Source organism: Microcaecilia unicolor, chromosome 6 (assembly GCF_901765095.1).
Source record: "Microcaecilia unicolor chromosome 6, aMicUni1.1, whole genome shotgun sequence".
In the NCBI taxonomy this organism is placed as follows: domain Eukaryota; kingdom Metazoa; phylum Chordata; class Amphibia; order Gymnophiona; family Siphonopidae; genus Microcaecilia; species Microcaecilia unicolor.
Window position 1 is genome coordinate 86,022,697 of NC_044036.1, and position 288,358 is coordinate 86,311,054.

At 42.8% G+C, this 288,358-nt stretch overlaps 1 protein-coding gene and 1 long non-coding RNA gene across 2 annotated transcripts; one reads left to right on the plus strand and one right to left on the minus strand.

Annotated features, from left to right (window-relative positions):
- Positions 1-11,438: 11,438 nt before the first annotated feature.
- TNR (tenascin R) lies at positions 11,439-209,656 on the minus strand. Its single transcript, XM_030206742.1, has 21 exons — positions 209,158-209,656; positions 205,685-206,161; positions 193,620-193,883; positions 188,613-188,728; positions 170,411-170,561; positions 155,250-155,510; positions 132,497-132,691; positions 114,025-114,114; positions 108,682-108,945; positions 105,881-106,147; positions 92,104-92,223; positions 86,348-86,491; positions 71,890-72,009; positions 64,808-64,951; positions 58,710-58,840; positions 54,902-55,034; positions 32,700-32,851; positions 23,423-23,519; positions 21,610-21,771; positions 17,605-17,768; positions 11,439-11,558 (listed from the first exon to the last, which is right to left on the minus strand). Exons 1-21 carry the CDS (start codon positions 209,654-209,656, stop codon positions 11,439-11,441), a joined length of 4,071 nt encoding a protein of 1,356 aa, XP_030062602.1.
- Positions 209,657-246,867: 37,211 nt separating this feature from the next.
- Positions 246,868-265,609, plus strand: LOC115471679. Its single transcript, XR_003942394.1, has 3 exons — positions 246,868-246,957; positions 252,885-252,886; positions 265,599-265,609. It is a non-coding gene; the product is annotated as an uncharacterized LOC115471679 (long non-coding RNA).
- The last annotated feature ends 22,749 nt before the right edge of the window (positions 265,610-288,358 follow it).

Consider the following 288,358-nt stretch of genomic DNA (forward strand, 5'->3'; position numbering starts at 1 on the left):
GCTGCCTGAGGCAAGGGATGAATAGCGCCCCCAGACCCCCCCCCCCCAACTCCCTCCTTAGAGCTACAAACAGGGAGTAAGAAGGAAAACTACAAACTGACAGGAGCCAAACAAGTAAGTTTTTTACAAAATCATGAAAATATATGTAATCCCCTGGTAAACTGAGTTTGGAAATTTCCTCAGGGGATTACTAGGCTGGTGTAGAGCTCTACAGATTTACTGGGAGGTGGGAGAGCAGTATGGATGGGAGGGGAAAAGCCCAGCCCAAAGGGAGGATTAGCAGAGAGTAACTGAAAATGGGTGTCACTATTGGGGTGGAGTTGGAAGATGATAAATGGGACTAGTGAGCACATGGTCTTTGGTTGCCTTCACCCCTACCAGGACCTGTTAAAAAATGGGGAGGGGGGTGTCCTAGATAGGCCCAATAACCTAAGGCTGAATATAGAGGAGGGTTTTGCCAACAAAAGCATAAACTGAAGTGTGAGTATTTTGGGTGGGTAGAAAGGGTTAATCCAGCCCAGGAGCAGAACGGGAAGGAGCCTGTTTGGTGCCAGAGACATCAGCTTGTAGAAGTCCCCCTCTGGAGGAAGAACTGACAGTTTGGGTATCTGCCTGTTGCAGTGTTCCAGTAAAGTTCTGTTTTGCATAAAATACAAATCCTGGAGTGGAGAGGGTTTTTTTTGGAGTGAAGTGAAGTTATTTTGCTTCCAGACTGAGAAAGAAATAAAGTAAAAGTGAGGCTTATAACCCTACGGCTTACTGGGATCAAGCCCAGTCCCGGCCTGTGCCCAGCTCAGTAAGATAAAAATTTTGTTGTGACCTTGGTTTGGGTGCTGACCCAAAGAGCTAGCTGGTGAAGTCCACTGCAGTGCCACCTAGGGTGTCCCACTGCTCTTCTGGGATGTCTATGTGACCAGTCTACTAACAATGCTGGCTCTTCCTACATCCCAATGGCTTGAATTTGCGCAAAAATGGACCAAAAAGATAAATGCAGAGAGCACAAAAACATCTAGCATGTAGCTATATATATATATATATATATATATATATATATATATATATATATATATATATAAAAGATAGATGCTTTGCTGTTTTGAAAATGGCTATTTGGATTCTGGACATTTTGAGCAAAACATCCAAAGTTGGACTTAGACATATCGAAAATGTCCCTCTCTATATACTATGTTTACATGCAGTTGACTTCTCTGTGAGTACTTGTGCTCCTCATCCCAGGCCTTAGAGGTATACAGCTATGTTCTTGTGGCCGCCAGCACCAGAGGGCTCAACCCTAGTGGAATGAATGAGACATTTTTCTTTTGTGTGTGGTTTGACTCTATTAGTCTGCTCCACGTTGGTTTTATGTGCATATAATATATAAATATGTATGGCTTATATTTTTTCATGATTTTATAATAAACTTAATTGCTTGGCTCCTGTCAGTTTGTTGTTTTCTATTACTCCCAACCACCTTACTTCCTGATTGTAGCTCTGAGGAGGGAGTACAGGGGTGGGATGCTGGGGGGAGGCAGAGCACCATTTTATCCCTTGCCTCAGGCAGCAGATTGCCTTGGGCCACCCCTGTACGGAGCCATCTAAGAGGTACATTACACAATAAGTTTTCACAGACTGTGTTGCAGTGATGGTTTTTTCAGGACAGGGTTTGGACTGTGATTTAACAAAAGTCTGGTATGTGATGAAAGATACTAGAGGCTGGTAATGTGTTTTTCATATTTGTGTTGGTCACATATAAGTTTCTGAGGACATCACATTCACAACTTTTTTTTTTAAAGTATTAGAAGTTCTTGTTTGAACTGAAATTATCATGTTTAAGATACTCCCAGGATTCATTTTCTATCAAATTTTAACAGTCAGACCCTTGACCATTCTTCCAACATTTGGAGATCCCTTCTTATGGTTTCTACTCCCTCCAGGGTATCCACTCTATTGGCTATCTTCGTGTCATCCACAAAAATGCAAACATTTCCTTCTAACCCTTCAGCAATGTCTCTCACAAACATATTAAACAGAATCGGCCCCAGCACCGACCCCTGCCCTGAGGCACTCCATTACTCACCTTTCCTTTCTCTGAGCTGATTCTATTTACCACCATCCTCTCCAAATAGGCTCGTGTTTGGCATTTAAGAACCTAAGCATTGCCATACTGGGACAGACCGATGGTCCATCAAGCCTAGTATCCTGTTTCCAAGAGTAGCTAATCCAGGTCATAAGTAACTGGCAATGGCAAGATCCCAGACAGTAAAACAGATTTTATGCTGCTTACCCTAGAAATAAATAGTGGATTTTCCCAAGTGCATCTTAATGATGATTTATGGACTTTGCTTAAAGGAAATTATCCAAACCTTTTAAAACCCTGCTAGGCTAATAATAGGCAGACTGTTTTAGCATTATCTTCCACAAGTGGTTGTGTCTGCTCCATTGTCCCAGAAGGTGAGCATACCTTGCTTGGTATATCTTGTATCATTCTTAGCCATCCCCTCACCTTAAAAAACACAGAGCTTTCTGCTTTAAAGAGCAAGATACTTTAAATATAACAAAAATAATGTGAGAAGTCATAGCAAAGCAGGTGACATGTTATATTACATCACAGGGGACTCCATATATATAGGTTCCTAAATGTCTCCTAGATTCAGTCAATCCTAGGATCCTAAGTTTTCAGCTGAAAATTTACCTAAATTTAGAACCTCAAAGGTTCTGCTCCTAAATTTAAACCTGCCATTCATATATTTTTTTTGTTACTTTTGTACCCCACATTTTTCCACCTTTTTGCAGGCTCAATGTGCCTTACATACTACTGTTAACGGCATTAACCGAATCCGGTCTGAAACAAATAACAAGGTGTGAACAATACAAGGTGATATTGTAATAGAGTGAGGTACATGTAAGGTAGGTACAGTTGGGGGGGGGGGGGGAATTAGAGAGGGGGAGGAAGAGTCCGCTAGTGTCCATTACAGTCTTTGGTTACAATTGTGTCGCAGGTATCCAGGTATTTTTATGTTGGGTCGGAGGGGTATGCTAATTCCTGAATTAGGTGCCTAATTTAAGTACATAAAGCTGAAAATGGTTGCTAAACTCAATATTTTTACCCTATCTTAAATCCACCACTGTTGTGAACCACTTTATAGAATCCTTCATTTCGGAGATTAGTGAATCTTAGGAGGGGGGGGGGGGGAAGCTATGAATGTGGGCTACTGTTAAGCTGTGCTATTTTACTGTTAATCCCAGTTATTAGTAACTAGGTCTCAAAGCATAAAATGGAACCTGTGGTAAAATACAGTACAGTCTCGACCATCTGGCATATCTGACATACTCCCCTGGTGATGTCACACAGCTTCTCTTTCTGTTTTCCTAACCCGGGACCCTTCTTCTACCGCAAAACAACACCATTGTAAACCGGGACTCTGCTTTTGTTTCTGCACTGTTTGAGGGGTTACTATTGTTTTCTGTATTATCTGACTTTTCATTTATCCGACAACAGGTCGGTCCCATTTAGGTCAGATAATCGAGACTTAACAGTAGCTCATGTTGCTAACTACACTTCTTAGAGTAAAATTTTAGGACCTCAGCCCTTGTAACTTTTCAAAGGACAATTTAGGAGCTGAACGCTCACAGGTAGGATTCTAAATCCTTTGAATATGAACCCTATAATGATTAATATGCTCAGTTCACGGATTGTCCAGTTACTCTAGTCTGTGTTAATTAAAAAAAAAATAAATCACATAATCAAAAAGGTTAAATTATTCCATTTCTAAGGAATTAGGGGCCCTTTTAATAAGCTGCTTAGGCATCTATGCGTGCCCAACGTGCGTCATTTCAGAGTTACCACCTGGCTACCGCGTGGCCGCTTGGCCCATGCGGTAATTTCATTTTTGATGCGTGTACGCTATGCACGCCAGAAAATAAATTTTATTTTCTGGCGCATGACAGAAACTGGGCAGTAATCATCATTCTATGTGCGTAGATGATTACCGCGCGGTTAACGCTTGAGACCTTACCGCTAAGTCAATGGATAGTGGTAAGATCTCAGACCCAAAATGGACACGCACCAGGTTTTATTTTGCCGCACATCCATTTTGGGCAAAAATGTAAAAACAGGCCTTTTTCTTTGGCCATGACACATACTGGTTTCTATTTGTCGTCATTTACTATATTACTATGGAGTCCTTTTATTAAGCTGCAGTACAAGTTGGCCTTAGCGCTCCCCTATGTGGGTTTTCTCACAAGCTAAGGCAATTTTTTCCGCAGCTGGAAAATGGTCGATTTTCTATTTTTTTTTCAATTAATGGCCCTGTACTAATGTTGGAAATAAAATAGAGCAGATCAGTGGTAGATACACACAAACTTTATTAGTCAAGTTGCAAACTAATATGTTGCCCTACACAAGCCGTGTTTTGCCCAAGAATGCTGCTTCAGGGGCTATGTTGTAATGTCCACTATATTCCCACATAAGGTATTAAAAATCAACTGTGAACTGCACCGTAGTAAAAAAACAAAACAAAACCCAGTACAGGCTCAATCATATAATTGAGGCAAAATTTCAGTAAATTGGCAGCATGCACACTGGTTGGTTTTTAATACCTTATCTGGGGAAATAGTATACACACCCTGTAACCAGCGTTTGATAGTGGAGACTACAACATAGCCCCTGATGCAGCCCTTTTGGATGAAACACGGCCTTTGTTGGGCAACATATTAGTTTGTAACTCGACTAAAAGTTTTTGTGTATCTACCACTGATCTGCTCTATTTTATTTCCACTTTGGAGTCTGCGGATCGTTTGCCTTGTTGATTTTTGGGACCCTCTTTGTTGTTCATGCACTAATGTTGCCATTGGCACTTGGCCATAAAAAAAACATCACAGGAGAACTTACCAACAGCTATTTTGTAAGCGGTAAGGGCTCCCATGCTAATCAGTTAGCATGTGGTAATATGGATGCGCTGATTAGCGCTGGAATGCCTACTCTCCTCCCCTGACACGCGTCCCATGGTAAGCCCTTTTAAGCTATGGTAAGCACACCCTAGTGCTTACTGCAGCTTGGTAAAAGGACATGGGCATGGGTGGCTGGAACATTTCTGCACAACTTTCAGAGTCAGCCCAGTTCTTAAGTTCACTTCAGCTGTTCTAAGGTTTTGCTGCTATTGCAACCCGAGCGGAGCAGTCTTCCCAGCTCAAGGATAGCTGGCATTCAAGTCAGTTTATGCTTGGTGTTCAGCGAATGCACAGACTTCTATTAGTGTTCAGAAATTAAAAAAAAAAAGACTTAAAACTAAAACTGAAACCAGGAATAAAATAACCCAAGATGCAAAGTGGTCACATAGCAATCTTGCTCAGACTCATTAGAATGGCAGTAGATCTAATCTTAGAGGGATTCTTCTCACTCCTATTTGAAAGTGACTGCAAGAACGCACCGATCTCCCCAAAATTAACATTGGAAGTATGATCACTTGGTGCGCTTTCCTATCAGCTGTAAAAATGTGGCCTTCTACCATGGCACTGTCTGATGAAATAGAAATGCTGAAAACCTGAAAAGGAGAGGAGGTTGACATTGAAAAAAGGCGCACGTATTATTTTCCCGTGACACAGAGATATATCATGTATTATTTTTGAAAAAAACATCCTTTAGTGGCACTGCTGTTTAAGCACTGAAAACAGAACAAAAAAAAGTACTGTAGATAAAATCGTATAACTGATTAACGTGTTTCCATTTGCATTTCTGTCTTTGACACCACGTTGGTTTCTCTGTAGACACAACATTACATAAAAACAAACAAAAGTAACTATGGGTACATTCAATTTTGTTTTCGAATTTGGTGTAGTCATTTAAGGACATGATTTCTACAGATATCACAGTGGTCCTGCTGCTTGTGTCCTTTAAAAACACTTGTGATCTTGTGAAAATGCACACATGTGAAACAAATGTCCAATAGTCATAACATGAATCTCAGGGGGCTGTTGAAAATGACATGACAGGACAGAGAAATAAGTTGCCAAGGGCTTTGTTTGTAGAAACAGCATCACTTGCTTATGAAAAAGAATTTCTGTCATAACTTAGCCATTGGAGACTGTGCCCACATAAAAAGTGAGCAATATTACACCCAGATTTTATATATTGCGCCTAGTGCTCCGCGCCAAAATCCATGCGTGTTCTATAACAATGGGCATAACTTAATTGGCTTAACAAGCTAATCAGCATTGATAACAGCACTTAATGAGCAATAATGAGCACTAATTGGCAATAATTAGAATTTATACACAAACCTTGCTAAGTGTATTCTGTAATGCAGAGCGCCTAAATTCTAATGTGCACAGCCAAAAAAGGGCATGGTTAAGTGTGGGTAAATGACCATTCCAAAATTTACGTGCACTGTTATAGAATATGCCTCTCTGTTCCTACATCTATGCACCAGTATTTACACCACATTTTCCTTGGTGTAAATGGTGCGTGTAATTCCAGGTGCTGGGATATCAACTAAGCATATTCTATTTACTGTGCCTAAATCTAGGTGTCACTTTTAGAATATGCTTAGGTGGAAACTTGTTTTGCAAGGAATTTTAAGGTGCCATATATAGAATCTGGCCCTTAATGTTTTTGTTTTGTTTTTGTTTTTTTTACAAGCGAGTTAACAAATTCTCAGTGATGGTGTCCTTGTAAATGTTTGCTCACATATGACATAAACTAAGATACAATAATTTTCTTTTTAAACTTCCTTTTTAGTCTGACAGCTTCCCCCTAATCCTGTGGGCTTTCAGTTCAGTTGAAACCTCTGTTGTGCTACAGCAGTCATATGGGAATGGAGTAGTAGATTGTAAACTCCATTGGGCAGGGAAATATCTATAGTCATTAAATTGTAACTTGCCTTGAGCTCAGACTAATTAAGGTGAATAATCAAATCCAAATGAGCCTTTATTCACAGCTTTTATTCACAGTAAAGAGAGGTGACAAGACTTTTTTCAGATATATTGGAGAAAGGAGAAGAGATAGGAATGGAATTGCGAGACTGAAAGATAATGAGAATGGCTATGTGGAGAGTGATGAAGATAAAGCGAATATGCTAAACAATTATTTTTCTTTGGTGTTCATGGAGGAAAATCCTGGAGAAGGACCGCGGTTGGCTGCCAAGGGAACGTAATGATAAGGGATTCCCAGATTATTCTGATTACTTACACAGCAGAGGGGATAGTATGGTGACCGGGTGGGACAGTAAATCGGGCCTTCCGGTGGAACGCATACAAGAGTTGATGATGGGCGAGCGCCTGTTCTTGAATGGCGTGGAACCAGGAACGGACTGAAATGATATTTTGAGGGTGAATAAATTAGTTATCTGGACTGAATTTCACATCAAAACACTCATTGAATATTGCCATAGACAAAGAATTCCTCGGGGGCTCAGATGGAAGAAGGAACCGAGATTCCTTGATGATAAAGATTTTGTATCACAGTGGAATGTGATTATATCAAGGTGTTCACTTGACCTCATGCTTTTAACTATTGATAAATTGGAGAAGCTACTGACATCACAAAAGAAAGAGCTCGAGGTAGCTATAGAGGGCATGTGGTCTTTGACAGAACGCTCTACGTTTGATCCACAGTTATCCCGATAGAAAAATACCGACAAGAGATTAGAGCCCAGAAGATTGGCAAATTCAAGAGGGATGAAATAGATTATACGAGAGGATACGTGTATCCTTGGATGGACACAAATAGACCCTCGCGTAGATAGAAATGGATGAAACGTGTTGGATTTACCAACACATCCAGTGACTCATCAGATCAAGGCAACATGAGAAGGATGTACCTACCACATTGACTTTTTTTTAGAAAATATGAATCCAACGGAAGATCCGACACAGCCCCTGACCAGGTCGGGGAAAATCCGCCGATTACTCCGTTCGCAGAAAGAATAGTCTACAATTTATCGTTGAAGACCCTCACTACTCGCCAAGTAGAAGTCCTATAGTTGGGTTTGTCATTTGTTCCATACACTAGTTATGATGAGTTTACCACCCGTCAATTTCTATACCGCTTCTTTAGGAAATTAAAATTAAAAGCATACTTTGGGGAAGCATCGCAGGATCCGACACCAGCTGAATTACATACCCCCACATTTTTATCAACATATCGTATTCCATCTACTTGGATGCCACCAGGCCCCCCTGACCCAATAATAGAGACCTTTCAGAGATTAGTTTTGAATGATTTAGATAGTGTGGAGAAGTCCTCCCAATATTTTCATCATAATCTGACAAAAAAACAATCTAAGGCCATACAGGAATTACAAGGGGATAGTTCTATTATCATTCATAAAGTGGATAAGGGTGGTGCAGTGGTGGTCCAGGATATGACATCCTATAAACAAGAAGCTAATAGACAGTTGGGTGACCCGGAATTTTACAGCAAATTGAGTGAAGACCCTACACGAAATTATCAAGTGGAAATAAAAACACTAATAGAGCAAGCGACCGCTGATGGAACAGTTTCAATTAGAGAGGCTAGATATTTGATGATCCAATATCCGACCATACCCGCTATCATATTTGTACTGAAGATTCATAAATGCCTACATAATCCGCCGGGGAGGCCGATAGTAGGGAGTAAGGGCTCACTACATGAACCCTTATCACAATTCATGGACTTTCACCTACAACCTATATTGAAGAATATCCCATCCTATGTAAGAGATACAGCTCATTTGCTGTCTATGTTGAATGATTTTGACATAGGCGATACACAGATTATATTGGTTACCCTGGATGTTAGGTCACTATACACTATGATCCCACAAAGTACAGCTCTAGAACTCATAGACCATTATTTGCAGGAACTAGATATATCCCATCAGAAGCTCACGTTTCTTAATGCGATGGCTCAGCGAGTTGTCCTGCATAACTACTTTCAATTCGAAGAAACATTTTATCTCCAGACACATGGGGTAGCGATGGGGGCTACGGTAGCCCCGACTGTAGCATGTCTGTAGATGGCACAATATGAAGAACAGCACGTATACAGTTCTGCATTCACACCCCACATAATTGAATGGAAAAGGTACATTGCCGATCTCCTCCTTATATGGAAGGGAGACATGGAGCAGTTGGTTTTTCTGTGACCACCTTAACAGTTGTAACATTAATATCAAATTTGACATAAATGTGGGTATCCATCGGATAGGAAGATCAAACAACAGATAGGTGAACACCTCAGCAACCTTCATATCCACAATCTCCCGATTTGTGTCGGAAGATGGGCGCCCTTCTCCAAAAATAAGCAGGTTAGACGTAATTCAAATAGGTCTAGCCAAGCATATCTTAATTTTGGCTCTAGACATTTTCATTTTGTTCCATTGCAGAAAAACATCTATCTTTTTGTGCCATGCCTGTCTCACTCAGGTCCCACCCAAAACATGCCCTCTGCATGCCCCTTTGAAATTTGAACGAACTGTGGAGCAAAATGTCTAAAATCGGGGTGTCAAAAATTGCAACTTGAACATTTTTGAGAGAAAACTGTCCTTCTGCCACCTTATGATATTTTTTTGTTTTGAAAATGAGCTCCGAAGTCTCTTTATTTCTGGGCTTCCCAAAAACTCACAATCAGTTGGGTTTACAGGCTCTACAAAGATGGAATATGCATAGCATAAATTTACGGACATTAGAGACCCAACATATGAAAATTTATCAAAGGCATATTCAGTGTGGGTATCCTGAAAACCCAACTTAATATAGATCACTAGATTGGGAAGCCTTGCTTTCCTAAATGTTAATGAAGGAGACAAGAAGCTTTGGTCTGGAACTCACTACCATTTCAGATTCGATTACTTCCTGATTATTTAGGGGTGAATTCTATATATGGCGTCCAGAAAATTGGTGAGGCAAGGTTTACAGAATAGCGCTTATGCCCAGGAATCACACCTAACTTTAGGCGCAGCCATTTGCACCAATTGAAACGAGGTGCATATCTTTGCGCCTGAATTAGGCGTGTTTCCTCCTTATTCTATAACTATGGGCTCCTTTTACCCGCTGCGGCAAAAGGAGGCCTCGGCGCACGTCAAAAACACATGCTGAGGCCCCCTTTTACTGCAGTGGGTAGAAGGCAGGTCTTTGTTTTTTTTTTTTCAAGAAATGGCTGTGCGGCAAGTGAGGCACTTGCCACATAGCTGTTTCTGGGGGGAGCACTTACTACCACACATTGAGGTGGCAGTAAGGGCTCCCGCGCTAACCCGGAAGTAACCAGGCAGCGTGTGGCACTGACTGATTATCACTGGGTACATACCAGATTTTTGTAGTGCCGGAAATGGTGCATGCTGGGGGTAGGGAACTACTGCTGGGCTGCTGCGGTAGCTTGGCGGTACTTCCCGTTTAGTGAGCGGTACGCCCGCGTTGGGCTTACTGCTGCTTCGTAAAAGGGCCCCTATATGCATTAGTTTTAGGAATGTCCTTGTTCTGCCCATGACCCTCCCAGTTCTGTGCCCCCCTTCTGAACTCATGCGTAACATTTAGGCGTAGATACCACACCCAAATTTACATGCATGTATTCTAATTAAATCTAATTAGTGCCAATAACTGCTTGTTCACAGCCCAATTAGCCATGCTAATTAATGTTATTCAATTAAATTGTGTATATAAGTTGGGTTTGCGCTCAAATTTGCGCACACAATTTTTAGCAACTTTTATAGAATTCAGAGGTTAATGTTTAGAAAAACCTTGAAAACATTTTTCTTTCAGAAATTAGATTGTGTTTGGCAGATGTATTGTAGTTCCTGGAATGTTTGTTTTATCCAGACTTCTTGAATTTTTGTAATCCACATAGAATTGCTAAGGTATTTGTGGAATACAAGTCTGGTGTAACATAACATAATATAACATAACATAACACAACAAATGGTATCAGGAATGTATTTTATGTGACATAATCAATATAAAGAGACTTTTAAGATCTGTGGCAGATGAAGGGAAAAAAGGTTTTCCCAATGTATTACTGCAATTAAATTAAATGGATACTACTTCTGTTAAAGGAAGCTGACTCAGCAATTGACACAACTGGCATGTGACTGCAGGGTTAATTACTCTTATTAGTGCCTGCTTCTCTCAGCAAGTGAAACTGGAGGTTGATTACATGAGAAGATGTTAATATGGTGATTGGATAGGAAAGGAAATTCAATTTCTTTTTACAAGGTACACTCTGGGACTGTTTGTCATAGAAACCAACATAAAAAAAATGCTTTTTGTTACTTGCTTTAGGGAGTTAAAAACTGGTATTGGAACAGTTAATTACAGAAGATTGAAGAATTCCCCTCTTTAAAAGGAAATCAGTCCTGTAGTTAAAACAACCTTCTTCAGTTTGCTGGTAGCACATTGCTCGAGCATATTCTTACAAAATACAAAGAAATCATGGAAAAAGTTGGCTGTTCAGGTTGCTTTCTGGCTCAGCGGTATAGGGATCTTCGTTTCTTTCCAGCAAGGTTATGGTGGCTGTAAGGCCTCATCTTCATTTCTACAAAGGGAATGGAGAATTCATGGCCCTTCCAGTGATACCAATTAACACCCTAAGTGAAAGAAACAGCAAGAGAGAAGGAAGGGAAGAAAGTGAGATAAAAAAGCAGCAGGCATGCAGATCCAAGGATAGATACTTATTTGGTATAAAGTTTATTAGGATTTATGTCTACATCTTAGTCAAAGCATGGAGAAAATAGAGGAACCCTTTTACTAAAGCGTGTAGGCGCCTATGAACGTCCAACGCACGTCAAATTGGAACTACCGCCCGGCTACCGTGTGCCCAGGGCAGTTATTCAATTTTTTGACGTGCATCCGAAACACAGTGATAATCAGCAGTGTATGCGCGCTGATGATTACCGCCCGGTTAATGTGTGAGACCTTACCGCTAAGTCAATGGGTGGCGGTAAGGTTTCAGGCTGAAAATGGATGCATGCTGGTTTTAATTTTGCTGCACGTCCATTTTCAGCCACAAAGAAAGGCCTTTTTTGCAGGCTCGCTAAAAAATGGACCTGCGCGAGTCCAAATGCCTACACCAGCGCAGGCCATTTTTCGACACGCCTTAGTAAAAGGGGCCCAGAGTCTTTTCAGTAGAGATTGACTTAATACTTGATGCAGCTCATTTATGTGACAGTTCACACCAGAGTTTTGCATATAATACAATCCCGTGCAAATCAAGACTATAAGGGCCTCATATTCAAAAGAAAATATCCGGATAATTCCTGCAGCAGTTATTTGGCTGCTTCTCTTAGCTGCTGCAATTTGTTGATATTCAGTAGCTCTATTCAGCCTGCCATTGCGCTATCCCCCAAATTCTATAAAAGTCACTAACAATTGCACACTCAAATTCGGGCATGCACCCAATTTGCATGCACAATTTAATTGAATGAGTTAATTAGCGCTGATTAATTGGCTTAACATGCAATTATTGGCACTAAATAGATTAATTTCAAAGATATGCATCTAAATTTAGGCACGGGATCTGTGACTAAATTTTATGCGCAAGTTCAAAAAAGGGATGCAGAAATGGTAGGGTCATGGGCAGAACGGGGGTGTTCCTAAAATTTACTCAGGTAGTTATAGAATAACAGGGATATGTGTCTAATTTAGGCACGAATACTTGCACCCTCTTTCAGTTGGTGCAAATGGCCGCATCTAAAGTTATGTGTGATTCTCGGACAGAAGCACTATTCTATAAACCACGCCGAACTTTAAGCTCGGCTTATAGAATAGTGCTGTATTTGGTGTCATATATAGATCTCACCCCCATATGGATAGTGCCTGGTCAGTATGGGGTGGAGCTGGAAGCTATCTGGATAGAAGTGATAGTCAGTCCACTAACTGGATAATTAACCAAGGCTGTCAGTGAGGCCAACTTAATTGCCACTATTATCCAACATGCATCCAAAAAGATATCATGTTGCAAATGAAAATTCTGCATGGGAGAGCTCAAGACTGTGAAGTATGTGCATAAGAATGCATTTTATAAACTATGCATTTAGGGCCCGATTCGGTAAATGGTGCCAAAAAATAGGTACCTTGAAAAGCCTGCACTTGGAGCCATTCTATGAGGAGCACTCTAGGCTGAGTGCTCTTCAAAGAATAGAGCTTAGAGTGGATTGCCATGCTGAACTTTAGGTGTGAGGACGTACATCAAGTGAAACCTGATGGAAATCTTGGTGTGCAAGTTGGATGCACATCCCTACAATAACTACACATAACTTTCTGGAATGCCCCTGACCCACCCATGCCCCCTTTTGGGTTGCATAGGCAGTTGCAAGCACAACTCCAAATTAGTACCAGCTAATGCCAATAACTGATTGTTAGCAGCCAATTATTGAGGGGCCCTTTTATACAGCGACAGTAAGCCCAACGCGGGCTTACCGCTCGCTTTTTTGGGACTACCACCGGCCCAACGTGCCTGCCAGTGGTAGTCCCACCCCGAGCGCAAGCCATTTCTGCATGGCTTATGGACTAGTAATTTAGGGGGTCCTTTTACCAGCGTGTCAGGGATCTTTTTATCACAACAGGAAAAAAGCCCCCCCCCAACCTCCCAAAAATGTCCATGCGGTAAGATAACCCTTACCACGTGGCCATGCGATGGGGAGCCTTTACCGCCACCCACTGAGGTGGCGGTATGGCGGCATTAACCGGGCAGCATGCGGTCTTGCCCAATTACCGCCGGGTTAGCACTATGCTACAAAAAATATATATTTCCAATGTGCCAGAAAAGGCACATTGGGGTTACCACCGCTTTGTAAAAGACGTCCTTAGTTACTCGTGCAACTCAGAATCACACCCAAATTTGGGCAAACTTTATAGAATCCAGGGATTAATTCACAGTTCCACCTACACTCTGCCCAAATTGCACTCCCGAACATAGTTACATGCAGGTCACATGAAAGTACACCCCTTATCGTCAATGCAGGCACTTCCCACAAATGCTATATATCATGCCTTAATGTTCACGTAGAAATCCAAGCACATTCTACAACAATATGCATAACTTAATTGGCTAACTAGCTAATCAGCACTGTAAATTGGATGGTAACAAGCAATTATCAGCACTAATTGGCATTAAGCTTTACGTGCACAACTCAAGTGTATTCCAAGTTGAATAGTTGAAAAGGGGGTGTGGTTATGAGCAGGTCATGGGCATTTCTACAATCTACGCACTTTGTTTTGGAATACACCCGCTCTGCGATACAACCAAATTTGGTTGCGTGGAGAGGCGCTTGGCATATTCTATATATCATGTGGAAATTTAAGCCTATTCTATATAATTTAGGTGTACTTTAGAGAATATGCCTAGACATATTTTTTTACTGCGTGGATTTTTCAGGCACCATATATAGAAACTAGCCCTTTACGTGTGTGTGTTTGTGCAATTTTGTAAAAGTCCTTCTCTGCATGTAAAAGAGGGTTTTCCTGTGGAAAAAAAAACAAAATTAGCCCCATAAAGACAAAACATAAAGAGAAACTGGATTTTGCCAACACTTTGTATTTATAACACGTTCCCTGGGGCTATTTGCTGCACAGGGATGCACACTACAGAGGGAATTCAATCTCTCTTATGATTTCAGTAAATTTGCATTTACACCAGCCTTCTCGGTCTTTGAGGTGAGCATCTTCTAATATGCTCGGTGTTCCTTCTTTTAAGACTGTCTTTTTGGATAAATATAGGAACTTGATTTTCAATATTGCAGGACCTACATTGTGGAATTCTTCACCTGCTCTGCTCTGAGCTTTACAAAATATGGACAACTGCAAAAAGGTTTTAAAAACTGTTTTGTTCCAGCAAGCGTTTGACATCCCTTCTTAGGGGCAAGTTTTGGATCGCCTGAACAATGTTGGATTTTGAGTTTTACATTATGATTATGTTTTATGTTTTGTGAAATGTCTATTATTATTATGAATGTGTATTGCTCCCCACTCAGGGGTTTGAGATAAAAAAAAGTTATCAATAGAAATCAAACAAAATAAAACATGGAAAAGAAAATAAGATGATACCTTTTTTATTGGTCAGGAAGGAAGCCCATATTTGGACGTAGGCACCTCTGTTGATGGGGGTGCACATGCTTGAGCCTAATTCCTCCACTACTTAAGGCCCTGCCTTCAGTCCTTTGTTGCTTCGGCCTCAATTGTCTCAGAGGTCCACGCTGGAGTTCTGTTCACCGGCTTTCCTCAGTTCCTGTTTTCCTGTGTACCAGACCTCGGCTTGTTTCCTGACCACGATTGTTTGCTGCCTGCCTAGACCTTGGCCTGGTTTGACTATTCTTTGCCCTACGGATTACTTGGCTATTGGACTGTGTCTGCTTGCCTCTCAGCCTGGTCAGCGGCTGTGCAACCCCGCTGGTTCCAGAAGTCCTGGTGGCCACCTGCAGCTGGGAGCTCAACTCTTGGTGAACAGTGGTCGCTTCCCAGGTGAAGCTAGGGGTTGTCTGGCTGCCTGACTGAGTGCAGCGTCACTCCATCTCTGTCGGGGCACAGGGGCTCACTACTACCGGGTCATAACAATTAGCTTGTGTTTTAAGTTGGGTGGCTATCAGAAGGCCAGCACTGGTGGGGATGGGAATATCTCTTTCAGTAATTCATCCTCCTGGAGTAGAGGCTGTAGGTCTCTTATGATTTTCCTCAATTTCTCCAGCTCTGGGTTGTATGTCACTACAAGGGGGATTCTGTCTGTGGCTTTTTTTTCTTTGTACTGTAGCAGATTTTCCCTGGGTGTTTTGAGGGAGGAGGCAATATTCTTGGAGATTATTTTGGGGTTGTAGCCTTTCTATTTGAAGGATGCAATCAGGATTTCAAGGTGTCTGTCTCTATCCCCTGGGTCAGAGCAGATACGGTGGTATCTTGTGGCTTGGCTGTAAATAATGGATCTTTTTGTATGTGAAGGATGGAAGCTGAAGTTGTGGAGGTAGCTGCATCTGTCAATGGGTTTCTTGTATATAGATGTTTGTGCCAGTCAGGTTCCCACCCCTGTGGGCCAGCACTTTACAAGACCAGGACACTACACCAGTGATTTCACAGTAAGAATCCTGAAAGGTAACTTTAAAACAATACAGGAATGTAAGACCTTTGAAGTCAGAATGATTGAGTATTTTGACACCCAACAGACAGGACTTAACAAGGATCTGGGTTTTCTAGCCCATTATAAACCATAAAGTTGTATTTCTCTGTTTATCACCCTCCTCCTACACCTACCCACACCCATCCTGTTACACTATCAATGAAATTCTTTGATGTCCCCATGCATACCTCCTACCCACCCCCACCCTGCTAGACTGTCATTGTAATGCTTGGATGTTTCACTTATATATACTATCAGCTACCACATTTGCTTATTTCCGATCTGACGAAGAAGGGCAACCTTCGAAAGCTAATCAAGAAATGTATTAAGTTATGTCCAATAAAAAAGGTATCATCTTATTTTCTTTTCCATGTTTTATTTTGTTTTATTTCTATTGATAACCTTTAAGAGTGGACTAACACGGCTACCACACCTCTCTACTTGAGATAAAAAAATAAATTAAAATTTGGCGCCAAAAAAATTGAGCGCTAAGCACTATTCTATAAAGGGAGTGCATTAGCATTTGGTGTGGATCCAGTGCCTAGTTTTTGGATGCCTGCTAAAAGCAAGTGTAAATGCCAGTGTCCAACTTAGACGTGCAACTTTTGGTGCCATATAAAGAATCCAGGGGTCTGTATCTAGAAGGACATTTCTGAAAAGGAGGAAATTATTGGTATTTGACACTGTTTCGCAAGTCTGGTCCTGGAGTATCCTTTCCCAGTCAGGTTTTCAAGATATTCACAATGAATATGTATGAAAGAGATTTCCATATAATGGAGGCAATGCATGCAAATCAGGTTCATGTGGATATCCTGAAAACTTTGACTGGCAAGAGGTACCCCAGGACTGGACTTGGGAAACATGGTTTAAAGGGTTTATGTATTTGTACATGCTAAATGGGAGATGAAATAAGGAAAGAACAGTACATAGGAGCCAGCCTCTGTGGGTGCTAAGCATCACCAATATTGAGCAAGCTCCTTCACTGAGTTGGCACCCCCAAACCCAGCAACATACTGAGGGCGGGGCAGTGGGAGCGGTCCACCCTATGTGCATGCTGCAGGGGGGTGCAGGGAGCAGCCACGCGGCTGTCAGCTCCGTTGGTTCCTTGCTCCCTCTGATGTTACTTCCTGTTCCGGGGCAGAGGGAGCAGGGAACTGGCAGAGCAGACAGCCACGTGGCTGCTCCCAGCACCCCAGGAGGTAAGAGGCAATGCACCTGGGGTGTGTGTGTGTCTTGAGGTGATGAGCCGGGGGAGGGATAGGACGATGATGCTGCACCTGGGGGAAGGGGGTGCACAGCAGCAATCCGCCCCGGGTGCCAGCCGACCAACCACTGCTCCAACCATTTTGAAACGTTGGCACTGATGGAACCATGTATTCAAAAAAGAGATCTGAAAGCAATATTAGAGAAAATAGAAAACGTTTCTGCAGGAGCGCACAGAATGAAATTTAAGAAAATTGCTTAATAATGAGATACAAGATGGTGAACAGGAGGGGTCACTTCTTATTTGCATTTTCTTTGGCTGTTACCTGGCTATGCCTGGATTCACCGTATTTCCCATTAAGGTTGGTCCGATGGCAGTTCTTGAACCACCAGGCACCATGGTAGGATAAGGCGCAGCTGGTAACAGCAGCATCATTATCTCTATCCTTAGTGGAGAAGGGACGTCCCTGGTGGTAGGAAAGGGAATCTCCTGCAGAAAAAGAAAATTCATTACACAAATTCAGCTGGCTAGCACTGGTATAAAGAACTATTTACTCCTAACCCATGTGCTCAAAGATATTCTAAGTAAAAAAAAAAATCTAAGCTGCTATCAGTTGGTGGTTATTCAGTGGTCTATTATATGTGACATAAGTTAATGGTCCCAGTTCAGTTCCCAGAGGGTGAATAATCCCAGCAGCACTGTGATTTACAACGTCTTAACACAGCAGGCAAAGCATGTTATTTTACCCCCACATTTGTGTCTGCATATTTACATTATATTTTTTATTGTACCTGTAAGTCTGAGGTTCTCAACCCAGTCTTTGGGACACACCCAGCCAGTCAGATTTTCAGGATAGTCACAATGAATATGTATGAGATAGATATGCATATAATGGAGGCCGTATATGCAATTTTATCTCATGCATATTCATTGCGGATATCCTAAAAACCAGACTGACCTGGTGTGTCTGAGGATTGGATTGAGAACCCCCACTATAAGCTAAAGTAAGCAGTTTTCTGTAAGGATCATGCAATCTTTGACCTTATAGGTATAATGTTGCATGTTACCCTTTCCCGCCAGTTTCCTTGAAATTTATGACTTAGACCAAGATATAAACCTTTATCCTATTGAGCATCTCCAGAGACCCTAGCTGTTCTAGGTAATCTGTTGTGCTCTTCCCTGTAAGGAAAAAAAATCTGCATCTGGGTTCTTCCTCTCCTCCTATGGAATTTGAATCATCTTTTTACCTTTTAATTTTATATCAACTTCAGATAACTCAGCAACCAGCCATAGCCAATCAGTCAGTTCCACAATCAACCCACTTAGCAATTGTTTAACTGAAGTAACTACTGAAAGACTGGTCATGCTGGTATTGAACCAGAATCAGTACAGCACTCTTGGTTTCAGCTAGCTATCTGAAATTAGCTTGTTTGCTTATCTGAAATTAACAATTGGAAATTAAGAAAGTGAGTCTTCTATTGTGGATGTTAGGCTGGTTTAGCTGATATGAATCAGGAGGAAACAGTGCAAACTAAGCATGCTGATTGAAATTCCCCTTGACTTTAGGATTAGTCCCTTTAGAACTGTTTCTCTTCATGCTACATGTTCTGTGAATACACGGAGGACTCCATAAAAGTTTTAAAATCACAACTACTTGAAGAAATAGAATTCATACAGCATGTTCAGATTTTCTATTACTCAAACATGCCATTTTCAGTAGACATATATGCTTTGATCTGGAGATAAGGACTGGGGTTGCATCTTCTCCAGCCTCTTTTAATCTGATTAATTGTTAATCAGCACCATTGTAAGGGCACTATCCTAGGAACACATTAAGAAATATCTCTAAGTCAAGACTAGAAAAGGAAACTGCTTGGCTCTAAAAGTATGCAGTTCTATTACTTGAATCAAGGAGAATCCCTGTTGCTCAGAATAATGGTACTAATAATCTCTTTTCAGATTCAAATCACCAGGAGGTCTCATTACAACTCTTCAATTACCAATTACAAATGCTGCTATATTATCAGACATGATAATTTAGATTACTGATATTCACTTTCAGTCCCCAGTGCTGCAAAACAGTCAAATTTTGAGTATTCCCCTAATGAATATTCATGAGATGTATTTGCCTAAGGGACTGTGGTAAAAGGGGCCCTGTGCTGCAGCTGTTTTTGCTGCATGCCAGGGTCCTTTTTACTGCAGCAGGTGAACGTAACCAAAAATGAAATGGCCATGTGGTATGTTTGCACTTGCTCTGCGGCCATTTGGGGGGGCACTTAGCGCCCACTGAGGTGGTAAGGGGTCCCACATTAACCTGGCAGTAACTGGGCAGCACTCAACACTGCCCGATTACTACCAGGTAACCCCTTGTGTAAATTGTTTTTCAATATTTGCGCTAGTGCCAGAAATGGCACGCACTGGGGGTGGAACTATTGCTGGGACCCGCGTTGGGCTGGCAGTGGTTCCAGGTTGCCACGTGGCAACCCTTTAGTAAAAGGGCCCCTAGACTTGGTCTGAGAATCTGGTTCTTTTGGGGGTAATTCTATTACAGTGCCCATAAATATATATATGTACTTCGGTGTGAGCACTGACACCAGCCATAGAGCTGGAATAAATTTATTTGTATAAGTGCCTCTGATACTTGTGTAACTTATAGTAGTTTATTAGTTTCATGTGTAAATTTACACTTCATCCATGCTCCACCCAGACTCTGCTCATGTGAATACTCACCTGTGAAATATGTGCTTTGTAAGATATGTGCAAATAGCACTTAGGTGCAAACATGTGGGTATAAACTAGTATTCTTAACATTTATGTACATAATTGGAGCATAAATCTTAGCGCTTTATTATACTACTACTACTTATCATTTCTATAGCGCTACAAGGCATACACACAAACAAGACATACTTCCTTTGGATTTTGGTCATCCTGCAAATCAGACCTGGGTGCAACCCTCAAAGGATCATAGTGAATACTTACATGGCTGCAATTAGTCCAGAATACTGTGATAAAGTTGTTGTTAAATTTGACTGGTTTCAAGCAGTCAAGCCGATATTCTGTGCTGGCCGGTTACGTTGGAACCGGCCAGGTTATTCCACCTATTGACGTGACCAAAGATGGTCGCCAAACTTAGCCGGCTTTGCATTGAAAATCTGTGGATAGCCGGTTATATCATCCGATATAATCAGCTATCTGCCAGGCACTAACCAGCGATATTCTGCTGGAGATAGCTGGCTATCCCCGGCTGAAAATCATCGGATAGCTGGCTAAGTACCATTTAGATGGATAAATTGTTCTGAATATCAGGGGGGGGGGGGGGGTCTATGTTTAGTGTGGTAGGTCCTATCCTTTGGAACCTGTTGACAGTCTTTTTACACTTGGAATCTTCTTTGATATCTTTCAAAAAACCTCACTGAAACCACACCTTTCTTGAGAAGCCTTCCATATGGAAGGTGTTTTGGGTATATTATGGCCCCGGCAGTTTGAATGGAACTAGGTACTGGGACCTGGAGAAACAGTAACCCAGAAATGTTTTTATTTCTTTTTCTTTTCTTTCCTTTTGATGGTTGGAGTTCCTTTTTGATTTTATATATTGATTGTACTCTGCTTTGATGGTTTTCCCTAGGCAGTTTATCAAATAAATATAACCTGAACCTCTATGGTTTCGATGATGTTTTCCAGCTCTTTTCTGGAACCTCATCCTGCCAGTTGGATTTTCAGGAGTGGAGGAGTAATAGTTACAAAAGCAAGCTGAGAACCAAGAAAGCCAAGATTCAAATACCACTACTGCTCCTTGTGATTTTGGGCAAGTCATTTAAACCGAGTAGCCTAGTGGTTAGTGCAGTGGACTCTGAGCCTGGGAAACTGGGTTCGATTACCACTGTAGCTCCTTGTGACTCTGGGCAAGTCACTTAACCCTCCATTGTCCCACGTACAAATAAATACCTGCATATATTATGTAAACCGCTTTGAATGTAGTTGGAAAAACCACAGAAAGGTGGTATTTAAGCCCCATTCCTTTTCCCCCATTACCTTAGCTATGAACTTGGATTGTAAACCCTCTGGTGACCGGAAAATACTGCACTTGATTGTAACTCACCTTGAGCTACTACTGAAAAAGGCATGAGCTAAATCTAAATCCCAGTGGATATGTATAAGATTCAGCTGCATACATTGGAGACCCTAGAGAAGGTTGGGAAAACACTGGTTGAGACTGTATAGGAGAAAGGGGCTCACAGTAGTAACTACTTTTATTTTAAAAAGAATACTCAGCAAAGAAGGAGTGAATAGCGCTGCTGTTGGGTTTTGGTTAGTGCCATATTTATACCAGAGGTGCCATTGAAGTTTCCGATCCTCAGTCTGAACGAGCTTCTGGCGTCTCCGAGAGAGAATTTGTCATAGTAGGCATAGACAGCTTCTGATCCATCTCTCATGTCTATGCGCAGTTCATAGTGACCTTGTGATGTGATCTTGTGTATATTTTCCAAACCTGGGGTGGAGAACAACCAAAAACTAGAATGAATTAAGAACCCAATTTAAGAGCAATAGCCAAGGAGGAGACACAGAGTATCTGAATGCTATTATGAGAGGTGAGAAGCTCAGAAAAGATCATTTTTATCTTTCTTTGCTCATAAACATTCATGACAGCCATTTTAGCAAAATGAACATCCATATTTCCCAAAGCTATCAAAGAGCCTGGTGTCCCCTGCTAGTTTTGCTATCGGGGGGGGGGGGGGGGGGGGGGAAGGGGACAGAAATCACTGGGGGATTAATGAGATGACTTCCATTAATCCCTCCAGTGGAGCACTGCTCAATCAGAGCAATTTCCTGACACCTAGATGTCCAGGGAAGCAGTTGTCAATATCAATATCCATCTTTTTAGATATAGTCATCTGTTCCCCTTTTGAAATGGGGACTGGACATCCATATTTTAGCTCCTTCCAAGTTGTACTCAAAACATGCCCAGCCCATGTCCCTTTGCCCTATGGATGTACTGTGGATTTAGACATTTGTATCCTGGCTTCATAAAATCGGGATTTAGACATTCATCAAATGGACATCTAAATGCTAGTTTACAGACATCTAAAACACAAAAAGAGGTTCAGAAATAAAGGCTATGAAGTCACCATCACTTAAGATCATAGTGCTGACATTTCAGGTTTATTACACTGGCTTTGTTGATCCCTTATAACACCCAAGAGGGTTTTGAGATTGTTTCAGTATAAAGTTACTTCCTCAGCTAAGGCCAGATGTGATGTTACAAAGAGATTCACTTTTTTGTGTAGACCCTGCGTTGTGGAGTGATGGGGCCCTTTCACTAAAGAGTGTCACATGGCAACCCGGAACTACCACAAGCCCAATGCGGGTGCTGATGGTAGTTCCACCCCCAGTGTGCATCATTTCCAGCACTAGAGGAAATATTTAAAAACTTTTCCCACAGGGTGTTACCCAGCGGTAATCGGGTTGCGTGGTGCACTATCCGTTACTGCTGGGTTAGCATGGGAGCCCTTACCGCCACCTTAATGGGTGGCAGTAAGAGCCTCTCCCAAAATGTCAGTGTGACAAGTGCGAACTTACTGCATGGCCATTTCTTTTTTTGGCCTTTTTACCCACTCTGGTAAAAGGGGACCTAGAACAGGGTCTCTTTTACCGCTGCTTAGTAAAAGGGCCTCTAAGTAATAAAAAAAATATTAAACATCTGGGGCCCTGTTTACTATAGTGCGCTAGCATTTTTAGCATGCGCTAAATGCTAGAGTCACCTATATGATCCTATAGGGGACATTTAATGCACACTAAAAACGCTAGTGTGCCCTTAGTTGGCTTAGTAAACAGGGCCCCTGGTTATTCACAGGACAAGAGGTGTACGTAGTAATGGTGCTGTTGGGACTCAAAATACCTTTCTTTTAAAGCAATATTTCTTTTGAAGAATTGTAACTTTTGTCTATTGAGTTTTATACATCTTTTCAGTTTGTATATATAATAATACTATGGCATTCTAGAAGAACTGTATACCAATTTGTTGCTTTTATGATGAGCGATATAACACATTTTATAATTAAATAAACAACCTATAAATGATTACATTGATCCATTTATCTTTGAAGTCCAACAGTCATTTAATAAATATAGGAGGCCCTTACCAAGCCAGAATTCATCTTCAAGGTTTCCAAAGCCAATGCTATAAACCTCCCATATCTGAAAGAAATCAGTCAGGCCATTCTGCCGTCTCTGGAAAACCTGCAAGAGGAGGAAGTGAAGAGGATTTCAATGGAAATGAAGAAAACCCCCTTATATCTAGTTCTGTTGCTTTTTTTTCAATATTTTTACATAGACACACAAGTTCATAAGCTATTATTAAGATGGATTTGGGAAAATCCACTACTTATTTCAAGGATAAGGAGCATACAATCTGTTTTACTTCTCTGGGATCTTGCCAGGTACTTGTGATCTGGATTGGCTACTGTTGGAAACAGGATACTGGGTTTCATGGACCTTCAGTCTGCCCCAGAATAGCAGCGCTTATGTTCTTACGTACTAGCTTAAAATAGGAGCCATAACCAGCACATATAATGGCTGCCCATATTATAGAATTACCCTCCACAGGGGTAATTTTATAGAATCATTTTTGTACACATATAGCCACATATAAATGGCCTATTTAACATTCCAACCAGCATAAAAGTACATGCCTTGAAATTTGGATGAACTGTGGAGAGAAACATCTAAAATTGGAGAGTTGAAAATTGCAACTTGGACGTTTTTGAGAGAAAAACATCCTGCCATCGTATGATGTTATTTTGGATTTTTTATTGTTTTCAAAATGAGCCCCTAATTATTTTTGTAAAATAGCACCTAAACAGACACCCACTTGCCCTTTCTGGAGGGACATGAATAAATGGCATCGAAAATTCATTGCTGAAAAAATTGAGAGCTGACCCCTGGATTCTATATAGCGCGCCTAGAGTTACACGCAGTTCTGCTTGTAAATCTAGGCATATTCTATAACTATGTGCATAGATAACTTGTTTTAACAAGCTCTTAAGCATGTTAACAGCTCTTAACAAGCAATAATGAGCACTAATTGGCAAAAATTAGAATTTATGCACGTATATTGCTAAGCATATTCTATAATGTACTGTGCCTAAATGCTAACATGCACAGGCAAAAAGGGGTGTTCTAAAATCTATGCACATTGTTCTTAAATATGGGCCAGTGCTTGTAGATCTACATGCAGGGATTTACACCAGCTTTTCACTGGTGTAAACGGATGCACGCAGATTTAGTCGCATAAACTATGCCTAAGCATATTCTGAATACTGTGCTTGGATTTATGCATGGTATTTAGAATACGCTTAGGCGTGATTGTCTAACATGCGTTAATTTTAGGTGTCATATATAGAATCGGGCCTTAAGCACGATTCTATAAGGGGAGTGTATCCTTTATAAAATAATGTTCTGGGCACCTTACTTATGCCTGCTAAAAAGCAACTGTAAAACTGGTGCCCAACTTAGGTGCTCTTAGAGCGAATTCTGCAAATATGTGTGCAACTTTTTGGAAAGCCCTGGCCACACCCCTTTTCAGATACACACAATTGACCAGATATTAATTTTATGCTACTTAGATTATTGCAACATTCTTTTTTTTGGGCATTAGTTCTATATACTCTAAAATGTTATAACTTGTTCAAAACACCTCAACAAGACTGATTTTTAAACTTACCCGGTATGATATTTCATCATATATTGCCAAATTACACTGTTTCCTATTAGTGAGTTATTTTCAAAGCTGTTTGTCTGTTTTTCCTATTTCTGAACTATTGATTAAGCTGGTTTCATCGTCTCTATTTGAGTTTCTCAATTGCAGGAGCAATTGATTTTGTGTCCATCTGTTTTTAAGAATGTGTGTTTTTCCAGAATTGCTAACTCTGTCTATTCATCTACGGTAGAAAAGAAAGAAATTATTCACTATTTAGGAAAAAGATTAAGATGTTTCTGTTTCCTAAGTAATGTTGCTATTGATGTAGTTACATATCTTTTTATTGTTTTGATTTAATTGGATTGTAGCTGTATTGATTTAATATATTTTTTTACTTTTTATTGTACAATGTACACTGCATTGAACTCTGAAAAGAGGATATAGCGGTAACAAAAATTGTTTTGATTTAATTGGGTTGTAGCCATATTGATTAAATATTTTTGTTAAAGTTTACTTTACATTGTACACTGCAAGGAACCCTTTTACTGAGGTGCGCCAAAAAATGGGCTGCGCTAGTGTAGGTGCGTTTTGGGTGAATGCAGATCCATTTTTCAGCACGCTTGTAAAAAAGGCCTTTTTAAAATTTATGCATTTTGGATTTGAAACCTTACTGCCAGCCATTGACTTAGTGGTAAGATCTCGTGCATTAACCTTGTGGTAATCATCTGTGCGCGTAGAATGATGATTACTGCTTGGTTTCTGCTGCGCACCAGAAAATTAAACATTTTTTCTCCGGCACCCGTAGCAGACGCATGTCACAAATGAAATTACCACAAGGGCCATGCGGTAGCTGGGCAATAACTCCAAACTGACACACATTGGGCACACGTAGGCACCTACACGGCTTAGTAAAAGGGCCCCTGAACTCTGAAAAGAGAATATAGAGGTTAAGAATTGTTTTGATTTGATTTAATTGAAGTTAGGCACTGTGCTTTATAGAATAACGCATGAGATGCATGCACAAAGTTTTATGACTGCCAATTAACATCAATAATTGGTTGTTAGCACCCATTTATTGATGTTATATATTATTTATTATGTATTATGTGTTATGTATTATTTATTTATTTACCCTAATTTTACCTGATATTCTTCGCACCTTAATTGTAACAATATGCTGAACTACCTATTCTGTTAATGGTGATCGCTATTGCGACATAATGTAAGCCACATAGAGCCTGCAAATAGGTGGGATAATGTGGGATACAAATGCAGCAAATAAATAAATAAATGTTTCCAAGCTCATTGGTCATTTGCATACGCATCTCAGATGCGCACACAAAGTTGGGTGCGATATATAGAATCTGGGGTCTATATTTGCAATCTATGTTTTATATGTAGAAAGAGACATTTATAAAGTTCAGCACCAGATATATGTATAACAGCATGTGTAGGCAGCTGAGCATAATTTTATGTATATTCAAAGTAAGCATACTGGAGGCAGAGTTGGGCGGAGCTGGTTTTACATCTTTAGTTTACAAAATACAAAGAATATGGGGCCCTTTTACTAAGCCGCGTAAACATCTACGTGCTCCCAATGTGCACCAAAATGGAGTTACTGCCCGTCTACTGCATGGCTATTGTGGTAATTTCATTTTTGGCACGCGTTCGATACGCACGTTCGAAAAATTATTTTTATTTTCAGATTGCATATCGGACGCATGCCAAGTGGCATTTAACGCGCGTTGGTCGTTACTGCCCGGTTACCGCGTGAGACTTTACCGCTAGGTCAATGGCTAGCGGTAAGGTCTCAGACCCAAAATGGACACACGGCAATTTTCATTTTGTTGCACGTCCATTTTCGGCAAAATTTTTTTAAAAAAAGGCATTTTTTACAGGTGTGCTGAAAAATTGATCTGCACGCGCCCAAAACCCGTGCCTACAAGCAGGACCTAGTTTAATATTAAGGGAGGAATAAAAAGAGAGAGAGAGAGAGAAAAGCAAGCATCATTAACTAGTTGCCATAGAGGGGCATTTTTGAACGGGGACGCCCATCTCTAAGGGCGCCCATCTCTGAGGACGTCCCTGCAAAGGAGTGGGGCATCCCGTATTATCGAAACAAGATGGGCGTCCATCTTTCGTTTCGATAATACGGTCTGGGACGCCCAAATCTCAACATTTAGGTAGACCTAAGAGATGGTCGACCTAAATGTTGATATAGTCGACCTTAGAGATGGACGACCTCGTTTTTTGCCAATAACAGAAACCAATGACGCCCATCTCAAAAACGACCAAATGCAAGCCCTTTGGTTGTGGGAGGAGCCAGCATTTGTAGTGCACTGGTCCCCCTCACATACCAGGACACCAACTGGGCACCCTAGGGGGCACTGCAGTGGACTTCACAAATTGATCCCAGGTACATAGTTCCTTTACCTTGTGTGCTGAGCCCCCCAAATCCCCCCCCAAAACCAACTACCCACAACTGTACACCACTAACATAGCCCTTAGGGATGAAGGGGGGCACCTACATGTGGGTACAGTGGGTTTTGGGGTGGTTTTGGAGGGCTCCCATTTACCATCACAAGTGTAACAGGTAGGGGGGGATGGGCCTGGGTCCGCCTGCCTGAAGTGCACTGTACCTACTAAAACTGCTCCAGGGACCTGCATACTGCTGTCATGGAGCTGGGTATGACATTTGAGGCTGGCAAAAAAATGTTTTTTTTATATTTTTTTTTGGGTGGGAGGGGGTTGGTGACCACTGGGGGAGTAAGGGGAGGTCATCCCCCATTCCCTCTGGTGGTCATCTGGTCAGTTGGGGCACCTTTTTGAGGCTTGGTCATGAACAAAAAGGGACAAAGTAAAGCCGGCCAAATGCTCGTCAGGGCTTGCTTTCTTTTTTCCATTATCGGCCAAAGCCGGCCATCTCTTAACCACGCCCCCGTTCCACCTTCTGTACACTGGCGACACGTCCCCTTGAACTTTCACCGGCTCTGCGACAGAAAGCAGTTGAAGCCGGCCAAAATCGGCTTTCGATTATACCAATTTGGCCGGCTTTAGGAGAAGGCCGGCCATCTCCCGATTTGTGTTGGAAGATGGCCGGCCTTCTCGTTTGAAAATAAGCAGGATAGTGTACAAACCCTTTCCCCATAGTTTTAAACTGAAACCTTTTCTAGAGGTAGAAACTAAACAGCCCAAAACTCTTGTTCTAAAAGGCAGTTATTTTCTGTTCCTTGGCTGCTGGAGAGGTAGCTCATCCAGCGACTTCAATTAAGTGTGAATTAAGGTGTGGGGAAGTAGAATACTTGCATAGATTGCTGAGTCAGCTTCAGAGAGCCTGTTTAAAAAAGGCCCCTTAGATTCAAAACTATATAAAGAGGAAAGGTCCCACTGAACTTTCTTTCTGAGAAGTTCCGACAGAACAGGACATTTCTCTGGTAAGTGATCACTATTTTCCTTTGTGCTTTGGGAACTTAAAGATTGGGGTTTAAGGGAGGAATTGTAGGTTAATGTTAGGCAAAATAAAAATATAAAAAGCAATTTAATCAACTAATCTCCATAGTCTTTTCCACTTAGTTTTAAAAACTAAGTACCACAGCATTAACAGAATCCAGCAGGCACAGCAGGATCTAATTTAGTTGATAAACATAGTTTGAAATGTCTATATGCGAATGCCAGGAGCCTAAGAAATAAGATGGGAGAGTTAGAATATATTGCACTAAATGAAATGTTAGATATAATAGGCATCTCTGAGACCTGGTGGAAGGAGGCTAACCAGCGGGACACTGTCATACCGGGGTACAAATTATATCGTAGTCATAGGGTGGATTGAATTGGTGGAGGGGTAGTATTGTATATTAAGGAGAGCCTTGAATCAAATAGGTTGAAAATTCTGCAGGAAACAAAACACGTCTTGGAATCACTGTGGATTGAAATTTCATGTGTAAAGTGGAAAAGGATAGTGATAGGAGAGTACTACCATCCGCCTGGCCAGGATGAACAGATAGATGCAGAAATGTTAAAGGAAATTAGGGATGCAAACAAACTGGGCAACACAATAATAATGGGTGATTTCAATTACCCTGATATTGACTGGGTAAATGTAACATCGGGGCATGCTAGGGAGGTAAAATTCCTTGATAAAATCAAGGACAGCTTTACGGAGCAGCTGGTACAGGAGCCAACGAGAGAAGGAAAAATTCTAGACCTAGTCCCTAGTGGAGCACATGATCTGGTGCAGGAGGTAATGGTGCTGTGGCCGCTTGATAACAGTGATCATAATATGATCGGATTTGATATTAGCTTTGAAGTAAGTATACATAGGAAATCAAATACATTAGCGTTTAACTTTAAAAAAGGAGACTATGATAAAATGAGAAGAAGGGTGAAAAAAAAACTTAGAGGAGCGACTGCGAGGGTCAAAAATTTACATCAGGCGTGGATGCTGTTCAAAAACACCATCCTGGAAGCCCAGGCCAAATATATTCTGCGTATTAAAAAAGGAGGACGGAAGACCAAATGAGAGCCAGCATGGTTAAAAAGTGAGGTGAAGGAAGCTATTAGAGCTAAAAGAAAATCCTTCAGAAAATGGAGGAAGGAACTGACTGAAAATAATAAGAAACAGCATAAGGAATGTCAAGACAAATGCAAAGCGCTGATAAGGAAGGCAAAAACACATAGTACAAATTTTTTTAGGTATATTAAAAGCAGGAAGCCGGCAAAAGAATCGGTTGCACCGCTAGATGACTGAGGAGTAAAAGGGGCGATCAGGGAAGACAAAGCTGTAGCGGAGAGATTAAATGAATTCTTTGCTTCAGTCTTCACTGAGGAAGATTTGGGTGAGATACCGGTCCCGGAAATGGTATTCGAAGCTGATGAGTCGGAGAAACTTAATGAATTCTCTGTAAACCTGGAGGATGTAATGGGGCAGTTCTACAAACTGAAGAGTAGCAAATATCCTGGACTGGATGGTATTCATCCCAGAGTACTGATAGAACTGAAAAATGAGCTTGCAGAGATATTGTTAGAAATATGTAATTTATCCTTAAAATTGAGCGTGGTACCGGAAGATTGGAGGGTGGCCAATGTAACGCCAATTTTTAAAAAAGGTTCTAGAGGAGATCTGGGAAATTATAGACCGGTGAGTCTGATGTTGGAGCCGGGCAAAATGGTAGAGACTATTATTAAGAAGAAAATTACAGAGCATATTCAAAAGCATGGATTAATGAGACAAAGTCAACATGGATTCAGTGAAGGGAAATCTTGCCTCACCAATCTAATACATTTCTTTGAAGAGGTGAACAAACATACTACTACTTAAAATTTCTAGAGCACTACTGGGGTTATGCAGCGCTGTACAATTTAACAAAGAAGGACAGTCCCTGCTCAAAGGAGCTTACAATCTAAAGGACGAAATGTCAAGTTGGAGCAGTCTAGATTTCCTGAATAGAGATATAGTGGTTAGGTGCCGAAGGCGACATTGAAGAGGTGGGCTTTGAGCAAGGATTTGAAGATGGGCAGGGAGGGGGCCTGGCGTATGGGCTCAGGGAGTTTATTCCAAGCATGGGGTGAGGTGAGGCAGAAATGGCGGAGCCTGGAGTTGGCGGTGGTGGAGAAGGATACTGAAAGGAGTGATTTGTCTTGAGAGTGGAGGTTACGGGTAGGAAAATAAGGGGAGATGAGGGTAGAGAGGTAAGGAGTGGCTGCAGATTGAGTACATTTGTAGGTTAGTAGGAGAAGCTTGAACTGTATGCGGTACCTGATCGGAAGCCAGTGAAGTGACTCGAGGAGAGGGCAAAATGGTAGAGACTATTATTAAGAAGAAAATTACAGAGCATATTCAAAAGCATGGATTAATGAGACAAAGTCAACATGGATTCAGTGAAGGGAAATCTTGCCTCACCAATCTACTACATTTCTTTGAAGAGGTGAACAAACATGTGGATAAAGGTGAGCCGGTTGATATTGTGTATCTGGATTTTCAGAAAGCGTTTGACAAAGTACCTCATGAAAGACTCCAGAGGAAATTGGAGAGTCATGGAATAGGAGGTAGTGTTCTATTGTGGATTAAAAACTGGTTAAAAGATAGAAAACAGAGAGTAGGGTTAAATGGTCAGTATTCTCAATGGAGAAGGGAAGTTAGTGGGGTTCCCCAGGGCTCTGTGCTGGGACTGCTTCTTTTTAACATATTTATAAATGACCTAGAGATGGGAGGAACAAGTGAGGTAGTAAAATTTGCTGATGACACAAAGTTATTCAAAGTCGTTAAATCGCGGGAGGATTGTGAAGAATTACAAGAGGACCTTACGAGACTGGGAGACTGGGTATCTAAATGGCAGATGACGTTTAATGTGAGCAAGTGCAAAGTGATGCATGTGGGAAAGAGGAACCCGAATTATAGCTACGTCATGCAAGGTTCCATGTTAGGAGTCACGGACCAAGAAAGGGATCTAGGTGTTGTCGTTGATGATACGTTGAAACATTCTTCTCAGTGTGCTGCTGCGGCTAAGAAAGCAAATAGAATGTTAGGTATTATTAGGAAAGGAATGGAAAACAAAAATGAGGATGTTATAATGCCTTTGTATCGCTCCATGGTGCGATCGCACCTCAAATATTGTGTTTAATTCTGATCGCCGCATCTCAAAAAAGATATAGTGGAATTAGAAAGGTGCAGAGAAGGGCGACGAAAATGATAAAGGGGATGGGACGACTTCCCTATGAGGAAAGGCTAAATCAGCTAGGGCTCTTCAGCTTGGAGAAAAGTCGGCTGAGGGGAGATGTGATAGAGGTCTATAAAATAATGAGTGGAGTTGAACGGGTAGATGTGAAGCTTCTGTTTACGCTTTCCAAAAATACTAGGACTAGGGGGCATGCGATGAAGTTACAATGTAGTAAATTTAAAACAAATCGGAGAAAATTTTTCTTCACTCAATGTGTAATTAAACTCTGGAGTTCATTGCCAGAGCTTAGCGGAGTTTAAAAAAGGTTTGGATGGCTTCCTAAAGGAAAAGTCCATAGACCGTTATTGAATAGACTTGGGGAGAATCCACTATTTCTGGGATAAGCAGTATAAAATGTTTTGTACTTTTTTGGGGAAGGGCCGCTAGACCACCATGTGTGTGTGTGTGTGTGTGTGTGTGGGGGGGGGGACGGACGGGGATTGACCCACAGCCCACTAGGCCACCAGGAACATCTGAGGGGAAGCTGGTGGGGGGGGGGGTTAGGGGGGTTGGAGACCCACCTTTGTTGGGCTGCTGCATTGGGGGGAATGGGGGCCTGCTAGCATGCAAATGCATGCTGGACAGGGCTCACCATTCCTCCCCAATGGTCTGCAAACCCTAACACCAGATCCGAGCTGGTATAGGGTTTGCCACGGTCAGTGCGCCATTGGGGTCGCTGATCATTGGGGATGAATAGGTTTAGAATGTATTTGCATGCTAGTTGCATGCAATGTATGAGCCCTGTTTTGCATGCATTTGCATACTAGTTGCATTCAGAGCCCGTGAGCGCATTGTTTCACATGCTCGGAGGCTCTGATCATTGGGCGGTAGCAAACGCAGGCGCTAGTATGGTGCTAACAGCCTCTAGCGCCTGTGTTTGTTTCTGGTCATCGGCCCATCTGTGTTCCCCCATTGCTTATACCATGTAAACCGCTTTTATGCTTTGTGATGTATCAACTAAATTAATTTTCTATGTTTCACTAATTATTCTATTCCATCACTTACAATCCATCCACCCCCATCCGTTGTCATGTCACAGTAAACGTGCACCTTCTGGTTGATGTCTCCATTAACATAGATGGCATATATTCCACTGAGGGTATCTCCATTCAGCAGATGCTGGGCACAGTCTTGTGGGTATGCGAACAGTCTTTCTCCTGTAGGACAAGAGAAATAAACATTCAAAATTTAATCCTCTTTTCTCTGCTCCCAGGTGGTGCTATGTGCTGAAAAGATTTGAAGCTGAGACCTAAAAGGTTCAGACCCAGGGGCTCAAGTTCATGGCCAATCTGTACAAGTTTCCTAATGCAACAATGAAAATCACCCCTTGATGTCTCTCCAGGACAATGATCCTATAGAAACACGCAAATGTAACTGAAATAGAGGTTAATGTTAAAGCAATTTCTTCATGTGAAACAGTCCCTCACCCCTTGAAAAGGGATTTTATTTATTTATTTGTTACATTTGTATCCCACATTTTCCCACCTATTTGCAGGCTCAATGTGGCTTACATAGAGGGGCATAATTGAACGAAAACGTCTATCTCCATGGGCGTTTATCTCCGAGAACGGGTCCGTGAAGGGGCGGACCGAACCGTATTTTCAAAAAAAATAGACGTCCATGTTTTATTCGACAATTTGTGAGCTGGGCATTTTTGTTTTTCAGTGATAATGGAAAATGAAAGCGCCCAGCTCAAAAATGAATAAATGCAAGGCATTTGTTCGTGGGAGGGGCCAGGAGTCGTAGTGCACTGGTCCCCCTCACATGCCAGGACACCAACCGGGCACCCTAGGGGGCACTTTTACAAAAACAAAAAAAAAGGTAAAAGAGCTCCCAGGTGCATAGCACCCTTCCCTTGTCTGTTGAGCCCCCCAAATCCCCCTCAAAACCCACTGCCCACAAGTCTAAACCATTACTATAGCCCTAAAGGGTGAAGGGGGGCACCTACATATGGGTACAGTGGGTTTGGGGAGGTTGGACGACTAAGCATTAAGCAGCACAATTGTAACAGGTAGGGGGGGGATGGGCCTGGGTCCACCTGCCTGAAGTCCACTGCACCCCCTAACAACTGCTCCAGGGACCTGCATACTGCTGTCAGAGAGGTGGGTATGACATTTGAGGGTGAAAATAAAAAGTTGTGAAACATCATTTTTTTGTGGTGGGAGGGGGTTAGTGACCACTGGGGGAGTCAGGGGAGGTCATCCCCGATTCCATCTGGTGGTAATCTGGTCATTTAGGGCACTTTTTGGGGCCTTATTCGTGAAAAAACAGGGTCCAGGAAAAGTGCCCTAAATTCTAGCTACAAACGCATACTTTTTTTTCCATTATCGGCGAAAGGCGCCCATCTCTGTTCGGGTGATAAACACGCCCCAGTCCCGCCTTCACCACGCCTCCGACATGCCCCCGTCAACTTTGTACGCTTCCGCGATGGAGTGCAGTTGAAAACGTCCAAGTTCGGCTTTCGATTATACCGCGTTATTCGTTTTTGGGAGATAAACGCCTATCTCCCGATTTAGGTCACAATATAGGCGTTTTTGTCTTTCGATTATAAGCTGGATAGTACCGTAAAGGCGTTCGCCAATTCCGGTATAAACAGTTAGAAAACCCTATCTGTGGATAAATGTATATGCATAGGGGGTAACTTTATATCACCTGATATTTAGTGACATTTACATGGGCAGAAGTTGATGCTACCCAAATAAGGGTCACTGATCAGGGCTATACCCTGATTTTCAGCAGCACTGCACAGATAGTGCCAGGGTGGTCCTGAATCAGAGCTTGTGTGGTGCCAGGAGTTACCCGGAGACTAATGATATTCATTGCTGGTAACTGGGTACCTATCCGGGTAACTGAGGACCACAAGTGTAAATGTACACATGTACAATATACACTATCATTTATATTTTTTTACAGTGTGAGTATAAATTATGCTTCTGCCCATGCTCTGCTCAAATTCTGCCTGGGGACATGCCTACATCAAACACACTTGTTTTTATGCATAGGGTAGTTTATAAGAGGTCTATTTGTGTGAAAATGACCTTATAAAATTTACCCCATTCCGATTACCTGTATTTTGAGGAGTTGCTCCCAGAAGTACAGTGTGGAATGGATTTGCAATTATGCACAGATCTTTGAAATTTCAAAAGCATGTGGGTATTTTTGCTAAGAAAAAATAATACCTGCACAAGTTAGTAGATGTAAGTACAGGTTAGTATTTTTCCTGGAATAATTTTCAAAGAGAAGGTACTTCTTCCTCCTGACTGTCCTATATGTCAAGACAAGCCTCCTTCTTCCCATCAGCACTCAGAGGTTTCTGCAGCTCCAGAACCTATGTGTTCTCAAAATCTCATATACAGTGTTTTTGGATAATTCTTAAAGGATCCAATAAATGCCATCACATCCTGCAGGAAATTCTTTTATTCTGGTATTTTCCCCCTTTTCGCATTTGTCCTTTTCTCTTATCTACCATTTTTGTTTTCTCCAAACTCCTTTTCAAGTTCTCCTATTCATTTTAGTTTTCGTCTTTATCATTTCCTCCCTTACATCAATCTTGGTCAATTTTTCCCTTTCATCTAATTTTGCTCATTTCTCTCTTCTCTGTCCCTAAATATCTCAGTTAAATCACCATCTCTTTACTCTCTTTATCCATTCATGCCTGCCTTACCCCTCCTTTCTGCTTTTCCTTCACCATTTCTCACCCTACAGTTCTTTCTTTTCCAATACTTTGCCATTCCAACTCTCCCTTTCATCACCCTCTCTGATCTTCATTCTCCTTTGCTCTCTCCATCAGTCTCCTGCAACAGCAACCCCATTCAGGCTTTCTCACCTCTTCTTATAACACCAAATTTTTCACTCTTAAGTATTTTTCTTGTTTCACAATCTCCATAGGCATAGTTTGGGGTGGGTATGGTGGGGGAGGAGGCAGTGCCCACCAAAATGATGCAGGTGCTAATTTAATTTAGAAGGACAAGTTTGCCCTTTTTTAAATAACACAAAGATCACCAACAGAGTGGACACCCCAGAGGGAAAAGAAACCATGAGAGGAGATCTCTAAAAATTTGAAGAATGGTCTAAGGTATGGCCGTTAAAATTTAATGCGAAGAAGTGCAGAGTGATACATTTGGGATGCAGACAGAAAAGGAGGGATGTGGTGATATGATACAAACATTTAAATATTTGAAAAGTATTAATATACTTGCAGTCTGTTCTCTAGGACTTTCATTGCTGCTGATATTGCAACCTCCTTCTCCTCCCCTGAACTCCCACTGCTGCATGCACAAGGTGACATTATTTCTCACTCAATACTTAAATAGCTCTGCCCCAAGGCCCTTGTATTGATTTTGTAACCCCCCCCCCCCCCCCCCCCCCCCCGGTGTTGCTGTCTGCTTACTTGCTCTCTCTCTCTCTCTGTTCTCCAGGACTTTCATTGCTGCTGATACTGCAACCTTCCTTTCCTCCCCTAAATTCCCACTGCTGCATGCACAAGGCAAAGTAATCTCTTACTCAAGATTTAAACAGCTCTGCCCCCAAGATGCTTGCACTGGGTGTGAGCAATGAAGAGCACAACCAAGGAGCAGGTGCACTCCTTGAGGTGCCTCCTTGGATATCCCTTGCCCTTAAATCTTGGTTTCCCTTTTTTCAACCTCAACTGTCTTTTCCCCTTTGGTGACCCCAGTGCCGGATAGTATGACTCCTGTGCTCTCCCTCACACCACCTGTTGCCCCCATCTGTAGTATTCCCATCCTTTTTTGACCATGCCTCCCTCCTTGCATCCACCCTCGCCCATCTTCCAGAGTTCTAACCCATGTCACTCCCACTACACCCTCTCATCCTTCCCCTTCCTTCTCTTCTGTTTCAGCCGGTGCCTTCAAAGTAGGACTAATCAATGCCCGGTCTCTTCAGTAAAAGGGTGCTTTATTTGCCAACCTCTTTTCTTCCCGTACCTTGGTCATTCTGTGTATAAAGGAGACCTGGCTTCATCCAGGTGACTCCGCTGCTGTCCTTGACTTATGCCCCTCAGGGGTCCTCACTCTTCGTGTACCCTGTGCTGGCTGTCATGGGGGTGGTGTTGCCTGTCTGTACTCCTCTTCCCTAAGGGTCACAAAATGCTCTTTTAAGCCTCTCGCTACCCCCAATGCTATTCTTCTTTGGCTGTTCTCCTCCATCACTTATTTTTATCTTGCCCTTCTGTACTGCCTGCCCTCCTCCTTGGCTTCTGCAGTCAATGAACTTGTGGCTTATCTCAGAATGTAGCACCCTTTTCTCTCTCTTCCTACTTTTGGGCAAATTTAAACTGACCCCTTCAGACTTTACTTCTTTTTTTTCCCTTGCCACCGCCACTGGCCTCATGCAGGATGTCAACTTCCCCACACATTCAGCAGGTAACACCTTGGACCTGGTGTTCACTTTACCTGCTCTATCTCTCCTCCCCCCATCTCTCACCTTCCATTCCCTTTCCCTGGTTTGATCACCTCTTCTTCTTTCTTCTGTTGTGGTCCCCTGCCCTGGCTGCCCCTCGGCAGCTATCATGTGCCCTCACTGATTTCACCATAGACCTTATCAATGAGGTCCTAATCTCATTATCACCCACCTCCCCTTCTTTGTCCCTTTCTGCCCAAGTCTCATCTATCCAAGCTTCCCTTCAGTGTCTGATCAATACCCATGCCCCCCTCTCTACCACCTCCCACATTTATTGCCCTTGCTTCCCTCGGTTCAACCCGAAGCTCCATCTCCTCCGATTGTATCTCCATCATCCTGAGAGGCTCCGGTGTAAGTTATGCTCCTCAACGTTTCTCGAGAATTTCCGCACATAGCTTCATTTTTCTCGCATTGAGGTCCGCCCAGTCAAACATGATTACCTCGGAAAGCGTGTCTCGGCCTCTGCTAACTGCCCCCAGACTCCTTACTGTATTCTTGAGCAACTGTCTCCTTATTACACAGTTACTCCTTCTTATGATCCCTTCATTCTTTCACTTACAATGCTTGCTGATGCCTGGATTTCCAAGATTTCACTCCTGCACCAAACCCTGTCCCTGAACCCCCTCCTTCCCTGGATCTTTCCACCCTATTCCCTAACTCTACTTTGGATCTCCTTTCTGTATCTTCCCCTGTCTGCTACCTGACACTCTTTCAATCTCTCTTCTGATGTTTCTTTACTTCATGTTGTCCACTTGCTCAACCTCTCCTCCTCCCCCTTGGACCCCTGACCTGCATGCATTGTCAGTCATCTTCCCCGTCTCTCTTTCTTCACCTTCTCTCTCTCTCTCTCTCTCTCTCCTCTGCTGCAGTCTTACTCTCAGCCTTGTGCCCCCTCTCTGGAAACACCCCTTGGCTTGACCTCTCCTCAAGAAGCCCAATCTTGATCTTGCTCTCACCTCCAACTTTCACCCTATTTCAAATCTTCCCTTCTTGTCCAAAATTCTTGAAAAGCTGGTCCTCCTTCAGTTGGAATAATTTCTTTAAAACATTAACACCCTCTATCCCTATCAATCTGGATTTCGTTATAACCACAGTACCGAAACTCTCTTGCTTGCTCATTTAACAATACTACCTGCTTTTCCCTTCATCATCACTGTTCTGTCATTGTTGTCTCCATTAGCTTTGAGCACTGAAGGGTTATTTTTCTGCACTGTTCCTATGTGTAAGGCAGCTGCTGTTTGTTTTACTGCCAGAGCTTTGAGCATCAAGGCCTGGGCAAGTGAGGGATACCGAGATGACATTTGAATCAGAACAAATGTACCTGAATGTAACACACCTTGAGTTACTACTGAAAAGGTGTGAACTATAATCATTTTTTGTGAGTTGCAAGGGGAGATGCCCTAGTTCTGCTGGCCTCACATTGTTGGGGAAGAGCTTCTGAGGATGCAAATTATATGATTACATGTGACTCCATGACAGTCATGCGTATAGAGGGTCACATTTGTGAGCACTGTCCATCAGATCTGTCCCGATGGAAAAAAAAGGTTTGAGATCCATTGATCTAGAGGTCTTTTCATTTGGTTGCCTTTATTTAGAACTGAAATTCTTTGAAGCTTTTGCTTGGAGAATTAATGTATCCTATTCTATTCAGTTTGCTATTATGAAAAATATTGAAATTCCCCACTCATACTAAAATTTGTAATTCTGCCAATGTGAATAGCTCCATCAGGAAATAGACTGAGGCAAATGTAATCAGTGAGCAAGCAATAAACCCTTTTAAAAGAATAAATCTACCTTCATTGTCCTTTTTGATTCTTTTTTTTTAGGTTTAGGGAGAAAGCTTTTAGAGAGCAGAATGCCCACTTCTACTTTTTTTTCACATTAGCTGATGATAGATAGGAATTCCCAGTGAGTCAGCTGGTTAATTGAAATTCTTTACTCTTCAGAAAATGAGTTTCTTGAATTAGGAAAATGTCAGACTTGAGAGCAGAAATCCTTGTGATATAGTCTAATTCTCAGAAGGTGAATTCAGTAAGGCACAAGTAAAGGTTTTGGATATACTCATTTTATAAAACTAGACAGTTCTTGATGAATGCCAGATAAAGCCAGTGACCTTATCTACTTTGTCCCTGGGTCTAGACATTAAATATTTGTGTGGCTCTGATTCTAGCAAGACCTGCATATGTAGAGAATAGTAAACATGATAAATATGAGCAAATGTATAGTTCCTCTTTCCCAATGGACTTTAGCTAGGATTTTATACAACTCCCCCAACTGAATCTAAGGACAGCTACAAGGAAGATTCCCCTAACTAGGCCTGGATTTCTGCACAAACCCAAGGTGGCAAAAATTTGAGGGGTGACATGCAGGGGTAAAAGTATAGCTGCCTCCAGTTTTGGCTGACCCCTTGCTCTCTGCAGCTTCAAGGCAAAAGAGAAAAGAACATCTACCACACACTTCATTTAGAATAGTGTGGCTAAATGAATCCCCCACTACTCTCAAATGCAGCCCAAGGTCAGGGGCTGAAGAAGGAAGTATTGTCCATCTTTCTCTCCGTACAGCCTGGATTCCTTCCCCTGCTTGAACAAAGGTATGTCAAGAATGGGGTCGGGGGAGAAAAAATTACATCAGAGGTTCTGTGGAAGAGAATGGAAATGGAGGTGAGAAGAGAAAAACATTGAAATTAGGAGGAAAAGGGACAGTGGAATTGGAGATCAACTGAGTGTTAAGATCTTGTATTTGAGACTAAGGAAAGAACTGGAGGTGGGAAGATCGAAAATGGAAATGAGGTCTATGGGTGGGAGGGGGAAGGAGGAGAATGGAACTGGAGATAAGTGAGGGGAAAGAAAAATGGAATATGTCATGGATTCAAGGTAGGTGACCCCTTGGACTGGCTGCAGCAGACAGGTCTATTGAGCTGGCACAGGGCAGGAGTCAAAACAAGAACCAAGATAGGACTAGACAAGACAAGACTAGATAAGACAGGGCTAGAATAAACAAGGCAAGACTAGACAAGGCTGGGCTAGGCAAAGCTAAACTAGGCAGTGCAGAAGTAACAAGGTACAACAATCAAGATAAGGGCCAGATCTAGATAAGGCAAGGAAAGCAAGGCAAAGGGCTAGAACTGGAACCCAGGCAGAACAAGACAAGACACAGAACTAGGTTCAAACTGGGTCCAGAAAAGGCAAGACGAGGGCAAGGCAAGGACTGGATCTGGATAGGATAACACAAGGCTAGGCTAGGCACAACAGGACAAGTCAAACAGACAAAACAAGGACTGGATCCAGATGAGGCAAGGAGTGTAAGGCAACAAGGCTAGAACTGAACCTAGACAGGAATAAGGCAAGACAAGGAAACTAGGCTAGAACTGGGTTCAGAAAAGGTAGGGCAAGGCAAGAACTGGATCCAGACACAACAAAGAGCAAACATGACAAGGCAAGGCAGACATGTCAGGGCTGCAGCTAGGCAGAAACAAGGCAGAGCAACAGGAATAAACAGAGGCAAGGCTAGAGGCAACAGGAACAGAGGCAAAGCTAGAGACAAAGCAGGAACAGGGCTTGGTTGGAGCAGAAACCAGGAACAGAGAGAACCAGGAATAGGTCTTGGCTGGAGCAGAAACCAGGAACAGAGAGAACCAGGAACAGGTCTTGGCTGGAACAGGAGCCATGAACAGGACTTGGCTGGAGCAGGAACCAGTAACAGGGCTTGACTGGAGCAGGAACCAGGCAAAAGGCTTTCAGGAGCAAGGCTTTCATGAACAAGGTTTGCAGGAGCAAGGCTATCAGGAACAAAGTTTGCAGGAGCCGGGCTTTCAGGAACAAACTCATAGGAACAATAGGTAGGAACAAGAATAGGTAGAAACAAGGCTTCCGGACAGGGCCACCGAGAGAAAAAAGCCGGGCTTGGGGCAAACACCCCCCATGCGCACCACCCCAGGCCTGCTCATGCCCTCTTCTGGGCCTCTGCTTACTTGCTTATCTCCTGCCCCCCACGGGACTGCTTACTTGTTTGTCTCCTGCTCTGCTCTTGTGCACAGGTCTTTCTTTCTACCACATGACACGTCTAAACAGGAAGTACTTCACACAGGAGGCAGGAAGAATGACTTGTGGCCGGCAGAGCAGAGGTAATGTGATAACTCAATAATTCTGCTCTATGGCACAAGGAACAGAAGAGACCAATCAGCCATCTAAGCCATGTCAGCGCTGGGTGGGCCCCCCTTTGAGGATGGGCCCTGGAGAAGTTTGCCCCCTCTGACCCCAAATTGTTGGCCCTGCTTCCAGAACAGGACTTACAGAACAAGGCTAGGCAGGAACAAGGCTTCAGGAACAATGGCTTTGCAGGAACAAGTCAGGAACTTAGCAAGGCAAGGCTGGAGCAGGAATAAGGCAGGAACTGGAACCAAGCAGGGAATGCGAAGACAAGGCTAAAAGACTTCTTGCGAAGGCAAAGAATGAAAGTCCCAAGGTTCATTATAAAGAACCTCACTGATGATGTCACATCTTAGATTGAGGCTTGGAACACACAGAGGAACACAGCAGGGCACCAGAGTGAGGCTAAGACAGGCTTGGATAGACTCTGGAGTGACGCTTGGATGTGGGAACATCAGACTGAGGCTTGGATAATCTCTGGAATGAGGCTTGGATAACAGGAAAATAGGAAGCAGAGGCATCAATGTAGGGAGAAGGCAGCTCAGAGAAGCCACAGAGCCCGACCGCCGGAAGGAAAAGTGAGTCTGGACGTCACGTGGGGCACGGCCTTGGCCATGAAAGGCCAGAAAGTGGGGGATAGGGATGAGAGATGGAATCTGAGGTCCAGGGGGATAGAAAAATAATGAAACCTGTATACTGGAGGAGAGAATCAGATCTGTCAGGATGGCATGAGGGAAAGAACAAGGAATCATATTTGAGGGTGAAGAGGAGAAAGATTGGAATTAGAGAGGCAAGGGGGAGAATGGAATCAGTCATCTGTGGGAGTTGGGGCTGAAGGGATTGAATCTAATGTCAGTGGAGTTGAGGTTAAGGGATTGAATGAGAGGTCTGGAGAGAGAAAAATGGAGAATGGAATTGGAACTAGATGGTGGATAGGTGAGGGAGGAGGAGGATGAAAGAGTTAGGAATGGGATCTGAGGTCAGCAGGAAAAAAAACTGTTAAGGGATCCTATTTTAGAAGGGGAGGGCAGTACAACAGCAAAAGGGATGCCAGAATCCAATATCTCTCTTCAGTGGCATAGGCATTTTTTGGGTGGGCCAACAGGTTGGATGGGTGGCCACTAGAGTTGCCAACGTTTTGAAAAAGAAAAAAAACCCATTCACCTGATGCACCCATGCTCTGTCCCTACCCCACCCCATGCTCCACCTCTACCTCACTCCCAATTACTTCAATGAGGGTAGCAGTGCAGGCTTCAGTGGTCAATTGAGAGCTAAGGGAAGTACAAGAGACTGCACTCTTCTTCAGTCCCCATTGAGCCACTGGCCTCCAACTCACATATGGTATTGAAATCAAATACATTCCGCATCCAGAGAACCTCCTGGCCTTCCACCAACAAGGAATGCAGAGCAGAGCATGGACATTTTCCAATAAAACTCACCATACAAAGAAATTTTGGTAATCTCAATAATTAAAAAAATCTAGAGCAAATCTACCATGCCAGCACTAACTTCCAAATCAAGGATCCTACCTATGAAAAGGTAGTGCCCTAAATATTACAGTGGGGCCCTAAAGTATCGATACATCTATAAAGAAACTGAACAAGTCAAATTACTACAGAACGCTATGTAGAAACTTCATGTTGACAGAATACTTCGGGAGCACACACACAGAACACAAATGCCAAATGTAGAGTAAGTGACCACAAACTCTATAAATATAAATTAAACTGAAACCCCAAGAAGCCAGACCTTGCATGTAGTATAACACTAGAGAAACAAGAAAGAAAGGCATTTCCTCTTGTGCAAAATATAAAGATAGTACATGCCAGGGATGGTGTGTTTTTTTTGGGGGGGGGGCATAGGCGCCCGGTATAAGAGGCTTGGGGAGGCTAAGCCTCCCCAGCCAGAAGTGCAGCAAGGGCGGGGCGGGTGCAGCTCGTGAACATCTCCCTCCCAGCTCCCTTCCCCCCCCGACTGGTGCGCGATGGTCCCGATCTTTACCACCCGTCCTCCCGACTAGTGCGGTGCCGCTCTCCCCCTCCGCTCCTGTCACGTCGTCTTTCAACGAGGCTTCCTTCCTGTAGCATCAGCAATGATGTAAGCACCGCTGCTTTCAGCCTGCCCCGGAAGCCTTCTCTGGACACCGTCCCTCCTATGCGGGAAGCTGTTCAGAGAGTGCTTCCGGGGCAGGCTGAAAGCAACGGCGCTTACATCATTGCTGATGCTACAGGAAGGAAGCCTCGTTGAAAGACGACGTGACAGGAGCGGAGGGGGAGAGCGATACGGTACCGCACTAGTCTGGGGGGAGGAGGGGAAGCGATGCCAGACAGACAGACCGACCAAAGGGAAAGGGGGTGGAGAGAGGAGGATGTGAGATGCCACATCTAAGGGGAAGAGGGAGGAAGGAAAGCAATGGCAGGGCATGGGAATGGGAAAAGGGGGGGGGGTGGAGAAAGGAGTAAGAGTGATGGAAGCAAGAAGGGGAGGGAAGAGAAAGGTGGGATGCATGAGGGAGAGGAGAGATGCAGGAGGACGCTGGAGGAGAGAGAGAGAGAAAGTGGAAAAGTGCAGGGGAGAGCCAGAGAGAGATGGGGAGAGAAAGAGGGGACATGGAAGAGAGCAGGGGAGAGCCAGAGAGAGATGGGGAGAGAAAAAGGGGACATGGAAGAGAGCAGGGGAAAGCCAGAGACATGGAAAAGAGCAAGGAAGAGCCAGAGAGAGATGGGGAGAGAAAGAGGGGCCATGGAAAAGAGCAGGGGAGAGCCAGAGAGAAGATGCTGGATGGAAGAGGGGTAGAGAGAGAGAGAGATTAGTGGAAAGATGGCGGGAGAAAGAGGGGACATGGGCAGGAGAGAGAAGCTGCTGGGGAGAAACTGGGGGAGACCCTAGCTGTCAGATGGAGAAATGCTGAATGAAAGGAGGGAGAAAGAGGGAAAAGCTGGAAGGAGGGGGCAGAAAGAGGGAAGACACTGGACGCAAGGGTAGGGAGGGAAAGAAAGAAAGAAAGAGGAAAGACACTGGAAGGATGGGGATAGAGAGGACATGCTGAATGGAAAAGGGTCAAGAGAGAGAACTGTTTAGAAGGAAGGAGATATAGAGGGAGACAATGGATGGAAGGAGAGGGAGACAATAGACGGAAGGATTGGGAGAGGGTAATGGGTAGAAGGATGGAGAGAGAAAGAGGGATGACACTGGATGGAAGGCTAGGAGAGAAAGAGGGAAGGTGCTGGACATGGATGGATGGATGGAGGGGAGGGAAGAGAGGAAAAATCTGGACATGGATGGAGCGGAGGGCAGGGAACAGAGGAGAAATGTTGGACAAGGATGGAGGGAAGTAAAGACAAAGGAAATACATGCACATGGATGGAGGGGAGGGGAGAAATGCTGGATATGGATGGAGGGGAAATTGCTGAATTTAAGGGCTGGATCGGAACACTTTGAGGGCAGATGCTGAAACTGGAGAAAGGATAGGGACAGGGCTACAGATGGTAGACAGGACGCATAAGGACACCGGAGCATGGTGCACATGGTGAGAGAAAAAATATCAAATGGAAAGAAGACACTGGGACCAAAGCGAATAGAAAAACTAAGTGATCAGACAACAAAGGTAAAAAAAAGTATTTTATTCAGAATTTATTAACTGGAATATGTCAGCTTTTGGAAATGTGCATCTGTGATATTTTGCATGTAAGTTTCAATTTTTCTAGTATTGCTGCATGCTGCGTCTGACTTCTTGAGGTAACTTTCCAGTTTTGCCTTCATATCTGTTGTGTCATGTGTTTTTCATGTGTAATCAAGGTGCAGTATTCTACTAGTGTGTAGTATTTACAGCCCTTTTTGGTTTTTTTTTGTTTCACTAGGTTTTAGAGCCCGGTGCAATTACAGTGCTGCCTTTCATAAGTACATAAGTAATGCCATACTGGGAAAAGACCAAGGGTCCATCGAGCCCAGCATCCTGTCCACGACAGTGGCCAATCCAGGCCAAGGTTGTAGCTAGTTGGAATTAGTGCTGTTATGGTTTGCTAAGGTTATGAGTTTTTTTTTGCACAAGTTTGTGTATATTTTTATTTATTTTTTGTTACATTTGTACCCCGCGCTTTCCCACTCATGGCAGGCTCAATGCAGCAGGCAATGGAGGGTTAAGTGACTTGCCCAGAGTCACAAGGAGCTGTCTGTGGCGGGAATTGAACTCAGTTCCTCAGTTCCCCAGGACCAAAGTCCACCACCCTAACCACTAGGCCACTCCTCCACTATAGTGTTTTGCAGTGGAGAGATTGTGTATTGGCCTTACTGAGGTGGTACCAAAACATCAGAAAGGGTTTTAGAGCCTAAATCATGACACACTACCTCTTGAAGGATCTACATATAGTCGTTAATAAAAGGAGCTCATTGTGAACACTATTCACCCTAAAAGGGTGTTTTGTGGCTCTACATGAGAATTGTGATATTATGATCCCTTGTTTCATATTGTTGACAGTCTGCATTTTCCATATGGGTGGTATATTGGTGTATTAGGGTCTGCCTAGTGTTATGGTACAGTAAGGTTCTGAGTGTGTTTTTGCACAAATTTGTGCATAGTGTTTTACAGTTGAGTGATTGTGGTTAGTATATGCTTTGAGCAACCACTTTATTCTTTGACATATGATACATATCTAATATCTAAATTTAATAAAAGGTATTAATTGTGACTTTTATTTTTATTTATTTTTTCTGCGTGTTATCAGACAATTATGGATTTAAGCTCCACCCCTGGCTCCACCCCTAACCCCACCCCCTTTAGCCTCCCCAAACAGTTGGGCCACCGACCGCCTATGGGGGGGGGGGGGGGGTGCAACTAGGGCACTTGTGCTTGGCTCTTTGGCCAGAGAGACCCTCAAACCTGCCAGAAGCTGAAGATGAAGCAGCCTGGTAATGGGCTTTGGGGTCCTCTTCCAGATTTCTGCTCTGGGCACCAGCCATATCTAAAACTAGCTCTGGCAAGATGTACATGCCAAATCTGACATATTCTAATCACAAAATAGAAATAATTTTTTGTACCTTTTTGTTGTCTGGTCATTTTATTTTTTCAAATCATATTGGTCCCAGTCTCTGGTTTCTGCTTCCCTCTGTATTTCCTGTCCATTTGACATTTCTTCTCTCTCCATGTCCACCATCCATTTCCCATCTCTATGTCCCTATATTTCCTTGTCCAGCATCTCCCTTGTGTTCATATCCCTGCATCCATCATCATTCCTTTATGCACCCATGTACCCCATGCCCAGCATATCCCTTCTGTGTTCCTATTCTCACCCTTGTCTGGTATCTCCCCTTTGTGTCCATTGTATCTCTATTCCTATATCTCACGCTCCCCCTGTATCCATTGTATTTCTATTCCCATATCTCCCTCCCCCACTGTGTCCTTTGTATCTCTATTCCCATATCTCCCTCCCCATCCCGGTGTCAGGCATTGCCCCTCTGTGCTCATATGCCATCCCAATATAGCATTTCACCTGTGTCCCTGTCCCCATGCTCCCACCCAATGCCCATCATCTCCCTTCTGTTTCTCTATACCTTTCTATGTTCTCTTTCTCCTTCCCCCCCACACCAATGTGTCCCTCTCCTCTCTGACCCCACCCCAACCAGCTCCTCGACTTCTCTCTTCCCTCCCCCTTATGCATCTGGTTCATTCTCCCACTGTGGGTTCAGCTTTTGACCCCCCTCTTCTTTTATCTCCTTGGTCCAACATCCCTCTCCCTTCCCTCTAACCCCTCCCCCTCCCATAGGTCCAGCACCTCTCTCCCTTTCCTCCAGCCCTCTTACATGACCAGCACCTCTCCCTTGCTGCCTACCCCCTCCCACATATCCAGCACCTCTATCCCTTCCCTTCCCCCACCCACCTATCCAGCACCTCTCTCCCTTCCCTCTCCCTACATATCCAGCACGTCTCTCCCTTCGCTCCAGCCCCCTTGCATGCCCAGCACCTCTCCCCTTCCCTCTCACCCACAAATCCAGCACATCTTTTCCTTCCCTCCCCTCCCTACATATCCGGCTTGGGATTCCATGAGGGCTTCTAGGTTAGACTCCCACACTTGATTTGAGATTCTGCTGTGACAGAATCAAGGGTAAGGAAGTCAAGTGGTGGATTCTTGTTTTGCTCTTCTAGGGTGGAAAAGCAAAAGAAGACAGAATCCAACAGGAGTGAGTTTCCGGGACTTGCACTGAGTTGATTCCATAGGTTGTGGAATCAGGATTAGCCTTCTGGGGTGGAAGACTTCGTAAAGTGTCCTTGAGATAAGGGCACAGTGGCACAAGGTATCCGAGATCTCATCCCATTAATAATTTGCCATGGGTAGTATTAATTTGAAAAAACAAATGTGCAGAAAAGTTATAAAGGAAAATTTTTATAAATGAATTTGAGTAAACAAATAAGGGATTTAGAATAATTGCAAATATTTGACAAATGTATTAAAGAATGAATTAGGATAGAATTGATAAGACATTCACCCCCCCCCCATTTACTAAGCCGCGCTAGTGGCTGCTATGCGTTAATGCCAATACAACCCATTCACTTTTGCTGGGGGGGGGGGGGGGGGGGGGTCAGATTTTAGCTACATGTGGGAAGCTTTCCGATGTTTGTGTAATTGTTTTTGTTTTGGAATAGTAAGGCAAGTGAAACTAATGTAAAAAAAAAAAAAATGAATGAGCAAACTGGAAAGAAAACCCCCCCAAAGAGAACAGTACTAAATATTTTACTACTTGCAAAAAGGGGAAGTTCTGAGATAAAAAAAATCAATTAAATAATGAGCAAGAAAAGTATGAAAAATGTTTTGATTTAGTTTTCATATTTTTACTTTATGTTTGCAGTGTAAAAAGGTTTGTTAGATAAGCTGGAAAGATACAAGCCATCCTTAACAAAAGTTCTTGGGTGAATAAGAGACTTTATTAGGAAAGGTAAATTGACTGCTAAATTCCATAAACAGGAACAGAGTCATGGAAAAAGATATGACATCATGCTAGATCCCACTAGAGAAGAACACCACCCTGACCTTAAGCGAATTCGAGTGGAAACCGTTACAGAAACATTTCCCACTTTTGCAGGGGAGAGTTCTTCAGAACTGAATGAGACTATCCAGACACAGCTTGTGACAGTTTTTCTAAACAGACTGAAACCTGAGTTGCAGGACTTGGTAGAAGGAAGGTATAGTTCATTCTCTTGCAGCAAAAGCCAAAGTATGCTTGAAAGGGCCGCCAAGAGCCGGAGCCGGGCCCGGGACAAGGCTGCCCCCGGGCCCTCCCCCCACCCGAGATCGCCGCCTACCCGAGATCGCTGGGCCCCGCCCACCCGAGGTTGCCGCCCACCCGAGATCGCCGGGCCCCCCCCGCCGCCCACCCACCTGAGGTTGCCGGGCCCCCCTTCACCCGCTATCGGGCCGGGCTCTCGGAACTAACCTTAAGCCTCCTTTCACTTCGCAGCAAGCAGCGGCAGGGCAGACCTCTCCTCCTTCCTTCCGTGCCCCGCCTCGCGGACGTTACGTAAGGCGAGGGCGGGACATGGAAGGAAGGAGTGGCCTGACCTGCTGCTGCTTGCTGCGAAGTGAAAGGAGGCTTAAGGTTAGTTCTGGGAGTGACGGAGGGCGGGCCAGGCGGCGCCGGGCCCCGGGACTTTTGTCCCCCCTGTCCCCCCCTCTCGGTGGCCCTGATTGCTTGAGATCTTTTCTAGGGGCAACCAGAAACAGAATCAGAAGAGGGCAAGCCTATATCCTCAGCGGTGGCTGTGGATGGAAATTTGGGAAACCACGCCCAGTTCAGAGTCTGTTGCAGGCTTCAACAGCCCGGCCACTGGAAGTTATAATGTTCTTGCCATGTCCTTCCCTGAAGACCAATAAAAATTGTCTCCTGGTAAAGTCATTGCTCACATTCAGCAATTTGAGCAGGGAGGATTCAGCTCAGCTAATGATAGCATCATCTGAGAGGCAGAAGACTGAATAACCCAGGGATGAATTTGATGAATGAGTATGTTATGTTTCCACTGGACCCAAATTATGAAATGGCAATAACAGTTACTGGGAAAACCCCTGACCTTTATAGTAGATACCGGTTCTGAAATGTCTATTGAGATGCCACATACTGATGACTCAAGCAGCCTGGTATGCTTGTGATGAAATATATTGAGGGAAAATCATTTTTCATGAATTGACTGAATTTTCCTCTGTACAGATTGGTGACAGACTACTAGCTGCTGTCTTTTTGGTAAGCTACATTGATGTTGAGAACTTAATAGGAAGAAATATCTTGCCCCAGTTGGACTGTCAGATCCACTGTCATCAGCCAGGATTTTATTTCATGAGCCCAGGAAGGCGGGCCAAACCTGACTTCTGTTCCTATTGAATATGTGTGCATATTGGTATGCATGTATATATATATTTTAATAATACTATAACAATTTTAATTTGATAGATGGCTTTTGACTTTGCCAGAGAAGGGGAATATTTGTTTGAAAAGCATTTTTATAATCCGTAGATGAAGTTGTATCTACATAATGATTGTTCTTAATGGTTGTGTTTTGCATTTTATGAAGTGCAGCTATGAAGGGGCTAAAGGAATTGGGAAGTTGAATTTTATTAAGGTTAAGGGTTAACATTGCATTTTAGCTGTTGTGGAGGGGCATAATCGAACGTTGCTGGCGATCTATTTTGGCGGCAGCGCAACAGCTGGCCGGAATCGTATTATCGAAAAAGATGGTCGGCCATCTTTTTTTTGATAATACGGTTTAGCCCAGCCAAATGCCAGAGTTTGCCGGGTTTGAGATGGCCGTTTTTGTTTTTCAGTGATAATGGAAAAAAAATGCCCGCGATCTCAAACCCGGCAAAATCCAAGGCATTTGGTCGTGGGAGGAGCCAGCATTTGTAGTGCACTGGTCCCCCTGACATGCCAGGACAACAACCGGGCACCCTAGGGGGCACTTCTAAAATTTTTAAAAATATATACAAATACCTCCCAGGTGCATGGCTCCCTTACCTTGGGTGCTGAGCCCCCCAAATCCCTCCCAAAACCCACTCCCCACAACTGTACACCACTACCATAGCCCTTATGGGTGAAGGGGGGCACCTACATGTGGGTACAGTGGGTTTTGGGGGGGGGTTTGGAGGGCTTCCATTTACCACCACAAGTGTAACAGTTAGGGGGGATGGGCCTTGGTCCGCCTGCCTGCAGTCCACTGCACCCATTAAAAATTGCTCCAGGGACTTGCATACTGCTGTCAGGGAGCTGGGTATGACATTTGAGGCTGGCATACAGGCTGGCAAAAAAAGGTTTGTATTTTTGTTTTTTTAGTGTGGGAGGGGGTTGGTGACCACTGGGGGAGTATGGGAAGGTCATTCCCCATTCCCTCCAGTGGTCATCTGGTGAGTTGGGGCACCTTTTTGAGGCTTGGTCGTGAAAATAAAAGGACCAAGTAAACCCGGCGAAATACTGCTTAATGCCGCTTTTTTCTCCATTATCCGCGAAAGCTGGCCATCTGGTAGCCACGCCCATGCCCGCCCATGTCCCACCTTCGCTACGCCACCAACACGCCCCCTTGAACTTTCGCCGGCTCGGTGACGGGAAAGCGGCGATGCTGTCAAAAAAGCAGCTTTCGATTATACGGATTTCGCCGCTTTTGAGAGATCGCCGGCCATCTCCCGATTTATGTCGGAAGATGCCCGGCGATCACTTTCTAAAATAAGCCTGATAGTGAATTATGTTACCAACCATGTAACAGGGATAGGATGGATGTTAGCAGAAGATGAATGATGCTACAATAGGTAGCATGTAGACAGAGAAAAGAAAAGAGAATTGTAATCTGATGAAGGGCTGTGTAAATGAATATATGAAGGTAAATGAGGAGAAAATGAAGGTTTTGCCTGACTTGTTCAATATCAGTTATTAATTAATGGTTAACTGTGAAACACATTCAGATGACTAACTGAAGATCATTTGTGAATCAAACTGCAAAGACTGCTGTTTTTGTACACGATTAGGCATTTACTGTTCCCTTTTATTAATTATGCCATCTCCACTACCTTTCCTCCAGTAAGTTATGTAAGCCCAAGAGGAAGTACTGCAATTGGATATTTAATTTTGGGAGACAGGTTGGGTGTGCCTTGCAACTATTAAACTACTGGAAAATCCATACTGGCCATATGGTGCTTTCAGATATCTCATTCTCTCCAAGATAACCCTGAGGTACAAGGGGGGATGTGCTAAATTCCCCAGAGATTGGTAATATTTTACATTTTGGAAGTTACAGAATTCTACGTAACTTGCCTTTGTCTGGTCTGTAAGCAAACAAATGTTGCTAGATATGTGAAGGTCAGCCAAGGACATAAATGCACAACATTATAAGCTTTCTTGAATTGCAGATGAATTGAGTTATTGCTGGAGAAAAACAAACTATTGAGGTTTAGAATAATATCTAGTGATTGTGTATGTATATTCCAGGATGGAATAAAGTTTATTTTGCTATTTCTGGGGAGTTTCTATATGCTTTGGTGATAAAAGTAATCCTTTTACCAGCAAAGGCTGTATAGCAAGGAATGCAAATCGCAACTATAAGGCATTCACCTTCCAAGCACAGAACAGATGTAATTATGGAAGACAACGACAGATAAAGTGCACCAGGAAACCAGACCAAAATTGAATTCAGAGCCTGCCCTTATCTTTATAAATGGGAGAAACAAGCTAAATGGAGAAGCAGGGTTAATATTAAGTGAAATAGTTATTGGGAAGTCTAGGGGAAAAAGTATTTTTTTGTATATGTGCTACCAGATTTAAATTTAATGAAAAATAAATTTGTGTTTTTCTGCAAAAACCTAATCCACACAATACAGTCTTATCATTCACAGGCGATTGCTGTCTTTCTCGACTAAGGCCAAGAAACCGTGTCATCAGATGCAGCCTGGGGCCTGGGTCTATGTGAAAGTCTTCCAGGGAAAGAACTGCCTTGCTCCAAAGTCGAGAGAACCCTATCAAGTGCGTCCAACCACCTATACAGCGATCGGATGCACAGGGGTACCTTCCTGATCACACATCTTTTCCTGCCAGAGAGAAGAAAACAGCACCATTACCATCACTGTGAACAATACCTGTGGAGCATGTAGGAAGTAGCATTTTTCTAGAGAATTTAAGACATGGGTGAAAAAGTCAACAGAGGCCTGAAAACCTGCAGTCAAGCAAAGGACAAAATCCTGATGGAGTCTTGTCACCAAGGACAGGAAGGAACTGATTTCTTTCTGAAACTTATATTAACTGTAGGAGGCATTGCCTTATTTGTTTTTGTGCATTGGGTGGTGGAATATGTGGAAGGGTGGTGGATATGTGGAAAGCCCTCCCATGGGAGATGGTGGAGATGAAAACGGTAATGGAATTCAAACGTGCATGGGTAAACACAAAGGAATCCTGTTTAGAAGGAATGGATCCACGGAGTCTTAGAGGAGATTGGGTGGTGACATTGGTAATTGGGAAGCAAAACCAGTGCTGGGCAGAATTCTACGGTCTACGCCCTGATCATGACTGAATAGATAAGGATGGGCTTGAGTGTAAATTTTAAGGGACTTCGACTTTAGCTTCAGAACTTTTAGTACAAGAAGAGTGCTGGGCAGACTTATACGGTTTGTGCCCTGAGAATGGCAAGGACAAATCAAACTCGGGTATACATATAAAGTATTGCATATCAATTAAAATGAGTTTATCTTGTTGGGCAGACTGGATGGTCCGTACAGGTCTTTACCTGCCGTCACTTACTATGTTACCTAATCATTTACTGGTTGATTGACAACCAGACTCCTCATTGTTTAAACATAATTTGATGCTTTACCACTTTTCTTGGTTTTTTTTCTGTCTGTATTAAATGCTATAGATAGAGGAATTTCTACTATGAATATTATTTATTTATTTGGATTTTGCTCACACCTTTTTCAGTAGTAGCTCAAGGTGAGTTACATTCAGGTACACTGGATATTTCTCTGTCCCAGGAGGGCTCACAATCTAAGTTTGTAACTGAGGCAATGGAGGGTTAAGTGACTTGCCCAAGATCATAGACTGAACTTTTTTCATTACTAGCAATAGTAGAAACATTTTGCACTTTGCTCTGCTGCTATTACTAAATGAAAGGAAGATGTTTGTCCAGTAGTTTTGCTATGAGATTTAAAGGAAATCAGCTAATGTTTTAATGTGTCGACATTGTTGGGTTTATGGTTAAAATTCTATTTGACAAGAGTTAGTGTGTCATTTACCCATGTATACGAGGTATCTGAGAAAACTGTCCACTAGTAATCTATTGCATTGCTTTGACTGCAACTGCTCTATGCTGCTCCAGAAAGGTGCCACTCTAGCCATCTGCCTAGTCTAGCCTAATTTTGTATGCTTTGCTTTTACCATATGAGAAATAAGAATGTTCATGCTAAGAGCATTGCCTGATTAATAATTTTCCTTAAAAGAAGAGATACCGCTAATCCTGTTTAGAAAGTTCAGCATCTTATAGGAACAAAAGAATGACATGCCTGGATTACAGGAAGAATGCTGTAAATGGGTGATGAGATCCAAGCTCTACTGAACATTGAAATCATATGACTAAAAGAAGGATTTGTGGAATTGAAAGAAGGTTTGAGAAGTAAAGAGGAATCTGTAGAGAGGACAGAGTTAACAATCATATGCTTTAAATTAGAAAAATAATATTCTTTGAACAGAAGCTCATCATCATCACTATAGTACCAGTAATTTCAGATAAGCAATGCTTGTTTCAACGACACAGGTCTTCCTCCCGAGAAACAACCAGAGAATCCGCACCTGTTGTAATATCTCATTATAGGGACATCTATATCTTGCCCCTTTTTGAGAAGTTACTATTTCTAAAGGTTATTCATCATTGTAACTTGACAATATTTCAAAGGTCCTATAGTTCTACATATAATTAGCAATAATCAGATGTTATTTTGTTTAGATTAGATTTTTGAGCATACTGTATATGAAGAATTTGCTGACTGTGTATGTTCTTTGTGCCTTGTGATGCCAATTATATATCTTTAAGGTTATAATGATCATGTATCCTTTAAGTTCTGGATATCTTGATATGTGCAGAACATCTACATCCTGTTTTCTAGTCTTTGTCTTTTTCTTAAAGCCATTTATCATCTTAATTAGCCAGTTATCCAGCCAATATTTTGTGTATAATAAGAGGAGCTTTGCTTATTGTATTTGAAATGAAATCAAACTTAGAGAGATTCTCTGTGTCTGAGATCTGTTCCTTGTTAAGCAATTATCATTGAACTAAAGAGTGAATAAATAAATTGCTTGTCTAACTTGCTAGACTTCATCTTTGTTTCACAGCATTATCACGGAGGATTTTTCCTCCAGGATCCACAAAACCATACTGCTAATGCTTAGCAAGAGCCATCAGGTGCTATAAGAAACCATTGGGGACACCAGCAATCTTTGTTCTTGAAGCTGCTAAAGCAGAATCTTGATTATCTAGTTATTACATGGTCACCAGACTGCAATGATGTCATCTGTAAAGGACCAGGAACTCCAGAGGGCCTCCCCTGCACTTGCAGTAACTTTGGAGGAGCTATTTTATCCCAGGCCTTCCTGAAATGTCTGTTAGTGTGGCAATGGGCCTATGCTCACCTGTAGTGAAAACAGTAGAGATAATCCCACTTTTGGTTGTTGCTTGGGCTGACAACAATTGCACTGTGTATTCCATTTTTTCTGAAAGGCCTTCTAAACGTATCCAGGTATCCTCTGCATCAACTATTAACTCCTGGTTAGGTTTCAGAAAAACAAAGTGCAAGGGAAAGATTAGATGACTAAAGAAATACGAGATTCCAGGCAACACAAATACCAGAGAGGCAGAAAGTTGCAAATCCTTTTAAATGTGATCTGAAGTGTGCCGGGGTACGTTAAAAAACATTTTTTTAAAAATGTAAATCACCAGTATAGCTTTTTGTTATACTGTACCTTGTAAAATTGAAAGCTACATAAATACACATAAAACCAGCTATACATAAACTCTCCACTTTCCAAAATATCTATGGGAGAAAAAGACCTCAGACACCCCATTCTACAATGCCTTGAGCTCGGAACATGGGTTGTAAAGCATATTATTGGTCAGAACAACCTCCAAGAATAAGTAAAATCCCAATACTTGTGCAAAACACTTTGGGTCTATTTACTAAGCCGCGTTATAGGCGTGTTAGCATCTTTATCGCACATTAATCATGTACGTGCGTTAACCGTGTAGGTACCTACAATACCCCTATAGGCGCCTATATGGTTGACGCACGCGCTAATTGTAGGTGCATTAAAAACGCTAAAGTGCCTTAGTAAACAGGGTCCTTTAAATGTATGTGCCAATAATATATGTGCCTGATAGTTCATACAATTCAATGAAAATAAAAATAAAAATATGAAGCACATATCTTCAAAAGGTAACCCTCACTCTCATCTCATTTATCTGTGGCTTGTGGCAAAAAATATGCAGCAAAAAAAATGCAACAATCAGGGCACAAATCTACATTTAACATAGAAAGCACAGCAAACAAATGTAAACTTACATATATTAATGGCCGCCTCTTCCTTTACTCGGCACACAGCAGATCCAATATGGCATTAACTTAGAATGCCATCTTCGCTAGCTAACCTATCAGCTAACAATGTTGATATGCCATCATCTTTGAAAGCGGAAAAGGAAGCAAAACAGATCTTTTAAAATTAGGTATCTTCCATATAAAAACAAACATTGTTTACAGGAAAGCATTCCACTCAATCTGGTTATTTAAATCTGTTGACACTAATGCATTCAGGCGGTATATCCATCTTTGTTCCCTTCATCTATGTTTTAATATACGATTACCACCTCTTCTATTAGGAGGTTCATGGTCAATGGCAAAACATTTAAGCTCCACAAAATGGTGAAATTTCTCCACACAGTGTGCCACAATAGATTCCTCAATTCTATTTCCCTTCACTTGCTCACACATACATGTACACAAGGCTCTACTCATTTGCCTATGTAGAATTTGTTACAAGGGCAAGAAATTATATACACTAGAAATTGATCTACAATTTGTAAAAAAATTCTGGGGCCCTTTTACAAAGGCACGCTGAAAAATGGCCACTCAATATGGAAACGCAAACGCGTGAAACCATTCTTCCTGAGGGAAACATTTCGAAACCTGATACAATCAATGGTACTAAGGCATGCTGACTACTGCAATGGAATTTATGCAGGATGCAAAGAGCAACTCATAAAGAAACTTCAGACCGCCCAAAACACAGCAGCAAGGCTTATATTTGGAAAAACACGATTCGAAAGCACCAAACCCCTCGAGAAAAACTGCACTGGCTCCCAATCAGAACACATTGCTTTCAAAATCTGCACCCTGATCCATAAAATTATCTATGGCAAAGCCCTGGGATACATGACTGACCTCATAGACCTACCAACCAGAAACACAATCAGATCAACATGGACATACTTAAATCTCTACTACCCAAGCTGTAAAGGACTCAAAACAAATCAACTTATGCATCCAGCTTCTCCTACATAAGCACATAACTGTGGAATACACTACCAAAAGCTGTGAAAATAACGTACGACCACCTTAACTTCCGGAAATCACTAAAGACCAACCTGTTCGAAAAGGCATACCCTACTGACCGAACTTATGTGCTTGAACCCTGCAATATAATGAAACCAAAGCTCGTAATAAACACTACAGAACTCTTCTTCTCCCCAACTCCCCAATGTGCCTGTAACATATGACCCCTATTCGACTATAACATCACTTTGTATTTGTTTCTCTACCGGAGTCGGCGAACGCCTTCACGGTACTATGTAAGCCACATTGAGCCTGCAAATAGGTGGGAAAATGTGGGATACAAATGTAACAAATAAATAAATAAATGCATGTTTGGGGCATGTGCAGAATAATTTTTCAGCACACCTGTAAAAAATGCCATTTTAAAATTTTTGCCGAAAATGGATGTGTGGCAAAATGAAAATTGCTGTGCGTCCATTTTGGATCTGAGACCTTACCGTCAGCCATTGACCTAGCAGTAAAGTCTCATGAGGTAACTGGGCGGTAATGACCTACGCGCATCAAATGTGCGCGTCCAAAAATAAAAATTATTTTTCGGATGTGTGTATCGGACGTGGTAACTGGGCAGTAACTCCATTTTGGCATATGGTGGGCACGTGTAGACACTTACATGGCTTAGTAAAAGGGCCCTCAATTTCTACCCATTAGAATCAATAGGACTCACAAATTCCTTTAGCTGAATAGTGATGTACAAATGCTGCACATTCCACATTTGAAATGGTCGGCCATCTGCTAGCAAAATTTAAATGATCTAGGTATTGGTGTTGTGGGGTCAAAAATTTCTGCCTCCTGAGTAGGCAATCCTAAGCTCAGTGCCTCTAAAAGTATGATAAATTTTTTTTACAAATTGTAAATCAATGTTTGTAATGCATGTAATTATTTGCCTTTGTATCAAATTACAAGAGCTTAACCCCCCCTGTTTAGAAAGCCACACAGCAATGACGACACAGCTCATTCCAGATTGAGTGGAATGCTTTCCTGTAAACAATGTTTGTTTATATATGGATGATATCTAATTTTAAAAGATCTGTTTTGCTTCCTTTTCTGCGTTCAAAGATTGTCATATCAACATTGTTAGCTGATAGCTTAGCTAGCAAAGATGGCATTCTAATTAAAAGTTAACACCATATTGGATCTGCTGTGCTGAGTAAAGATTGAGGCAGCCATTAATTTGCGTTTGTTTGCTCTACTTTCTATGTTAAATGTGGATTTGCACCCAGATTGTTGCATTTTTTTGCAGCATATATTTTGCCATAAGTCAAGAAGACAAGCGTTTCATATTTTTATATTTATTTTCAATAAATTGTATTGTATGAAGTATCAGGCATGAATATTATTGGCACATATATTTAAAGTGTTTGCACAACTATTAGGATTTAACTTATTCTTGGAGGATTTTCTGACAAATGATATGCTTTACAACCCATGTTTCGAGCTCAAGGCATTGCAGAATGGGGTTTCTGAGGTCTTTCCTCCAATTGATATTTTGTAAAGTGGAGGGTTTGTGTACACCTGGCTTTATGTGTATATATACAGATCACAGTTATTTAGATAGGCAATTTCATCTCTGTTGGTTAAAATGGAAAGTTTACCCAGGTATTCAGTGCCAAGATACAGGTGAAGAACATTTAGGCATAGATTTAAATGTTGTGGCTGGTGTTCAAATTCAACACTGACTGCAGTGCTTAAATATCGGGGAGAAAGGGTTTAGGTTCAGAAGAGACACTGGGGCAAATTTCAATCAATACATCTTTGCTCTGGAATATAGTGTTACTTGTCATTCATTTCTAGAAGAAACTTTTAATTGTCCCACTATCCTTTCTGTGGAGTCTCACCTTCCGGCTTCCATTGGTAGATTTGTATGTCAAGACATAGTTCTCGATATCTGCTATGGGTGGTTGCCAGGATATCAGAGCACTCCTCCAGGTCACTTCAGTTGCTGTCAGGTTCATAGGTGCATCCAAAGCTACAGAAGTCAAGGAAAATCATGGAAAGGGCAGTTCAGTGGACCTTCTCTGTGAATCTCTCTTGCTGGAAAGATTCTGGTTGTATTTATTTTGAAGTTATTCTAATTTCCCCTTTCACAACACCTTCTTAACATTCCTACTGCTTAGCTCCCAAGGATAACATATCTATTATGTAGACGGGCATTTTTGATATGACGTCCAAATCTGATTTACGACATCTTGCATAAAACATCCAAAGATCCAACGCCAAACATGGTAATTTTTGAACCAGAAAATGTCTATCTTTTTGGTGCAAAAATCGCCTTATTTTAGATGTTTTTGTGCTCAGTACATCTTTCTTTTAGGGCAATTTTCAAACGAAAAAACATCCAAGGGAAAAATACACAAAACAAAGCATTGGGATGTCTGGGGACCAGCAGTCTTACTAAACTGGTTACACAGACATCCCAGCAGAGCAGTAGGGCAGCCTAGGGGCATTGCAGTGAATTTTACATAAAAGGTCCTAGGTACACATTGCAACCCCCTTATAGTGTATGGTGAGCAATCCACGAATAGCAAAAAAATGTACTGTACCCAACAGTTCACCACTACAATAGCTCTTCTGCTTGCAGGTGTTACCTATAGAAACATAGAAACATAACGGCAGATAAAGGCCATATGACCCATCCAGTCTGCCCATCCTCTGTAACCCCTAATTCTTCCTGTTCCTAAGCGATCCCACATGCTTATCCCATGCCTTTTTAAATTCTGGAACAGTCCTCGACTCCACCACCTCCACCGGGAGGCTATTCCACGCCTCCACCACCCTTTCTGTGGAATAATACTTCCTTAGGTTACTCCTAAGCCTATTCCCTCTGAACTTTGTCGTATGCCCCCTCATTCCAGAGCTCTCCTTCATTTGAAAAAGGCTCTCTTCCTGTACATAAATGCACTTGAGATATTTAAACGTTTCTATGTCTCCTCTCTCCCTCCTCTCTCCCAGTGCATATACGTTGAGATTCATAAGCCTGTACATTAGGTATTTCCCTGTCCCTGGAAGGCTTATAGTCTAAGGCAGCCATTCCCAACCCAGTCCTCGGGGCACACCTAATCCCATCGGGTTTTCAAGATATCCACAACAAATATGCATGAGGCACTGCATGCAAATCTATCTCATGCATATTCATTGCTCATCACTTGAATAATTGAAATATAATTATATAACATATCAAAAGATTCTTTATTCACATCATATAAATCATTAAAAATACAATATAGCAGAACCCAAGACACTGATGGAGTTAGCCATGCTTACTGCAGATATTATGATTCAAAAATCTCAGTGTCCCGTTATCATGCAGTAGATGAAACTATTTACTTCCCCTTCACAAATGAAAACAACCCTTTGCTTATTTGCATTTGTACTTGACTCAACCAATGGAATCTTCGTCAAGACATGCTGCTTGTGGGCATTGTGTCTATTGCCCTTTTGCTTTGACAACTGATTCAGTACAAATTCCCAACAGCAACAGACAGTACAAATTAAAATGTAAAACTGATTGTTCAACTAAACAGGTTATTTATAGTATAAAACGCCAGTGTGGTAAATGGTACCTGGGACAAACAGAAAAGACTGACAAACAAAGAATTGCACAACATCTTAGCAACCTTATGCTTAATCAAGATGATGTTCCTTTGATTGATTTATATGATGTGAATAAAGAATCTTTTGATGTTATATAACTATTTTTCAATGATTCAAAGTGAAATTACAGCAAGAACCACATGGTAGCTGTACAGTAACTCCATTTTGGCGCATGTTGGGCGCTCATAGATGATTACGCAGCTTAGTAATAAGGCCCCTAAGTGTATTCTATAATCAGCGCCCAGATTTAGGCACCAATTATAGAATATTTTTATTTGATATTTCAGCACCTAAATCTACGCTTATTTATCTACACCAGTGAAAACAGGGGGTAAATCATGGCGCATAGAATTAGGCACACTGGGTCATATTCTATGATCAGGCATGTAAATTTCAGAATGCCCACAAAATGCCCATTTCCCCGCCCATAGCCATGCCCCTTTTTGCCTGCGTGCTTTTAGAAGTTCAACACACATTGTTACAGAATATGCTTAGCGAGTTGTGCACGCAAATTCTAATCAGTGCCATTTAGTACTCATTATTGCTTGTTAAGTGCTGTTATCAGTGCTCATTACCTTGTTAAGTTTGCTAAATTACACGCATTGTTATAGAATCTGCGCCAATTTTGGCACCAAGCTCTAGGCGTGCTATATAGAATCCGTGGGTTAGTGGCTAGCCACTAACAGCTATGTCACCAACTTAGCCAGCTAAGAGTCAATATTTAGCACTAATCCAGGTATGTTGAGCGGTTAAGATAGACCGCTTAAATAGCATGCCTATTTAATTACTAGTAACTTAACCAGCTAGCAAGGAATATGCACTTAGCTAGTCAAGTTGCTGCAGCCAAACCCGACACCAGATATTAAATGTACTATACTAGGTTTAGTATATCTGTTTACAGGCCCATTATTGTAAGCATGGTGCCGGAAGATTGGAGGGTGGCTAACGTAACACCAATTATAGACCGGTGAGCCTGATGTCGGTGCCGTGCAAAATGATAGAGACTATTATAAAGGACAAGAGCATATTCAAAAGCATGGATTAATGAGACAAAGCCAACATGGATTTAGTAAAGAGAAATCTTGCCTCACCAATCTACTACATTTCTTTGAAGGGGTGAACAAATATGTGGATAAAGGTGAGCCGGTTGATATTGTGTATCTGGATTTTCAAAAGGCATTTGACAAAGTACCTCATGAAAGACTCCAGAGGAAATTGGAGAGTCATGGGATAGGAGGTAGTGTTCTATTGTGGATTAGAAACTGGGTAAAAGATAGAAAACAGAGAGTAGGGTTAAATGGTCAGTATTCTCAATGGAGAGGAGTAGATAGTGGGGTTCCCCAGGGGTCTGCACTGGGACCTCTGCTTTTTAATATATTTATAAATGATCTAGAGATGGGAGTAACTAGTGAGGTAATTAAATTTGCTGATGACACAAAGTTATTCAAAGTTTTTAAATCATAACTGGATTGTGAAAAATTACAAGAGGATCTTACGAGACTCAGAGAAAGGTCATCCAAATGCCAGATGACATTTAAAGTGCGCTAGTGCAAAGTGATGCATGTGGGAAAGAGGAACCCGAACTATAGCTACATAATGCAAGGTTCCACATTAGGAGTCACAAACCAGAAATGGGATCTAGGAGCTTAGTTGATGGTACGTTGAAACCCGCTACTTAATGTGCGGCAGTGGCTAAGAGAGCAAATAGAATGTTAGGTATTATGAGGTCATTATAATGCCTTTGTATTGCTTCATGGTGCAACCGCACTGCGAATACTGTGTGCAATTCTGGTCACAGTATCTCAAAACAGATATAGTGGAATTAGAAAAAGTACAGAGAAGGGCGATGGGACGACTTCCCTATGAGGAATGGCTAAAGTGGCTAGGGCCCTTCAGTTTGGAGAAGAGACGGCTGAGAGGAGATATGATAGAGGTCTATAATGAGTGGAATTGAATAAGTAGACGTGAATCACTTGTTTACTCTTTCTAAAAAGACTAGAACTAGGGGGCAATCAATGAAGCTACAAAGAAGTAAATTTAAAACGAATCGGAAAAAATATTTCTTCTCTCAACGTGTAATCAAACTCTGGAATTCATTGCCAGAGAATGTAGTAAAAGCAGTTAGCTTAGCAGGGTTTATAAAAGGTTTGGGTAGCTTCCTAAAAGAAAAGTCCATAACCCATTATTAAAATAGGTTTGGGAAAATCCACTTCTTATTTCTAGAATAAGCAGCATAAAATGTGTTATACTGTTTTGGGACCAGGTACTTGTGACCTGGATTGGCCACTGTTGGAAACAGGATGCTGGGCTTGATGGACCTTCGTTCTGTTCCAGTATGGTAATACTTATGTACTTATGTAATCATATACATGTATAACTGGCATGTAACTGCTAGAGAATTTCCTGCAACATGGTTAATGAAATTCAAAAAAGCCCAGGATAAGCACAGAGGATTCTCAGATGTAGGAAAGAGAGGGTAAAGTCAGGAAATGGGACAGTGCCAATGTAGCAGGGAGCTTGTGACTGTTGTCACTATTTTTATCTGATGAAAACCAGTCAGATAATCTTTACCAATGTGCACAATAATTTATAAAGTGTTAACTAAGAGGCTATAACCATTATAAAAAGGACTATAGAATATGTAAGCTGTGAAATAAAACAAAATTAAACCATAACTAGAAAGTTTGGAAATAGAGGTGTCTTTTTGGAACCTAATAGATTTATAGCTGATCGACTGGATTATGGTTTTGTCTCATCAGGATTATTTTAATATTGTTTTTTTTTTTTTTGGGGGGGGAGGGCATAACAGAAAGATACATAGACTACAGGCTTTGCAATGTAGCAGACAAATTGGTGTTGGGGGAAGGCTGGGTTGATCGGGCAACACCATGTTTGATAAAATTACACTGGATCCCCATTAAAGCATGAGTTAATTTTAAATTGATGCTTTTTGTTTTGATGATTCTGACTCCAACCTATCTAAAGCATTTTGTAACATGCTAAATTCCTGCCTGTGAAATAAGATAAATTTGTATGATGTTTTTTAGTTTATGTATTTGACAACTTTGGTTATTTTATTAATCTTATGGTTAATCTTGGATGTAACCTGCTTTGAACTCTAGGGTTTAGCAGGATATAAATGCTGATATTAAATCAAATTAGGATCAAAAACTGAAAATTTATTAACACTGCCTGCTGGACCCTTATTGTGTAGGAATTTAGGATTTTTTTAAAAGACTTGGGGGCCCTTTTATTAGGCTGTGCTACAAAGTGGCCTGCGGTAACCCCAGCGTGAGGTGTTTCCCATGTGCTGAGACCACTTTCAGTGCAGCCGTAAAATGGCCTCGTTTTCCATTTGGTCTATTAACGGCCGTGCATTGATTTCCACAATAGCATGTGACCATTAGCATGTGAGCCCTTACCAGCACCTATTTTCTAGGTGGTAAGGGCTCCCGTGCTAATCGGTTAGCGTGCGGTGATGTAGCTGTGCTAACCGATTAGCACCAGGCACACCTACTCTCTGCCCCCCAGTGATAAAAAAACATTTTCTATTTTTTAGTACATCGGTTGCACACGCTGAACACAAAACTACCACAGGATGTCTAAGCATTTACTGGAATGATTTTACTGTTCTAATTACAATTTAGATTTGTAATTGGTATACTACTGGACTATGATGTATGATTAATGTGGATATTATTATGTATTCCGCTTTGAACCAAGTTGGTAAAGCTGAATATAAATGTCTATATTAAATTAAATTAAAATAAAATATTTAAACAATATAGAAAACTGAGAAGCAGGCCCAATGGATCATTACAGTAAAAAGACCAACACCGGCTGCCCATGGTGGTCAACATTTTTTTAACCATTGATCACTGCAGGCAGATTTAACCCTTGATATTCAATGCTGGGCCATGTTCGAGCACCAGCACTGAATATCCAGGGCTAATTATACGTGTGCTGACTGCTGGAGCTTAGGCCAAGTACTTGCCATTTAGACTGTTCACTTTCAGAGACAGGATGCTGGGTCTTGGTCTAACTCCGCATAGCTTTTCATATGCCCTCATATTCTTCACCAATTAAGACATGAAATGCCATTTTTCTCCTTTTGCATATTTCCATTGGATTTCATATAGTACAACAGGCCCCTCTTCAAAGGAGAAATATATCAAGAACTGGATTTCTGGACTCTCCTGAAATAAATTGTAGGTATTTGTGGCTAAAGAAGCATATTAGCTGGAATTTTGTGACTTCCTGGAACAACTTTTGAGCATCATGACAGTATCATGATCAGTTAAAATAAATAAGACACTAGTTGGTGTTGATATAAGATACATACACGTGGAAAAGTTGGTACTGATGGTCTTGCTTGTGAGAGGCCCATTAATGGCATACATGGTGGCAGAATAGCTGGTGCTTGGAAGGAGATTAATGAGTTGCCATTCCTGGTTGATTCCATCCACGACGATAGTCTCTCCTGCAGCTGAAAGTATATACAAACTTGTTTGTTTATTTAATAAAATAAATATTACTTAGATTACTCTGAGACATATCTCTTCAGTTTGAAAATTTCAACCACAGTAATAAATATTATTTAGGTTACTTAGGGCCCTCTTACTAAAGGGTTGCTGTGAGGCAAACGGTTTGCTGCATGGCAACCCGGAACTACCGTCGTCCCATTGTGGCCGCCAGTGGTAGTTCTCCCTTGAGCATATCATTTACAATGATATGGAAATTTTTTCTATAATTATTAGTGCAGCGCTAACCTGGCGGTAATTCAGTTACCGCCAGGTTACCGCAGGAGCTCATATTGCTACCTCAATGGGTGACAGTAAGTGCTCCCTGCCTCCCCCCCCATGGCCATGAGGTAAGTGCAATTTTACCGCATGGCCATGTCGAGTTTTGCACGGTAGGACCACTGCAGTAAAAAGGCACCCTGGGGCACAGCAAAAACGGGCCACTGCTGCTACTGCAGAGCCCTTTTAACCATAGCTTGGTAAAAGGGTCCCTTAGAGAGATATCTCTTTAGTTTGAAAATTTTCAACCATAGTAGATGATTCTTCATTTTCTGAGTGGTGTCTCTAAATTTCAGCATTCATATAAAGGGGAAATGGTTGGTGCTAGCCTAAAGAGGCATGGATAGTTAAGGGAGGAAGCTTATTGCATATTTTATTGTCCATGCATCTTAATTCTGACCTCTCTTACTGGTATTATAGTAGTTAATTGGGTCTCCACAAAGCCCTGCTGAATACACTTCAGCCGTCTCGGCTCCATCTTGTAGAAAAATTCTGTAATTCCATCCATGGCCTGAGATTACATTCACAAAATATTTCCCATGAATTTTGCGAGATTGACAAGTATGATGATAAGTTGGGGTCACTAGATGCATTCAATTTGTATCCTATGTACTTAGCATTTTTCCCATAGACACAAACCTTTGGATTTTATATAAAGAGCAGAGAGCAGTATGCGTTAAATTGTGTGTGAAGCCAATTTAAGTACGCTACTCAATTGAGTAATGAACCAAATTAGTGATAATTGGCCAATAACAACCAATTATCATCACTAATCGGTAATAATTGGAATTTACGTGTGCTTCTTTTTAGGTGTATTCTAACAAGAGGCGTGTATAAATTCCAATGCGCTTAGCTGGAGGGGGTGTGGCCATGGGAGTATGGGTGTGTCAGGGGGTGTCAATCACATTTATGTGTGTTGTTATAGAATTTGGGGCAACACATATACATTTAGGCGCGGGCATTTACACCAGTGTTTCAGTGGCATAAACGACTATGCTTAAATGTACATGCAATCCCCTAGCCTAAGCACTATTTTATAAACCACATCTTATTATAGACACGGTTTATAGAATAGCGCTAGGTGCGTTATTCCAATGCGCCTACAGTTTGGATGCCATATACAGAATCTGGCCCAAAATGGGAGAAAGACTTTTATATATCTGGCCCTATATTTAATTCCTACTCAAGGCTAAAGAAATGGAAGACTAGACAATTAACTCTATCTACCAGTTTTAGGCCACATTCTCTATTTAAATGTACATGTCTTGCTCCACCTGGCCGATATGAACTGGTTCCAGATATTTTATATGATTATCTTCATGAGCTTGTAATGAAATCGACTCATATTCACACTACGAACAGACCAACTTATAGTGATGGTGACAACTATTACTTTTATAATGGGAATGGAAGGGATTTTGGGATTTACTCATGTCTTTTCAGTAGTAGCTCAAGGCAAGTTACAACAAAGTCTAAAGTTTGTACCTGAGCCAATGTAGGATTAAATGAATTGCCCAGGATCACAATGAGCTACAGTGGGATTTGAACCTGGTTTCCCTCGTTCTCAGCCCACTACTCTAAATAGACTACCCTTCTACTCCTCCACTCCATTTGGAAGTCATAAGGTAGCATCTGATTTCAGATCATTTGTATATTCAAGGGGGCAGATGGCAGCTCCCAATGATCCAGCTATGGAAAGAACTTGAACACTGCTGCTTTCAGTGTCACTGGAGGACCTATTATTCAAGGGTTAATATACAAGGGGCTCATTTTCCAAAAGAGAAAAACATCTCAACAACAGCATAAAGTGGCATTTGGACATTTTTTGGAGAAAGACATCCAAATTGCAATTTTCAAAACTCAGATTTGAGACATTTTTTTCTGCAGTGCGTGCAAATACAAGGAGGCATGTTATGGGCAGGAATTGGGCATTCCCAAAACTTGGATGTTTTTCTGTTATAATGAAACAAAGCAAAAATGTCCATGTCTAAAAGTTAGACGGTTTGGTCTAGACCTGTTTCAATCATGCCTAAGTCACAAAAAGGTGCCCTAAATGACCAGATGACCAATGGAGGGGCGGACTGACTATTTGGGCAACCGGGCAGTGCCAGAGGGCCCAGAGGCTCTCCTCCCGCCGTCACACACTACAGCCCTCCGAGCCTCAGTGGACCCTCCCCTGTCTCACTTTGAAGAGCCTGGTGGTATTAGCGGTCTCTGCAGGGGCAGGAAACAGCAACACTCTTGCCTGCCCGCTGCCGCTATTCTGCCTTGCCTTGGCACCTCCACGTTTTAAAAATGGCTTCTGAGACTATCTACGGCAGTCTACCAAGACTGTTGAGACCTGCAAGATTACCGCAGGAAGTCTCAGCACCCATTTTGAAAACATGGCGGCACTGGCCAGAATAGTGGTAGTGGGCAGGAAAGACTGGGGTGCTTTCCTGCCTCCAAAGAAGCCACATTACCACCAGGGCCTTTCAAGGTAGGACCAGGAAGAGCCCACTGAGGCTTGGGAGATTGTAGTGTGTGGGGGGTGGCAGCTGCTGTGGTGTGGGGGGCTATAGTTTGTGGGAGGGGGCAGCAGTGTGGCAGTGGGGGTAGAGAGCAGTGGCCGGGAGGGGACACAATGACCTTTACTGCCCGGGGCCCAGGTCATTGTCAGTCTGCCCCTGGCATGACCTCCCCCCTGCTTACTCCCTTAGTAACTGACCCCCCTCTCACCCCAAAAGATGTGAAAGGAACAGAACGTACTAGCCTCTATGACTGCTTCAGATGTTATGGCCAGTCCTTTTAGAGCAGCAAGCAGGTCCCTGGAGTAGCCTAGTGGTTGATGCAGTGGACTGTAGAGAAGGGGACCCAGGCCCATATCCCAATCTAACTGGTACACTTGTGGTGGAGTGTGAGCCCTCCAAAAACCTATTGTACCTACACACAGACACCTGCAGGCATAAGGGCTATTGTAGTGGTGTACAGTTGGGTACAGTAGGTTTTTGGTGGGTTTTGAAGAGTTCCCCATGCAATGTAAGGGGGTAATGGTGAGATGTGTACCTGGGATCTTATATGTGAAGTCCATGGCAGTGCTTCCTAGGGTATTCCACTGCTCTGCTGGGATGTTTGTGTAGCCAGTCTACTAAGAATGCTGGCTCCCCATACATCCCAGTGGTTTGTTTTTGTGCTTTTTCCCCTTGGATTATTATTTTTTTTAAATGGTCTTAAAAGATAGATGCACTGAGTTCAAAAACATCTAGCAAATGGCCATTTTCAAACAAAAGGTTGGATGTTTTAGTGGTTTGAAAATAGCCATGTTCTTTACTGAATTTTTGGACGCTTTTCCCAAAACATTAAAAAATTGGATTAAGATGTCATATCCAAAATGCCCCTCCGCTTCTGTAGAAAATGCTGTAATGCATTATGTTAACAGGGCCTTGGAACTTGGTGCCTGCTAGCCCCAGGCCAAAAAGAAGCTGAACTATTGTTGATTAATACCCAATTCAAAGTGCCGCTCTGGTCCAATAGAGAGAGCACATCAAAGTAGAATAGTAAGTACATATTGAAAGCACTTAGATAAGTCCTGGGTTTTTTTTCACATATTCTAAGCAATTAGTGACTGTACTCCTGTGGAGGAGTAGCCTAGTGGTGCAATGGCCTGAGAGCCTGAGGAACTGGGTCAATTTTCATTGCAGCTTACTTTTTTAATTTAGTTTGGATTTTGCTCACACCTTTTTCAGTAGTAGCTCAAGGTGAGTTACATTCTAGTACACTGGGTATTTCTCTGTCCCTGGAGGACTCACAATTTAATTTTGTACCTGAGGGGATGGAGGGTTAGACTTGCCCATGATCACAAGGAGGAGCAGTGGAATTTGAACCAGCCACCTCTGGATTCCAAGACTTGTGCTCTAACCACTAGGCCACTCCTCCACTTAACCTTCTATTGCCCCAGGTACAAAATAAGTATCTGTATATAATGTAAACTGCTTTGATTATAACTAGAGAAAGGTAGTATATCAAGTACTACTACTACTACTATTTAGCATTTCTATAGCGCTACAAGGCATACGCAGCGCTGCACAAACATAGAAGAAAGACAGTCCCTGCTCAAAGAGCTTACAATCTAATAGACAAAAAATAAATAAAGTAAGCAAATCAAATCAATTAATGTGAATGGGAAGGAAGAGAGGAGGGTAGGTGGAGACGAGTGGTTACAAGTGGTTACGAGTCAAAAGCAATGTTAAAGAGGTGGGCTTTCAGTCTAGATTTAAAGGTGGCCAAGGATGGGGCAAGACGTAGGGGCTCAGGAAGTTTATTCCAGGCGTAGGGTGCAGCGAGACAGAAGGCGCGAAGTCTGGAGTTGGCAGTAGTGGAGAAGGGAACAGATAAGAAGGATTTATCCATGGAGCAGAGTGCACGGGAAGGGGTGTAGGGAAGGACGAGTGTGGAGAGATACTGGGGAGCAGCAGAGTGAGTACATTTATAGGTTAGTAGAAGAAGTTTGAACAGGATGCGAAAATGGATAGGGAGCCAGTGAAGGGTCTTGAGGAGAGGGGTAGCATGAGTAAAGTGACCCTGGCGGAAGACGAGACGGGCAGCAGAGTTTTGAACCGACTGGAGAGGGGAGAGGTGACTAAGTGGGAGGCCAGCAAGAAGCAAATTGCAGTAGTCTAAACGAGAGGTGACAAGGGTGTGGATGAGGGTTTTGGTAGAGTGCTCGGAAAGAAAGGGGCGGATTTTATGGATGTTGTAAAGAAAGAAACGACAGGTCTTGGCAATCTGCTGGATATGAGCAGAGAAGGAGAGAGAAGAGTCAAAGATGACCCCAAGGTTTCGAGCTGAGGAGACAGGGAGAATGAGAGAGCCATCAATAGAAATAGAAAACGGGGGGAGCGGGGAGGTGGGTTTGGGGGGGGAAATGAGAAGCTCGGTTTTGGTCATATTTAATTTCAGGTGGTGTTGAGACATCCAGACAGCAATGTCAGACAAGCACGCTGAAACATTGGTTTGGATGCAAGGTGAGATATCAGGGTAGAAAGGTAGATTTGGGAGTCATCAGCATAGAGATGGTAGGAAAAGCCATGGGATGAGATTAATGAACCAAGGGAAGAAGTGTAGATAGAAAAGAGGAGGGGACCAAGAACAGAACCCTGAGGTACGCCGACAGGCAGAGGGATAGAAGTAGAAGAGGATCCACCAGAGTGAACACTAAAGGTGCAGAGGGAGAGGTAGGAAGAAAACCAGGAAAGGACAGAGCCCTGGAATCCAAGTGAGGACAGGGTATCGAGAAGTATGCTGTGATCGACAGTGTCAAAAGCAGCGGAAAGATCAAGAAGAATGAGGATGGAATATTGACCTCTGGATTTAGCCAGTAATAGGTCATTGGAGACGTTAGTTAGTGCAGTTTCGGTTGAGTGGAGAGGGCGAAAACCAGATTGTAGTGGGTCAAGAATAGCATGTGAGGAGAGAAAATCAAGGCAGCGGCGGTGAACAGCACGCTCAAGTAATTTGGAGAGAAAAGGAAGGAGGGGGATGGGTCGGTAATTAATGGGACAAGTAGGGTCGAGTGAAGGCTTCTTAAGGAGAGGTGTGACCACAGCATGTTTAAAGGCAGCAGGGACAAATCTGTATAAATCTGTCTCATTTCACCTCTCCTCTCCTTTCCCAGGGTGAAAATACCAGAAGCAAAGTCTCAGAGGATAAACTAACTTGCTTATCCTAGTGCCATGGATCTACAGGCCTACTATAAAGGGTACAGGGATGCACAACCTCTGGTATCTGTTTTAGTTTTCAAGATATATCTAATAAATATGCGTGAGGTAGTTATGCAGGTATTCTGGTTCAACTGTATGTGAATCTATGCATATGCATTTATTTATTTACTAATTTATTTGTTACTTTTGCATCCCACATTTTCCCACCTACTTGCAGGCTCAATGTGGCTTACATGGTACCGTAAAGGCGATTGCCAATTCCGGTATGAACAAATACAAAGTAATATAGTGGTAGGATAAAGTTCATGTGTAACAGATACATTAGGGAATCGTAGAGGGGGAGAGTTAGTTTGTGTCTGGTACTAGCTTTGGTTTTGTTGTGTTGCAGTTGTTCAAGCATTTAAGTTGGGTTGGTGGGGTATGCCTTTTTGAACAGGCTGGTTTTTAGAAATCTCTGGAAGTTTAGGTGGTCATACGTTGTTTTCACGGCCTTAGGTAATATGTTCCATAGTTGTGTGCTTATGTAAGAGAAGCTGGATGCATAAGTTGATTTAGAAATATCCTGAAAACTTGGGCTCCCTGATACCCATAGGGACTGGAGTTTGTCTACTCCATGTTTATTATACTTCCAAATCGCTGGCTGTGGACTTGACTGTGCAGTGTGCACAAGAAGTAAGCACAAGAATCAAAAATAGTACTACAAAATACCCGGCTACATGAAAGGTGAAATTCCCTGCCCTAACTCTAGCATTTTTTTTAATCTTTTGCTTTTTATCCCCTCGTGTCATTTGTTAAAGAAGATTGCAAGGAATTCCATGTTTATATAAGACATTTTTCTTTAACAAATATGATAGCTCCAGATCTATATTAATTCATATACTCACAAATTGCAGAGAATCTAAAGAATTTGCCTTTCATTAACTTACTTGGATAGTGAGTCAATACAATTATGTAGTTCTCCACCTCAGCAACTGGAGGATTCCATCTCAGCACAGCTTCTGTTGGAGTGATATTGAAGGCAATCAGACCTGTTGGGTTATCCATAGCTGTAAAGGAAGGAGAGCACCATCATTATCCTTCTGACTTTTCTATTTATCTATAAGGGAGTTCACCCTAAGGAAAAGGACATTACCAGTGGTGCCATAGGGATCAGTTCTTAGTCCAGTTCTTTTTAACATTTTTGAAAGCAATCTTGCAGAAGGGCCATTTTGATAAGGTTTGCCACTTTGCAGAGGATACCAAAATCTGCAATAGGGTAGAAATCCTGGATGGTGTGGATAACATGATGAGCGATCAAGTGAAGCTTGTAGAATGTTCTACAAATTGGCAGCTAAGATTTAATGCTAAAAAATGCGGGGCCATGTATTTGGGCTACAAAAATCCAAGACAGAGATTATATCTGATGATCTTTAAGGTCGGGAAACAGGTAGAAAAGTCAATGACAAAAAGCCAGAAGAATGCTTGGATGCACAGGAAGAGGAATGGCCTGCAGGAAAAAGGAGGCAATAGTGCTGCTGTATAAATCTCTTGTGAGACCTCATTTAGAGTATTGCACACAAATCTCTCTTGTCTGTCCCCTTCTCCTCTACTGCTAATTCCAGACTCCGTTCCTTTTATCTCGCTGCACCTCACGCCTGGAATAGACTTCCCGAGCCTGTACGTCTAGCCCCGTCTTTGGCCGTTTTCAAATCCAGGCTAAAAGCCCACCTCTTTAACGCTCCTTTTGACTTCTAACCACTATTCACTTCCTTGTACCCTTTTATCCCCACCTCCTTAATTCCCTTACCTCTTAGTTGTGCTGTCTGTTTGCCTGTCCTATTTAGATTGTGAGCTCAAAATAGCACTGAGCATTGTTCTATAAATGGCACTCTTGAGTTGGGTGATGTTTATAGGATAGCGCATAGCTCCAGGATCTGCGCCCAACTTTTAGATTGATGATTTATACCAACCTTGTGTAAAGCGAATGCTACATACCTGTAGAAGGTATTCTCCGAGGACAGCAGGCTGATTGTTCTCACTGATGGGTTGACGTCCTCGGCAGCCCCCTCCATCGGAAAGTTTACTAGCAAAGGCCTTTGCTAGTCCTCGCGCGCCCATGCGCACCGCGCATGCGCGGCCGTCTTCCCGCCCGAAACCGGCTCGAGCCGGCCAGTCCAGTATGTAGCAAGACAATACACTTGCAGGGAAGACTCAACTCCAAAGGGGAGGCGGGCGGGTTTGTGAGAACAATCAGCCTGCTGTCCTCGGAGAATACCTTCTACAGGTATGTAGCATTCGCTTTCTCCGAGGACAAGCAGGCTGCTTGTTCTCACTGATGGGGTATCCCTAGCCCCCAGGCTCACTCAAAACAACAACCATGGTCAATTGGGCCTCGCAACGGCGAGGACATTAATGAGATTGACCTAAAAAATTTACCAACTAACTGAGAGTGCAGCCTGGAACAGAACAAACAGGGCCCTCGGGGGGTGGAGTTGGATCCTAAAGCCCAAACAGGTTCTGAAGAACTGACTGCCCGAACCGACTATCGCGTCGGGTGTCCTGCTGCAGGCAGTAATGAGATGTGAATGTGTGGACAGATGACCACGTTGCAGCTTTGCAAATTTCTTCAATGGAGGCTGACTTCAAGTGGGCTACCGACGCAGCCATGGCTCTAACATTATGAGCCGTGACATGACCCTCAAGAGCCAGCCCCGCCTGGGCGTAAGTGAAGGAAATGCAATCTGCTAGCCAATTGGATATGGTGCGTTTCCCTACAGCCACTCCCCTCCTATTGGGATCAAAAGAAACAAACAATTGGGCGGACTGTCTGTGGGGCTGTGTCCGCTCCAGGTAGAAGGCCAATGCTCTCTTGCAGTCCAATGTGTGCAGCTGACGTTCAGCAGGGCAGGAATGAGGACGGGGAAAGAATGTTGGCAAGACAATTGACTGGTTCAGATGGAACTCCGACACAACCTTTGGCAAGAACTTAGGGTGAGTGCGGAGGACTACTCTGTTATGATGAAATTTGGTGTAAGGGGCCTGGGCTACCAGGGCCTGAAGCTCACTGACTCTACGAGCTGAAGTAACTGCCACCAAGAAAATGACCTTCCAGGTCAAGTACTTCAGATGGCAGGAATTCAGTGGCTCAAAAGGAGGTTTCATCAGCTGGGTGAGAACGACATTGAGATCCCATGACACTGTAGGAGGCTTGACAGGGGGCTTTGACAAAAGCAAACCTCTCATGAAGCGAACAACTAAAGGCTGTCCTGAGATCGGCTTACCTTCCACACGGTAATGGTATGCACTGATTGCACTAAGGTGAACCCTTACAGAGTTGGTCTTGAGACCAGACTCAGACAAGTGCAGAAGGTATTCAAGCAGGGTCTGTGTAGGACAAGAGCGAGGATCTAGGGCCTTGCTGTCACACCAGACGGCAAACCTCCTCCAATGGAAGAAGTAACTTCTCTTAGTGGAGTCTTTCCTGGAAGCAAGCAAGATGCGGGAGACACCCTCTGACAGACCCAAAGAGGCAAAGTCTACGCCCTCAACATCCAGGCCGTGAGAGCCAGAGACTGGAGGTTGGGATGCAGAAGCGCCCCCTCGTCCTGTGTGATGAGGGTCGGAAAACACTCCAATCTCCACGGTTCTTCGGAGGATAACTCCAGAAGAAGGGGGAACCAGATCTGACGCGGCCAAAAAGGAGCAATCAGAATCATGGTGCCTCGGTCTTGCTTGAGTTTCAACAAAGTCTTCCCCACCAGAGGGATGGGAGGATAAGCATACAGCAGGCCCTCCCCCCAATCCAGGAGGAAGGCATCCGATGCTAGTCTGCCGGAGGCCTGAAGCCTGGAACAGAACTGAGGGACTTTGTGGTTCGCTCGAGATGCGAAGAGATCCACCAAGGGGGTGCCCCACGCTTGGAAGATCTGTCGCACTACCCTGGAACTGAGCGACCACTCGTGAGGTTGCATAATCCTGCTCAACCTGTCGGCCAGACTGTTGTTTACGCCTGCCAGATATGTGGCTTGGAGCACCATGCCGAGACGGCGAGCCCAGAGTCACATGCTGACGGCTTCCTGACACAGGGGGCGAGATCCGGTGCCCCCCTGCTTGTTGACATAGTACATGGCAACCTGGTTGTCTGTCTGAATTTGGACAATTTGGTGGGACAGCCGATCTCTGAAAGCCTTCAGAGCGTTCCAGATCGCTCGCAACTCCAGAAGATTGATCTGTAGATCGCGTTCTTGGAGGGACCAACTTCCTTGGGTGTGAAGCCCATCGACATGAGCTCCCCATCCCAGGAGAGACGCATCCGTGGTCAGCACTTTTTGTGGCTGAGGAATTTGGAAGGGACGTCCCAGAGTCAAATTGGAGCAAATCGTCCACCAATACAGGGATTCGAGAAAACTCGTGGACAGGTGGATCACGTCCTCTAGTCCCCCAGCGGCCTGATACCACTGGGAGGCTAGGGTCCATTGAGCAGATCGCATGTGAAGGCGGGCCATGGGAGTCACATGAACTGTGGAGGCCATGTGGCCCAGCAATCTCAACATCTGCCGAGCTGTGATCTGCTGGGACGCTCGCACCCGCGAGACGAGGGACAACAAGTTGTTGGCTCTCGCCTCTGGGAGATAGGCGCGAGCCGTCCGAGAATCCAGCAGGGCTCCTATGAATTCGAGTTTCTGCACTGGGGAAAGATGGGACTTTGGGTAATTTATCACAAACCCCAGTAGCTCCAGGAGGCGAATAGTCATCTGCATAGACTGCAGGGCTCCTGCCTCGGATGTGTTCTTCACCAGCCAATCGTCGAGATATGGGAACACGTGCACCCCCAGCCTGCGAAGTGCCGCTGCTACCACAGCTAGGCACTTTGTGAACACCCTGGGCGCAGAGGCGAGCCCAAAGGGTAGCACACAGTACTGGAAGTGGCGTGTGCCCAACTGAAATCGCAGATACTGTCTGTGAGCTGGCAGTATCGGGATGTGTGTGTAGGCATCCTTCAAGTCCAGAGAGCATAGCCAATCGTTTGCTGAATCATGGGGAGAAGGGTGCCCAGGGAAAGCATCCTGAACTTTTCTTTTACGAGATATTTGTTCAGGGCCCTTAGGTCTAGGATGGGACGCATCCCCCCTGTTTTCTTTTCCACAAGGAAGTACCTGGAATAGAATCCCAGCCCTTCTTGCCCGGATGGCACGGGCTCGACCGCATTGGCGCTGAGAAGGGCGGAGAGTTCCTCTACAAGTACCTGCTTGTGCTGGAAGCTGTAAGACTGAGCTCCCGGTGGACAATTTGGAGGTTTTGAGGCCAAATTGAGGGTGTATCCCTGCCGGACTATTTGGAGAACCCACTGATCGGAGGTTATGAGAGGCCACCTTTGGTGAAAAGCTTTCAACCTCCCCCCGACCGGCAGGTCGCCCGGCACTGACACTTGGATGTCGGCTATGCTCTGCTGGAGCCAGTCAAAAGCTCGCCCCTTGCTTTTGCTGGGGAGCCGCGGGGCCTTGCTGAGGCGCACGCTGCTGACGAGAGCGAGCGCGCTGGGGCTTAGCCTGGGCCGCAGGCTGTCGGGAAGGAGGATTGTACCTACGCTTACCAGAAGCATAGGGACCAGTCTTCCTTCCCCCGAAAAAATCGTCTACCTGTAGAGGTAGAGGCTGAAGGCTGCCGGCGGGAGAACTTGTCGAATGCGGTGTCCCGCTGGTGGAGAGACTCTACCACCTGCTCGACTTTTTCTCCAAAAATGTTGTCCGCACGGCAAGGCGAGTCCGCAATCCGCTGCTGGAGTCTATTCTCCAGTTCGGCGGCACGCAGCCATGAGAGCCTGCGCATCACCACACCTTGAGCAGCGGCCCTGGACGCAACATCAAAAGTGTCATAAACTCCTCTGGCCAGGAATTTTCTGCACGCCTTCAGTTGCCTGACCACCTCCTGAAAAGGCTTGGCTTGCTCAGGGGGAAGAGCATCAACCAAGCCCGCCAACTGCCGCACATTGTTCCGCATGTGTATGCTCGTGTAGAGCTGGTAAGACTGGATCTTGGCCACGAGCATAGAAGAATGGTAGGCCTTCCTCCCAAAGGAGTCTAAGGTTCTAGGGTCTTTGCCCGGGGGCGCCGAAGCATGCTCCCTAGAACTCTTAGCCTTCTTTAGGGCCAGATCCACAACTCCAGAGTCATGAGGCAACTGAGTGCGCATCAGCTCTGGGTCCCCATGGATCCGGTACTGGGACTCAATCTTCTTGGGAATGTGGGGATTACTTAGTGGCTTGGTCCAGTTCGCAAGCAATGTCTTTTTTAGGACATGGTGCAAGGGAACAGTGGACGCTTCCTTAGGTGGAGAAGGATAGTCCAGGAGCTCAAACATTTCAGCCCTGGGCTCGTCCTCCACAACCACTGGGAAGGGGATGGCCGTAGACATCTCCCGGACAAAGGAAGCAAAAGACAGACTCTCGGGAGGAGAAAGCTGTCTCTCAGGAGAGGGAGTGGGATCAGAAGGAAGACCCTCAGACTCCTCATCAGAGAAATATCTGGGGTCCTCCTCTTCCTCCCACGAGGCCTCACCCTCGGTGTCAGACACAAGTTCACGAACCTGCGTCTGCAACCTCGCCCTACTCGACTCGGTGGAACCCCGTCCACGGTGGGGGCGTCGAGAGGTAGACTCCCTCGCCCGCATCGGCGAAGCTGCCTCCGCCGACGTAGTCGGGGAGCCTTCCTGGGAGGTGGCCGCTGTCGGCACCGCACGCGGTACCGACGTCGGGGACCTCAACCCGGGCGATGGGCCAGCCGGCGCCACGCTCGATGGTACCGGAGGCGCAAGCACCGCCGGTACCGGAGGGGTAGGGCGCAACAGCTCTCCCAGAATCTCTGGGAGAACGGCCCGAAGGCTCTCGTTTAGAGCGGCTGCAGAGAAAGGCTGAGAGGTCGATGCAAGCGTCGACGTCAGAACCTGTTCCGGGCGACGAGGCTGTTCCAGGCTGTCCAGAGTGGAGCGCATCGACACCTCCTGAACAGAGGGTGAGCGGTCCTCTCGGTGCCGATGCCTGCTGGGTGCCGAATCTCTCGGCGACCCAGAGCTCTCGGTACCGACATGGGGAGGAGACCGGTGTCGATGCTTCTTCGACTTCTTCCGAAGCATGTCACCGGAGCTCCCCGGCATCGACGAGGAGGACGTAGAATCCATCCGTCGCTTCCTCGGGGCCGAGACCGAAGAAGGTCGATCCCGGGGGGGCTGTACCGCAGGAGCCCTCATGGTAGGAGGAGACCCACCCGAAGGCTCACCGCCACCAGCAGGGGAATGGACAGCCCTCACCTGCACTCCTGACGATGCACCTCCGTCCGACGACATCAGCAGACGAAGTCTCGGTACCACCGACGTCGATGCAGTCGCCCGATGCCTCGGCGCCGATGCAGAGGTTCGATGCTTCGATGCAGTCGATGAAGCGGCAGCCAAGGAAGATGGTCCAGACGCTGACGACGTCGATGCACTCGATGCCTCCGGTGCCGATGCCGACGAAGAGCCCGAGAACAAAACGTTCCACTGGGCTAATCTCGCTACCTGAGTCTGCCTTTGTAACAGGGAACACAGACTGCAGTTCTGAGGGTGGTGCTGGGCCCCTAGACACTGAAGACACGCAGAGTGCCTATCAGTGAGCGAGATTACCCGGGCGCACTGGGTGCACTTCTTGAAGCCGCTGGAAGGCTTCGATGTCATGGGCGGAAAAATCACGCCGGCGAAATCAAAAGCCGAAATGGCGAAAATTGAAGCACCAAAATTTAGAGGGAGAAAAGTCTCGACCGAGGCCAAAAGAGGCCTACCCCGACAACGAAAGAAAACTTACGGGGCAAAAACTGAGAAATACGGGAAGGGCAGAACACACGAAAGGGTCTTCTGGAACACTACCGGAGCGCTTCCCGAACTTTTTCAAGGAAAAACAGCAAAAAAAACACGTCGAAAAGGACGCGCGAGGTCGACTCTCTGGGGCACGAACGGCGTAACACGACCGTACCGAGCACGGACGAAAGAAGACTGGCCGGCTCGAGCCGGTTTCGGGCGGGAAGACGGCCGCGCATGCGCGGTGCGCATGGGCGCGCGAGGACTAGCAAAGGCCTTTGCTAGTAAACTTTCCGATGGAGGGGGCTGCCGAGGACGTCAACCCATCAGTGAGAACAAGCAGCCTGCTTGTCCTCGGAGAAATCCTTCTGCCTAAATTAGGCGTGGATCCCCCAAATTCTATAATACTTTGAACATCTTGTATAAGTGCTTCTGACCCACTCATGTTCCTCCTATTGCCATGCCTTTTCATTTGCATGCTGAGATTTACACACACATCTTTATAGAATAGCACCCAGCAAGATGCATGCGTAGATCCAAATTGTTAACAATTATCACCAATAATTGATTGTTAGCACCAAATTATTGGTGCTAATTGGCTTGTTGTGCACCCATATTTGTGCATGCAATTTTGACCGCTATATATAGAATCATAGGGAAAGTGTATGGGGACAAACTTAAAGATCTCAATATATAATTTAGAAGAAAGGTGGGAGTTCATAGAAACATTTAAACTCTGTAGCTTAAATTGAAAGGAAGCTCTGGAATCAGGGGGCACAGTATGACAGTGAAAGGGGATAGACTCAAGAGTAATCTAAAGGAAATACTTCATTTCAGAAAGGGTGGTGGATACGTGGAACGGCCTCCGAGAGGAGGTGGCGGAGGTGAGGACTGTGAATTCAAGAAATACAGAGGATCTCTATGGGAAAGGAAAGGATAGTAGAAATTAGTAGTTGGTATGGACAGTCAAGCTGGATAGGCCATATGGTCTTTATCTGCTCTTATTTTCTAAGTTTCTACAGTTCTATACTAGAAATAGAAATAGAAAAAATATTTTATTGGAAGGATACAAGTGCTTTTTCAACATGCTATGCAGAAAACACTACACATATATAGTACATGGTGTGTTGAATAGATAAAGAAGAAGCATTAAGGGGAGCCAAGGTAAGAAAAAAGAAGAAAGACTTTAAAAATAATTAGAAGACTGGAATCAATGGATAAAGTCAACTCCTTTATGCATACAAACTCCTCTTTTGTTCAGTGCATGCTATCAAATTCAGGGCAGATTTAACTTTTTAATGGCACATTCCATCACAGGCCACATAGAATGGCAAAGGAAGATCTTAATATAAAGGAGCAACAGTGGAAGTGAAGCACAGATGAAATTAAAGGAAGTGGCATAATTTATTTATTTAATGGGATTTATTAACTGTCTTTATGAACAGATTCACCCAAGGCGGTGTACAGCAGGTCCAATTTAATATACAACTTACAATTTTGTTAACAACATAACAATAGTAAAATGACCAAATATAAACATAAATCAAATAAATGAGGTAAACTTGGAAATATGATGTAAGTACTTTACAAACAATACCATAATACATAGCATGGAACAATATTCAAATGTAATACGATGTCAGCATAATACCAATGAAACACCAAATAAGCAGCAATAGAACATTCAAATAACAGCTATGATGTTAATGCTTTTCTATCTAGCTGAGGGGTCAAGTACAGATATATAGATGGAGACACATAATGAAAAATGCTAAATAGAGAATAGAGAAGGAGTACAAGAATGAGATAGAGAATAAAGATACAGAAAGGAATTAACATGAAGAACAGGAAAGAGAAGATTGAGATCATTAATGCACATTTAAAGGGGAGGTCAGTCAGTGATTTTAGAAGAGGCATGCAATGTTTGAGGCATCATGACTGGCAATATGCATGGTAAGCAGAATTTCAAGATGGCTGCAGGGGAGGAGGCTTCTAAAGTACCAGTACTAAATCACTACGAAGTATCTAAAAATCAGATATCATATAGCTGAAATGTTAAAGAGGTGGTAGCGATATAAGGAAGGCATTGAAAGGTAAAATAGGAGGAAATCAAACAGGATGTTAAGAATGGTAGCAGACTTAGGAAGATCAGTGTGGTTTAACTGAAAGGAGAGAAATAAGAAACAAATAAGAGAGATAGTTGAAGAACCAAATGGTTAGAAAAATATCTTGAGAACCAGGGAGGCCAGGGATCAAATCCCACTACTGCTCCTTGTGATTTTGAGCAAGCAATATACTCCTCTATTGTTTCAGGTACAAACCTAGAGTGTAAGTCCTCCAGGGACAAGAAACACATACAGGCTCATTTTTGAAAGAGAAGGGTGTCCAAAAAGCGACAGAAAAGGCACATGAGCGTCCCTGTGAAAGAAGGTCGCCCAAATTCAATAATCAAAACAGGACCATCTATGGTCATCCCCACAGGGGGCGTGTTACTGGCGGCGTTACGAGATGGGTGCCCCCAGCGTATAACGGCTAGCGAAATGGTTTCGCATGGGTGTGAACATGGGCGTCCTTAGTTAGACCTGAAATAAAAGTGACCAGGATAAGGGGGAAGTCTTCTTTAGACCCATTAGCGATTTTGTGCAGTTGGAGAGTGGCGAGAGCATTGTTGGGAGAGAAAGCTGAGAGTTTGTCGAGTACCTGTTACCTTTGTCTGTGTGCCATAGTCGGAACGTTTTCACCCTCACCTGCCTCATTTGTGTTTTACCTTTTCAGCTTTCCCTACCCATTCTAGCCCCCAAATCCAGACACCACTACTCCTTCCTCTATCTCCCCCACCCCCTTTCCCGATCCCTCTCCATTCACTGTCTCCAAGTTCATAATTCATTCCCTTACCTGTTTGAAGTCTCTGTTTGTCTCTTTGTCCTGTGTACTGCTGTAGCGTGTTTGTGAAGACTGTCGTTTGCTGCTTGGAGAGTGAGTGGCTAGAGGGAGTGGCAGGAGAGTTTGCAGTGGGTCAGAGAGTGCTTGCAGTGTGGCTCTGCTGTGTGTGACCACATTGTTTGTCTGTGGTGGGAGAGTGAGTGTCAGCTTCTGTTTGTTGCTGCTGTGTTTCACCAAGTTGGTAGGGAGAGGTGAGCACTGGTGGCACTGCATTGCACCTGTAGTGTGGGGAAATGGAGGCACTAAATGCACAGGTGGCTTACATGTTGGAGGAAGAGGAGAGGCAGCGCAGGAGGTACTCACGCCCCAGATTTTTCAGGCCCCATAGGAGTTACCTAGACCTCACTGACCTGCAGTGTCTCACTAGGTACCGCTTTGATAGGGCTGCCATTCAGCACCCTTGTGACTAGCTCAAACTCCTCCTATAGCCCAGGACCCTTAGGAACAACCCCATCCCTGTGCACCTAAAGATCACTGTTTCTCTATCTTTTTTGGCCACTGGGAGTTTCCAGTCTGTCCTATTTGTGAACACGCGTCTCACCCAGGCTTCCATTTCTGCCTCATCCAGTTCCTTGATGCCTTCCTTACCCACATCTCTGAGTACATCACCTTCCCCACCACCCCCCAGGCCCTGCAGAACAACATGGCTGACATCTACGCCGTAGCTCGCTTCCTCTCGGTCATAGGTGCCATTGACTGCACACATGTTGCACTCAGACCCCCTTGGGCACGAGAGGCCACTTATAGGAACAGGAAAGCATTCCACTCACTCAATATGCAAGTTGTTTGTGACGCCCAGGGGGAGATTCTAGACGTGTGTGCCCGATACCCAGGTTTCACTCATGATGCCTATATATTGCAGCACTCAGGAATCTTCCGCAGGTTTGAGCGAGGGGAGATCACTGGCGGATGGCTCCTAGGTAAGTACAGCATGGATCTGCCCAAACTATACCTCCTCCACCACACAACCCTCAGCACTGTCTCCCTCCAGCTCACTCCACAACCTACTATTCCCTCCCCCCAACTCCACAAGGTACCCGCTCCAAACAAGACACACTCATCTTCTCATCCTGCTTCTCCCCAAAGGTGACAGACAGTGGTGTTCCTAGCCTGGATGACACCCGGGGCGGATCGCCGATGCGCCCCCCCCCCCAGGTGCAGCGCGCCCCCCCTGCGAAATGACACCTCCCCCCCCGGCGAAATGACACCCCCGGGTGCACGCCGCTGGGGGGGTGCCACAGTGTGTGCCTGTCGGCTCCGAGTTCGCTAACTTCGCTCGTTCGCTGCAGCTCCCTCTGCCCCGGAACAGGAAGTAATCTGTTCCGGGGCAGAGGGAGCTGCAGCGAACGAGCGAAGTTAGCGAACTCGGAGTCGACAGGCACGCACTGCGGCACCCCCCAGCGGCGTGCACCCAGAGCGGACCGCCCCCACCGCCCCCTTGGTACGCCACTGGTGACAGAGGCTACCCACAGCGGAGTTGGCTCATGACCCCATAGTGCACCCACAAACAGGATCAGAGGAGAACTACAACAGTAGACATTGGACCACCCATGGCATCATTGAGCGCACTTTCGGACAACTTAAGAACAGGTTCCGATGTCTGGACTGTTCTAGAGGGGAGCTCCTGTACAGCCCCCAAAAGATGGCAAAGATATTCCGTTCCTGCTGCATGCTATATAATTTGGCAATGTGCAGAGGACAGGCCCTCCCAGAAGAGCAAATTCTAAATACAAAAACTTCCACTCAGTACAAAACTACAATAGTAATGGGGAAAAGCCTCAAAGAGCTCCCAGATCAAATATCCATCTGTCGGAGCTAAAGCAGACCAACTAGTCTTCTCTTCATCATAGGCAAAAACCCCATATATGCAGTATATGCATATTTAGAATTTGTTCCTATCTCCACACCTCCCAGAAGAGCCACAGCCACCACAGCAGCAGGCCCCAGATGAGCAGGATGAGGAGCCCCCTCCACCTCCTGCCTACAGAGCAGAGCACACACCAGCTGGGGGACAGAGCCAGGCAAAGACTGATCGAGACAAGTTTTGTGTGAGAGTAAGTTGACATTTATTTCTATGACATAGTATTTACACCCCCCCCTTCCCACCACCATCACCCGCTCTGTGCATATTCCTCTCCCTCCAACCCTCACCCCCCACCTGTCCAGCATGTCCCATCACTTTCCTACCGTGTTCCTTTGCAGTTGGTGCTGCAGGGGAACTCTGTTGAGAGTCTTCTGATGAGCTTCCACTCTCCTCCTCTGTGTCTACGAGGCAGCCTGCTGCCTCGGCTGCCCTGTGGAAGTCCGGCCATCTTGCACTCTGTGGCTTGCCCTGCAACCTGGGGACAGGACCCAGAAGGGGAGCTGGTGTCGTGGCTGCTGGACCAGTGGCTGGGGAGGCTGAGGATCTCAAGCTCCTCTTCTTAGCGGGTGGTTGCTGTGCAGAGGTGGAAGTAGACACCAATTGTTGCTGCTTCAGGGCTGTACTAGGTGCTTTCAGGTCACGGCGTAGGCCCTCGATGCTGTGCTCCAGCCGTTGGAGCTGCTGTACCACTTCATGTTGGGTCTGTACTGCTTCCCGTTGCACCTGGAGTGCTTCCTGTTGCAGCTCCAATTTCTGGCGCCAGTAGTCTTCCACATTCTGGCCCAGCAATTGTGTGGTGAGGCACAGTAGCTGCCTCCTCTGGCTGGATGGCCTCTGCTGAGGAGATGCCCCCCCCCCTGCATATTCTTCTTCTTCTTCAGTGCCACCATCGGCAAAAGCTGCGGGTGGTAGAGGGAGAGCCTTTGCTGTGGGTGGTGGAGGGAGAGCTGGTGGTGCTGCTGCTGGGTCCTGTGGTTCCACCCCATGGTCCTGTGTGGTGTCTTGTGCAGGCCCACTGGTTTGCTGCTCTGTGTGCTGGGGCTGGTGGCCACTAGAGCCAGCATCTTCATCTGACTAGCTAAGGATACTTGCCAGCTGTAAGAACTATAAACCTGACTGCATGCAACAAGTCATTTCTAATTCCATTTTGTTTTGCCATCTCCCATTTTTCTCCTTCTAATGTTCCAGATAGACAAGCATGCAAGTTTACATACTTAAATCCAGGCCCTCCACTTTTACCTAACCTCTCTTACCTCTGTTCTTAGTATTGGCCTCTGTGTCTGTCCCAAGCACCTTAAAGACTCTCACAGTTTGGATTTTTTTGTATCTCCATTGGTGGACTATTTCAGGTATCTACCAGCTTCTCCATAAAAAATATTTCTACAAAATTTCTCTGAGCCTCTCCTTCTGCCCCTTTTATTCCCGTAATCTCTTGTCCCTGAATTTCTTTTTCTATAGAAAAGTGAAGCTTCTTTTACATCCCTGCTAGTTCAATTTATTATAATAAAGTTGGCTTTTGTGAGGTACATTGCTTTTTCCTCAGTGCATGAGATGCAATTGCCAACTATAGCTATTTAACAATCACTACTTCTACTATTACCATTAAACATTCTCATCATGTTACCACTATAGCTATTCAATAATTATTACTACTAGCATTACTATTAAATGTTCTTATGCTTCAACTAGAGCCATTCAACAATCACTACTGCTACTATTACCATTAAACACTGTTATCATGCTACATCTATAGCCATTCAATAATTATTACTACTAGTATTACCATTAAATATTATCATGCTAAAACTAGAGCCATTCAACAATCACTGCTGCCGCAATTATAGCCATTCAATACTCACTACTACTATTACCATTAAACATTCTTATCAGGCTACAATAGAGCCATTCAATAATCATTACTGCTACTATTACCATAAAACATTCTTATGATGCTACAACTATAGCCATTCAATAATTATTACTATTAGTATTACCATTAAATGTTCTTATCATGCTACAACTATAGCTATTCAATAATTATTTCTACTAGTATTACCATTAAATGTTCTTATTATGCTACACCTATAGCTATTGAATAATTATTACTACTAGTAATACCATTAAATGATATCATGGTAAAGTGTATCTTGTTAGGGTGACAGGGGCTGTATGAGGCATGTGTGTGTGTACAGGTTTTACACATTGTGGAGCCCAGGGCAGAAATTAAGGAGGGAGCCCCTGATCCCCTATCCCTCCTATCTCCCCACTTGCATTGCTACTACACGGTCTAGGTATCTCTTCCCCTTTTCCTCACCACAGTCTGTCTCCCTCCCTTCCCCAGTCTGCTTTAAAATTTTTATTTCCCTTCTCGGAGGGGCCCTGGAGTGGCAGCCATTCTCACAAGCTGCCTCTGCCTGTTCCGAAGCTTTCTCTCGCTGCCATGATCTGTCCAGGTGGAAACCGGAAATTGTGTCAGAGGGGGCGGATCGTGGGAGAGAGGGAAAGCACAAAATTTAGCAAGCTAGCATACAGAACGTTTAATTCACGAAGTGTTGTTTGGCTAGCTCCCCAAAATTAGATGACTAGGCAACTTTTCGAATGTGGATCCATTAGACTGTACAACGGCTCAATGATTACTGAGTCATGCTTTAAAGCATTCAGGCACTTTCTTGTTAAAGTTAATTGGGAAAATATCTTTTATCTCAAAGTCACTTTTAGCAGCCTTGTTCACTAGTACTGTGAATGCCTCTCCCCAGAAGAAACATTCCTACCTGTCTGCACAATGCTAGAGATGTGTTGACTCTCCTCTTGTCCACGCATAGTGTTCAGGTTAATGTCATACTCCGTAGCTGGCTGTAGGTGGCTTAGCGTATATTCAGTCAAGTTACTGCTGATCACAATGCTGTCCACTCTCCCTGCAGGCACACAACAAAGTCCAATTGTCACAACAAAATCCTCTGATCATTTTAGGAACATCATGGCACCCAGAGAACTGTGGGACAGAGACACTGAGTTAATGATGACAACCATTGACAAGCTGGTAACCATTCTTCTGAAGATACTCAAGATTTTATTTGTGAAAGAAAAAAAAAGCTAGCACACCATCATCAGATTTTACAGACATAGTTATGAAGTAATTCTTTGTCCTAATAGTCTTTGCATACGCTGCACTGCCAAATGGTCAAACTGAGTTTCACTTTTGATGTACTTGATAAACTGTTAATAATTCACTCTAATCACGATACACTACTTAATCCTGTCCGTATCTGGGCAGTTCTGGGTGGGGGCTGCAGGGCTAGTGTTTATAGTTTTGACAGGCAGGGTAGAAGCAATGTATACTTACTTGCCAAGTCTCCCACATTCCCACTGGTCTAGTGGGGTGCTTCAGCCTCCCCCTCCATTGGCAGCAGAAGCATTATTAAGACATCATCTCTTGTTACTACAGAACCAGTCTTGCAATAAGAGCTGTAAAAGCTCATGGCTCAAATCGCAAGACTGGTAGCAAAGAATAACATCTTATTAATGCTTCTACTGCTGACTGGGGATGAGTGCCACAAAGAGTCAGTATGTCTGAAGGGAGAGGGTAGAATCCCTCAGGAGCGAGGGGGCTGTAGTGCTTCTAGTGGGTTGGTGACTGAGTGGGTGAGTGAATGGAAGGGTAAGTGAATGGAAGGGTGAGTGGGTGAGTGAATGGAAGGGTAAGTGAATGGAAGGGTGAGTGGGTGAGTGAATGGAAGGGTGAGTGAGTGGGTGGGTGGAAGGGGGTGAGTGGGTGGGTGGAAGGGGGTGAATGGAAGGGGGGTGAGAGGGTGAATGGAAGGGGGTGAATGGAAGGGGTGGGGGATGGGGGTGAGTGAATGGAAGGAGGGTGGGTGGGGGTATGAATGGGAGAAAAAGAATTGGGTGGATGAGTGAGTGGGTTAGGTGGGAATGGGGGGGGAGCATTGAGTGGAAGAGTGGGTGGGAGAGGTGAGAATGGAAGAAAGAACATCAAATGAGAGGGTAGATGAGTAGGTGGAATGGGGGAAAGATCATCAAATGAGTAAGTGGGTTGTCTCTAGTGGGGGGAAGGAAATGTCTAGTGAGGGGAGGGTGCAAGAAAGAGAAGAAACAAAAAAGGGGAAGTAAAAGCCTCTAGATTAGTGGTTCTCCACTTTTTTTCAGCTGTAACACACCTGACGGATGATATTCACATCCGCAACACACTGCATAATGACCCTCATGGTCTTTTGGTATGATATAGTATGAATTAAATGTAAACATGCTCTGCATCCACAAAAAACCTATCTCCCCCCAACAACAGGTGCAGATCATAACTAGCAAATTTTCTCCACGGAAGTTACCATATAAAAAAGATATATATACATATTCTGATAAATATCATCTGGAGTGGATGAGTGGCCTAATGGTTAGTGTAGTGGGTTGAGGACCTGGAGAACTGGGTTCAATTCCCGCTGCTGCCTGATGGTCAGTAGTTGAGATCCTGGGGAACCAGGTTCAATTCCCTCTTCAGCTCTGTGTGACCCTGGGGAAGTCACTTAACCCTCCATTGCCCCAGGTACAACAGTAGTACAATGCACTACTTAGATTGGGAGCTGACTAGGGACAGACCCCAGTACCTGTAAAATGAAACTGTAAACTGCTAAGAGAAAGAAGAAATGACCTAGATGTTAGGAAAGGTTGAGTTACAGGGAAGGAGCTGGGGTTGCTGAGGGAATGAGAATCAGAGAAAGTTAGATGAGGGCTTGGGAGAAGGTGAGTACAGAGGATGGAAATAGGGGACTAGAGAGGGAGGGAGTGAATGTGAAAGGGAGAATAAGCTTGGAAAGGAAAGAAAGAGATGGGACAATCAGAAAACAGGGGAAAGAAGAATGGAAAAGAGACACTGAAAAAATAATTTAAGAGAAGGAATCATACAAGAAAAGTGTAAAAGAGAGACTGGAACTAATCTAGTTTGAAAAATAAAATGCCAAGACAATAAATGTAAAAAAGAAAAAAAAACATTTCTAGGAATTGGAATGTATCCGTTTTATGAAATGTGCTTCTTCTTATTTTTGCATTTTCTTGTGTATAGAATGAAATACATTTCTGTTTTTTTTTGACAAATACAGTACTGCTTATTGAGTCTATCTTTCTTAGAGATTTTCATTTCATTTTTTGTCTTTCTAATTTATGATCTTTCATTTTGTGTTGGCTGAGGGTCAATCCATGCTCTGCATGTGTGATGGAGGTGAAAAATTCTGCTAGCATGATCTGTAGCAGTCTAGCTTATTCAAGTTTCCCAATAGTAGCAGTATTGGTGCTATTTACAATGTCATCCTACATCCAGTGGCGTACCTAGGGTAGTTGACACCCGGGGCCGGTAATTTTTTAACACCCCCCCCCCCCCCCCCCCAAATCCAGTACTAGGCATACCGAGAATACAAAACACTCAGGACCTATAGAGCAATTCTAGCATATCATAAGCAGTCATTTCTACCAGTCACACAAGGAAAAGGAAAGCATCTTAAACACTACAGTGAGCACTAGAACATCAATTCACCTATTGTAAAACAAAAACAGACAGATTAGTACAGATCGTCGATCCTGCAGTCAATGCCAACCGAAAGCCATGTCTTTTTCACAAACACAGATACACCCTAATCCACTATAGAATAAGTAATCATAAACTTTCTATTTAGACAAAAATTAAACTGAACCCCCAATGCCAGACTCTGCAAACAATGCAACACCACAGACACTGTGTACTGTGTACCCTAGTACTGTGCAAAATATAAAGACAGCAGATGTAAATTTGAAAAAACTAACAAATAACAATCACCACTTTACAAATTAACAAATAGAAATAAAACAAATACAGAAAATAAAATAATACCATTTTATTGGACTAATACATTTAGCTTCCAGAGGCCAAAATCTCCTTCCTCAGGTCAGTACAGTATAGTGCTGTTACAGTATCCTATCCTGACCTGAGGAAGGGGGTTTTGTTAGCTGAAAGTTAAGTCAAAATGTATTAAAATTAGTCCAATAAAAGATTACCTTATTTACATGTTCTATTTATAAACAACACAGCTACAATACTATATCCTAAAGCAAAATAATAAAAATATATATTTACAGTTTGTTTTCTCTGGTTTCTGCTTTCCTCATCTTCTTTTCACTGTCTTCCTTCCATCCAGGATCTGTCTTTGCTCTCTCTCTGCCATCCAGTGTCTGCCCTCTCTAATGTCCCTTCCATCCACTGTCTGCCCTCTCTCTCCCTTCCATCCACCATTTGCCCCAGTCTGCCCTCTTTCTCTCTCCCCCTTCCACCCTCCATCTGCCCTTTCTCTCTGCCCCTTCAATCTGTCTGCCCTCCCTCTCCCATCCATCCAGGGTCTGCCCTCCCTCACGCTCCCCACTTCCATCCAGGGTCTGTCCCTTCTCTCTCTGCCCCCTCTTTTCAGCCCCCAGTTCCACCTGCCCCTAGTTCCAGCACCAGCCCACATCTCCCACCTGCCCCCCTTTTCAGCCCCACTATCCCACCAGTCCCCAGCCCTTTTCTCCCATCAGTCCTGAGCTTCAGCCCCCAGCCACTTCTCCCTGTCCCCTTTTCAGCCCCTAGTTTTAACCCCAGCCCTTTTCTCTCACCAGTCCTGAGCTCAGCCCCAGCCAGTTCTCCCTGTCCCCTTTAAAGCCCCCAGTTTCAGCCCCTGCCCCGTTTCAGCCCACAGTTCCAGCACTAGCCCCCTTATCCCAAATACCCTCCTTTTCAGCCCCCAGTTCCAGCCCCCTTCATCCACCACATGCTTTGCATCCCCCTTTTCAGCCCCAGACCCATTCTCCCACCTGCCCCAGGCATGGACCCATTCTCCCTCCTGCCCCCTTGTCAGACCCCAGTTCCAGCTTCAGACCCCTTCTCCCCTCTGAGCACCTCCACCCCTCCCCAATCCCCTTCTCCCCTGTGAACACCCCTCTCAGCTCCCCCACCCCAATTCCCTTCTCCCCTCTGAGAACCCCTCTCCAGTTCCCTTCTCCGCTCTTAGAACCCCTCTGAGCTCCCCCCACCCCTCCCCAATTCCCTTATCCCCTCTTAGAACCCCTCTGAGCTCCCCCCACCCCTCCCCAATTCCCTTCTCCCCTCTGAGAACCCCTCTCAGCTCCCCCACCCCTCAACAATTCCCTTCTTCCCTCTGAGAACCCCTCTCCAGTTCCCTTCTCCCCTCTGAGAACCCCTCTGATCTCCCCCCACCCCTCCCCAATTCCCTTCTCCCCTCTGAGAACCCCTCTCAGCTCTCTCACCCCTCACCAATTCCCTTCTCCCCTCTGGGAACCCCTCTCAGCTCCCTCACCCCTCACCAATTCCCTTCTCCCCTCTGAGCTCCCCCACCTCCTTCTCCCATCTGAGTCCCCCCCCCCCTCCGTGGAGAGCGACAGAGCCCTCTTCTCCTGCCACCACCCTGCGTTTTTTTTTTAATCCATGCAGCAACGCAGGTATCTGCCCTGCTGTGTGCTGTGAAAAAAGAAAATCGCTTCGTTCGCTGGCGTCCTTCGCTATGTCCCGCCCTCGAGGAAATAGGAAGTTACCTGAAAAGAGGGCGGGACATAGCGAAGGACGCCAGTGAACGAAGCGATTTTCTTTTTTCACAGCAGGGCAGATACCTGCATCGCTGCATGGATTAAAAAAAAAAAACGCAGGGTGGTGGCAGGGGACGACGGAGCACCCCCCCATCTGCCGACACCCGGGGCAGACCGCCCCCACCGCCTCCCCCCTTGGTACGCCACTGCCTACATCCCTTGGCTTTTCTGTCAATGATGCTTTTAATGGTTGATAACCATTAACAGGTGAGAGAGCAGTCATTTTGGAGAAGACTTTGGAAAAAATTACAGATGATATCTACAGGTATTGGCTTATATAAACCTCAAGGGAAAATCTTGAAAAGTTCTCTGTAAATTTCATGGGCAGTATCCTGTGTGTGTGTGTGTGTGTGGTAGGGGTGGGGAGGGACAGGGTCACAATCAAGCTTATAAAGTATGCCAACCTGTAGATCCCTTGCTGACATTGTTCTTATGCTGTTGCAGTTGTAGTGGGCACTTTCTGAGGTGAAGAAGTTTGGAACACCATTATCTCTTTGAAGTCTTTGTGACTGTATTTTATATCTCACACTTTGGTCCCTAAAGGTAAATCCCTCATCCCTTTGTATAATCTATGCTAGTGATACAGGAAGTAACCAGGACTATTATTAGCAGTGCTCCCTCCTATCTAAAGGTCTAGGCAGAAAGAGGGGGTGTAACATTGAAGCTCTACTCCGCTTCATCCCTCTTACATGAAGACAAAACTTAATTCAGTACCTCAAACCACCAGGGTGCTTCTAGTTGCATCAAAACACATATTCTTAACAGACTACATACAATTATAAAATATATAGATATTTAAAAATAAGGTTTCAATTACATACATCCATGTGATCTGATCCCAGTCATTAGAGTGATTCTGTGATTCAGAGTCACTGTAACTTTCAGTATGCCATAGACAACAAGTGATTACCTTCAGCAGACTGGTAGGACAAGCGGTAGTGGTCAAATGATGATGTTGGTGGACTCCAAAACACTGTCACTGAGTCTTCGGTCACACTACTGATAGATACATCTCTTGGTGGGTCAATTCCTATAGGAATCCATATGGTACAATATATCAAATCATAAATTGACATGCACATCAAACACTAAAATAATTTTACTTTATTTTATCTCAGTCAATCCTGTTCAATATCTATGGTAGCAATTATTCAAGAAATGGATATATTTACAGCTGAATGATCTTGCAAATTAAAAGCTGATTTCTGTCGATTAGAACATCACTGGCGCCGGTCTGATGATGAGATGCCTAGGTTGGAGTGGAAAAGAGCCTTGAAAATTTATAAAACAGCAATTTATAATGCTAAAAAAAATCTTATTTTGCCTCAGCGAAAGATAATCCTTCTTTTTCATCTAAACAGTTGTTTACTATCTTTAAAGGTCTTGTACCTAATTCCTGCACAAATATTGATGTTGAAAGACATTCATCAGCTTCATATTTGGCTTCCTATTTTTCAGATAAGATTTTGAATATAAGAAAATCTGTTCCTCCACTGTTAAATGCAGTTTTTAATCTATCGACCTCAGCTGTGTTGAACTTACAAGCAGTATCAGCAGACAGATTGTGGGAGTCTTTTCAATCTGTCAATGAAGAGGAAGTGGTTACTCTTCTTTCTAAGTTAACGTCTTCTTCTTGTATTTTGGATAATTGTCCATCTTATATTATGAAATCACTGCCATCCTTAGTAAGTAAATGGATTACTTTGTTTCTGAATTCACTCCTTGATTTGGGACATTATCCCTTGAGTTTAGGTTGTATCGTCCTTACTCCTATTATAAAGAAAATGAATGCTGATCCTAGTTTACCTGCTAGCTTCCGCCCAGTGGCTACTATTCCACTTCTTTCCAAACTATCTGAGGCTTTTGTTGCCACTTATATGTTGTCTTACTTGGATAGGTGTAATTGTTTAAGTCCTCTTCAATTTGGATTTAGAGCATTTCATAGTCCTGAGTCAGCTTTATTAGCCCTTGTTTTAGATGCTAAACACATTTTATGGTAAAAGGTAAATCATTGGTTTTGTTGCAGTTCAATTTAACTGCAGCATTTGACACAGTGGACCATGAAATACTTTTGTTCAAATTAAACTCAATAGGTATCTCTGGCAGAGTCCTTTCACGGTTCAAAGAATTTTTGAAGTTATTCTGTTGAATTTTCTTTTTCCTGGGTACCACACTGTGGAGTTCCTCAGGGTTCTCCATTGTCGCAAATATTGTTTAATGTTTATATTATTAATATGGATCATGGTTTTTCATCATTAGTGGTACACTTTTACTCATATGCAGACAATATTTTGCTTTTGGTTCCTGTTAGTGAGAACTGGTCTGACACTACATCGAAAGTTGCCAAATGTATTGATTTGATTAAACATTATAGTTCGATTCATGGTTTTAAGCTAAATGCTGATAAAGTCAAGTTACATAGTCATGATCAGGGCATAGACTGTAGAAGTCTGCCCAGCACCGGTTTTGCTTCCCAATTACCGTCGTCACCACCAAATCTCCACTAAGATTCTGTGGATCCATTCCTTCTAAACAGGATGTCTTTGTGTTTATCCCACGCATGTTTGAATTCCCAATACTGTTTTCATCTCCACCACCTCCCGCGGGAGGGCATTCCATGTATCTACCACCCTCTCCGTGAAAAAATACTTCCTAACATTATTCCTGAGTCTGCCCCCCTTCAACCTCAATTCATGACCTCTAGTTCTACCGCCTTCCCATCTCCGGAAAAGGTTCATTTGCGGATTAATACCTTTCAAATATTTGAACCTCTGTATCATGTCACCCCTGTTTCTCCTTCCTCCAAGGTATACATGTTCAGTTCGGCAGGTCTCACCTTATATGGTTTGCAACACAAATCTCATACCATTTTTGTAGCTTTTCTTTGCACCGTTTCCAGTCTTTTTACATCTTTAGGAAGATACGGCCTCCAAAACTGAACACAATACTCCAAGTGGGGCCTCACCAATGACTTGTAGAGGGGCATCAACACCTCCTTTCTTCTGCTGGTCATACCCCTCTCTATGCAGCCTAGCATCCTTCTGGCCATGGCCGTCGCCGTGTCACATTGTTTCTTCACTTTCAGATCCTCGGACACCAACACCCCAAGGTCTCTCTCCTGAGTCAAGCTTACTAATCTCTCCCCTCCTATCCGGTATCTCTCTTTTGGGTTTCTGCACCCCAAGTGCATCACTCTACACTTCTTGGCATTTCCCTTTTTCCTTTCTCCTCTTTTGCTTTCCTTTCCCTGCCTACTTTTGTTTTGTTTTCAGATTGTATTTATATTCCCTTCCTCTCTTCCTCTCTCCATTCTAACTCTCCTTATAATCAATTTATTTTATGAGTTCATTGTAAGCCGCTTTGGGGCTGCAAAACTGTGGCAAAAGGCGGGGTATAAATGACCTAAAAATAAATGAATTTTAACTGCCAGACCCTCAACCATTCTTCTAATGTTTGGAGATCCCTTCTCATTGTTTCTACTCCCTCCAGGGTATCCACTCTATTGGCTATTTTTGTGTTATCTGCAAAAAGGCAATATCTCCCACAAATATATTAAACAGAATAGGCCCCAGCACCGACTCCTGAGGAAGTCCACTGCTCACCTTCTTTTCCTTTGAGCGGATTCCATTTACCACCACCCTCTGCCACCTGTCGGTCAACCAGTTTCCTATCCAGTTCACCACTTTTGGTCCTAAGTTCAACCCTTTCAGCTTATTCACGAGTCTCCTGTGGGGGGCCGTATCAAAGGCTTTGCTGAAAATTCCACAATTTTGGGAATAACATGTATAGAATGTTTGTACGTTTGGGAAGCTGCCAGGTGCCCTTGACCTGGATTGGCCACTGTCGGGGACAGGATGCTGGGCTTGATGGGCCTTTCGTCTTTTCCTAGTATGGCATTACTTATGTTCTTATGTTCTAAGGTACTTTTATCCTAAACTCCTTCTCATTATTACATAAGTCATAATCCAGTTTCAGTCTCTGTTACAGCACTGAGACAGTCTTAACTTTAATATCTAATTTTAGGAGAGAAATTAGTAGAGGCAAAATATTATTATCCTACAATTTGTAATGTCCAGTGCCTTTGACATGGTAGACCATGACATATTAGTGAGAATACTTGACAACACAGGAATATGCAGCAGAGTCCTTCAATGGTTCAAAGGGTTTCGCAAGTTGAGAGCACATCAAATGAAATTCACAGGTCTCATCTCGCCATCATGGACTTCTGTATGTGGTGTGCCACAAGGTTCTCCATTATCTCCTATCCTCTTTGACATCATCATTGCTCCACTTGGGAGGAAACTAGAAGAAGATGGCTTCAACACCTTTATTTATGCAGATGACGTGACCATTTACATACCTTTCAAAAATGATTTAAGCAAAAATTTGAATATTGTTAAAGTAGGACTAGACCTGATGGAATCATGGGCATCCACCTTCAAACAAACTAAATAGGGGAAAAAAACAAATTCCTAGTCCTTACTGATCCATTCCATTCATATCTTGCCAAAATATTTGTTAATGATCAATGTGAGTTCCCACTAGAACAGTAAATGAAAATTCTAGGTGTTACAATCGATCAACACCTTTCTTTTGATCTGCATATATCTCTAGTGATAAAGTTTTTAAAACTTTATGAAGGTTGAAAAGAATTAGACCCCTTTTATCAAAAAAAATTTCAGAAACTCAGCCCAAACCATAGTACTATCCCAATTTGATTATTGTAATGCAGTGTATGCTGGATGCAAGGACAGGGTCATAAAGAAACCACAAACTGCCCAAAACTCCCGCAAGCCTTATATGTAATGTCTCATGGTTTAACACAGCATTACCACTCCTTTACACATTACATTAGCTTCTGATCAAAGTCAGGGATGCCTTCAAATTATGTGTCTTTGCATTCCAAATTATCTATGATATGGCTCTGACTATATGCTCCCTTTGATTGACCTCCCTATGTGTAATTATATTCCTGGGTCCAGAGAATTCCTGATTCTCCATCATTCTAATTGTAAACAAATTGTTTACAAAACAGTCCTCTCTGCTGACTTCTCCTATCTATGTACTAAATGGTGGAATCTTCTGCCAAAGGCTGTTAGATCTGCATATGATTACAGTTGCTTTTGGAAACTATTACAAATTCTTCTTTTCAAAATGTTCCTGCAACAGGATAATGGAAGGCAGGTATAACCATTTTTATAAACTCCCTGAGCCCATACGCCAAGCCCCCTCCCTACCCATCTTCAAATCCTTGCTCAAAGCCCACCTCTTCAATGTCGCTTTCGGCACCTAACCATTGTACCTCTATCCAGGAAATCTAGACTGTCTCAATCTTGATTGACTGCATTTTTTGTCCTTTAGATTGTAAGCTCCTTTGAGCAGGGACTGTCCTTCTTTGTTAATTGTACAGCGCTGTTAAATGTTAAATAGTAGTAGTAGTAGTTCAAACTTTATCCTGAATAACTGCTTATAATTTGATGTTTGTTACTCAATACAACTTTGTAAAATTAATCATAAACTAATTTTTATAAAGTTTTATATGGCCATATATAGTAGATACATTCAACATTTTTCCTTTATCAGAAGATTTATAACTGTAATATATATGTACTAAATTGTCTGGATTGTAAGCCACATTGAACCTGAACTCTGTTTGAGATAATGCAGGATACAAATGTCATTATAAATAAATAAAAAAATAAAATTATCCCCTATATAGTCAATTGTGCTAGCCTTCATGGAGGGTCAAATAATAGTTTTTACCCTTCTTTTGCTATACTTTTCCTTTTCCTATATTCAGTTTATTTTGCCATTATGTTGTTTGTTTTCTTTTTATTCTGCTAGTTTTTTGTATGAGAAATTCAATAAAATGTTTAACTGGTAATTTCTGCGCTAACTGATCTTCCCGTCGGTGGTAGGTTTTGAGAATCGGCCTGAAGGACAGCACCTCTTTGGCTGATGCTGCCTCCAGTATGGGGAATTGTTGCCCAGACAGTAGAGTGAACCTGGGAACTGATGCCAGGGTGCCCTCTAGCTGTGCATAGTACATAAGTATTGCCATACTGGACAGACCAAAGGTCCATCAAGCCCAGCATCCTGTTTCCAACAGTGGCCAATCCAGGTCACAAATACCTGGCAAGATCCCAAAAAAGTACAAAACATTTTATACTGCTTATCCCAGAAATAGTGGATTTTCACCAAGTCCAATTTAATAATGGTCTACGGACTTTTTCTTTAGGAAGCCGTTCAAACCTTTTTAAAACTCTGCTAAGCTAACCGCCTTTACCACATTCTCTGGCAACGAATTCCAGAGTTTAATTACACGTTGAGTGAATATAAAGTTTTTCCGATTCGTTTTAAATGTACTACTTTGTAGCTTTATCGCATGCCCCCTAGTCCTAGTACTTTTGGAAAGCATAAACAGGCGCTTCACGTCTACCTGTTCAACTCCACTTATTATTTTATAGATCTCTATTATATCTCCTCTCAGTCGCCTTTTCTCTAAGCTGAAAAGCCCTAGCCGCTTTAGCCTTTCCTCATAGGGAAATCGTCCCATCCCCTTTATCATTTTTGTTGCCATTCTCTGCACCTTTTCTAATTCCACTATATCTTTTTTGAGATGCGGCGACCAGAATTGAACACAATATGTGAGGTGCGGTCACACCATGGAGCGATACAAAGGCATTATAATGTCCTCATTTTTGTTTTCCATTCCTAATAATACCTAACATTCTATTTACGTTCTTAGCTGCAGCAGCACACTGAGCAGAAGGTTTCAACGTATTATCAATGACGACACCTAGATCCCTTTCTTGGTCCATGACTCCTAACATAGAACCTTGCATGCATCACTTTGCACTTGCTCACATTAAACGTCAACTGCCATTTAGTCGCCCAGTCTCCCAGTCTCGTAAGATCCTCTTGTAATTTTTCACAATCCTCCCGCGATTTAATGGCTTTGAATAACTTTGTGTCAACAGCAAATTTAATTACCTCACTAGTTACTCCCATCTCTAGGTCATTTATAAATATGTTAAAAAGCAGCAATCCCAGTTCAGACCCCTGGGGAACCCCACCATCTACTCTTCTCCATTGAGAATATTGGCCATTTAACACTACTCTCTGTTTTCTATCTTTTAATCAGTTTTTAATCCACAATAGGACACTACCTCCTATCCCATGACTTTCCATTTTCTTCTGGAGTCTTTCATGAGGTACTTTGTCAAACACCTTCTAAAAATCCAGATACACCATATCAACCGGCTCACCTTTATCCACATGCTTGTTCACCCCTTCAAAGAAATGTAATAGATTGGTGAGACAAGATTTCCCTTCACTAAATCCATGTTGGCTTTGTCTCATTAATCCATGCTTTCGAATATGCTGTGTAATGCTTGTCTACCATTTTGCCTGGCACTGACGTCAGAATCACTGGTCTATAATTTCCCGGATCTCCTTTGGAACCTTTTTAAAAAATCAGCGTTACATTGGCCACCGTTCAATCTTCTGGTACCATACTTAATTTTAAGGATAAATTACATATTACTAACAATAGTTCCGCTAGTTCATTTTTCATTTCTATCAGTACTCTGGGATGAATCTGGTCCAGGAGATTTGCTACTCTTCAATTTGTAGAACTGCCCCATTACATCCTCCAGGTTTATAGAGAATTCATTCAGTTTCTCCGACTCGTCAGCTTTGAATACCATTTCTGGCACCGGTATCTCTCCCAAATCTTCCTCAGTGAAGACTGAAGCAAAGAATTCATTTAATCTCTCCACTATGGCTTTGTCTTCCCTGATCACCCCTTTTACTCCTCGATCATCTAGCAGTCCAACTGATTCTTTTGCTGGCTTCCTGCTTTTAATATACCTAAATAATTTTTTACTATGTGTTTTTGCCTCTAACACAATCTTTTTTTTAAGTCCCTCTTAGCTTTCCGTTATCAGCGCTTTGCATTTGACTTGACATTCCTTATGCTGTTTCTTATTATTTTCAGTCAGTTCCTTCCTCCATTTTCTGAAGGATTTTCTTTTAACTCTAATAGCTTCCTTCACCTCACTTTTTAACCATGCTGGCTGTGGTTTGGTCTTCCATCCTCCTTTTTTAATACACAAAATATATTTGGCCTGGGTTTCCAGGATGGTGTTTTTGAACAGCCTCTACGCCTGATGTAAAAATTTTGACCCTTGCAGCCACTCCTCTGAGTTTTTTTCACTGTTCTTCTCATTTTGTCATAGTCTCCTTTTTAAAAGTTAAATGCTAATATATTTGATTTCCTATGTATATTTACTTCAAAGCTAATATCAAATCCGATCATATTATGATCACAGTTATCAAGCGGACCCAGCACCATTACTTGCCGCACAAGTTCATGTGCTCCACTAAGGACTAGGTCTAGAATTTTTCCTTCTCTCATTGGCTCCTGTACCAGCTGCTCCATAAAGCAGACCTTGATTTCGTCAAGGAATTTTACCTCCCTAGCATGCCCTGATGTTACATTTACCCAGTCAATATCGGGGTAATTGAAATCACCCATTATTATTGTGTTGCCCAGTTTGCTTGCGTCCCTAATTTCCGTTAACATTTCTGCATTCATCTGTTCATCCTGGTCAGGCGGACGGTAGTACTCTCCTATCACTATCCTTTTCCCCTTTACACATGGAATTTCAATCCATAATGATTCCAAGATGGGTTTTGTTTCCTGCAGAATTTTCAATCTATTTGATTCAAGGCTCTCCTTAATATACAATACTACCCCTCCACCAAGTCAATCCACCCTATCACTACGATATAATCTGTACCTCGGTATGACAGTGTCCCACTGGTTATCCTCCTTCCACCAGGTCTCAGAGATGCCTATTATATCTAATTTTTCATTTAGTGCAATATATTCTAACTCTCCCATCTTATTTCTTAGGCTCCTGGCATTCGCATATAGACATTTTGGCACGATATATGCACAGTACTAGCTACCCTCCTCACTGAACCATGTCTATATGTCCAGCAGGCTTTCCTTGATTAGCACCTTCGTTCTGTATGCTTTGAATTTGCATATAAATAGCTTACTGCATCTTTGCAGTCTATTTTTTCAATAATTTCATAATAGAAGCTGCATGCTCAGCTATTGCTATGCCGATCTTCCATGTAACTTTCTGTATGGACCCTTCTGTTTATCTTCTTTCTGCTTCATTAGCTCTATTTATCTCTCACATGAGCCGCCATTATCATCTCTGCCCTCTCCTTGCCCCATTTCTGGCTCTCTTTCATTCTCCCATAACCACCTCTGGAGTTCTATCACACATACCCTCCACCTCTAGCTTACTTGTAATCTGCTATTGAGTACAAATAAAATTAGAAACTCTACTTCCTGCTTCAGTCCTTCCTCCTGATAACCATCAGCTTTGGAGGGGGGGGGGGGGGGGGGGGAGATCAGGGGCCGGACAGAAGCATTAATTAAACTCTTATTTCTGCTCTTCTGTACTTTGCTGTAGTAGCTTCCTGCTTCATCCCCTCCCCTCTCGTATTGCTCTCTGCTGCAGAGATTTGGGGCAGTGCCAACAGAGTCAGGAAATGAGACCCTTGGGCCTGAGCCATACAATGCACCTGGAGTGGGGGCAGAAAATTTATGTTTGGTGTCTTTAAGAATAACTGAGTCAGAAATGTTGGTATAAAATAGGATCATTAATTTATAGATCAATATCCCCTTCTCTGTAACTGAGAAAGACTTTAAATACATTCATCTTCCTGTGGTTTGGGGAAGAGAGATAAATTCTTTCTTTCAACAGTGACCCTTTTTCAGTACTTATTATATTGTACCTTGCAGGTGGCATCTCTTCTTAGATTCAGGGCTGTTATGCATCTTAGTAATGTGTCTTTATACCCTCAATGTGCTGGAAATGGAAGCAGGTGGATTTACTCATTTGAAAACTCTGAGTGACAACTTCCACTAGGAAGTCTCAGTAATGGTTGGAGAGAAGTGAATCTAATAACCAGCAAACACATAGCATTTTCGTAGCTGACAGACAATTTTTCATCTATGAACCACTGAGCAAATCACTATCGTGTTATAACTCCTGGGGAACAGGAACAGCATTAAATCCCTGGGAGAGGAGAGGCAGCCTTGGGCAGTTTCTATACCACTGGGGATGTCAATATGAGTTGGAAAAAAAGTGATGTTTCTCTTCCTACCTTTAAAGGCATCTCATCCATTCCAATTTTTTGAAAGATCTTTTAGAAATAGCATTAAGTGGAGAAGAAAGAGAGAAGGAGTGGGAGTGGGGGCTCCAATACTACCTTTCTTTTTAAAACAAGTTTGCAGCATCATTTTAATTGCAGTAGCACTTTTGAAATTTCTATTTTCTTTTTAATGAGTTTTGTGTGGATGCATGTGTACGTATTCTGGGAAAGGTGTAGTTTTAAAGCCATTAACAGCAAAACCAGGAGATCCCTTTCCCCCTGTAATTTAAAATTGGTAGTTATATAAAATGACTTCCTTGGGAATTAGTAACACAGATTATGGTAATAGATGCAATGTAGCTGCAGCAGAACTGGGGTGGGTTCCAAGAGGTCTCCTGGGAGCCCTTTGGTCAATACATTTATACAAAGAGTATCTCATGGAGTGGATCAAGAAGCCCCTTGATAAGAAATGTTAGTATATCACTGGATCAAACATGGACTACTGAGATCCTCACCTGGAACTGCTCTGTGCAATTGCACTTCTACAAGATCCATACATCTGCTGTAAATAGAAAACCTATGTGTGGATCTGAAAGGATGCATTCAAGATGCACTGAATTAGGTACTAAATCACTGCCTAGACCGTCTAAAATTAAACTTAAGAAGGAAGCTGTAATTGCCTAATAATGGTACAAGATGTGAATAACCTGATTTCCAAAAGTTTTTTTTTTTTGCAGCAGTCACGGGATGCTCCACTGCAATCATTGCAGACATCATAGCAGTATCATAAGGGAAGGGGGTGGAAATGGGGGCAGGCAGGTGATGTTTTTGGAAAGTACAGGAAAAACAGAAGTAGCAAGGTGAACAAATAACTATGCATATTGAACATAGCCATTCTGTGTAGTCTGTGAAACTGGATATCTGAAAACCTGCCATTTTATAGTTCTATGGTCTTACTAATTTGGATTTACACCTTTTTTAACTGTAGCTCAAAGCAGTTACATTTAGGTATACTAGATATTTCCCTGTCCGCAGAGGGCTTATAATCGTGAAAGGCAATTCTGTAAAGGACTTCTAAATATAGGCATCAATAAACACACACAAAATATATAGAATACTAGCAAAAGTGCATGATTGATGCCAATAACTGACAGGTACTTCTATAAGTGTTGGGTGCTAGTGTATGAAGAGTGCATCTAAATCACATGGGGTGAATTCTATAAATTGCGCCTAAAAAACACTGGCGCTGAAAAAAATGCTTATGCACTATTTTATAAGTTGCACTTAAAGGGATCCTTTTACTGAGCCATGGTAGGCTCTACACACATGTAGAGCGTGTCCAAATGAGATTACCGCTAGGCCAGTGCACCCTCCTGATGGTAATTTCAGATCTGGCGTACGCCCATAACGCATGAATTAATTATTTCCTCCTGCACGTGTCGACCGGTCACCGCAAGTGTAGCATGTGAGCCTTTATCGCTAGATCAATGGGTAGCATTAAGGGCTCTGGCTGGTTTTGGGCACATGCTGGTTTAATTTTTACCACAGGCCCTTTGCCCATCCCATTAAAAAAAACCCCATTTTTTGTAGATGCAGTAAAAACTGGCCCAGCGCATGCCCAATAAGTGCGCCTACACTACCGCAAACCACTTTTTACCACGGCTTAGTAAAAGGGCCCCAAAATTAGATGAAATTTATAGAAAAGCACTTAAGTCCTGGGGGTTGTGCGTAAATTTAGGTGCGCCCATGTGCACCAATGAAAATATGGTGCAAATGACCCTGCCTAATTTTATGCACCGAAAATCTTTATTCTACAAATGAGTGTGTAACCCAAAACCATGTCTACAATCCACTGTGAACTGGCCATTACCCTCTTACTTCTGGGCCCCCTTTTTTGGGGCAGGCGTAAAATTTAGGCATGGATCACATGCCTAAATTTACACGCGTACATCTTGATTCCAATTAGTGCCGATAACTGCTTGCTAAGAAGCTAATTATTGACACTAATTATCTTATTATTCAATCAAATTGCATGCGCAAATTGGATTCACATTCAAATTTGCATGCATAATTTTTGGCAACTTTTATAGAACTAGGGGGATAGCGCACAACTGCAAAGGGGCACTAATATGGCAGAGCATGACATGGGTGTTTGCCTAGTGATGCATGCAACTTATAGAATACTATCAGTTGTGCGTGTTCCATGGCACTTACACCTGCTATTGAGATGACATAAGCAGCTGTGCCTAATTTTTGGTGCACCAAAGTGGCTTTGCATTAATATTCTCTAATGGCTTAGGTGCACCTTTAAGCTGTTATAGAATTTCTGCTAAGCGCAACCCTTTGTGTCACCTATAATTTAGCACTAATGTATAGAGTTGCTCCCTAAGCTTGTACCTGAGGCAGTGGAGGGTTAAGTGACTTGCCCAGGATCACAAGAAGCTACAGCGGAATTAGAAGTGGGTTTTCTTGGTTGACAGGAAATTTCCAACGAAATCAACCAAAGTCTCCATATCATGCATTCCTGGGCGGATGCATTTCGGCTGAAACTCAATGCAGAAAAAACCCAATGCCTAATACTCACCTCTCAACATAACAAGAAAACATTTACAGCCATTAACACACCAAATCTGAACCTTCCAATTTCATACACCCTAATAATTCTTGGAGTTACCATCGATCGACACATAACACTCGAGAACCACGTGAAAAACACAACCAAGAAGATGTTCCACTCAATGTGGAAACTAAAAAGAGTTAGACCTTTCTTCCCAAGGACTGTTTTCTGCAATTTGGTACAATCAATGGTGCTCAGTCATCTAGATTACTGTAACGCACTCTACGTTGGCTGCAAAGAGCAGATAATCAAGAAACTTCAGACAGCCGAGAACACCGCAGCAAGACTCATATTCGGCAAAACAAAATATGAAAGTGCTAAGCCCCTACGAGAAAAATTACACTGGCTCCCACTTAAAGAACACATCATGTTCAAAATCTGCTCCCTAGTTCACAAAATCATTCATGGAGAAGCACCAGCCTACATGTCAGACCTGATAGACTTACCACCCAGGAATGCCAAAAGATCATCCCACAAATTCCTTGATCTGCACTTCCCTAACTGCAAAGGTCTAAAATTACTACTACTACTACTACTATTTAGCATTTCTATAGCGCTACAAGGCATACGCAGCGCTGCACAAACATAGAAGAAAGACAGTCCCTGCTCAAAGAGCTTGCAATCTAATAGACAAAAAATAAATAAAGTAAGCAAATCAAATCAATTAATGTGAACGGGAAGGAAGAGAGGAGGGTAGGTAGAGGCGAGTGGTTACAAGTGGTAACGAGTCAAAAGCAATGTTAAAGAGGTGGGCTTTCAGTCTAGATTTAAAGGTGGCCAAGGATGGGGCAAGACGTAGGGGCACAGGAAGTTTATTCCAGGCGTAGGGTGCAGCGAGACAGAAGGCGCGAAGTCTGGAGTTGGCAGTAGTGGAGAAGGGAACAGATAAGAAGGATTTATCCATGGAGCAGAGTGCACGGGAAGGGGTGTAGGGAAGGACGAGTGTGGAGAGATACTGGGGAGCAGCAGAGTGAGTACATTTATAGGTTAGTAGAAGAAGTTTGAACAGGATGCGAAAACGGATAGGGAGCCAGTGAAGGGTCTTGAGGAGAGGGGTAGTATGAGTAAAGCGACCCTGGCGAAAAATACAAATTAATGTATGCGTCAAACTTTACCTACTTGAGCACACAGTTATAGAACACACTGCTGCGCAATTTAAAAATGATCTACGAACTAACGAACTTTCGCAAACTACTGAAGACCCATCTCTTTAACAAGGCATACTACAAAGACCAACCAATGTGAATATACACAACCCCCACATATATTCAGAACTATCTAACAATATCTGCTTGCTTGTTTATTCATATATTATGTTTTATCATTATCTTTTTGCCCAAGATCTTTCTGTAACACTAAATGTCTATTTTATAATATATTTCCATCACTCATGATGTATTGTAAGCCACATTGAGCCTGCAAAGAGGTGGGAAAATGTGGGATACAAATGCAATAAATAAATAAATAAATAAATAAATAAATAAATAAATAAATAAATAGACATACCTGTGTTCCAATGATTAAACTACTCCTCCAGTATTCACTTCCAGTCCTTGAGGGCCACCAAGGGATCAGGCTTTAGAAATATTCCTAATAGATATGCATGAGATAGATTTGAATGCAGTAGAGGTAGTAGGCCTGCAAATGTCCTTCATGCATATTTCATATTCTTGAAAACTTTACCCCTTTGCCCTGCAAGGACTGGAAGTAAAGACCAAGGTTATCTCATGAAACCGAGACAAGCGGGTTTCACAGTATTTCCTTTACCCAACTCCCAAAGCCCTATGTTTTGATGTTTTTTTTAGGTATAATAATGAATAAAATATAGCACAGTAGTACTGCCTCCTGTGACACTGTCATATAATGTTTACATTATAGCTGTAGACTCTACCTGTTGTGATAGATCCCACAACGGGTTCAGAGGTGACCATTCCATGCATAGCCACCAGGGTCATGATGTACTCTGTAGATGACTCTAAGCCAGATAAAGTGGTATGTCTTGTCAAAGCATTTAATGTCACTTGCAAGGTCTCTCCATGGTCCCTAGGGTTGTAGTTTAATATAAACAGGTCCACAGGTGGAGAAGGATCGCTCCAGGATACGTTAACACTAGAAGAAGTGATTTGAGAGAAGTGCAGCTGTGTGATTGGCCGGAAACCTGAAAATCAAAAGGAGTTATTGGCCACAGCCAAGTGAATTGACATATGTGGGAAGTTTACAAATAAACAGTGCTATGACATGGAGAACATTTGTGTTTTATGATGCTGTAATGGTCAAATATCCAGTAAGAACCATCCAGAGATCACTAAAATTAACTTAGCTGACGAATAAATGAATTTAAAGGGAGATAAAAACTTAGAACAGGGGTCCTCTAACATTTCAAGAGAAGGACCACATATGACATTTCAGATCACTGTGAGGACCAGTAGGAGGTGAGTATTTGAGTGTGCTGAGTTTGTGAACATGCTGGAGGAGCCTGGGATCCCCACCAGTCTTACTGTTTTTAACAATGTTACACATGGGGAAAAAAAAAAGATTTCCCTACAGGCCAGATTTAGTGAAAAGCAGGAAAAGTAGGATGAACTGGACAAACAAGCTTCATGGGCCACATCCAGCCCATGGGCTACAGTTTGGAGACCCCTGTGTTGTATAACACTTGTTCTCCTCAACTTCATAGTACTGTTTACTTGCAACAGTCTGCTCTGGAGTAACTCGGGGAAATAGTAGAAAATAATGCAAGTATTGACTGAGGTTCCCCAGTTGAATTATCACTAATCCCAGGCCGCAATTCAAGACAGAAGCACAATAATGAATATTGTGAAAGTCTGGTACAGGTTTTTCCAACTCTCATCCTCAGGGTCTACAACCCAAAATGTGTAAATTAATGCTGTTTTTAAAGCAGGTGTATGCATTAATTTCATTTTTCATTTATTACCTTTTATAGACTGCTCTTATCCAGAGCAGGGTACAAAATAATAATAAATAATAAATAAAACAAACAAACAAACAAACAAAAACAGTACAAAATGCTATTAATTCATGATAGTATCTATAAAACTGGATTTGGCTATAGCCCGGCAAACACAGAAGAAAGCGGACCTCCGCAATGAAAAAACCAATAAAAGAACACAGCGAAGGTGACAAGATGGATGACGCCAAACAAACTTCTACTGGACTCAGAAAAAAGTTCACAGCAAGAGTTTATTCTTAAAAAACTGGACGCGACACGAGTCGTGTTTCGGCCATTCAGGCCTGCCTCAGGAGTCCCTGTATGGCAAAGTGCTATTGGTTCTCATAAGGACAGTCTTGTGCAAACACTGGATTTCTCTAACAACACCTTAGGAGAATGGAGAAAGAAAACTTATGAGCTTCTTGATGAGAGTGTGAGCGTCACTGTTCTTGAAGCATGAAAAGCTTCGAGAACAGTGATGCTCACACTCTCATCAAGAAGCTCAGAAGTTTTCTTTCTCCATTCTCCTAAGGTGTTGTTAGAGAAATCCAGTGTTTGCACAAGACTCTTCTTATGAGAACCAATAGCACTTGCCATACAGGGACTCCTGAGGCAGGCCTGAACGGCCGAAACACGACTCGTGTCGAGTCCAGTTTTTTAAGAATAAACTCTTGCTGTGAACTTTTTTCTGAGTCCAGTAGAAGTTTGTTTGGCATCATCCATCTTGTCACTTTGGCTATAGCCCTCCAGAACTAGCACTCTGAACAGCAGATTCATTCAAAGTAGTGTTAGGGCACACAGACATGCTATAGGGCAGTCAGCTTCACTACTTTTGAAGCAGGGGCCACACTGGCAAAAAGACTAGATAAAGTGGACGGTACCCAGATTCGAGATGATAAATGGGGGGAGGGGGGAATTAAATAAAGTTTCATTCTCCAGAATCTCTCTCTCTTAGTCTCTAGTCTCCCCATTTTACCTTTCTCATAAAACTCGCTTCCCCAATACATACTCTTTCTCAAATCCATTGCAATCAGTCTCAGTTTCCACTAGCCTCCCCTCCCTATCACCTTCTAGTATCCTCTTTGTAATTCCTCCAAGCTGGGTCTTCCCAGGTTTGATAATGCCCTCGATCTTTCACAGAGTCTTGCCACGGGCACAGCCTGAGGCTCTGAGACAGAGAGTTTGGACACTGTTTAACTCAAATTCGCTGAGCCACTGGCACTGCCTCCAAAACAACTGCTCTGTTTTCTTTCAGGGCTGTGTGGCTCTCAGTGAATTTGAGTTAGAGTCTCTGGATAAAGTAGGGGTAAATATGTATTGAGGGAAGAGAGTTAGGGAGCCATACTTGGGGTCAAGCGGGGCAGCCAATGACCCGTAGTCCTTGCAATAAAGAACCCTGCTAAAGGGCTTAAGAGCTGAGGTGCATTGGTAGAACACTGTATATAGCATATCACTAAATCAAGGGTTCTCAACCCAGTCCTTGAGAAACATCCAGCCAGTCAGGCTTTCTGGATATCTGCAATGAATATGCATGAAATAGATTTTCATACACTGCCTCCACTGTACACACATGTGTGCCATTATTTGAACTAATTACGTGTGTAATTGTTGCATACCTGTTCATCCATGCTTTATAAAATTGCCCTGACTGTATGTAAAGTCCACTTGACTCCAGGACTGGAAATGTAGGTGAGCCTACAGAATCTTATTCTACTGGTTAGACTAAAATACACCCTTTTTACCTGTGAATGCATCCACTGTTGTTTCTGAACTCTGCTGTCGCCCCCTCTCTGCAACAACAGAAATAGTATATTCTGTGCCAGGTTCCAGATTGGACAGGTTAAATGTTGACATCTCCTTGGGAACTGTGACTTCAGAGGCCATGCCAGATGCTGGGGTAAAGGAGATCCGGTAGTGGTCTATTGGACCCTTGGCCTTTGTCCAAAGAAGGGAGATAGATGTATCTGTGGAAGCTGTAACCATGAGATCACGAGGACTGTCCAACTCTAAAGTCAGAAAAGGTTAAATCTTTTCAACCCCTGGTGATCAGTATTATATATAAAACAATTGGAAAGTATTAGTGGACATGTAGCTTGACTTTGAATAGGTGGTCTAAGTGGAAAAGGGACATCCAAGTTTGGATATTCACAATTTGCAGAATATTCTACAAAAGGTTCATTGAAATATCTATAAAGTTAATGGAAATACATGTGTACTTTCTGTATATTCTGTGGGAACAGTCATTTTACAAAAGAACATGTTCAAGACAAGTGGGAAAACATGTGAAGCATGGTTCTGTGGGTGATCCCATAGGGATGGACCCATTCATAGCCCAGCATAGCTGGGATATCTGTGGTTGTAGCACTTTCATTCATCTGTGAGAATCCAACTTGGAAATACCCCAGCTATGCCGGGCTATGAATGATATGTTCTGTTTTAAATGGCCAACAGCTCCTGAGGACGCCTTTGTGGCGAAACACAAAATTTGTGTCGAGCTAAAAAAACACCTTGACTGTTTGAAGAAATAAGAAGTAGAATTCGCATTCTTACCATTTTATCGTCTTAAGAAGTCAAAAGTGAGAAGATCAAGTTGGAATGAAAAATCTAAAATCGTGGTAGGGAATTGAGATTATCACCTATTGAGTAACAGAAGATCCCTCATTGGGTGATATACATATCTGGTGATTGATATGAAAGTTTATCCATTTCAGCATGGACTTTTTTTTTGAATTATAAGAACATAATTGAACCAGACTGGACAATAGAAGTGGACTATATGTGTGACTTTATAATGGGATGTGGATGATTGAGTGGTGTTAGGAGGTTTAAACACATGCTTTATAAGTCTATTCATAGGTTTTTGATATATAATAAAGATTGATACACATGGAATGTTAAATATTTATTATACATACTCAGTATATTAATAATCTAGAGAAGAGAACTTTTTATTGTTTATAATAGATCTTATAAAGGAAACTTGTGTTTCTTTTGCAAAATAGGAAATGGATGCATAATTTACAAACCCACCCAAATGATGCCCAGAACACACTCCCTGGAAATCTGTGCATGCCGTGAACACACACAAGTAAGTAGCAGCTTTTTAAAAATCTGTACTTAGATGTGTTGCACTATTTATATGTGCATGTCCATTATTTAAACATGTAAGTGCTGCACACACCTTCTATAATGATTTCTTTATTGGTTCTAGAGGCAACTGGAAGTTTTTGTAGTGTGATAGTTTTTAAAAACCAGGGAGAAAGCATACTTCATAAACTTTTGGGAAATTAGCTGAAGAACAGGCCTGTGGGTTTCAACAACACATTTGCAACATTTCATTTAGGGGCATGATTACATAAGTGTGATAGTGATTTGCACTTGCACACCTGATGTGCACAATTAAGATGCAGTAGGTGCAAAGCCTGTGCAGTAAATGCAGGGGGGTATGCTCAGAATTTGCCTTGCATTTACCACAAAGGGCAGACACTAATTGCAGACCTGTCAAGTCTCCCACTTTCTCGGGTCATTTCCTGCCGAGAAATTGGGATCTCCCGCTGAGTGGCCTCCCGTCCAGTGACAGCAGAAGTGCCTTCATAAAGCATCATCTCCTGCTACTGCTGATCCCATTGCTCCGCAGCAGCAGGAGATGACATTTTATGAAGGTGTTTCCTGCTGCCGCTGGACGGGGAGACCACTGCTGTAGCTGCTGGTCGTGAATCAGCTGTGCTGGGGGTGGAGAAATGGGCAGTTATGGGTGGAGGTGAGTGGAGCAATGGGCAGGGTGGGGTGGAGCTGGGAGCAGAGCTGGAGTGGGCTGGGGCAGACCCTAAATCTACCATTGAATGGATTGGCCCCCTTGGCAGCTCTGTAATTGCACAGGGTCATATGACATACCCCTACAGATATTGCTGCCCCAAATGTAAAGAAATAGAGAGAGCTGTGGCTGGTCAACCCTTTCCCAATCCCTTCATCTGATCCTCCCCCAACCACGCCCCCCCCCCATAACAGAATCCCCCCCCCAAAGCAAAACCCACCTCTGATCCCTTCTCTAACAGCATTGTTAGTGCAGTGGGCTAAAAATCTGGGAAATCGGGTTTGATTCTCACTGCAGCTCCCTTTGACCATGGGTAAGTCACTTAACCCTTCACTACCCCAGGTACAAAAAACTTAGATTGTGAGTCCACTAAAGCTGGAGAATGTAGCTGTGTATAATATATATATATATATATATAAACTGTTTTTATTGCACCACAGAAGGGTGGTATATCATATACATTACCTTTAACTCCCTCCCTCAAGGAGGCCTATACTCTTGAGTAGATCCCACCTCGTTCCCAGTGCAGACCCCACCCCTATCCTTCCATATAAGGGCAAGCACTCCTAATATGGAAGGATGACCCCTAGTGTTAATACTACAAGATTATCGCTAGCAAGCACTCCTAATTTGGAAGGATGACCCCTAGTGTTAATACTACAAGATTATCGCTAGGGGTCATACATGCTGTTTTGAAACCTGAAGCCAGATGGGATGGGAATAGTAATGGACTGCTCCTGACCCATGCTACCAGACTACCAGGAAACGTCCAGAAAAATCCTGGGGAACTCAGTACAGATGGTCGGGATCTGCTGTTGAGGGTGGGGTCTGCTCAGGGTGGGGGGCTGAGATCTGCTGTTGAGGGGTTCTGCTTTTGGAAGATTCTGCTGTTAAGGGTTCTGATGCTTGGGCACTTGATGTTGGGGTGATTAGGAAGAGGTTGGGCCATTGTTCTGCAAAGTAAGTTTTCCCTATTTTTGCACAGTTGGGGCAGCAGCTATGCTATCAGGCTGCTGGTAGCACAGCTGCATTTAATGTCAGCTCTTGAGGTGTAATTAAGTGCAGCTGCACTATTGGCTGTCACAGAAGCTGGTGTGTAGCACCAACTCATGCGCTGGCTGTCACAGCTGGCCAATCCTCCACTCCGCCCCATCACACATGCTCATTTCTGGGCAGTGCAATTTTTCTAGCAAAAAAGGTGCCGGTACTCAAATGCCAGGCCACCCTTCAGGGGTGGGGTGATCACTGAGGGACTCACCCCACAATAGCCAAGCCCCCTGCAACCAGTCACAGAATCTATGACAAGGCAGCATTGGTGTGTTGAGTCTGAGCTCTTTCATTAAAACTTGTGGTCCATGGGTCAATTTTAGCAGACACTGGAAAAGGTGCCGGTACTCAGTACCCACGAGTACCCCCTCAAAAAAAGCCCTATTTCTGGAAGAAGCAGATTAAAATGTATTCTATCGTTTTGGGATCTTGAAAGATACTTGTGACCTGGATTGCCCACTGTTGGAAATAGGATACTGGGCTTGATAGAGCTTTGGTCTGTCTCAATATGGCAACACTTATGTACACCCATGACCCGCCTCTACCCAGGATTAGCGACTAGCATGTTTTTTTTTTTTACTACACTACTGATTTTACTGCATGGTGGCTGTTAGCGCAAGTCCGCATTGTCTGCCACACAGAAACATTAGCTTAGTAAAAGAGCATCCCTTAGTTCTGTAGTTTGTAGGTTAGTTATTTCTAGCATTTATAGATCACCTATTCAATTACTGCTCTAGGCTCTTGTTGCCAATGAGCCGGTGCCTGGAGAAGTAAATATTCAGCTGGCTGCAGTCAGTATTTTTTGTCCATGCCAGGCCATGTCCAGGCACCAACACAGAATACCTGGGTTTATGCGGCTGGCTCTTTCGTGGTGAACTGTGATATTCAGCACTTAACCACGTATGTGAATCTGGACAAAAATATGACTGTTTTATGCGGTTTGATTTGTACAGTTAACTTAGGTGGTTAAGCGCTGAATATCGTCACTGAACCATATAAGTGCCGACTCCGCCCCTGAACCATCCACAAAATCACTAGTTTTCATTTTAGTGGTTAGTGTTGATATTCAGTGGCACTAACCAGTTATGTACCATTGAATATCAGCTCATAGTTCCACACAAGCAATTTAACCGGTCAGGAGCCTCCCCTGGCCAGGGCCACCGAGAGACACAGCTGGGCCTGAGGCAATACCGCCCCCTCCACCTGGGCCACCACTGTACTGCCCTCCCCAGTTGAATCACCTCCCACCACACAGTGCCGCCCCCCCCCCCCTTACCTTCATTGGTCTGTCATCTCCTGCTCCTGTGTGCTGGGACCCGGATGATTGTATTATTGCATGCAATCATCCTAGTCCCAGCACACAGGAGTAGGGTTACCATATGTCCGGATTTACCCGGACATGCCCTCTTTTTGAGGACATGTCCGGGCGTCCGGACGGGTTTTGCCAGTCCACCCGTTTGTACGGATTTCTGGACAAACGGGCGGGCAGGCGGGCGGTGGGCCTATCCTAGCCTCCCCTTCTCTTACTTACTATCTACTACCCTGGTGGTCTAGTGACCTCTTCGGGGTAGGAAAGAGCCCCCTCTTTCCTGCCCGGATCGCTGCCCTTGCCCTGCATCCTGTTGCTGTGACGGTCTCGGGATTCAAAATGGCCACCAAGAGTTGAAGCGGCCTCGCAAGACCATCACAGCAACAGGATGCAGGGCAAGGACAGAGCTCCGGGCAGGAAAGAGGAGGCTCTTTCCTGCCCCGAAGAGGTTACTATACCACCAAGGCAGTAGATAGTAAGTAAGGGGAGGGGAGGTGACGGGGGGCAGGGGAGGGGAATATGTGACCCAGGGGGGAGGGGAATATGTGACAGGGGGCGGGGCAAGGATGTGAAAGGGGCAGGACATGGGTGAGGCAGGGGGTGGGACATGTGTCCTCTTTTTGAGAGGCCAAAATATGGTAACCCTACACAGGAGCAGCAGGAAAGAGATAGATCCAGAAACAGGAAGAAGCTTGCCGGTGCTAGGCCCTCCCGCTTGGAGGCCGGGCCCAGGGAATTTGGCCCCCCCGCCCCCCTCTCGGCTCCCTGCTCCTGGTTGGTTAAATCGCTGTAAGGTTTTAAGCTATATGTGTATCCCTGTACCACTGGCATGGTGTATGTTTCTGCTATTTTACAGTGTACTATTTCTCTATATATCCATCACTGATCAAAGGGTCAATGCAACTTTGAACTCACCTGTCCTGGCATTCATGGTGGCTGGGACACTCTGCTGCTTCTCCATTAGTGCTGCAATACCGATCCCGTACTCTGTTCCTGGCACCAAATCTACCACCAAACACAAGACAAAAGCATTTTCATAACCACTGAGTGCTAGTTTTACAAATATTTTGTTCATCTTGTTTGTTTTAAATATATCGTAAGCAATGTTGAGTAGGGACTGTCACTTATGGGTTTGTGCACAGCAGTGTATGCGTCTAGTGCAGTCTCCCGACCACATGTCAACAGAGGGTGTCACTGACATTTCCAGTGTTATTCCGTGTTGGTTTGAAATGGCAGGACAGAAAAAAGGAACACAATGGATTAACTTTTCCATTTCTGTCGTTAAGGAGTAACTCTATAACAGTGTGTCTATATATAGGCGGGAAGAGGGTACCTATGCGGTGCCTATTCCAGGGGCAGACTGACCATATGCTCAACTGGGTAGTGCCCGAGGGCCTAGGGCTGTGGGAGGGCTCAGCGCTTCCCTTCTACATGCCTAATGTGTGACATCCTTCTCTCTCCTCTGGGATCGGGGTGCCCCTCTTCTTCTCCCCCTCCTGCGTTCCTGTCCCCAAACCCCACCTTTGCAGCTATATCGGCCATCTGCTGCTGACGCCAGAACTTCCTTCTACCGCAACCATCTCCTTCTGACATCACTTCCTTCTTCTACTAGAGCGGGCTGCGGCAGACGGAAGTTCCACAGTCAGTGGCCTTTATGGAACAGGCTCCTACCAGGCATCCCAATTATAGACTTGCCCCCATACCCCTGATTCTATACTACGTAAACTACAGTATTTCCAATGCATAACTTTACTCACACCCATAAATAGGTGCCCACATTGACTCCCCACTGAGGTGTGTATGTGTACAGAATAGTATCACTTTCATGGATAACTGCTCACTTACAGATGTTAACTGGCAGCAAAACACCTAAGTGCTATTCTATAGAGATGCGTTTAAGGGGCATATCCCCTAATTCTATAAAAGTCACTAAAAATTGCACATGCAAATTTGGGCACGTGCCCAATTTTCTGTGCGCAATTTGACTGAATGAGGCAATTCGTACTAATAATTGGCTTTTTAGCAAGCAATTATTTGCACTACTTAGATTTAATTGGGATATACATGGGAGGGTGATGGGCAGAATGGGGGCATTCCTAAAATTGACACACATTGTTATAGAATGAGGGGGGATATGTGCCTAATGTAGGTATGTAGATTTGCACCATGTTTCTGTTGTGCAAATGGCCACATCAAAATTTGACACAATTCCCAGGTTTAAGTGTTATTCTATAAATTACACCTAACTTTGAATGTGGCTTATAGAATAGCTCTTTTTTGGCGCAATATATAGAATTCACCCCATAGTGTGTAAATGCAAGGGGGGCATTCACATGGGTGGACCATTGCAGGGACATGAGCAGGGCTTATGTGTAACTTACAGAATACAGTAACTCACACGCACCCTTGCTTAATTTTGCTTCTTGTAGCTAATTTTCAAAAAATATGGGGGCTAATCCACAATTTTGTTTGCATGTTAGAACATCAGCGTTATAGGTTGAAAAATGAACAGTGGAGAACTTTAAAGAATTACCCACAGATTCTGTATAGGTTGCCCAAAGTTGGGCACACAATTGTGGGCACAGATCATAGATCCATATGCAAACTAATTCCCCAGTTAGGTGCTAACAATTATTAGTACTAACAAGCATTTAATTGGCAGTAATTAGAAGTTACACATGAATCTATCCTATGCCATATATATTTTTTTTAATTTTTGGAAGACTTTATTGAGCATTGACAAATGTACAAACATCATTAAAGGCCACGAGACAAAATCAGTACAAAAAGAACAAGCATATTTTATAACATGTGTGTTTACATTTCAATAGTGTTCAACTTCAAGGAGGCGTGGCCATGGGTGGTTCAGGACATTCCCAGAATTTAGGTGAGATGTTACAGAATATCTGTATTTGCACGCCTAACTGCCATCAGTCGGGCACAAGCATCTACACCAGCCTTTGGCAGGCATAAATGCTCACGTCCAAAGTTAGGAATGAAATGTGTGCTACGCTAGTATTCTGTAAAGGTCATTCCATGCAGAGCACCCTGTACAGAAAATTAGTTTAGCACACATCATTTCAGCACCTATCTTCGGGTGCCATTTACAGAATTTAGTCCTTAATGTACAGAAACTAAACAAGAGGTTCTATCTGGAACTAAGGAAGCCTACTTTGTGGGGAGCACATGTGTGCATGGGCATAGTCCATAATGCATGGATTTAAAACCACACACAGTGACAGTGGTCTAATAACCTGATAAGCTTTGGGTTAGGGATCTTCAGCTTGGAAAAAGCACAACAAGAGAGGATGTGATAGAGGTTTATACAGGGGTGGACTGACCATTTGGGCAACTGGGTACTGCCCGAGTGCCCAGAAGCTCTAGGGGGCCCAGAGGTTCTGCCCGGTTGCCCTCTGCCACTGGTGGTCCTACCTTGAAGGACCCTGGAGCAGGAAAGAATCTCACTCTTTCATGCCTGCTGCCACTAGTGTGCCCTGGGCCAGCATCAACGTCACCATGACTGCCGATACCCGCGAGACTGCTGCGGGACATTTTGGAAGCCATTTTGAAAACACACCGACGCTGGCCCCAGGCACACTAGCGGCAGCGGGTAGGAAAGAGTGGGATCCTTTCATGCCTCCGAAGAAGCCACTAGACCACCAGGGCCCTTCAAGGTAGAACCCACTTGCAGAGGTCTGTAGTGTGTGGGAGGGGGGTAACAACTGAGGCAGTGGGGGAAGGGCTATGATATGCGTGAAGGGGGCCCTGATCACTGTCAGTCAACCCTAGGGTTACCATATTGTGTCCTCTGAAAAAGAGAACATGTCACGCCCCTGCCCCTCCCCCACCACGTCCCTTTCGGATCCTCATCCCGCCCCCTATTCACCTCCCCTCCCCGTCACATATTCCCCTCCCCTGCTCCGTCACATCCCCTCCCCCTTGTCACAAATTCCCCTCCCCTCCCCTTACTTACTATCTAGTCCTGGTGGTCTAGTGACCTCTTCGGGGCAGGAAAGAGCCCCCTCTTTCCTGCCCGGAGCGCTGCCTGCCCTTGCCTGCATCCTTCTCAGTCTCGGCTGGGGATTCAAAATGGCCGCCAAGAGTTGAAGCAACCTCGCAAGACTTCAACTCTCAGTGGCCATTTTGAATCCCCAGCCGAGACCGAGAAGGATGAAGGGCAAGGCAGCGCTCTGGGCAGGAAAGAGGGGGCTCTTTCCTGTCCTGAAGGGGTGACTAGACCACCAGGGAAGATAGTAGGGGAGGGGAGACCCACGGCACCGATCGCTCGCCCACCCGCACATACGTTTGTCCAGAAATCCGGACAAAGTGTGTGCGGGCAAAACCCGCCGAACGCCCAGGACATGCCCTCAAAAAGAGGACATGTCCGGGGAAATCCGGACGAATGGTAACCCTAGTCAACCCCTGAGCTTATACAACCGTAAATGGAGACCAGATGAACAGGGAACAGTTCCAGGACTAGGGAACATTCCATGAAACTAACATGTAGCTGGTTTAAAGCAAACTGAAGAAAATATTTTTTGACTCAACAAACAGTCAAGCTGGAAAATTTGTTGCTAGAGGGTGTGGTCAAGACAATTGTCATAGCTGGGCTTAAAACACGCTTTCACATACAGTGGTGGAAATAAGTATTTGATCCCTTGCTGATTTTGTAAGTTTGCCCACTGACAAAGACATGAGCAGCCCATAATTGAAGGGTAGGTTATTGGTAACAGTGAGAGATAGCACATCACAAATTAAATCCGGAAAATCACATTGTGGAAAGTATATGAATTTATTTGCATTCTGCAGAGGGAAATAAGTATTTAATCCCTCTGGCAAACAAGACCTAATACTTGGTGGCAAAACCCTTGTTGGCAAGCACAGCGGTCAGACGTCTTCTGTAGTTGATGATGAGGTTTGCACACATGTCAGGAGGAATTTTGGTCCACTCCTCTTTGCAGATCATCTCTAAATCATTAAGAGTTCTGGGCTGTCGCTTGGCAACTCGCAGCTTCAGCTCCCTCCATAAGTTTTCAATGGGATTAAGGTCTGGTGACTGGCTAGGCCACTCCATGACCCTAATGTGCTTCTTCCTGAGCCACTCCTTTGTTGCCTTGGCTGTATGTTTTGGGTCATTGTCGTGCTGGAAGACCCAGCCACGACCCATTTTTAAGGCCCTGGCGGAGGGAAGGAGGTTGTCACTCAGAATTGTACGGTACATGGCCCCATCCATTCTCCCATTGATGCGGTGAAGTAGTCCTGTGCCCTTAGCAGAGAAACACCCCCAAAACATAACATTTCCACCTCCATGCTTGACAGTGGGGACGGTGTTCTTTGGGTCATAGGCAGCATTTCTCTTCCTCCAAACACGGCGAGTTGAGTTCATGCCAAAGAGCTCAATTTTTGTCTCATCTGACCACAGCACCTTCTCCCAATCACTCTCGGCATCATCCAGGTGTTCACTGGCAAACTTCAGACGGGCCGTCACATGTGCCTTCCGGAGCAGGGGGACCTTGCGGGCACTGCAGGATTGCAATCCGTTATGTCGTAATGTGTTACCAATGGTTTTCGTGGTGACAGTGGTCCCAGCTGCCTTGAGATCATTGACAAGTTCCCCCCTTGTAGTTGTAGGCTGATTTCTAACCTTCCTCATGATCAAGGATACCCCACGAGGTGAGATTTTGCGTGGAGCCCCAGATCTTTGTCGATTGACAGTCATTTTGTACTTCTTCCATTTTCTTACTATGGCACCAACAGTTGTCTCCTTCTCGCCCAGCGTCTTACTGATGGTTTTGTAGCCCATTCCAGCCTTGTGCAGGTGTATGATCTTGTCCCTGACATCCTTAGACAGCTCCTTGCTCTTGGCCATTTTGTAGAGGTTAGAGTCTGACTGATTCACTGAGTCTGTGGACAGGTGTCTTTCATACAGGTGACCATTGCCGACAGCTGTCTGTCATGCAGGTAACGAGTTGATTTGGAGCATCTACCTGGTCTGTAGGGGCCAGATCTCTTACTGGTTGGTGGGGGATCAAATACTTATTTCCCTCTGCAGAATGCAAATAAATTCATATACTTTCCACAATGTGATTTTCCGGATTTAATTTGTGATGTGCTATCTCTCACTGTTACCAATAACCTACCCTTCAATTATGGGCTGCTCATGTCTTTGTCAGTGGGCAAACTTACAAAATCAGCAAGAGATCAAATACTTATTTCCACCACTGTATTCCCGAGGGAACAGTTCATAAACAATTATTAGCCATATAGATTTGGGAGAAGCCACCACTTATTCCTAGAAATCAGTAACAAAAAGTAACCCCCTAGAGATTTCTGCTGTTTCCTCAGCAACTACTTGGAATTTCAATTTGAAATTTTACAACTTTATTTGTTATTACTATCTACATTTATGTACTCATTGGAATGAGATTATCTTTAAACACGGCGAAGTTACAGGTTTCTTAGCCTGAGTACACAGTGATTTTCGTGTGTTCAAAAATGTTTGCACTGTAAAACTAACATTATTTGAAAAAAAAAAAAAAAACCCACACACAAAATGAGGTACCAGTGTAATGATCTCACAGTGAGGTAGACTTTTGTCTGGGGAGCAATTTTGGAGGCCTATTGCAAGCTCCACCCAAAGTCACACACAAGGAAGAGCTGCAGATGATCTGTGACAGCCTGCCACAGGGACTGGGCTGTTAAGAACATCCCAAAGCAACTGAAGACCTATGTTAAAGCTGGGGGTGGACACTTTGAGCATTCACACATATATAAAACCTGATTTTAGAAAGCCAGTATTTAATACATTTCAAATGACTTCAAAATTCAACACATTGTTAAATGCATGATGTTAATTTACTGTGCTTTAGCTCGAACATATTTGAAGTCCTTTTACAAAGTCGGGAAATGGGCCTGTGCTAATATTAAAACTAGTGCGTGCCTATTTATGGCCTAAGCCCTTACCATCACCCACTGACATAGCGGTAAGGGTTCACACACTATCCACATGGTAACCATGTGGCACACGCCAATACGGGCGCTGCTGGTTACCATGAGGAACGCCCCCACAGTAGAAAATAGAAAACGTCAGACTCCGAACTGGATTCAACAGCTCCTATCAACAACAGCATGGCCACGGAGGCCGAAGATGAACTTTAAACACCTCGGGGCGGCTGGCAGGGTTTGGGGTCCCCCGCCAGCTGAAGAAATAGTTTTTAAGGCAGCGGCAGGTGGAAGCGGACCTCGGCTGGCGGGGGTTGGGGCCTCCCCACCAGCAAAGGTAAGCAACGGCAGCGGGGGAGGGTTAGCAGTGGGAGGGGGGTGGAGAGAGTCGTTGGTGGCGGGGGGGGGGGGGGGTCTGACAATGGTGGGGGGGTCAGTAGCGACGGGGGGGGGGGGGGGGGCTAAAATGTGCCCCCTCCCTCTGGCTCTGGCCCCCCTACCGCCGGAGTCCAGATACGCCCCTGCGCCCAACACTGCAGTATATCCAAATAGCAAGAGGGTATGTTCTGGGTATGTTTGGGGGCGGGACTAGGGAAGGCCTGAAATTTAGATGTCCAACAGTGATAACTGAAGGGGAAGCAATGTCCATGTCTAAAAAGAAAGACATCTTTATTTTGAGCAGCTGTCTACTGGAGGGATTAAGGCATGACACATCCTTAATCCCCCAGTGATTGCTGTCCTCCTCGCTGAAAGTGAAACCGGAAGGGGATACCAAGCTCTGTGATAGCTTCAGGTATTATTAGGGTTACCATATTTACCTTAAGAAAAAAAGAGGACATATGCCCTGCCCTGTCACACCCCGCCCCTGTTAACCCCATGCCCTGCCCCCTATCACATGCTCTACCCTCTGTCACTTTGACCCCCCCCCCCAAAGAAAGCCAAATTCCCTCTCTCTCCCCCCATGTAAATGCCTTCCCCCTATTTTCCAGCCTCCCTCCACCCACATGACTCCACTCACTACCCCTCCCCTCCTTTACCTTAGTGTGGTGCCATGGTGGTCTAGTGACCTCTTCAGGTGCAGGAAAGAGCCCCCTCTTTTCTGCCTGGCACGTCTGCAGACTGTCTTTCTCCCAGCACTGATTCAAAATGGCTGCCGAGAGTTCAAGCAATGATCTTGCAAGACTTCTGCAGAAGCCTCATGAGGCCACCGCTTGAACTCTCGGCAGCCATTTTGAATTGGCGCAGGAAGAAAGACAGTATGCAGACGAGCTGGGCAGGAAAAAGGGGGTTCTTTCCTGCCCTGAAGAGGTCACATTACCACCAGGGCACCACACTAAGGTAAAGGAGGGGAGGACGCTCACTTGCCCGTCTGCCCGCCAGCCTGCCTGTTTATCAGCAAATCTGGACAAATGGGCAGGCTGGCAAAACCCACCCAGTTGCCCGGCTGTGTCCTCAAAAAAAGAGGTAACACTGGATGTATGGTAACCCTAGGTATTATGGGCATTCTTAACAGAGCAGGAATCAGGTATGAGGATTAGCCTAGTGGGTAGCATGGTGGACTGTAAATCAGGGGACCCAGATTCAAGCTTGAAGGCAATTTAAGTGGTTTACATTCAGGTATAGAAAGTGTTTTTCTGTTCCTGAAGGGCTCACAATTACAAAAACAAAGAGTTAAAGTGGGATTTGAACCTGGGTCTCTAGGTTTACAGTCCACTGCACTATCCACTAGGCTGACCCTCTGCTCTGCATGGCCACTTTCTGAGAATGCTGCTATTCAGACGTCCATGTCCCTTGTTTTCCTCCATTCAAAATTTGGACATTTCAGTTTGTAAAATGGATGCTCATACTGGATATTTCTAGCGCACGGACTGTATCCTGTTCGAAATACATGTGAGATTGATGTCCGTTTGGGATGTTATGACTTGGACGTCCTTTTGAAAATGCCCCTCCATACTGTATCTTGTTTGGATAAATTTACACAACATTCTGCACACATTTAAGTCAATGTGCTTACTGTGCATTTGGTTTAGTTATAATTCAATATCTTTTGGCTGCACAAATGCACATGAGTATATATTGCAAATTTAATTTAATTTATATATTTATATTCAGAATTTTACTAGCACAACTAGAACAGGGTAGATCACAAACTACAAAAAGAACAATGTGATCATGTATTACAAATTAGATAAAAACAAAAATAAAAAACAAAAAAAACTATAAGAATTATAAAAATCTTATAAAATGCATTAACATACGTGGAGGTGTATTTTCAAAGCACAGACTTACAAAGTTACATAGAAACCAATGGAACGTTGAAAGTCTAGTGCTTTGAAAATGAGCCCCCATAGTAATATAACAGTAGATGGCAGCTGATAAAGACCTGTATGATCTATCCAGTGTGTCCAACAAGATAACACATAGCATAAGGTTGATGTGATACTATATATGCATACTTGATCTTGATTTGTCCTTGCCTTTATCAGGGCACAGACTGTAGAAGCCTGCCTGGCACTGACTTTGTTCCCCAAGTACTTATGCTGTCATGGAAGCCCTACTCCAGCCCATCCAAATCTGTCCAGCAATGATCAGGGCACAGTCACAAAATATCATTAAATGCCTTTTTATGCTCAATATTTTACTATCATTATTTATATACATCTTATCCCAGATGGCATGCCTGGACAAATTTCAGGTTCTCTCACTATCCTATGATGTCTTTCTATGTGATGTGCTATGGCTGGGAGAAAGGATTGCCAGGGTAGAGAAGAAAACTATCTTCCTTCTCTTTAAATGGCTATGAAAATCTCCTCTGGCGTCCCTAGGTACTGTTTGACAGCAGATACATTACTTATTTTTTTATAACAAAAAGGCAGGTATACAAATTTTTGTTAAACAATATATTATAGCATTACGTCTTACAGTAGTGCCTGTCATAATCATCACTAATTTCAACATTATATGTGTATACCAACCCCCCTGACAATATATTTTCTTTGGTTCAAATTGCTTTGATTTTACTTGTAAATACATAAGGTAGCTCTTTATTATTGTTGATGATTTTACTGTAAACACGCCTACACACAGCGAAGGTGGTTTATGGCAAGAAAACATATTTCAATAAGATCCAATTGATAGTAACTTATGCTGGGAGTATTGAAATCATGTAACAAGCCCAACAAATCATCAGTGAGAAAATAACACGTGAAAATAATAGACCTTTGTAAAAAAAAAAATATATATATATATATATTTCAAATGTGCCTTTTCAAAAACCAAGTAGTATAGAAGTGATTTTAAGAACTTCGTGCTTAGCATCAGTTTTAGTAGATAGTAGATTATTCTGTTCAACCAAGAATTTATACATTTCAGTGATACTGTTTCTGAGCCCCCCAACCCCCCTCAGGTCCGCCTGCCTGAAGTACGTTGCACCCACTACAACTGCTTCAGGGACCTGTATACTGGTGCAATGGACCTGAGTATGGCATTTGAGGCTGGCATAGAGTCTGCATTTTATGGTGGGAGGGGATTAGTGACCACTGGGGGAGTAAGGGGAGGTCATCCCCGATTCCCTCCGGTGGTCATCTACTCAGTTCGGGCATCTTTTCACGGCTTGGTCATGAAACAAAATGGAACAAGTAAAGTCGGCCAAGTGCTTGTCAGGGCCGCCCTTCTTTTTTCCATTATCGGCCAAGGATGCCCATCTCCTAATCACGCCCCAGTCCCGCCTTCACTACCCTGCCGATACGCCACCGTGAACTTTGGTCGTCCCCGCGATGGAAAGCAGTCGAGGGTGTCAAAAAATCGGCTGTCAGTTATGCCGATTTGGGCGGCCTTGCGAGAAGGGCACTCATCTCCCGATTTGTGTCGAAAGATAGGTGCCCTTCTCTTTCGAAAATGAGCTGGATAGGCACCTGTCAATTAATGGAGTCTTTGACGTGCATAAGTGATGTGTACATCTAAGTGGAGATGAAAACGGTAATGGAATTAAAACATGTGTGGGCTAAACACAAAGGAATCCTGTTTAGAAAGAGTGGTTCTGTGGAATCTTAGCGGAGATTGGGTGGCAAGGCCAGTAATTGGAAACAAAACGGGAGCTGGGCAGACTTCTATGGTCTACGCCCTGATCGTGACTGAATAGATAGGGATGGGCTGGAGTGTAACTTTTAAGGGGCTTCGATGTTAGCTTCAGAACTTAGTACAAGAACAGTACTGGGCAGACTTCTACGGTCTGTGCCCTGAGAAAGGCAAGGACAAATCAAACTCGGGTATACATATAAAGTATCACATACCATGTAAAATGAGTTTATCTTGTTGGGCAGACTGGATGGACCATACAGGTCTTTATCTGCCGTCATTTACTATGTTACTATTTTGAATATTCATTTCATCATTATAGGATGTTAATTTTTGGGGTTGCAAGCTTGCATGTGTGTTTGACTGACCATAGCACCATGGTTTATCTTCATAGCAAAGCCAATAAACTGCTTTCACTCATCACCAAATACTAATGATAACAAGGGGTCCTTTAACATAGCTCTGGTGTGTTCCAGGATTTTTTTCAGCAGCTCTGAATTGTCAAACACTGACTGGATTTAAACAGTTGCAGTAAACAATAAAATGAGAACCTTGTCTCATCAAATTACAGACTTTTAATCCCCTAATTGAAATTTTGCTTTAACTGAAATGGTAGATGTCTAGATTTTGAAAGTAGAGAGACTGAGGGTCAATAAAATGATTTAACCAGCCAGCACTGTTCCCTCTAAGCTGAGCAGGAGTCCTCCACCTACAGTCCTGCCAGTGGGGGGCGCTGTTTCACTATCACATTTTCAATAGTGAGGAACATGCAAACTCTGCAGGACTCCAGGGAACCTGCCTGTCTCTAGTGATGGAAAACGCAATATTGAAGCACCTCCCTCCACCACTGGCAGCAATGCAACTGGAGACTCCTGCCCAATTAAGTCATGGGTTTACTTTTCTTCTCCTCAGTGAGGAGGTGATGCTGGACTCTAAAGGCACTTTGCAGCCACAGGTTAATAAGATGGTACAAAAACATTCTTTCTTATGTGAAAATTATGTTTCATTCACAAATTTTTTAATATCTATCAGTTTCGGCTACTGGTTCAAGCTTTGTTATTGAGTTCTTTGGATTATTGTAATGCTATTTATTTAGGCTGTTCTCAAGTCTTAATGTGTAAATTACAGACAATCCAGAATACTACACTAAGGTTGATATTTTCTTTAAAACATTCTGATCATTTGACAGAATATTATTCTAAAATGTATTGGTTGCCAGTAGCTGCAAGGGTCATGTTCAAATTAACTTGTTTGATGTATAAGGTTTCTTATGGTCTAGCTCCTGTTTATTTGATTCAATGTTTTGTTTTATCAAATACTATTCGTGCTTCCAGCTTTATAAATGTATTCTCCTTTCCGTCAATGAAGGGTAAAGCAATGTACAGATTCTCTACTTTCTTATCAGGCAGCTAAATTAGGCAAAGAAATTACCCCTTTCATAATTCAGAAGTCGAACTATGTACATTTTAGATGATCGCTTAAGACATATTTATTTAGGATCTATGGAAGGAGGTGAATGTATTAGGCTTTTTGATGAATCCTTTTGCTATTGTATTTCCTGGGATGCCCGCATTGAACTGTGAATTGTGAGCTATAAGAATAAAGTGTTACTTTATGTTATGTTATGTTATGTTGTTATGTTATGTTATGTTGTTATGCTGGCCAGCCCTAGAGCAGATATTTAGTGGTATTTAAGTACACTGTGCCACCAAGTATCTGTCAATGTAGCACTATCTGGTTAATGAAAATCAAACTACTTAATGTTTTCTATTGTGAGTCAGAGCAGCTTTTCTATGATCCAGTAAAGGGGACACACATATAAAGTGGAGAAAAAAAGACCTCAGTAAGGGTTTCTTTTTCTAAAGCTTAGCTTGAGTTATCTGGAGCAGGGCCCATAGGAATAAAATGGGCCTTGCTGCAGATAACTCAAGATAAGCTTTAGTAAAAGACCCCCCCTAAATGGCTATCAACAGCCATCATTGGTCATATAAAAAAACTCCACTTGCAATAGTGTCCAACTGAAAAGTAGAAAAGACTGCAGAGACTTCAAAGTGTGAGCTTGGCCTGAGATGATCAGATGACTTTGAGATATGTGCTTCTTGTTTTATTGTATGGCAGGCATTTTTTTTGTTTGTTTCCTTGAAGAGAGTCTCTGTAGTCTTTTCTAATTTTCAGTTGGACACTGTTGTAAGTGGAATTGTTTTTATGACTGATGATGATTGGTTGTTGGTAGGCTCTAGCCTGTATGCCAGTGGTTCCCAAACCTGGTCCTGGAGGCACCCCAGCCAGTCAGGTTTTCAGGATATCCACAATGAATATTCATGAGAGAGATTTGCATACCAAAGAGACAGTGCATGCAAATCTCTCCAATGAATATTCATTGTGGATATCCCGAAGGCTGGGGTGCCTTCAGGACCAGGTTTGGGAACCACTGCTGTATGCTACTGAGCATTTACTGAGGTCTACTTTCTCCACTTTATCCCCAGGATTCTATATATCGTGTTGAGATTTCTGTGCAGAAATTGAAGCATATTCAATAACAATGCACATAAGGTAATTGGTAACAAGCTAATCAGTGTTGATAATTGGATGTTAACAACCAATTATCAGAACTAATTGGTATTAATTAGAATTTACACGCAGAACTGTCTTAAGTGCATTCTGTAAAGTGGTGCACGTAAATTCTAAGTCGCATAGATGAAAAGTGGGCATGGCCATGGGTATGAAATGGGCAGGTAACGGGCATTTCAAAAATCTATACGTGTTATAGAATACACCCGGTCTGTGTATAATTTAGGCATCGAGATTTACACCATTTTACTTGGCGTAACTGCCCGTGACTAAATTTAGTCAAGTGGATCAGTGCTCGGTATATTCTAAATACCTAGTGGAAATGTAGGCTTATTCTATAAAGTATGCCTAAATTAAAAGTGTACTTTGTAGAATACACTTAGATGAATTTCATTTTAGCGTCGATTTTTTAGGCGTGATATATATAATCTAGTACTATATGTTGTTCTGACTCACAATAGAAATATTAACTGGTTTGATTTTCAGTATTGAAGCTTCTAGCTTGTGTACAGTTTGACTATCCAGTTAATGACACAGTGGTGCGGAGGCAGAGCCAAGAGTTACGTGGGCATTGAAAATAAGTTTTTCTTTGTTAACTGGCTATCAGGGTACTGCAGTTGAATATTGCTGATGCCCAGGTAAATCCCGGCAGTCACCTTGTCCCTGGATATTATGTCTATTATAAAAATTTTAGATACCACCTAGCCAACACATATTGCAGTGGTTTATAATACAAATTCCACCTGTGCTTTAAGATTAAACACCTGTCTAAAATAAAACCTTTTAAGCATAATCTTCAACTTTTTGTGAAAAGTATTTCCTCAGATTACTCCTTTTAACTTCATCCTATGCCATCTCATTCCAAAGTTTTCCTTCATTTGAAAGAGGCTCACCTTCTGTACATTATTGCCACAGAGGTATTTAAACGTCTCTGTCATATCCTCTCTCTCTCCCGCCTTTCTTCCAAAGTATTCATATTGAGAGCCTTATGTCTATCCCCGTACGCTTTATGAAAGAGACTACTGACCAATTTTGTAGCTGCTCTCTGGATCGACTCCATCCTGTTTATATCTTTTCGTAGGCGCGGTCTCCACAATTGCACACAGTATTCTAAATAGGGCCCCACCTCCCTTGTGCCCTGTGTGGCCACACATACCTTGCTACAGCTCCAACACTAGTATTATAAAATGGAACCTGGGTGCCAAGGAGTCTTTACAGAATAGACCCCTACCACCTGATATTCAATGCTAACTGGTCAGGAATGGCTCATGGCTGGTGTGTGACCATTTATACCTTGCTATAGCTCTGATAATAGTATTATAAAATGAAACCTGGGTGCCAAGATGTCTTTATAGAAGACTCTTGCTGCCCGATATTCAGCGCCAACTGGTCAGGAACGGCTCATGGCTAGTTAAACACTACTACTACTACTACTACTTGACGTTTCTAAAGCGCTACTAGGGTTACGCAGCCTTAAGTTGGTTAAGCACTAATATTCAGTGCAAGATAGCTAACTATCTTGGCTGAATATTAGTGCTTAGCAGCTAGCCGGGTGATCACTGGCTAAGTCATGCGACATAACTGGTTAGTGCCAATATTCATCGGCTGACTGGTTAAGTCTAGTGGCCAGATAGACCCACATAAATAGCAGGTCTGTCTTTGGCCTCTATAACTTAACTATGTTGATACTGGCCCAAAAAAACCCCTCAGAAATTCAATACCTGTCACCAGATATGGTGCGGCATTGAATTTCTAAGTTTGCTGCTGACTGTGGGAGTTAGCTGGGTTGCCTCCTGTGGTCTGAATATTGGTCCCCTACTGTGTATCCTCAGGTGCCCAGTTGTAGAATTGCCCCTATATTCCTAAATAGCCCCTACATTGACACCTGCTACCAAATGTGTGAAAGCATGTGGCAGCATTTTAGCCATGATTTAAGGGCTTTGTGGGGCAATTGTATAAAGACACGTGGAGGGGCATAATCGAACGAAAACGTCTATCTCCATGGGCATTTATCTCTGAGAACGGGTCCGTGAAGGGGCGGACCGAACCGTATTTTTGAAAAAAATAGACATCCATGTTTTATTCGACAATTTGTGAGCTGGGCGTTTTTGTTTTTCAGCGATAATGGAAAATGAAAGCGCCCAGCTCAAAAACAAATAAATCCAAGGCATTTGTTCGTGGGAGGGGCCAGGATTCATAGTGCACTGGCCCCCCTCACATGCCAGGACACCAACCGGGCACCCTAGGGGGCACTTTTACAAAAACAAAAAAAAAGGTAAAAGAGCTCCCAGGTGCACAGCACCCTTCCCTTGTGTGTTGAGCCCCCCAAATCCCCCTCAAAACCCACTGCCCACAAGTCTACACCATTACTATAGCCCTAAGGGGTGAAGGGGGCACCTACATGTGGGTACAGTGGGTTTGGGGGGGTTGGATGACTACGCATTAAGCAGCACAATTGTAACAGGTGGGGGGGATGGGCCTGGGTCCACCTGCCTGAAGTCCACTGCACCCCCTAACAACTGCTCCAGGGACCTGCATACTGCTGCCAGGGAGGTGGGTATGACATTTGAGGGTGAAAATAAAAAGTTGTGAAACATCATTTTTTGTGGTGGGAGGGGGTTAGTGACCACTGGGGGAGTCAGGGGAGGTCATCCCCGACTCCCTCTGGGGGTAATCTGGTCATTTAGGGCACTTTTTGGGGCCTTATTCGTGAAAAAACAGGGTCCAGGAAAAGTGCCCTAAATTCTAGCTACAAACGCATACTTTTTTTCCATTATTGGCAAAAGGCGCCCATCTCTGTTCGGGTGATAACCATGCCCCAGTCCCGCCTTCACCACGCCTCCGACATGCCCCCGTCAACTTTGTATGCTTCCGCGATGGAGTGCAGTTGAAAACGTCCAAGGTCGGCTGTCGATTATACCCCGTTATTCGTTTTTGTGAGATAAACGTCCATCTCCCGATTTAGGTCGGAACTTGGGCGTTTTTCTTGTTCGATTATAAGCAGGATAGGCTTCTACGGGCTTTGAACCTAGATGACCTCTTATAAAATGACCCTGTAAAGATCTGGATTCTGGTAAATTCTCTTTTGTGGAAATGAGACCTTTTACTTCCATATATGTCAGTATATAAAGTCGGAGGAGTGGCCTAGTGGTTAGAGCACTGGTCTTGCAATGCAGAGGTGGCCAGTTCAAATCCCACTGCTGCTCCTTGTGATCTTGGGCAAGTCACTTAATCCTCCATTGCCTCAGGTACAAACTTAGAATATGAGACCTCCAGGGACAGAGAAATACTCAGTGTACCTGAATGTAACTCCAGATCACTTACATCATTTTGTGCCTTGGGCTTATGATAGCAAACTACACATTGTTATGGGGAGGGGCGGGGGAGAAATAGTTTTGTAAAAGGGTGCTTATGTGGGACGGGTTTTTAGTGTTTCTACTGTATCATTTATTGCCTGCTGCAATCATGAATGCACGGAACTCAGATTCAGCTTCACAATCTATTGCCATCCAACTGTACATTGATGGGGTAAAATTGAGTGCTTCTTATTAGAATGTGGCGAAGAAATGTGGTACCACAGTATCTCATTTATCAAAGTCAAGGCAAGCAACATTCACATGCTTTAAACTAAATGGAGAAGTCATGTTTTTGAACACAGAGCAAGAAGGAAAGTATTTTATAAATAATATTCATATCAGAATTTCTAATTCATGAAGCCAAAATGAAAATGTTAAATAATTAAAGATGAAACTGCAATTTATTTAGGCTGTAGGGTACTGTGCTATGAAACCATTGTTTCTACTCACTCGGGAAAGCTCTCTGTCTCATTAGTGTAGACACATTTGTCCTTTTTAAATTGCTAAGTTTTACAGTTTTCCCTTATCTCTTGTTTTTCCGGTTTGTCTGTCCTAATTAGATTGTAAGCTCTGTCGAGCAGGGACTGTCGCTTCATGTTCAAGTGTACAGCGCTGCGTACGTCTAGTAGCGCTTTAGAAATGATAAGTAGTAGTAGCAGTAGTACAGGTACATGCTTTATATTTTTTATGCAAATCACAGCACTTTTATAATAGTGGACAAAAATAAGTCCCACCATGCAGTTTAACACAGCACGGTCACAGCTATTTATATATAGAGTCCTATGCACTAAAATTCGCACTAAAAACAGTACAATAGAATATACACTATTTATTTATTTATGGGTCCTTTTACTAAGGTGCGCTAAAATGGGCTGTGCTAGTGTAGGCTCGTGTTTTGGGCACGCGCAGATCCATTTTTCAGTGCGCCTGTAAAAAAGACCTTTTTTAAAATTTTTGCCGAAAATGGACATGCAGCAAAATAAAACTAGGCGTGCATCCATTTTGGGTCTGAGATCTTACCACCACCCATTGACTTAGCGGTAAGATCTCATGTGGTAACCGTGCAGTAATCATTTATTTACACAGAATGACAATTACCGCCCGGTTTCCGCAGCGTGCCAGAAAATAAAAATTATTCTCCGGCGTGCGTAGCAGACACACATAAAAAATGAAATTACTGCTCAGGCCACGCAGTAGCTGGGAGGTAACTCCAAATTGACGCATGTTGGGCACGTGTAGGTACCTAAGTGGCTTAGTAAAAGGGCCCCTTAAAAAGTATTTATATTCCACATGATCTCAGCAATTTTCAGTGGATCACAACTAAAACATACACAATAAAATAGAGATAATACAAAGCACCATCAACATACATAGAGTACTTCAAATGCTCATAAAATCCATACATAAATTCGCCAACTACAAGTACTCATCTTCTCCTAACTCTAATAATACAAAACTCTATTCTCAGTAGATCACAATTAAAGTACGCCATATGTTTTATTTGGGGGGGGGGGGGGTTGATGGGCTCAGCACCCAAGGTAAGGGAGCTATTTACCTGGGAGCAATTTATGAAGTCCACTGCAATGCCCCCGAGGGTGCCCGGTTGGTGTCTTGGCATGTCAGGGGGACCAGTGCGCTACGAATGCTGGCTCCTCCCATGACCAAATGGCTTGCATTTGGTCGTTTCTGAAATGGGCATCCTCGGTTTCCATTATCGCCGAAAATCGGGGACGACCATCTCTAAGGATGACCATCTCTAAGGTCGACCTAAATTTCATGATTTGGGCATCCCCGACCATATTATCGAAACAAAAGATGGACACCCATCTTGTTTTGATAATACGGGTTTCCCCGCCCCTTCGCCGGGACGTCCTGCGAGGACGTCCTCAGGAAACCTTGGGCACCCCTTTCGATTATGCCCCTCCACATGACCTTGGGTAAGCCAGTTTAAGCACTGTTTATTGAATAGCTATTTTTTTTGCTGCTGGTTTTTTAGAATTTATAGAATTTAGTCCCAAATGTGCAGTAAAGGATTTTTCTCGTTAGTAACTGTAAGGGAACAAGTAAGCAGTGCCCCCAATAGATAGTGCAGAGGAACTTCAATTATTTTATGTATTTATTTATTTCATTGCACGTGATATACCACAAGTGATCCATGAGGTGACTATGCAGTATGCAATTTCTATTACAGGTACTTTGCACTGTTCCTAGTGGGCTTACAATCTAAGTTATATATTGTACCTGGGGCAATGGAGAAATTACCATACAATAACTGCAAAACTATCGCACTTTAGTAAAATGGTCTCTTTAACAACTATTCTAAAAACAGAACTATAGATCTTAGAAGGATTGTTCACAATTGTTACGTAGCCAAACAGTACAAAGTCTGAATATGGATGCCACACCAGGCTAAGTCTCTCTGGTCCCTTTGGGTCACTCACCTGTCAGGGTGGCTCGCGTGGTGAGGCCAGCATTCTTGAGTATGTGAAGTGTATCATACTGATCCCCTGCTAAGGTGCTGTATACCACTTGATAGGCCTCCACATCTGCCTCGCTGTTGTCCCATTCCAATTCCAGGCTGGAAGACCCTCGTGAGATCACATGCAGGTTCTTTGGTGCATCAATTTCTTGGAAAATATACATAGAAATAAGTTGTAGGCGATTCTTATTGGGATAAAAATATGCATTTGCAACTAGCTTTACAGAACTGTTTTCCCTTCATCAAGTTAATGAAAATTAAAATAAAGAGCAGATTGCAGTAATCAGACTGTAATGTCTCATTCTGATACATTTAATACTTTATAGGTGTGAGAATGAAGGTGCTATTCTCCCTTCTGACAGAATTCTGTACATGTGCAGCACAATAGTGTAATAGGTCGCTTACGTGTGAAAAACAATTTTATGTGTGTCTTTGTAAATTAAAAAGGGAAAAAAGCAGCAGAAAGCACAACTAGATTGAAGCAGGCAAAAGTGTTTGCACATATTTTAATAATAAAGCAGGTAAATCTGGACTCCACCCACCCTCAGTCCATACTCTATCCTGAACACACCTGCATGCAGGTCACAAAAGTACAAGTCTTCTTGTTATCATGAGGCGTATTTTCAAAGCACTTAGATTTAAAAAGTTCCATAGTAACCTATGGAAATTTGTTAGACTAAGTGCTTTGAAAAAGAGCCCCTAAGTGCTTTGAAAATATGCGTCTATGTATACTTTTACACACCTAACCCATGACATAATTTGATAAGAGACCCTTTACATGTGTAACAAGACCTTTATGAGCCGGTGGCAGTAAGAATTTTGCTACCCACCACCAGTGTTATTCCCAGATATTCAATGTCTGGATGTTGCCATTGAATATCCATTAAAAAAAAACCTGGCCAACACATAGCCATTTAAGGGGCCCTTTTACAGAGCGGCAGTAAGCCCAATGCGAGTTTACCGCTCGCTCTTCCGGGACTCCTGCTGGTCCAAAGCGGCCACCGGCGGTAGTCCCGCCCCGAGCGCACCATTTCTGGGGGAAAAAGAAAACCTACAGAAATGGCTTGCATGGTGATATCCCGGTGGTAATCGGGCATCGCCACGCACTGCGCGGTTACTCTCAATGGGTGGCGGTAAGGGCTCCCTGTCGCATGGCCATGTGGTAAGAATTCTCTCACCATATAGCCATGCGTGCTGGGGGCTTTTTTGCCCACTGTGGTTAAAAAGGGCCCTGGCACACAGAAAAAATGGCCCCTGATGCTAGCGCAGGGCCCTTTTTTCTGCAGCTTGGTAAAAGAACCCCTCAGACAGTATTCAGCCCTTGATTATACTTATGTTGAAAATTATTTTGTATTTTTCCCGTCTATTCTTTTTGTTTGTGTGAATATATTCTTTCCTATAAATAATTGCAGTTCCTTTCCATTTTCATGTATTAGCCTGTATTAGGCGGTATGATAAATTCTCAAAAAATTAAAATAATAAAATAAACCAAACTGCTTAAAGATAGGATTGCTATTTATGCAGCCCAATTTAAGTGGTTTACTTATACGGTGAGCGGCTAAATATTGGTACTTAACCGAACTCCATCCCACAAGTTACCTGGTTTTGAGTTCAGCATTATCCGGTCATTTTCAGAGGAGATAAGTGCTGCTGAAAAAGACTGGATAGCTGCGAACAAACAATTTAACTGGTCGGCGGATGTTTCCACTGGTTAAATCACTTTGAATGTCGGCTGCACAAAATAAGCAATTACAACACAGTAAGGATAGTTCTAAAACAGAATGCATAGGAGAAGAAGGTGAGCAGGCACCTACAATGTCACATATGGTAGGGATAATTCTATAAAGAGTCACCGATTTTAGGGCAGCCTAAATGCACATAAAAGGCGGTATTCTGGCCATTTACACATGTAAGTTGCCACGTATGGGTATAAATGACCTCTTACAGAATACCAACTGGCAGAAAAAGACACACCATGGAGCTAATTTTCAAAAGAGAAAAACATCTAAAAAGTGGCATAAAGCAGCATTTGGATGTTTTTCTCACAAAAACGTCCAAATCAATATTTTCAAAACCAATTTTTAGACATTTTTCTATTAGGTCCTTCAGAAGTGTTGGGGGCGTGTTGGGGGTGTGTGTTAAAGATGGGATTTGGGCATTCCTAAGACTTGGATGTTTTACAGCCATAATGGAACAAAACAAAACTGTCCAGGACTAAAACTAAGATGTTTTGAACTAGACCTATTTTTTTTATAATGAAGAAGGCACAAAAGGGTACCATAAATGACCAGATGACCACAGGAGAGAATCAGGGGTGACCCCCCCAGTGGTCAATGACCCCCTCCGACCCCCCCAAAAATGTAAATAAAAATATGACTTCCCAGTCTCTATGACAGCCTCAGATGCTAGAGCCAGGTTTATTAGAGAAGCATGCAGGTCCCTGGAGTAGTGTAGTGGTCAGTGCAGTGTACCATGGCTTGGTGACATTGTGCACTGCACTCAGATCCCTATCTCCCTCTACCTGTCACATTTGTGATGGAAACTGTGAGCCCTACAAAACTCACCAGAAACCACTGTACCCACATATAGGTGTCCCTTCACCCATAAGGGCTAGTGGTGTACAGTTGTGGGCAGTGGGTTTTGGGGGCTCAGCAGACAGAATTAGGGAGCAACAGTGAGATGTGTACCTGGGAGCATGTTTTTGAAGTCCACTGCAGTGCCCCCTAAGGTGTCCCTTTTATCTCCTGGGATGTCTGGGGGACCAATCTAATAAAAATGCTGGCTCCTCTTTCATCCCAATGGCTTGATTTTGTGCATTTTGCATTTTTTTTTTTTATGAATCAAAGAACAAAACATCCATATCACAAAACCTTGTTCAAAACAGTATTTAAAAAAAAAAAAAAGATAGATGTTTTCTTTTTTGAAAATTACCTTTTCAATTCATATTTTGGACGTTTTTTTTTTTCAAAACATCCAAAGTCGGACTTGGACGTCATATCAAAAATGCCCCTCCATGTTTTGATTGCATTAATTTTGCTGATGAACAAGTGCATGGGTGGAGATTGGGTAGAGTATGAGCAGAGTGCACTAATGTGCGTGTAAGTTATACAATACTATACTTTACATATGTTCTGGCTAACATATAGGTACAAGCATTTACACCAGCTGGTGTAAGAGGCCATGCCTAAATGCATGTGTGCTTCTGGCCAGTTATGGTACTATTGTATAAAGAAAAGTATGTACCTACTTTTCTTTATAGAATAGGGTTCAATGGGGGCAAGTCTATCGCCTAGGCACTAACATTTATGCAGGCAATGTAGCCAAAACACGGCCCATGTCGACTCCACCGAGTAGGTTTGAATTTGTGTATGATACTGACGTAAGCAGATGCCAATAAAAGATCAATTTCTTTGAAGACATCCATGGCTGCATTCTGGCCTTTTTTAGTCATCTCCACTGTTTTCTTGCTGTGCGTCGAGGTTTGTCCCTCTTCGTTGCTTTCTTTGACATAAGTGTGAGCATCTAAATGTTAGGGTCTTTGGTACCTGGTTACGCTAGGTTTCTATAATGGAACCTAGGTGCTTAGATTCTTTTACTGAATGGGCTCCTACCACATTTCCACACCTTAATAGAGAGGCTCAGGTATAAAATTGTGCCCACATTTGTAACAGAAACAGATAAACAAAACGTGGGAGAATCACAGACAAAACAGAGCTTGTGTTATACAGACCCTGTGCACCAGGGATGGGTTTTTTGAATAGCCTGATTATTGGGGAGGACTTTTCTTTTCCATGTAGAGTCAACAAAAGGTGTAATGGTTAGTGGAGTGGAGAAGTAGCCTAATGATTAGTGCAGTGGGCTGAGAACCAGGGGATCTGGGTTTAATTCCCATTGCAGCTCCTTGTGGCTCTGGGTAAGTCAATTAACCCTGCAATATCCCAGGTACAAAATAAGTACTTGTATATAACATGTAATCCACTTTTTAATTCCATCCCCATTCCCTTATTTCTATTGAACAATGAACTGCCTAACCATGAGGTGAATGACACAGTGAAACACTCTCCCTACATTAACAGCAGATCATAAATATTACATAGGTGTTGCCAACAGATGGCTTGCAGAATCGCCTACAGAAGGATTTGAATTTGTTTGCTTAATGGAGATAAAAAGGTGCAATTATTCTTCTGTGACTGGATCATTAATTTAAGACCCAGACCGCATAACTAAAGGCATCACTATATTAAAACAAAATGTCCATCTCTCTCGTGGTCTGTGAAAGGCCACAAGATGCACTGTGCAGTGGACAGACTTGATATACGAAGATAGAGTTATAAAAAAAAAAAAAGGTGGGTGGAAGAGCAACATACAGTGAAAGAGAGATAGAGAATATAAATAGAATAAATAAAGAAAATGAAATCAATAGAGAAACAGACAGAGAATATAAACAGAGATGGCAGATCGGCAGAGAAAAAAGTATATAAACAGGACAGGTAGACAAACATTGAAAATGACAAACTTGTATACCAATATTTACTAGATCATAAATATCTCCTTTCCTTTGAGAATAACTGTGTTCAGAGAAAAGCTGAAACCTTGCCTATGAGATTAGAACGAGGGTTCAGTATCTATTTTTAAGTGATCTCCCCCTTTTCTCTTATGGGTATTCTGAAGTCTGAGGAGTCTTTTATTGCACAGAAGGTCTCAAATCCACTGCCAACACTGTTGGGATATGGACTGTGGGCAGTCTCAGAAAAGAGGACTCATGACCATCATACAAGTGGTACATGGGTTTATCATCCTCCCCGTCTCATCTGCCCGCAACCTCGGAGTCATCTTTGACTCCTCTCTCTCCTTCTCTGCGCATATCCAGCAGATAGCCAAGACCTGTCGCTTCTTCCTCTTTAACATCAGCAAAATTCGCCCTTTCCTCTCTGAACACACCACCCGAACTCTCGTCCACGCTCTCATTACCTCTCGCCTGGACTACTGCAACTTACTCCTCACCGGCCTCCCACTTAGCCATCTATCCCCCCTTCAATCTGTTCAGAACTCTGCTGCACGTCTCATATTCCGCCAGAACCGATATACTCATATCACCCCTCTCCTCAGGTCACTTCACTGGCTTCCGATCAGATACCGCATTCAATTCAAGCTTCTCCTTCTTACCTACAAATGCACTCAGTCTGCTGCCCCTCACTATCTTTCTACCCTCATCTCCCCTTACGTTCCTGCCCGTAACCTCCGTTCACAGGATAAATCCCTCCTCTCAGTACCCTTCTCCACCACCGCCAACTCCAGGCTCCGCTCATTCTGCCTCGCCTCACCCTATGCTTGGAACAACCTTCCTGAACCCTTACGCCAAGCCCCCTCCCTGCCCGTCTTCAAGTCTTTGCTTAAAGCCCACCTCTTCAATGCTGCGTTCGGCACCTAACCCTTACCGTTCAGTGAATCCAGACTGCCCCAATTTGACTGCCCCTATCGAACCGACCATTCATTTGTCTATTAGATTGTAAGCTCTTTGAGCAGGGACTGTCTCTCTTTGTTAAATTGTACAGCGCTGCGTAACCCTAGTAGCACTCTAGAAATGTTAAGTAGTAGTAGTAGTAGTAGTAGTAGTAGTAGTAGTAGTAGTTTATTCCAAAATTTATCTAGGTATATAAGACATAGAAGCCTTTATTATCCATGTGTAAGTAGAGGATCCTTTCTCATTTGGAACACATGGAAACAGGCTGGTCTGTGGTCTTTATCACAACTCATTCATCACGGTACCATAATTCGTTTACAGACACTTCAAGAAGCATATAATATACCACAAAATGAACACTCCAATTGGTCCTTTATTATCAATCTCATCAAAAACAACATAGATATACTGAATTATGACCCTATGGAGCTCATTTTCAAAAGAGAAAAACGTCAAAAAAGTGGCACAAATCTGCATTTGGATATTTTTCTCACAAAAGCAGCAAAATTGGTATTTTCAAAATGAATTTTTAGATATTTTTCTATGAAGTCTGTAGAAGTGTATTCAAAACAAAAGGGGGCATGTCAGGGGCATGTTAAAGGTGGGATCTGGCCGTTCCCAACACTTGGAGTTTTTCAGCCATAATGGAACAAAACAAAACCATCCAGGACTAAAACTAAAATGTTTTGAGCTAGACTTGTTTTTATAACGAATAAGGCACATAAGGGTGCCCTAAATGACCAGATGACCACTGGAAGGAATCAGGAGTGACCCCCTAAATACCCTTCTGGTGGTCACTGACCCTCTCCCGTCCCCCCACAAATGTGAATACAAATATGATTTAGCAACCTCTATGATAGCCTCAGATGTTAAAGCCAGGTCTATTAGAGCAGCATGCAGGTCCCTGGAGAAGTGAAGTGGTCAGTGCAGTGCACCATACCATGGCATGGAGGACTCCGGTCCCTATCTCCCTCTACCTGTCACATTTGTGGTGGAAACTGTGACCCTACAAAACTCACTAGAAACCCACTGTAGCCACACATAAGTGCCCCCTTTCTCTCATAAGGGCTATTGTATACAGCTGTAGGCAGTGGGTTTTGGGGGGGGGGGGGGGGGGGGGGCTCAGCAGACAATATAAGGGAGCAATGATGAGATGTGTACCTGGGAGCATGTTTTTGAAGTTCCCTAGGGTGCCCCATTTATCTCCGAGGATGTCTGGGAGACCAGTCTACTAAAAATGCTGGCCCTTCTATATCTCAGTGGCTTGATTTTCTACATTTTACACTTGGACTTTTTTTTGAAAATGAACCAAAAAAATAAAACGTCCAAAGCACAAAACCTTGTTAGAAACAGTATTTTCGAAAACAAAAGATACTGTTTCTAACAAGGTTTTGTGCTTTGGACGTTTTATTTTTTGGTCCATTTTCAAAAAAACAGAGACTTTCGAAAACAAAAGATAGACATTTTTCTTTTTGAAAAATGAACTTCTTTCTTAATCAGATTTTGGACTTTTTTTTGCAAAACTTCTAAAGTCAGACGTCATATTGAAAATGCCCCTCCAAGTCATCTAAATTCTCAGTTTGGCTTCAGTCTCTCCTATATACAGGAAAAACTGCTTCAAAAATTTACCATTCTTTACAACAAGTTACCCCAAACTTATACCTTCTCTTACAGTGTATTTGGTTACAAAATCTAGGTCATCAATTAGGTCAAATAGATTAGAAAACATTCTGGATGACAAATATGAGGCCCACTATGCCTGCCTCTGTTTCACACTCCTCATATTATATTGTTCATAGAGCACATTGAACCCCACATAAACTATCAAAGCTTTCTTCTACTGCAAACATCTCATTTCTATGTTGGTCATGTAATAATTAATCTGGAGACCTATATCATCTTCTATTTCAATGTCCTAACATACAATTATTTTGGACAACAGTATGGGACAGGATAACTTCTATTCTCCCAGTAGAAAACCCTGACCGAAAAACATACAGTATCATAGTATTACATTCATCCAGTCCCGATTTGACTCTTAATGAATGCTTTTTTAAACTATTTAACATCATGTTGGCCATAGCTTCTCACATGACCATTCTTCATTGGAAAGATAATTCTAAATTACCTTCCTGGAATTGTGGTCATATCTATGTGCTATTAGAAAATACAAGATAGCAAAATCCTTACGTTTTCATAATTATTCTCCTGTACAAAAAGTGTGGCTTCCTTTGGATAAATTCAGTGAATATGAAAATAATAGGTCCTGAGTGTTGTTTATATACTCAATTATATCATTATATATAATTACACAGTGATGTTATACCATCATTTAACCATTCAATCAGGTTCATATATTTGTTATTCCACAACAATTTTATTTTATTGTTAATATAACCATGATACTGTATGTTTTTGTGAAATACTAATTGTATATCTTTGAAAGAAAATCTCAATAAAAACATTTTTTTAATCGGTTTAGCATGTTTTAATGTGAGACTTTCCTGTGCACTGCAGGTCCCATGCTAATTTTCCATTAATGTGCGTGATCTGCAAAATATTATTATTAGCATTTGTACAGCGCTACCAGACGCACACAGCGCTGAACACCTGATACAAAGAGACAGTCCCTGCTCAAAAGAGCTTACAATCTAAATAATACAGACAGACAAGACAGTTACGGGTGAGGAAAGTAATGGGAGCTAAAAAGCAGCAGTGAAAAGGTGGGTTTTCAGCATAGATTTGAAAACAGGTAGAGATGGAGCTAGACGTATAGGTCCAGGAAGTCTATTTCAGGCATAAGGTGTTGTGAGAGAAAAGGAGCGAAGCCTGGAGTTAGCAGTGGAGGAGAATACTTATGGCCCTGTTTACAAAGGTGCACTGGTGTTCATTAGCACACACTTTTTAGGCGCCGATAGGAATATTGTGGGTGACTACATAGTTAATGCACGCTAACGGACGCTAGAGCGCCATTGTAAACATGGCCCTTATTGTTTCCTATTTAGGAGGCCCTAGGTGCTCCCATGTTAAGTCTGTGTTATACAGCTGACACATGACAATACGAATGCATTAGCTAGATAATGTTTCCACGCCCAGTTGCTGCCCATGACACACCCCCTGTTAAAATATGTTTAAAAATATGTACTGCACTAGTAAAAACAAGCAAATTACCACAGGTAAGCCTTTTCTCACACACTAACGCCCACGTTAGGGCTTAGAGCACTTTAATAAAAGGCCCCCAAACTTTGACCAGCAGAACTTGCTGCTTACTTAATTTTTCTACTGTGGAAAAGTGGTATGACTTTGATGTTAGTGTTTAACTGTAAAAATGGTGCTTACCAAAAAAAGATAAGAGTTGTGACATACTAAACATTGCACCGAGAAATGACTTATATGTGAATTTCCGACAAAGAATTGGACATTGGGGGTGGGGGTGGGGGACGTAAATAAGCTTCTAGAAAAGATTGATGAAACTGGTACAACAGAACATTGTAAAGACAGTGACTGCATGGAAGGAACTTGACACTGTAAAAAGCCAGCGGCTTAAACATCTTTGTGCTTGTCTGTCTGCTCCGGGAAAACATCTTGAACGCATTCTGTGACTGAAATTAACCTTATCATTTACTTAGCAGGAGCAGCTCTGTGTTTGTTACTAATCTAAAAAGATCACATATATTTTTGCTAAATGTATGCCAGACAACTTATGTTTTTTTTCAGTTTTTGAGTCTTGTATTTTACAAGGTATATGACAACAGCATTAAGGTGTGGTAATATGTATAGTTATTGCTTTGTTTTCAACTGTGTAGTTCCTGGCTTTTCAACTCTAGACTCATAATTTTTAAAATATATATAGCATATATATTTCCCTTGATAAATATAGACAACTGCATTGACCATCAGACCTGTTGGCAGCCCTTGGGCTAAGAACCCTTGAAGTGGGTAATGCTAGTATTGTGAGAGCTGGGAAAGAAAACAAGGAAAGAGGTTTGAAATGAGCATCTAACAGAATTGAAGGGAGATAAGGGACTCAGGGATGTCAATGTGTTTAATGGTTGAAGAAAGAGTTCCCATCCCTTCAAAAAAACACCCCATCGGCAATCAGAAAATTGTGCACTTCTTCCAGTGATTTCCCCTGGAAGAAAAAAACCTGATTTGAGGCTCTTCACCAGAGCTCTCCAGTGGAGCTATTATTCCTTTCTTGGTACAGTTCACAGGAAGATTGTTTTCCAGGTGAGTTGCAAACTGACAACAGCAGAAAGAGAGGCAAGGGGAAAAAATGAGAGAAGAATGAAAGAACAGCAGTGGAATTTCTGAGAGCCGAGTGAGGTTAAAAAACTCGGACAGGAGGAGGTGAGCTATGGTGAACCTTCAGCCTTCTGGCTTCAGAGGAAAATGGCAATGTTCAGCAAGTTTTTCCTTCCCCACAGGTGAGGGAAAGAGCTGAGGTGTGAAAAAAAAAATGGAACTCTGAAAAATTCAGCAATTTGTTAGCTCAGTCTGCCCCAGTCCAGTGTCCAATCTGATTGTTTGTCCATCAGTCAATTGCATGCATAAAACAATAGTGGAAATGACTTGTAAAATTCCTAGGACTATATGTGGGCAAAAGAATGCTCATAATACCATTTAGAGGGTCATTTTATTTATTTATTTATTGCATTTATACCCCGCTCTTTCCCGCTCGATAGCAGGTTCAGTGCGGCTTACAAATTATGGGTTACAGAGTAGCACAGAAATTGCACATTTGAAAGATAGAAGGGTTGTGGTGTGGTTATATAGTGTAGGACAAGAGGAAGAGATGTGGAGGGGGGATAGAGGTATAGGTGCTGTTAGTGGTGTGGATTAGGTTCGTAGAATTAAGTTAGGTCGTTTGGATAGGCTTGTTTGAAGAAGTATTTTATAACTGGTTACTTAGATTGAGAGGGCAAGAAGGCATTTATTTGTAGCCCATTTTATAAAGACACATAAGAGCCTAGGGGCCCTGTTTACTAAGCAGCTTTATAGGCGCGTTAACATTTTTAACGTGCGTTAACCATGTACGCACGTTAATGTACGTGCCTACAATATCCCTATAGGCACCTACATAGCGCGTGCGCTAAGTGTAGGCATGCTAAAAACACTATCCAGCTTATAATCGAAAGACAAAAACGCCTATATTGCGACCTAAATCGGGAGATAGGCATTTATCTCCCAAAAACGAATAACGCGGTATAATCGAAAGCTGAACTTGGACATTTTCAACTGCACTCCATCGCGGAAGCATACAAAGTTGACGGGGGCATGTTGGAGGCGTGGTGAAGGCGGGACTGGGGCGTGGTTATCACCCGAACAGAGATGGGCGCCTTTCGCCGATAATGGAAAAAAAGTATGCATTTGTAGCTAGAATTTAGGGCACTTTTCCTGGACCCTGTTTTTTCATGAATAAGGCCCCAAAAAGTGCCCTAAATGACCAGATTACACCCAGAGGGAGTCGGGGATGACCACACAAAAAATGATGTTTCACAACTTTTTATTTTCATCCTCAAATGTCATACCCACCTCCCTGGCAGCAGTATGCAGGTCCCTGGAGCAGTTGTTAGGGGGTGCAGTGGACTTCAGGCAGGTGGACCCAGGCCCATCCCCCCCTACCTGTTACAATTGTGCTGCTTAATGCTTAGTCGTCCAACCCCCCCAAACCCACTGTACCCACATGTAGGTGCCCCCCTTCACCCCTTAGGGCTATAGTAATGGTGTAGACTTGTGGGCAGTGGGTTTTGAGGGGGATTTGGGGGGCTCAACACACAAGGGAAGGGTGCTATGCACCTGGGAGCTCTTTGACCTTTTTTTTTTTTTTTGTAAAAGTGCCCCCTAGGGTGCCCGGTTGGTGTCCTGGCATGTGAGGGGGACCAGTGTACTATGACTCCTGGCCCCTCCCACGAACAAATGCCTTGGATTTATTCATTTTTGAGCTGGGCGCTTTCATTTTCCATTATCACTGAAAAACAAAAACGCCCAGCTCACAAATTGTCGAATAAAACATGGACGTCTATTTTTTTCGAAAATACGGTTCGGTCCGCCCCTTCACGGACCCATTCTCGGAGATAAACGCTCATGGAGATAGACGTTTTCATTCAATTATGCCCCTCCACGGCACCTTAGTAAATAGGGCCCTGCAGAAATCACACCTAAAATGAAGTCTCACATATTTACACCTGCATGTATGCAGGCTTAAATGTTTGCAGGGACATGTATATTTTACAAAGACTCTGCCCTGCTTATACCTGGGCCACATCAAAATACACACATTCTGTCCATTGTCCATGTGGGGCACAAAAAACCCCGACGCTTTTAAGGATCAATTCAAGAAAGGTCACCTACAATTGTACCAGAATATTGTGAGCTAAGGGCCAGATTCTATATATGGTGCCTAAACAATCGGTGCTGAAAAAAATGCTATTCTGTAAGCCTCACTTAAAGTTAAGCATGGTTTATAGAACAGCACTCACTTGGAGTCGTGCGTAAATTTAGGTGCTGCCATTTGCACTAACGAAAACATGGTGCAAATGCCCATGTCTAAATTTATGTGCATAGCCCCAATTATGAGCGTAATTGAAAATCATGCTCCTAATCTGCACCCCCTTTTTTGGGCCATGTATAAAACTGAGGCACGGATCCCGTGCCTAAATTTACCCACATAGACGCTAGTTAACTCAAATTGATCAGTGCCAATAATTGCTGGTTAAAAAGCCAACTATTGGAGGAGTAGCCTAATGGCTAGTGCAGCAGGCTTTGATCCTGGTAACCTGGGTTCAAGTCCCACTGCAGCTTCTTGTGACCTTGGGCAACTCACTTAACCCTCCGTTGCCCCAGGTACAAAAAACTTAGACTGTGAGCCCTATAGGGAAAAAGAAAGTACCTGCATATAATGTATACAGTGCTGCATATGTCTAGTAGTGCTATAGAAATAATAATTATTATTAGTAGTAATTGGCTCGTTATTCAATTAAATTTTGTGTGCAAATTGGGCAACTTTTATACAATTAAGGGTAAATGTAAATTCTATAACAGCAATTATGGGTGTAATATCATTATAGAATTCTAGCATATGTCAGCATTTATGTGCCAACATTTAGGCACATTCATTTATGCCATGTAAATATCAGGCATACATGCTCGCACATGAATGCAGTGATAGGCACACGCCTGCCCCACCCATACCCCTCCCACATGCATGTCCCCTTGCAAATGTGCATGCTAGAAATTGCATGCTAACAGTATGGAATAGTGTCTAAACGCAGTTATATGTATAAATGTAAATTAGTGCCAATCAACTGCAAAGAAAAACAAATTACACTGGTCTACAAAAAAAAAACTTTTTTTCTGTAACAAGAACAAAACATACATTTTCTGGAAGATCATTCTTCCCTGAATCCGGATCTCATTTCAGAATTTCTGTATCAGCCTCAGTTTTCATGTGATAATGGTTTTTGTAAATGCTTGTGTCGGCGTATGTAGCTATTATATGTATCTGGCAAAATGACACGCTTCTGCTACAAGAGTTATAAAAAAAACTGTGTCAGTTCACAAAGAAATCAAAGATATAAGCAACATAAGAGTAAAGAGAAGTGAAGAAACATACCTAAAAAGATTTCTTTCCTGATTTCCTGTGATAGTTTGCCTCGGGAACGTCTCTCCGTAAGGTCCAGCAGTAGTCGGACAACATTGCGGCATTTCATTTGCCTTGATAACGCTTTTCCATTTGAGAAATGTCCTGGTGGAACTGTTCTAACGGATTCGGTATCATTACAAAAGACCATGTCACCTTCCTTGGAGAAATATTCAGAAAAAAATAGCATGTCGGTCACGAAAAACACTCACTTTCGTATCGCAAGAAAGAAGATTCCATCCTTTTAATCTCAAACCTAAAAGCTCAGCCTATTGCTTTGACAAATTTAAATCACGAACAAGATCGTTGAGATCCCCTTGTGTCAAAAAGTGGGGCACATTTGATTCACAGAGGTCCTGAAATGATGGGTCGGTTTGCATATCCCCTTCACTGTCTTCTGCATGTTCGTCACTGTATTCATCTTCACTCACTATCAAATTCTCAGGAGGCACTGGTACTGGCAATTCTTCACTGTGACATTCAGGTCTTATAGCAGATGGTAAGTTAGGATATTGCACAGTTTTCCTTGTTTTTGAGGTGATTCCTGCTATTTTTGTCAGACAGAAATAACAGTCTGTTGTGTGATCCGTTGGTTCCCTCCAAATCATGGGAACAGCAAAGGGCATGCGACGTCTTCCTTTTAACCAGTCTGTCAGGAGTGTAACACACATCAAACAGCAAATGTGGGGAGCCCATTTGCGGTCCTGTTCACCAACCTTACACCCGAAATATAGTTCGTAGCACTTTTTTACAAGAGGATTAAGTTTTCATTTTTACGATTTCAGAGTAAACTCTATACAGATATAACAAAAACAATTTGGGCTATTTGCACAGGTACGAGGCATTTCTTCTGAAATGACACAAAACACAAACCTTCACAAACGTAGAACTACAAGCAGTCACTTCCAACAGCAATTGTTGACTGAACTCTCAATGCTGAGTTACAGGTGGCAACTGACGCAACAGAACGTGTTTGAACATGTTCGAGCATTACTCATGGGCAATGTTACCAAACCTCCCATATTTCCTGGTGGTAGCTTTCTAAACTAAGGGTTTTGTATTGTAATTCCTAGTATATTTCAATTGTTTTCCCAACAATTACAACTGCTGAATTAAATTAATCCACAGCAGCAGGGCCGCTGAGAAACTTGGCTGGGCCCGGGACAAGGCCAACTCGCCCCCGCCGCAGCCCCGCCCCCGAGGTCGCTGCTCCCCTCCCCCCTCCGAGGTCGCCACTGCTGCTGCTCCCTGAGGGCGGGATACAGGGAGGGAAGGAGACCCGAAGCGAGGAGTTCCGCCTCACAGGGAGGTGAGAGGGAGAGTTGCACCGCGCGGTGATTTAAATACAGGGGGCCGGCCCGGTGGCAGATGGTCAGAGGGAGGGTGGAACTGGCATCGGGCCCCCCTTGAAGGCCCGGGCCCTGGCGATTTTGTCCCCCCGCCCCCCCCCCCTCTTGGCGGCCCTGCACAGCAGGGTACCAAAATGCAGCGTTTTCAAGGATTTTTATAAAAAGGGTAGTGTGTTACAAGAAAACTGAGCCCGATAGGCAAAAACTGATTTCATTTTCAAATTCAGCACCCATGACTTAGCTAAGAACGCCATTCACATTCTTTGTAACAAAAATGCCGTTTACCAGTGTTATTGATAGCACTGATTATGGCATAATCATTGGCTTCACTTACGCACATAACTGCCAATATTCTATACCTACTCATGTAAAATCATGTACAAGGTGTGTAAATTTGTGCATGAGATTAAAGAAGGTATTTTAACCTATGCTGGCATTTCACCTCTGGAGCGGAGGATATAAAATAGGCTGCTGAGGGATTAAGGGATTGAAAACACAAAGAAAGGGAATACCTTGTTTTTGATCTGAGTGCTGACAGTATAGTCAGTGGTAACTGCTATGAATAGCACATGATAAATGAAAAAAGAAAACTCTCAAAATGAAAGAACCAAATGATGATTTGAACCAGGGTGCAGATTTTGAAAACAATACGTTCTTTGATTGGGAGCCAGTGCATTTTTCTCGGAGGGGTTTGGTGCTTTCGAATCGCGTTTTTCCAAATATAAGCCTGGCTGCCGTTTTTTGAGCGGTCTGAAGTTTCTTTATAATTTGTTTTTTGCATCCCACATAAATTCCGTTGCAGTAGTCTACATGGGTTAGTACCATTGATTGTATCAAGTTGCGAAATGTTTCCCTTGGGAAGAATGGTTTCACGCGTTTGAGTTTCCACATTGAGTGGAACATTTTCTTTGTAGTAGATTTCACTTGGTTCTCTAGTGTGAGGTTACGGTCGATTGTAACATCGAGAACTTTCAGGCTGTCTGAGATAGGGAGGGTATAATCTGGGGTGTTTATGTTTATGGGTTTGTTCGTATTGTATTGGGATGAGAGAAGATGAGACAGTGTGTTTTTTCTGTGTTGAGTTTTAGTTGAAATGTGTTTGCCCATGAGTCCATGATATTCAAGCTGAGCTTGATTTCGTTGGTGATTTCTGTCAGATCACGTTTGTAAGGAATGTATATTGTGACACCGTCTGCATAGATGAAAGGGTTAAGGCCTTGGTTGGATAAGGATTTGGCTAGTATTAGAACATGTTAACTAATAATCACACATTACATGTGCTATTTCCCCATGCTTGTGCATTAGCAGTACTGCTGCTTCCCTGATGGTAACACTGATGCACATGCAAATGTCTGAAATAAGCAGATGGTCTAATTAGGAATTAATGCGGCAAGTACTATGCAGTGTTAATACCTATGAGGCTTAATGTGACTCAGTCAATGTTCTAATGTTAATTACACATCAGAATGTGTTAAGTTTAGCATCTTTTGCAAACCTAGTTAACTTAAGTCTTCTAGGACTGAGTCCCCAGGCCCCAAAATAGCACATGGTTGAATCTAAGCACCGTCTTGAAAATCAAGAAGTCTTCAAACCCTACACTACCCACCTCTACTCTCCAATACCAAAAGGCCTTCTAGTGTCTCCTCATACATTCTATTCCTATAACAGAATGTGGCCCTTCCAGGTCCTTCTCCGTAATCCTCACTCCCAGAAACACAATCCAACAGCTCACAGATGCCATTGACTCTTCCAAAAAGGCCTCGGGATATTCACTGGTAGAAACAAGCCAGTTTTTCTTTAGATTCCAGTGCCACCAAAATCTGAATGCTATCACTGACATCTAACTGTGGAGATGGTCAATAGGTAGATATAACTATAGAAAATTTATTGTCCAACAACATCCCAAATTCATCCATCATTGACCCAGCTTGGCCGTGTTTTGGCAGATGGTGCCTGCGTTAGGGGTCAAATGATCTATAATTAATATAAAATGTGAATACAAATATAGGGATCCTTTTACTAAGCTGCTGTAAAAAGTGGCCTGTGGAAATTTAGGCGCATGTATTGGGCGCATGCCGGGCCAGTTTTTACCATGTCTGCAAAAAAGTTTTTTTTTAAAAAGTGGGTTGGGAAAAGGGCATGCGGTAAAACTGAAATCGGCGTACATCCAAAACCGGCCTGAGCCCTTAATGCCACCCATTGATCTAGCAGCAAGGGCTCATGCGCTACACATGCAGTGACCGGTCAGCGCACGTCAACCTCCGATTACCACTGGAAATGACGCATGTGGGAGGAAATAAATAAATAAATCATTCAGGCATTATCTGCGAGCACCAAATATAAAATTACTGCCAGTGGGGCATGGTAGCCTGGCGGTAGTCTCATTTAGGTACGCTCTGCATGCGCATAGTGCCTAACGCGCCTCTGTAAAAGGACCCCTCAATAATTCAAAAACATATGACTTAATTTAACATAAATAAAATAAACATTTGTATAAAAATAAAAATAAGTAGTCAGTACATTTCATCAGCAGTCACACATACAGACCAAAACCAATAAAGGACATTCATAAAAAGAGCTAGAAATGAACTAAATGTATGAATATTTAAATAAAAAAGCAGATATTAAAACACTATTGCACACACAGAAACATAAAAATGAAACATTTGACTCATAAAAATTTGTTAAAGAAAGGTCAGAAAGACCCTTGAATGGTATATTTGTAAGCATTCATACCAATCAAAAAACCTTTCATAAATTATTTATTACATTTGTACCCCGTGCTTTCCCACATACAGCAGGCTCACATAAAACATTGAAGGGGGAGGGGTCTTAATAAAGCATCAAAGTTAGGCACTGGAATGTTCCACACTAAACTAGTATTCTGTAAAGGATACTTTATGCAGAGCGCCCTTTAAAAAATACTAGTTTAGCACACATTTTCCCCTGGATTTTATATAGCGTGACTTATGTTGCATGCACAAATCTGATCGTATTCTAGATTTGCCTGTGCAACTTAATTAGTTAACAAGCCAATCAGCGCCAATAATTTCCAATTAACAAGCAATTATTGACACTAATTGGCATTAATTAGAAATTACACACAAAAATGTCTAAGCATATTCTGTAAAGTGATGTGCTTAAATTCTAAGGTGAATAGCTAAAAAGGGGGCATGGCTATAGGTGTGGAATTGGCGGGCTATGGGCATTACTAAAATCTACATGAATTGTTATAGAATACACCCGGTCTGTGCCTAATTTAGGCATCAGTATTTCAACCAAGTTTTACTTGGCGTAACTGCCCATGACTAAATGTAGTCACGCGGATGGGCGCTTGGCGTATTCTATAAACTGCATCAAAATTTAGGCATACTTTAGTGTATTTTTTTCTATGCTGATTTTTTAGGCGTGATATATAGAATCTAGCTCCTTGCACCTAACTTTGGTCACAAGCACTTTTACTTGCCAAAGACTGGTGTAAATGTTAGTGCCCAACGAGAGGTGTGCAAATGCAGGTATTCTATAATATCTAATTTCTGGGAGTGCCTCTGACTCGTCCATGCCCCTCCTATAGCCACATCCCCATTGGAGTTGTAAATATGAAATTTACACTTACAAGTTATAGAATAGGGTGTAGGGTAGATCCATGTGTAACTCCTAATTAGTGCCAATTAAGTGCTTGTTAACACCAATAATTGATTGTCAGCATCTAAACTGAGCAGCCTCAGGACTAATGTCAGGAAGTATTTTTTCGCGGACAGGGTGGTGGATATGTGGAATGCCCTCCTGCGGGAGGTGGTGGAGATGAAAATGGTAATGGAATTCAAACATGGGTGGGAGAAACACAAAGGAATCCTGTTTAGAAGGAATGGTTCCGCGGAATCTTAGCGGATATTGGGTGGCGATGCCGGCAATTGGGAAACAAAATGGGAGCTGGGCAGACTTCTACGGTCTATGCCCTGATCGTGACTGAATAGATAGGGATGGGCTGGAGTGTAAATTTTAAGGGGCTTCAACGTTAGCTTCAGAACTTAGTACAAGAATAGAGCTGGGCAGCCTTCTACGGTCTGTGCCCTGAGAAAGGCAAGAACAAATCAAACTCGGGTATACATATAAAGTATCTTGTTGGGCAGGCTGGATGGACCGTACAGGTCTTTATCTGCTGTCATTTACTATGTCATTTACTATGTAAATGGCCAGTTCGTTTACACACGGATTTGCGCCCAACTTTGTGCAACCTTTACTGGATTCCCCCTGAATGCACAAATTAGTGTCAGTTAATTGCTACAAGTACACCAACTGTCAGCAAAGCGGTATAGTGGTTAGTGCCCACTAATTTATGAATTATGTGCTCTTTGTGTTAGGAGTGGTAACTAGGCGGACATGGGCAGAGTATGGACATTGATAACACATTGCAGATGGCACGGAAAACATACTGCATGATAACTATTGATTGTTCTGTTAGTGCAGGATCTGAATTGTGAGCAGTGTTAACGTGCAGTAGTGAACATTTCAGCACAATAATTGTAGAGGACATATTGGGCATGTCCCCACCAATTAGTGCAGACCCTTTGCACTTAAGTCAGGCTAATTTTTTTGGACAAGGCATGTTAAGTGCAAAAACTTAGCACAGTTTAGCAAACAGGCACCTAAATGTTTATTACCATACTAGTAAAAAAGGCCCGTTTCTCAAAGAAATGAAACGGGCACTAGCAAGGTGATGGCTTTCTGTGATTAATGTTTGAAATGAAAAATAACCAGTTCTCCTGACGCTGCTCCCTTCTTCCCATACACTTCCCTCTAATTCCCTCGACGTTGCATACCGTTGCCTGACGATCCTCCCTTCTTCCCATACACTTCCGTCTGATAGGTCCCTCGACGTCGTGTACCGTTGCCTGGCAACTGTGCACCGTTGCCTTCACTCACAGAAAATGACCCCTTCTCCTGACGCTCCTCCCTTCTTCCCATACACTTCCCTCTGATAGGTCCCTCGACGTCGCGTACCATTGCCTGACGCTCCTCCCTTCTTACCATACACTTCCCTCTGAGAGGTCCCTTGACGTCGCATCTGTGCACCGTTGCCTTCACTCACAGGAAATGACCCCTTCTCCTGACGCTCCTCCTTTCTTCCCATACAGTTCCCTCTGATAGGTCCCTCGACATCGCAACTGTGCACCGCTGCCTTCACTCTCACTGTTCCGCCCTCGACGTCATCATGTTTTGACGCAAGGGCGGGGCAGAGAGAGATGTGACAGACTTATGAATGTTACGAACTTACGAATGTTACGAACCCTTCACTGAAGCCACGGAGTCAGCTTCAGAATGTTGGAGGTGTGTTTTATTATAGTAGATAGATAGGGAAAATTATAATGGTACATTAACAGCACAAGGTACGATAGCCTACTTGAGGGTCACTTTAATGTACGGTCTTGCAGAAACAATTGCAACATAACTGCTTTAAAAACATAAGAAGGACACAACAAACATTAGTAAAAATACATTATGGAGGACAGCAGTCCTATATAAGCTGGATTCAGTGAATGATGCTCAAAATTTGATGCCCCCCCCAAAAAAAAAAATCGGTACTGAACGGTATTCTGTAATGGGTGATCCATGATCTGCGCTCAATTTTGGGCACAAGGAATTACACCAACTGAAACCAGATGTAAATTCTGGCATGCAAGTTGGGTGCTGTTCCGCATTATTCTATAAAAATGCGTGTATTTTAAGGGAATGACCCTGACCCGCCCATGCCCCCTCCCATGGCCACACCCTCTTTGAAGATCCATGTGGAAACATTTAGGCTCTATGATATAAATGGGCCTCTAAGTGTGTTTTTGCCATTTCTGCCCCATTTCTGTGCCTTGCATCCATTAGAACGCTCTTCTGTGCCGAAAACTTGGTGTGGAAGTATATATATATATATATATATATATATATATATACATATATATATATATATATATATACACACACACCACCGCAAGGGGTTACCAACTGGGTACTGTGGGAGCCCTTATCACCACTTCAGTGGGTAGCGGTAAGTGCTTCCTCCCGCATGCCCACATGGTTAAGTGCAAGCTTACTGCGTTGCCATGTATGTTCTGGCTTTTTACCCACTGTGGTTAAAAGAGTCCTAGCACATGGCAAAAACAGCTGCTGCCGCTACTGCAGGGCCCTTTTTACTGTAGCTTGGTAGAAGGACCACATAGTGGGTAGTGTGCCTATTCTATAATTGCACTTATGCACATACCCCAGGTTCTATATATGGTGCCCAGATTTGCGCATCCAGAGTTCTGGGTGCACCTGAGTGCCCAAATTAATTGAATAATGAGCTCTAAACCAATAATTGAGTGCTAAAAATCAATTATTGATGTTAATTGGCACCCATTAATATTTGCACATGCATCTGGCTGGACATTATTCTATAAGGCAGAGTGCCCAACTCCCATACTGCATATCTCAAAAGAGGGTGTGGCCATAGGAGGGGCATGGGTGTTCTAAAAAGGTATGTACATAGTTACGGAATACTGGGTTAGCGTGCCCAACGTGGGCACCAGCATTTTCACCAGGTTTCAGCAGGCTTAAGTCTGGCGCCCAAAGTTAGGGCGCAGGAATCAGTGCTAAGTGAAATTCAATAAAGGGAAAGAGAAATGAGACTTGATATACTGCCTTTCTGAGGTTTTTGCAACTACATTCAAAGTGGTTTACATATATTCAGGTACTTATTTTGTACCAGGGGCAATGGAGGGTTAAGTGACTTGCCCAGAGTCACAAGGAGCTGCAGTGGGAATTGAACTCAGTTCCCCAGGATCAAAGTCCACTGTACTAACCACTAGGCTACTCCTCCACTCCCTTCATACAATAGTGTTAAGTGCAGATTTTTTTCCACACCAATTTATAGAATCCAGCTCATAATTGCTATTACAGAATGCTAGCACAAGTCAGCACCAACACGCCTATATTTAGGCTCTATCAAAGTGGTTCCCAAACCTGGTCTGGGAGGCACCCAAGCCAGTCAGGTTTTCAGGATACCCACAATGAATATTCATGAGAGAGATTTGCATGCACTGCCTCCACTGCATGCAAATCTATCTCATGAATATTAATTGTGGATTTACTGAAAACCTGACTTGCTGGGGTGCCTCCAGGACCAGGTTTGGGAACCATTGAGCTATCATTTATGCCAGGTCTATGACTGTTGCAAATGTTCTCTGTAATGTATTCCTACTGATGCTTGCAGTTCCTTCTTTTGTGTTTAAAGCAGCTGTTGTGCAATTGTTTCTGCAAGACTATACATCAAGGAGTGGAGTGCAGTGGACTGCGATCCTGGGGAACTGGGTTCAATTCCCACTGCAGCTTCTTGTGACAGCACTGGATATGCCTAGTAGAGCTATAGAAATGTTTAATAGTAGTAGTAGGTGACCCTCAGGTAAGCTATTATACAGTCTGCTTTAATAAACATTTAGGTGGTCATTTCTCATGTCATTTTGAATGCATGCATATCCCTAGAAATAAGAGGCATTGACCAAGAACTGTCAGGAATGTTCAGTGGCATTTTCTGGATCTTATTTGCTATCCAGGTAACTGATAGTAAAAAAGCTGGCTGCTATCTGGATAATGGCTGTAATACCTAGATATTCAGCACCTCTATCCAGATAAAGGTTGTGATACCTGGATATTCAGCACCTCATCCAGTACTTTCAAGGTAGCCAGCAAAGAACAGCTGTGCTTGCAAAGTCTATTCTATTTCCAATCTCAGATAGTATTGACAAATACCAGCAAGATGTCAAGGGCAATCATTTTTGAGTGCTGCCATTCCCCTTCCATAATGCATGGAGAAAAGCCAGAATTGCATAGGCAGGGATGAGGTCCGGTAAAACATCAAGCATGAAAGAAGTATGACAAGAAAAACAGAATGGGGAAAAAGGAGGACAAAGTGAAAGATGGAAAAAGTACAGTGAAATGAACTGAAAAAAAAGAAGCTCAGAAAATGTAGTAAAGTGTAAAAAAAAAAAACCACGATCAAGAACAGTATGGAAAAAAGGAGATGAGATGAGCCACAAGCTCTTCCAAACCTCACTGTGAACTGAGCATGCAAGTCCTCAGCACACTGCAGTGTTGACCAGCTGACATTCATTAAATATGCTGGTTAGACCATCAGCCACTCCACCCTATTGGTTGAAAGTCTGATATTCTATCCAGCGCTGGCCTTATGAAATCCATTGATAAAGTCATTGCAGCTTCTGTACCTGTTGTAAGTGGGTGGTGGCAGACTTGCTGAAGGTCGTACCCCGAATTCCAGTGACAGACACTTCATAGTGTGATCCAGGTCTCAGAGCTTGCATTGAGTACTGACTCAGGGGGGGCTGCAGCCGGAATGAGGTCTTCCCACCCTCCCCATCAACCAATCCATAGTTCAGTAGAAGGGAGTCTATTTTAGCCCGTGGAGGTATCCACTGCACGAAGGCAACTGTGTCTGAGACATCTCGTACCTGGAGTTTTGTGGGGCCATCAATCACTAAATGCAAAACAAAGAGGATTATTAAGGATGGGGGACTGCAGATGGAGCTGGAATACAAATCAGGAGATACTGTGCCTGTTTGTGAGTAGAAGGTGAGTGTTAGCAAGTACAGTATTAATGCATTTTCCACAGTTGTTCTTAACTTTTCTGTAGTCTTCATCCAGACACAAATTGGGTACCAGGCAAGAATTGGAAAGGATATTTCAAGCAAGAAAAAAGTGACTTAACAGCCCAGACATCCCAGGCCAGGACAGGTATCATGCCAGGTTGCTGAAACACAGAATTTGTAGTATTTTAAGCTAATACAGCCCTGTCACACACTGCGATCAGGTGTTCCTACATTAATAGGAAGCCTATACCTAAATCCTTCTCATGCCTCTCTTAAGTCCTTTTGTGTGGTTATGTATTGGGATCACGAAAGGGCTCTTGTCTACATTTCAGGGTGATCTCTCAACAACCTCCAAGTCTGGGATGTCCAAATGTTTTGAAGAGGGTCATGTCTGCCCTCTTTTTTGGAGTCAACTCTGACTTTAAGGACTAGGGATAATCAATCTCATGAAGGCAGCAATTCCATAACTGGGCACCAAAGTTGGGTGTGAAAATTAAGTGGGTAGTGTGCCAATTCTATAACAGCACTTACACACATACTCCTAAATTCACACTCCTAAGCTATGCTCCTAAATTCATGTTCCTAAGTTATGCTCCTAAATTTATACACCTACCCCCAGATTCTATATAGTGCAACTTTTTTTTTTTGTTACATTTGTACCCTGCGCTTTCTCACTCATGGCAGGCTCAATGCAGCTTACATGGGGCAATGGAGGGTTAAGTGACTTGCCCAGAGTCACAAGGAGCTGACTGTGCCTAAAGTGGGAATCGAACTCAGTTCCTCAGGACCAAAGTCCACCACCCTAACCACTCCTCCAATTCAGGTCATATTTTGTATTTTCGTGCGCAACTTAATTATCTTAACAAGTCAATCAGATCGCTAATTGCCAACTAACAAGCAATTATTGACACTAATTGGCTTTAATTAGAATTTACATGCACAACTTGCTAAGCATATTCTATAAAGTGATGTGCATAAATTCTAATGCATGCTGCCAAAAAGTGGGTGAGATCATGGGCGTTGAAGGGGCAGATTATGGGCATTTCTAAAAATTATGTGCACTGTTATAGAATACACTCACTCTGTGTAAATTCCCGTGACTAAACCTAGTAACACGGAGGGGCCTTAGGCATATCCTATAAATCAATCCTAACTTTAGGAGTAGCACATAGAACGTGCCTACACGTAGATTTTTTGTTGGCACCATATATAGAATCTCCTAAGCTATGTTCCTAAATTCACTTTCCAAACGTATGCTCCTAAATTTACAGTTATGCTCCTCAATTTACATTCCTAAGTTATGATCATAAATTCACATTATAATTTCCATTATAGACTACTAGTGTAAATCAGCAACAATGTGCCTACATGTGGCACTTTAGCACGTAGCCTGTATTCAGTAAGTTACGTGCTTCTCCCCTTGCGAACGCCCATTTGCATTTATGCACATATATGGGTTGTGCACGTACACTGTGGAATATTGTTGCGTGCACAGCTCACACTTACATGCATAAGTGTACGCATACACATTTATGTGCTTCCATTCTATAAACATACACGTACAATTGGGTTCTAAATATGGCGACTAAAATCTATGGGGCCTTTTACTAAGGTGTGCTGAAAAATGGCCTGCGGTAGTGTAGACGCGTGTTTTGGGCGCGTGCAGAATTATTTTTCAGCACACCTACAAAAATGCCTTTTTAAAATTTTTGTCGAAAATGGATGTGCGGCAAAATGAAAATTGTCACGTGTCCATTTTGGGTCTGAGACCTTACCGCAAGCCATTGACCTAGTGGTAAGGTCTCACACAGTAACCGGGTGGTAATGGTCTACGAGCATCAAATGCCACTTGAGGCGCGTAGCTGCCGCATGTCAGAAAATAAAAAATATTTTTGGACGAGCACCAAAATTGAAATTACCTCAAGGGCCACACAGTCACTGGGTGGTAACTCTAATTTTGTGTGCATTGGGCACGCGTAGGCACCTATGCGGCTTAGTAAAAGGGACCCTATGTGCATCCGATTCTCATGCCTATCTGTATTCTATAAGCTGCAGCTCCATTCAGACATGGTTTAAAGAACAGCACATAAGCTGGGTGGATGTGCCTAGATTTAGGCGCAGCCATTTAGTGTAAATGCCTGCACCTAAATCTAGCTGCGCTCTGTTGAATTCTATAACCACATGCGTAGATGTAATTGATGGCCCCGCCAACACTCCTCCCATGACTATGCCCCTTTGTTGGCGGCACGTGTGGGAATGTATATGCACCGCTTTTTAGAATACGCCTAAAAAGAAGTGCATGAACATTCCAATTATGCATAATTAGCGTTCATAATTTGTCATTATCGGCCAATTATCAAGACTAATTGGCTCGTTATTTAATTTAGTAGCAAGTATAAATTTGCTATGTGTACAAATGTATGCACGCTACTCAGCATACCAATTATATCGAACCTGGGGGTTGATGCCTAACTTTAGATGCCCTGTTATAAAATGAGGCAGTAAATGGGGTACTGAGTTGGTCAGGATCCCTTAAGGAATTTGCCTGGAACTTAAGCCCCCAGATTTTATATATGATGCCCAGATTTGCATGACCAAATTGGACACACTCCCAAATTGCATGTGCAAATTAATTGAATAACAAGCTCAGATCATAATTGGGTGATGTTAATTGGCACCAATTAGAATTTGCATATGCATCTGGCTGTTCACTATTCTATAAGGCAGTGCACCTAGCTCATAGGGATGTCAGGAGCATTCCAATAATATATGGGTCAGAACGCTCAGCTTCAGTGCCAGCATTTATACCAGGCTTCAGCAGGCATAAGTATGGCACTTAAAGTTTGGATGTGGGAACTGGCACTAAGCACAATTGCATAAAGGGCAAATACCATTTATAGAATCACACTTACCGCCGGATTCTATATATCGTGCCTAGCATTCTGCGCCAAAATCCAAGCCTAGTCTATAAAAATGCACGTAACTTAATTGGCTTAACAAGCCATTCAGCATTTTTAACAGCACTTAACAAGCAAAATGAGCACTAATTGGCAATTAGAATTTTTTTATGAGCATAACTCGCTAAGCGCATTCTGTAACGTACAATACCTAAATTGTAATGCATGCAGCCAAAAAGGGAGCTGGGATATTAACGAAGTGTATTCTATATTTTGCGCCTAAATCTAGGTGCAACTTATAGAATACACTTGAGTGCCAGTTTATTCTGTGCTGATTTTTCAGGCACCATATAGAATCTAGCCCTTAGTGTCAATCTTTTTTTGTGTCCATTTTTCAGCATGATTTATTGATTTCAGCCCAAAGTGTTCAATGGGGATTTTTCTAAGCTCAAGGAGACAGGGACTTTATCCTCTCATGGTATATAACCTTGCTGGAATGGGAGTCTGCATTTTTAAGCTGGCGTAATTTAATTCCCTAGTGTAGTTTCTGAGAAGTAATATACCTTGCTATCGAACCAACTGACTCAGAGCACATATGGAAAAGCATTCACTGTAATTTCACCTGTGGTTCTCTATGTATGTAAATATCATCCTTTTCAAATAAATCTGACCTTTCTGAAACCACAGCACAGAGACTGGTATTACTTTGTCAGAGTATTTCAGGTTGTCAATGAAAGAATTCTGCTGGTGTTGCCAAGGCCATTTTCTAGCCATATTTTAAAAAGATAGTAAAAACTAGGGACATTCATTCCTTACTGTACATTCAGTTTATTAGTGTGTCTTAAAAAATGTAGGGGACCTATTTCTAAGATGCACTTAAACTGGCCTGTGCTGGTGTAGGTGCATGCTTTGGACGTGCGCATGTCATTTTTTCAACGCACCTGGAAAAAGGGCTTTTTTGTGGCTGAAAATGGAGATGTGGTAAAATTATAACCGGCGCATGTCCATTTTTGCTCTGAGACCTTACCGCCACCCACTGACTTAGTGGTAAGGTCTCACATGCTAAACTGGGTGGTAAGCGGCCAATGCATATACACTGCCAATTATCACCAAGTAAGCACCACGGCGGTAGAAGATAGAAAATATTTTCTACCGTGTTTTTCTTTACTCAGCGCGTAGTTAGACTCTGGAACTCATTGCCGGAGAAGGCAGTGACGGCAGCTGGCCTTGCTGAGTTTAAAGGGGGTCTGAATAGATTCCTGCTGTCAGGGATCTGGGTATGATATTTGAGGCTGGCATAGAGGCTGGAAAAAATATTAAAACATTTTTTTAGGGTGGGAGGGGGTTATTGACCACTGGGGGAGTAAGGGGAGGTTATCCTGATTCCCTCCGGTGGTCATCTGGTCATTTAGGGCACATTTTTGTGGCTTTGTCTTAAAAAAGAAAGGACCAAGTAAAGTCGCCCAGGTGTTCGTCAGGGACATTCTTCTTTTTTCCATTATCGGCTGAGGACGCCCATGTGATAAGCATGCCCCAGTTCCGCCTTCGTTACGCTTCCGACACACCCCTGTGAACTTTGGTCATCCCCGCGACGGAAAGCAGTTGAGGATGCCCAAAATCGGCTTTCGATTATGCTGATTTGAGTGCCCCTGTGAGAAGGACGCCCATCTTCCGATTTGTGTCGAAAGATGGGCGCCCTTCTCTTTCGAAAATAAGCCTGATAGCCTCCTCAGAACAAGCAAGGGACAAGTCCAAGATAAATGGACAGAGAAATGAACTTAGGTGTTTTACTGCCCTGCTTGTAGCTAGGTCCTCTCCATATGGGCATAAAAATGTACATCAGATCTGTTTCCTGTCAGAACCTGGATGTGATGGTCATCAAATGTTGTACAGTCAGAGTAGTTATTCACATCAAGAAGTCCCTCACAGTGGAGCTGTCATATATATTCACATGTGATTAGAACAATATTATTTTTATTTGAAAGTAATAACATCAATTTTCTCCTCAGTAAGTACATATACTACAACGAGACCAGACCTGCAAGTTCCTCTACAGGAAGACGTAAGTGGTTGAAAAGTGCTATATATAAAGGACTAGATTCTGTAAATGACACCCAAATTTGGGTGCTGAAAAAATTAGTGCTGAGTGCTTTTCTATAAACACCGCTCTCAGTTGGGTACCATTTATAGCATGTGGCGCCGGGATCCATGCTCTTCTTTGGGTGCAAAGATTTACACTAACCAAAACCTGGTGTAAATCTTCACGTGTAAATTATGCGCACATTCCCCAAATTCTATAATACTGTGCACATCTTTAGTGAACACCCCGACCTGCCCATGTTCCTTCCATGGACATCCCCTTTTCAATTGCATGCTAAAAGATCTACACACACATCTTTATTGAATAGATTTTAGCAAGATGTGCGTTTAAATCTAAATTGTTGAGAATGAATGTTCATTTTTGGCGATAATTGGCTCATTATTCAATTACATAGTAACATAGTAGATGACGGCAGAAAAAGACCTGCACGGTCCACCCAGTCTGCCCAACAAGATAAATTCACATGTGTCATTTTTTGTGTATACCTTACCTTGATTTGTACCTGTCTTTTTCAGGGCACAGAGCGTATAAGTCTGCCCAGCACTATCCCCACCTCCCAACCACCTGCCCCGCCACCCACCACCGGCTCTGGCACAGACATATAAGTCTGCCCAGCACTATCCCCACCTCCCAACCACCAGCCCTGCCTCCCACCGCCAGCTAAGCTTCTGGGGATCCCTTCCTTCTGAACGCACAAATTGGGTGTGTGCAATTTTGAGCATCATATATAGAATCTAGGGGATTATGGGGCTCATTTTCAAAGCTCTTAGACTTACAAAGTTCCATAGGTTGCTGTATAACTTTGTAAGTCTAAGTGCTTTGAAAATACGCCTCTATGTCTTCCTAAAACAATAGTCAACCACTCAGTACACTTTTATATTAATTGTATGCCAAAATTATTTGCATTTCTCTGAGTTGTCTGAAAGGAATGTCATTATAATAAATCTCCAGAATCACACTGGTCATCACCTTTCAAGAGTTCTGGTATTGGGTAGAATGGTTGCAGCCCTAGGCAGGCTCTATTTACAGGACATAAGTACATAAGTATTGCCAAGCTGGTTGGAAAGACCAAAGGTCCATCAAGCCCAGTATCCTATTTCCAACAGTGGCCAAGCCAGGTCACAAATACCTGGCAAGATCCCAGAAAAGCACAATACATTTTATGCTGCTCATCCCAGAAATAAGCAGTGGATTTTACCAAGTCATTTAATAATGGTCTATGGACTTTTCCTTTAGGAAGCAATCCAGACCCTTTTTAAACCCCACTAAGCTAACTGCTTTTACCACATTCTTTGGCAACGAATTCCAGAGTTTAATTACAGGTTGAGTGAAGAAACCTTTTCTCCGATTTGTTTTCAATTTACTACTTTGTAGCTTCATTGCATGCCCCCTAGTCCTAGTATTATTGGAAAGAGTACACAAATGATTCACATCTACCCGTTCCACTCCACTCATTATTTTATAGACCTCTATCGTATCTCCCCTCAGCCGTCTCTTCTCCAAGCTGAAGAGCCCTAGACGCTTCAGCCTTTCCTCATAGGGAAGTCATCCCAGCCCCTTTATAATTTTTGTTGCCCTTCTCTGTAGCTTTTCTAATTCCACTATATCTTTTTTGAGATGCGGCAACCAGAATTGAACACAATATTCGAGGTGCGATCGCAGCATGGAGCGATACAAAGGCATTATAGCGTGGTCACTTTTGTTTTCCATTCCTTTCCTAATAATTCCTAACATTCTATTTGCTTTCTTAGCCGCAGCAGCACATTGAGCAGAGCATTTCAATGTATCATCAACGACGCCGAGATCCCTTTCATGGTCCATGACTCCTAATGTGGAACCTTGCATTACGTAGCTATAGTTCAGGTTCCTCTTTCTCACATGCATCACTTTGCACTTGCTCACATTAAACGTCATCTGCCATTTAGACGCCCAGTCTCCCAAGGTCCTCTTGTAATTTTTCACAATCCTCTTGCGATTTAACAACTTTGAATAACTTTGTCGTCAGCAAATTTAATTGCCTCACTAGTTACTTCCACCTCTAGATCACTTATAAATATGTTAAAAAGCAGCAGTCCCAGCACAGACCGCTGAGGATCCCCACTATCTACCCTTCTCCATTGAGAATACTCACCATTTAAACCAACTCTCTGTTTTCTATCCTTTAACCAGTTTTTATTCCACAATAGAACACTACCTCCTATCTCATGACACTCTAATTTCCTCTGGAGTCTTTCATGAGATACTTTGTCAAATGTGTTTTGAAAATCCATATGTTCGTTCACCCCTTCAAAGAAATGTAATAGATTTCTCTTCACTAAATCCATGTTGGCTTTGTCTCATCAATCCATGCTTTTGAATGTGCTCTGTAATTTTGTTCTTTATAATAGTCTCTACCATTTTGCCCAGCACCGACGTCAAACTCACTGGTCTATAATTTCCAGGATTTCCTCTGGAACCTTTTTTAAAAAATTGGTGTTACATTGGCCACCCTCCAATCTTCTGGTACCATGCTCGATTTTAAGGATAAATTACATATTACTAACAATAGCACTGCAAGTTCATTTTTCAGTTTTATCAGTACTCTGGGATGAATTCCATCCGGTCGAGGAGATTTGCTACTCTTCAATTTGTCAAATTGCCCCATTACATCCTCTAGGTTTAGAGAGATTTCATTCAGTTTCTCTGACTCATCAGCTTCGAATACCATTTCTGGCACTGGTATCACTCCCAAATCTTCCTCGGTGAAGACCGAAGAAAAGAATTCATTTAATCTCTTCGCTATGGCTTTGTCTTCCCTGATCACCCCTTTTACCCCTTGGTCATCTAGCTGTCCAACCGACTCGTTTGCCGGCTTCTTGCTTTTAATATACCTGAAAGAATTCTTACTATGTGTTTTTGCCTCCAACGCAATCTTTTTTCAAAGTCCCTCTTTGCCTTCCTTATCAGCGCTTTACAGTTGATTTGACATTCCTTATGCTGTGTCTTATTATTTTCAGTCAGTTCCTTCTTCCATTTTCTGTAGGATTTTCTTTTAGCACTAATAGCTTCCTTCACCTCACTTTTTAACCATGCCGGCTGTTGTTTGGTCTTCCGTCCTCCTTTTTTAATACACAGAATATATGGGACAATATGGGTAATGTCAAATTTTTAAAAATCATCAGCATTAGAAAGCATTTTGTTACTAGGTTATAGATTTTAATAAAGCTGAAGATGAAAGAAGCTTAAAATAAGTGACTTCTGTGCCAGTTCCAACAGACCTGTGATTTCTGCTGCAAAACTTTCATTTTCCTTATTTTGTTAATTGTTTGTTGCTTGTTAATTATGAGGGGTGGTATGGTTGAATAATGGACTGGTTCTAGTGTACACTGCTACGGCCTTGCCTGGTATAGTGGTTTATCAAATACTGTTACATTAATTAAGTAACATGAAACAAACTAGATAAAATTCAAAAAAGAAAACAAAAAAAACCCACACACACAAAAAAAGAAATTAATGTTGAGTCCAAGACTTAGTTTCTCTCTCCTTCTGCTATAAAATTATAGAAGAATCTCTTAGGCCCTCTTCTCCCCTCCCCAAACTCCTTCCTTGGTATCCTAACCTATCCTTGGTTTTTCAAAATCCCCAGTCACTCCTGTCCCACCACTGCAGTAATACAAAAAAGTGTCAGCCGAAATGAGGTCAGTCCCATTTTGGATGTATTCTGTACTCTAAAATGGTGTCAGCCACATTCTAAAAAAATGTATGTTACACTATGAGAAAGGTAAAAGCCTCAAAGAGCTCCAGATCAACAGATCTATAGAGCTAAATACGATCTAGATGATCTGTTCCTCATCATCGTGTAAAAAAACCTTCCTCAGTATTTGTCAAAAATGGAATAAGATGACGATTAAATTTCAAAACGTGCAAAACCCAAAGATGCATTCACTTAGAGTGTCAAATGCTGTCTTCATATATCGTCCATGTATGAATGTCATCAAGAACTAAAAACAAACTTTAGGAATACTTAGCTTTAAAATATGTTGTCTATCCTAAAGTTATAAATTCCAATGCTTCGCAATCTTCTTGTGGCAAGCAAGCAACTTGTCAATTTCTCTGTAAACAAGTCAGACAGGTTTGGAACCAGATGTGTAGCTAGGAGAAGAGGGGGCAGTTGCTCCCCCAAATGGATTTTGAATGAAATGGCGCCTATGTGGATTGGCCCTTCAGTCTCGCACCGGCACCTGCCTTCCAATAGCTCTACCTTCCCTGACATCAAAACCAGACTATGCTTCTTCTTGGAACCATATCATCCTGAGTAGAACTGGGTAATAGGACTTGCATCTCTGCCACAGAGAGGATGTGTTCCTTTAGGTAGAATTTCTTCCACCTGAGGTCCTTTACAGGGTCTAATAAATCCTCATAATTTTCAGGCCATTCCATGAGTCAGGGGCATCACTGTCAACAGGTGGGCAGGAGAACGTTTAAGCAAATTAGAGGCAGGGCAAGTTCTCAAACTGAAGGATTGTAATCTCTAACAGTTGTCTTCATTCTGTTATTTCCAGTGGATCATGTGATAGGGGTTTTAGGGTTCCTTTTACTAAGCGGCATTAAGCCCAACGTAGGCTTACCGCTCGCTATACAGGAAGTATCGCTGGGCTACCGCAGCAGCCCGCTGGTACTTCCCACCCCTAGTGCACCATCATTTGCGGCACTACAAACATGTATTTATTTTTGTAGTGCTGGAGTGTACCTGGCGTTAATTGGGCAGTGCTGTGTGCTGCCCGGTGTCCGCCAGATTAACGCGCACCGACACTGGCGCCGGCCCTCTTTTGCTGCAGCTCAGTAAAAGGGGCCCTTAGTACATTGCAGCCCGTCTTCTCTCCTTACCCCCAAATATATTTGGACTGGTTCCGATTTTTTGGATTGCAACCTCACATTCTAAACTGCCAATTCATCTCTAAAAAAATGGTCTTCTCTATAGGGCACCTAATATCCAAGATAGTGGCAGATAATGGATATTTACAGATAATGGAAACTCCCCATGGGTTATAAAAGAAACAGATCAACAAAGCAGAGCTATTCATTTAGTGCTTGTGTGTTTTTGGATAATAGACTTTTTTTTTTGTTCTGGATAATGAAATGCAGGCTAAATCCCATTATTTTCTTCCCAGTAGATAAAGGTCTCTTGGATGCAAGGTGCTCAGTGGTATTGATATTTTCAGCAGGGGCACTGCTCTGTCTGCTTTATTGATCTTATGTAGCATAAGTCTGATTGGGCAAGGGTTGCTGGAGTCACTGAGCAATACTTGGGCATAACCTTCCCAGACAGGTGGTTCTGGGAAAGGATGTGCTTCAGATTCTAAAGGGGTTGAAGAAATGCTCCTGGTTCAGCCAGTAGGTGTCTCTGTTAATCAAGAATGCACAAGAGACTGCTAAGAAATCAACCTGTGAGAATTAGCCCAACACTGAAATTAATTCATTTAGGCATCCCTTCTTCAATTGTTATATGCAGTTTATTTTTGCTGTTATATTTGGACAAGACTACTCGGATTTCACCTACACCATCAGGTTTTTGGGTAGTCTCGTTTGCTGGATGTGACAGAATGCAAAATTCAACTTCTTATTTGACTCTAACATATTTAAAGCTAGATGTGCAACAGCTTTGGTAGCAGCTTTCTCAGATGACCTATGTGTCCTTCCATAACATAACAATAATTTTCCTGATGCACACTCACAGGAGTATATCTCAAGGTATTTGCTGCATTGAGAAACCTAGAAGCAGCAACAGGATGCTGTGATCTTCCGTGCACACAGAAACAATCTGAGAAGTAAAATCTGTATTCAAAAGTCATAAAGAAGACCAAACGCAGTGAGGGAATGCAGTCAACTTCCAGAACCAGGCAGTCTTTATTCCAACCAGCATTAACAGCACAAATGAGATGATCTGACACAGCCGTGTTTTGGCAAGAATAATGCCTGCGTCAGGGGTCAATAAACTCTCAGAACATGGATTGCTGGTATGAATAGAACAATACCCCAAATGAAAAGCACTCGGTCAGCTGGCTTTGGCAATCGTGATCGCACAAGGTGCCATGAAGCCACAGAGAACTGCAACACGGCGCAGTTAAAAAATCATACGCCCCAGAGAATACAAACCAAATGACAAAAAGATAGAATTTCATGAAGGGGGACCTAGTTACTAATAATGTGCGTTAATAATGGTAGTAACTCTACCCCTTAGCATTGAAAGTGCAAAGCTGGGCACATCATTCTCTCCCCAACCTAACCCCAAATTCTTTTCAGATGACTTGTTTACCTGGCTAAGGTGTTTATTTTAGAAGTGATTTGCAGTGAGCGTTTTTATGTGTTTTGTATTATTAAACTATACAAAGAGGTTTTTTATGCCTACGATAGACACTGTAACCCCAAATCGCTATGTTGATATGAACTAGTAGGGGTTGACTGAGGCTTTTTCGTCTTTGTGATTACATTCAATGGAGGAATGATGTACTGCTGTTTTGATTGATGAGAGATATTGCTTAGTTTGTGGAACAAATTTTTATGTGTCTGTTTTTGCCCCATTTATATTTTACACATTTAAGAGTCTAAAATGTATTTTTCTGCCACATTTAACAAGTGCACGAACATCTATTTCATCATGTGTTAGAACAGGCTCTATCTGCCTGATATTCAGCACTATTTAACCGGCCAGGAATGACTCCTAGCTGATTAAATAGCCTTACGCTGGCTAAGCACTAATAGTCAGCCGAGATAGCCAGCTATCTCGACTGAATATAAACACTTAGTGGGTAGCCTGGTCACTGGCTATGTTGCGCAACATAGCCGGTTAGCGTCAATATTCATCAGTTCATCAGCTAAGTTTAGCAGCCAGCCAGACAGACCCGCATAAATAGCAGGTCTATCATTGACCACTATAACTTAGTCAGTCAGCTGATGAATATTGGCTTAACTGGCTATGAGGCCCTTTTACTAAGCCGCGTTAGGCTGTATGCGTGTGCAGTGTGTGCCCAAATGAGATTACTGCCAGGCCACCGCGTCCTCCTGGTGGTAATTTCAGATTTGGCACATGCCCATAACGCATGGATGAATTATTTATTTTACTTCTACGTGAGCCAGTTTCGGCGGTAATCAGCACTTGGCGTGTAGTGTGTGAGCCTTTACTGCTAGATCAATGGGTGATGCTAAAGGTTCAGGCTGGTTTTGGGCATGCGCTGGTTTCATTTTTACCGCAGGCCCTTTTCCCGGCCCTTTAAAAAAAAGCCCTTTTTTGTAGATGCAGTAAAAACTGGCCCGGCGCGTGCCCAATACACAAGCCTACACTATTGCAGGCCACTTTTTACCATGGCTTAGTAAAAGGACCCCTAAGTACATAGTGGCCAAAAAAAAAAAGGAAATTCAATACTGGTCGCCGGATATGGCCCAGCATTGAATTTCCAGGTTCGCCGCCGATCACGGGAGGCAGCCTGGCTAACTCCTATGGTCTGAATATCAGCCCTTTTGTCTGCAGATCCTACAGACACTAGCAGAATTTGAGACGCCCCAACTTGTACATCTCAATTCCAATTTGTATGTCCTTTCTAAAATGCTGCGCCACATGACTTTAAAATATTACTCTCATGATAACCATGACAGCACCTCATGCACAAATTGCACCCTTTCCCCAAGAAGTCACAGGTGGTGGTATGCATGGTATAAGGATGAGAAATTAAGTTCAAATACGTCAGTAAACAAGTTCAAGATCTATTAAGTGACTAACCAACAGGAAGTATGCATTATCCCCCTAAGTCTATAAACTTGCATGCACATTTTTACTTTAGCATGCAAAGTTGCACATGCAAGTTAATGATTACTGTCAGATTTGTTTGTAACTTAATTTAATAATTAGCTAATTGTCATTAACCAATTATTGGCTATAATTGGTGTTAAATGGCACTAATTAGTGGTTTCATGAGTAACTGCCCTTAGGGTTCTACGAATTGTGCATACAAAATCCATAGTATGCAACTGCAAGGGGGCCGTGGACCTGGGACATGGGCGGGTCTGTGGCATGCTGACAGCAGTTAGACATGAGCATTTGCATCAGCCTTTGATCTAGCATAAGTGCTCATGACTAAAGTCAGGCTTACACTATTATTCTAGAAAAGCAATTACATGCATGCCTATGCCAATATAGAATTCATGCTTATCCCTGGATTCTATAAATAGCATGCAAATTATGTGCTATCCTGAGATGTGCTCTCGCTGAATATTTGCTGATAGCCATTTAAGTGCTATTTAACCAGTCAGAAGCCATTCCTGGCCAGTTAAATAGCGCTGGACAGTGTCTGGAGAAAACAGGACCCTTTTGCATAGTTTCAAAACACATTAGTCCAACCTTTATTAAGAAACTCTTTTAGCAAATGTTTTGCACCATATCAGGGGCGTAGCCAGAAAACAGATTTTGGGTGGGCCCAGATAAGAAGTGGGTGGGCACCAAATATTCTCCCCCCACCACCACCAAAACAATATCTCAGCTGGCAGGAAAATGCTTCTTTCCACCTTGGCAGTCTGCAGCAGGCATACATTGAAAACTGAGCATACGCAGGTGCCAGTATTGTGGAGAGTAGAATTTTGTTACTAACGGGGAAGTCTTCAACTGGTAGAGCTTGGGATCTCCACCAGCTACCGCTAAACATGTGCTACTGTTGGGTGGGCCTGAGCTCTAAGTGGGTGGGCCCTGGCCCACCCAGGCCCACCTGTGGCTACGCAACTGCACCATATGCCTTATTTTGTCGCAAAAATGTAATCACAACTAGGGCTGTACTGAGTGTTCATGTTTGATGTGGCCCTGAATACATTAATCGTATTCAGCCAAATAGTGATTTGAATTCAAATTTGAATAATCCAGGGCTCTACCGTGTTAAATCCTACTGAAACAAACAATCTCCGATTTCACGTTGCTTCTTTTATTATTTGTTATGTTAAAGCCCAATATCCATTATTCATATTCGGTATTCATATTCAGCCGAATAATATTTTTCATTATTCGTATTCTCTCCACAAAGGCAGATAATAAAGCTTAATAAATGAGCACACACAATCCCTTTGAAAAGTGTCTTCTGTAAGTAGAATTTAAAAAAAAACCCATTAGAGATGAAAGTAGTCACATAAATCATCAAGGGAATTCAGAATCAGGCCTCCTGTAGGCCCTTTCATATCCGTGGACCAGTGGTTTCAGTTGCTCTGAGAAGAGCAGTGTTCCTCTTATGCTTGGAATTCCTTCAAACAAGTAAGTTTTTCTTGAATGGATTTTATAAAAATGGCATAAATGAAAAATAAAGAAAAGTTACTCTACAAATCCACTGATAAGATAGGGAAAAGTGGGATTCGCTTAGCCTGTCCTGTATCCTGATGCCACCTGCTTTCCTTTACTTCTACTTTAATGCTCTAAACACTTGGCTACATAGAAAAAATCTAATAAAACGTGTTGCACAGGGTAGAACATTAATTAGTGGGCTTTTTCAATCCATTAGTGCACCTTAAAAAGCTTAACGCACACAAAATGGACTTGGCACCAATAACTTATGAATTAAGATGCCTTAATTAATATTCTAATACATATCACACAATTTTTATTAAAGGGAATGTCTGAAACAAACTGAAATAAAAAAAAAAAGCCTCGAAATTGGGAAAAATCTGAAAAAAAAATCTGTGTACATCCAGTGTCTCATCAGGCTAGACATTCGTTCTCTGTTCCTTCTTCCCCCCTTTATCTGCCAGTTAGGAAGCTGAGCATAACAGACTCACTCACCAGTGGATATGCTGGCTGAGATGGGTGGGCTCCTAGCCTGTTCCTTTAAAGCCACAACAGTCACTGTGTATTCCTCTCCTGGCTTTAGCCCTGTCTGGTTAAAGGATGTGACGCTGCTTGGGAGCTGAGCGATAACCCCACCTTCGTTGTTCTGGAAAGAGTAAAAGAAAACAATTGCCTGTTTAATCATAGCTCATGAGAGGTAAGATGGTACACTGTTAGCATTAACATAATAGTGCAATAGGCTAAGAACCAGGGGTGCTACATTGAAATCCCAATTCAGCTCTTTGTGACCTTGGGCAAGTCACTTAGGGGCCCTTTTACAAAGCGGTGGTAAGCCCAAAGTGGGCTTACTGCTCGCTAAAAGGGAAGTACTGCTGGGCTACCGCAGAAGCACAGCTGTAGTTCCCACCCCAGCGTTTTTATTTTATTTTTATTTTTGTAGCGCCGGTGTGTATCCTGAGGTAATTGGGCGGTGTCGAGCTGCCCGGTTACTGCTGGGGTACTGTGGGAGTCCTTACTGCCACCTCAAAGGGTGGAGGTAAGTGCTCCCACCCGAAATGGGCGCGTGGCAAATGATTCACTTGCTGCACGTCCGTTTCATTAAAAAACAAAAACAAAAAAACAACCCTACCTTTTACCTGCTGCGGTAAAAGGGGGTCTCAGCATGCATCAAAAACACACACCAACACCAGCACAGGTCCCCTTTTTCCGCAGCTTCATAAAAGGACCCCTTAACATTGCCTCAAATACAAATTGAGGGGTTGATATTCAAAGTGATTTAACTGGCCAGAAACGGCCAGTTACAGTGGGGGAAATAAGTATTTGATCCCTTGCTGATTTTGTAAGTTTGCCCACTGACAAAGACATGAGCAGCCCATAATTGAAGGGTAGGTTATTGGTAACAGTGAGAGATAGCACATCACAAATTAAATCCGGAAAATCACATTGTGGAAAGTATATGAATTTATTTGCATTCTGCAGAGGGAAATAAGTATTTAATCCCTCTGGCAAACAAGACCTAATACTTGGTGGCAAAACCCTTGTTGGCAAGCACAGCGGTCAGACGTCTTCTGTAGTTGATGATGAGGTTTGCACACATGTCAGGAGGAATTTTGGTCCACTCCTCTTTGCAGATCATCTCTAAATCATTAAGAGTTCTGGGCTGTCGCTTGGCAACTCGCAGCTTCAGCTCCCTCCATAAGTTTTCAATGGGATTAAGGTCTGGTGACTGGCTAGGCCACTCCATGACCCTAATGTGCTTCTTCCTGAGCCACTCCTTTGTTGCCTTGGCTGTATGTTTTGGGTCATTGTCGTGCTGGAAGACCCAGCCACGACCCATTTTTAAGGCCCTGGCAGAGGGAAGGAGGTTGTCACTCAGAATTGTACGGTACATGGCCCCATCCATTCTCCCATTGATGCGGTGAAGTAGTCCTGTGCCCTTAGCAGAGAAACACCCCCAAAACATAACATTTCCACCTCCATGCTTGACAGTGGGGACGGTGTTCTTTGGGTCATAGGCAGCATTTCTCTTCCTCCAAACACGGCGAGTTGAGTTCATGCCAAAAAGCTCAATTTTTGTCTCATCTGACCACAGCACCTTCTCCCAATCACTCTCGGCATCATCCAGGTGTTCACTGGCAAACTTCAGACAGGCCGTCACATGTGCCTTCCGGAGCAGGGGGACCTTGCGGGCACTGCAGGATTGCAATCCGTTATGTCGTAATGTGTTACCAATGGTTTTCGTGGTGACAGTGGTCCCAGCTGCCTTGAGATCATTGACAAGTTCCCCCCTTGTAGTTGTAGGCTGATTTCTAACCTTCCTCATGATCAAGGATACCCCACGAGGTGAGATTTTGCGTGGAGCCCCAGATCTTTGTCGATTGACAGTCATTTTGTACTTCTTCCATTTTCTTACTATGGCACCAACAGTTGTCTCCTTCTCGCCCAGCGTCTTACTGATGGTTTTGTAGCCCATTCCAGCCTTGTGCAGGTGTATGATCTTGTCCCTGACATCCTTAGACAGCTCCTTGCTCTTGGCCATTTTGTAGAGGTTAGAGTCTGACTGATTCACTGAGTCTGTGGACAGGTGTCTTTCATACAGGTGACCATTGCCGACAGCTGTCTGTCATGCAGGTAACGAGTTGATTTGGAGCATCTACCTGGTCTGTAGGGGCCAGATCTCTTACTGGTTGGTGGGGGATCAAATACTTATTTCCCTCTGCAGAATGCAAATAAATTCATATACTTTCCACAATGTGATTTTCCGGATTTAATTTGTGATGTGCTATCTCTCACTGTTACCAATAACCTACCCTTCAATTATGGGCTGCTCATGTCTTTGTCAGTGGGCAAACTTACAAAATCAGCAAGGGATCAAATACTTATTTCCCCCACTGTAAATCACTTATTCGGGATTTAACTGGTCATTTTCAGTGACACTTAACTGGCTAGTTCATGTTTCTCCCTTACTTTATAAACACCACTGGCTCCCAGTTGAAAAACGGGTAATCATTAAAACTCTCACACTTACCTTCAAGGTCTTTAGATTAGGCCTTCCTCTTTATCTATCCAGTCTTACCATTCCATCCTCTCCAATTAGACTTCTTCGATCTACCAATGATCATCACTTATGCCTCCTTACCCCCTGACTTGCCCAGTTAGAGTCTACTAGACATTGTGCCTTCTTCATTGCTGCTTCTTCTTTATGGAATTCCTTGCCTCTCCAAATTCATGCTGAACCTTCTTTTAATTTAAACCTGCCCTAAAGAACTGGCTTTTTCACCAAGCATTTGATTCTATTTAGGTTTGATCACTGTCATTTCCCCTACCTCAATGCAAACGGCGTCCTCGGGCTGCGCGGGGTCCCGTTGACACACACACTTCACTGGCACAGCCCTGAGCCATGTGTGTGTAGTTCTTCTCTGGCTGCAGGCTCCTTGATTGCTTTGGTTCCATGCACCTAGTTCTGCTCTCTCTCTGCCTGGCTTCCCTTGCTTCTCTCCTATTGGTCTTCCAGTTCCTCCTGTCCCTGCTCTTGTCCTTGGCTGTGCTCCTGGTACCTGCTGATGTCAGACGCCAGCACTTTATCAGCTGAGCTCTTCCTGGACTCCATGCTTCGGCTTCTACTTTGGTAGGTGTTACTTGCTCAGTAGTGTGTTCTTCTCTACTTTGTCCCTCGTTGCTGACTTTGCCCGTACCTGGATTACTCTCTTGACCTGCTGCCTGCCTATTGACTTACCTGTGCCTGGATTACTCCCTTGCATGTTGTTTGCCTATTGACATTGCTTATACCTGGATTACTCCCCTGCCTGCTGCCTGCCTGTTAACATTGCCTGTTCCTGGATTACTCCCTTGCCTGCTGCCTGCCTATTGATTTTGCCTGTGTACCTGGATCACTCTCTTGCCTGCTGCCTGTCTGGTCGTTACGTTCACCACCCCGCTTCCTGCTCCATCTCATAAGCCCTGCAGGCTGCCCGCACCTAGGGGCTCAACCTTTGGGGAACGGTGGTCAGTTCAGGTGAAACTCGGGGTTGTCCAGCCGCCAAGCAAAACCTGGCTCGAGTACTGGGCTCAGCAGTGCTCTGCTTGGTACAAGAACTCACAAGTCTGACAGTCACTGTTAATATCAATGTTTCCTTTTACCTTACGCTACTTTTTTTATCCCCAATTACTATCTTCCCCGTCTCTTATTTTTAGTTTATGCTTGATTTTGTTCTACCCGAGTGAGTTATTTCTTTCCTATTTTGGATTTGTAGTTCCTTTCTTATTTTCTATTTGTTTTGTTATTAGATTGTTAACTGCTGTGATCTGCTAGTTAGCTAATGGCGGTATAGCAAAATTTATAACTACCATAAAACCAGCTATCCTGGGGCCATTGTCAGCACTCTTGGCCAGTGCTGGTTAAATGCCAATATTCAGCACTTAACAGGCCAAGGTCACCACATAAATAGGACTGCATAAAAGTCAGTCCTATTGTTATGTGGTGTCTCATAGCCAGTTAGGAGTCCTTTAACGAACCTGTGACAAAAGGAGGCTGAAGCCCCCTTTTACTGCAGTGGGTAAGAGGCAGGTTTTTTAAAAAAAATAAGAAATGGATGTGCGGCAAGTGCTTCACTTGCCAGACGCCCATTTTAGGTGAGAGAACTGCCACTCATTGAGATGGCGGTAAGGGCTCCTACGCTACTCCGGTGTTAACCAGGCAGTATTGCTCGATTACTGCCGGGTATTCAGCAGCGCTACAAAAATAAAAATATTTTGGTAGCACTGGAAATGGCGCACGCTAGGGGTGGGAACTACTGCTGGGCTGGTGTGGTAGCCCGGCAGTACTTCCCTTTTAGCAAGCGGTAAGCCTGCATTGGGCTTACCACCACTTTGTAAAAGAGCCACTTAACTGGCTATAGTTTAGCTGGCTCCGTAAACCCGGAAATTCAATGCTGGAGCCGGGAGATGGCCTAGCATTGAGTTTCCGTGTGCAGTGTCGGAGGTGGTCAGCAAAACACTGCACGCTGGCTGAATATCAGGCCAGTAAATTGTAAGTTCTCTGGGGGCAGGAAAATTCTTATTGTATGTGAATGCAACTCACTAAAAAAAGGCATGAGCTAAATCCAGATTTTTAAAAATTGTCTGTTTGCTTTCCATCTCAAAATTATTCACTCATTTGAAGACTTAATTTTCCTGTTGAACAAAGACCACTGGTTCCATTTCAGGTATTAGTGCTGGAGCGTGCATGTAATTAATCTTTTTATTCTACATCGGTGGAAAAAAAAATCTAACTTGACATATTATATCTTAGAGCTACAGAGTCTACAATTGAATACGTATATATAAAATGTTTTTTTAATGAGTTTGCCTCAGATAGAAATCTCCATCCAATCAGCTACTGAGAAAAATGAAAAATCAAAGAACGCTTCATCCACAAACAGCTGCACCTAATCCTACCGACATCAAACTACACAAAAGGGGCTTTAATTTTACAGTTAGATATTGCTAGTATCTCCCTAAACAGTGTTTGAATATTGTGCAATGCATGTTACATCATTCAGTTCAAAATGCTGCTGTTAACATGAATTAAAAAATAACTAACAGAGCTAATTATTTTGTTTGAGGCAAATGCGAACTAAAAGTTTGGGCATTCTAGTCCAAATGAAAACTTCATTCTTAGACTTAAATGACATTACTAGGTTCATTCACTTATGTACATAGAAATGAAAAATAGAAACAGGTGATGTCTTCTTATGGGAACAGTTTAATGGACGATCTGATTAATTTACTTGATATATTGCTATTCATTAATAAATATTAAGGGGTTTACAAAATAAAAAAACAATATAAAATACAATAAAACAACAGATCATTATCCACTCAATATTCAAACTGGCCGATATATAAAATGATTTATCCGGCTAGGAACAGCTCCTGGCCGGTTAAATAGCCTTAAGCCAGCTAAGTGCTAATATTCAGCATGAGATAGCAGGCTGTGTCGGCTGAATATTACTGCTTAGCAGCTAGCCCGGTCACCAGCTATGTCGCACGACCAGCTAAATTTAGTTGCCAAATTGACCCGCGTAAATATCAGTCTACCTTTGGCTACTATAACTTAGCTGGTCAGCCGATGAATATTTGCTTAACTTGCTACGTTTGTAGCAGCCAACCCCCCCCCCCCCCGAAATTCAATGCTAGTTGCCAGATATAGCCCCAGCATTGATTTTCCAGATTCGTCGCTGACTGCGGGAGTTAGTCTGGCTGCCTCCCATGGTGTCAATATCGGCCTCAAAAAGTTTAGCTGGGCAGGAGAGGCTCCTGCCCAGTTAAATCCTGCTGGGCGATCCAGGGCCTGATATTCAGTGGGAGACAACTGCTCGGTGCCATTGAGTATCACTGCTAACAGGCCATCTCCTAACCGGTTAAGTTAGGGGCAAGCTGGGGTTGGAGCACCTACTTAGCTGGTTAGAGGTGATTTTAAGTCTGCTAACAGGCTAAGTAATCATATAAAGTTAGAATAAAAAAAAGGGTGTCTTAACTTTATGTGTTAAAGTTAACCAGGCACTGGTCTGAATATTGGCCAATGCCTGGTTACTTCTGGGTTACCACTGAAAACTGGATATTCAATGCCAGGAACTGAATATCCAGGATCAGTTCAGTCCTCTGCTGCCAGTGGTTCTGATACCTCAGACCAAACACAGGCTGAATATTACGTCCATAGATATAAAGACATCATCCTCAATACATCACTTACAATCCCCCACAATTATTAAAATGCTTGGATTTAAGAATTCGACCTATGGAATCTTAGCAGAGATTGGGTGGCGACGCTGGTAACTGGGAAGGAAAACCGGTGCTGGGCAGACTTCTACGGTCTATGCCCAGATTGTAACTAAGCAGATATGGATGGGCTAGTGTGTACATTTTAGGGGCATCAATGTTAAATATAGAACTTTTAGTACAAGAACTGTGCTGGGCAGACTTTTACTTCAAGGTCACTAAGATCCTCCCAAGGAGTTTCCCTAACCACACCCTCTCCAAAAGACATCACACAATGTGATACCCGCAAGTGAGTCTTCTCCTGAGTAGGCCCCATGCTCTGGAATACACTCCCTGAAAAGCTTCACTTAACACAAGACTACCTCTATTTCAGAATTCAGGTGACAGCTTGGCTCTTCAACCAGGCCTTTAACAGAAGAAGTAAATGACACCAGCTGCACATACTGCAGCAGGACATGTTTATCCACTCCTACCCTAGCCAAGATCATGTTCCAGCACCTTTCTGACCTCATTTTTTTTTTTTTACTTTTGTTACTCTATCTTATCTATCTATATGTTGCATCTTTGCTTACACCCTACGTTGTCTATTTAAATGTTCTATTACGTACTGTTGACATTGTAAGTAGTGTACTATCCCGGCATGTTATTGCATCTGGCTTTAAGTGTGTGAACTGAACAGATCTCTACCACTCTGTACCTTAGGACCCTGGTTACAAAGCCAAGCTAGTGGCTGCTGGTGTGGTAATGCTGACACAGCCCATTAATTTTGAATGGGCTATGTCGGCATTGCTGCGCAGCTTTGTAAATTTTCAGCTCTTTGCAAACATAAACCAGCATTGACCTTTGGCCTTTTCTTCAGTTCAGTTTCTTCTCAATCTTTCTTCAATTGCTCCTCATTTTGTAAATTCTCTTGGATATGTCCATTTTGTTGCAGGTCTTAGTGGCATCTATGAAAGATAAATCGTCCCTACTAACTCCTTGGCAATATCACTCATAGCAATATTGAACAGAACCTGCCCTTGAGACATTTCATTGATAATCTATTTTTATTTGGTGTGAACAACATTTACTCTATTGCTCTATTATCTATCACTCAAACAGCTTTTAAGCTAGTCAGTCACCTTGGGGCCTACTGCTGGACTGCTTATATTCTTTATCAACCTCTTATGTGGGACAGTGTCAAAGGCTTGGCTGAAATCCAAGAATATCAGATCCATAATCTAGTTCTCTGGTTGCTCAATCAAATAAATTGATCTGATGTGTCTGATATGTTTTCCTGCTGCTAAGACTATGATTTCTTGGATCCTGCAACTTGATGAATTCAAAATACTGCATCTTCCTTTCATTTAGTAGTGATTCCGTTTATGTAACAACAAGGTTAGACTTTGTTCCGGCAGAACTTCATTGGTTGCCTGTTTGAAGAATTACATTTAAGGCCCTAATTTTTGTATGTAGGGCCATTCATGGAGAGGCTGCAGTTTATTTAGAGTCTGCTCGGAGCATTTTGCTCTTGCCTTGACCTTGATACATTTTGGGGCTCATTTTTTAAACAGAAAAAAATCCAAGAAGCAGAACAAAGTGGAAGATGGACGTATTTTTTGCCAAAATATCCAAATCGCTATTTTCAAAACACATTTTAAAGATGGTTTTCTATGTATTTTGTCTAAATTTCAAGGGGGGGGGGGCTGTTAGGTACGGGATTTGGGTGTTCCCAAACCTTGGACATTTTTCTGCCACAATGGAATGAAGCAAAACCATGCAGGGCTAAAAGTTAGATGGTTTGGTCTAGACCTGTTTCATTCATGACCAGATGACCAGTAGAGGGATTAAGGCATAACTCCCCTTCACTCCCCAAGTGGTCACTGATCCCTCCCACCCCCCCAAAGGTGTGAAAGAAACAGTACATACCAGCCTCTATGACAGCTTCAGATGTTATGGCCAGTCCTATTAGAAGCAGCAAGCAGGTCCTTGGAGTAGCCTAATGGTCAGTGCAGTGGACTGTAGAGAAGGGGACCCATGCCCATATCTCACTCTAATTGGTACACCTGTGGTGGAACATGTGAGCCCTTCAAAACTCACCAAAAACCTACTGAACATATAGGTGATACCTGCAGCCATTAGAGCTATTGTAGTGGTGCACATTTCAGTACAGTAGGTTTTGGAGGACTCACCATACAATTTAAGTGGGTAACAGTGAGATGTGTACCTGGGACCTTTTATATGGACTCCCCTTGGCATCATTACTTGAGGCTTGGGGCTCTATAACATCTGGGTCTTTCTGCGGAATGTGGCCTGCAGACACTTACCTGTGAGTGTGTGTCCAAAGGAGCATGGCCAAAGGGACAGGCCACATCCCTTTGGAGCCCCTTCGGAGCTTGGAGGAGCAGAGAGCAGGGGAGTATTGTCCCTGGACATGGGGGAGTATCTTCCACTGCTGTGCCCCTTAGTGTGCCCCACTACTCTGCTAGGATGTCTGTGTGGCCAGTCTACTGAGAATGCTGTCTCCCCCCCCACTCCCCAATATATCCCAATGGCTTGCTTTTGTGCATTTTTCCCTTGGACATTTTTTTTCCAGAAAATTGTTCTAAAAGACAAGGCACACTGGGCATGATATTCAGTGTTATTTAACAGATCAGGAATGGCTCCTAGATGTTAAAACGCTAATATTCAGTGCAAGATAGCCAATTTTATATAGTGTGCCTAGCATTCAGTGCCAAAATCCAATCAGATTCTAGAAAAGCGTCTGTAACTTAGTTGGCTTAACAAGTCAATCAATATTGTTAACAGCATTTAACAAGCAATAATGAGCACTAAGAATTTACTTGCCCAAATCGCTAAGTGTATTCTGTAATGCAGAGCACCTTAATGCGTACCTTGCCACCAAGATACCCTACTGCCCACTGTTAGAAAAATCACTGACTGTTTAACCTTTCGAAAAATGCTAAAAGCACATTTGTTCAGACAATTCAGCAGTGACTCAGGATAACAACACTGAATTTTCACAACTCCTCCTTATCAACCTCCTCCCCACCCTACCAATCTCAGATTCCCTTTCGCTTCTCTAACTCAGATCACTCCTCACCACTCAAGGCTGGTGTTAAGACATTCAGGGGCCCAGGGCAGAAACTGGGAAGGGGGCCCGAAAACTGATCTTCAGCCTGTGCAGTCTTCAGCTTGAGGCAGGTATAGGGGCCCAGGGCAATTGCCCTGTTTGCTAACCCCCAATGCTGGCCCTGCTGCCCCTCACCGATCCTCTTACTGGATCACACATGCCAAAAGTCAATGCAGCAGGCGAGAAGGTCCCTCTCTTTTTCCCTCTGTTTCTACTCACCCTAAAGTTATCAACTACTGCTCCTATCCCTATCTGTTGAATGTTTTATAAAACTACAAGTATGCTCACTGTTACAACGTTAGATCTTTCATGTTTAGAAGGAACTTTGCAAAATGTCAGCTCATTGTTATAATATAGGTTCATATACGTTGCTTAATTTTCTCTTAGTTTTATGTAAGCAACTATTTAATCCTGTTCTATGTAAGCCACATTGAACCAAACATGCTTTGGCATAATGCGGGATATAAAACATCTAAATGAAATGAAATGAATAATGCGAACAGGAAAAAAAGGGCGTGGTTATAGGCAGGGAAATGGGCACTTCATGGGTGTTCTAAAATTTATGTGCATAGTTATAGAATATGGTTCAGTGTGCCTGAATCTATGTGCTGGGATTTACACTATGTTGGTGTAAATGGACGCTTGTAGTTTTAGGCACTGGGATATCAGCGTATTCTACATACTGTGCCTAAATCTAGGCACTGCTTATAGAATATGCTTAGACAAAAATGTTATCTGTGTAGATTTTTTAGGCATCATATACAGAATCTCCCCCTTTTTAGTGTACGCTAATCATATTCCTATGGGTGTCTGTAGCGTTTAGCGCATGCTAATGATTTGCGCACGCTAAAATCACTAGCATACCTTTGTAAAAGACCCGCTTAGTGTGTTAGCTGCAAGAGGACATGCATGTGGGCAGGGCATGGACAGGCCATGGGCATGTTACAAACATGTGAAACATATAGAATACGGTATGTGGGAGCTGCCATTGGACCAATATTTGAGTTAACCTGTAAGTGGCAACTAAGCAGGCATTGCTGCAGACTCCCCTTGGCATCATTACTTGGGACTTGAGGCTCTATATCATCTGGGCCTTTCTGCAGAATATCTGCGCTGTCATTGGACCGGCATTTGAGCTACCCTGTGAGTGGCAACTGAGCAGGTACTGCTTTGGTCTTCCCTTGGCATCATGGGGCTTGCAGTTCTATATCATCTGGGCCTTTCTGCAGAACATCAGAGCTGTCATCGGACTGGCGTTTGAGCTAACCTGTAACAACTGGGCAGGCGCTGTTGTGGACATCCCTTGGCATCATTACTTGGGGCTTGAGGCTCTATATCATCTAGGCCTTTCTGAGGAATGTGGCCTGCAGACACATACCTGTGGGTGTGTGACCAAAGGGGCAGGCCACATCCCTCTGAAACCCCTTCGGAGCTTGCAGGAGCAGAGAACAGGGGAGTATCTTCCACGGACATGGGGAAGAAAAGAAAGGTAGAGTTCTAGAGGAGGGGATGCTAGAGTTATATCTGTTCGCAGCCCCTTGGATCATCATGTCAAAATGCTACCCATAATGCGGATGTCTGGAACAGTAAGTACTTCCTCCCCTACTTCTCTTCTATGGAATGAACTCCACCTCCTCAATCCAGAATGATGTTACTTGGTGGAGATAGCTCACCTGAGCAGATAGCTGTTAGTCTCTCCACTTTTCCTATCATTATGGGAGGATCTTCAGGACTTCCTGTTGAGACTGAGAGCTTAATTAAAGCTCCTATACCAATAGCTGTTCAGATTTCTTCTGATTTTCCCCAAAGAAAATACTTTTTTTTTCAAGTTAAAGCATTTTCTTTATAGGATATTTGGCAAGTAGTTAAGAGCATTGAACATTCTGTCCAGGGAACAATTCCCTTGTTGTGTAAGTTTTCACAAGAGGGATCTATCAAAATTGCAGAACATGGAAAACGGCTCTCTGTTGTGCAAACCTATCTACAAAAGACAGATTCAACTGTTAGTACTTTGCAACCCTCAACTGTTTCAGCAGTGAAAGATAGCTGTTTAGTTCACTTTTAACTGGAATTAATGGAGAACAAGTTTCAGATTAGAAATCTCACAATTTTGAATTTTCCAGTGACTCATTACTTGGCACCTTTGGAGCTTTTGAAAATGTACTTGAAATATATTTTGCAGTACCCTCAGGCTGATTCTTTGACAGTTGAGAATATATATTATATTATGAGAAGTTCCAATAAGATCAAGAATGAAGGTGATTTAGATGAAATTGTGTCAGCAGATAGTCTTTGATGTACCTCAGTTTTTGGAGTGATCACAGGATTGAATTACTAAGCAAGCTTCTTTACTGGTCAAATTTCATTCTGAAGTACAGAAAAATACAATTCTTAAACTATATTTTTCCAAGAAAATGGTGCTTTTTTTTGTGGAGTGAAGAAATGGTTAGTGCAGTAGGCTTTGATCCTAGCAAACTGGATTCAATTCCCACTGCAGCTCCTTGTGACCTTGGGCAAGTCACTTAACCCTCCATTGCCCCATTTATTAAAAAAAAAAACCCATAGATTGTGAGCCCTCTAGGGACAGATAAAATACTTCCACATAATGTATGGAGCACATTGTATGTCTAGTAGCACTATAGAAATGATTAGTAGTAGTTATGGACAACAGATTTATATGTTATTGAATGCTGATTTGTGCCTACATCCTCATCAATGTAGATTTCACTCAAATCACAGCATAGAACTATTATCACCGCCTTTCTCAGTGAGATTCATTCTATGCTTGATTTGGGTTACAGGGTCCTTGTGTCACTTGATCTTTCCACTGCCTTTGAGCTTGTGGACTACTCTTTACTTCTATTGCTGCTTTCTAATATTGGTTGGGGGGCACTGTTTTGGACTGATTTGCTTCTTATCTGTCTAATCGCTTTTTTTTTGTTCTCACTTCTACACAGGTATCTACCTCTCATCAACTCCCTTGTGGTGTTCTCCAAGGTTCAATTCCTTCTCCTTTTCTTGTAAATATTTTTTGCAGTCCACTGGCAACAGTAGTCCAGGATCATAATATTAAGAGTTTTTTTTATTATGCCGGTGATATCCTTCTAATTTACCTGACCTCACCTCTCACATTAGACCTTCAGCCACTGTTTCCCTGTTTAGTACTTTTTACAGATGCTGATTGCTTTCAGCTCCCAAAGATGTGGACTAAATGATATGTTTTCCTTTCTATAATTCCATATTTTTTCTTTATATGATTCTGGTCATCTACTTGAGTGTATTTGATGTAAAAAATTGGAAATGCAATTAAAAAAAGAATACTGTAAGTTAGGTGCATAAGTGCCAACATTTAGGGGAGGAGGGGGGAATTCATCAATTGGCATTATGGCCTTAACGTGCATTAAAGGAATTAGTGTGCACTAAATGATAAAAGTTCATTCTATAACTATGGGCTTTGAGCATTAAGCATGCACTAATTCCCTTATGGTCAAATTCTAAATATGGCACCTGAAAATTGGTCCGCTGAAAAACCATGCGCTTAGTGCTGTTCTATAAAGTTAGGCGTACTTTTTAGAATATTCGCATGTGCCATTCTTGCGCCTAAAATGTAGGTGCACCCATTTAGGCCATCTAACGCCAGGCCTAAATACCTGCAACTAACTTAGGCGCACATCAGGTATATTCCAACGAGATTTCAAATTTACCGCCCCTTTAACTGCCACAGGCAGAATAAGCAAAATAATGTTGTTAGAGTGTACACTGGAGTCGTCGTCGCAGCGGAACTGTAAGACTTTAACACTGGCTGAACGAATAGAAGTTCTTAAAAAATTAGAAAACAAAGTCAAGCATCTATTGCTAAAGAATATGGTGTCAATCCCAGTCAAATTTCATGTGTCTTGAAGCAGAAAGATCAGCTTCTGGAAGACTGGCAAAACAATACAAATCCACACAGAAAATGTAAAAGGGCGGGAAAAGCTGAGGAGGTAGAAGATGCTCTTCTTCGGTGGTTTTCTCGAGTTAGGCGCAGATAGTTTCCTGTCAGTGGTCCACTGCTTATGGAGAAAGCTAACCAGCTAGCTGAAAGTCTTGGACTAACTGAATTCAAAGCCACTGTTGGATGGCTGGAATGTTTTAAGGAGAGGAACAACATAACATTTAAGAAACAGCATGGTGAGAAACAAAACGCTGATGACTTTGGTTCTGAAAATTGGGTTGTTTCAGTTCTTCCTACCATCTTGAACGAGTTTACACCTCGTGACATTTTCAATGCTGATGAAAACGGTCTCTACTGGCTAGCGATTCCTGATGGAACACTTGCATTCAAACATGCCGAAACTACTGGAGGTAAAACGTCGAAGGACTGACTGACGATCCTCCTTTGCTGCAATATGGATGGGAGTGAAGTTAGAACCACTCGTCATTGGAAAGAGCAAACAGCCCTGTTGCTTCAAGAAAGTTAAACAACTTCCTGTGTCATACGAGGCTAACACAAATTCATGGAAAATTATTTAAAAACAAATTATAACTTATCCAAATAGGACACAGATAAAGAAGATAAATTTCACACTGAGGTTAAGAAACAAGGAAACAAGAAGGAATTTAACATCATAACCTCTCTCCCCCCACAGTCCGCTTCATTCTGTCTTTCTCTTCCAGCACCTCTTCTTACCTTTCCCCACACTTTGGCAGCCCTCTCTCCCAGGGGCATAGCCAGACCTGTCATTTTGGGTAGGCCCAGAGTTTGGATAGGTGGACCTTCCATAATCCCTTCACCTTTTTGTCCTGTATCTATCGTCCTCGCCTCTGACCCCAGATTCAGCATTTGCCACCCCCCCTCGTGGCCTAGCAATACCTGCCTCTCTGAAACAATCCCTATAGCTTAGTAGTTTCAACAGCAGCAACAGCAGTGATGTACATCCACTGCCTGCTTTCCTCTGCTGCATCCTGCCAGAGAGGAAACAGGAAGTGACATCATCAAGGGCGGGATGTGGCAAAGGGAAGACCACGTTTAGTGCAGGCAGCAGACTGCATCGCTGCCTCTGCTGAGAAAGGTGCTGAGTTAGAACAGGAAGGGGGAGTGTTGCCAAGCTCTGGGCGAGGGACAAATGCCAAGTCTGAGGATGGAGGAGAGGGAGAGAGGGGAGTGAGTCAGCAGCTGCTGAACTGGAGGCCAGACAGGGTGGGTCTCAGCCAAGAATGAGTGGGTCTATGCCCACCCAGGCCCACCTGTAGCTTCACTGCTGCTTTCTCCTCTGCGCGCTCCCTCTCACTGTCCTTCTCCCTGCCCCTCATGTCCCTCAGAACTTGCCTTGACTGCTGCAGTAAATGCTCACTACTACTCACCTGGACCTGCAGCTTCTCTCCGTAGTGTCGGAAACAGGAAGTTCTGCTTCCTCTGACAGAACTTCCTGTTTCCGACACTACAGAGAGAGGCAGTGGGCCAGGTAAGAAGCAGAATTCCTTCAATGCAGCAGTCAAAGCAAGTTCTGAGAGGCATGGAGAAGAAGAGACTGAGTGTACAGAGGTGAGGGGGGCTGCCAGAGTGTGAGGAGAGGTAAGAAGAGGTGCCAGGAGAAAAAGGAGGAGAGAGAGAGAGAGAGAGAGAGAGAGAGAGAGAGAGGACTGCGGGGGGCTGCAGGAGTAAAGGAAAATGTTGGAAGGAGGAAGAATCAGATGCCAGACTACAAAACGGGAAGAAAAGGGAGAGAGAGAGATGTGGGAAAAGGAGCAGTTAATAGCGTTAAATTATTTTTAATGCGAATTAAAATGTTAACGTGTTAATCACGTTACTAATGCATTGAATGTGCATTCCTAATATATTTATCTATCTTTACACACATACGTACATATATATTAGGGCTGCACATTTACTGCAGTTTTGACACATTAATTGCATTCCTCCTCCCTCTACCGCTGGCGGTCTTCTGAACTTGCTTGTAGAGATGGCAGCACTAAGCACACGCTGCTTCTCTCCAGCCGGAGCCCTCCCTCTCTAGCATCCTGGATTCCTGCCTCCTCTGATGAAACTTCCTGGCTCTGGCTAGAGAAAAGCAGTGTGTGTTTAGTGCTGCCATCTGTTCAGGCATGTTCAAAGGGTCACCAGGGTGATGGGGAGAGGGAATGAGATGCCAGCAAGTACGGGGGCAGCAAACAGAAAAAAGCAGCCAAAAACATATTTGTGTGGGGTGGGTGGGAAGTAAGAGAGAAAAAGATGCTGGATCACGAGGATGGGGGGGCATAGCAAAAAAAAATATACCAATTTGGTTTTTTTTTTTTGGGGGGGGGGGGGGGTAGGAAACTTAGACCAAAGCTTTCTGTCTCAAGTGGGGTTTGTATGTGAGATGGTGCCATGGAGGGGAGGGGAAGAGAGATGGAATGAGATGTGCCCATAGAGGGGAGGGGTGCCGAAGGGAAGGGAAGAGAGATGGAGGAGATGGTGCTCATGGAGAGAAGGGGAAGGGAGATAGGAGGAGATGGTGTATCTGGAGTGGAGGGGAGGAGAAGAGAAAGAATGGGAAGGGAAATGGTGCTCATGGAGAGGAGGGGAAGGCAGATGAGAGGAGATGGTGCCCATGGAGAGGAGGGGGGATGGGAGGAGTTGGTGTCCATGGAGGGGAGGGGAGGGAAGGGGGAGGACATGGTGCCCATGTAGAAGAGGGGTAGTGAGTTGGTGACCGTGGAAAAGAGAGGGATGGGAGGAGATGGTGCCCAAAGAGAACAGGGGAGGGAAAGAGAAGGGAAGAAAAATAGAGATGGTGCCCATGGAGAGGAGGGAATGGGAGATGGATAGAGATGGCATCCATGGAGAGGAGGGGAAGGGGAGAGAAAAGAGATGGGAAGATATGGTGCCAATGGAAGGGAGAGAAAGGGAGGAGATGGTGATCCTGAATGGAGGGGAAGTGAAGGAAAGGGAAGAGATGGAAACTTGATAGATTTGAGAAGGAGGAAGAAAAATGGAAGATAGTTGAATGTGAAAGATGTATGTAGGGCAGGAAGTGGAGGAGGAGAAAAAAAAAGAAATAGTGAATTGACAAGAGGCCCTGAAAACAGAGTTCAGAGAACAGGAAATCAGAACCAGAGCAACAAGGGTAAGATAAATGATTTTATTTTTAGTTTAGTAAATGAAAGATGTCAGTTTTGCATTGTACAGGAGGAAATGTGAGGGGGCACTTTATGAGATTAATCGTGCGATAAATGATTTTAATTGATATACAGCCTAAACAAAACTATGCTTCTATACCGAACTGACCATATCGAGTTCTATGCAGTTTACATAAAGAAAGCAACAACAGGCGTATAAGTACATAAGTGTTGCCATACTGGGAAAAACCGAAGGTCCATCAAGTCCAGTTTCCTGTTTCCAACAGTGGCCAATCCAATTCACAAGTACCTGGCAAGGTCCCTAAACAGTACAATACATTTTATGCTGCTTATCCTAGAAATAAGCAGCGAATTTTCCCAAGTCAATTTTAATAATGGCTTATGGACTTTTCTTTTAGGATGCTCTCCAAACCTTTTTTAAACCCTGCTAAGCTAACTGCTTTTACCACATTCTCTGGGAATGAATTCCAGAGTATATAAAACTATCATAATTACATAAAATAACATTCGAGGTTATCAAAAATAGAATAGCAAGGAGATCATTCCAAAATTTTACCCCTATCAGTCAGCACCCTTCAGTCATCCAGCATCTTCTCTCTCTCCCCCAACTCCCCCAACTCCCCCAACAAATGCCCCATCTACATTTACACATGGAACCCCCTTATTCTATAACTGGATGCAGAACTTGAACCCAAGCCCACGTTCTGCCTTGAAATGCCCTTGACCCTCCCATTTCTGCATTCCCTTCTCTGGGACACAAATAAAATTCATGCTTAAATTTACGTATGTACATATTGTTTTTCTAATTCCTCTTACCTTACTCTCTAACTCTTCTTACTCTCTTACCTATCTATATGTTCCATGTTTTCTTATACCCTTCACCGTCAATTAAAATGTTCTATTACGTATTGTGTCAACATTGTAAGTAGTATACTGTGCCATACTTTGTATTGTTCTTTGAATATTTTTATTGCTGTAATTGCCTATTGCTCATGTTTGATTTATTTTTACTGTACACCGCCTTGAGTGAATTCCTTCAAAAAAGCGGTAAATAAAACCTAAATAAATAAATAAATAAATAAAATTAGTGTCAATAGTTGCTTGTTAAAAAGCCAATTATTGGCATTAATTGGCTTTTTAGTCAATTAAATATATTTTTGTAGCACTGGATATGACAGCGCGTTGGGGGTGGGCACTTCACTGGGCTGCTACGGTAGCTTGGCGGTACTTCCTTTATAGCGAGTGGTAAGCCCACATTCGGCTTACTGCAGCTTTGTAAAAGGGGCCCCTAAGTACTTTGAAAATGAGCCCCATAGTCTAGTAGGTAATCAGAGCTGAAGCCATGTAGCATTTTAAAAACAAAAAGTAGCAATTCAAACTCAACTTTAGCTTTAAAAGGAAGCCAATGGACATGTTTTTGAAAAGAAGATGAATGCTCAAAGCATTTACCCCCTGGAATCAATTTAGCAGTAGCATTTTGTACAATTTGCAGCGCTATAGAAATGATAAGTAGTAGTAGTAGTAGTTTATCAGGTAAACCCAATGAAACAGTGTTACAATAGTCCATACCAGACAGCACACCATAGCTTGAACAACCAACTGAAAATACCTGATCTCCAACACTGGCCTAAAATGTTGAAGCATTTTAAGCGTGAATATTTTGCAGTTACTTAAGCGTGAGATTTTGATCTATATTAGCAACTGAGAGTCTCAGCATGTCCCTACCTTGGGGATGAAGCTGATTTCCCAGCCATCAAAGATAAAGGAGAAAGCCTCCCACTGCATTTCCACTGTGGTTTCTGTGATGGCTTTAAACTGTAGCCCCACGGGAGATGGGAGATCTGAAAAACAGCAGTGGTATATCACTCTCTTCCCCTTGCCACTTTTCTCCCTTCTAATCTGATTCTAAATGGATAGGGCACTGTGGTAAAGGGCTTGGATTGGTAAAGACAGCTGTAATACATGTATTATGTGAGAACACTTTGCTAGAAAACAAGTGGAAGGTTTGTGTTTTCTGCCATTCAAGCAATAAATCAGATTGCAGAGTAGTTAACTAAAAATATAAAAATTGGAGATCTCTTATGTAACTGGCAAAGTACTAATCAACTCATGAACTGTATGACCCTGTCAAATAGTGGATGAGTAACAACAAGGTGCATCAAGTGTATTTATCAGTGAGTGGGTTGCTGGTAAGTTGTAAATCAACAAAGGGTTTGTGTACTAAGATTAAGAATGTGCATCACTGAACAGGGGCATAGCCAGACTTCGGCGGGAGGGGGGTCCAGAGCCGAGGTGAGGGGGCACATTTTAGCCCCCCCCAGTGCCGCCGACCCCCCACCCCCCGCCGCCATTGCCGACACCCCCCACCGCTGCCAGCACCACCACCACCAACTTTGACCCCCCCCGCTGATGACTCTCTCGACCCCCGCCCGCCGTTGCCTACCTTTGCTGGCAGGGGACCCCAACCCCCGCCAGCCGAGGTCCTCTTCTTCCTTCGTTTTGTTTCTGAGTCTGACGTCCTGCACGTACAACGTGCAGGACGTCAGACTCAGAAACAAAATGAAGGAAGAAAACTTCGGCTGGCGGGGGTTGGGGTCCGCCCAGCAAAGGTAGCAGACGGCGACGGCGGGTTGGCAGCGAGGAGGGGGGTTGAGAGGGTCATCGGCAGGGGGTCCAGGGCCAAATCTACAGGGGCCCAGGCCCCCCTGGCCCCATAGTAGCTACGCCCCTGTCACTTAACCTGAAATGACGGGAACCCCCCCAATTTTGTTTATTTTCTTTTCTGTGCCAGTAATGCACAATATTGTGCAATAGTGCACCCTTTTTCTTAATAATACACATACCTCCATGCAATTTTGGCCTTGGATCAGAGATCTGTGTGTAAACAAATTGGCTAAATAGGTGATAAAAATCAATTATTGGTGTTACATGTGGATCTGTTGTATACCCCTATTCTATCCTACATAGTAACATAGTAACATAGTAACATAGTAGATGACGGCAGAAAAAGACCTGTACGGTCCATCCAGTCTGCCCAACACGATAAACTCACATGTGCCATTTTTTGTGTATACCTTACCTTGATTTGTACCTTTCTTTTTCAGGGCACAGACCGTATAAGTCTGCCCAGCACTATTCCCGCCCCCCAACCACCCGCCCCGCCTCCAAACACCGGCTCTGGCACAGACCGTATAAGTCTGCCCAGCACTAGCCCCGCCTCCCATCCACTAGCCCCGCCTCCCACCACCGGCTCTGGCACAGACCATATAAGTCTGCCCAGCACTATCCCAACCTCCCAACCACCAGCCCTGTGTACCTAACTTATCTTGTGCACAGCCCACAAGGGGGTGTGGCCAGGGGAGGAACATGAGCGGTTCAGGGGTGTTCCTGGGATTTAGGCACACATTTATAGAATACTTGCATTTCTGCGCCTGACAGTAATTGGGCACGAGCATTTACATCACCCTTTGGCTGGCATTTTGCCCAACGTTTGGTGCAAAATTGCGTGCTAAGCTAGTATTGTATAAAGACAGCTCCGCATGGAACTGTCTTCCGTGCGGAGCTGTCTTTATACAATACTAGCTTAGCACTGTCTTTATAGAATTTACGCTTATTGCATATCATCCTGGTGCCTAACTTTGGGCAATCTTTACTGAATTTCCCCCCTCCCCCACTATGTATCAACAGATGCACCATTTAAGCGGTTATAGGATTTTAGGTGCTGGAGAGTAAAAACAAGGATGGGAAGTGGTATGTTGACAGGCCATTAACAACATCAAAATTATCAACTGAATGCTGACATGAAGACTCTGGAAGGCCTTTTGAAGAGCTTTGGGAGAGGTTTGGTTTACACCGGAATGACTGGTTTGGATACCTCCAAGCTATGCATGTTATCAGGCAGTGTGGTATGAAGGAAGCCTTGTTAAGCCAAGGAACAGAGTTTGAGAAAATTGTGTAGGAGGAAGGTGGGTGGGATGGGTGGGTGGGTGGGGGGGGGGGGGGGAGGGATATAGCTATGAAAGGTGAAGTACTACTGTTAGTGATTATATATGTTAGATTATGCCTGATATTGATTGGGCCATCGTTGCAGGGTCATCTAGAAATAGATCCTAATTTTTCTACTGGAAGAAGGAAGAACTATTTCAACAGTTGGTAATGGAACCCATGCAGGATGGGGACATATTGGATCTAGTGCTTACATATTAGAAGAGTGTTTCTGATGTTATAATGGGCAATCATCTGGCATCCAGTGATCACCACATGGTGTGGTTCAATATTAAGATGCGCATGGAGAGGGGGTTTATTCAAAATTGATGATTCTAGACTTCAAAATAACTAACTTTGTCAAGATGGGGGATATATAGCTCATGAAGTTGCTAGCTGGATGGGGACATCTGAGGGAAGCGGAAAAGCAAAGGGCAAAACTGAAAGTAGTTACATTAAGGGCAACAAACTTTTTTGTTAGGAAACTAAATACTAATAACAAAAGGAGGCTGCTTTAGTTCTCAAAAGTAGTAGCTGAAAAGTTAAGAAAAAATAAGTTAGCCTTCATAAACTAGAAGAGATCGCAGAAAGAGGAAGACAGGCACCGATATCTGGAAAAGATACGAGAAGCTGGTCAGGTAGTCAGGAAAGAAAAGATACAAATGGGAAAAAATATTCAATAAGGTAAAATGAGAGGACTTTTTTTTTTAGTTATGTAAGTGATAGGAGGAAGTGCAACAGTGGCATTGTGAGGCTCAAGGATGAATACATAGAAGCTATCACTAAAGTGGAATTGGTTAACAAATATTTCTGTTCTATTTTCGTAGATGAAGGGTCGGGAGTAGGACCACAGAAGACAAATATAAATAGGAATGAAAGTGTGAAAGTCTTTAACAATTTTCAGAAGTCTGTGTTCATGAGTAGTTAGCTAAACCAAAGGTAGACAAAATGATGGAGCCAGATGGGATGCATCTGAGGGTATTGAAAGAACTTAGGGAAGTTCTGACTGCTCCACTGTCTGACCATTTCATTGCTACTTTCAGGAGTAGTCCTGTAGAAGAGCAGATGTAGTTCATCTCCACAAAACTAGAAGTAAGGAGGAGGTTGGAAACCACAGGCCTGTCAGTCTGACCTCTGAGATGAGTAAATTAATGGAAATACTTCTAAAACAGAGGATAGTGAGGTTTCTGGAATTCAATAGATTGCAGGACCCAAGGCAACATGATTTTACTAGAGGTATGTCTTGTCAGACAACTCTGATTATTTTCTTTGACTGGATCACCAGACAATTGGATCAAGGGAGAGCACTGATGTGAAGAACTTAGATTTCAGCAAATCCTTTGACACAATTCTGCATAGGCAACTTATAAATAAGCTAAGTGCCCTTGGTATAGACCCCAAAGTGACTGACTGGGTTAGAAACTGATTGAGCGGAAGGTGACAAAGGGTTGTGGTAAATGGAGTTTACTCTGAAGAAAGAGATGTTACCAGTGGTGTGCCACAAGGATCAATTCTTGGTTCTGTTATATTTATCATTTTTGCAACAAAATTGCAGAACGGCTGTCTGGTAAGGTTTGTCTCTTTGTGGGTGATACCCAAATTCCTTAATGGTGTGGATAACATGAAGAGGGATCCAGTGAAGCTTGAAAAATGGTCTAGAATTTGACAGCTAAGATTTAATGCTAAAAAATGCAAGGTCATGCATTTGGGTTGCAAAAAATCAAGGGTGTAGTACGGTATAGGGAGTGAAGTACTGGTGTGCATAAAAGAACAGGACTTGAGCATGATTATATCTGATGATCTTAAGGTAGCCAGACAGGTAGCCAAAAGGATGCTTGGATGCATAGGGAGAGGAATGGCCAACAGGAAAAAGGAGGTGATAGTGCCCCTGTATAAGTCTCTGGTGAGGCCTCATTTAGAGTACTATGTCCAGTTCTGTAGGCCACACCTTCTAAAAAATAAATAAGAGGAAGACAGTCTAGAGGGTGGCTACTGAAATAGTCAGTGGTGGACTTCATCATAAAGTGTATAGGAAAGAAAGGAGGGAGAGGGGAAATATGATAGAGGCTTTTAAATACCACTGTGGCTTAAATGCACAGGAGGCAAGACTCAGTTGAAAGGATACTCTGGAATGGGAGGGCATAGGATGAAGGTGAACGATGACAGAGTCAGGAATAATCTAAGGAAATACTTCTTTATGGAAAGGATGGTGGATGCATGAAACAGCCTCCCGGTGGAGGTGGTGGAGATGAACACTGTCTGAATTTAAGAATGCCTGGGAAAAGCACATAGGTCTCTGAGGAAGAGAGAGTAGATAGTATGGATGGGCAGGCTGGAAAGGCCATATAGTCTTTATCTGCCATCATTTTCTATCTTTTTATGTTAATGTTTCTTCTGAAGAACAGTGTGTTCTACTATCAAGAAAAATAGGGTGCACTATTTGAGCAACAGTGTTCACTATTGCACACTGGGGTGTAGTAGTGTGCAATATTGATGATATTGCCCCTGAAACAAACAAAAAATGAAATAAATAAAAAAATCCCCTAACAAAATGAAAAATTCCATAAATAACATGGGAACGGAACAAAGGATTTTGGCCTGCACACCCCTACTAGAAATAACTTTGGCAGCATGCATATTGCCCTTGCTCAGTGCCACACAGGCAGGCTCTCTCTGGTGGCAATCATAAGGCTAACTACTTTCATGCATGCAACAGAAATCTTAAAAAGAATGGAGGGAAAGACTTACGGGTTGTCACCTTAGCACTGACTGGGATGCTGATGATGTCATTGATAACAGAATAGACACTGATGTTGTAAGTGAGACCTGGTTCCAGTTCCTTAATGGTAGCAGCACTCCAGTCCCCAGGCACACGCTGCTGGAGCTGGAGGATTCCCGGGATCATCGGCTGGTAGGCAATCACATATTCTGTCACCACCATGGGTCCGTCCCATTCCAAATCCACTGTTCGATCGCTGACACCAACCATCCGCAAGTCTTTAGGTGGAGCAACTAACAGGTGGAAATGCAGTTCATTTGAGTTATTCGCTTACTTAGTACAGGACACTAATTTAGATGTTTTAAGACATCCCAGTTCCCCAGGATACAATACAGTTAGGGTGAACTCTGTAAATGGTGCTTAAAAAAAATAGATACTGAAAAAAAACTGCTTAAGTGCTATTCTGTAAGCTGCGCCTAAAAAGTTAGACTTGGTTTATAGAGTAGCGCTTAAGACCCGGGGGGGGGGGGGGGGGGGAGGGGGTGTGGTCTTAAATTTAGATGCTTCCATTTGTACCAACAAAAACGTGATGCAAATACCTGCACCTAAATTTAAACGCAGAGCCCCTTATTATTCTATAATTGCACATGTAACCAAAAACCATGCCCACAATCCGCTCCGAACTGCTCATGACCCTCCTATTTCCATGTCCCCTTTTTCAGGATCCCATGCCTCAATTTAAGCATGTAAATGCCAACTAAAATCTAATTAGTGCCAATACTTGTTAAAAATCCAATTATTGGTGCTAATCAGCTCATTAGTCAATGAAATTGCACACACAAATTTGAACCTACAATTTTTGGCGATGTTTATAAAATTAGGGGGTTAACCTTTGAATGGGGAACTTTAAAGTTAAGTTTGGGGTCCTTTTACTAAGCAGCGGTAGGGCTAACATGCAGGTAGCATGTGCCATATTGACACTACTGCCAGAGTAGCGCAAGAACCTGGGGGTAATTTCTAAGTTTTTCTACCACAGGAGACACTATTTTCTACTGCAGGGGGTATTCCCAGCAGTAACTGGCAGGTCAGCCACATTGGCGCATGCTGCATGATTACCGCCTGAGTAGCGTGTAAGCCCTTACCGCCATGTCAGTGGGTGGCGGTAAGGGCTCAGGCAGTAAATAGCTACGCACTACTTTTAATTTTAGCACAGAGCCATTTACTGCCCCATTAAAAAAAAAAGCCTTTTTCCCCAGCTGTGTTAAACAATGGCCTATGGTGCACCAATTTCATGCGTTCGTTTTTACCACAGCTTAGTAAAAGGGCCCCTTATTTACCTAGCCCAGTGAACAAGTAAAGTTTGAGGCCTTCATAAGCTCATTTTCAAAAGGAAAGGGCACCCATCTTTTGACACAAATTGGGAGATGGGCGTCCTTCTCTCAGGGGTGCCAGAATCGGCATAATCAAAAGCCAATTTTGGGCGTCCCCAACTGCTTTCCGTCGCCGGGACAGCCGAAGTTCCCGGGGTCATGTCGGAAGGGTAGTGAAGGCGTGGCAGGGGCGTGCCGGGGCGTGGTTAAGAGATGGGCGCCCTCGGCCGATAATGGAAAAAAGAAGGGCGTCCCTGGTGAGAATTTGGTCAGCTTTATTTGGTCCCTTTTTTTTTAGGTCCAAGTCAGAAAAAAGTGCCGAACTGCCCAGATGACCACCGGAGGGAATCGGGAATGACCTCCCCTGACTCCCTCAGTGGTCACTAACCCCCTCCCACCCTAAAAAAAACAACTTTAAAAACTTTTTTTTGCCAGCCTCTATGCCACCCTCAAATGTCATACTCCGGTCCATCGCAGCAGTATGCAGGTCCCTGGAGCAGTTTTAGTGGGTGCAGTAATCCTCAGGCAGGCGGAACCAGGCCCATCCCCCCCACCTGATACACTTGTGGTGGAAAATGGGAGCCCTTCAAAACCCACCAGAAACCCACTGTACCCACATGTGGGTGCCCCCCTTCACCCCTTAGGGCTATGATAGTGGTGTATAGTTGTGGGGAGTGGGTTTTTGGGGTTTTTTGGGGGGCTCAGCACCGAAGGTAAGGGAGCTATGTACCTGGGATCAATTTGTGAAGTCTACTGCAGTGCCCCCTAGGGTGCCCGGTTGGTGTCCTGGCATGTCAGGGGGACTAGTGCACTACGAATCCTGGCCCCTCCCATGCCCAAATGCCTTAGAGTTTGTTTTTGAGATTGGTGCCCTCGGTTTCCATTATGGCTGAAAACCGAGGGCGCCCATCTCTACAGCCGGCGATCTCAGCATTTGACCCAAATGTTGAGATTTGGGCGCCTCCAACCGTATTTTCGAAACAAAAAATGGACGCCCATCTCGTTTTGAAAATACGGTTGGCCCCGCCCCTTTGTGGCGCCGTCCTCGGAGATGGGCGCCCTTAGAGATGGGCGTCCCCGATCAAAAATGCCCCTCCAAGTCATGCATGCATGTCTTTCAGCATTTAGGTTCCCGCAGTTATGCCACTTATATTGCTGCTGTGTTGCGCCTAAATACTATGTGTATATTACTTGTTATGCTAATGACCTATAAAGGAAAGTTGGTGTCTTTATTGATTAGTTTCCTACCAGGCACCCGGTTACAGAATTATCCTTTTAGTAGAAATTCTATAATTATGCATCACCATTTAGGTGAATGTGACTGTTACAGTTATGCATGTAAGTGATAACCACTTGCTCAGCAGTATTCTATAACATGTATGCATAATTGCCTTAGCACACAAATGCAAGGAGGCATTCACAGGGGGAGGAGCATGGGCAGGGCATGGGCATCTCTAACATTTATGCACATAAGTTACAAAATACTGTAAGTTACATGCTAAAGTGTCACATTTACCTGTGTGCATTTATGCCTACTTTTGACATGGTGTAAGTGGGCGCTCCTAAATGTAGGCCCACAGATGCTGACTTACTCTAGTATTCTGTAAGAACACTTATGCATGTAAGTCCTAAGAAGAAGCATGCTTAAATTTCAATTATTGCCAATTAGTGATGGTAATTGGTTGTTATTGGCTAATTATCATTGCTGATTGTCTTGCTATTCAATTGAGTAGCACATGTAAATTGGCAATGTCCACAATTTAATGCGCAAGTACTCGCCACACCTTATGTAGAAACCAGGGGAATGTGTGTATAAATGTGAGCACCCAGGTTATAGAACTGACCTTAAAGGAAGGGGCAGAGAGTAGACATGCCATGTGCTAGTTGGGCATGGGCACATTATCGTATGCTACCCAATTACTGAAGGAGTAGCGCAAGAGCCCTTACTGCCTCCTAATTAGGTGGCGATAAGGGCTCCCGGCAGTAAAGGCCATGTACTAATGGGGAAATTAGAGCATGGCCATTTAAAAAAACAAACAAAAAACAACTGCGGTCATTTTTCAGCCTCGCTAAATAGTAGCTGAAGCGAGCAGTAAACCAATGCGCTACTTGTGGCACTGGCCATTTTCTAGCATGGCTTATTAAAAGGACCTCTTAGTGAGAAATAAAATTAAAAATAAATAAACACATAAATAAAAGACCCAACATGGCCTCTGGCAAATGATTAGCCTCCTTTATCTCGGGTGCTGAGTGTGGTGGATAGGTTAGTCTGATGTATGCATTATAGTTGTTGTTTTTTTTTTAAGTAATTGTGATTGTATTGGGTTATTTTTCTTTATTTTTGGTTTTTACTTTATGAATATTATACCTTTCTGTGAGCCACTCAGCTGTCCTTGATTATGGGTGGTATATCATATCTTGAATAAACTTGGAACTTGGTGGATGTTTCACCTTAAGGCTGAATTAGCAGTTTATATACATACTATAAAAAAAATTGCAAATGCAGATAATAAAAATCATGCAACATATATAAGCACTTTGCCTCTTTTTTTTTTGGACTGGACGGCTACGGACGTTTCGCCTCTCTTTTTGGACTATCCAGATAGTGCCAGGGCGGTCTGTAATAATTTTCAGCAACATTATCAAAGTAGGTGCTGCTGAAAATTCATGACTAAGTCACTTACCCATACAGCAGCTGCTGCTAAATAGTTATATTCACTCCCAATCCTTGAGAGTTGCCAATGGGGACTGGGCGTGAATATCAGTGGCCTAGATAATGTCAAGCATTTTTGAAGACAGACATACTGTATGAAGCAGGCATTCTCAAAAAAAAGAAAAAGGTTTAAATAACTTGTGATGCTCAGGATCTAGCAGAGCAAGCCTGCTGCCAGACACAGCCCTCATCTTGTAAGATGCCAACAACAGTCAAGGGTTTTTTACAAATCAGCTCACAAAATGAGCCAAACTTAAATTATTATCAGCTTAGAGTAAAACTAAAAAGTAGCATCTGGTTTCAAAAGTTTTTCTTAATGGATCCTTTCAGGCCCTGAAACAGTAAACTGTATTATTCTTTAGCACAGTGATTTACCCCTGATTTTTCCATGCTTGTCTTACTCTTGATGCAGTAAGAAACTTTAGTGCGGGAAAATCAGCAATAAAACCACCGTGCTTTGGCATGCAAAATACTAAAGAACAAATTGATTCTGATGTTAAAAAAAAGATGATAAAATCTAGTGAGGTTTTTTTTTTTTTTAATATTGAATCTTTATGCCAGTTGTAGCTGGAATAAAGATGAAGTATGGGAGCAAAAGGAGGGTCTGAGGTGACCTCTGGTTCCCTCAACCCCTCTCCTCTCACACCACAAAGGAAGTCTCTGGTGGCCCACTCTCTACACCCAACACTAGACAGAAAGTCTCTGGTAGTTGAAGTGAGTCCCCAGACCCCTAGATCACAACCCTTCTGTAAATGTTGGGATGTAGGGGTGATGTCCATGGGCTCCTAGTTTCAGTGCTGCCATCTTCCAAACTGTCAACACCTAGCCTCTAGTGGCACACTGGAAAACACCTCAAGAGAGTCAGTTTGCCAAATAAGGTAATACTTCCCAAGGGAAGCATTCCTTTATTTGGCAGACTGTTTCCTAGCAGTGTGTCCCAACATACTGCTAGGGGTCATGCAGACATTTTGGAAAATGGCTGCACTGAGGCAGTGGGCATCACTCCTCCTCTCAACTTTTAGAAGAGAATGCAAGGATTTGAGGTCAGGGGTCTGATCCCCCACTAGATGCTGTATCTTGGGGTGCCTGGACCAAGGGTGCTGTTTACTACTTAGTTCCAAGGAGGACGACCTGGGGTGTAAGTGTGTCAAGGGAGTCTGGGGATTGGTCGGGAGTGTCCAGGTCCCAATTGGCCACCAAGGCATTTTTGTGGGGTGGGGGTAGGGGACTGGGCAGGGTTTCTTTTTAAATGTCTCCCCTTCCTGTCAGTGTGTGAGCCAATCCCTGTTTGTACTGACAGAATTGGAGACCTTTACTTGTGATGCAGCAAACAGCTACATATTACCATGGCAGCATGCACTGTTTTGTCTGACAGTACATAAATTTTAACGTCCCGCTAATGTGCATCTCATTAGTTTATCGTAGCAAGAGCAAAACGTTAGCGCATGTGCTAGAATATTCTGTGCTGAAGCTTAGAGCTATGTTCTAATTCACTGCTTACTGCATCAAGGGCTCAATGTGAAGCAAGCTTAAAGAAATTAATATACTACTATGAAAGAAATAATTTATCACACCACAACTAAACAATAATTTTCCTTTCCTTCTGTACCTGGTAAGGTCTCTGGAAAGAAAAAAGCCTAATTACAGCAGAATTAAACAGTCCTCCCTCCTTCCTTGCTGGGTTTGCAGAAGGTGTGGCCTCTTTCTCCATCTTCACATACTGCTGTAGCTGTTTTACACCCTGGGAACAATCTTAAATATGCAGCTGTGACAGTTGTCGGCTATTGTTGGTCCTGATTTTCCGCAGCCGCAAAAAGAAATGGCTCAGTGAAATCGGCCTATTGTTGTTCTCTGTGCTGTTATCCCTGCCACCATTACCAGGCAGAGCTCCGATGGAAGGAAAGAGAATGTGCTTGCCAGGAAAGCATAGTTAGCTCTTTCTTAAATTTATTTATTTGTGGCATTTGTATCCCACATTTTCCCGCCAATTTGCGGGCTCAATGTGGCTTACATTTGCCGTAGTGGCGGTTGCCATTTCCGGGTAACAAAATTACAAATGGTGTTGCTTTAAGGTGCATACATACATGGCAACCTAGATGGAACATCACATACCTGGAATTGTCTGATACGAAGGTAAATACAGTTGGGATGAGACAGTAAGCTTGCATTAGCGCCGTGTGTTGACGGCTTAGTACATGGCTTCCTAACATAAGTGTAACACCAAACACTTGCACGCCAATGCAGTAAAGAAATTGTATGCAAACAGGAGCTGCACAGGAGCTCCCAGGTCCTTTGTGCTGACCTGGGAGAGCACACTGGATGCAAATGCACCTGATTCTACGCTAATGGCAGTTAGAGCAGGGGTGGGCACCTACAGTCCTCGAGGACAACAACCCAGTTGGGTTTTCAAGATTTCCACAATGAATATGCTTGAGATCGATTTGTACGTACTGCTTTCAATATATGCAGATTGATCTCATGCATATTCATTGTACGAATCTTGAAAACCTGACTGGGTTGTAGCTCTCGAGGACCGTGGTAGGCCACCCCAAGCTACAGCTTGTGCACAGGTCTGAGGCTGGAATGCTATTCTGTGCATAACATTTTGGCAATATGAATATTCATGCACAGAATAGCATTCCAGCAGAAGCACAAATGTATGTGGAACTATGGGTGCCGATATAATATTCTTGGGCTCAGATCAGTGCGCAGCTCAAGTTGCTGTTAGAGCAGAATTGCGTGATCACAAAAGAACAAGCACCCATCCCCTTCAGTTTTGTCGCACTTTTTTTTTTCTTTTACTATGCGCTTTGTGGAATCACAAAAAGGTTGCTGGTCCTATATGCTGGCAGTAAAGAGAAGAAAAGAAACAGGTTTGAAATCCCTACTAATGTGGCTGTAGAAGAACAAATTAACCCTTTAAGCTTCCCTAGACTTTACGTTAAAGCTCTGGCATTGCCCTCAGCTCCTCAGTCCTCTGTGCACTTCTCTGCTTCTGTGCTAGTGTCTAATGCAAGGGCTAGATTCTGTGCAAAACCCTTTTCTACATTTGTGCATTCACAAAGTTGTGTGGTATAGCTGCGCACACCCTGCGCTAGCCCAGTGCAAAGCCTTGCACACTTTACTGCATTGACCCAAGTGTTAGGTAAGACTGGGTATGTACACAGTCAAAATATTTTCAGTTTGTTTTTGGATTTTTCCTAAATTGTTTCATGATTTTCAGGTGTTTTTTTTTCCTGGTTCTTTTAAAACGTTCATGTTAATAACTTTTTTGTGTAGCTGTTAATTCATCGGTTTATGCACAATCGATTTTGCACTCACTAGAATTTTCAAAGCGCCCAAATGAACCAAGTGCTTACTAGCGATTTGAATTCATTAGCGAATATCAGGACACTGTAGACTGATCTGGGTTACTGGGATCAAGCCCCAAGAGATTCAGCTCAAAACACACACTCACACTTCCACAGGCTACTTTCTACTGCGGCTTAGTAAAAGGACCCCTATATAGTCTAATTGTGTCCATACCAACTCTGACTACACTCTGCCCACATTACACCCTGGTAGATGCATACCAGCAAAATACTTTTATGCCATTTGGTATTTTAAAAGAGGCCATTTACACTCCTATGTAGCCACATATGCACGAAAATGGACTTTATAATATTGCCTCCTTAATGTTTTGCACACTTCGGTAAGAGTACTGAGGTCTTGGCTGACCCTACAGCCCTGGATTTATGTCTATTTGGGGCCATAAAAAATCATGGTTCTTGCTACTTTGGATCCTAAGTAGTTTGTTTAGCACACAAAAGTGATTATTTTAGTGGCCGTATTTGCAATATAGACATGTACAGGATAAGACAAAACAAAAAGTAATCTTCTAAAGTTTTTTGCAGTTTTCTGAGCAGTTCGGCGATTGTTTGCGGCTTTGGGTGGAGTTTGTGATAAGACTCCAACATTCCTCCCCAAACATGGTAGTCCAAGGGGTTTAGGTCTAGCGAATTTCAAAGAGTAACTTTATGTGCTTATTTAGTCATTATACTTACGTATTACTATTAAACAACAGGGGCGTAGCCAGACCTTGCCAGGAGCGGGGGCCACAGCCCGAGGTGGGGGGGCACTGTTTAGCCGCCCCCCCGGCCGCCACCGCCACGATCCCCTTGAAACTCCCTTCCCGCAACCAACCCTCCCCCGCCGTCACCACCCGTCAGAAACAGCTGATCATAACCAGGAAGTTCCTTGAATGAAGGTGCTACTCTGGCGCTGAAAAGACTCTCTTTGGCTGACCCGGCCAGTAAACAAGGTATCGGCTGCTGCTGCGGCGGCGGGGCGGACGGTGACGCCGGGGGAGGGCTGGTGGCAGGAGGGGGGTTCAAGGGGATTGTCGGCAGGGGGCCAGGGTCAAATCTACGGGGGCCCGGGCCCCCTCAGGCCCCACGTAGCTACGCCACTGATTGATTTAAGCTATGTTGAGGTTACTGACATTTTAACATTACTACCTAGCAATTTTTCTATGTTAAAAATGTTTGAGCTAAAACACAGTGAAATGTCATTCAAACAATACAATTAATGTATCAGAATTTTGCAGTCACTGTAAATGCTCAAAGTATACAACCACAACTTTAACACAGGCCTTCAATCACTTTGGGAAGTTCTTACAGACTTGTCGATCTGTCCCTTTGGCAGGTTGTCCCAGATCATCTGCAGTGCTTCCTTCAGTTCGTCGATTGTTTGCGGCTTTGGGTGGAGTTTGTGATAGGACTCAAATATTCCTCCCCAAACATGGTAGTCCAACGGGTTTAGGTCTAGCGAATTTGTTTAGAAAAGTCTGCATCACTGTGACATCATTTACAGTAAGCTGGTGCCCCTTTTTTTTCCAAATAATAGTAGTTTCACAGAGCAAACATTTTTGAACCCACGAAAACTGCTGGGTGGTTACACTAAAAAGTCTATAACCTCGCCATGTTTAAAGGTAATCTCATTCCACTTGGCACATAAATGTAGATAGTAACAACAAATAAAGCTGTAAAGTTTCACATTGAAATTCAGAGTGGTTGCTGAGAAACAGCAAAAAACTCCAGGGTAGTGGTTCCCAAACCTGGTCCCAGAGGCACCCTAGCCAGTCAGATTTTCAGAATATCCACAATTAATATTCATGAGATAGATTTTCATGCAGTGGAGGCAGGGCATGCAAATCTCTCTCATGAATATTCATTGTGGGTATCCTGAAAACCTGTCTGGGGTGCCTCCGGGACCAGATTTGGGAACCACGGCTCTAGGGGGTTACTTTTTTTTTTTGCCTCTCCTTGTATAACTGTGGGGATGTCCCCAGTGTATCACCTTTTGTGAAACTGAGGCCTGAATCACACTTTGACTAGGCCAAGAACCAACTGTCATGGTTGCCTGAATGTTTGCTGACATTCCAAAGAGTATTTGCACTTCATCTTTGGGTGTGAAGTTGGTAACAAGACAGATTTACACGGACACAAGTAAGAAATAAGACATGTGGGCCTCTTTGGTCGGTGCTGGCACTTGCAGGGAGAGTGTCTGAAACAACTATGGACCTCATTGTTCTCCAGGCCTGCATTTCATCTGCTGGACTGCAGGAAATGTGTGATCTGATTGGGCCAAAACAGTCACTTGAGGACAGTGGACAGAAGTCTGGTAGCAGACTTTGTGAAAAACGCGGGGAAGAGTTTTGGCATAGGACCAGAGCAAATGTACAGCTGGTAGCTCTGGAGAGAGACTGTCTCTCTGTGCCTTCTAAGTACTGTGCTTCTCTGTACACCACATTACAGAGGAGTATAAGTTGACAATTACAGCTTCTAACCTTGTGCGAGAGACCAGCTACTGATGCTGGCTGGGTCTGTAACTATTATCTCTACATTAACTTGCTGTGGGTGCAGCCTGAGCCGAAGAAAAGAATCCTGTCTTTTATCCAGAGACCCTACTGCGGACCACGTGGCTTGTGATGGTGAGAAATCAGGGTTTACACCTCTAGTGTGGGGACAGTTAGTTACTATTTCTAGTCTGCCAAAGCCTGTGCTAGCTCTTATGAGCATGGTTTATTAGCCAAATATATTTGTCTTTCAGTATTGTCTTCTCAGGAATAATTCTTAGTACTGTAACAGAATATATATGCATATATCTATTTTGTGTAATACGTAGGTCTTTGGTGTATTCCTAGTAATATTTATTTTGTATGCTTGATTGCCATTTTGCTAATTATTATTATTCTATAATAAAGATATATCACATATATGTCTACATCCCGATTTTAGAAAGCTGGGATATGCTTTTCCAAATATTACAAATACATGCATATGGCAAAGGGATTGTGGTCTGGGTGTGTTTTGGGCAGAACTATATACTCATTCATTCCCTATTTCAGAAGCAGAATGCATATTTATATCTTCTGAGATCAACAATGGGATTTACAACTGCTCCTTGAGATGTTTAGATTATTTAAAGGTGCTTGTTTTGTACACCTATGGGAAGCATTAGGGGAGGTTGCCCCCCTTAATCGTTCAGTGTTTTTCCCCTTCCTTCCTGAAAGCAATAGTGGTTTCTATCATGGTAGACTCACACATCTATGTGCCAGCACAAACATGTATGTTCTGAAATACCAGTATTCATGTTTATTTTATTTATTTAAAATAACTAGCTTACAACTCTAGGTGGTGTAGAAAATAAAACATACATAAAATCCAAACAAACAAAACATAAAAAACAAAAAACTTTGAGTCATATTACTTATTAAAATAGACCATCCAGCAAAACAGTGAGTAAACTGCCATGCTTAAGTGCAGTACGCCTGAGTGAAGAAATACGCTTTCAGCTGTTTTCTAAATTGTAGCATTGAACTCACAGCACATATGGTAATGTGTTCCAGAGTCATGTTCCCTCAACCTGAACAACTGTTGAACAATAAATATCAAGTGTAATCTGTCTAAATGTAGGAACGTCCAACATTAATTTGTCAGAAGATCTCAGGTTATGATTTGGAGGGTATATTCTAAGGGCAACTGCCAATGACAACGGTGTTTCATTATTCAAAGCTTTATAAGTCAACGAGAGCATCTTAAACTGAACTCGAAAAGAGTTGCATTGGCTCCCGATACATTTTTGAGTTCAGTTAAAGATGCACTGCCACATAGGTGTACATGTTGCCAAGTTGATTTGATGGCATATGGTGGTGGGTGTGAACATGGGACAGAACATGGGTGTAGTGTGCAAATATATATGCAAATTAAAGAATAATTATAATATTCATGTGTTCTGGCAAGCATCTAGATGCAGGCATTTACACTGCAAAAGAAAAAAGCAACACTGGGCCTTCAGAACTAGGACAACAGGAGTACTTTATTAATCAATGACCCGACACGGGCCGTGTTTCGGCGCCAACAAAGGTGCCTGCCTCAGGGGTTGATGTACTGATGCGCCGAAACATGGCCCGTGCCGGGTCATTGATTAATAAAGTACTCCTGTTGTCCTAGTTCTGAAAGCCCAGTGTTGCTTTTTTCTTTTGGTTTGTCTGACTGTATCCTGTATTGCCCTCTCTGTCTGTATGGCATTTACACTGCTACAGGGCTGTTGTAAGTGGTTGAGCCTAAATTCACATACATTTTCAGCCAATTCCGCTACTATTCCAAAAAGAAAAGTAGGCACCTACTTTTCTTTATAGAATAGGCTTGTCCGCTTCCCTTCTTATCCTAGGTGCCCTGTTATAGAATTATCTTCTAAATGCCTCACTACAAATACCATGGTCATTTGTGAAAACATACTTTATATAGAGTATGTCCATGCTGCTGCATAATGAAAATGATTTTATACAGAACGTATTAACTTCTACAACAAATATCCTCTTACCTTCGCTATTTTTATGAATGTTTTATTGTTTTATGATGTGTATATTTTAATGAAAATCACAGAGAACCTTGAAATCTGCAATATAGAAAACCTTTCAATAAACAAGTAAACACATCCTTATCTGCCTTCTCCCATTCCCTCCTACCTGCTGAGCAGTCCTGGTCCATATATCCTTCCTCACAGGCACATACTCCCTGTTGGCAGGCTCCCCGGCCACTGCAGGCATTTAAGCACCTCAGCTGCCCACAGTCTTCACCTACATAGCCTTCCAAGCAGACACACGTGCCATTGGCACACCGCCCCTTTCCTGAGCAGTCATTGGGGCAGCGCAGATCACTGCAGTCTTCGCCGGTGTAGGCTTCTTCACAGACGCACTCGCCATCCACGCAAAGGCCATGGGAGCTGCAGTCTGTGAGACAGCGGACCTCTGAGCAGTCATCGCCGCTGTAGTCTGCATCACACACACACTCACCCTCCATGCAGATACCCCGACCAAAGCAGGCCATGGGACAGTGGGGCTCCGAACAGTTCTTTCCACCCCAGCCTTCGCTGCAGATGCAGCCACATGTCTCCAAGCTGAAATTGCCATGTCCGCTGCAGTGAGGGATATAGTCCAAGTGACCTGGAGACATTAACAAACTGGTCAAAAGTTAATAGTCAATTTCAGCCTATGGATTTGTGTGACAGAAAGAAACCATAGGTATTGCAGTCAAGGCCAACCTTAGCATTGAGCCGCAGTGTTTGCACACATGGTCTCACCTTTCTGCCCTGCTTTTCAGTCCCTATTAACTTAGACAAGTGAGGTATCACAATGGATTTCTGTACATGGTCCCATACCCTTCTGCATCCCTTTCAGGTTGCCTCTGGATGTAATCATTAGGGTCAATATTCAGCTAGAAGTGGTGAGCGCTTTGCTGTCTGTAATTCCTGGATATTCAAGGCCAGGTCATGGCTGGGCTTCTGCACTAAATATCTGGATTTTGCGCAGCCATCCAGCTCATAGTGGGTTAAGTCAATATTCAGTACTTAACTGGCCATGGGTTACTGCATAAAGATAGGACTAACTTTTATGTGGTTAACCGGGACGGTTAAGTGTTGAATATTGGTATTTAACCAGTTAAGTGCTGCCTCCACCCCTGGAACGCCCCCAAAATAACCACCAATTTTCATGGCGATAACCAGTTAAGTGTCACTGAAAATTAGCGATTAGCCCTGTACAAGCAATTTTACTAGACAGCAGCCATTTCTGGCCAGTTAAACCATTTTGAATATCGACCCCATCGTCTTCAGTAAGGGTGTGCAAGCAGAACTTTTTCTTTTTGTACTTCTTTTGGTTTGTTTTGCAATAGCATGCACCAATTTCACAATAATGTGTCGGGTCAATATTCAAAGCGATTTACGCGGGCAGGAGAGGTACCTGCCTGCTTAAATCACTTACCACCGCCTAAGTCTTGATATTCAGTGGCATTAAAGCAGGCAATAATGCTGAATATTGCTTGACCAGCCCCAGAAAAAGTGGGCAGGTCAGGGGTGGTATGGGGACGGTCTTTGGAAGGAGCTGGGATGAGGGTGCCGACAATATTCAGTGTTAGCACCTGCATAATTATGTGGGTTAATTTAGGACAACTCAAAAGCTGTCCTAAACTAACCCACTTAGCTATGCGGGCTCTGTGCATAACTTTGTTTTTTGTTTTTTTCTGTACCCAATCCATCAAAAGCCCCCTTTTCTCTCTCTCCCCTTCCCCAGCCTGCAAGTCAATCACCCATTCCCACCCTCCACTTCAGGAATGACCCCAGCCCTATGCAGTCCAGGTAGCTTCCCTCAGGCCTACCTTTCCTCCCTGCTGGTGCACTTGGGTCTAGGGGGTACTACAGAAGTACCATGAGCTGCAGCGAAGGGAGGAAAGGTAGGCCTGAGAGCAGCCTACCTGGCCCATGGAAGGTAGGGGTCATTCCCGAGGAGGGAGGGTGGGAGGAGCGGCTGACTTGTGGGCTGGGAGGAGGGTGAAGGGAAGAGAGGAGAGGGGCTTTTCAGGGGATATGGGGGGGGGGGGGGGGGGAGAAAAACAGAAAACACAGTTATGCGGGTCCTGGACGATATTCAGCCAGGGCCCGCATCACTCAGCTGGGCCTGCATAAGCTCCAGCACCCAGCTCACCCAAAATTAGCTCCCAATATTCAGTGCTGGTGCCCAGACATGACCTGGCACTGAATATTGGGGTCTAATTTAGCTAGTCATGACAAGCTGGTGTGCTATTATATAATAGCATGTGATAGTTCAGTAGTTTGCAATTTGGGGTTCACGGACCCCTGGGTATCTATGAGACCATTACAGATGGACCGCAAAACACAAAGGTTTTTAAAAAAACTGTTTACGCTGCTGTAAGCCATGTGAGCAGAATACAAGGTCACTGTAGAGGCAGGATCAGCAGTGGCAGCCATGAGGAATGAAAGGAGCTGTAGCTGTGGAGGTGGAATCAGTGGCAGTGGTACAGACTGGAAGCAGAAGTGGTCATGGGGGTGGGGCCAGCAGTTGCAGTGGTGGTGTGTGATAAGAGGCAGATGTAAGTGTGGAAGGCTGAGAACAACAGTGCGGCCTCAAAAGGTGAGAAGAGGGAGATACCAACAGTGAGGACTAGCTGGAAATAAAGAGAGATTGAGCAACTGGTAGGGAATGGCTGGAGAGAGAGAGAGAGAGAGAGAGAGAGAGAGAGAGAGAGAGAGAGAGAGAGAGAGAGACTGCTACGGGGATAAAGGCTGGGGACTGGTTGGAAGGGAAAACCGAGAGATTTTTAGGGACTGACTGAGGAGTAGGATGAGTGTGTGGAGGAAAGTGGCTGGGGGTGGTGGTGAAGGAACTGGTGGGGATTGACTAGGGGAAGAGAAAGAGACTGGCTGGCAAGAGAGGGAGGCTGGTTGGAGGAAGAGAAACTGGTGGATACTAGAGAGGGAGACAGGAAAGGGAAGGGAGATATAAAAAGGGGGGCTAGTGGGGACAGGTTTGCCACTGGGGGGAGGGGGTCCAGAAAGACTGGTGGAGATGAACTAGGGTTCTCTGAACTTTTTGTAGGTTAGTAAGGGGTCCACACAACCAAAAAGATTAGGAACTTCTATGCTAGTTCAAAATAGCACATGATATTTCATTATAGCACACACTATCATATGTGCACTAAACAATATAGCGCACACTATAACAAAATGAAAAAAAAATTGCACAGCCGCTAGGCAACAGAGATGGGAAGCTGATGGATAATAAAATTATTTGCATTGATAGTTACTCTGCTTTGCTTTGTACAGTACCAGGACATCCTATGCTTTTATTATATTGCAGGCTCTCATGGTTAGATGCCAAAGGAATCTGCAAAGTTGTAACATATGTGTTAAAAAAATCCTTAGTAATAACATGTATACAACATGGACCTGAACCAGAGCTGTATCTTATGTAACGTCCTTATCCTTTACCTAGAATCAATACAGAGCACTCTCCACTGCCCTTATTGAACTGCCTCTGCTCAAGTCCTACATATAGGATTGAGTGCATTATAATTAGATGCTTCTAAATATAATGTCTTCCTCAACCTGCCCTCTCCTTACCCCATAAAATTGAAGAGTTGCTACCTGTTGCTGTACTTTCTTGGCAGCAGTTGGTGCTGCATTGATTCCGTAATATTGATACTTCCCTCTCTAGCATCTCAATTCTGGTCAGCAGCTGTTGGATGGTCTTCGGTAGATTGGAGAACACACAAGCTTGTTTCGGAATGTTTATTCTGTGGGTGAAAATGACTCCACTCTTACTGTCAGATGTCTGCTCCATGTACTCGGTCACTTTCTCTTTTTCGGTATTAGTCTCCTGGCCAGGTGGAGTCTCTACTTCTGTTGAGCATATGCTTTCTAAAGGGACATTAATATTGTAGACCTGGTTAAAAACCATCGGTTTGTCTTTGATAGTTATGCTATTGTTAACAAAGTTGCCCTCTTCTTCTTCTGTGCCCTCTGTAACTTGCTCTGCTAACACATCAACTTGACAGTCTAAGGGCTTGAGTATTGACCACAGCAGTATCAAGTTGATTCCAATAAACATGTTCCTCAGGACCAAGGCCCCGCCATCTGTTCCCATTTTCTTGTGAAATGAAGGAGACTTCTAAACCAGTCTTGACCAGCACAGCATGAGAGAAGCCCTGAATGAAACAGAAAAAATATAAATTACCCTCTCAACAAAAAACTAAAATCCATGCTGAGGCTATATGGAATCTTGATTTTGAAACGTAACCCAGATATAAAGAGATTCTGAAGGAAAGAAATTTATGTACATATTGGACATCAATGAACTTCTTCTATCTATCTGAAGTGTTTTGCTTTAGGAAACACAACACTTGAATACAAATTATGAAGGATCAGCACAGGCACAACATTTTTTTGTTCATTTCCAAAGAGTTGGTTTTATCCCTGATTTTAGTTAATTCTTTTGGGGGTCCTTTTACTAAGCTACATTAGGTGCTAATGTGCATCTAATATGGGAAACACTAAAGTGTCACAAGTTAGATTTTGCACTACCATGTGTTAACCGCACAGTAAATATTTTTTGGGAACTTTTTTGAGGGGGATGTGTCAGGGGCACAGAGTGGGCATTCTTAAACTAACCAGTTCACGCATCTACATTACCGCACACTAACTGATTAGTGCATGGATAACACGGGATCCTTTACCGCCTAAAAAATTGGTGACAGTAAGCGCTCCTGTGGTAATTTTAATGGCAACATTAGCACATGGCCATTAATTAAAAAAAAAAACAGAAAATTGGGATTTTTATAGCTGCAGTAAAAAAATGGCCTTAGCATATGCAAGGGCACTCGAAGGCCAATTTTTGCTGTGACTTTGTAAAAGGACCCCTTGGCTCATTTCACCAATTTATGTAAATAATATTTTTTAATCTGCATTAAAAAGTTTTAATGCGCAGAAATCAATTCTATGCTTGTCAATTAGTTGGTAAATGTGTATGAAATGGATTTTGATTGCACTGAAATTTTTAAAGTGCCTTAACAAACTGAATGTTCAGTAATGAAAGCACATCTCTTACAAATTATTATAAAGGTGTGTGATGTCATGAAAGTTGCAGCTAATAAGAGTTCAGATCTAGAGTATAATCACATATCACATTCTGCTGCTTTTGGCCATCACAGAAATTTCATCAGTACCATTATCGGGACCCTTTACCAAACTGTGGTAAGCACTTAACATGGGAATTAATGCACTCTAACAATTAACTTGGTGGCTTGACACTTATTATGTGCCAATTTCCATATTAAGTGACTAGCATGGAATGGGGTGGGGAGAGGAGAGGATGATGAACATTTTCTGAAAACTAAAAGCAGCATAGGTGGTAAATGCATCCACATTATGTACAGTGTAATTGCTCAATATTTACCCATGTTTTTAAAGCTGACTGTTGCTGGTTAAATTAGGCCCCGATATTCAATGCCAGCCCAAGTTTGGTTGCTGGCATTTGGCATCTGACAGAACTTGTGCAGGTTGCCAGGGCTAATGTGCCTCCTGGCTAATATTCAGCTATGATCTGCATAAGACACTTATTCGGGTCCTGGCAGAATATCAACTGGGACCCACACAAGCGGAGTGTGCATGTTCTTCCTCCCCTCCCCGATACAACCTGTGATCAACCCTCCCACCTCCTGCACAGTCTTTGATTCCCTCTCCCAGCCCCGACACAGTCTCTAATCCCTCTCCCATTTCCAACACAGACTCCGATCTCCCCTCCCACCTCCAATCCCTCTTTCACCCTCAGCGCAGTCTTCAATCCCCTCCCCCCCAAATAGTCTCCAATTCCCCCTACAACCCTAAAGACAACCCATGATCCCTTTTCTCCCCAATTTGAACTGCTCCCCCCAAGCCTACATTAGTCCCTTGTGGTGCAGTGGGGCGATGGGGGCAGGATCAAACCCCATTTGCTCCTGCCCCTAGAGGCTCCATTGTTAAAATGGTTTAATGGTATTCTCATGATATTCTAGAGGTTGGGTTGGCCATTTTTATGTGCTGGGAGAGTCACTGATTGTGTCTGGGGGGTTGGGGTGGGAGGTGTGATCAGAGCTTGCTAGGGGAGGGTGGGAGGGAATGGAGGACACTGCTCTCTGCAAGCCAGGACCAGGAGGTTATGTGGGTGCCAGTCAAAATTCAATATCGTATACCATATAACTAACCAGACCAAAATAGGACTGTTTTTTATACGGTCCCACTTGTCCGGTTAGCTATGTAGACACCAGCACTGAATACTGCCATCACCTGCATAACTCCTGATTCCTCTCTAGCTCTGCCCCCTTTACTGTCCCTGACCTGCCCACTTGGAACATGGCCAGTGAGTGCTGATATTCAAAAGGCTTTCCTGCCTGTTTAAATCAATTTGAATATTGACCCCTAAGTGTATTGTTTATGCATTTGGAGGATAAAAGGTTATGAAGGTGTTTATTTAGGCACTATTTTATAAGGAAAAATAGATCCCTATTTTTCTTTATAAAATACCAGCATAAATGGCAGACACGGACATTTACCTCAGCCCTAGGATGGGTGCAAATATCTGCACCAATGTTTGTCATGTGCACACATAAATTATAGTATTTTATAATCTATGCCCAATACTTGTGCCCTTTGGCCCTGCTTCACCCACACGTAACCCCTGTGCATGCCCACCAGAAAAGTATGTACCATCACATTATGGCATATACTGTTCAACTATTCGGCATCTGTAAGGGGCTATTTACACATTTACGTTACCACGTCCACACATAAATGATTACAATACTCAAAAGAGAGCATGTTCTTTACCATTTAAAGTATGCATCCCCTTACTTCTTAAATGTATGTAAAGATGCTGGACATGCCCCAACCAGTGACATAGCTAGGTCTGAATGGACTCCACGTGGAAAAATTAAGATGGGCACCTTATTACACTCCTATCTGTCCTGTCTAGCATCTCCCCTATATGTCTCTGCTGATGCCATCCTCCCTTCATGTTCTGCATCTGTCTTTTCAGTGTTCCTATCTTCCCTCCATATTTAGCTCTATCCTCTGTGTCCCTATCTTACTTTGTCCAGCATCTCCCTTCTGTTATCCCCGTCCCATACGCCCTCCATGCCCTACATCTCTCCTCTGTATCACTGTCCCTCCTCATGTCCAGCTTCTACCTTTTCTCTTCCCTTCCTCCTGCACCCCCCCCCCCCACAACAAATTTCTTTTTCTCTCTCTCCCCTGTTGCTGGCCTCAGGGTAGGAAGGCAGGAACATCTCTCCCCCTCTCTTTCTCTTTCCCTTGGTTAGGTCTGCTGCATTTATCTCCCTTTTTCCCCTCTGGTCCAGTCTCTCTCTCTCTCTATCTGCTCCCCCTCCCCAGGTCCATAATGTCTTCCCCTTTCTTCCCTCTGCTTCCCCACAGGTCCAGTATCTCTACCCCTCTCTTTTCTTCTCCAAGGTCTAGTCTCTCATCCTCCACCCTCCCCCCCAGCATGGGCCTGATATTACTCACTTTCCCCCACCTATGTTAGTGCCCCACCCCCATGGTCCTCCAAATGTACACTGGCAGCAATGTAAACAGGTAGCCTCTGGTTGGCCCCACCAGGGCCTTTCCTCTGCCACATCCTGCCCACAGGTACTTATATCAGAGGAGGTAGGATGCGGCAGAAGAGGGCTGGCCGGAAATTACCTTTTTACGTCACTGCTGCTGCCAGCAACAGTTTGGAGGACTGGGGGGGGGGGGGGGGAGAAGAGAGCTGGATGCACGGGGAGGTGGGGGGGGGAGGGGAGGAAAGAGAGGAATAGAAATGTGCCAGAACTGCATGGGAGGAAGAGGAAGGGAGATTAAGAGATTCTGGGCTTGCAAAAGGTGGGGGGGGGGGGGGGGGGGGGGAGGAAAGGAGAGAAAAACAGATGCTGGACAGCAGGGATGAGAGTAGCGGTTCAACAGCAGGTGGCACTACCATTGGGCAGCCCTGGGCTTTTTGTTAGGCTTGCTTAATGGTAGCTATGCCTTTGCTCCAACAGTTACTGCAGAAGGTTTGCACTTACCACATATTACCAGAAATTAAAATTTTGCAACTAATGTGAAGTAACTTCACATTTTACCACACTTTTAATAAAGGGCACCTACCTGTTCATCAGTGTCTTAACATGCTTTGTTTAAATGCCTAAAACCAACTTCAATCTTTTTGAGCATTGTGATCTCAAAATACCTTGACAACTCTGCAATGTTTCCTTAGGGCAGATATATAAATACATATAAACACTGCTTTTATTTCTAAGAAAATTAGGTGCTAGTGCCCCTACAGTAGCCACACACCCACAGTAGCCATGCCCCTGTCACCAGCTGTGTAGCACATAAAAGGTACTGTTCCAAATACTATACCATTCCCTAGAATACCAATGCATCTCTTGGGGAAACAGAACAGGATTTTCTACACGGAAACTACACAGAGCCAAATACCTCACTTTTGTCAAATATAAATAGAACACGGATATTGCATGGCCTTAAAACACCAATATAAACTGGAAGTAAAATCACAAAGTGCAACTTGCTAGTACATAAGAACATAAGAATAGCCATACTGGGTCAGACCAGTGGTCCATCTAGCCCAGTATCCGGTTTCTAACAGTGACCAATCCAGGTCACAAGTACCTGGCAAATAGTAGCAACATTCCACTTAGAACCCCAAAGAATAGCAAGATTCTGGAATCCTAAAGAGTAACAAAATTTCTTACAGTATCTCAGAGTAGCAGCATTCCATGTAGAACCCCAAAGAATCGCAAGAATCTGGAATCCTAAAGAATAACAAGATTCCAAACAGAATCTCAAAGAGTAGCAACATTCCGGTCTACCAAACCACTGTTACCACATTCTCTGGCAATGAGTTCTAGAGCTTAGCTATTAGTTGAGTGAAAAAATATTTCCTCCTATTTGGTTTCAAGGTATTTTCATGTAACTTCATTGAGTGTCCCCTAGTCTTTGTACTTTTGGAAAGAGTAAAACATCAATTCATTTCTACTCGTTCTACACCACTCAGGATTTTGTAGACCTCAACCATATCTCCCCTCAGTACAACTTGGCAAGGAGCATAGCTGAGGATTAAATTAATGCTGCATACAGCAAATCTACCTGATAGATCTAGGTCATTCAGGGACAAGCTGAGCCAGTCCTGTTTTACTTTTGTTGCCTGCCCCTAAATGGTCTGGAGCTATTTGATAGCTCATAAGCTTTTCATATTCAAACTCTAGGAGCAGCTACAGCTGAAAGCAAGCAAATTGTTAAGGGCTGCAGGGTGGCCTAGCCCAAACAAGATTCATAAAACCAGAGGCACAACACATGTTTGTAGGCCTATCGAGCAAAGACTTGTTAAGTATCACCTTAAATTTCCTATACCATTATAAGTATAGTAATGTCTGCATGCAGCCAATGTGAACCAAAGTACAGAAGGCCATGAGGGTATCATGGGGCTCTAAAGTCTGTGGTCCTGGCATTTCTACTTCAGGGCAGGTCACTACCTTACAGGATCAGTGTAATATTTGACTAAAAGAATAAAAGTGGTGTGGCTCAGTGAAGACCCGGGGGACACTGAATCAAAGAGCAGAATGAGCTGAGCTGTACCCTGCCTGCCCCCCCCCCCTCCCCTGGCAAAAAGCAGGGTTGATTAGAGATGATCTCCTCCTATTAACCCTAGGAAAGGCTGCCCAACAAGATTTAATTTACTCTGGATATGTTTTCAGGTTGGAAGTATAAATACTTTTTTTTTACATAGTGCAGGAGCATAGTCAGACACCCAATTTTGGGTGGTCCTGGACCCAGGGTGGGTGGGCAGAAGAACCCTTCCCCATCCCACAGGTGATTTGGTCTCTCCTTCTCTCGCCTGCATGCCATATGGTCTTCTCAAACAACCTCCCTCTCCCGTATACCTTTTAAATAGCAGATTTTCACTAGCAGCAATGAGCAACTAATACACACTGCTCATGTTGGCCCCACAGCCTTCCCACTGATGCAACTTCCTGCTTCCGCATAGGTGGGAATACATCAAAGGGAAGGCTGTGGGGCTGGTGTGAGCAGTAATGTATCAGTCGCTGCTTGCTGCAGGCGAAGATCTGCTATTTACATGGTATGCAGGAGGGACAGTTATTAGGAGTTTCAGCTGGTGGGGCTTGGGAATACCTGCCAACATCATAGGTGTGTTGCTACTGGGTGGGCCTGGGCTCACCTGAGCCCACCCTTGGCTACGCCACTGACATAGTGTTTGCACAACTTTCATATCCTTTTAAAACAGCAGGCCATATTGATTAGGTAGAGGATCCTATAGTCTGGGGGTCAGTGGCTTAGCCACAGGTGGGCTCAGATGGGCACAGGCCACCCAGCAGTGGCACAGCTATGATGTGGCTGGTGGGAATCCCCAACCCCCACCAGCTGAAGACTCGGCATCTCTCCCTCCCTCTCCCCAGATAAATCGAGGATCTCTTTCTCCACTCCACCAATGCTCTGGTACCTTTTAAAGTCCTTTAGTTCTTTGCCAGCAGCAAGCAGCAGTAACTCATACCTGCTGCTCATGCCAACCCCGAGCTTTCCCTCTGATTCAACTTCCTGTTCACAGGACCAGGAAGTTGTGTCAGAGAAGGCTCAAAAACAGCACGAGCAGCTGGAATGAGTCACTGCTTGCTGCTGATGAACTAAAAAGGTACTGGGGGAGTGGAGGTAAGAGACCCTCGATTGTCTTGGGGGGAGGGGGGAGGTTCTCATGCCCACCCACTTTGGGCTTAGGCCCACCCAAAATTGGGTGTCTGGCTATGTCACTGCTGTGAGGATAGGCAATTATAAAGAATTAGAATAGCTCTATCTGAAAAATGACTGCCTTTCAACCTGAAGGTTATAAATTCAAGGCTGGCTTTTGCATGACTAGAAAAAAACATAATGAGAGTGAGATCTTTATTTAGATAGGTGGGCCATTTTTGGAAATTAGGAAGCATGGTGCTAGTATAAGGTACTGAAAACACATTAACATAAAAGACCTTATAGGCAGGGATATAAACAGGTAAGAAAGGATAAGGCCATATAGCATTAAGGTTTGATTTTCTATATGTACACTCCAACTTTGCAAGCCTGGCAGCCAAAACAGCTGACAGGACAAAACAGGAAAAATGTCTGAGTCCAAGCAGTATAATGGAGGTATAACTTTGTGCTGAGCAGTTTCTGGAGCACTTTATCATCAACCCCAGGACTTGACTGAAATGATTTCATTAGCAGTTTCTGTCACTATTGTGACCTGGGTTAGAAAATCAGAGTTCATACAGCTCTCTGTTACTTTGCCTTTGGTACGAAGGAGCTCCTTTACAAAATCCCTCTAAGTTTCCTTCTGGATTTATGCTGGGAAGTGGAGCTGAAATCCGAGTTCAGAGCAGTTTTTCTGTGGTTGCAGACCTGTTCCTTGGATTTGAGCTCTACTGGAAGTTGAAATCTGGTGGCAGGACCCCTGAGACTCAGGGTCTGAGAGTCATGGATCTCTCCTGTTCCCTCTCTCTGAAGTCAAACTCCAACTGACTCTCTCCTGCTACATTAGAAATCCCTATGATTCTCAGCAACCAATGGGAGTGAGCAGTGTCACTCTTGGGGCAGGGGATGAATCAGTCCTTTGCTCTCCCCATGCATTTCCTGGCACAATGACCAGGAAAACGAATCTCCAGTATTCTGGGAAGAGTGATACTCAGTTGTTTTACCGAGTACCCCCTGTCATGGTGCTAAATATAGATGGGTCCTCAAGTCCACTTGTAAGGAAAGCATGGTTAGAACAATTTCTATCTAGCACACTAGTCATATAGTTGAGCACTTTCAACAACCAACATTCTTGGAAACAACTTCTACAGGAACATTAGAAGGGGTACTCAATTCGTCATATACTACTACTATTAAACATTTCTATAGCGCTACTAGACTTACGCAGCGCTGTTCAAATTAACATGAAAAGACAGTCCCTGCTCAACAGAGCTTACAATCTAAATTGGACAGACGAACAGACAGCTAGGGGTGGGGAAATTGCAATGGTAGGGGTGATAAGTGAGGGTGTTGAGTAAGAGAGTCATGGTTAGAAGTCGAAAGCAGTAGCAAAGAGGTGGGCTTTAAGCCTAGACCTGAAGACCACCTTTGTAGCAGGTTTCTGTGGCCTCTCTGACATGTGCACCATTGCAGAACTGTCAGCATTTGGAGTGGACATATCACTATCAACCGCTCTCACACTTCCCCTTATCTATAGAACTCCCTTCAACTACCTTCATAAGAAGTAAAGGTATATTGCTTCTCTTCCTTTCTCAAATATGTTGTTCTCTGTAAGCTAAGCAGGAGTCCTCGTCCCTCACTATTAAAAATGTGATAGTGAAACAGCACCTCCCCCCCCACTCGCAGGACTGTAGGTGGAGGACTCACGCTCAGCTTAGAGGGAGCAATGGTTACTAGTCACATCATTACTGGGTATGGAGTCAGGTCCAGATAGTTCTGGCATGACAGTGAATATACCTGGAAGAGTTATGTGAGATGTACCAGGATACAGATTGTGCTAGAGTGAGGTCAATGGAATCCTCTGCAGCTCTAGCATTTAATTCAGTTACTGGTTTTCTTGGTGGGTCATTTGTAAATTGTCTCATGAGATTTGCTGGATCTTGATTTAGCTCATAAACCATACCGGGACAGACCGAAGGTCCATAAAGCCCAGAATCCTGTTTCTAACAGTGGACAGTCCAGGTGACAAGTACCTGGCAAGATTCCAAAACAGTACAATATATTTTATGCTGCTTATCCTAGAAATAAGGAGTGGATTTTCCCCAAGTCCATCTTAATAATGGCTTATGGACCTTTCTTTTAGAAAGTTATCCAAACCTCTTTTAAACCCTGCTAAGCTAACTGCCCCTACCACATTCTCTTGCAACAAATTCCAGAGCTCAACCACACATTAAATGGATAAATATTTTCTCTGATTTGTTTTAAATTTACTACTTTGTAGCTTCATTGCATACCCACTAGTCCTAGTATTTTTGGAAAGAGTAAACAAGCGATTCACGACTACCCTCTCTACAGAATGGTTGATTTAATTCATTTCCCTTAATTTCTGTGTGTCTTTGCTACCTGTTAAAATGTTTGGTTACTTTCAGATTTTAGTAGTCAAACCGATAGTCCTGTTGGGGGCAAATGATTTCTGTGTAAAGTTTTCTCAGCACCTCGCCCACTTTCAGATTTCGGGTTTGGTAATTCCGTTACAACAATATATGGCTCTTTACACCATCAGCACTCTGTCTCCAGGTCTTTCTGAAGCTCCTGGCTTTTGACATGGGCATCATAGCGGTTTTTATTTTGCCAGCTCTTCTTTAATAAAAAAGATCCCGAGCCCCATCCCTCCCCAACAATGTCCTCTCTTTCCATCCGCCCTCCCTGCATCAAGAACCCTCCACCCTCCCAACCACGAAGATAAGCCCCTGGGCTTACCTACATTCCTGGTGGTGCAGCGGGGTCATTGGAGGCAGGAACGCAGCCTCCTTACTCCTGCCCCCTGTGACACCTCTGTAAAATGGCTGCTGCGGCCTCTTGCAGGACTCACATAAACTCCGGGTGACCATGCTGCCCAAAATTATCTCTGATATTCAGTGTTGGTGGCTGGAAATGGCCCAGCACTGAATATTGGGGGATAATTTAGCCGGCGACAATCAGCATTTTAAAAAACACTGACCGCCGCCGGCTGAATATCGGGAGGTTTGTTGTTTTTTTGAGATTCTAGATGTACTTTAGATGGTTCCCTGCTGAGTTGCCATTGGGTGTTACTACCATGACCAAACATAAGGTAGTAGGGCAATACCTGTGGCATCAGTCTTCGTACAGTTATAAGCGTGGACTAGGCTACTCACATATTGACTCCACTGCTGCTTCTGTTTCGGGTCTAGAGTTCCCAGCACATTTAACAAAGTTCTGTGGGTGATAAGGAGTTGTATGTGACTTCCTAACAGAACAGAAAGAGAAGCAGACCTTATGAAGAGAAGCAGAGTCTTTATTGGTTCTTCAATACTCCCAGGATTTACAAATGGATGCCCAAAATCCTGGGAGTACTGACGAACCAATAAAGACTGTATTTCTCTTCCTAAGGTTTGCATCTCTTTCTTTTCCAAGTTGGATCTAATATACCATTTGCCTTCTTGTTTTCTCATTGTGACTTCATGATGCCATAAACTTTAAGCATTTCTTTAAGTGGCTCTCAAAGTCACCTGATTGTCTTTCTATCTCCTTAATGTAATCATTTCTATTCATAACAACAATGGACCCATCCTTATCAGCCCGCTTGATAACAATATTAGTATTCTTCTGCAATGATTCAATTATATCTTTTTCTTTGTTACATTAAAGTAAACTTTTTTTTTACTTTCTTCAGATTCCTTAATTTCTCTCATCACTATACTTTCATTTGAAAGACAATTAGTTGATAGCAATTTTTATAAAATTTTACCTTCTGATCCTACCCAGAGAATTTAAGAAAACTGCGAAACAAAGAAGGTTTCTCACGAAGAGTTTGAATTCTTAAAAGTAGAACATTCTATGATACCAATTATTTATGTAGTTCCTAAGATCCATAAGTCTCTTACCTACTCTCCAGGGAGATCAATTATGGAACTATTATCTATATTTACTGACAATCTTTTGTGACCAGTGGTGCCCAAAATTCCATCTTATATAAGAGATTCATTGTATATGATTAATCTCTTGGATGGCACACTTTGTGAAACTAGATATATATTAGTTACTATGGATACTGAATCCCTGTATACTAATATCCCTCAATATGAAGCTTTAGAAATTATTAGGAACATCTTGGAAGAACATGAGGCATGCAAAAGAATCCCCACTGAATTTATTGTAGAACTTGCAAGCATTGCCTTAAAAGAAAATTGTTTTACTTCTGAAGGGATATTTTATCAGCAAATAAAGGACACAACTATGGGGGCCTCTATGGTCCCTTCTACAGCCAAATTATTTCACAGGATTTGAAGAGAGGTTTCTTTTGGAGCATGGATAGAGTGAACAACTTAGAATCTGAAAGAGGTATATTGATGATATTTTTATACTTTGGAAAGAAACAGAGGATGACTAATGAAGTTTTACAATTGGGTGAATCAGTGTGATCCACATCTTAAGTTTCTGATCAACTATAACAAGGGCATTTTGTTGTGAGATCATCATCCTATATAATTCTCACCTCCAACGTTCTGACTTGCCTGGGACCGTGGCTCATTCCGAGTTGGTCTGCTAGGCTCCATAGATCAGGCTGACATCACCGTAGCCATTATGATGCCAACTTCAGAACCCGGGGGGGGGGGGGGGACATGCCTCACAGCTGATCCATGTCCAGAGGAGGATCGCTGGACATGAGTGGCTGGAGGGGGGCAGGGGAGAGAGGAGGGTCACTGGACATGGGTGGCTGCAGGGGGGGCAAGGGAGAGGAGGGTCTCTGGACATGGGTGGCTGCAGGGGGGGCAGGGGGTCACTGGACATGGGTGGCTGGAGGGGGCAGGGGAGAGAGGAGGGTCACTGGACATGGGTGGCTGGAGGGGGGCAGGGGAGAGAGGAGGGTAGCTGGACATGGGTGTCTGGAGGGGGGGCAGGGGAGAGAGGAGGGTCGCTGGACATGGGTGGCTGCAGTGGGTGCAGGGGCGAGGAGGGTCGCTGGACATGGGTGGCTGCAGGGGAGAGGAGGGTCGCTGGACATGGGTGGCTGGAGGGGGGCAGGGGAGAGAGGAGGGTTGCTGGACATGGGTGGCTACAGGGGGGGCAGGGGAGAGAGGAGGTTCGCTGGACATGGGTGGCTGCAGTGGGCGCAGGGGGCGAGGAGGGTCGCTGAACATGGGTGGCTGCAGGGGAGAGGAGGGTCACTGGACATGGGTGGCTGCAGGGGAGCTGAGGAAAACCTTTTTCATTTGTGTCAGAAACGGGCCTTTTTTACTAGTTGCTGAATAAAATCTTTAAAACACTGATTATGTGTAGTCTGCTTAAAGAAGTTAAGCCATCTTCACTGAAGTTGGCGATATTGATTTATGACACTGTTAGGATGGTAGTGGACCTGGATCAGAGGAGTTCCCTTTCCATATTCTCCATGATAATGGATCACATCAACATTCACGTTTCCTAGATGGTATTTCAGGCTGAAGTGATATGTAACTAGTGCAGGAAGCCATTAGTGACCTATAGCAATAGTCAATACATATGTCAGTGTTTACTGTGAATTTGGCACAATACAACTGTAGAATTTATCTACCATGGTCCATTTTAATGCCAGGAACTCCAACTGGTGAGCCAGATACTTCTCTGCCTTAGATAATTTTATGCTAGCAAAAGCAACAGGCCTCACACCTTCTGGATGCTCATGGTACCAGACTCAGCCTAATGCTTCTTGGCTAGCCTCTGTGTGGTGTGTACGGCAATCGGCTGCCTGTGAAAGGCAGTGCCAGAGCATGTGTCAAGCAGTAGATGATTCTCCAAAAGACTTCTTCATAGTCCTTTTCACCCAAATTATTTGGTCAGTATGAAACACTTAACCTCCAAGTGTGGAGCCCTACCCCTTTCCTTTTCTCTCAGGTGGGTAGGCTTTAGTGAGATCAGTCAGTAGGTATACAATTGCAGAAGAGTTTTGTATGAACTTTCTGTGAAAGCCCACCCCTTTTTGGCTGAGATTGAGAATCTGTACAACAGGGCTTCCCAGATTTGTACTGGCGACCCACAACCAGTTGTGTTCTTCAGATGCCCATAGTGGTAATTATGAGACAAATTGGAATATTTTGAGTAATTCCATAAAGTAGGTGCTAACATGTACCCACTAGTTATGCACATACATGTTTAGAATGCTAGCACATATGCATGCATGTGATCACCTATGAGTATATATGCCAATATTCCACCTCAATGCTATTCTATACCTATGTACATATCTTTATAATGTGTAGTTTACAGGTGGCTGTACAGGACAGTGTCTGGGCCGAGAATGGGTGGGCTGCACAGTTATGTGTGTAACTTACAAAATACTATAAGTTATGTGTGTACTACCAGAACTTAAGCACACTCGCTTACACCAGTTATATGGCTGGCATAAGTGCTTGTGCCTAATCCCATATGTGTGTATCTACCCTATTAAGCTAGTATTCTATAAAGGAAAGTAGGCATCCACAGTCCTTTATAGAACAGGCTCACATTTATAGAATTATCCTCATTACATTTCTTTGAGCGGGTGAACAAACTTGTGGATAAAGGTGAGCCAGTTGATATTGTGTATCTGGATTTTCAGAAGGCGTTTGACAAAGTACCTCATGAAAGACTCCAGAGGAAATTGGAGAGTCATGGGATAGGAGGTAGTGTTCTATTGTGGATTAAAAACTGGTTAAAAGATAGAAAACAGAGAGTAGGGTTAAATGGTCAGTATTCTCAATGGAGAAGGGTAGATAGTGGGGTTCCTCAGGGGTTTGTGCTGGACCACTGCTTTTCAACATATTTATAAATGATCTAGAGATGGGAGTAACTAGTGAGGTAATTAAATTTGCTGACGACACAAAGTTATTCAAAGTCATTAAATCGCGGGAGGATTGTGAAAAATTACAAGAGGACCTTACAAGACTGGAAAACTGGGCATCTAAATGGCAGATGACATTTAATGTGAGCAAGTGCAAAGTGATGCATGTGGGAAAGAGGAACCCGAATTATAGCTACGTCATGCAAGGTTCCATGTTAGGAGTCACCGACCAAGAAAGGGATCTAGGTGTCGTCGTTGATGATACGTTGAAACCTTCTGCTCAGTGTGCAGCTGCGGCTAAGAAATCAAATAGAATGTTAGGTATTATTAGGAAAGGAACAGAAAACAAAAATGAGGACGTTATAATGCCTTTATATCGCTCCATGGTGCGACCACACCTCGAATATTGTGTTCAATTCTGTTCACCGCATCTCAAAAAAGGTATAGTGGAATTAGAAAAGGGCGACGAAAATGATAAAGGGGATGGGATGACTTCCCCATGAGGAAAGGCTAAAGCAGCTAGGGCTCTTTAGCTTGGAGAAAAGGCGGCTGAGGGGAGATATGATAGAAGTATATAAAATAATGAGTGGAGTAGACTGGGTAGACGTGAAGCATCTGTTTATGCTTTCCAAAAATACTAGGATTAGGAGGCATGCGATGAAGCTACAAGGTGGTGAATTTAAAACAAATCGGAGAAAAGTTTTCTTCACGCAACATGTAATTAAACTCTGGAATTCGTTGCTAGAGAATGTGCTAAAGGCGGTTAGCTTAGCAGAGTTTTAAAAAGGTTTGCACGGCATCTTAATCTTAAAGGAAAAGGACCATTATTACATTAGACTTGGGGAAAATCCACTATTTCTGGGATAAGCAGTATAAAATGTTTTGTACTTTTTTGGAATCTTGCCAGGTATTTGTGACCTTGATTGGCCACTGTTGGAAACAGGATGCTGGGCTTGATGGACATTTGGTCTGTTCCAGTATGGTAATACTTATGTACTTATGTAATGGTTTAGCAGTACATGTGAATTAATATAATGCATATTTGTAGGTGTCCTTCGATCTAGCTGGCTGTGAGCTCCTCAGGATGGGCATGAGAAACCCTTCTTAACAATATTAGAGATGGCTCCCCAAAAAATTGTTGTGTTCATATTTGTTTTTTTTTCCATTGGCAAATGGATGTTATTTAAAATGACTGTCCCTCCCTAAGGAACACTACTTTCAATCCTATTGTGACATGATGATGTAACCACCACTGAGAAAATAGAAGGCTAAAATTTCCTATGAACAAGTCCCCTCAAATATGACTTCCTATATCTTAACACCATGTTTCTTTTCACTGGTATAGAAAACATGACAAGGTAAATAAAACAGAGGGGCATAACTGACTTGCTAGCATGTGACAGGTCTTGAACTGGATTCCATTTTCAAAGTTTTGGTAGCATACCTAACATGTTATACAAAGATTATTATTGATGACCCATTCTCTTTAGGAACTTCTGGCTCACCCGCAAAGCTCATTTGTACATTTGAGTCCTTAAATGTTGCATAGGGGTATCTACAATATGTAGTTAGTCCATGGCAGGGTGGACATCTGATTTCATGTCCTAAGGAGCTGACTAATCCAGCCATACTACTCTACACCATGCTTCCTAATGAACTGACATGATCATCTGCCAGTTCTAACAGGCACAGCGTCTCTCATCAAAACCCTTTCAGGGTCTTTTACTAAGGCACGCTCACGTTTTTGGCGCGCGCTAAAATTATGGGTGCGCTAAACGTTAGAGACGTGAATGCATTCCTATGGGCGTCTCTAACGTTTAGCGTGCCCACAATTTTAGCTCACGCCAAAAACGTGAGCGCACCATAGTAAAAGACACCCTTAGTTTCTCTATTGCTTTCCTTCCAACCTGGATAGACAATTTCTTCTTGATTTCCACAGGATGATATCAATTGAGAGAAAATATCTATCAGATATTTGTTTTTGTATCTTGCATGGGGGGGGGGGGGGGGGGGGGGGGAGGATATAGTGCTTTGAAGTGTGAAAACTTGATAAGAAATGAGAGCACATGGAACTTTTTTAACTCTACATAGAAAGAGGATTTCTGTGCAAATGCTCTCAAGATAGCCTAACTAGCCACTAGCTGTTACAACCAAAAATTGATTAGAAATCAAGGTTTGATGCCATGCGGTCCTTTCTAGAATTTGACACCTTTGATTTTTGTATTTGAATATAAATACGTACTAGGGAGAGCTGGGACCCCAAAACTAGGCTTTTGGATCCACAAACCTTGTGATATAGTTGCTTACAGGTTTAAAGAAAATGCTTCAGTTTAAAGATAACTCCTCCTCTTCTCTACAAAAATGGAATTTAAAAGGTATTTTGGTTTTAGCTCATGCTTTTCTCTGAAGTTCATTCAGGTACCAGGGCTTACAATTTAAGCTGGCACCTGATGGTTAAAGGACTTGCCAAGGTCATAAGGAGTATCAGAGGGATTTGAATCCTGGCTTCCATGATGTTTAGCCCATTGGTCTAACCATTAGGCTACTATTCCATTCCATTACAGGCATTTTAAATAAAAGAGATCTAACTAGAAGCACAGAAGGAATAACTACATAGTGAAATATAGAGACAGGAAAAGATGGGATATTTTACAGGGAGACAGTTATGATCCTTGCACTTTGAAAAAGGAAAAAGCAGCATAAAAAGAATAGAAATAGAAGGGGAAAGTTAATCTGCAATCCTCATGTCCTAGAGTCCTGTTTTGCCTTCTTAAAGGATATTCATCTATTTTACTACATTTACTTATTTTATTTGGATTTATTAACTGAACATAAGAATAGCTGTACTGGGTCAGACCAATGGTCCATCTAACCCAGTATCCTGCTTCCAACAGCAGCCAATTCAGGTCACAAGTACTTGGCAGAAAGCCAAATAGTAGCAAGATTCATGCTACCCATCCCAGGGCAAGCAGTGGCTTCCCCCATGTCCATCTCAATAACAGACTATAGACTTTTCCTCAAGGAACTTGTTCAAGCCTTTTTAAAACCCAGATACACTAATCACTGTTACCACATCCTCCGGAAGCAAGTTCCAGAGCTTAACTATTTGAATGAAAAAATATTTCTTCTTGTTCATTTTAAAAGTAGTACCATGTAACTTGAGTGTCCCCTAGTCTTTGTACTTTTTTAAAGAGTAAAACATCAATTCACTTTCACCCATTCTACACTACTCAGTATTTTGTAGACCTCTATCATTTCCCCCCTCAGTCGTCTCTTGAAGAGCCCTCATCTCTTTAGCCTTTCCTCATATTGCAGGAGTTCCATCCCCTTTATCATTTTGGTTGCCCTTCTTTGAACCTTTTGTAATGCTGCTATATCTTTTTAAAGATGCAGTGACCAGAACTGCACACAATACTCAAGGTGTGGTCACAACATGGAGAGACAGAGAAGCATTACAATATTCTTGTATTATTTTCTCTCTCTTTCCTAATAATTCTTAGCATTCTGGCTGCTTTTTTGACCACCGCCACACACTGGGCAGAAGATTTCAGCCTCTTTGAAGAAGTTCATCCATGGCAGTATATGAAGGACTGCAGAAATAATTCAGGAAAGCTAATTTATAGACATACACATATGTGTATCAGTATACATTTTAACATGACATATTGAAATGTAACCGCCTTCAGCCTTATTAAGTTTGCCTTGTCGATATAATTATCATAACAAACTTGCATGGCAGAGGGAAGTGCCTTGCTATAATTAAATCCTGCAGATAATCAGACCTTCCATAATTCTGATTTAACACACTCTTAATGAGGTAGATTTCAGCTTTATAGAGTCAGCAAGAATGTATGTATAGCCTAGTTCAGCTCACTCCTGGTGAGATTTCACTGTTTAATGAGACACTTGACATGTTGGCACATTCTGGTGGGGTCTATTCCAAGGCATCACAGATTCTTTTAAAGTGCAAATCTTTCAGAGTAATACACAGAAGAAGAATTGCTTGCCTGCGTGAAAACATTGCAGATGTGTTTATCCATGGATAAAAAGAATGCAGTAATATCTCTTTCAACTATATAGAAGGAGAGGGGAAGGCACGTTTTATTGAACCAGATTAAGAGAGTAAAAAATTGCTCTTAAAAGATTTCTAGCTTGTAAGGTACCATGGCTATAAAAGGGGGGGGGGATTTTATTGTCTTGGCCAAATAGAAATGTGTGGCAGCCTTAAGGTCCAATTCAAATAAACTTTTCTTTGGACAGGTCGACTAAGAAGCCCATTGCAAACACTAGTGTTTGAATCCCGTATGAAAATCCAAGTTTCAAACTGATTAAAAATTGCTAAAAACAATGGCTGCCATGACTTTAAAAGCAATTTTAGCACCCTTAAAATGACTGTTTCAGTTAAAAAAATTGTATCAATATAAAAGGCATAATCTCTACTGTTTAAAGAAAGTGAAAAAAACAACTCTTTGAAAAAGTGAGTCACTTTAAAACTGGTAAAAACAAGACAGCTGCCACTAATAAAACGCTAAGAAGCCCAAAGGAATATAATGGTCACGTTTAAAAAAATCCCCTTTTTTCTAGGTGCGCTCAGGAAATGGACCCATGTTCATCCAAAACACGTGCCTATACCAGTGCAGGCCATTTTTGGGTGTGCCTAAAAGGACCCCTAAGGGACCCTTTTACAAAGCTGCAGTATGGCTACCATGGTCATGACGTGCGGCAAATCGGCCCTGCTGCCAGACTACCATAGTAGTGGCAGTAGTTCTGGTGTGTGTCATTTCCAGTGCTCAAAAAGTAACTTTATTTTTTTAGCACTGGGGCTTACCTGGCAGTAATTGGGGAGTGACCACACTGACACCACTGCAGGAATCCTTTTACTGCAGCTCAGTAAAAGGACCCCTAAATCTATTAGCCCACCTTAGTAAAAGGAATGCTAAATAACTATTAAGGGGTCCTTTTACCAAGCTAAAAGCATTAATGCATGCTTACTGCAGTTAAAATGCATTACCACTGGGCACGTTCAGGTTCCCCATGGTAGGTTTTGCATGTGCGTGCGATAAAAAATAAAATTGTCTATTGCTTATGTTTGACTTATTCTTGCTGTATAGTGCCTTGACTGAGTTCCTTCAAAAAGGTAGTAAATAAATCGTATCTACCTAAAAATGTCAAAAAACCCCAAACAAACTAGGGTTTAAAAACTTTTAAAACATGCAAAAAAAAACAACCTGCATTAAATCCTGCAGGACTCTTATAAGCAGCAAACATCAATTGCTAAAAATGTCATTTGTATATACAATATAAAAAATTATCCATAGGTTTAAATGAGCTCTACTTAAGTAACTAATTAAGAGGTCCTTTTACCAAGCTGTGGGAAAAAGGGGCCTGTGCTAGTGGCGGGGGCCATTTTTCTCACATGCCAGGGACTTTTTTACTGCAGTGGGTAAAAAACCACCAAACATGGCCATGTGGTAAAAGAACTCTTCTCATTTGGCTATGCGATGGGGCGCCCTTACCGCCACCCATTGAGGTGGCAATAAGGGCTCCTGCAGTAACCCGGCGGTAGCTGGGCAGCGGGCGGTGATGCCCCATTACTGTTGGGTTATCACTGTGCAAGCCATTTCTGGGGGTTTTGTTTTTCCGAGTTCAAAAAACCGGAATAGGTAGAATATATTATCAAACAATGTCTCTTTCTACCACAACTACAACTTGTTAGCAAGCTACACAGGCCAATTCTGGGCAATGCACATAATGTGGAGAAAAAAAGACATCAGGTATAACAGACCACCTCTTTGTCAAAGGACAAGCCTTTTGTATAACGAGGGGACCGTATCAATCACGTGTCTTGAAAAAAACTCCACACTATTTTTTACAATCCAAACTTGCCACTAGCTTAACCATGTATCTTGTCAACACTTGTAAAGGAGATTCAAACAACGACAGGGTTGCCCTGTTTCGCTAAATTCAAGCTGCTTCAGGGGAATTTTTAAGAAATCCAAGCTTAGATGTCTCGCCGTCTCCCTTAATCTCTGGATCAAAACATGGCGGACGGTCTCTTCATTTTCACAATCCGTTTTTATACTCGGCGTCTGACGTCACTCAGAAGCCCTCCAATCAGAGAAACGCTTTCCATTCCAGCGCTACATTCAAACCTCCGGGTATGACAGTCTTAAGTTCAAAAATCCATCGTTGTTCTCTCTGTCGTAGAAGCCGTCTGATGTCCCCTCTTCTTTCAGAAACTCCCATCTGTTCTAGTACAATACAACGCAACTCTGAAAATCGATGTTGAAATTGTACACAGTGTGAGACCATAGGTTCATAGGTCTTCTCCGATTGAATGCAATGTCTGTGCTCTATTAATCGAGTTTTTAAAGACCGGGATGTCTGTCCCACATAACATAATGCACAAGGGCACATTATGATGTAGATCACATTCGTTGAAGTGCAATCTGTTATAGAGTGCAACTTATATTTCTTGTCAGAAATGGGATGCGTAAATTGATTAGAACTTAACATGATATGACACACTGAACAATGTCCACAAGCGCCATGAAATCCATCATAAGGTCCTTTAAACCTATCTTGGTCCCAGACTTCCGCTGGGCATAAAGTATCATTCAGATTGTTATTCCGTTGATAAGCGAAGACCACTCTCAGATCCCGGAAACAAGAATGAACCTTCAACATCGCTAAATGCTTTCTAACAATCTTAGATATTTTGTCTGTGATCGAGCAGCACAATATATAGATAAGGTCTTACAACCCCATATGACTTTGATAAAATCTTATGTGCGTGATAGTTCTCATTTTTTGATCCTTTTGGAAGCCTTACAGATACAAGAAAGAACTAATGTTTTATTAGTCACATTAGACGTTTGTGCTTTATATACGTCAATACCTCAAGAAGAAGTAATCTTAGTATTGCAAGGAATTTTGGACTCTAGACCTCGTCCTCAGATGGTACCAACGAATTTTATAATTGATTTAATTCGTATCACTTTGACCAAGAATTATTTCACCTGGAATAAGAAATTTTATTTTCAGAAGACAGGAGTCTCCATGGGTGCTGCTTGCTCTCCCACCATTGCCAATCTCTTCATGGAATACTTTGAGACAAGATGGATTTATACGTCCACCTTATTCGATCATGCTGTCTGTTGGCTCAGATACATTGACGACATCTTTATGGTCTGGAGGGGTACAGTAGAACAATTGGACCAATTTGTCGTCGAATTAAATTCATGTCATGATACAATAAAGTTTGAAGCCAAACACAGCACTTCAGCCATCGCCTTTTTGGACATTTGGGTCACTTTAGAACATCAGTGCGTGGCCACCGCAGTATATATTAAACCTACGGATCGCAACACTACCTTACAATTTGCTAGTATGCATCCTCACCATTGTAGAACGAATATTCCATTTGCTCAATTTCTTAGATACAGAAGAATTTGTTCTTCCACTATGGGTTATCAACAACAGTCTGATCAGCTGGAATTGAAGTTGCTAAATAGAGGTTACCCGAAGAAATTGGTATCTACAGCAAAGAAGAGAGCTAGGAATAATCATAGAGATTGGTTGTTGCATCCTAGCCCGAAGATCCAGAAGCCTGAAGAGGTGTTAACATTTGTAACACGTTATAATGCACACACAGACAAAATATCTAAGATTGTTAGAAAGCATTTAGCGATGTTGAAGGTTCATTCTTGTTTCCGGGATCTGAGAGTGGTCTTCGCTTATCAACGGAATAACAATCTGAATGATACTTTATGCCCAGCGGAAGTCTGGGACCAAGATAGGTTTAAAGGACCTTATGATGGATTTCATGGCGCTTGTGGACATTGTTCAGTGTGTCATATCATGTTAAGTTCTAATCAATTTACGCATCCCATTTCTGACAAGAAATATAAGTTGCACTCTATAACAGATTGCACTTCAACGAATGTGATCTACATCATAATGTGCCCTTGTGCATTATGTTATGTGGGACAGACATCCCGGTCTTTAAAAACTCGATTAATAGAGCACAGACATTGCATTCAATCGGAGAAGACCTATGAACCTATGGTCTCACACTGTGTACAATTTCAACATCGATTTTCAGAGTTGCGTTGTATTGTACTAGAACAGATGGGAGTTTCTGAAAGAAGAGGGGACATCAGACGGCTTCTACGACAGAGAGAACAACGATGGATTTTTGAACTTAAGACTGTCATACCCGGAGGTTTGAATGTAGCGCTGGAATGGAAAGCGTTTCTCTGATTGGAGGGCTTCTGAGTGACGTCAGACGCCGAGTATAAAAACGGATTGTGAAAATGAAGAGACCGTCCGCCATGTTTTGATCCAGAGATTAAGGGAGACGGCGAGACATCTAAGCTTGGATTTCTTAAAAATTCCCCTGAAGCAGCTTGAATTTAGCGAAACAGGGCAACCCTGTCGTTGTTTGAATCTCCTTTACAAGTGTTGACAAGATACATGGTTAAGCTAGTGGCAAGTTTGGATTGTAAAAAATAGTGTGGAGTTTTTTTCAAGACACGTGATTGATACGGTCCCCTCGTTATACAAAAGGCTTGTCCTTTGACAAAGAGGTGGTCCGTTATACCTGATGTCTTTTTTTCTCCACATTATGTGCATTGCCCAGAATTGGCCTGTGTAGCTTGCTAACAGGTTTTGTTTTTCCCCCAAAATGGCGTGCACTCGGGGCTGAACTTCCACCGGTGGCCATGTTGGGCTGGCAGTAGTCTCGATTTAGTGTTCAGTAAGCCCAAGTTGGGCTTGCCGATGCTTTGTAAAGACCCCCTATGTGACATGGATACCAGTTATTAAAATGAAAACATAATTAGTTATAAATAACCATAACAGTGCAGATGAGTGAATAAGTCATACTCATTATACCTAATAGAAGCTGAATGTGAAACCATCAGGCTCATTTTCGAAAGAGAAGGACGCCCATCTTTCGACACATCGGAAGATGAGCGTCCTTCTCACAGGGTCATCCAAATCACCATAATCGAAAGGCAATTTTGGATGTCCCCAACTGCTTTCCATCGCAGGGACAGCCAAAGTTCAAGGGGGCGTATCGGAGGCATAGCGAAGGCGGGACTTGGGCGTGCCTAACACATGGACATCCTCGACCCATAATGGAAAAAAAGGGCGTCCTTGACGAGCACTTGGACGACTTTACCTGGTCCTGTTTTTCTTATGACCAAGGCACAAAAAAAGGTGGTTGAAATGACCAGATGACCATCATAGAGAATCGGGGATGACCTCCCCTTGGTCCCCCAGTGGTCACTAACCCCCTCCCACCCTCAAAAATCATCTTTCAAAATATTGATTGCCAGCCTCTATGCCAGCCTCAGATGTTATACACAGCTCCATCACAGCAGTATGCAGGTCCCTGGAACAGTTTTAATGGGTGCAGTGCACTTCAGGCAGGCGGACCCAGGCCCATCCCCTCCCTACCTGCTACATTTGTGGAAGAAACAGCGAGCCCTCCAAAACCCAACACAAACCCACTGTACCCACATCTAGCTGCCCCCCTTCACCTGTAAGGGCTATGATAGTGGTGTACAGTTGTGGGTAGTGGGTTTTAGGGGGGGTTTGGGAGGCTCAGCACACAAGATAAGATAGCTATGTACCTGGGAGCATTTTATGAAGTCCACTGCAGTGCCCCCTAGGGTGCCCGGTTGGTGTCCTGGCATGTCAGGGGGAGCAGCGCACTACAAATGCTGGCTCCTTCCACGACCAAAGGGCTTGCATTTGGTCATTTCTGAGATGGGTATCCTTGGTTTCCATAATCGCCGAAAATCAGAAACGACCAAGTCTAGGGACGACCATCTCTAAGGACGACCAAAATTTCCAGATTTGCGTGTTCCCGACCATATTATTGAAATGAAAGATGTACGTCCATCTTGTTTCGGTAATACGGGTTTCCCCGCCCCTCCATCGGGACGTTTTGCGAGGACATCCTCAACAAAACTTGGGCGTCCCTTTCGAGTATGCCCCTCCATATCATACACAGAAAAGTCTATTTCTTGGAAAGACCATGATCAAGTATTTTATATCACATCCATTTCTGTCCAGTATATAGAATACACCAAGCACCTCTCCACATGACCAAATTTGGTCATATCCATTTAGGCCATGTTTTATTTGGTGTAAATTCCAAAGCCGAGCGGGTTATTCTATAATAATGCACATAAGGGTCCTTTTAAAAAGCCTGCTGCAGTGTAGGTGCATGTTTTGGGCGTGCACATCTGCAAAAAACGGCTTTTTTTAATGGGACAGGAAAAGGGCCTGTGATAAAACTGAAACCAGTGAGTGCCTAAACCAGCCTGAGCCTTTAATGCCACCCATTGATCTAGCGTTAAGGGCTCACACGCTATACATGTGATGACCGGTCAGCGTACACCAACTGCCGATTACCACCGGAAAGGCCATGCGTGGGAGGAAATATTTCATCCAGGAATTATGGGTGCATGGCAAATATGAAATTACTGCCAGGGGGTGCGGTAGCTTGGCGTTAGTCTTATTTTGGCATGCGCTGCACGTGAATAGATCCTAATGCGTCTGTGTAAAACGGCCCCATAAATTTTAGAAATGTCTACAACCCGCCCATTCCACATCCATAACCACGCCCCCTTGTCAACTATGCAACTTGGAATTCATGTGCTCCATGTTACAGAATACACTTAGTAAGTTGTGTTCGCACGTCTTAATTAATGCCATTTAGTACTTAACATCCAATTAACAGCACTGATTAGCTAGTTAACCAATTAAGTTATGCACATTGTAGAATAAGCAACACCCAATTTGCATGCATAATTTAATTGAATGAACCAATTAACACCAATTGGGCCCAATCAGTCAATTATCAGTGCTAATTGGATTGAATTTGGATTTCTGTGTGCAAAGTTAGACGCCAGATTATGCACAGGTCCAAAAAGAAGGTGTGGCCATGGGAGGGTCATGGAAAGATCAGGGTCGTTCCTTCAATTTATATGTGCTTTTATATAATAAGGGGAATCCACACCTAACTTAGGATTTACACCAGGGTTCTGCTGGTATAAATCCTCATGACTAAAGATAGTCATTGATTCCAGCGTAAGCACTATTCTTTAAATGGCGCCTAACTTTGAGTAAATCCAAGAAGACAGGAGGAGCCTCTACGGAAAGTCAAAGCAAAACAGCAAAAGTAGAGGCTGACAAATGCGCAAACCAATAGTGCCATTTATAGAATAATGCTTAGCACTTTTTTGGGTGCCAATTTTTCAGCAATATTTATATTTATTTATTCATTTATGACTTGGTATACCCCTTTAGCTGACTAGCAGGACAAAGCGGTGTACAGGCTAATAACAAATATAATGAAAGGAACTAAATTGGAGATAGAGAAACATTCAGTCCAAGAAAACAATCAGGCCTTTAATGGAAGAAGTAACTAACTTGTTAGTCTGGCTCACACACACAAGGAGTGACATGGGCTGCACGTACTGCGGCAGGACATGTTTATCCACTCCTACCCTAGCTGAGATATATTTAACCATCTCTCTGACCTCATGTGCTATTTTCTTTAAATTAGTCACCTTACTTTCTAACTCTTCTTACTCTCTTACCTATCTACATGTTCCATCTTTGCTTTACTCTTCTCTGTCAATTAAATGCTTTACTCTTCTCTATCAATTAAAATGTTCTATTACGTATTGTGTTGACATTGTAAGTAGTATACTATGCCTTACTTTGTATTGTTATTTGAATATTTTACTGCTATAATTGCCTATTGCTCATGCTTGATCTATTCTTACTGTACAGTGCCTTGAGTGAATTCCTTCAAAAAGGTGGTAAATAAATCCTAATAAATAAATAAATAAATGTACTACACAAAAAACTCATGGGCAGATGATCAAAAACCCCGTGCTGTTCCAAACAGCGCTCTAAAAATAGTGCTTGAACAGTAGGGGCTTTACTGCCCCTATGATCAGAGAGAATAGCATGCAAATTTAAGAACGCTATTCTCTCTGATCATAGGCAGTGGCGTAGCAAGAGCGGGGCGGTGGGGGTGGTGGGGGCGGTCCCCCTGGGTGTCAACAGTTGGGGGGGTGCATCCGTCCACCCCCCCGGCGCAGCGCCTCCCCCCCGACACGGTCCCCACCTGCCTACGAGCTCCATCCATCTGCAGCGCTGCTGTAAAGAAGAAATCGCTTCGTCGGCCCTTCCCTCACTCACTGTGTCCCGCCCTCTGACGTAACTTCCTATTTCCTCAAGGGCGGGACACAGTGAGTGAGGGAAGGGCCGACGAAGCGATTTCTTCTTTACAGCAGCGCTACAGATGGATGGAGCTCGTAGGCAGGTGGGGACCGTGTCGGGGTGGTGCTATGCCAGTGGGGGTGGGGGGTCCACGCCAGTGGGGGGGGTTCCACGCCGGTGGGGGGGTGTCATGTTGGTCTGCACCTGGGGGGGGGGGTGCAGCGGCGATCCGCCCCGGGTGGCAGCCGCCCCCGCTACGCCACTGATCATAGGGTAGAAGTGCGAGAGGATTGTGCCTGAGCATGAATTCAGGCACAATCCTCCCACACTTATTTGACAGGGGGATGCACTGGGCAGGGCTGGGCACCACCATTTTTGAGGCAGTGCCGATGGAAGAGGAGGGAGGCCACCTCCGTCCTCCAACTGAAGATAGGGGGTGGGGAAGGGCCGCTAGACCATCAAGTCGTGGGGATTGACCTGCGTCACACTGGGCCACCAGGGACATCTGAAGGGATGCTTGGGGGAGGGTTAGGGAGGGCTGGAGATGCACCAGAACTCCAGCCCCCCCCCCCGAACCTGTGTCAGGGGGTTTGGGGGGGACTCGAGGTACACCAGACCTGCAGTCCCCTGTTGCGGGGGGGGGGGGGCAGGTCAGGGTTCCTGACATTGCTGCATTGGGAGGAATAGGAACCTGCTAGCATGCAAATGCATGCTGGACAGGGCTCACCATTCCTCCCCAATGATCTGCAAACCCTAACGCCAGCTCCGAGGGGGCTCTGATTATGGGGAGGTAGCAAACGCAGGCACTAGTATGGCACGAACAGCCTCTAGCTCCTGCATTTGCTTCTGATCATCGGCCCATCTGGAGTCCAGAAACCACCCAATTGGTGTCCAAGATTATAGAATTTAGTCCTTATAAATCAATTCTCCATGCTTGGGATTTAAAATTTTTGCCCACTCTCTACACGGCCAACATTCTGCGTATTTTCCCTCAATCTGCATACTTTTATCCCTGGAGATATTTTCAAGGTGGAGATAGGACGGGAGACAAAAGAACAAACAATTTTGAGACGTTTCCAGTACAGGGTCAGGTCGAGGACAAAAAAAAACATGCTTAATTTTGAAATCAAAACTACATACATACATTTACCTAAAAATGTAACCACCCCCAAAGCAGGCACAACACTGTATATCTATAATAATCAAGAGAAAACTACTCACATAATTTGCCAAAATGTGGATAATGTCATTATCAACTCCAAAGTGATTTCTGATTTGGCAACTATATCTTCTTTCTTATCCAACTCCATTTCCTTTCTTCTCCCTGTTCCAACCCATCCTCTTCTTCCAAGAGAATCTTTGATTATTCAGAGGCCTCATGCTTGACAGTAGTAAAATATCTTTTGTTATGTTTAATTAAGATACTGGGAGGCAAATCATAAACCTCCTCTGGGTCTTTCCTTTTAATCCAATATGCTTTCTGTCAGGCACAAATTACACCTCCACAGCTACTGTTAATATGCATCAAACATAATTCACTTGTTCCTAAAATAAGTAACAGTGGGGTGAAACTCAGACTATATCTTCATGAGCTGGTTCTGACAGCGTCATTTACACCCTGTACTGGGAGATCCATAATTAATTAGAGCAATGGCTTTGTTCTATTCCCACCACAGTTTGTCTTGATGTCGCATCTTACGTTTTTAAACAGCAAAGTCAAAGTGAGGCTTTTTGGTTTCCAGCAGTATGAATTTTCTGCAAAAATGAGAATCCAGATGGGTTGATGAGATTTTAACTACTGTATTCTAATTCTAAAGCAGTAATGAAATAATACTTAAAGGGTATTTTTTTTAATAAAAGGCTGCCTACTTTTCTCGATGAAAATTACCCCACTGAAAGCCTGTTCCACATTTACACCTGCTATTTACTGCACAGATTTCCAAATGCACGCATATGTATATATATTCTTAGCCCTTCCTCAACCCTGCCCCCAGGAATGCCTCTGTCAAGCAAAGTTTATGTGCATACTGGCTGTATGCACACAAGTGTACATGCTAGTGAAGGGTATTTACACAATTGAGGCATACAGGTGTATATGCTGTGCCTATTTTACCACGGCAAACAAAATAGACAGGATGGGAAATTTATCAAATCTGAATCCAAAGTTGAAAATGAATAAACACACACTAATGATAAATTATAAATTGTAGACCTTAAGCACCATCATATAAATGCATTCTGGAAAAATTAACAAACTAGAGAGCTCCGTAGGAAGATGCCTACGAGTGATTTAAAAGGAAGGTAAACTCCTCTTCTACCAGTCATATGGGGTCTTTTACTAAGGCGCGCTTAAGTTTTTAGTGCATGCTAAACGTTAGAGATGCCCACAGGAATACATTGGCGTCTCTTACCGTTTAGCGTTCACCTATTTTTAGCGCACGCTAAAAACGTAAGCGCGCCTTAGTAAAAGACCCAAATAGTATCCTGGGCTGTTCATTCTTCTTTTACACTGCTCCCTTTTGCTGCCTTGAACTATGCATATCATTTTAGCTGATGCAGCTCAGATTAATCTGCTGTCCTGCCACATTCTTATTTCCATTGGACACACACACACACTCTCTCATATAAACACACAACAAATATATAAGAAGTCGATGTTTAAGTTGAATTATGCATTCTTACATTTTGGGAAGAGGGCTATGGGAGTGATTATAAATGTTCTATTTGATAATCAAAATTTCTTTGTGGTGCCCCAAGACCTGAAAGTTAATTGAATTGGGTGAAAAGCTGAAAGTACTCAAATAATTCGTGATTACTGTAAGAATGTGATCTTCCATACAAGAACAATAGATTTGCTTGTTTAGTTAAGTATTCTAGAGATGGGGAGTGGTAATGAGCTGCACAGGATCTGCTTCCAAATCCTAAAGATGCAGATAGAATTTTTCATGTACCTATTGCAAGCGGAGCTATTAACTGTGTTCTTTCTGATATTCATATTAATGTTGCCGAAGGAGTTAAAAATGGTTTGAAAGTCATAGACAGACAATTAAAGGCAACAGTTATAGCTAAAGGACGAGAAGGAAAAGTGATAGTTGACCTTTATCACAGAAATATTCAAATGCATGTCAAAATGAAAGAGCACGAGTTTATGCTGTCATGGGGAGTCTAGAGAAACCATGTCAGATGTGCATACATTGACTAGAAATGCAAAAGCTACAGATGAGAAACCAGCAGCCATGTCTCTTCTAAAGCTGTAGTTTGAAAGGGAGGAGGAGGAGGAAGTGCGTCCTGCCAAGGGTAAGGGGAGAAGAAAACTGAACCTTTATTAAAATAAGCTTTATTCCTTCTTAAATTCTGAGCAGATAACAACAAACATATGAAATAATGGGCTTGATATTCAAAGATTCATGGTACTAACTTGGGGGAGGGGGGTCTTTTACTAAAAATTAGCACATGGGGCCTTTCTACAAGCTGCGCTAAAAAGTGGCCTGTGCTATTTGTAGTGCATGGGTTTCCCACATGCTGAGGCCACTTTTAGTGTGGCAGTAAAATGGCTGCAACTTCTATGTCCCCATTAACGGCCACACGCTAGTTTCCCAATTAGTGTGTGGCTATTACTGCGTGAGCCCTTACCGTCACTTATTTTGTAGGCGGTAAGGGCTCACGCACTAACTCTGTGCTAACCAGCAGCGTACGGTGATTTTTGCCGATTGGTGCAGGGCACACCTACTCTCTGCCCCCAAACACTACCTCCATGCTAAAAATATTTTTTAGCATGGGATTGGCATACGCCAATCCTCGAACTACTGCAGGACACCTCAGCGCACCCCGCAATACTATTTTTTTTAGTGTGCGGTAAGCCCTATTATCTGCTACAGGACTCATTTTATTCCTATGGGCCTTGCTGCCGATGCACTAATCTTTAATTTTTAAAATAACTCCCTTACCCCCCCCCCCCCCCGTTTACAAAGCCGCGCTAGCAGCTGCCATGCGTTAATGCCGACAGTTCATTCAAAATGAATGGGTTGTGTCGGCATTACCGCATCGGCAGCCTCTATCGTAGCTTTGTAAACAGGGGGGTTAGAGTTATGCACCTAAATTGACTTCTTACTAGGGCAGAGTGGACTAAATTTATACTTATTTATACTGGGGTGTTGCTGGTGGTAATCGGCAGTGCGGCAGCATTGGTGTGCACTGCCTGATTAGTGCACTAGTAGCGCGTGAGCCCTTACTGCTAGGTCAATGGGTGGGGTAAGAGTTCAGGCAGTAAATAGGCATGCGCTACTTTTGATTTTACCGCAGGCCATTTACTACCCCCATTTTAAAAAGCTCTTTCTCCCAGCCATGGTAAACAATAGTCCAGTGCACACTAATTTCACGCATCCACACTACCACAAGCCACTCTTTACTGCAGCTTAGTAAAAGGACCCCTATGTTTTTTCCGTCTCCTTAAATCTGGAAATTCAATACTGGAGCCCCAGACATGGCCCGGCATTGTATTTCCATGAATAATGCCAGCAATGTTCAGCAAAACACTGATCCCTGCCAGCTGAATATCGGTCCCCCTATGTTAAATAAATCCTTTTGGTTCAGAACTCTAATTTTTGCCTTGACTGAGCTACTGAATGCCCAGGGAGTGTGAAAGGTGTAGATTGTTAAGTCAATGGCCCCCCTGTAATTACTGGTCCTGACCTGGACCCACCAGGTGTTCCTGACAATATTGATAATGCTTTAACCTTCTCCTGGAGCTTTGGAGGGTTCACACACTTGTTAGGACGACTATGACTCTTTTCAGGTGTCTTGGGGTCTTCATATTTTTATTTTATTTATTTGCACATTTATACCCCATGTTTTTCCCACAGTTTGCAGGCTCAAAGTGGCTTACAATGTACTGATAGGCTATCGCCAGATCAGAGGTGATACGGTTACAATTAAATTAGATAGAATAGAAGAAACAGGGAAAGAAGAAAATAGGGAAAGGATAAAAGAGTCTAAAATGGTCCGAAGAAATGTCGTTAGGATGGACTTCAGGTTATATGTTGACTCCTAGGAGTAGGCTGAACCTCTAATTCGACTGGATACACCAAGATGACCTTGCATGATGGAGATGGAGCTGAAATCTGCTTCTTTCATCCGTCCACTCCTGCTCCCATGGCAACTGGCACAGCGACCCACTCACCCTCCGACATTTTCAACGATAAACAGCTGGATGAAAAGTGGCAGCCAACAATCAGTCATAGCAGGCCATTCTCACAGATGGAATCGGCAGGAGGGCACTATCCAAGAGGACCCAACGGTGCCACCGCAACGTCCAACGGCCAGCAACCGACGTTGGGGGGAGACCCGCAGCGCTGAAGAAGCCATATCACTGTTGATTTTGCTTTGCCCCACTCCCATTGCTTTGGGATCTTCATATCACTGTTAGTGTTTTTTTGACTCTTTCCTGGTCATAGGGCTGGTCTTGCCACTATTAGGGGGCTTTTTACGAAGTGGTAGTAAGCCCAACATGGGTTACCGCTCACTAATCTGGAACTACCAGATTGTAGCGCTGGTGTTTACTCGGCAGTAATTGGGCAATGCCACACGGTCTCCAGTTACTGTTGGGTTAGTGTGAGAGCCATTACCACCACCTCAATGGGTGGTGGTAAGTGCTCTCCCCCCAAAATGGCCACGCGGCAAGTGGTTCACTTGCTGCAAAGCCATTTCTTTAAAAAAAGCCATTTACTCGCTGCGGTAAAAGGGGACATCAGTGCGCATCAAAAACACATGCTGACGCCAGCGCAGGCCCCCTTTTACTGCAGCTTGGTAAAAGGATCCCTTAGTGCTGTATTGCCCCCTTTTTGTGCCTTGTAGTGGTGGCATCGGACAAGGACAAAGCAATAGACATACATTTAAAAACTGAAAGCTCATACATTGTTTTCCTCTGCAATGCACACATGTCCGCTGGACTCTGTTTTCCATGGCTAACGTACTAAGGAATGTATGTAAACTTACAGCCACATTTGAGCGGGGCAATATTCAGATGAGCTATTTTACATGCCTTTGAAAATTTCCCTCCCCAAAGCTTATAGTGAAAGGTAATTGAGGTTGCATACAATAGGACATCTACATTCCCCCTAATTCCATAAAAGTCGCCAAGAATTGCACACACCCCTAAGTTGTGCATGCAATTTAACTGAATAACAAGCTAATTGGTGCCAATAATTAGGTTTTTAACAAGCACTGGCATTTACGCATACTGTATAAATTTAGCTGCAGGTTCCGCATCTAAAATTTACGTGTGATCTGAAAAAGGGGGCGTTGAAATGGGAGGGGCATGGGCATAGGCATGTACATTTCCGTCATATTTCAGTTGGTGCAAACGGCAATGCCTAAAGTTAGGCATGATTCCCAGGTGTAAGTGCTGTGCTATGAACCGTACCCATAGCTGCGGAGAGGGGGGCAGGGGGGACAAAATTCCCCGGGCCTCCAAGGGGGACCCGGCGCCGCAGTCCCACCCGCCCTCCATCGTTGACCGGCTGCCCCCTGCATTGAAATCGCAGTCTCACCTCCATGAAAGCAGTGCTGCAGGCAGCAGAATGCCTTCCTTCGGCCCTCCTTCCCTCCCTGTGTCCCGCCCTCGTCTAACATAACTTCCACAAGGGCGGGACAGAAGGAGGGAAGGAGGGCCGAAGGGAGGCGTTGTGCTGCCTACAGCGCTGCTTTCATGGAGGTAAGACTGCGAATTCAATGCAGGGGGCTTGGCCCGGTGGCGGATGGAGGGGGGGAGCGGCAGCGGCGACCTTGGGGGGATGGAGGGGGGAGCGGTGGCTGTGGCAATCTCGGGGGGGGGGGGAGCGGTGGCGACCTCGGGGGGGGGGGGTGTGGAGGGGGGAGCGGCAGCGGTGACCTCAGGGGGTGGGGCGGCAGGGGCAGGGCCCCGGGGGCAGCTTTGCCCTGGGCCCAGCCCAGTCTCTCGGCGGCTCTGACCGTACCTAACTTTAAGCACAGCTTATAGAATAGTGCTTTTTTTGGAACCATTTTTTTGGGTGCCATTACATATGGAATATATCAATTCAGATGTATCAGGAGCCCATAAAGCTTCTTCTACCTTTAAAATGGGAAAGTATCTTGAGCCTCAGCTCCTGAGAGTTTGTGTGTCTAACGTAATTTAAAGGAGGATGGCCTAAGAGATTCATCACTGTCAGTGAGTGTTTCCTTACCAGAAGAGGGCACCTGCCCAGTGACCTATACTAACCAATAAAGAAGTATTACCAGTGGATTCATAAGGAAACCTGGTACCAATTGTTCTATTTCTTTCCAACCACCTTTGTTTGAACTCTATCAGTGATTTTGCCGACTTTCTTTCCTGCTCCTGTTTTATAAATATGTCCTCTTTTGGGGTACACTTAACAAAGGATGTTTTTAAGAAATTATCCTCTGGACTGAACCTGACTTTTGTGGAGCAGTGAATGTGATGAGGCAGCAAGGGACTTGGGGTATCTGCCTCCTCCAACTCACCAAAATATTGACTTTTACAAATTCTTTGTGTACTATTTGGAATTGACAAGCGAATACAAATCTCTTATTGAGCCATGGTTATGCAAGGAGTAGAATCGGGTCCAGCGTTAGGGGGGTGAAAACAAGACAGTTGCCCTGGGCCCTATGCCTACCTAAGGACTAGGTTTACAAAGCGGCACTATGGACGAGTTACAGTTTTTAACGCGCGCAAATGGTTTAGGCGCGTTAGCGTTTAACGCACCTTAAATTTACAGGAGCATTAAAAATGCTAACACACCTTAGTAAACATACCCATACATCTTAGAGATATAGCCTGCTGGTGAGCTGTGGGAGCCTCCTTCCAAATTTCTGCCCTGGGTCCTGGCACGTGCAACACGAGCCTTGGATAGCATTTTTATATTCCATGAATTATGCAAGATTAGTTTTTGGTGATCCATTGATTTCTAATGGGTGATACAAGTAGAGGAGTGTGGTAGCCGTGTTAGTCCCCATGCATACCTCTGACCCACCCCATCCTCCCACCCTGTCAGACTGTCATAGTAATGCTTGAATGTTTTCACTTATATACACTGTCAGCTAGCACATTTGCTTATTTCCGATCTGACGAAGAAGGGCAACCTTCGAAAGCTAATCAAGAAATGTATTAAGTTATGTCTAATAAAAAAGGTATCATCTTATTTTCTTTTCCATGTTTTATTTTGTTTGATTTCTATTGATAATGGGTGATACAACATTTGCATGGTAACTATGATTTTTGAAGAAACATTTTCCATTTACTTGGTATATAAGAAGAGTGAAGTTGGTAAACAACATTTTTTGTATCCCTTTGATTCCACATCCATAGTAACATAGTAAATGACGGCAGATAAAGGCCTGTATGGTCCATCCAGTCTGCCCAACAAGATAAACTCATTTACATGGTATGTGATACTTTATTTGTATATCAGAGTTTGATTTGTCCTTACCTTTCTTAGGGCACAGATCATAGAAGTCTGCCCAGCACTGTTCTTGTACTAAAATTTCTGAAGCTAACGTTGAAGCCCCTTAAAATTTACACTCCAGCCCATCCCTATCTATTCAGTCACGATCAGGGCATAGACCGTAGAAGTCTGCCCAGCTCCCATTTTGTTTCCCAATTACCGGCGTCGCCACCCAATCTCCGCTAAGATTCCGCGGATCCAAGGCAGATGAGGCAGTTGGAGCAAAGTACTGTATTCATATATTAGAAGGAGAATATATTAGATAAATAATGTATGATTCATTGAGGGTTCTAACTGTGATTTTCTGATTAGGATGTCTAGCAGGAATCTTTTGTCTGCAGACTGCATATGCATGCAGGAGGAAGGTATACCTTCTCCTTGTTATGCTGATAACATTCAGTGTTATGTTAAAAGGTTAACTGCACTCCCGCTAAATAAAAAAAGGGGGGGAATCAAAGTGTCTTGGGGAGGATGAGTGAGATAGACAGAGGTCACTGGAGAAGTCTGCAGGTTCCTGAGCCTTACAAATGAACACAGAGGTTAATGCAAAGATCTAAAGCATCATTAGGAGGCCCCAGCAAGGTAAAGTACAGAATTCAGATGTACTTAAAAGCCTGAATGCTTCTGGGGAACAAACTCTGTCAAACCTGGATGTGGGGACTTTGAATCTTTAAATTAAGAGAGAAATGACCTAAAATAAGGAGCAACCATCAAAAGATAGACCCTTTCTATGGGATATGGAGTGTCCACAGTAATAAATACAGCACTGCCCTTCAAACTGAAGAAGTATTGACAGCGCTGGGAGGCAAAACCAAGTGTTTGACCAAGCAATATTTAAACTTACTGCACCAGGATTTATAGGTATATCCTGCAATATTTTAGAGTTTAGAGTAGCATTAGAGATGTCACTGCCCTGCACCAAAGGTTTATAGTTAAGTGTTTGCAGGGGGCACTACATTGCCCTGGAGGTTATAGCTTGGGCTGTATGAATCTTTCCAAAATCAGTTTGATGGAGATGTGTCAGATTTTTCTGAAATTCTGAAAAATCTAACTCAGACCATTGAACTCAAATGAGGTCCCATAATTCACTGGATTCAGGCATTCAGTAAATCTGCAGGGAAAATCCATCAGCTCCAAAAGCTCAGCAGAAATGATCAGCAAGTTTGTTACCCATCCATCAAAGAGGCTGTGTCCAGGAAGTACTTGTGGAGTTTTGTGAGGAATTTGCAGAGAAAGACTGAAACAAGCAGCAAAAGAGGTTTTCAAAAATTGGTTTTATAATTTCTTTTCTGTGAGTTGATCGTGTCTTTTTAAGCTTCGATATTATATTTTGTATTATTATTTTAATAGAATGTTGATAAAAGATAAACATACTGCCAGCAATAGTGATTTTTTTTTTTTGCTCAGTTACTGCAGCTTTTCCATTGTCAGGCAAACAGCAGCATCTGTACTTGAAAATGGTATTGCTGTTGAGGAAGAGAAGGAACTTTAGTGCTGTGCTGAGCTGAGCGGTAAGGTCCAGCCAGTGACACGTGGGGTGACAGAAGAGAGAATAAACTGGAGGAGAAGTATGAATGCGGAAAGTGGAAGAGATAGCACAAAAGGAATTGGCAAAGGAGGAGGAGAGGGATAAGTTATTCCCACACCAGCCTTTATTAAGGGGCCCTTTTACTAAGCTGCGGTAGAACCTATGCACATGCAGCGTGCACCAAAACAAGAATACCGCCAGACTAGAGCTCCTCCTGGTGGTAATTTTGGATTTGGCACATGCTTATTCTGGTGGTAGAAATTATTTATTTTCTACTACGTGCAGCGTTTACAGCAGTAATCGGCAGTTGGCGTGCGCTGAACAGTTACCGCGCGTATAGCACGTGAGCCCTTACTGTTGGATCAGTGGATGGTGGTAAGGGCTCAGGCCGTAAATAGGCACACACTATTTTTAATTTTAGCGCAATCCCATTTCCTGGCCCATTTAAAAAATGCCCTTTTTCCAGATGTGGTAAAAATAAACAGGCCCAGCAAACAACAAAAACACCCCCCCACACTACTGCAGGCCACTTTTTACTGCAGCGTAGTAAAAGGACCACTAAATGCTTCTTGAAGATCTTTGATGTGGGGCTATGTTGGGCTGTCATTTTTTATTTTTTAAATTATTTATTTGAATTTTGCTCACACCTTTTTCAGTAGTAGCTCAAGGTGAGTTACATTCAGGTACACTGGCTATTTCCCTGTCCTTGGAGGGCTCACAATCTAAATTGGGTAATAACATGCACATCTCTGTTGTATTTATTTATTTATTTAGTTAGTTGCATTTGTATCCCACATTTTCCCACCTATTTGCGGGCTCAGTGTGGCTTACAATACATTGTAAATGATGGAAATACAGTTTGTTACATTACGATTATGGGTTACATTGTGAATAGTTAAGGAAGACAGAGTCAGATCAATCACCTTTGGGGCGTAGAAACTAAAGGATATGACGTTGGGGAATTACTACGCTGATCGAATAATATCAAGAGAGCGATGGGGTAGACAGTTTTTATCTGTGGGTAGATTGTTGACTGGGAGAGAGTACGGGGAAGTGGAGTACATGGGGTAATATCTTGAGGCATTGTTATGGTGTATATGTGATTTATATGTTTTGATCCTTGTGGTATGTTTTGTCAAAGAGATAGGTCTTCAATCGTTTGCGGAAGTCTGTCAACTCATAGACCGCTCTCAGGCCGCGTGGTAGTGCATTCCAGAGTTGCGTGCTCTTGTAGGAGAAGGTTGATGCATGTAGTACTTTATACTTTATGCCTTTGCACTTAGGGAAGTGGAGGTTGAGGAAAGTTCTGGATGATTTTTTGGCGTTTCTAGGTGGCAGGTCTACCAAGTCAGACATGTATGTAGGGGCTTCACCGTGAATGATTTTGTGCACTAACGTGCATATTTTAAAGGTGACACGTTCCCTGAGTGGGAGCCAGTGTAGTTTCTCGCTTAATGGTGCTGCGCTTTCGTATTTTGGTTTTCCGAAGATGAGTCTGGCTGCTGTATTCTGGGCCGTCTGAAGTTTTCTCATTATTTGTTCTTTGCAGCCTGCGTATAATGAGTTGCAGTAATCTAGATGGCTCAATACGAGTGATTGTAGTTCACTGTAGAGTGCTTAATGCTGCTGGCAGAGGTAGGTCATACACATAACCTCGCTGAATAGGTGGCAGCCTCCTTCTAAATTTCTGCCCTGGGTCCTGGCATGTGCAACACGAGCCCTGAATAGCATTTTTAAATTCCATGCATTATGCAAGATTAGGTTTTGGTAATCCATTGATTTTTAATGAGTGATACAAAATTTGCATGATTTTTGAAGAAACATTTTCCATTTACTTGATATTTAAGAAGAGTGAAGTTGGTAAACAACATTTTTTGTATCCCTTTGGTTCCACATCTAAGGCAGAGGAGGGAGCTGGAGGAAACTACTGTATTCATATATTGGAAGGAAAATATATTAGGTAAATAACATTTGATTCATTGAGGGTTCTAACTGTGATTTTCTGATTAGGATGTCTAGCAGGAATCTTTTGTCAGCAGACTGCATATGTATGCATGAGGAAGCTATACCTTCTCCTTGTTATGCTGAAAACATTCAGTGTTATGTTAAAAGGTTAACTGCACTCCTGCTTAAAAAAAAAGGGGGGGAATCAAAGTGTCTTGGGGAGGATGAGTGAGATAGACAGAGGTCACTGGAGAAGTCTGCAGGTTCCTGAGCCTTACATATGAACACAGAGGTTAATGCAGTGATATAAGGCATCATTAAGAGGCAGGGAGATTTTAGTGTAATGTATTTCCAACATGCCTGTCATTACATACTAGGAATGGGCTAACATTTGCAATGACATGGGACATATCAATGACATATCCCATGTTGTTGCATGCCATTATCAATCAAAATTAAGAAGAAAAAGGATGACACTGTTTTTTTTTTATTTTATTTTCTAATAATAGTGTGCCCTCTTTGCAATGGTGTGCACTGTTTCCAAAGATGGTCCACTCTTAATGTAATTGGTCCCATAACAAAAAGGTCAAGAAAACCTGAATAAAATTGCCATAGACGACATGAGAAACAACACAAAATGAAAAATGTATAGTTGCCCACTCCTACTACACAGCACTTTCACTACCAACAACGACACAGATGTACACACTATTAGCTGTTCCATATCATTCAATGACTGACTGCCCCTCGACCAATCAATATTAACAAATTAGACCTTGTAAAATGTTGTGAAATTACAAATATTTGAAGAGTGAGATTATAGTGATAGATAATGAATACAGTTAAGAAAAGCTTGAACAAAACTTTGAGGATAGTATACATGACCATCCAGCTTATTTTCAAAAGAGAAAAACGCCTATAGTGCGACCTAAATCTGGAGATAGATGTTTGTCTCGCAAAGGCGTCCAAATCGGTATAATCGAAAGCCGATTTTGGGCGTTTCCAACTGCACTCCATCGCGGAAACGAATAAAGTTGATGGGGGCGTGTCAGAGGCGTGGTGGAGGCGGAACTGGGGCGTGGTTATCAGCCGAGGAGAGATGGGAGTCTTTACCTGATAATCGAAAAAAGGCGTTTTTACCGTGATTTTGGGTCACTTTTTTTGGACCCTTTTTTTTCACGAACAAGTCCCAAAAAAGTGCCCCAACTGCCCAGATGACCACTGGAAGGAATCGGGGATGACCTCCCCGGACTCCCGCAGTGGTCACTAACCCCCTCCCACCAAAAAAAAACCCACTTTAAAAACTTTTTTCCCAGCCTGTATGCCAGCCTCAAATGCCGTACCCACCTCCATGACAGCAGAATGTGTTCGATCCTGTCACAGCCTTTCCCTGGGTCAGATGTGGCTCTTGGGTGCAGTACAGGGTCACATCAGCATTGCATTGTGGTGGGTGTAGGGTATTGGACTCTGTGATTTCATTAGCTTGTGTTACAGTCTCACAATGTTGGTAGTTGGTAGGCTCTTCTCCCATGGTGCTTTTCCCCCTGCCTACTAGGTCAGAGTGTGCCCTGTTGTGTTTCCTGTTGTAGTCCATGCGGTAGTGACCATTTTTGTAAGCCAGTTTTAGTTCCCTTTCCTGTGTTAGCCACGTTAGACAACTTAGTTCTTCCCTTGAATGTGGCTGAATGAGGGCATTGTACAGCATTCTGTGTTCAGCACCCTTGGTAGGGGAGCTATGCGTGTGGGAGCTTTTTCTGAAGTCCACCGCACTGACGTAGGGTGCCCAGTTGGTGTCCTGGCATATCAGGGGGGCGAGTGTACTATGAATCGTGGCCCCTCCCACAACCAAATGGCTCGGATTAGGACGTTTTTGAGCTGGGCGTTTTTAGTTTCCATTATCGCTAAAAAAAACAAATGCCCAGCTCAAAAACGTCCATTTTTCGAAAATACGGTTTGGCCCGCCCCTTCACGGACCCGTTCTCGGAGATAAACGCCCATGGAGATAGGCGTTTCCGTTCGATTATGCCCCTCCATGTGTTCCACCACATGGAGAGATCCACGCTATGATACTCACTTGAACCATAATTCATGTGTGCCCCTTGAGAAGCACAGGAATGGCCAACCTGGACTGTTTAACATAAAGTTGGTATGGACCTATGCCCAACAGTCTATAGAAAACACGTTAAACACAAAGTGTCTACGCATGCCCAATGCGCACCAAATGGAGTTACCACTCGGCTACCGCGTGGATCTTGCGGTAATTTCATTTTTGGTGCACGTCTGGTACGCTTGTCTGAAAAATATTTTTTATTTTCGGACGTGCGTATCAGACGCATGCCAAGTGGCATTTAGCACGTGTAGGTCATTACCGCCCGGTTACCGTGTGAGTCTTTACTGCTAAGTCAATGGCTGGTGGTAAGATCTCAGACCCAAAATGAACACGTGGCAATTTCTATTTTGCCGCACGTCCATTTTCGGCAAAAATAAAGGCTTTTTTTTACTGGTGCGCTGATGAATGGATCGGCAAACTCCCCAAACCCGCGCCTACACTACCGCAAGCCATTTTTCAGCGCGCCTTTGTAAAAGGACCCCAATGTAAGGCAGAGTTGTATAGCATGAGTGAGGCCCTTTGACTGATACTGAACAAAAACCTCTGCATCAATTAGGGTGTTTAGTTTGATATCTATTGATGCAATAAATATGTTGATCTTTCTAAAGCATGGAATAAGCAGAAATTGTTCAAACAGTAGGTGTGAGAAATTACCATACACTATTTCCGCATAAAATAATCCCACAGCACGGGTGGTATGTAACAGACGTAGTATATAACTTACTGGTACACTATAGGGATGTGGAGCTGCTGGATTATATGGGCTTTTCACTATGGAAACATCCTAGATAAACTTTTTACCAGCTGGTGTCCTACCACATAGGCTAATACCTCAAAGGCATCCCTTTCCTTTCCAAGATAGCCTACAGTTCAACAAATGTTCCAGATATTTCAATTGTAATAGAATGACTGCTAGATTCACACAGTTACAGTTACAGGCAGGTGCAATAAGCAATACAACTGCAGAATAAAGTAAACAAATTGATTTTAGTGGGATTTGTCTAGTTGTATGCTTTGTGTTGGATTTTATATTTTGTTTTATGTGCTTGGTGTGTTATTTTATGTTGCTTTTTTAAAATAATTGTTCTGATGTATGTATTTCATTATCTATTTTTCCTTGTCCATTTTGCAGAGTGAAAAGGTGGTTGATAATTTAATTACATTACAGAATTTAATAGAACTGTAAAGATAAAGGTAGTGCCCTTGTATGCAAGTACCAAGTTGTGAACGACTTATGGGGGCTGCCACTTGTACGACAGTTTCTTGGCAAGCTGTCTCCCCCCACCCCCTTGCAGTGGCCAGGTACTCATTTACCAATCAAAAGTGGATGGATGGCTGAGTTGACTAGAAACTGGCTACCTGACAGAAATTTCAGTGAGGGATTTGAACTCAGCTTGTGGATGCAGTAGGTAAACAACCTACTGATTGAACTGCTTGCACTGCATGGCCTCAACAGAACCTGTACTGAACTGAATATTACCAGATGATAACATAGTTAAATGTGACATTCACAAGACAAAATGAATTGCACCAGCAATTGAGAGTGCCAATAACTCAAACTGTAGACAAGATAATGCTGCAGTACAGAGAAGAATAGGAAGCAGTAAAAAAAAAAGAATAAAAATCCAGATTTGCAGGACAGGGTTTACCTCAGTGCATACAGGAACTTGTAGTTCTGATTTCCCCATACACTGGAATAAACTCAGGACTGGCCAGTTGGCAGTCTTAGCATGTACAATCATGTGTGTGTGGAGGAGTGGCCTAGTGGTTAGAGCGCTGGTCTTGCAATCCAGAAGTGGCCAGTTCAAATCCCACTGCTGCTCCTTGTGATCTTGGACAAATCACTTAACCCTCCATTGCATCAGGTGCAAACTTAGATTGTGAGCCCTCCTGGGTAAGAGCTCCCCCGCTAATCAGGCAGCACATGGTAATGTATCCCCACTACCCAATTAGCACAAGCCACACTACTCTTCACCCACAGACATGCCTCCCATGCCAAAAAATAAAAACAATTTTTTAAATGATGGATTAGTGTGCGCTGATTGGCACAAATATTTATTTATTGCATTTGTATCCCACATTTTCCCACCTGTTTTCAGGCTCAATGTGGCTTACAGAGGTCTGTTATGGCATTGCCATTCCAGGGTGTCAGATACATTTGGTGATGCAAAGAGATTAGGATGTGTCCCATGGCACTGTTTTTGGCGCATAGTGGGCACTCGCTAGTGCCTACCACGGATTAGTAAAAGGGCCACCAAAATTGCAGAGCAAAGTAAAGTTAACTTAGTCAGAGAGACTTCCTCTTCTCTCAGAACTCCAAAAGAAATGAAGGTTTCTCTCTATATATATCTTTGCTTCTAGGGAAAATTCTTCCAACAGGCCCTTCAATGATTAACACAATCTGTCTCAGCGACCTTTGCAGCTGTTCTTCCTTCCTAACAGCATCTTAATTAATAACTTAGTTCAGCTCAGTAGCACTGTTTCCTCACCTCGTGGCATAAGTACCCTTTCTGTTTAAGGAAGTTAAGCGCTAGAAAAGAAAAATACTAAGGTAATAAGCTAAATCTACTTTTCGATGCTGTAGAGCTGTAACAGTTAACTTTAAATTATAGCAAAAAGATTTAAACCCTGCTCAGCTAATACATACCATTTAATGTACTTGGAGGGGCATTTTTGATATGTCATCTAAGATGGACTTTGGACTTTTGCACTAAACGCCCCAAATCCGAATAGCAAATGCAACCATTTTCGAAAAAGCAAAATGTCTTCTTTTTTTTCCCCCCGAAAATACTGTTTGTAGCAAGGTTTTGTGCTCTGTATGTTTATCATTTCAGGCCATTTTCAAAATAAAACGCACAAGTGAAAAACAGAGAAAATCAAGCCATTGGGATGTAGGAGGGGCCAGCATTTTTAGCAGACTGGTCCCACAAACATTCCAGGAGAGCAATGGGACACCCTAGGGGACACTGCTATGGACTTTATATAAATGCTCCCAGGTACTCATCTCACCATTGCTCCTTTATCTTGTCTGCTGAGCCCTCCAAAACCCACTACCCTCAACTGTACACCACTACAATAGTCCTTATGGGTAAAGGGGGCACCTATATGTGGGTACAGTGGGTTTCTGGTGAGTTTTGGAGGGCTCACAGTTTCCACCACAAGTGTAACAGGCAGGGGGAGATATGGACCTGGGTCCACCTGTCTATAGTGCACTGCTTCCACCAGTACACTACTCCGGGAACCTGTATGCTGCTCTAATGGACCTGACTATAACATATGAGACTGTCATAGAGGCTGGTGAGTACTATTTTTAGTCACATTTTTTGGGAGTGGAAGGGAGTCAGTGACCACTGGGGGAGTAAGGGGGTCATCTCTGGGTTCCTCCCGTGGTCATCTGGTCATTTAAGGCACCTTTTTGTGTCTTATTCGTTAGAAAAACAGGTCTAGAGCAAAACAAAGTTTTCACCCTAGGAGCCGTGTTTACTAAGCAGTGCTAAGGGTGCATTAGCATTCTTAGCATGCACTCTAATGATTAGCATGTGCTAAACACTAAGTAGCTCATAGGAACATATGGGTGACTCTAGTATTTAGCTAGCGCATCTTAGTAAACAGGGCCCTAGAGAAAAGGCGGCTGAGGGGAGATATGATAGAGGTCCATAAAATAATGTGTGGAGTTGAACAGGTAGATGTGAAGCGTCTGTTCACGCTTTCCAAAAATACTAGCACTAGGGGGCATCCGATGAAGCTATAATGTAGTAAATTTAAAACGAATCATAGAAAATGTTTCTTCACTCAACGTGTAATTAAACTCTGGAATTCGTTGCCAGAGAATGTGGTAAAGGCGGTTAGCTTAGCAGAGTTTAAAAAAGTTTTGGACGGCTTCCTAAAGGAAAAGTTCATAGACCGTTATTAAATGGAAATCCACTATTTCTGGGATAAGCAGTATAAAATGTTTTGTACGTTTTTGGGATCTTGCCGGGTATTTGTGACCTGGATTGGCCACTGTTGGAAACAGGATGCTGGGCTCAATGGACCTTTGGTCTTTCCCAGTATGGCAATACTTATGTACTTATTTTTTTCCATTATGGCTGTAAAACATCGCAGTGTTAGGTACGCTGTAAGCCTGCCCTCAAAACAGCTCTGACATGCACCCTTGTGATTTGGACACACTGCAGACAAAACGCATAGATAAATGTCTGCAAAATAGATTACAAAAATACTGATTTGGATGTTTTGAGAAGAGATCTGTCCAAATGATGCTTTATGACACGTTTTGGACGTTTTTCTCTTTCGGAAATGAGCCCTTTGGTCATATTTTGGTTTGGGCAGCATATTATTTTATTATTAATACTTCCTACATTTCACAACAAGAGGACTTCTTGGATTATTAATGCTAAAATTAAAATGAAATAATAAAAACAAAAAATTCTCCTTCCCCCTCCCCTGAATGTTGTGGCCTGCTTTTGTGTAGCTCAAAACTTCTTTTGCCCAACATGGATTGCTTGGCATTCATCTGGGAATTTGAAGGTTAAAGTGGTCATTGTATAACTGTCAATCTTTGCACTACATCTGTCCAATTTTATTTTGATGGATTTTCAAAGCAAAAATATGTGTATACTTTCAGTTTATTTATTAGTCTAACAAAATTATGCAAACTTATTTGTACCTTCCACCTGCACAGTTTTTCAGTGAAAATTACATGCATATGGGTTGAATTTTCAAATGTAACTGCAAATCCCTCACTGACTCCAACCCCAGGAATATCTCTGCTTGCTGTGGGTAAAAGTACATACATAACAGCGGCGTAGCGAAACACCTAATTTTAGTTGGGCCTGAACCCAATGTAGGTGGGCATGAGAAGACCTGAGAATCCAGAATCGAGTGTTTCTCAACTCCCCCCCCCCCCCCTTTGTACCTTATAAGCTCATACCCGCTGCTCATGCCAGACTAGAGCCTTCTCTCTGATGTGGTCTCACTTATGTGGAAACAGGAAATTGCATCAGAGAGAAAGTTCAGGCCCGGTGCAAGCAACAAGTATGAGTTGCTGCTCACTGCCAGCAAAGAACTGAAGCATTAACAAGATATAAGGGGTGCTGGGGAGGTGAAGTTGATAGATACCAGAACATCTGTGAGGGAGGAGAGGGAAAGATGCCAGGAGTCTTCAGTGGGCAGGGCTTGGGGAGCCCAGCCAGCCACATCAAAGATGTACCACTTCTGGGTGAATCTGAGCACACCCAGGCCCACCCATGGCTATGCCACTGGTACATACAGGCTATACATACATATTTGTATGCACAAACCAGACAGAAAATGTTGCTAAAACCTACTTCTGCTGGTAAAACACTAGAGAAATTACTTTGAAAATTTTATTTATCAGGATATTTGTTATGCTGCCTTTCAAAACAACTTCAAGGAGATTTAATCTCCTTATCCATATACCTGAGGACCTCCGTCATACCTTATGCTTCTGCTTACCAGAGGATTTCTCCAAAGGCAGAGCATCACAGAGTAAGACCCAGACTTTTCTAGCTCTTTACTAATTTCTGTTCATCCAAGCAAATGTCTTCTTACTGGAGAGATGCTTCGCTTTCAATCTGTGGCAAATGTATTTGCACATTTTCTGGCATAACTTCCCCCAAATGAGTGGTTTAGAGACTCCAACACAGGTGCTATTGCATCTATTGATACATCCAGTTGTGGTGAAATTACAGCAAAATGGGGTTGGGGGGGGGGGGGAGCTTGAATATTGAGGCTAAGTATTAGGGGTGTGAATTGGGCTTCGGCTGAATGGTACACGTGATAAATGAGGGCATTTTCAATTGATTTATAATGAAATGAACTGAATGATTGAAGGGCAACATGAACCAAATACTCATTTATTCAGTTAATTTTTGACAATGAACCACATCCATGAGGGGTGGAGATGGTGGGGGTAAACAAACTGGAGTCACTTTGAGAGACAGAGACAAAGACAGAGGCATGAGACACTTCACCAATCATGTTGAAACTTCATGATAATTTAATTTCTGAATTTATTAGAAAAATTTAAACCACCCATTATCACACATCTAGGCAATGTACAAGTAAAACATACACAGCGTTGCAAGATGATATATAAAACAGTAAAGGGGCAATTCTGTTGCTTGGTGCCTCGATGCCATGTGCTGAGCACCAATTCTATAACAGCATCTTGGCACTAAGAATCCGTTATAGAATACCAGCATAAGTTGAAACTGATGAACCTACGTTTAGGCACGCCCACTTAATGCCAGGTCTGTGGCTATTGGTTATGGTTATGATTATGGTTTATTCAAACTTTCTAGAATGCTCAAGCTGCTATGGCAGAGCTAAGCGATGTACAGGCTAGTAAAATAAACAGTAGGAAAGGAACGCCATTAATAATAGGAAACAGGGGTGGCCCAAGGCAAGATGCTGTCTGAGGCGGAGCTAAGATGCCGCTCCCCCCTCCCTGGGCCACGATGCCACTCCCCCCGACCGAGATGCTGCCCCCTTCCTTCCTCCACCCTGTTCGCAACGTTTACCTTGTTTCATCATGTTCCAAGAGTCAGTGGTGGCAGCAATTCCCACAGACTGCTCTGCCTCTGGCACCCTCTTCCCTTTACTGCAGCCACCTCTGATGAAACAGGAAGTAGCCTAGTAGCATAGTGGTTAATGCAGTGGACTTTGATCGTGGGGAACTGGGCTCAATTCCCACTGCAGCTCCTTGTGACTGTGGGCAAGTCACTTAACCCTCAATTGCTGCATACATCCAGTAGTGCTATAGAAATTATTAGTAGTATATATCAAAGAGGCAGCTGCAGTCAAGGGAAGAGGCAGGTGCCGGCATAAGGGCAGCCTATGGGAATCGCTGCCGCCACTGGCTTTTGAAATGTGATGAAACAACAGGCAAATGCCACAAAAGAGGTGGAGGAAGGAAGGGGGAGATGCTGCTCCCTGAAGAGTGCCCCCTAAGGCCCTCGCCTCAGGTGGCCTAATGGTTGGGCTGCCCCTGATAGGAAAGATAAACATTCTTACAAAGAAAAAGGAAGGAAGGAACAAACACACAGGAGGAAATCAGAGAGAGATAGCAAAGAAAGAAATGGTAGAGGTCCTCCAGTTGGTGAAAAACCACTTAATCAGATCCTTCAAACGCCTGTCAAAACAACCATGCTTTTAGCTCAGCTTTGAAAATCTTAAAGGAGGATTCTGAGCGGAGGGGGCAGGGAAGATTGTTCTAAGTGTGGGGAGACAAAAAGAAAAAGGCACAATGCCTAGTAGATTCATAGTGGACAAAATTAGGGCCAGGGAGAACAAGTTGGCATGCCTACATGCACCATGCAGTGCTTGCAACTTAGTATTCTGTAAGGTGCATGCGTAAGTAGGTGACACTCCCATATCTTACCCATGCTTCACTCATGTGCACAGGCTATAGCACTTATGTACTGCCTTATAGAATAATGCTTAGTGCACTAGTGCACGTAAGTGACAATTAAGGTGCCACTTTTGCACCCAAGGTGCCTGTAACTGCACATGCTCAGTTAAAAAATTGCCCGTCATAACTCAACAGTAACATAGCTCTCACAAATAATCAACAGTGCAATGGGAACCTGTGATTGCACACAGTTACCAAAAGCTTTCTCAAAGAAGAAAGCTTTCAGCATTTTGCAAAAACTCAGGAATGAGGTTTCCCATAAAATGCTCAGTGGAATCTCACTCCTCACTTGAGGCCCAGCTATGGAGAACAGCCTAGTTTAGCAGCATCTAATAAGGGCACCATAAGAAATCCTTGTTCACCTGATCTAAACGGCTTCATTGGTAAATGCTGGCACTTAAAGAGCAGTGTTCCTTATTTAGCATTCCTTGTACTAATTTGTACACCAAACTGAGGGGCCCTTTTACTAAGCTGTGGTAAAAAAAAAAAAAAGGCCCTGTGCTAGTGGCAGGGGCTGTTTTGCCACACGCTGAGGCCCTTTTTACCACAGCGGGTAAAAAGGCGAAAAAAGACATGACCATGGGGTAAGACTGCTCTTACTACATGGCCATGTGGAGAGGGGGAGCACATCGCCAACCATTGAGGTGGTGGTAAGGGGTCCCGCGCTAACCCAGTGGTAACTGGGTAGTGTGCGGCGCTGCTCGATTACCACAGGGTAACCCCCCCTGCAGAAATATTTTTTAAATATTTCCACTAGTGCCGGAAATGCCGCGTGCTGGGGGTGGAACTACTGCCGGCGCCCACGTTGGGCTGGCGGTAGCTTCAGATTGGTAAGCGGTAAGCCCACGGTGGGTTTAATGCCACTTAATAAAAGGGTCCATGAACTCAATACCAAATTGGCATCCAGTAGAGGCCAATCAAGCCTGGTGTGATGTAGTGAAATGCCTAATGCCAGCAATAATCCTGGGTGTATAGGTGGAAGCAGGTACGGCATGGTGAGGGAAGGAGAAAAAGAAACCCAAACAGGAGAGGGCAAAGAAATACAGGCAGGCTGTTTCTCAGTGTCCCAGAGAACTGACATAAAAATTTCTCATGATGTCTCGATGTGGGTCTGGAGCCAGATACAGTATAGTAAGGGTAGGAGAAATAAAAGAGAGGGCAAGAGGCACAGGCAAGCTATTACTCAGTGTCACAGGACACTAACTTGTAAAAAATAAAAGTCTCTCATGCTGTTTAGGTGTGAGTCTAGAGCCAGATACAGCATAGTGAGAGACTGAAGGAGAATAAATGCAGGAGAGAAAAAAAAACCTTAAAGTGGAGAGGGAAAAGAGACATAGGTAGGCTTGCTTGTTTCTCAGGAGCTGATGTAATAAACTTTAGCACACAATGTTCTAGTGCATATGATGCATAAAACATTTGCTCGATTCAGTGTACTAATAGCATGCAAATTATCATGGATGTTAAAAAAATGTGCTCTATACCAGGCAGAAATGTTTTTTTTTCTTTCTTCTTTCTCGTCAGTGTATGAGCTATTCCCTATTCAATAAATGGGAATTGGCTAACCATTGACAGGAGGAAAAAGAAAGATTGTAATCCACCTACAATTTTAAGGCTGAGCAGAATATAAATTTTTAAAATAAATAAACAAACAAGCGGGGAAAGTATGCAGAGCATGGTTAATGGAATCCCCCCCCCCCCCCCCCCAACCCCTCTGTATTTATTTTTTATTTATTTGGAACTTTCTATACTGCACAAATCTGACTAGCACAGCAAGGCAGTTCACAGGCTAAAACAACGCATAAATTACGAAAGGAACTCCATATTATGAATAGGAAAGGCAGTCATTCAAGACCATCTAGACATGAAATACCACATATAGGTGCAGAGGCCGGTATGAGACACACCCAAGTTGTAAGGAAGGATAGGCCTCTTAAAAAAGCAAGTCTTGATTTGTAATTGAAAACTTACCTATGGGCTTTTAGCATTTAGGGTAAGCTAATTCCCTTAACGTGTATTAAGGCCATAACACTGCTTGATGAATTCCTCCCTTATTGATCTTAACAGATGGGTTGGGGTATTTGGAATGATTAAGAAGCTCACTACTGAGGGGTAGCTAATTTAAAGGCCTTAAAGGCAAGGAGTAAAACTAAACTTACTATGAAATTCAACTGGAAGCCAGTGATACTGCTCGAGGAGAGGGGTGACATGTGCAGAGGCATGTGAATGACAAATAAAAACATAAGAACAGTCAATGGTCAGACCAATGGTCCATCCAGCCTAGTATCCTGCTTCCAAGCAGTGGCCAATCCAGGTCACAAGTACCTAGCAGAAAAACAAATAGTAGCACCATTCCACGATAGCAATCCCAGGGCAAGCGTTGAGTTCCTCCATGTCCATCTCAATAACAGGCTATGGACTTTTCCTCCAGGAACTTGTCCAAATCTTTTTAAAAACCAGATACACTAACCGACATTACCACATCCTCCGGCATAGAGTTCCAGAGCTTAATTATTATTTGGGTGAAAAAATATTTCCTCCTATTTGTTTTAAAAGTAATCCCATGCAATTTCATGGTCTTTGTACTTTTTGAAAGAGAGATAAACTGATTCACCTCCACCCTTTCCACTCCACTCAGGATTTTTTAGACCTCAATCGTATCCCCCCTCAGCTGTCTCTTTTCCAAGCTGAAGAGCCCTAACCTCTTTAGCTGTATATTCCTTCCTATACTAGACCTGTAAGATGGCCCCGCTAGCCCTCAGATTTCCTAGTTTTGCTGTTATCAGCATAATTTTAGTTTCTTCCTGCAGCTGCATGTAAGCAGAGTGCTTGATCAGTAAAGGGAAAGTACATGTTACATGTCAAGGAAACTCAGGAGGAACTGAGGCTATACGGCCCATATATGGCAGATACACATGGATATAACCTTGATGGTTAAGAGAGATTAAGGACCCTCCAAAATAGGAGTTGTTCCTGTCAGATAGAAGAACACCAGGTGTTTCATACTACTTGTTTGCTACATGGTTTTTGCACACTGGGATCAAGCTTTACTGATAAGGGATTAGCCAATGGGCACTAAGTGTACATGTGAACACAAGCAGGAGAGGATGATAGAATAGAGGAAATTGCCATTTTTGTATACATATAAAAAAATAATGGAATATTACCATATATGTGTAATGGAAGAAAACAGGAAAATCCATATATGAACTGCAAGGAGAAATCACATGATTTAGGAGAAATGAAACTTACAACAGTATAGATATGAAAACTGAGAAAGTTGTGCTGAGCACATTTTGCTATTCAGTCTGTGCGTCTGGCTACTGGGTGACAACCTGCTCCAAAGAGAACAATTATTTTGTACTGGCTTAGAGAAATACCAATAAAGATTTTTACTTGTTGCACCTACACCCAAGTGGAAATTTAAGCTTGTTCTATAAAGTACACCTAAATTTAGGCGTACTTTATAGAATACGTCTAGGCGTAATTTGTTTTGATGCCGATTGTTTAGGCGTGATATATAGAATCTAGTCCTAAGTGTAAAATAGTGCACACAAGATTATAGAATGAGGGGGTATATGTATACTTTTAGTCACAGAGAATTTACCAAGGTTGCTTGGTTGCGTGGCCAAATTCTATTGAATATTTTCTCATATTCCCTCCACTGTGCATATCATTTCAGAGACACGAAAGAAAACCAAATATTTGGAACTATCTTTCTGAGGGGCCATTTTACAAAGGTCCGTAAGGACCTACACGTGTGCATCTCATGTCAAATTGGCATTACCGCTCAGCTAGCATGTGCGCCAAGCGGTAATTCTGAGTTTGATATGTGCCAAAAACATGCGGTAGAAAATAATTTTTTACCACGGGGCGTTCCCAGTGGTAATCGGCAGTTGGCGTGTGCTGGACAGTTTCCGTGTGGGTAACACATGAGCCCTTACTGCTAAGTCAATGGGTGGCATTAAGGGTTCAGGCTATAAGCAGATGCGTGCTGGTTTTCCTTTTGCCACACATCCATTCCCTGGCACAAAAAAAACCCAACTATTTTCCAGATATGCTAGAGAAATGGTCCAGCGTGCGTCCAATACATGTGCCCACACTACCGCAGCCCACTTTTTGGTGAGCCATTGTAAAAGGGCCCCTGAGTTTGCAAAGCAATACAACACATATCTTTCTGGATTTATACCTTGGACACACTATCTGGAAGATTTCACTCTTTGGCCTTTAATTTCACTGTTTGGGGAGGTAAATCTCACTCTTTGGGATGGTCTACCTGTGGCATCTCTAGCTTTTATATTGCTTATATGGTTTTCAGTGGATGAGATATGCTACATTATGCCTTTCTGTATATATATTTTGTCTTGTCAGAAACCAGCATAAAATAAGCAACCATTTCCAGTTCTGGTTTATGGAATCTGCATTTGTCCATTTTACCAACTTCCTTTCTATGTTGGCAGTGAATGAGCCCTGCAGAAGAGCCAGTTCTGTTCCTTTTCCTGCTGGTAGCCCTTTCAAGGAGCCTACTCTGTCCCTGTTTCCAGCCTCTCTCTCTCTTCAGGTGTGGTCACCCCAGCTTCCCTTCTGGTTGTAGAGCCCAATGAGATTATATATCATTTGCACCACTCTTGACCCTAGCACCAGGAATTACAACAAAGTATTTGGGAGGTTAGTATGTTGCACTGAGGTTTAGAACTGTGTGAGAAGTTCCTTTATCTGTAACAGAATATCACAAAGGGTTATTACAATGTTCCTAGGCATGAAATTAAATATCAGGGAAGCTACTGCATTTCTCTGAGGATTCTGATGTAATGTTAAAAGAGATTACTATGCATAACAGAGGTTTATAGATACCATGCAGAGAAATTATTCCCTTAAAATTAGGTGTACAGCAGATTGTCAAGGAGGTTACTGAAATGTGCTGAGATTTATGGTATCGGAATTGTTCCAGGGGGATTTAAGAAGTATGGATTATACCCGATGCTAGGTTTTCCATGTTATAATCTGACATGGCCTTGGTTTCTGGTCTAGGTAGTAGATACATGTGACCATAGGGTGGCATTGTCCTAAGAGAACAGGATCCATGGGTTTAGGAACTGGAACACAGGAATAAAAGCAGGAAAGAGACCAGAAAACAATATGTCCCTGTTACCAATCAATAAGAGGGTTATGTTCCTGAAGAGAAAGGGGGAAAGGGGATAGGACTTGATATACCATCTTTCTATGGTTACATTCAAAGCGGTTTACATATTATATACAGGTACTTATTTTGAAGGTAAGGAAAGCCCAACAGGACAGTACAAGAAGACAATGACCCATAATAAAATGGTCTCTGAGTGCCAGGTACCCACCACTAAGTTCAAATACATGATGATTTGTTGAACTTCTCTTTGATACAGAGGTGTGTGGTCAATGGCTACAACTGGAACTGGCAATAGTTTTGGTTTCAGTGGTATTCCATGCGAATAGACAAAATCAAGATAAGAAAGTTGTCAGCAGCCTCTGAGTCAATCAGGCTCATTTTTGAAAGAGATGGACGTCCATCTTCTGCCATAAATCGGCACTTGGACATCCATCTCTCAGAGACGTCCAAATTGGTATAATCGAAACCCTATTTTGGACATGTCTAGCGGAAGTACATTGCAAGGACGTCCAAATCTGAGGGAGGCATGGTGAAGGTGGGACTCGGACGTATTTGAGCCGTAATAGAAAAAAGCAGAGACGACCAAGACTAAAACTTGGACATTTTCACCCGGACCTGTTTTTATTGCGAATTGTTGGAATGTAATTGTATTTTACATGCATTGCCTGTCACCTATTATTTCTCTGTGATTACTCTGTGACCTCTGATGTGAATTACTTAGAGAGGTCACACGGCTATGCAACTTCCTGTGGGGGTCAGATGCAGCACATGCAGCACATGGAGCACATGGAGCTCATGATCTCTCCTAACCTGAGAGGATCTATGGTGGTGTGAGCATCCATTACCATCTAAGCACATGGAAGGAGCTGATAATACAAATGTATAGTAATATGTATATATAAGCCTGTCTGATTATAATCTAACTGCAAACTGTGAGTAAACAGATGTTTTGTTACTTCAACTTTAAAGTGACTCAGCAGTGAATTATTCAGGGGCGAATGAGAGAGAGATGAAGAAAGAAATTAACATTTCTAAAGCTGAAGCTGTGTGTACTAAAATCTGCTAATTATTTACTACAAATAATCCAACAAAAGGGTTACGGGCCCAGGGCTCAGGAATTGAAAAAGAAGAGAAATATTACCAGGCAGAAAAAAAGGCCACATTTTTCTCTTAAGTTTTAAAGGAAAGATTCAGTCTGTCTCTCTCTCCCCCCACACAGCAGACAGAAGGCTAAGAAAATGGCTGAGGGAGGAAATTCACCATTTTTCTATTCTCTCAAGGTGCCAAATTAACTGAGTTTAATTATCAGCAGTGGGAACTAAGATTCATATGTCTCCTTCGAGCAAAAAGATTAGATATATGCTTAGACCAAGACAGAACAGCTGAAAATATGGCTGAATGGGACAATGCAAACTATTATGTGAAGTGCATGCTTTTGGAAGCTCTCTCAGAGAAACAAGCCATATTAGTGGAGGGAAAAGATACACCAAAGGACATTTTATATAAACTGAGAACTATGTATGCAACTACATATGCAAAGCAGCAACCAATTTGGTTGGCAGAGTTGAATGAAACCAAATTAAGGGATAAAAGTAAATGTAATGATCACATTATGCATCTTATGTCTTCATTTCAAAAGCTAGAACTTTCTGGAATTCCCATGTGTGATGCATTGAAAAGAGCATTTCTTTTTACCTCACTATCAAAGAAGTTTGATGTTTTTAGGTCTGTAAATGAGGCCATTGAAGGGCAATCTTTTGAACAGGCAACATCAAAACTAAGGCAGGAATGCATAATAAATGATTCTGAGGAGATGTGTTCTCAAAGCAAGTCAGAGAGAAATGAAACAAATTTCTTGGCAAAGAACAGAGGAAGGCGGAGCTATGGGAAAACTCCACCCAAGGGCAAGCTGATTTGCTACTCATGTGGAAAGGAGGGACATGTATCTAAATGGTGTAAGGAAACACAAAACACTCCCTCTAGCTCACCTAAGCCAATGGAACTAAAGAATTTTCAAACCAGGAAATGTATGAAGGACAAAGATAAACACAAGGGCTTTCTAATGGCAGAAAAATCTTTGACTATGGTAAATAATAATTCAAATGAAAGTACTTGGATTTTGGATTCAGGGAGCACATGCCATTTAACCAATTGTAAGAATTTCTTTCAGGAAATGTGTCCAGAGGAAGGTATTCTTAAAACAGCAAACGCAGGGACTGCTAAGATCCAAGCAAAAGGTATTGGATTCTTAAAATGCAAAGTGTCTAATGAAGTTAAAGAAATTCCTGTAAGTGATGTCTTGTATATTCCCCAAGCAGTTTGCAATATGCTTAGTGTATCTACATTAGATAAGAAGGGATTTGCGATTCATTTTGAAAACAGTAAGTGCACAATCTCTAAAAATGATGAAGTGTATGCTGAAGCTTTTATGCATAATGATGTTTATAACTGAGCATTTCAGGTGAAGCCTCACATATGGCGCAAGTAAGGAAGAATGATGGTAAATGTAGTCTGGAAATCTGGCACCGCCGCCTGGGACATCGTGATTTTAAGGTGATCCAGGATCTTTACAGTAAGCAACTGGCCACCGGCATTCAGATAAGTGCAGATGCTGGTAAAATGGAGAAATGCATAGACTGTGTTACTCAAAAAGGTGTGAGACCCTCATTTCCTGCATACACAGGAAATAGGAGTAATAAAGTGCTGGACTTAATACACAGTGACTTATGTGGACCGTTTAATATCCCATCATTGGGAAATAACAGATTTGTGCTAATATTCTTGGATGATTTCTCTAGATATTGTGTGGCCTATTTGCTGAAAGAAAAAAGTCAAGTCACAGACATGTTGAAGAAATACGTAGCCATGGTGAGCAATAAATTTGAAAGAAAACCAAAGGTTCTTCAGACCGACAATGGTGGTGAGTTCATTTCACAAAGCATGCGCACATTTCTAGAACAAGAAGGCATTCAGCATATCACAACAGTAGCTTATACACCAGAGCAAAATTCTGTTGCAGAGAGAAAATTTAGGTCACTTGTGGAAATGACCAGGTGTATGCTGTCAGATAGCAATCTCCCTAAAAGACTATGGGGGGAAGCCATTCTCACAGCAGTGTACCTACAAAACAGAATGCCAACTAAAGGCGCTGAGCGCACACCACATGAGACATGGCATGGTAGGAAGCCAAACCTGTCACACATAAGAACATTTGGAAGTACAGCATATGCTCATGAACCAAAACAAAGAAGGCATAAGCTGGATTCCACAACAGAAAGGGGCATTTTAGTTGGCTATGCTCCAGGACACAAAGGATATAGAATTTTGAATCTGAAAACTGGCATTGTTGGCATAAGACATGTTACATATTTTGATGAAAACAAGAGGGTTGATAAAGGCTGGATTATCCCAGATGAGCCTTATCATCCAGAATATGAAACTAGAACCATAATAGACATGCCAGTGTATATAAATGCCATACCAAGGCAGATGTCTGAAAGCAACTCACCTGTATCTAACGAGGAACAGGCAGAGGAAGCAGACACAGAAAGGATCATTGAAGAAGACAGTACAGTTGGAGAAGGGGAATCAATTGGAGAAGGACTCTCAGATTTAGAGGATGCGGAAAGGTCAGACCAACCTGTAGTCAGACGCTCATCCAGGGAAAACAAAGGTGTTCCACCCCCAAGACTGTCTTACCTAACAAAGTCAGCAGAAGCTCAAGAGCCCTTAACATGGGATGAGATTGAGAAAATGTCAGCAGAAGAAGCTGCTGAATGGCATAAAGCTGCACAAGAAGAAATTGATGCATTGGATAAAAATAATACTTGGATTCTTACAAATTACCTCCTGGCAAGAAAGCTATAGGATGCAAATGGGTATTCAAGTTAAAAAGGAATGCACAAGGAAAAGTGGAAAGGTATAAAGCCAGATTAGTGGCAAAGGGATATCTTCAAAAATATGGAGAAGATTTTGATGAAGTGTTTGCACCTGTAGTGAAACACACGACAATCAGAACACTTCTGAGCATTGCAGTCTCAAAAGGCATGCAAGTCAAACACATTGATGTGAAAACAGCATTTCTTCACGGAGATATAACTGAAGACTTGTACATGGAACAGCCAACAGGTTTCATAAATACAAAACAAAGACAGCTAGTGTGTAAATTAAACAAAGGTCTTTATGGATTAAAGCAAAGTGCAAAATGTTGGAATGAAAAATTGCATGAAATATTGACAAATTTAGGATTTAAGCAAGGTGAAGCAGATAAATGCTTGTACACTAGGTGCACAAATGGACAATATGCATACATTTTAGCTTTTGTTGATGATCTGCTCATTGCAAGCAAAAGTGAGCAAGAGTACAAGGACATTGTAAAATGTTTAAACCACAATGTTGAGATAAAAGAACTGGGTAATGTGTCATACTATCTTGGTATAGAAATTGAGAAACAAAATGATGGTTCTTATCTTCTAAGCCAGAAGCAGAAAATAAATGAGCTTATTGAAAGTTTAGGTATGCAAGATGCCCAAGTTGTAAGCACTCCCATGATCACTGATTTTCTGAAGGATGAAACAGTAAGAGAACCTTTACCAGATAACATCCAATATAGATCAGCCATAGGTAAGCTTTTATATCTAGCTACCACATACAGGGCTGATATAGCAAATGCAGTAGGAATTTTGAGCAGAAGGGTCAGCTCACCTACCAAATCAGATTGGACTGCAGTTAAAAGGATGGTAAGGTATTTAAAGGGTACCATTGATTGTAAATTAAAGATTTCAGCCAATAGTAATCCAAAACTAATATGTTACTGTGATTCAGATTGGGCAGGGGATCATTCTGATTGTAAATCCACAAGTGGATATGTGTTTATGTATGGAAATGTACAAATTTCATGGGCCAGTCATAAACAAAGTATTGTGAGTCTGTCTTCTACAGAAGCTGAATACGTGGCTGTATCGGAAGCGTGCAGAGAACTGATGTGGATTGAAAAACTTAAGCTGGATTTCGGAATAGCTGAACAGAGACCAATCCAGATAATGGAAGATAATCAGAGCTGCATCCGACTGTCACAGAATGACAAGGTTCAGTCACGCACCAAGCACATCGCAACGAAATACCACAACGTGCGAGAGTTGGCGAAAGAAGGGGTCATCAGTCTACACTATTGTCACACCAGTGAGATGACAGCTGACATCATGACCAAACCGTTACCCAGAGAACATTTTGTGAATCTGCGTATAAAGCTTGGACTTTGTATGAATAAATAATTGCATGACAGTTATGCATGAGAAGGGGTTTGTTGGAATGTAATTGTATTTTACATGCATTGCCTGTCACCTATTATTTCTCTGTGATTACTCTGTGACCTCTGATGTGAATTACTTAGAGAGGTCACACGGCTATGCAACTTCCTGTGGGGGTCAGATGCAGCACATGCAGCACATGGAGCACATGGAGCTCATGATCTCTCCTAACCTGAGAGGATCTATGGTGGTGTGAGCATCCATTACCATCTAAGCACATGGAAGGAGCTGATAATACAAATGTATAGTAATATGTATATATAAGCCTGTCTGATTATAATCTAACTGCAAACTGTGAGTAAACAGATGTTTTGTTACTTCAACTTTAAAGTGACTCAGCAGTGAATTATTCAGGGGTGAATGAGAGAGAGATGAAGAAAGAAATTAACATTTCTAAAGCTGAAGCTGTGTGTACTAAAATCTGCTAATTATTTACTACAAATAATCCAACACGAATAAGGCACAAAAAGGTGCCCGAAATGACCAGATGACCACTGGAAGGAATCGGGGATGACTTCCCCTTACTCCCCCAGTGGTCACTAACCCCCTCCCATCCTCAAAAAAACATCATTAAAGAAATTGATTGCCAGCCTCTATGTCAGCCTCAGATGTCATACTCAGCTCCATGACAATGCATGCAGGTCCCTGGAGCAGATTTAGTGGGTGCAGTGCACTTCAGACAGGTGGACCCAGGCCCATACTCCCCCACCTGTTACATTTGTGGAGGAAACAGTGAGCCCTCCATAACCCACCAGAAACCCTCTGTACCCACATATAGGTGCTCCCCTTCACCCATAAGGGCTATGGTAGTGGTGTACAGTTGGAGGTAGGGGTTTTTTGGAGGCTCAGCACACAAGATAAGGGAGCTACGTACCTGGGAGCATTTTATGAATCCACTGCAGTGCCCCCTAGGGTGCCCCATTGCTGTCCTGGCATGTCAGGGGGACCAGTGTACTACAAATGCTGGCTCCTCCCACATCCAAATGGCTTGCATATGGACGTTTTAGACTTGGACGTCTTTGGTTTCGAAAATTGCCAAAAATCAAAGACATCCAAATCTAAAGGCGTCCTTGGTATTTTGGAAATGAAAGATGGATGTCCATCTTTTTTCGAAAATGACCTTTTCCCCGCCTCTGAATTTGGACATTTTACAAAGACGTCCAAATTCCAACTTAGACGTTTCTTTCGAAAATGCCCCTCATTAAGTAAGGACTAACCTGTCTACAAGTCTCGGAGCCTGGCTTGCACTTGTGGAGACTTATCACAACAATATGACCCTGTCCTGCACAATACAGACATAGGCCTTGCCTGCTCCCTTAGATTTTCTCTGCAGAAGAAAAATTAAGCCCTACATGGATCACCTCCATAGGGTCCACCATCTGCAAAGGGTGAGCAGATGGTGGTAGCAAGGTTTCAGGACAGTGACTGGAGCACTGACTGATGTTCCTAGATATGTGTATATAGGTGCAAACACAAAACTTTATGTGTGTCCATCTCCAGTGTTAAATCTCAATGGGTCAATGTGTCCTTAATCTGGCCAGAAAGGCTCTTCCAGAAGGCCACTACCAAGGCTTTATTATTCCAGCATGTCTCCACAGATGCAATGTGGAACTCGACTACATACTGACCAACTGTACATCCAGAGCAGCAAAGAGGAGCTAAAAACCAGATGGCCTAGATCATCAAAACCTCATTTGAAGGCATGAATAAAAGCATCATAAATCTCAACAATTGGGTGTTCCAGAGTTGCAAAGCCCAAGCAAGTGCTTCCCTAATCAATAGCAAGATAATGTAAGTCACCCTGGACTTGGAAACTGGAGCTTGTAATGTGAACACAATGGAGCATTGATTAAGGAATCCACGGTAGGTCTTAAGATCACCAGAAAAATGTATTACTGTCTTTACCTTGGGTTTCTTATAAGGCAGGTGAGGGAGTCAGAAGGGTAGGCTCTACAGGCTGTGCCTGCATGTGTTGAATAGTCAGACGAAGCACCTCAACTTTTTCTTGTAGCTGAGACAAGCACTGGTTCAATTCTTCCAAAAGCTTCCCTTGCACAGTTAGGATCTTAGTTATCTTAGTAGAATCCATATTGGTCAAACTTGATGTGATGGTTCTTGTAAGTAGAGGAGACACTAGAATGGTGAGTAGGCCAGGTCCATGGACAGGTTCCTCATAAGCTGGTGCCTCTGGGTCCCCGGAAATATAGGGTGAGGGTCTTCCAACTGTAGTAACCACCATCCCTTGTGGTGGTTGCCAGATCTTAGCTACTCAAACTCAGAACCTGAGAAACAAACAAGAAATCAGAGGAACCTAATGGAGACACAAGTGCAGGGCACTTACCAACAAGAAACAGGGCAGGAGTAAGGCTAAGGTCCTGCATGGCCAGCAGCAGGCTCAAGAAGCATTTAATGAAACAAGTAGGATCTGAGAAGAAGCAGTTAGCCAAACCACAAGATGATATGAAGTATGCAGACTAAGCTCCTATATGGAAACCAGCTGGGTTCATATAGTAGTCCAGACAGGAACAAGATGACTTATGGTAAGCAATAGCACATGGTGTGAACAGACATTGCCAGCCTATCTGGTGGGGCACACTGACACCAACTGATAGGTCAGTAGTTCACCCCAGTAAAACTGTCCAAGGAACTGAGCCTTCTGCAGGCTGGCAGCAGAACTTCACAAGCAGAAGAAGAATCAGCAGAAGTATTAAGGAGAAATACACTGATTCGATTCAATTGTTTAATAGGGGTGTTCAGGCAAAAATACATTTTGGTTTGTTTTGTTTCCTGTGTCATTTGTGGTTTTTTTTTATTTTTATACATTTTTGTTTCGGCACAATTTTGTTAAGAGGTGACTGCAACTAGTGTCCATACAAAAACAAAACAAACAAAAAAAATCAACCAAACCAAACAAAAAAACCCCAAATCAACACACATGATCCCTTTATCACAATGATATTCACCTAATTGCATCACCCAATCCCCCTTGGATCCCCTCCCCCCTGCACCAGCACTAGGCAATGGATCACCCCTCACCTTCTGATTCCCCCCCCCCCAAGTGTCAGCATCACCTCCTTGCCCCATGCATCATCTTCCAAAGAGTCATCTGATCCTTCTCCCAGTGCTTACTAGGGGTAGGAGTGAGCCCTCTTTGGTTCAAGCTCTGTTGCCACCTGGGTTCAGAATATCAGCTTGAGCACTAGTGGTAGTATCACTTGTGCTCCGGCATTATACCACCAACAATACCCCTGGTAAGTGTAAGAGGGCAGGGATGGAGAACTGTCTGACTCTTCAGTAAAGGATGAGTACAGGAAGGGGTAATGCTAACACCTTGGAAAATGGGGCATGGAGGGTGATGCTGACATTTGAGAAGAATCATAGGATGGGCGTGATACATGGCTGACTGCTGGTGTCACATTTCCCATGTTTCAAACAAATGCACAACTCTGTTGCTCAGTTTGTCTTGGTTGCTGTCTTTCACGGAATTTGGATACTATTAAGTTCATATATCATAAGACACTTTGAGCTGCGTATTCTTCTTTGGTTAGCTTAAACATCTTTTGATTGTTTCTATGCTTATTAGACTTTTTTTTTTAATTTAATTATTTAAATTTTCCAATATATCACCACTTAAAGTGAATATGCAATCGGCATTATTTAACATTAGGAAACAAAAATGATAAGTATATATCTTTACAGCCCATTTGTCCACAAGTTAAAGAAATTTGATTCCAAGATTAAGGAAATTAAAAAAAGAAAAAGAAATACAAAAATTAATAATCAATAGATGCTTCCTCTGGTTCAGACCCCAGCCTGCTAAATTAGGGAAGGTTTACTATATTCACATCAACTCTTGCATCAATAAACTCTTTCAACTGTTTTGGATCTACAAACTGGAAATGTTTACCCTCAAGCATCACATTACAAAAACAAGGAAATCGCAAAACAAAATTTGCTCCCAATGCCACCACCGTGGGGCGAAGTTCCAAAAAGGCCCTTCGTCTCATCTGTGTAGGCCGTGAGAGATCTGGAAAGATACGGACCTTTGAGCCCAAAAACAGATTTTCTAAGTGTCTCAATGAAAGCCGTAGTACGGCATTCCTATCAGGCTCCAACGCAAAAGTGGCAAGCAGAGTTAACCTCTGAGTAACTATTTCTAATGAGCTTTCTAGGAATGAGGTAAGATTCATTCCCTCCCCTATTACGGGGGGATTTCCCACCACCACTCCAGTACTCCCGATGTAATAAGCCCGTGTAATGGGAGGGAGTGAGTCCTTGTCCATTCCCAGGATGTCCACCAAATATTTTTTGACCATCTCCAAAGGAGAAATTAACGGTGATTTGGGAAAATTAAGAAACCTAAGGTTAAGTCTTTTAGTCTGATTTTCAAGGTATTCAAGTCGTTTAAGTAGGAAATTATTGTCTTTAACCAAAGCTGTTTCTATAGATCCCATTTCTTGAATTTTGATATCCACACGTTCCAATTTCTGGGTTTGCTGTGCAGTCACTTGTGCTTGAAGCAGGGCAGCCTCAGAAAGAACTTCAATATCAGAAGGATTCTGCTTTAAAGTAGTTTGCATAGAGGTTTGGATATTGTAAACCATGTCCCATAGTGACTCCAGCGTCACAATTGCTGGTCTAATCACTCCACTAGCCACAGGAAGAGACTGAGATAGACTATCAGCCCGAGCTAACTTGGAAACAATAGCTTGAGGCAATACCTTTGAAGCCTGTTGTAGTAATGTTTCCCGAAGTTGAGAATCTAACTCCGTTGCTGCAGTCACACCCTCAGACAGGACCAGCTGAGCCACTTTGGCGTCTGTCTCTGTTTGAACAGCCAGCAACTCTCTTCCAGGCTGGTGAGGTGCAATTCGCTCCACAGGGCTCAAGGAAGCCCCGTTTCCACTCTCAATCGACTTTGAAGGGCCGAGAGCTGCAGTGGGGGTCGAAGTTCCCTGAGGACCCGGTTGCTGCCTGGGAAATTGCAGGGTTGTTTGTTTCAACGTCGAGGAGGTTACAGGAACCGAGGGAAATTCCTTTACCTTCCCCCTCCGCTTCCTCATGGTTAACGAGGCTACAGAGGCACCGAGAGAAACTCACAAACACAGCAGCCTCCAGGAGCGTCTATTCACAGGTGCGTCTATTCACAGTGCCATCTTGGAATTAGTGCCCTGAACTCCTTATTAGGAGACTTTTGAAATAATATTTACATGAGTATTTATTTAGGTTTATGGATGCTTTGTGATAATAAATAACTTTTTATTTATGTGCAGATTCTCTTATTATTTGTGTTATGTTTGATACTTTTATGCAAATCATCTTGGGCCATCATGGGAAGGCATGTAAAAATATGAAAAAATAAATAAACAAATGAAATTGCATGACAAATTGTATCCAGCATCTTTGTCAGACTTTTCTGAAACCCATCTCCTTATCTATCTTACATTTAGGACGCCCAAGTCCTCCCCCTTCCATGCCTGTGCTCTCTCTCTTGCCGACTGACTTCCAGATAATTTGTATTCACAGTCCCCTCAAGTAAGCTACTCTCCTTTTTGTACGTCGCAGGAGGAGGTCAACCCTACAAGAAACTGCTGGTGAAATATTTATTAGCTTTCTGCAGGCAGGAGGAACACCTGAGATGCCCACGGCCTTAATCTCACTAAACGATTCAAAATGCACAATGTCCAAGTACGTACGGGGAACAGAGGGGTCTTGCAAAGTATGTGCTTGCTTTTCAACTTGCAAGCACGGTCAAGTGCCATTTTTATTACTAGAACTAAGCATCTCAGCCACAAAGGGGACCGAGCACGGAAAAACTGTGCTGCTGTGTTGTAAGTACAAAATTATTAACATTAAAAACCATATTCAAAACAACATCATGCAAATGTAGGATTTCAGTTCTCCTGTAGTTAAGTCTTCATTTCTCCAGTCAGCATTCCTTGAATCAATTTTATTCCCATTTCTTATTGTTAATTGACATATGTAAAGTCTCTTTTCTTTTCACTCCATTTCATTTTTCGCTTTCATGAAGTTCTGCTCTCAGTGAAGTGTTCCCAAATAATCTTCAGCTACTGAACAATAAGTTATTTCAAAATATATGGAATTTTCTTGCTTTCTGTCTTATTTGTGTCTTCTTAGTTCATCCTTTTTTTAAAACTCATTGTAATTAAAGAAAGTAAGTGTAAGGGCAAGTTAATTACCAATGTTTACCATTTTATATTAGGATCCTGTTCCCTACCTGAGACTATGTGATGCTCCTTTAAATCTCTCCTCTGTTTCTTTTCAATTATTTCCCAATGACATTTGGTTTGGTTCATGTCAATTCATTCCCTGCTCCCCATTAAAGAATGTAATGATGTGGGAGGATGCCTAAGCAAGAAACCTTAGCATGTAGGTTAAGGCCATCATGTTTGTGCTTAAAAATAATGAGCTATGCAGTGACAGCAAGCTGATTCAAGGAAAGATGATCAAAGCGGCACATTTTAATAGAAAATCAGTATCTTTACTCAGCTATTTATTGTGTTTGATAACATCTTGTGTTCTCTTGACATTGAGTTCTGCATTTAAATTGTTTCCATTCACATCAATGGAAGCAGAGGATTCTGAACAGTGATGGAGCCAAATACAATGAAACTAGAAAACATAGATGAAAAGGTATCCAGCAGGCTCTCATACTGTGTGGCTGGAAACTGAGATGCATCCTTAACAGCGTGAAGAGAATAACTGGGCAGACTGGATGAGACAGCAGGCCTTCTGGTTCCATTTTACTATGGCGCTCATTGTAGAAGCATTTCCATGATTAAGTAGCGACGTTTGCCCATGTAGATGGGCTAAACATGCAAACAATGATTTTAGAAAGCCTCTGTATACACAAGAAGATACACACCATGGCCAAATTACAAGGGGGTGTAGGTTTCGGCATGGATAAGGCGTGATTTGGGAAAGTCCCAGTTATCAAAGTGTATTTTACTTTTGAGAGGGGAATATACATGGATTGCAAAAAGTGTCTGCAGGTGCTGATACAAAGGCTGACATTCACACCCCTCAAAATAGCACCAATCTTCCACCCCCTGACACTAAAACTCCCTGGTGATCCCCCCAGACATCAAAGCCCCACTACAAGGGAGCCTCACAGACATCAAAATCCCCACCCAACAGTCCTCCCTAGGCAGACCCCCCCTGGGGGCTCCCACATCCCAACCCTATACCCAGCTCTTACCAGGGGTCACTGGTGGTGTAGTAGGAGCAGAAATAATCTCCAGTTGCTCTTGCTTCTGCAGCTTTAGAATCAAAATAATGCCAGTGACCCCCAGCAGTGTCTTGCAGTACTACCACTAGAGGTTGAATAGTAAAATGATGTTGGGGGAGGGGGAACCTTCTGTGAAAGCAGATGACTGTGAGTCCCCCAGGTGGGTTGATGTTGAGGTAGTGTAAACCACTGAGATGGTACATCCCTTTGGCGGTATATCAAATTATGACCATGAACATTTGAGAGTAATGGATGCTGTTGGGAGCAAACCGGGACAAATGAGAGGCAAGGATCTGCGATGCTATGACCAGCAAAAATGACAGCAGACTACCAGTTGATCTCAAAGTAGTAGTGGTATAAAAGTCTTGAATGCACAAATGAAATCACAATGCCCAACTTGTCCATGATTTGCCTAAAAGGCTGTGTCAGGCGCAATTCTTGTTGCATACCACGTGGTAAAAATTATTTTTATTTTTACTGCAGAAGGGGCATGTCTGTGATAATCAGCGCAGCTACATTGCTGCATACTAACTAATTAATGCGTGAACCCTTACTGCCTACAAAATAGGTGGTGGTAAGGGCTCACACACTAACCTTTAATGGCAACATTAGCATGTGCCCATTAATACAAAAATTCAAAAATTGGTCATTTTATTGTGGTACTACAAATGGGCTTAGCGCACAGGAAAGACCTAATCCAGGGCATGCTAAGGCCACTTTTTAGCGCTGATTTGTAAAAGAGCCCCTATAAAATATGTTGCAGCATTGCTGGAATCCTCAACCAAAAGGTTTTAGCACAAAAATCCTGATTTTGCTTAAAAATCATTGTTATTAAAAATGTCATGAAAATCGACAAACAAGGTATCAATGGATAGATCATTAAAAATCACTAAACAATGCCACTAAAGTCACTGGAAAAGTGATAAAATGCCAAAAATTGTAATGTGTTCCAGCAGCCATTTTATGCGTTCCAATGACATTTTGATGATGTCATTGGCTGCAAAGGTAATAAGGGATCCAGAAAGCACTCTTAAAAAGCTGGTGGGAGTCAAAATGTAAAAACAAATATCTATTGAATGATAGTCACAAATAAAACTATATAATTATAAAAGCTAAATATAAAAGGAAACATACAAAAACAGATCATATAAACTAATCACAAAACAGAACTGTGTAAAATAATGTATTCACAAATTTATTTATTTTTATTTATTTGTTACATTTGTATCCCACATTTTCTAACCTATTTGCAGGCTCAATGTGGCTTACATAATACCGTAAAGACGATCGCCATTTCCGGTACTGAAACAAATACATAGAGTTGTTGTGGATGAATAAGTTTCATGTCTTATAGACACATTGGGGAATCGTAGAGAGGAAGAGTTGTGTAGAGTCTATTACGATCTTTAGTTTCATTGTGTTGCAAGGTTTAGGCACTTAGGTTGGGCTGGTTGGGTATGCCTTTTCGAACAGGTTGGTTTTTAGTGATTTCCGGAAGTTCAGGTGGTCGTACATTGTTTTCACGGCTTTTGGTAGTGCATTCCACAGTTGTGTGCTTATGTAGGAGAAGCTGGATGCATAGGTTGATTTGTATTTGAGTCCTTTACAGCTTGGGTAGTGGAGGTTTAGGTATGTCCGTGTTGATCTGATTGTGTTTCTTATTGGTAGGTCTAATATTAAAACGATGAAAGTATAACCAATGCACATATCAATAAAAAAAATACAATTAACTAATAAAACCAATGTGTTTGTAAAATTATGAGTTGAAACACAAGGCTATGGTGCTCATTTTCAAAGCAGATGGACATCTCAAAATGGCCACAAAAAGTCCTTCTGCAGAAAACTTCCAAATCGTGATTTTGAAAAGGCAGAATTTGGTTGGTTTTCACTGCAGTCCATCCAAACTGCGAGGGGACATATTGAAGGCATGTTTTAGGTGGCACCAGGGTGTGCCAAAATTAGGATGTCTTTCAGTGATTATGGAATGGGCAGAAATGTGCACATCAAAAGAGGACGTTTTATCTAGATCCTTTTCAATCACTTCCAGGGTTCAAAAAGGTGCCCTGATTGAGCAGTTGACAACTGGTGGGATAAAGGCATGACCCCTCCTTCGTCTCTGATTATTGACCCCTCCCACCCCCCTAAGAAGTGAAAGTGACAGTGGATACCAGGTATTATGGACATTCCTAATAGAACAACAAGTAAGCATAAGGGAGTAGCTAAGTGGTCAGTGCAGTGGACTTTGACCAACAGGGCCCAGGTGTAACTCCCATTTTATTTCTGTACAAATATGTGATCCCTCCTGGAACATAGAAATACCTACTGTACCTGAATTTATAAGACATCTGCAATTGTGATGGTTATTGCAGAGGCGTACCTTTAAGTACAATAGGTTTTTATCTGTTCCTGGAGGGCTCACAACATATAATGGAATTAAGGTGGGATTTGTACCTGTGGGTCCAGTTGTTTAAAGTCCACTGCACTGACCACTAGGCTGCCCATCAGTTTTGCAGGGACAGCCATGTGGCCATTTTTGTACAAATGATGCCAGACATGTATATGCCTGCTCTTTTTGCATTCATATTTTGGATGCTTCGTTTTGGAAAATGACTGTTCATTTTGAATGTTTTCAGTGCAAGAACATCTTTCTCATGAATTTTCAAACAGAAAATCCCAACATTTTTCCTGTTTGAAAATGGCTGTGAGATGGACATTATTTTTGGACGTTACAAGCAGGAAGTCCTAATTCTGACTTGGACATTCTTTCAAAAATGCCTTTCCATGTGTGTCTATTCTGAAAAGATATGAGTGCCATTGTCACTAAAAGTCCTTGATGTTACAAGAAAACTGCTAGATCTGATTCAGAGTTTTATATCACTTAATTTATTACTAGTTATATACCACACCTATCATGAGCGGAGTACAAAATAAACATACATCAGAAAAATAAAACATTAATTACTAATAGACACAAAGAAATAACAAAAACAATACAGATTCACTTTACTGCGTCTTTGCTATACCAAATTCAAATTGCAACTTGCATCAAAAAATTATGTTTCAACAGTTTTTTTTAAATAGTCCTGAGTTCTTCTGGCTCCAAAGGGCACCTGGGAGTTTATTCCATTCTGTTGGGCCTGCTACAGAAAAAAATCCTCCTCCTGGTATATTCCAATCGAAAAAGTCAAAAGTCAGGCACACTCAATGTACAGGAGCTGTCAGAAAGAAATGCCCACCTTGGATGGTACCAATGAAGTCAATTCAATAAATACTTGGACGACTCATGATATACACACTGATGAACTATCACCATAAACTTGAACTTAATCCTATCTTACTTGGATAACCATCGTACCACTGAATAAAAGGAATAATGTGTTAATGTTTAGACAAACTGTATAGTAAATGAATTGTAGAATTCATCACAACTTGCAGTGCTTGAGTCCAACATAACAAATACTGCAATAATCTAAACCTGACAGAATTAAACTCTGCAAGACCTGTAGAAAATCACATTGAGGAATGAGTGGATGTAATTTACTAAGCAAATGCAACTTAAAGAATTACTTCTTCACCTCGGTTTAATCCATTAGAAGAAACAGTATTAAGTCTAAATAAAAATTTCTGTTCTTCTTGTAGGATTATCTTGTCAATATCTCCTCCCCTCCATAAGAGGACAGATTTACTTATTGCCACAAAGTAGAGTTGGTGAAATGCATGTGTTTTTGCGGTACAATGTTCTACCAAAGGTTTTTCTGTCACCTTGTGATTTATTGCACTCCTGTGTTCTACAATTCTTACTTTAAGCTGTCTTTTAGTTTTTCCAACATAGAGAAGGCTGCAGGGAGAAATGGTTACATAGATCACTTCCTCTGTTTAGCAATTGGAGAAATGTCTCTAAGCAAAATTGTCATTATAGTAGAGTGTACAAAACCCTTACGGCCTGATATTCTAAGGACCCTGTTTACTAAGGTGCGCTAAAAACATTAGCGTGCCTACAGCATGGTTTTGTATACAGGGCCCTAAGTGATTTAAATGACAAGAAGAGGCTTGTCCATTTAAATCACTTGCTTGAGGCTAACTGGCAATATTCAGCAGCACTTAAATCAGATTGTTCCGCTGAATATGGCTGCTAAACAGCCAACCCCTAACCGGTGAGGTTAGGAGCAGGCTGGGGTCAGAGACTGGCAGAGATTCAGAATGCTAACAGCTAGGTAAGCACATAAAGTTAAGATAGAAAAAAGGCTGTCTTAATTTTATGTGCCAAATTTATCTGGGCACCAGTATGAATTTTGGCTGGTGCCTGGTTAGTCACCTCAGATCTTGCAGCCCCCATTTCGATCCCCCCTCCCAATCTCCAAAGAAAATAAAAATCTGCCCTAGTCCCCTTTACCTTTGAAGCCCCCTCCCCCAGGCCTACCTGGAAATGTTCCTGGTGGTCTAGGGGAAAATCAGTCAGGAGTGATGCCCATTTGCTCCTTACCCAGCTCTGTCTCCTCTTGAAAATGGCTGCTGTGACCTCTAGCCACAGCCTAGCAGTACGTCAAGTACTTCTTCAGGGGGTGGGAGGGGGATTGATAAGTGGGCGCCAGATCTTTTTTTTGTTTTAATATTTGTTTATGCAGGTCTCAGCCAATATTCAGCCAGGGTCCACATAGCTGTTTTATGCGGGCCATGGTTGAATATCGACCATGACCTGCATAAATCCTGGCAGCTACCATAGGGACAATTAGGCCCAGATATTTAAGTTCCGGTGGCTGGAGTAACTTACAGATGCCAATTCTGCATCAATAAGTAAAATTGAGTGTATCTATCATTTTAGGTAGTTATATATTTATGTATTCATTTCTATTCTGATTTTATTCAAGGCAATTAGAAAACAAAAAACGTATAATACAATAACATAGATTATGCAACATATATAATTTAGAGAATTGAATAAGCACTTGTTGACACCTGTCTATCCATTGGGGCATTTCAGCCATTTTGAAGTTTGCACTGTGAAGGGTTCCATATATCCTGTAAAAATTGCTAGTTCTGTGCAATTCAGTCTGCAAGATCACCTGTCAACAGCCCCTTTGCAATTTAGAGGAAACAGTGCTTGTAACAAAATGTATAGATAATACCACAGGAGCAATATTGATGGCACAGTGACAAAGAAAAGCAGACCGAGAATGAAAACAATAAAGAGCATTAAAGTTGGTTAAATGAAAAACAAATTCAATTCAACCTGAACAGAAAGGAAAGGGAGGACTCAGGGATTGGGAGGAACAGCTGTACCCAAACCAGCCCTGCCTAAGTGCCCAACAAAAGGTGTAGAAACATGACCCAGTCAGGCAGCTAATACAGAGAAGCCTAAAAACTGAATCTAGGCAGTTGTGGATAGCAGCCTGTAAGAATGTATCTTGCAAGTCTAGTTCAGGAAGACAAACATCAGGAGTTAAAGACAGGACTGTGGATGAACTTAATGGTATTCGTGACAATTGGTAGTAGAGGGGACTTCTTGCTTTGGTTTTATGACACTCTGATGACATGGCCTCCCTTCTGACTTCTGAGGATGTGGAGGTAGGAGAGCAGGCCTTGCATGAACTTTCTTCCATCACTACTATAAAGATGGCTAGAGTGGCAGCAGTACTATGTCTGACTCCCTTGTGGCTGCCCATCTCATTCACCTCTTCCAGTGGCCCTGGATATGACTATTCAGAATTGTCTGGAGAGTGGGGTGGATTGGGATGATTGTCCAAGGCTTTGTGCTTTGGATGACTCCATGTGGCTGTAGTGTCCCCACCCTTGCCGTCATTTCTTCCATTGGCAGGTCATGAGTTGAAATGACTCACACAGTGGCAGCAAAGATACAGTAGGAAATGTTATTCACCATCCAGGGAAATTTGCCCTCTACATAATTGCTAATTCCAGTGGGGGAGCTTACTCTAGTACATTCACTCTAGGCCTCAACCCCCCCCCCCCCCCCCAAAGGAAAGGCTTTTGGAAATTAAAGTGTACCAATAAGTGAATTTCTTATGAGACAGCTGGAATTCAGCCACAGGTTCAGGTCTGGGGTCAAAATACTTGCCAACTTAAAGGTCATAAGCCCCTCCAGAGAGACCTTATGAAATCACCTAAGAAAATACCAAGATTCAGTGAGAGAACATAATAATATAAAGAAAAGTTATAGGGGGGAAAAGGGCCCTGCGCTAGCTGCGGGGGACGTTTTTCCCACATACCAGGGCACTTTTTACTGCAGCGGGTAAAAAGCCCCAGACACACATGGCCATGCAGTAAAAGAACTCTTACCTCGTGGCCTTGCGGCGGGAAGCCCTTACCACCACCCACTGAGGTAGCAATAAAGGCTCCCACGTTAATCCGGCAGTGCACTGCCCCGATTACCACCGGGTTACCGCCACGCAAGCCATTTCCGGGGGTTTTCTTTGTCCTTCTCAGCAATGCTACATAAACTCTTCACAGGAGTTGTAGACCTGACCGTTCTCTGATGTGTAGTACATTATCAGCTTCACTAAAAAAGGTCTGAAATTCATAATTTCTTATAGATATGCATGGCCACATTGCAGACAACAGCTCCAGGATGTCTGGAAGAAGCATTCGGAGCATGGCCACAGTGTGATGTCAATAAATAGCTTGCCCATGTGTCAGTCACTGATTGAACCCTGCATACAGTATTAAGGAAGATAAATGGTAGTTTGAAAATCTGATTACTTAGGAGATATTTAAGTGCTTTAGTTTATAATGGAGTATCAAGAGATGACTGCACAGTCATGGGGCTTATAATTGAGTATTTGATGGTGACTGTTCTGGGAAGTGGTTTATAAGTATTTTGAAATAATTATTAAATTGCTCTTTGCTTTGGTTTTAACCTGTATTTGGTTCAAAAATATGTATATTATGCAAATATTTCATGCTGCTTCCTTAACTTTTTTTTAAATAATTGATATTTTGAGTTTTCATTGCACAGAATAGAGCAGTAACATATGAATTCTCAGAATACATAAGCAATAGAGCATTTACAAAACTCAGCTACATACAACAGTCAATCTTTACTTATCACAAACCCCTAGTTTTCTCTTTGGGTTTATAACAGAGTGTTGGGAAAGGAGGGCTGTATAACACTGAATACTACGAGGTGTCTGCTCAGCACTGAGTATCAGGGGAGGTGACTTTGCGGTCCAGTAACAGGATGTGGCTTTTAATACAGAAATGGTGCTGGTCTTGATCACTAGTGACATTGATTGCAGCTGACCCAAGATTAGGACTCATTACTGATTCTTCTCAACCTAATATCAATCTTTGATACAAGATTCATGGCTCTTACCACTATTGTTTAGCATTTTTTTTAACCCCGTGATTTCCCAAGTGGAGAAATTTTGATTTAGGTACCATTTATTTGCCGATGATATTCAAATAGTGACACATCTTGGGGAGAAATCCCCAGAGAAACTGCACAGTATTAGCAACTGTCTGGATTTGTGGAATTTAAACTGAACAGGTCTAAAGTAAATCTTGCAAAATCAGAGTATATCTGTTTAGCTGGAAGAACAGAGCCCTTGGCATTCAACTTTTTTTGGCTTCCCATTAGAGTTCTGTGCGATAACCTGGAGTTCGGGATTTTTGCTAGACTCCCAGCTACATTTTGAGAAGCAGATTTCTAATGTGGTTTATTCTTGCTTTGCTAGTTTGTGGTTGCTTAATATAGTCCTTCCTTTGCTGGAGAGGGATGATGTGCAAGCTTTAATTATGAATCAATTGGATTATTGTAACAGTCTGTATGCAGGGTTACCAAACAGCCAATTTGTCATCTTCAGTTGGTACCGAATAAAGCCACTTGACTGTTAACAGGAGACAAGAAAGAGGGAATCAGAGCACAACAAAATAAATCAACAGGTAAAAAAGCACAAAGGGCCTTCAAGAATAGGTTAGTGTCAAGATGTAGCTTTATTATAAGACCTGACATGGTCCGTGTTTCAGCAACCCGCCTACATCAGGGGTTGAATCAAAAAAACAATAAATCTATATAAATAAAATCCCCCCCTCAAACGTTCTGAAGCTCACTCCGTGGCAGTGAAGTACTGAACTCCTGTACTCTGTGTAGGCTAGGCTATGTGGACCACTCACCCTCACTGATAGACCCGCCCTCAGCCACGCCCCATCTGCACATAAAAAGCAACCTCAACGTTCTAAACTTTGTGGCTTCAGAGTTCGTAAGTTCGAAGCTCTGTAACCCCTTTTACAAACCATCTAACTGTGCCCCGCCCTCACGTCAAAACGTTATGACGTCGGGGGCGGGTCATAATGAACACAACCACACTAACCTACTGAAGCCCATTGCTTCATCTGTGTTTAAACGAGGCACGCGTCGCCCCCCCCAAAATCCACCCCCTCTCTTACACACATGCCCGTGCACATCACCCCCCCTCCAAAAACACCAAACCACTCCTATGCCTCCACCCGCCCAACGCCCCTCCGCTCCCCGACATACGCTCGCCCATCCCCAGTACGTGCACATCAGCCCCCCCTCCAAAATCGCCAACCCCCCTCTACTACTCTCCCCTCCTCTTACTGGAGTCCCAGCTGCAGAACTGAAGGGCAGCGTACTTCGGAGATTCTGCTGCCTTCCGTTCTGTTCGCTATGAGCTCTGTGCCCTGATTGGCTGCTCCTGCCCTCAAGGGCGGGACCAGCCAATCAGGGCACACAGCTCATAGCGAACACAACGGATTAAGGCACCAGAATCTCCGAAGTACCTTGCCCTTCACTTCTATGGCTGGGACTCCGGTAACAGGAGGGGAGGGTAGTAGAGGGGGGTTGCCGATTTTGCAGGGGGGGGCCAACGTGCACGTACCGGGGATGGGCGGGGCCTATGTCGGGGGGGGGGGAAGCGGAGGACCTTGCTAGCGCCCGTTTCATTTGTCCCTGGAGCGGGCCTTCATTACTAGTATTACATAAATCAACTATATTAAAAATGTAAAAAAATGACAAAAGATTTAAAAAATATAAAAATTATGGCAAATTAATAACATTAAAACTATAACATTAATATTGATTGTATAAAACATACAAAATGTTAACAAAAACTATAAAAGACAATAGAGTGCCTCAAAGCTAACATCCTGTAGTATCAACAGAACATGTTAAATATGTTAATAAACTACTTTATTATGTTAATAGATTAGAGTCACATATTGTTAATAATACAGACAAATGGAGAGTCCTTGCTTTGCTGAAGAGGGATGATATACTTACTATGGTGCAAGCTTTAATTATGAATCAATTGGATTATTGTAACAGTCTGTATGCAGGGTTATCAAATACCCAATTTGTCAGTTTGTACAAGCACGATGTAGCCAATTTGGTACACAATAAAGCTGCCTGACTGTTAACAGGGACAAGTCTGGAGGAAGGAATAGAGATATGGTACAAAGAATCTGGAGGGACTAGTAAGGGACTGAGAGAGGGTGTAAAGGGACAGGTTGAGCTGGAGAGTGTGGTAGGATTGATAGGGGTCTGGGTCCTTGGGCAATAAGGGTCATGGATCCCTAACCACCTATCAAAAGTGATTCAACTAGATGGAGGCCAGGGGGAGGGTTTGTCCCTACTGTTGTGGGCCTATTGTCCCAATGAATAGTCTGCCTCTGGGCATGATTCACCCACCACTGGCTTTGTGGAGTTCCCACAGCTCAAGGCAAAAGGAAGAGTCTGCCCAAATTCAGTGATCAGCATGCTAACCTGCACACTTCCTTCAGAACAGAAGAGCAAAAGGGATCGTGAATGGTACTGTAGTGATCACTAAAGCTGGTATGGCTCGTTCCTTTTACCCAGAGCAGTGGGGGCTACAATGCCCTCCTCTCTGGGTTTTCTGTCCAGCTCTTCCTCTGTTCTACCTATTAGAATCTGTATTGGTCCACAGTAGAATGTCTTTGTTTTATTGTGTTTGATAAACCATTTTATCATATTGCTAGAAAAGGCAGTTAATCAAATAGAAAAAACAAAAGCATGAAATGTTCCTGAATGGTGCAGGGCTTTATATGGGCCTAGTGATATGGGAAAAGTGAAATTTTTCTATGTATCATGGTGCTTTGAGTTAGATTTTTTTTTTACATTTTTTATTTATAAATTTGAAACCAGCATTACAAGAAATATTGCTTTCAGAAACACAGATTACTTATTACAAAAGAAAATCAAATATGAGGCAATCCAAACCAAAAATACCTAATACTGCAAAAGTAACCTCATTAGACCTCAAACATGGGTGGGTGGGGATAGAATAAATGAAAAGAACAGGGACGTTGCATCAAAAGGTAAAAAAAAAAAAAGGAAAAAGCATAGACAGTCCAAAATACTTCAGTCCATACCCACTTTGCCAAAAACATTAATATTATCCACTTCAGTCCAAATATGTCCAACCCCACTATGGTGAGCCTCTTGGCATGTAGAAAGAATTTGAGTTATGGGGCAAAAAAAAAAAAAGAAAAGAAAAAATATATATACGTAACACTAGCAAAATATTTACATAGAGCAGTGGTTGCCAACTCAGTCCTCAGGACACACCTACCCCCCCCCCCCCCTACCATTTGGATTCCGTGCGCTAATGCCAATACACCCCATTCACTTTGAAAGGGCTGTGGCGGCATTGCCATGTGGCAGCCACTAGCGTGACTTAGTAAATGGGGGGGGGGGGGGGGGGCTAACCAGTTGGGTTTTCAGGATACCCATAATGAATATGCATGAGACAGATTTACATACAATCATTTAAATCTATCTTATGTATATTCATTGCAGGTATCCTGACAACCTGATTGGCTGTATGGGTCCCAAGGACTGGGTTGAGAATCCTTGACATAGAGGGGTCGATATTCAAAGCAACTTAACTGGCCAGGAGATGTCTGTGGCCGTTAAATCGCTTGTGTGAGGCTATCCACTGATATGGGACGACTTCCCTATGAGGAATGGCTAAAGCGGCTAGGGATCTTCAGCTTGGAGAAAAGGCAGCTGAGGGGGGATATGATAGAGCTCTATAAAATAATGAGTGAAGTTGAACGGGTAGATGCGAAGCGTCTGTTTATGCTTTCCAAAAAGACTAGGCCTAGGGGGCATGTGATGAAGCTACAAAGTAGTAAATTTAAAATTAATCGCAGAAAATTTTTCTTCACTCAGCATGTAATTAAACTCTGGAATTCGTTGCCGGAGAATGTGGTAAAGGTGGTTAGCTTAGCAGAGTTTTAAAAAGGTTTGGACGGCTTTCTAAAGGAAAAGTCCATTGACCATTAATAAATTGGACTTGGGGAAAATCCACTATTTCTGGAATAAGCAGTATAAAATGTTTTGTACTTTTTTGGGATCTTGAAAGATATTTGTGACCTGGATTGGCCACTGTTGGAAACAGGATGCTGGGCTTGATGGACCTTTGGTCTTTCCCAGTATGGCAATACTTATGAACTTATGTATCCTATGACACTTAATTGGTTAGTGCTGCTGAATACCAGCACTAACTGCTAAAGCCGTGGCCAGCTATGTCGTGGACAGACTGGGGGCAGCAGTCAGAACTGCCTAAGGTGTCCTTTTACAAAGGCACGTTAGCGTTTTTAGGATGTACTAAATTCTAGAGATACCCATAGGAATATATAGGCATCTCTAACATTTAGTACAAGCTTATTTTTAGCGTGCACTGAAAATGCTATGCGCCTTTGTAAAAGGACCTCTAATTTAATTGGATAAATTAGGCTACATAGAAGCTCAGCTGTTAAGCATGTAACCACACCTAAGTGAAACCAGACAAAGACAGGACTGTTAAGACCTGGTTGTTTCAACAGGTCTTTGGTGGGTAGCTAGGCACCCTCTTGGTCCTCCTACCCCTCCAGGCAGCCTCCCCCTCCCCCCTGATGTGACTCCACCCCATCCCTCCTTTTAATTGAACTGGTTTAGTGTCTTCTGTCTGTGTTTTTGCATGAAACTGTACTTTCCTATTTTGAATTGTAGTTGCTTTCCTATTTTTTGTTTGTTTAGTCTATAAACCACTTAGATCTGTTTCCAGTTTAGCAGTATAGCAAATGCATGAATATATAACAATAAAATATTGCAGTTAACCACATAAGGGATAGCCAGCCACAAATAACCAGATGTTCAATGCTGGCGCCTGAACATAGCCTGGTATTGAATATCTGGCATAACACTGGCAGAAGCCAAAAAACCGTTGACTGCCGGCAGCTGAATATTTACCACAGATATCTCTGGAAAAACACAGCTCCCAATTCTCTTACTTCATGATGCATAGACAGGAAAACCTTCCATCTTTCCTAGGTAGCCTTCACAAAGTTAGAAAATATCTACACACACAAAACACCATGAACAACTTATGCATATTTTTAAAGTAAAGAGCCATTACCAAATTCAAAACCAGACAAGGTGGAATCCTCCAACAGAAAAAATATCTACCTGCTGGGTTAAGATCTCACCAGTCTCCATTCCTGCAAAAGATTCCTTCTCGAGATTGGGGAGATAAAGCAGCTTTCCATAAGGTAGCACAGAATAAACATTCATCCTAAGAATCTCTACCATATAGTTTGTAAACTACTCTTGGAGTCAATCCAAGCATTTTAGGAAAGTAAAGAAAATGAAACTTCAAATGTCTTGAAATGTTTTCCAAGTGCTCAATCTCTCTAGCCAAAATCATTTTATCTTGAATAAGAGCATTAAAATCATTTCTCACAGATCTCAAATTTTGCTCGATCAATAGAATCTTATCAGAATGCTCTTTAAATTGCACCTCTCTTCCTGCATTAAGTCATTTGACTTTCAACAACAAAAATTGTAAGTCAGCAGTAACTTTCCCAATTTATGCATACTTCAAGTCAGTGAAAGAATGCTTCATGCTTGTCTAACTACATCATATTCATGGGTGTATTTCTTTCAGTGGAAGGGAGGGATTGAGAATGTAATCAAGGCCAAATGGAGGAGGGTTGGATAGGAGTAGAGGGAGTCAATAGGCACAATGTGTGCTGCCAGAGGATGAAGATTATGGCTAAGGGAAGGGGAGTTCAGTCTGGGTCTCGCCCCCTTTTGGGTAAGCTCCGGTCTGACCTGGGTCACAGGGAAAACAAACAGTTTATTTATTTAATCTCTCAGATGCTCTATTCTTTATCCATTCAGCTTTTCATACATTCAATCACAGCTTTCATCCAGTGAGCTTGGGAGTGGGTAAGTCGGTCCGGAATAGCGATCCGGGGTGTTGGGAATCTATGGGGAATGCCAGGGAGTCACTTCTCTCTCAGTCCAGGCACTCTGTTTCTTGCTGTCCAAAGACCACTCAGTTCTGATCTGAAATAAGGGAATATACATGCAAATTTGGTTCTGCCTAAGCCACACCCCATTGTAATTTACATGTGGTGTGACTATACATGTGCAAAACCCAACTTTCTAAAAATTAGGGCGTGTACGTGATATACATGTGTAAATGCAGATTTTACAAATGTAAATCATGATTAGGGCTTGTAAAAATAAGGGCCATTCTGACCTTTGCAGACCTCTGATACTTGTTGATGGGCACACCCACCATGTCTGCTCTCATTCTGTGATGTGGTCATGCCCATGCATATCACTGATAGAGGACCAGTAGTTTATTCCATGCTGAACTGGGCCATCATTAGCAGCATATTCATTTGTCACATCCCTGCCATCACCAACTATTATTGACTCTCACCTCTGTAAATGATCTTCCCTCCCAGGCAGTCACCCTCTTCTCCAGCACAACATTATCTGCATCATTACTCCTGCTATGGCCATTATAATTCCCTTAGTTTCACAAAAAAAGC

Bases quoted from the DNA above. Each gene is read 5' to 3' on its own strand.
- TNR (XM_030206742.1), bottom strand. From the start codon at position 209,656: ATGGGAACAGATGGCGGGGCCTTGGTCCTGAGGAACATGTTTATTGGA. The intron at 170,562-188,612 runs GTAGGGACATGC...TACTCTTTCCAG, and splicing joins AAATCAGCTTCATCCCCAAG to AACAACGAAGGTGGGGTTAT. The intron at 132,692-155,249 runs TACAACAGGTAC...TTTCTATGTATA, and splicing joins CAAGTCTGCCACCACCCACT to TTTTCCAAGAAATTGATGCA.